General features: G+C 38.6%; 15 protein-coding genes and 1 long non-coding RNA gene across 31 annotated transcripts; 11 read left to right on the top strand and 5 right to left on the bottom strand.

Annotated features, from left to right (window-relative positions):
- Window positions 1-4,969: 4,969 nt before the first annotated feature.
- Window positions 4,970-26,015, top strand: c18h11orf24 (chromosome 18 C11orf24 homolog). 2 transcript variants are annotated; one of them, XM_088611158.1, is made up of 4 exons: window positions 4,970-5,270; window positions 20,238-20,463; window positions 23,030-23,155; window positions 24,147-26,015. In XM_088611158.1, the coding sequence occupies exons 2-4, from the start codon at window positions 20,331-20,333 to the stop codon at window positions 25,154-25,156; spliced, it is 1,269 nt and encodes a 422-aa protein (XP_088467284.1). In that variant the 5' UTR covers window positions 4,970-5,270; window positions 20,238-20,330; the 3' UTR covers window positions 25,157-26,015. The 2 variants fall into 2 exon arrangements, with proteins under 2 accessions (XP_088467284.1, XP_088467286.1); XM_088611160.1 differs by lacking the exon at window positions 4,970-5,270 and having other exon boundaries at window positions 19,930-20,463.
- A 2,531-nt stretch (window positions 26,016-28,546) lies between these two features.
- Window positions 28,547-32,900, bottom strand: LOC148645521 (uncharacterized). Its single transcript, XR_015928224.1, has 2 exons — window positions 32,783-32,900; window positions 28,547-32,601 (listed from the first exon to the last, which is right to left on the bottom strand). It is a non-coding gene; the product is annotated as an uncharacterized LOC148645521 (long non-coding RNA).
- Window positions 32,901-32,940: 40 nt separating this feature from the next.
- Window positions 32,941-106,750, top strand: lrp5 (low density lipoprotein receptor-related protein 5). Its single transcript, XM_088612086.1, has 23 exons — window positions 32,941-33,138; window positions 45,110-45,503; window positions 52,126-52,323; window positions 55,157-55,353; window positions 58,447-58,578; window positions 62,200-62,596; window positions 63,293-63,464; window positions 80,216-80,432; window positions 80,649-80,938; window positions 81,593-81,819; window positions 83,020-83,204; window positions 84,258-84,581; window positions 87,140-87,336; window positions 88,144-88,355; window positions 90,418-90,608; window positions 93,624-93,833; window positions 93,977-94,102; window positions 96,084-96,320; window positions 96,522-96,632; window positions 97,163-97,396; window positions 98,630-98,772; window positions 100,279-100,376; window positions 101,087-106,750. Exons 1-23 carry the CDS (start codon window positions 33,084-33,086, stop codon window positions 101,346-101,348), a joined length of 4,809 nt encoding a protein of 1,602 aa, XP_088468212.1. The 5' UTR covers window positions 32,941-33,083; the 3' UTR covers window positions 101,349-106,750.
- Window positions 106,751-115,253: 8,503 nt separating this feature from the next.
- Window positions 115,254-137,636, top strand: ppp6r3 (protein phosphatase 6, regulatory subunit 3). 5 transcript variants are annotated; one of them, XM_088611998.1, is made up of 26 exons: window positions 115,254-115,455; window positions 119,417-119,571; window positions 119,893-120,128; window positions 120,687-120,873; window positions 121,272-121,409; window positions 122,534-122,599; window positions 122,861-122,973; window positions 123,427-123,540; window positions 123,893-124,022; window positions 124,519-124,671; window positions 124,950-125,108; window positions 125,187-125,251; window positions 126,730-126,845; window positions 127,241-127,326; window positions 127,852-127,938; window positions 128,225-128,271; window positions 129,029-129,083; window positions 129,305-129,435; window positions 130,295-130,416; window positions 130,877-131,054; window positions 131,818-131,915; window positions 132,265-132,442; window positions 133,542-133,559; window positions 134,783-134,905; window positions 135,705-135,791; window positions 136,536-137,636. In XM_088611998.1, exons 3-26 carry the CDS (start codon window positions 119,902-119,904, stop codon window positions 136,585-136,587), a joined length of 2,730 nt encoding a protein of 909 aa, XP_088468124.1. In that variant the 5' UTR covers window positions 115,254-115,455; window positions 119,417-119,571; window positions 119,893-119,901; the 3' UTR covers window positions 136,588-137,636. The 5 variants fall into 5 exon arrangements, with proteins under 5 accessions (XP_088468124.1, XP_088468123.1, XP_088468121.1 ...); XM_088611997.1 differs by having other exon boundaries at window positions 128,192-128,271; XM_088611995.1 differs by having other exon boundaries at window positions 128,174-128,271.
- Window positions 137,637-140,463: 2,827 nt separating this feature from the next.
- On the bottom strand, window positions 140,464-165,699 carry LOC148645518 (sperm-specific sodium:proton exchanger-like). Its single transcript, XM_088611994.1, has 28 exons — window positions 165,512-165,699; window positions 165,043-165,237; window positions 164,346-164,446; window positions 163,938-164,066; window positions 163,421-163,586; window positions 163,061-163,171; window positions 162,803-162,964; window positions 162,399-162,498; window positions 161,994-162,137; window positions 161,726-161,897; window positions 160,878-160,959; window positions 160,275-160,456; window positions 159,560-159,700; window positions 158,441-158,538; window positions 157,478-157,597; window positions 157,125-157,320; window positions 156,490-156,678; window positions 155,425-155,574; window positions 154,746-154,797; window positions 152,348-152,496; window positions 151,841-151,966; window positions 151,062-151,160; window positions 144,028-144,204; window positions 143,406-143,543; window positions 142,933-143,121; window positions 142,027-142,156; window positions 141,137-141,171; window positions 140,464-140,703 (listed from the first exon to the last, which is right to left on the bottom strand). The coding sequence occupies exons 1-28, from the start codon at window positions 165,537-165,539 to the stop codon at window positions 140,611-140,613; spliced, it is 3,654 nt and encodes a 1,217-aa protein (XP_088468120.1). The 5' UTR covers window positions 165,540-165,699; the 3' UTR covers window positions 140,464-140,610.
- Window positions 165,700-166,042: 343 nt separating this feature from the next.
- On the top strand, window positions 166,043-167,908 carry LOC148645517 (uncharacterized). Its single transcript, XM_088612000.1, has 3 exons — window positions 166,043-166,338; window positions 166,472-166,851; window positions 167,401-167,908. Exons 1-3 carry the CDS (start codon window positions 166,204-166,206, stop codon window positions 167,870-167,872), a joined length of 987 nt encoding a protein of 328 aa, XP_088468126.1. The 5' UTR covers window positions 166,043-166,203; the 3' UTR covers window positions 167,873-167,908.
- A 2,670-nt stretch (window positions 167,909-170,578) lies between these two features.
- On the top strand, window positions 170,579-179,564 carry gal (galanin/GMAP prepropeptide). Of its 2 annotated transcripts, XM_088611495.1 has the most exons (7): window positions 170,579-170,773; window positions 171,139-171,219; window positions 173,267-173,321; window positions 174,835-174,906; window positions 177,397-177,483; window positions 178,735-178,806; window positions 179,257-179,564. In XM_088611495.1, the coding sequence occupies exons 2-7, from the start codon at window positions 171,139-171,141 to the stop codon at window positions 179,316-179,318; spliced, it is 429 nt and encodes a 142-aa protein (XP_088467621.1). In that variant the 5' UTR covers window positions 170,579-170,773; the 3' UTR covers window positions 179,319-179,564. The 2 variants fall into 2 exon arrangements, with proteins under 2 accessions (XP_088467621.1, XP_088467622.1); XM_088611496.1 differs by lacking the exon at window positions 174,835-174,906 and having other exon boundaries at window positions 170,587-170,773.
- A 2,060-nt stretch (window positions 179,565-181,624) lies between these two features.
- Window positions 181,625-185,355, bottom strand: LOC148645515 (uncharacterized). Its single transcript, XM_088611328.1, has 6 exons — window positions 185,042-185,355; window positions 184,446-184,497; window positions 184,016-184,203; window positions 183,446-183,601; window positions 183,029-183,139; window positions 181,625-181,785 (listed from the first exon to the last, which is right to left on the bottom strand). The coding sequence occupies exons 1-6, from the start codon at window positions 185,186-185,188 to the stop codon at window positions 181,672-181,674; spliced, it is 768 nt and encodes a 255-aa protein (XP_088467454.1). The 5' UTR covers window positions 185,189-185,355; the 3' UTR covers window positions 181,625-181,671.
- A 2,890-nt stretch (window positions 185,356-188,245) lies between these two features.
- Window positions 188,246-198,289, top strand: tesmin (testis expressed metallothionein like protein). 3 transcript variants are annotated; one of them, XM_088611327.1, is made up of 13 exons: window positions 188,246-188,510; window positions 189,142-189,628; window positions 189,964-190,107; window positions 190,558-190,632; window positions 191,434-191,572; window positions 191,962-192,026; window positions 192,218-192,400; window positions 193,433-193,512; window positions 193,606-193,677; window positions 194,387-194,489; window positions 195,185-195,322; window positions 197,000-197,145; window positions 197,707-198,289. In XM_088611327.1, exons 2-13 carry the CDS (start codon window positions 189,152-189,154, stop codon window positions 197,894-197,896), a joined length of 1,812 nt encoding a protein of 603 aa, XP_088467453.1. In that variant the 5' UTR covers window positions 188,246-188,510; window positions 189,142-189,151; the 3' UTR covers window positions 197,897-198,289. The 3 variants fall into 3 exon arrangements, with proteins under 3 accessions (XP_088467453.1, XP_088467451.1, XP_088467452.1); XM_088611325.1 differs by having other exon boundaries at window positions 191,959-192,026; XM_088611326.1 differs by lacking the exon at window positions 188,246-188,510 and having other exon boundaries at window positions 188,517-189,628; window positions 191,959-192,026.
- A 2,393-nt stretch (window positions 198,290-200,682) lies between these two features.
- On the top strand, window positions 200,683-203,333 carry LOC148645513 (spexin prohormone 2). Its single transcript, XM_088611456.1, has 5 exons — window positions 200,683-200,917; window positions 201,016-201,099; window positions 201,181-201,238; window positions 201,780-201,860; window positions 202,694-203,333. Exons 1-5 carry the CDS (start codon window positions 200,915-200,917, stop codon window positions 202,777-202,779), a joined length of 312 nt encoding a protein of 103 aa, XP_088467582.1. The 5' UTR covers window positions 200,683-200,914; the 3' UTR covers window positions 202,780-203,333.
- A 1,955-nt stretch (window positions 203,334-205,288) lies between these two features.
- cox8b (cytochrome c oxidase subunit 8B) lies at window positions 205,289-207,089 on the top strand. Its single transcript, XM_088611860.1, has 2 exons — window positions 205,289-205,584; window positions 206,851-207,089. Exons 1-2 carry the CDS (start codon window positions 205,474-205,476, stop codon window positions 206,944-206,946), a joined length of 207 nt encoding a protein of 68 aa, XP_088467986.1. The 5' UTR covers window positions 205,289-205,473; the 3' UTR covers window positions 206,947-207,089.
- A 4,154-nt stretch (window positions 207,090-211,243) lies between these two features.
- Window positions 211,244-220,539, bottom strand: psmd13 (proteasome 26S subunit, non-ATPase 13). Its single transcript, XM_088611855.1, has 13 exons — window positions 220,337-220,539; window positions 218,369-218,447; window positions 218,067-218,101; window positions 217,789-217,844; window positions 217,130-217,173; window positions 216,709-216,795; window positions 216,161-216,332; window positions 215,333-215,412; window positions 214,956-215,081; window positions 214,555-214,617; window positions 214,074-214,154; window positions 213,009-213,125; window positions 211,244-211,936 (listed from the first exon to the last, which is right to left on the bottom strand). Exons 1-13 carry the CDS (start codon window positions 220,435-220,437, stop codon window positions 211,841-211,843), a joined length of 1,137 nt encoding a protein of 378 aa, XP_088467981.1. The 5' UTR covers window positions 220,438-220,539; the 3' UTR covers window positions 211,244-211,840.
- A 401-nt stretch (window positions 220,540-220,940) lies between these two features.
- Window positions 220,941-229,022, top strand: LOC148645510 (NAD-dependent protein deacetylase sirtuin-3-like). 4 transcript variants are annotated; one of them, XM_088611856.1, is made up of 8 exons: window positions 220,942-221,228; window positions 221,802-221,913; window positions 222,557-222,730; window positions 223,138-223,370; window positions 223,640-223,740; window positions 224,283-224,444; window positions 225,971-226,183; window positions 228,247-229,022. In XM_088611856.1, exons 1-8 carry the CDS (start codon window positions 221,138-221,140, stop codon window positions 228,274-228,276), a joined length of 1,116 nt encoding a protein of 371 aa, XP_088467982.1. In that variant the 5' UTR covers window positions 220,942-221,137; the 3' UTR covers window positions 228,277-229,022. The 4 variants fall into 4 exon arrangements, with proteins under 4 accessions (XP_088467984.1, XP_088467983.1, XP_088467985.1 ...); XM_088611858.1 differs by lacking the exon at window positions 228,247-229,022 and having other exon boundaries at window positions 220,941-221,228; window positions 224,283-224,483; window positions 225,971-226,110; XM_088611857.1 differs by lacking the exon at window positions 228,247-229,022 and having other exon boundaries at window positions 220,941-221,228; window positions 224,283-224,506; window positions 225,971-226,110.
- An 801-nt stretch (window positions 229,023-229,823) lies between these two features.
- On the bottom strand, window positions 229,824-248,584 carry ric8a (RIC8 guanine nucleotide exchange factor A). 2 transcript variants are annotated; one of them, XM_088611853.1, is made up of 11 exons: window positions 248,333-248,584; window positions 245,457-245,504; window positions 245,038-245,055; window positions 239,501-240,121; window positions 239,107-239,201; window positions 236,774-236,924; window positions 235,562-235,657; window positions 235,211-235,355; window positions 234,407-234,551; window positions 233,484-233,603; window positions 229,824-231,120 (listed from the first exon to the last, which is right to left on the bottom strand). In XM_088611853.1, the coding sequence occupies exons 1-11, from the start codon at window positions 248,420-248,422 to the stop codon at window positions 231,000-231,002; spliced, it is 1,650 nt and encodes a 549-aa protein (XP_088467979.1). In that variant the 5' UTR covers window positions 248,423-248,584; the 3' UTR covers window positions 229,824-230,999. The 2 variants fall into 2 exon arrangements, with proteins under 2 accessions (XP_088467979.1, XP_088467980.1); XM_088611854.1 differs by lacking the exon at window positions 245,038-245,055.
- A 2,590-nt stretch (window positions 248,585-251,174) lies between these two features.
- bet1l (Bet1 golgi vesicular membrane trafficking protein like) lies at window positions 251,175-255,478 on the top strand. Its single transcript, XM_088610964.1, has 4 exons — window positions 251,175-251,273; window positions 251,952-252,043; window positions 252,441-252,497; window positions 253,313-255,478. Exons 1-4 carry the CDS (start codon window positions 251,255-251,257, stop codon window positions 253,478-253,480), a joined length of 336 nt encoding a protein of 111 aa, XP_088467090.1. The 5' UTR covers window positions 251,175-251,254; the 3' UTR covers window positions 253,481-255,478.
- Window positions 255,479-256,836: 1,358 nt separating this feature from the next.
- On the top strand, window positions 256,837-284,713 carry deaf1 (DEAF1 transcription factor). 4 transcript variants are annotated; one of them, XM_088610960.1, is made up of 13 exons: window positions 256,839-257,285; window positions 258,120-258,217; window positions 260,071-260,200; window positions 261,082-261,228; window positions 262,325-262,464; window positions 263,019-263,084; window positions 264,187-264,237; window positions 265,030-265,162; window positions 266,917-267,045; window positions 276,975-277,219; window positions 280,899-280,967; window positions 282,712-282,801; window positions 283,297-284,713. In XM_088610960.1, exons 1-13 carry the CDS (start codon window positions 257,081-257,083, stop codon window positions 283,402-283,404), a joined length of 1,611 nt encoding a protein of 536 aa, XP_088467086.1. In that variant the 5' UTR covers window positions 256,839-257,080; the 3' UTR covers window positions 283,405-284,713. The 4 variants fall into 4 exon arrangements, with proteins under 4 accessions (XP_088467089.1, XP_088467087.1, XP_088467086.1 ...); XM_088610961.1 differs by lacking the exon at window positions 264,187-264,237 and having other exon boundaries at window positions 256,838-257,285; XM_088610962.1 differs by lacking the exon at window positions 280,899-280,967.
- Window positions 284,714-286,856: the final 2,143 nt, after the last annotated feature.

Here is a 286,856-nt window from a genome sequence, read left to right as displayed (position 1 = left end):
TCCACTTTGGAATTTCAATCACATATTGATAACAAACATGCAAGAATAAAATGACTATTAGGGGAACATTCAAAATATCACCTGCTGTACATGCATAAAATGTACACAGCTGGATAACACTCCGGAAAAGAAAGCTGAATTTGTCATGATAATTTAGAAATCATACACAGGCCATTTGGAACGCAGACCAATTATTCGGGGATATATGTAAAAACACAGAAAGGAAGTCCATCGAGGTTGGCGGAGAGGTGGCTCTGTGGCTAAGGATCTGTGCCTGCGACTGGAAAATTGCCGGTTCAAATCCTGTGGCCGGCAGAGGAATCCTACTCCGTTGGGCCCCTGAGCAAGGCCCTTAACCCCAACTGCTCCAGGGGCGCCATACAATGGCAGACCCTGTGCTCTGACCCCAAGCTTCTCTCCCTGTCTGTGTCTCATGGAGAAAAGCTGGGGTATGCAAAAAGATGAATTCCTAATGCAAGAAATTGTATAGGGCTAATAAAGAAATATTATATGTTATGGTGCAGTTCTACAGCACTCGCCTTCTAAAATAAGATAGTTCTTAGTTCTGAACACAACATCATAAACAGGTTCCTATTTAATTTAAAAACTTGACCTGAAATACATTGGTCAAGCACAATTTTTGTAATTTTTGTTTTATTTGTAATCAACAATGGAATTTTTATGAAATGTCAAATCTCACTTCATTTGGTGTCTGGTTTGCAAGTACAGAGTAATGAGAAGGAGAAGACAATTCTGCACACTTTAAGTGTGTATATAGCAGAAGAAAAAAACACAATTAAAAGTAACTCATACATTGAAAGAAACAGTGAAAAGGGAGGTATTTTCTGCAAATTTTTATGTTGAAATTTGTGGAGTAATGGATTTCAGCAGTGAGCTGCAAATACTCTTCTCTTCCACTGTGTGCACCTGAACAGAGTAAGAAGGCCTGAATCAGCAGATCCCAGATGAAGAGCTGGACTATAGTCATGTTACAAGTCCTTAAGAAATCCTGGAGTTATACCTTTCAGCGCCGATACATGAGCAAAAGTAGTCTGATCTTAGTTTCTCAGGATTCCAATGCAAATTACAGACAATGGGAATTATGCCTTTTTTTAGAAAATTCTGGACATACTGCTGAACCCTATTTAATGCAGGTAACCCAGTAAGTAGGTGTCACAGTAGCATAATCTAGACGAAATAAAGGCATGTGAGAGAAGGTAAATTGGATATAGGATAGTAGTTGCTAAGTACCTGGAGGGGATCCGGGTCAGGTTTTTTTTTAACACAGGTCTAGTAGCAGTAGGTTTTAAGTCTATAGGCATAACTACAGGCATAACCCCACATTGACAAGGTCAGTAACAAATGAGCAAAGAGCAGAGAAGTTAGCTTAGTGTCGGGGTGTAGAATGGGGTCAAAGACACAGGTAGCAGGTTTTAGGTAACAAATCAGTCACATGAGTGACATCAACTGCGGTCAAATAAAGACTCTCAGACCTATGAAATCAGGAGAGGAAGAAATTGTCCTGATCACAGGACATGAGTTTAATTTGCTGTGAGAGAATTTAGTGAAGAGTTTAGAATTTTACAATTATCACTAGAGGGAGAAACATCAGAGATGAGCTTATTAAAGTATTTTGTTGTTGGTGCAGAAAAGGTCTGAAGGATTAAGGTGACCCCTTTTAATAAGACTGAAACCAAAGGAGGAGGTGGTCATCTTAATGGAGTCCCTGTAGATGAACAGTCATCCTTGTCTTCCTCAGCACAAACTCTGAAGACACTGTCTTGCTGTCTTTAGAGAGCACAGTATATTTGTGTAGAAGGGGAAGAATGAACAAAAAGAAAAAAGAGTTTCAAGACATGTTTCAGGACTTGCGTCAGTGTTGTGTTACAGATAGAGATTTTAGTGCTCTACTGTTTCCACTTGCTATATAAAATGATAACATCACAGTGACTTGTTGGGGACTGTAAGGCTCACACAGATTACAGAAGTCTAGATAAGTACCTGTGGATGGTGTAATAGTTTATACTTCATACAAACATAAGATATAAGATATAAGAATGAGGCTTACTAAAGTCTTCATGATTTATGTTTGATATAAATATTTTGGATATAGTTACAAGAATAAAACGACCAGATGCCACAGAGCTCAGTCTGCACCTGGAATGAGCACCTGTACTGGATTATAATGCAATTAAAAACAGCCGTGGTATGAAATGCGTGATGGGAGACTTTGTAGAAGTCCTTGAAATATTTTAAGTTTACAAGGGGAAAACTCAAGACATACTTGATAAGGACAAGGAAGAAAGTTAAACACTTTTAGCATGAAGTGGATTCTTGTAACAGTTCACTAAAGTTTGCTGCAAAAAACAGGATGTTCGAAATCTTCAAACAATCAGTTTTGTGTTGTATTAGAATTACATGGCTTGAACTCTGATAGTACAGACAGCTCAGTCTTGTGGAATTCCTTCAGTTTTGTTTTCAATAGTGCCAATAGGATTTTGTGAAAACATTCAATTCCTTCCAATGGTTCAAATTGCTCCAATTAGCAGCTTCTAATACTATTTTCTTTAAGAAATCAGTGAAGAATGCATGATTGCAGTTTTTTTCTGAACTTTATCATACTTGCTTGTTCATTCTGCAGCATCACTTTCAGTATCAGCTCAACAGGCCCATTCTAACGTCTTCCCCTTGCTGTATCAGAATATATAGTGCCCCCTGTAAGTAGTTGGACAGTGAAGTCAAAATTGGTATTTTTGCTTTATACTCAAGCAATTCAGATTTGAGATGAAAAGATGAATGAGGCAAAAGTACCGAAAGTCACCTTTTATATCTGGGGATTTCTGTGCTTTAATATTTAATAATAATAATGTTCCATCCCCCCATCTTAGTTGAGCATATGAATTTGGACAAATTACCTTAATGTACATTGAAGTAGTATAAGACTGAGGGTTTGGTTACAAATCCTTTGTACACAATAACTGCATCAACGGCCCACTGACATCACAAAACCTTTGGCTTGTTCTTTTGAGATGCTTTGCCAAGCCTTTGCTGTAGCCATTTTCAGCTGCTGTTTGGGGCGTTTATGACTTCAGTCTCCTTTTCAGCAAGTGGAATGGATGCTCGATTGGATTTAAATCAGGAGTCTAAGACTATCCTCTTTTTTCCCCTGATGAACTCTTTGGTCGTGCTGGCAGTGTGTTTTGGGTCATCGTCTTGCTGCATGATGGTGCACTGGCCAATGTGTCTGGAAGCATTTTCTTGTACACAGGCAGACAAGATGTTTCTGTACGCCTCTAAAGTCATCCTCCTGCTATAACCATTAATTACATCGTCAATACAGATGAGTGAGGAAGTTCCAGATTATGATACCTTGACCCATGCATTGCGGAGATTGTTAGTGATGGCAACAACTTGTTTTGGAGTTTTTCTTCACAGCTCCAATAATGTTTCTATTATCAACTGCAGGTATTTTTGTAGACTGACCTGATTTTTGCCAATTGCCAAATACACCAGTGGTTTCTTTTTCAAGATTGATGATTTTGCTATGCCCAGTTTGTCTGCAATGGCTCTTCAGAAGGGAATGCCTGAAAGGTGTTAACCGGGAACTTTTCAGTGGAATCACAACTGCTCTGGAAATGTTTTTTTTTAAGACTCAAAACAGAATGATCATGTATTAAAGAGAGAAAATATGGAAACTTTCTGGAATGCTGGCTTTGTATGATGGTGATGAACTTCAGCTTCCCTTCAATACCTTGATGGACAGGAGAGGTGTTTTCACAGCTACAGCATGTCCTTTTATTAATCTGTCAACGCAATTTAGATTCAACCAGCATGTTTTAAATGGAAGAACACACACCGTGGTGGATAACATCACCCATTTACCCCTAGTTTTACATTTCATACAATGATTTAAAGACACATGGTAGATGCTTCAACTGCACATATATCACCACACAAACTTTTCCAGTGTTCAAAAAGTGTTGATGCACTTGGGTAGGAGTGAACCAGTAATATGCAGACAAAGCTTCTTCTAAGTAGTGGAAGATTCCAATCTACTTTTGGGCAAACTGAATGTAATGAACAAACACCCAAGCCCTCCACTTCCCCATATTTTCTTTTTGGGTCCTATGAAGAAGCCCAGTGTTACTTGCAACGGTGCAATTCAATTCAGTATAATCCATCTGAGGTAGTCCACATCTAGACCCTTGTGAATGGAAACTGGTTTCCAGTCAAACATTCTGAAACACGTTTGTCATAAAGATATAACTAATGCATTGACGGCCTACATCGCATTCTGCGCTGGATGCTTTAAAAGAACTATGAAGAAAACTGACATTTAATTTACACAAATAAACAGTAGGGCTTCAAAGAATGTGGACTAAGTGATTTGTTGTAAAGCTTTCATCAGAGTAATCAGCAACAGTGTTTCAAAAAGAATTAAGTTAGCTCTGCAGTTTGCTGCAGAGGTAAGGAATTTAAACAAACGTGGTCCCTGGATTAGCGGCCTAAGTTTGCAATAAAGCACAAAATATCCTCATATCCAATACCTGTGCCAGGGCATGTTTAATAAGGTGTAATCGACGAAGGTTCCGTTTTGATCTCTTTTTACTTTCATCGCAGTAGGTGGTTTTAAGAATTAACGAGGACCTATCGAGTGCTCTAAAAAAATCAAATGTATATTGCTGAGATATTTTGAGCTTTGATTTCAAATCCGATTATGTATCGATCGATAATTCATAAAAGCGTCGATCTCTCTCGTATGAACCTTTGATATTAGGCTTCTTTTGTTGTTGTTAAGAACCGGTCTTTACCATTTTAAACGCACGCAATTAAAATGCACCGCGCATAATTTAATTCTGTCAGCTATTGAAATGTGCACGCTTTCCCCCCAGCCGCTGCCTAGTGCGGAGACACCAGCATCTCTGCACTAATTCCAGCTTCTAGCTCGGGTGCTGACTTACATCAGTTCCGCTCTCTATAAACTTCGCCCTCTGGTTCCTGTTCAAAAATGACAAGCCCAGTGTGGAGGCACGCGGTGACGTGACAAGATCCGTCTATTTTTTTTTCCCCTTTACGAATAGGAAGGAATAAACTTTATCCTGGGCCGCAGAGAAACCCGAGATCCGACATAACCCCACTTTGCGAAGGTACCACTTTGCATTTGGCGTGATTAAAGGCGCTGGATGTAAATACCTTGCGTGGCTGCATGAACGTAGACCACGAAACACCAGAGGAACGGTCACGTTTTCGATTTTTTTTTTCTAACGGTGGTAAGTCATCAAACAGCTTTGTTAATGCAAAGTTTCATGCTTTGGTACCGTTTAAAGGGAAACGCATAAAGGGCTTTAATCATGAACATGCCACACTTAACGTTACACCTCCAGGGGGAAAATGCACGGTGATTTATTGTCGACTATGATTTCAGGGCTCTTGTTTTGACTCTTCACTTTAAATTTGACTTTTGTTTCAGTGTAAGTACATTGAATGATCTTTAGAACGCAGTTCAATAGTAAGGAACACAAAAAGCCTAGGATCATATTGTTTACGAAATATAATGTCATCAGATACATTTCTTCCGGTTTGCTGTTACAAATGTGCAAACACCGTTGTACCAATTAACTTGACGAAGCTCAGGTTTAGTAGCCGGGTCTTGTAAGTAATTGTGCATTGTGGTTTTGCACTTTCACAGATTAGCTGTACAAAAGAAGTTGACGTTGTCTGTTAATTTGGTAATCTGACATTATTTGTCACAAAAAATACCAATTGAATTGGGTTTTTTTTTGCACATTTTGACCTTATTTTATTTTGAAAGAATTTGTATTTGTCGAGTATAATGTCTGGAATTTACGTCATTCAGCTATTGTTTATGATTTGTTTTATGCTGCCTTTTGTTTCTAGAAAGTCTAGAACATGTGTTAATAATAATAGCTTACACTAGTAGCGTCCAGAAAAGCGCTTATATAGCGCTTTTCTGGACGCTCCACTCAAAGCGCTTTACAGGTAATGGGGACTCCCCTCCACCACCACCAATCTGCAGCATTAAGATGCTATTTCTTTGTGTCATATTTGTCAACTGTTTCAGGATCAAGCAATAAAATTCTAAATATTTAGAGTGAATTGTATTGTTTTTCAGGTTAATTTGTTAGCTTCGATTCTGTTATTAAACCTTTAGTGATCATTTTGTTGTTTTCACTTTTGAAAGAATGTGTAATTTTCCCATCTGCCTGCAAGATTACCTAATACAAGTCTTGGGGGGGGGGAAGTCAACCTTTTTTTGTGGGTTTTTTTGCCACCAAAAGGTTTTTCCACAGCTCAATAAAAGCAACTGCTTTCCTCCCAACCACGGTAACTTTGTATATAAATAAAAAGGACAGCTAAAAAAAAAACCCAAACATATAAGGAAACTTTTTAAGCAGGTCTAAGAACAAAGCGATTAACTTACTGTAACTCATTCAACATCAGTACACCTACTGTCAAATAACCGTAGCAAAAATCCAAAGTTTAAGGTTCTGAAGTGATTCCAGTAGAATGTATGCAGTAGTGGCGGATTCTACACGCAGTATCCTTCAGACTTGAGCTAATGGCAAACCAAGGGTGATCTGTTGGGTGGGAAGCTTTGGGGACTAACCTGGCTAAATCAAAGTGCATTCCACACATCACTTCGTTTGTACTGCAGTAGTGATATCGCGTGAGGTATGCATTCAACGTTTCCAACCAGAAGTGTGTACATTTTTCTCCAACTAAAAAAAGACAGCTTTCCTCTCATTAACTCCTTGTGACTGCCTATATCATGTGTTGCTTGGTTATTGCAGGATTTTACTGTACAGCCGAAGTCATGTGAGGGCTTATCTTAACCTAGTGCTCTGTGATGCACTATTGCTGGTCTCTTTAAGACACATTTGTCTTTTTTTTTTTATGGGCATTACTTGCATTCCTCAAGCATAATCATGTTTTGTGTTGTCTGTACCTATTTATTTTTTAATTCAGAACAGAAAAAGAATCTTCATCTATGTACAAGGAAGTCAGACTTCACTGAACAAATTTGGTCTTCACTTTTGAATGTAGAAAATATTTCTGTGTTGGTTAAATACTGTATTCATTTTGATAGGCTCTTTATCTTATTTTCAAGTAATGCAAGTTAATGACATTTAATCAGAAAATCGGATGTGTGGTTTGAGCTTATACCTTAGCCACATCTAATCTCTAAATATACCTCAGGCGCTGACCACATTGATTGAGAGCATCAGAGTAAGACAAAGTTGTTGGTAAAGAAAACTAGGCAAACAATCAACACACTATATAGTTGATCTTTTTAGTGCAACAAAAGATCACAGTTCAATGATCAATTGATCATCTCGTGATCAAGGCTCTCTGTGATTCATGTGGTCTAAATGCAATATTAATAGTGATGTTGGTGTCAGACAATGATTTCTTAGCCTAATGTTTGGTTATTTTGCCTTTGACTAACTGGTAACTATTGCGTCATTGAAGTGCATGTTGAAACAGAATCGGCAACAAGAAGATTCTGGCTATAAACATCAAACGGCACAAAATCTTCTGGAGTTTTAGAAATATTTTAGTTAAAACAGGAAGACGATAGAAAATGACTGGTGATAAGATCCCAACAACACTGCACATCGAAAGCACAGTGGCACTTTTAAACCTATTGGGTGCTTATTTTAGCATCCTAAGATGTCCTGTCAGCAATTAAGATACCTGCCACTTTGCAGCTCCCTGTTGTCTGGCAACACAAGGCTGTTTTTTTTTTTTGTACCTGCTACTGTTTTAAATGGATATTCTGTTTATGCTTTCTTTGAATGTTTTTTTTTTTTAAATGTTGCCAGGTGTATAGTAGTTGTTGGGCACTATCTGTCTGCATCTCTAGTATCGCTGAATGGTCATGGAAGATGGTACTGTAGGTCTAAGTTACAAAATGACTGAGGCAGATGCTAATTCTGACACGGGCAGACTGGCCCAATAAAAACGATTCTCTTTACGATATCGAGAGCAGTGCGATTGCTTAACGAAGTGTTATGTTTATGTTTGGTTTAGGTTACAAATGGGTAAATATGTTAAAAGACCAGAAGAGCCAGTTAATCCGTTTCATTGTTGGTATTTGAAATAAGGCTGCAGTTGAAATCTAACACTAAGGCAAAAAAAACATGGAAAATGTATTGACTTAGGATAATAAGGAGTATGGTAAGCTGCCACATTTTCAGATGTACAGCAGAAGCACAGTCTGCATACACAAGTGTTTGCTTTATAGGCTGTGGCCAGATTTGCACATTCTCCAGGATCTTGACCACTAATCTATCGACCTTGCTGTTGATACATGATTGATCATACTGCAACTTGAGGCCCAGTCCATAGGTCTTACAGTTAGTGGGGGGTGGGGTAGAGAATAAACTTAACTACCCAACATTGGATTAAAAATAGTTTTGATCTTGAATTATGAAACTTAATATTGATGTGATTGAGAGAGAAGATGGTAAGAGGTGGTTTCTGTGAATACTATACTGAAACTAAATTAAAATATGAAATGATCTGCAAGATGTCTGTAGTTGGTACCTGAATGTTGCACAGGTGTACAGTTTGGAAAATGTTTTGATTCTGAAAATGTATGTAGCACTGTAAACAAACTGGATGACGAGGCGGGCGATTGTTATCATTGCTGCCTCACAGTGCTGGGGTCCTGCATACAATTCTGAGCCCTGCTATCTGTGTGGAGTCTGCATGGGTTTCCTTCTACGGTCTTAAGACGCATTGGTAGATTAATTTGACTTCGGGGGGGGGGGAAATGGCCTTGGAGTGAGTGAGTGTGTGCGTGTCTGTGTCTGTGTGTGCCCTGCAATGGACTGGCAGCCCACCTAGGGAGTTTCCTGCCTTGTGTCGGTAGCTCGCTGGGATAGACTCTGGCTCCACCGTGACCCTGTATTGGAATGAGTGGTTAGAAAATTTATGGATGTACATGTACCATCATATCAAGGAGTAATGTGTCAGGGTGGGTACTTATTTCAATGCATATTTGGTTAGAAATGCCTGTCTGGTGCTCCCATACAGTATTTATTGTACCCTGAGTGTTCATGATGTGTGCCCATCTCAGAGCTGTGACAAGGTTGAATTGGATGACTGCACATATCTTTTTGTGAACATCTGTGATGCACAGAAAGACATCTAAGATATTACAAGCTTAAAGCTGTGCACACATTTCTGAACCTATTGTACCTTAATTGTAAAGGGCAGACTATAATAGCAGAATGCAGGTTTGTTGAAGTCTGATTTGGGCCCAATTTGGTTGTGTGCTCTCGCCACTCGGTCGCTTTGCTGGAAACCCAGCAAGCTTAGGCTCTTCAAAGATACTGAGGAAATGCACTGGACTTCATGGACTGACTAATTCATACTGCTTAGTACAGTACTTCCTAGTCACATCTATTTCATGTATTGTTCTGGTTGAGTTAAATAAGTCCAAATCCCCACAATGTTTAATTTATTATCATGTGGTTAATTTTGTGGTCTTTAAATGGATCTTTGAGTCTAATAAGTTATGTACAGTATTGTTGTGTTTCAGAATCATCATAGTACCAATTAAAAATCTGGTACTCCTAAAGTGGCCAGTTGATCTTGCTGGAGAAGTTGCATGATGTGCTTAATGTACTCTTGTATACATGTTTTCTTTACAGAATGTAGTGGAAGCAGCAACATAATTTAAAATCACCGTTATTAAAATGGTGTAAGGGAATTGGAGAAAAGTGAGTCTGAGCTATTCCAAAGTGACGGACTCTAGAGTATTCCCTGGATTGTTAAGAAACATTGACCTTGTCATTGTTACTTAGCAGCATTCTGAATAATAAAGGGATAAATCAAAAGTCTGGAAAAAAGGTGCAAAGTCTCCATGATACAATCATTTTTCTTAGCATTAGTCAACAGAAGCATAGAAAGATGCATGTGCCACTCGCCATTCTGATTTAATTTACACTTCAGTTAATAATCCTGATAACCTTTGCAGGCTGTAGCAGAACTCATTAATCAGCCCTACCATGCCCGTATGTTTCCTGTGGTGCTTGGTGTCTGAGATGAATGTTTAAAATACGCTTACAGCTTCGCCTGGGTGAAAAGGCAGAGCGTTCTCTCCGAAACTGACAAGTCTGCGTCCTAGAAACAATATCAGTAATGCTGCACAAAGTTATGAAACACTGTGCATTTATTTTCTCATGAAAGGCCCTTTATAATGGCATAATTTTGCCTTGTTTAAAGAATTAGGGGTTGAATTTTTTTGTTTCGCAGAAAACAAAAGCTTCTTCACTGCGAACCGTATTGGCACATTTGCATTAATCGTGTTTACGGTTATGGTTGTAGAGAAAAGTGGGTTGCAAGTGAGCAGTTGCAAGGGGGCGTCATCTTCTTGCAACCCCCTCATGTTGGAAAATAATTCTAGCTTGCAGAATTGAGTGGTTGAATGTGCTGATATGAACAACACGCTTGTGAATTTACTGTGTGAAAGGTTTTGAGAAACAAGGAGCAAGGCTATGGTGACTCTTGGCTCATGTAATGTACATCAAGGGAGACGACGCGTTGTGCATTCATTGTCCTCGTTTTTCCGTCTTCCGGTTGGGTCTTATTTCAGATCAAAACACAAGAAATACGTTTTCACACTATTAGGGCCTTCATTTCAATTGTAATGAACAGTCCTTATTTCTATCCCAGGTGCTCTCTGGAAAGGATTTCATGCTGTACTGTGGGGCAAAATGTTTGTTGTCTGAAATGTGGCCCCTTTTAAAGGTTTAAAGGTAAAAGATGCTACGGTGTAGAGCTGTGGCAGGGCACTTCATCACTGTGCACAGCAGGCCAGAAGATGCAGTGCTGAAAAGCATAAAATCTGACACCTGACAAGAAGGCGGGCAGCACGCTGATTGATGCTGGAGAGTTTTGTGTGTCCTGAGCAAGACGCCTCACACAGATTGCAGATGGATGCCAAGTGTGAATGTTTTCTTCCACTGCTCATTTTTCAGTTTTGTCGGCAAATCAACCAGCTTCATTTAATTATGGCTTGCTGTAGGCAGGCCGTCCTGTGACTCACAGTGTGAAATTCACACCAGCGTGTGTTCCGAGAATTGAATTGCTTGAGGATGTTTGCAGTAGAAAGGAAAAAGTAACAGAATTGGGAAGATGAAAATACATAAATCTTGGGAGGGAGGAACAACCCTTATTAAGCTGTGTTAGCGGAGCCTGTGATGAATTAGGTTGATTGAAATTAGAAATCTTATTCAGATGTGTATGTATTCTAAAAGTGAACTTCCTTGCATCCTTTCTCCATTGCACAGAAGTAAATGAGCTCTTGTTTCACAATCTGTGCACTATGGACTGCATTTAATTATAAATGCAAATTTACACGCATTGTTACAAAGGCTGGCTGGTGCCGGAGTAAAACTTAAGCAATACAGCAAGGGATGTTATGTTGGTTTCTGAAGTGCATAACTCTCTTCAGCTTCAATGCCGCACCTCTCTCGCTGTCTGCATGGCATGATGATGTTCTGCCCATGTAGCCCTGACTGAAGTGCTGTGGTCCCTGCTGGCCTTCTTTGTATTGGCTTACAACACGTTTGTTTTTGTGAAAGCTAAGATGAGAGCAGAGCACTGTGTTTAATTTACTACTTCAATCCACTGACTCAATATTTGCAAAGCACTGTGCTTACACACCCTGTGGTTTTGCTAAGGGGCTGTGATCTGTAGTGGTGAAATAGACTTTTTACACTGGAGTCTGGTGTTTGTGTGCAGGGCTCAATTAAAGCTAATTGTGGGTAAGACACTGTCTCGGCCCATTCATAGGAGAGTGCATTGCAATGATTGTTGCACATCAAGTGAAAGATGCTGAGGCTGCAAAAATGACCAACATTACTGTATACGACTGTAACGTGATAAATTGCTTATGAGTTGAATATGAAAAGTCCTCTTCTGCCATTCATCTGGTAACTTATTTGTCCACTAACAATTAAATCATGCAGAAGGAATAGCAGTGCTTTAAGGTTTGTAAACTCTCATGTTTTAGGATTTAGAGACTCTTGCCTGTTTTGCTTCTTTTTTTTCTTTCACATTTCAGTTTTCAGCGGTTTTCTTTGTACACGTTGTCTAGCCATCTTTCCAGACAACAACAGAAGTTATGAACCTGTATTGTCAGAGTTTTCTGCAACTCTGCCAGTAAAAAGACAACCAAACACATACAAGGCTGCTTTTTAAAGTATTTTGTCCTATGTCTAACGTTCGCTTAAAGACTAAACTCTTCCGTTCTGGATCTTGGCTTATCTTGGTGGAGTCAAAGTACAGAGTGCCTTTTTTTCTTTGTAGTGCTTCAGTTTTGGTCGTACCCAGGATGTTGGCACATCATGTATTGCACCATTGCATCCATTTCATCAGGCAAATTAAGGTTTGACCTTCATGCCTATTGATTTATTTGCGGTTTTTAAATTTCAAGAGAAGAAGAGCAAAGAAGTTCTAATTAGCTACAGTGGAGGCGCATAATGTATTGATCCTCTTTCTTTTACAAGGTCAAACTTAATGACCAATGTTTCCATCCTCATTGTTTCTTCAGGGTTGCCTAGTTTATTTTACCCCCAAATATAGGTTTTGGGGGAAACCTAGCACTGTCATACATGCTTTTACTGCTTGTCATCTGTTTACATTATTATTTCTCATCAGATGCCCTTCTCTAGGTCCAAAATACATCCTAAAAACATCAGTACAAAAATCATTCAAATACACAGGAAAAATATGTGAGATTGGCACATTGTAGTAAGTGTCAGTAGAGCAGAATGAAACAATGTCATAGCTTTCACCACACATTTCAGATTGTGAGCCATACTTGACTTTTATTTACTCCTTTCATGCTTTCTGGAAAAAAACATCTCCAGTTATTCCCAAGATGCATGCAATTTCTGATCTAATTACTTTAGATGAGTCCTAGTAAGCTCATGGAATTGAAAGACAAGACTAGATTTCAGGCTCTTCTGTCATTACTCAGTGTTGCAGGAGTGTTGTGAGCGATAGGCAGCAAAACAGACAATTGGACGAAGTATTGATCTGTTTTCTCCCATGGCCTCTTGGTTTTGAGCCGTTTCTCTGCTGTGTGTTGGGTGCTGATCGAGTCTAGGCAGTGCACTGACCATACATTTCCTCCAGAGAAGCTACTCCACTGACATGCTCATATAGTACGTGAATTTATGGATAGATCATTGTATACACTTATCTGACATGCATTGGAAATTGGGCTGATGTGCTTTCTTTAAATTCATTTTTATTCCCTAGAGAACTTTGCCTTTTTTTCCTGTTCAAGAGGCCTTATAGTGTGATGCCATAATGGATAATATGTGTGTGTGTATACATATATATAAATAAAGAGTGTATGATTTTTGTTGGGTATCTTCATGGTGTAGCATTTCCTGACGTATTGTGAAGGCTGGCTGAGAGAATTACAAGTGATCAATGGTGAGACTGTCAGAGCAGAGCACATGCTGTCGGAGGGATTGACGCGGACAGCCGCAATTACATCGCACTCGGCGCGGACATCAGGATCACAGACGGATGAGCACAAACTGAATCCTGTCTCCGAGTGGTGGACGTGAACAGGTGTGGGCGTGTGAGCCATAAGTTACTGCTGTGCGCGGCAAACTGCAGGATATGGTTAGATAAGCTTTTTTTGCTCGGTGTGCCCCAAAACAGGGTGAATGGCCCCTTTTGTCATACTGGATGTACCATTTCTTTTTTTTTTTGTTGTGGTAGAAAAATGTTGAGGTAGCCTAAAACTGTTATTAAGAAGCTCATGTTTCATCCAGGGTGCCTTGCACTACATTAAAAACGCTGAACTGTAAAAAGGACATAGTGCCATACATTACTTAATGTAATTCAGGGAACGTTGTTGCTGCACTGGTGTGTAGCTTTTTTAGATATGCTCAATCTTAGTGAGAAAGATGGATAAAAACTTTATTTTTACATTGTAATGACGAGAATAAATAGTCAGAAATGGAAATAAGGCTTTTTCTCTTGTTGTGGCTTCAGTAAGTTGGGCTACACCAGTGGACACTGACCTGGTTCTTGAACCAAGACGAATGAGGTGGTTTGTTCTGGTTCAAGCCAATGTGTGAAAATGACCAATTCAGGGGTTACATGGCATGTTTTGCCCGTATGCATGAAACGGAACACATTAATCCGGTTTTCTCATCGAGAACATATTAAGGGTGTTTGAGTATTTCCTGTGCTTCAGAAACCAGTACACCTCACCCACGTTCAGATTCAAAATGTGGGTCATGCAAAGTCCTTCTAGCTTCAAATAAGTACTGAAGACATGCACATGGAGAATATGTTGGTAAATGGCCATATTGGAAATTACTCCTTTTTTGTACTTCACCATATAGACAATAATACAGCTCAAAAATGCAAATACAGTTCCTGGTGCAGAGGAGCACAGGCAGTACTGAGCAGACTGTTGTCTCAAGATCTGTCTTCTGTTCTGCAGTTTAATTTGCAAGCGTTTTTCTTCTCTACTCTAAACGTAAGAAATTCAGCTCTGTATTTCTTAGTCCTTGTTTGTTTGTGAACTGCCAGTTCATGGGTTTCAGCAAGTAAAAGAAAGTTGTGTATAATATAACTTGTCCCTATTCTTTTCAAAATATTTTTGAATGATAAGGACTTTGTCAGTACCATTGAATGTTTCACTAGCAGAAACAATTTGTAGCACTAGAAAATATCCTGTGTTTTTTTTTTTGAATTTGTGTAAACATGCATCATCTGAAGTTTTGTTTTCCTCCTCAGACTTTTAGAAAATGTTTGCCGTTGCTCATTTCAGTGTGCTGGGACAGTGGCGGTGATGCAGAGATAGCTGTGTTACTGTGGTCAAAATAAACAGAATTGATCTCAATTTGTATGCAGTAAATTGGGGCCTCCTGGAGATGTCAGTATTTTCATTATCATAGGATGTGATGATTCTAGTGAATCTTTATCTTATGCTGAAACTTGAGTTTAAAAATCTGTGTAGGATGAAGTGCTTGAATAGGTTTTTTTCTTTGACTTATACTGTATATATATGCCTCAATTTCCCTTCGGGATCAAAGTCTTATCTTATGCATGATATTTTTAAAATTCACAAAAATTAATTTATCCTAATTTAGACATTTCAAATACTACTTTTAAAAAAGTAGGCAGCAAAAAAGTACAATTACCCCCCCCTCCCCATCACACATTTAAAATATGTTTTAATGACGGAGTGCCTGTGGACCAGCATACCATGGATGGACAGTGGTAAAGAGCATCTCCCTTTTTACAGATCTCAGAAGTGAGAGCAGCACAGTTAATTTCAGGACTATTCATCGCAAACTGGCTTTCAGAAACCAAGCTGTTTTATTAACACAATTGGGAATAAGCTTTGTAACATTAAATGCCTTTCAGGCAACCAAAGTTTACAAGCGGTTTCCTGTAGAAATGGAAAAATTTCCTCCATTCTTCTATTGTTGCCTTTGGGGGGGGAAAAGGGCCGTGTGGTTTGTGGAATTGTCAGTGTTCAGTCCAGTGCAGCAGTTAGACGTGATCCATGGAAATATGGATTAGCTGTAGGTAGTCCATTGAATTTGACAGAGATCTCGCATGGAGCCTTCTATATTCTCTATTAGAACATGTAAATAACCTAATAAATAATTAGGAACATGTAAAAGGTTTATTCCATGCTGGAAAGAGAAGAAAGGAAATGCAAGGTTTTGGCTGTGGAGCCTTCTTCGGGTGAAACGTTGTTTCCTTTCTTCTCTTTCCAGCATGGAATAAACCTTTTACTTGTTCCTTTGCTGACTCAGCTACCTACTTCAACTAATAAATAATTATATTAATTTAGTACTTGTTTCTTTTTCAATTGTTTGAGTTGACATTTTCTCTGATAAAGCTGAATGACAAGAAGTTGTGAGAGAAAGTCCAAGTGCCACTAGGTAAAGTGTGATGCTACAATAACTTCCTCTGCGCTCTTCCCATGTGTAAAGTGTTTTTCCCAAGGTAATTTTACATAATAGTTGATTAACCATTATCCTTTGTTTCTTAATGAAAATAGTATAGACATTCTGTTCCTTACTACTTCTTTTTTGTCCAACTTCGAATGCAAACAAAAAGGCCTGTTCAGTTTCTTTACCATTGTGTAAATGAGGATGTTGAATCAGAAAGGATTATTGAAACGCTTCTGTATCACGATGTTTCACCCCTGAACATGAATTGTGCAACGATGATAGACCCTTTTAAGTATGATATGAATAGGTTACATTTTTGTGATATGCTTCAAAACGTGTTAGTGCTCACAGCCCTGGTTAACACACCTCATTGCTTTCTTCATAGAAAATTAAATGAATCGTTTGCAAGATGGGTAATAGGCTCTGTGTGTCAGCCCTTCACATCTGTCCTCTCTTTGTGAAATTAAATTTCCAGATGGTACATCATTTGCAGGTTAAGAAATGTATGGAGAGGCCCTAAACCCATCTTGCCACCCCCCAGTCTATGGACTGGCCCCAGTCCCTCCCTGCCAGCACGGCAATTAAACTATACTCTTGGTACGGAGCACTTTTTAGCACACGCGACCCGCAGAGGACAAGGGCTTTAAGGAACTTGTTCCTGGTATAAAAACAATAAGGAGAGTTTCTCGGCCATTAAAGTTGCAGGTTGAATTCTATGGCCCGGACCTGACTAGTTGCAGCCTGGTTCATGTCACTAACAAGGAGTCTGCGTCAGTTTTTGCATCTCCGATTAGGACGGTGGTGCAGCTTGCAGCACAGCAGGTTGTACTCATGCTCCAAAATCCACAAGCTTGACTTGGATGGCTAGTGGCACACAAGGCTTTGGAAAATGGCAACCTCTGGCATTTTCGGTTCCCTGACTGAATGCTGACTTACCTTGCGAGGGCAATGAAATGTCTTAGTCCTCTGCTGAGCTACAGAACTGGCCTTATTTGGCCATCCTTTAACGGGCTGTGGGGTGGGAGATGTTGCATTGAAGAGCTCACTGGGAAGGATCAGTGTGGAGAGAGCTGTGGATCGTAGTGTTGGGTGTCACCTGGGGGATGATTGGAGCCCGTGAACATTACTTGGAGGATCCTTCTCCACAGCAGGGGAGTGTGGAGAGACCGTTAAGCAGACACACTAGGATTATGGGGATGGCGCACGTCTCGGCTTCACAGGGGCTTTGTCATACGATGACTTTAATACAGCCACAAACTGAGTGGAGCTTGGCATGAAACATTTACATATTTAACAGATATCTTTATCTAAAGTGATGTAACATTCAAAGCAGCATTGCTGAACAGGGTAAAACAATGTTTTGGTGTAATACTGCCAAGTGGTAAGTGTTGTGTTGTGTTTTTTTTTTTATTATTATACCCGTCAAGACTAGCAGACATTTCCAATAACTGAAGTTATTGACGGCTGTAATGCCGATTTACTCTACATTATTTCTTAGTGGTTGTACTCTGTGGTTATTTAATCAAGTAACAATTTAAGTTGGTTACCCATGATAAAAATGAATAAAGCATTAAATACATTTACAGTCCATTAAGAAAGAATCTCTGTTGTGGTATGTGATACTCTATTTTTCTGGTTGGGATCCTTATAAATTACACCCATTTGACCAATTATACAGTAAAAAAATGCCTTATAAAGAAAACTTTTGTTGAACTATAATATGACCCTTAAAACTTCAAAAACTTTAATAGGTGCTTTCCTAAGGATACATATTTTAATAAACAAATCATATTGTTTTGATCTAATATTTCTCTTTCTAGTGCAGAAGATAGTTTAAACATTATAATACACAATTGTACACTTAGGTCGGTTAACTATAGGTAATTAAGAGAACTACAAATCATAGAAAACCGTTCCCCATCTTTGCAGTTTGGATAAATTATACTAGATGGCGCACTTGAGTTATGATATGGTGGTGAGATTAGTTCAGTGTACACTGCTACAGACTTCATAGAACTGTAGATACATAAATGAGTGCTTTTTAAACAGAGGAACATTTTTTTTTATAATGGTAGTCAATTAAGGATTTAAATATCCAAAAGCATAGTGACAAATGTTGCCTTTTTAATTATTTAGAAAAATGCAGATGTAGGGAAATGCAAAGTTTTCCATGCAGTCTGTTAACAACTATTCTGTGCTGCTGTGAAAACAGTACTCTAAAAAGACTCTTGTACATTAGAGATTAGTTATCCTGCACACATTTTAACTTCCCTCCAGGGACATTTTAAATCAAAAATATTTTGTGCGAAGAGACCTTTTTAAAGGATTGGAGAAAACCATATAGATGTGTGCGGACACTTGATATAAACCAGCGAGGTAAAAAGTCATGAAAAAGCTATAATGTCAGTTAATGACGATGGCAGATCTAAAGAAGAGGAAAAAGAACTGACAATTTAAGTAGACAAATCAGAAGTCTCAGAGTATATATACTGTATATATGGTTTAGAATCCTCAAAAAAACATTATAAAGGTACATTGTTAGGACAATAGACTACCAAATACATATGTTTACTATAACATGTTATTAGCACTATATAATGATTTAAATTGCATCTATTCGCTTAATGGTGTGCATAAAGAAGTTGTTTTTGTGGGAAACTTAGACGTACACCGTGTAAGAAAGCAATCATTAAGTGGTCTACCATTTAGGTTTCTGCTGCTGACAGACCCAGTTTATTGAAGCACGTAGGAAAGAAAAGGTTTTGATCCAATTTTCAAATCTGAAGTAAACAGGTGAGAGAACTGTTAGGCAGATTTGATCTAAACATCATATGCTTCAAGGTATACTGTGACACTGTTCAGATGCATTACAGTAGTTTACAATTCCTGGAAAGATGTCCTTCAGAGGAGGAAGTGAATGGGATGGGATCAGTGGAGAAAGGATGGCAGTATTTTATTAATGATCTTCAATTATCCCAAGAGGGAGTAATCCGAGAGCTAAAGAACTATATCTCAAATCGTTCAATAGATCCATCAGGAAAAATATAAAATGATTTAAAAAATAACAGTTAAAGATAAAGGATGCAAAGGATTGCAATCATAGCTAAAAAAAGGGATCTTAGAAAGAGAGATGGAAAGCAATTTGCATTGGAGGCAAAAATAATTCAAACAATGAGAACAAAATAGTTGATGCACTAAATGAGTATTTAAATCATATGTCAGCTAGGGAAGAGGTCCACAATCTGTCTCTGAAGGAGGAAGGACAAGTCTTTATTTTAAATAAGTATAACCATAGAAGAGACTGAAGCACTCTGGGGAACTAGAAGCACGGAAGATTAAGAAATCCACAGGCTTGATGGTAACTTGCCAGTTGTACTCAAGGAAATGAGAGATGTTATTCAAAAGCCACTGACTCAAGTCTTCCAACAGTCACTCAAGACAGAGGTACTACCCGTGCATTGGACAACTGCCCGTGATGGCCCCATACACGAGAGTAACAAACTCGCCCAAATAATTATAAACCAATAAGTCTGTCTGTTATGAACATGTAAGCTTATGGAAACAATTGAGAACCAGAAAAAAAGATTGCCTATATGGTAATAATATAAACAGGAAGTGTTTTACATGCTGATACAAACAAAATGGGAAACATCTGTGATAAAAGAGGCTACTTACGAAGAAGACTTAGGTGCTTCTTTTGATGCATCAAACATTCAATCAAACATTGTCTACAGTCTTGTAGACAATTGGGGGAAGCAATAACGAAGGCAGACAATGTTGTTAGATGTTCTAATGGGATGCTTTATTAAAATTGTATAACAAACTGGTAAGGCCTCATCTGCAGTATTGTTTAGAATTTTGGTCTGAATCCTTCCAGAGAAGAGCAACCAGATGTGGCTGAAGAGAACATTCTACACTGACGGAAGGAACTGAACCTTTTTAGTCTTGAAGAGATAAGACCTGACACAAATAGTCAAATTCTTTAAAGGGATTGACAAAGTGGACTTATTCACAACAGACAGTGAATTGTGAACTAGAGGACACACATTGAAACTAAATGGAAGTGCATTTAAAACTGAGAAACTAAGTGTTTAGCCAGATGTTTGTTTGAGTGCAGAACAAGCGACCCAGCTGTGTTATTGAAACTGATATCCTTGCTTCCTTCAAGATGCGGCTTGATGAGATGTTTGGATCATTAAGCTACTAACTACCAAAGTCTGGCCTTTTCTCATTCGTAACCATTCTTGTATTCTTGTCTTGCAGGTGCTGTAATGTAATGTTGCTGTTCCAGATGTGCGCATTCTGATATTTCCACCCATTTGCCCAGTCCACAGACTTTAAAGCCACCAGCTCAAGATGATCTCCAGGACGCTTCTTGTCCTTGCTGTTATTCATGTGCAATTCGTGGTCTGCTTCTCCACTCATGCAGGGACTTCCCAGGTTTTGGATGTCAGTCACCAGGAAAATAAAACTCAGTGCGCTTCTGCATGTAAGTGTTGTCTTCAGTCTGTTGCTTTTCCAAGAACAGAAGGTGGTAGATGTTGATTCGGCCACCAGATTTCAATCTTCCTGAGACTAATTGGACCCAAATAACAGACATTTGCCTGAAAGATCAAAGGAATCCAAAAGACGCTATGGACAATGTTACAATTAAGAACACAAATGTAGGATGTGAAAATCATCTAAAATTATTTTGTCACATTAGAATGTTAGACCTTCATGTGCACATATCAGTTAATTGGAAATAACTTGCTATATGAAATGTCATGTTCTGTATGAAAACTAAGATAGGTTTGTTTACACTTTTAACCGGAACCTCGCCAACTCCTGATATTTCAACTTCCCCTTATAAGCAGAAGTGTAAAAGCAAAAGGGTTGTCAATATCTAAAAAACGCGCTTATTTGAGGGCTGTATAATTTCAAAGGCACCATGTGTTTCAGATTTAACATTAAAGGAATGCTTGGGCCTTAGCTGTGTTTATGAGCTTGGTGCTGCACTGGAGAACTGTTTCTGAAGTCTTTGTCGTAACATGTTCTTTCTAATTAAAATCACACACCGCCCAGCACCACACACGGTGTTGTGGGGGCACACAACCTTGGTGTCTGTGGCAAAGTAAAAACAGAAGTGAGGAGAATGGAGAAACTGCACAGTGGGTGCAGATTGCAAAAGCGTCTTGTGTGTGTATATACAGTAGACTGGAAAGGATTATTTAGCCACCCCCTGTCCCAGCCAAACTATAGGATTTCCAAAGGGCTTACGCTGAAATGTGGGTTATGTGAAGGGCATAAAGACAAAGTCAGCAGTACCATCTGGAAATGTGCAGCATGGTATGAAGGAGCATTCAGCACGCCTTTTCAAAGGACTCGACCACAACAGACACTTGAAGGAGCGAGGGGCTGGAATACTTAGTGCTGAGAAAAGCACTTCACCTCCATTTTGATCCCAAATCCATTTTTATGCAGATGAATAAAGATGTAGAATCAATTCAAGCCACTTGGGGGGGGGAATCAGACTTTATAAAAAAATTCATTCAATTAATTTGTTCCAGAAAAATAAGTGTTTTCTTCTACTTGAATCGTGTTTGAGTGGAAGAAAACTATTTTGAATAATTCCAGAGCCAGGCAGAACATGAGTTAATGAAAGTAGTGTTTACACTGACAAGCAACAAAGCACTTAGAATTAATGTAACCCTGTTTTCTGAGAGAGTGCCATCTATAGTTGTTTAAAAATAACTAGAGATAACATTGGCTTCTGTTGTACAGTGCACAGCTCTGAATTCCCAAGGTTATGCTCTGAATACGTGGCTTGGCTGAATCTCTTGACATATCACACTAAATTAGTTTTATTTCTGCCACTTAACATAGTTTGTTGTCCCATTTAGTCTCAACATGGTTGTTACAGTCCGGTAGCAACATATTGCACGGAAGTCAAATTTTTCTTTGACGTTTTAAAAGATGATTTCTTGTGATGATACATGTAAAGCCACTGAAGTGGATTCTCTCTCTTCGGGGGGGGGGGGGAATCTTATTCCGGAGACGGTCTTACATCCTGAACACTTTTTTTTTTATTCTCTGGTATTAAAGAAAGGCAATCTGCCCAGGAATTTTGGATTTGAAACAAAGAAACTGTGTTGTGTAAATTGTTTGGTTTATATATCTCCAAGAAAGATAATGTTGTCTTTCGCTTTTTGGTTCACCCAAGCCAAATATGGCGTTTTCTTTGCAACGGCATTCTTTTTGTGATATTTGAGATTTTTAAAATGTTTTTCCATGAGCAAACAACTCTGAAGGCCCAGCATAAGTGTGAGCTTCCTTATTCGTGTGTTTTTCTACTGCGCATGCTAATAAATGGATCATTCAGAATAAAAACGGCTAGAGATCAACACCGATATCCAGAGAGAGAGTAGTCAGGTTATTTTTGGTGGACTGTGTTTTGAGTGGAATAAATATTTTCTATTTAGAAAGAAACACAGTGGTACATTGAAGCTACAGTGAATTATAATAAGAATACTTATTTATTGAAAATAATAATTTTTTATTGTTTTCCTAATCCATTCATTTTCCGATCGTTTCATCAAATTGACGATGGGGGGGAAGCCGGACCCTATCTTGGCAAGCAACGGGCACAAGGCAGGACAAACCTAAATGAGACACCTGTTCAGTGCAGGGCGCACGGTCACAAACGCACACACTCACAGCAGAGCCAGTTTTCCCAAAAGCGAATTAACCTGCCAGTATGTGTTTGGAGTGTGGGAGGAAACCAGAAGATGCAAACTCCATTCTGATAGGTACTGAAGTCTGGTGAATCCAGGGCCCCAAGTCTACAAGGCAGCAGTACTAACCACTGTTTCCCTGTGCCACTCATCACTCAGATTCTTTATTATTATTATTATTATTATTATTATTATCATCAGTGTTTTTATCACTGTAATCCATTCATCTATAGAACAAGGCCCTTCAGCCAGGAAAAAGGAATATCAACTTCTGGCCACAGTGTCCTCATCAGGAAAGCATGAATTTAAATTCCTAACGGCGTGTGTGCGTCTGTTTTGCAGGTGAAAACAGCACAGACTGTATGTGGTCTTTCTTTAATGAAACCGGAAAACAGTGCTTTTTCTTAAAGTGCCCTAATGTGTCCATCTGCCAAAATCTCACCTTGGAAGACATTCGACAAAATTCAGGTACGTGCATGAGTGTGGGTCCAAGCAGAACCGATTCCTAGACGTGCACTAGATTTTCCTCTTTAATTAAAGAAGAGCCTGAATAGCTGCTAGCTGTCTGTGACCAGGGTTCCCTTTAGCAAGCCGATTTGGGTGGTTTTTAAATGGCAAATTCTAAAAATGCAATTATAGCAGTAGAAATTGCTTTTCAAAATTGATGGCATTCGCCCAGACCATTTTCAAGGGTTAATATAATTTTGATAACAAGCTTGGATTCTTAGCTGCTTCACAAAGAGCATTCTAGCATTCTAGCATTCTATTGTAGGTAAAATATCAGGAAATAAATCCTCAAAATATATTTTTACTGTTTAAAACTTGTTTACCACAGTGCTACAGTACCTCATTTTGCTTCTCGCGTCTTAATGTCTGAGTATTACACACTTATGAGAAACTGTTGTAGTTCTTATAGTATCCTTTCATTAGTTAACAAAAAGTCCTAGTTCGCCCACATCTGGAACATTGAATTCAGTTCTGGCCATAGCAAAAATGGACATAAACAACTTTGAAAAGATCCAGAGAAATACTGTTACGCTTCTCCCCAGGAAGAAAGTCATGAGTTATGAACAATTGACAGAGCTACATCTTTTTACTCTTTGTAGTTGATGGATGGCCCAGGGGAGAGTTGGAATGACCTTTTTATGAAAATCTTGGAAGCAATGATAAAGGTTGATTCCAAGGGTTATTTCAAATTCATCCACTCCGTTTTCTGTCAGAGAGCCGTTTCTCCTCAGAATGATTTGCCATGTCATGACTTTGTATCGGTAGACTGGGATCCATCAAGAATCGGCTAGAAAGCACATTTGGATCACAGGAAGGGAGGTCTGGCAAGTCAAGGGCATTGCTTTACTGTTCTTAAAAATAAAAACCATACTTTAGCGGTAATAATCGGACTCAGAGGTGCGTACATCTGCAGACAAGCTGAACGCTCAAGAGTTCTTGTTTATCCTTGCAGACACCAGAAGGGAAGGAAGCTCTGCACTCCAGAACTCCTCTCCTGCAGTCCCATCCCCAGCGTCTGAACCAGGCCCTTCTATGTTAGTATCGCCAACAGCATTGGCAAGAGCCACATCCTCACCTGCCACAGCAGCCAGAGCAACGTCACTGGCTGCCACCAGTACCCCCTCCAGCAACAGTAGAGCCACGGTAACGTCATTTCCTGCTCCTGTAGCTACAAACACCTCGCCAGTTCAGGACTTGAATGCCTCTTCACCTACTATAGAAGGAAACCCAGAATCCCATGTGCCCAGCTCTGGCAGCTTAAACACCACCCAAGAACAGAACACATCCTCCTCTGTAAATAATTCTTCACCAGAGACCCCATCGCTGACTAGCCCCTCAAATACTTCAACGCCAAACGCTGGGTCCCCTGAACTTCCACTGCAAAGCATTCCATCGCCTTCTGCCACGGTTCCTCCACATACCACTGCCGCATCCCTGAATACCGTGTCGGCCGAAGTGCCAGTCACCGTATCGACCAACACCACTGCTGCTCAAACTCCGCAAGGGGAAGCCCGGAGTTCCCCAGCTAGTGCCTCGGAGACGACGAAGATGACAGCAGTGACAACTGCTGCAACAACAACAACAACAACAAAAACCAAGGAGGCTCCAGTGGCAGCCACAGTGAAGGCCAGCATCCCTCGGTCAACCACGCACGGTGCAGCCTCAACCTCTCAGCCCAGGCACGTATCGAAAAGCCTTCCAGGCAACATGTCCACCTCGCGGAAAACTACCATGGGAAATGGGGAAATAACTGATAAAGGCCTTTTAGGCATCGCTGCCGGGCCACTTACCAGGCAGCTGGTGGACACTAGCTCCCTGCTTGCTGTATTTCTCTTTGGACTTCTGTTTTTTCTTGTGACTGTAGTCTTGTTCCTCACACAAGCTTATGAGAGCTATAAAAAGAAAGACTACACCCAAGTGGATTATTTAATTAATGGAATGTATTCCGATTCAGGAGTTTGACTTTTTTTTTTTTTCCACAGAAACTATTTTTTTGTCCGATATCCTGAGAAACTAAGATAAGGTTTACGAAGGGTATAGTGTGCCAACTTTAATTAAGAAAACATTGCTTCCAAGACTCGAGGTACTACACGGTTAGCTACCCATCAGAACATTCGTAAGGCTTATCATACTTTAATCTCTTGAATCCTGCAATTATATGTGTAGTTTTTCCTCATACTTAAGCTGACCAAACTCCGTCTTAAAAAATTCTGACCTCTAGTACATTGAGTTAAGTTCACAAAACGGCTCAATGGCTCTACAGAGCATATTTTACATTTTTTGTCTATGCAGATGGTGCTCCCTTTTAGAATTAATACAAATGAGACATACACCTGAACACTGAAGCTTAAGTATTTGTCAAACCCTATCATTTATCTGTGAATAGTTTTTCTGTTAAGGGTCAAGACCTTCTTCTGTAAATAGTTTTTTTTTTTCTTTATGCATCCACTACTGTTTGGTGGATTAATATGGTACTGCATATATTTTCTTTAATATTTATTTTATATCAATATGCTTTCCTGAAGATAAGACATGATCGCATTTACAGTATCTTCCACTGATGTTCCACTTGGTGATGGGATGCCAAATGCCTAAGTAAAGCACATACTTAAAGCCAATGGAATTGCTAAGCCATTTAAAGTGTACTCCATGAACTAACAAACTCAGTTTAGAACAATAGGACTTAACAATGAATATGAACCTCAAAACATGGAATAATGCAGATCAGAATGTCTCTGTGCCAACTTGCGTAAGTATTATTTTTTACTAACGCAGTGTTGAAAAATAAAACGGGTTTTGCAATAATAAAAATTCAAAACAATTTGGTCATAGTTTGTTTATTTTGAAGTTAAGGTTTTCAAACCTGCTGCTTTTTATTTGATAGAAGGAAGAACATACCAAATATGTGAAGAAGCTCTTTTTCGTTACTATCCTGTAATGGTTCACCATTGGGAAGCCTGCATGTTGATGGAGTAACTGGGAGAGCCTTATCAACCATGTCTTGTGCAGCTGTTGTGAATCGCGGTACTACACCTTGGCTCTTTAAAAACGCTAAACTGCAAGTTATTTCAGTTACTTTTACTTTTTTTTTTATACCATCACAATTCGGAAGCAGCAGTTGGTGATTTTGAACAAGGACGAGGATGGGGGCTCAGACGAAAGAACTCTGAACACTCATGCCAGCAGCCATATCACCCTGCAACTCACAACTGGCAACCCACTGAAGCTAAGCAGGTGTGAGCCTGGTCAGTACCTGGATGGGAGACCTCCTGGGAAAAACTAAGGTTGCTGCTGGAAGAGGCGTTAGTGGGGCCAGCAGGGGGCGCTCACCCTGCGGCTCATGTGGGTCCTAATGCCCCATTGACGGGGACACTATACTGTTAACAGGCGCTGTCCTTCGGATGAGACGTAAAACCGAGGTCCTGACTCTCTGTGGTCATTAAAAAATCCCAGGGTGTTTCTCGAAAAGAGTAGGGGTGTAACCCCGGCATCCTGGCCAAATTTCCCCATCGGCTGTTATCAATCATGGCCTCCTAACAATCCCCCTCTGTGAATTGGCTTCATTACTCTGCTCTCCTCCCCACTGATAGCTGATGTGTGGTGAGCGTTCTGGCGCACTATGGCTGCCGTCACATCATCCAGGTGGATGATCCACCACATTGGTGGTGGTGGAGGGGAGTCCCCATTACCTGTAAAGCGCTTTGAGTGGAGTGTCCAGAAAAAGCGCTATATAAGTAATAATAATTTATTATTATTATTATTATTATTATTACTCCATTCTACCCCCTGATGAGCCGCTTTCAAACACTCTGTGCCTAACGGGGGTTGTTAACTGAAGGAAGGAAGCCTCTTGGTGATGAAAGTACATGCAGCTCATAGGCACACTCCGGCTCCCAGAGGTTGCTTTTGCGTAGTAAGCTGAGAATTCCCAGGCTCTCGCATGCATCCAATCGGAGCAGCACTTGGCAACTACAGTGGACTGTAGTCAGCTGTACTGTAGACTAGTCACAAATTCCAGGCTCTGACTAGAGATGTCTGGACTACAGGCCTCGGCTTGCATCTAGAGTGAAACATGCATGCTCATCCTGAAGGAACCAAGGCATGCTAGCACATATGTGTCCTATCTAATTAGACAGCTGTTCAGAAGAATATTCTTAGCAAATAAATCAAATGGTGACCACAGAGTACCTATCTGGACACATAACTGTAATAAAGAGTGTTTTGCTCTCTTCCTCTGCTTGTGTGCTGAACGAACTGTTGTCAGTCTTGCACTATGACTCTTTTGGTCCTTTCCAGGAGCACTTTAGGAAGTTGTGTTTTGCCTCAGAAATGACAGGGACTTGTTTACTTCAATAAATTATTTACAAATTCCAGAATGCAATTCTGTGGAAGACCAACAATTCAGATTATATCAGCCTGGGCTCCTGACATGGTAATGGTATTCAATATTTCAGTAAGCAGTTTATGTAAGTCGTTTAATGGAGGTTGGGAAGGATGCTCAGGTACTGCAGCTGACAGATGCACGTTAGTGATAATTTAGAGATCAAAGATTCTGCCAATAAACCTAGAGGGTTAATTTCAATGAGGAATTGAAGTCATAATCCTTAATATCCCCTGTCCATAAAAAGGATATGGATGTGTGCTCAGTCTTTTTTTTTTAAAAAAAAAAAGCAGTATTGCATTACTGTATCTATTTGCTCCCAAAGCCAATTAATGTGCACTCAGTGTCAGGTTTTAGCACTTAACTACATAAAAGCAGAGCTGTACTGTAAGCACATCAAAGGAACAGGCACTAAGTTTTATCCCATTGTGAATGATATTTCTTGTGTACTTTTCTAAGGCTGCTAAATTAGAAACAGGCCAATTTGGATTAATCAGGTAGGAAATACAGAACATTTCATACAGAAGGGTGTGGGGTAGTGAGTGCATTTGACTATTCTTTTTTTTGTCAGTTGATATAGTCAAGAATCCATTGTTAGAAAAAAGTATTGTTTGCCCAGGGCTGATTTGAAGGAAGCTCTTATCTTCCCATATGGGAAAGAGGATTAATTTAAATGTATTCAACTACATAAGTTAAATAATACATTATAAAGAGACCACCTTTTGTATTGGAAGGTTGGAAACAGTAGAGATCTTACCTAAGCGTAATTTTTAGTTTCCACTGCTTTTAGGCTTGTTTCTCTGAATACTTAAATTTGTGAAAAAAGAAAACCGAGCTCTTGTGCAGTAATTGAAAACTGGGAACATAGCAACAGCTGTAAAATAAAATAATCAGGAACAAGGTGCAGATGCAGCGTTTGTGTTCAAGCAAAGCAAGGGGTCTGGAAATTTAATTGGCAGAGAGGCAAGTAATGAGTCGGTACACTTTCATTCGGGAATTTCAGACACCTTTAAAGGGGGCACATCAGGGAGGCGATTTTTAAGTGAAAACAAAAGCAAACTGGAAAAACATGGCTCAGATTAAAATGACTGTGAAGGGTTCCAGCTCTATCTTCCAGCCAGATCGACACGCCAACCTCTGCACTGCAGTGTCTGCACTTCAGATTGCCTTTTAAAGACTGTTTACATGCATTTTTAAACCCTGATCATTCACACTTTCTTCCTGACTGTCTAACCCATGCCAGATGGTTTGCAAAAACCAAAGAACGTCTTCCAGCGATCTCGTATTAAATCGGGTTTTGGTGAAAGTAAGGAGTTGCTTTATTTCAAAGTTGCACAATCATTTTCCTGCTGCATGTGGGGACTTTTAATGGATTCTCATTAGTGGCATTAATGGCGTCAGGAAAGAGAGACGTATATATCAAATGTTCAGTTTCGCATTGTGCTTCTACTGTGCCAGATTAACTTTTTAACAGTTGTATCTTGTTGTTTCTCCAGCTAACCACTCCACGCACTACTCTTACGAAGCGCATGCGTTGGGATCTGCAAACAACACCGTTGTGTGGCGAAGTTGAGAACAGGTTTTTGGGAGGTGGAAGTCCTAGCCTCCAGGACATGCTCTGGTATTATCTGGTGTTATGAGTGTTTAGTGCTGAATATGGAATGAGGATTTAGTGAGAAGCTGCTGTACACCATGAATGTGTAAGCCTTTGTCTGGAGTGTGCTGCTCCCAGATGTTCCTCATTATGGCATGAAGAGGATTGGTTACAATGAAGCCAGTGTATATTACTGTAAACCCAATATTTATAAGCAGTCGAAAACCACAGGAAGGCAGATCTTTCATAGGCAGAGTATACTAGATCAAAGAAAATGCTAAAGGCTACTCTACGTGCAGGTGACCATGAAGGCAGGTTTTATTACACTGGTTTTTCAATGTGCTGGGAATGTTGGCCCCTTCATTCATATACCTTGATTAAGATGAGCTTTAGATTTTACAGAGTGAGTGACAGCCTACGTTCTCAACCAGAGAAAGACTTCAGTGTCCGCTGGGAGCTTATGTAGAATGGCCAGGACTTGCCACTCCTCAAACCCCACATGAAGAAATGGGAATGTTTTCTAACTGAGTTTCTTTACATGAGATTTTTTTTTAAAATTAAAACGGCAATACTCAACACTGAAAAATACACATTAAAAATGCAAACTTCTGGGTTTTTTTTTTCATTTTCCTTTGGTGTCATAAAGATCAGGTGCAAAATTAAATGATTGATCAGAACTGGCATGGATGGACAATGGACATTGTGTCTAAAACAAACATCATTTCAATGCATCCCCACAAACTAGTGCTCGTCGAACATGCATGCAAATCAGGAGTGTGGCTTGCATTGACCAAAGAGTATATGAGCTCCTACCCTGTGGTCATTGTTCAGAATGAGAAAAAGCAGATTGATTTCCCAGCAAAACCAATTCAAAGATCTTGGAAACAGACTGAAGAGCAGGACTAAATGAGTGACTTTTCTCAGGGCCTCTGTCTGCATAATGTAAAGGTGAACGACTGCAAACACTTATCTATGAACACAACACATAACATTGGGCATAGTGTACCGAAGAATGTGTCCGCTTTCTCAACCTCTGGAAGTCTTTTCTGTCTTACAGTCCACGCATATTTTTAAAGTAAAAAACAGATTAGAGTAAAAACAGCATAAACATACCCTCTTCTGTCATGAATAAGTAACTGTAGCTGGTATCCATCTCCTTACCCAACATCCTTCATGTTGCTGTGGACTGGACTGTAGCTTATCAGCCCGTTTTCTCTCCATGCCTCAGACCACCAGGGTAAACAGTGCTGAGGTCACAGGGATGGGCAAATAGCAGCCCCTTCCATACCATTCCATAGTTGGATGTTGGTATGTCTCATTCATGTTGAGCACTTATAAATTAAGACCTGACAGCGCCAAAAGCTTGAGATGGAGTTAATTAGAAACTCTCATATTTGACTGTTCTGGCACTGCAGACATGGAGAAGCAGCCAAGGGCAAATGTTCCAGCTAAACACACCATTTTGTGATTTAAGAACACTGCACACTTGAAATGCAGCTGATTTACCCCTACATAGTGGTTTGGAGATGGAGCTGTCCTTCAAAGTGAATGTGAAAAATGGGTTTCCTAAATTCCAGTTGCTCAATGCCATTTGTATATGAACCCCATGCCATACCAGACATGTTGGTGCTTTTTGTGCAGCCCAGAGTACCCCAAGTGTATTTATAACACTGCTAATAATGTGCTCTTGTAATGGTGAAAAAATGCTTTTAAAGAAAAGGGAAAACATGGACAACACATTACAGTGCGGCAAACTCTGACTAAAACCATAATACAATACTGCTTTCTTTATGCACTGTTATAAGGCTTCGATACCAGATCTTGTCTTTATTTTAATAAGAAGAGTTTATAATCCTTGGACTGGAAAGACTGCTCGACTAATCCAAGGTTCTGTGTAAAATAACAAGGGGAAACGCTCAAACAGCCCTGCTGTCAATTATTGTAGATTGTAAGACTTAACAAAAAATGAAATGTTTTTCGAATGCGAAGCAATACTTTGTACAGTTTCGTGCTAAGAAAAACAGCAGAATATTCTGTTGAACCCATCGTTTGCTGCTTGCAAAGACACAGGTGTAAAATCAAGAAGCGTCCGAGATCCGTTCATGTCAGCACTGCAAACTAGAATATTTTGAATCACGTTCATGATTTCGTATGAGGGTGAGAAGGAAAATAACGATAAAACCGATAAAAAACGATAACATCGATAAAACCACCATATACACGCATAGGCCTATACATATGAGTGTTTTCCTGTGTATGGGTTTTGTAATATTATGGTGAATTAGAATGTTGCTATTGAAAAGATGCCTTTTGTCCCTATTCAATGTAAAAAAAACAATTTAGAAAATTCATTTAGTTGATATTCTGCTTTAGTCATTTAAAATAACGATTTAAAAGACTGAGAAGCTCAAATATTCTATTCACCAGGCTTTAATTACAATCCGGAATACAATTCTTACAAGTTGACTATTTTTTAGCAGGTCTTCCTTGAAAATATAAAAATAAATGACTCGAATGCATAAAAGCCACAGCTGGCTCTTCCACTGAAGAAATATCGTCATCATGAGACATAAACGAATGGTCTTATTGGAGGTATCGATCTTGTTATAGGACACCCTTGACCTCACGCTGATCATTGGTGTCCTACTAGAGCTCGTTGTGCTTTACTGCATTATGTAGCTTTCACCATTGTAATATTTTTACGTGGGAAGGTACCGTGTAATACAATCACCTTACATTCAGACTTGCATGAGTAAGTACTTGGAGGTTAGAAGTGGCCAGTTACACAATAGCACAATAGCTACACAAAATCAGTCCAGAGCATTAAATCAACAAAGAATTCGTGGACATTGGCGCAGATAAATGTGATTAAAAGAAATTTCAATCGGCATCTATTCTTAGAAACAAGTAATAGGTTTATTCCATGCTGAAAAAAAGAAGAAAGAGAACACAACGTTTCGGCCGTGGAGCCTTCTTCATCTATTCTTAGAACCGAGTTACAGATTGAAAGGGAAAAACAGATTTTAATGTAGAGGTCAAAGCTCTTTTCTAACTTCGAGCGACACCTAGTTTCCGTCTCTTTCCACGGGCTGCCACAGTTCGTGTACAATTTGGGCTTTAATAAAACTGCCGCAATTAATTTTTTAAGTTAAAGGTATCGATGAGGAACCTTTTCACTTTTTGTAATTGTCTGAAGTAAATCTGACTACATTCTACAATCTACAGCATACAACAATTGTTTTTGTTTTTAATTACAGAATTCTTCCAAAACATAAAATTGTTTACATTAATTAAATTAATGTGCCTTTTTAATTGTTTGAAAAACTTCACGCAGAGTGAGCTTTAATGTAGTTCTTTGCTCGTCAGCTCCAGGGGTACATTTTCAAATATATAGCAGAGGCCACAAAGAATTGCAGTGGGCGCTATCGGGTTCTGTGAAGAAAAATGAAAATATATCTTATATTATACAGATTTAGATGATTTTCAATGATACAGCTTCGCACCACTGAGGAATGGAACCAGCTACCAGTGTGAACAACATCCAATGTATAGCGAAGGACATAAAAACGCAGTGCAGAAACTTAAAAGCAGGCTAAATTAGTTAACAGATCACCTGAACTTAAACGGTATCTCAGACTGCTCGAGGTATGTCTTGCTGTTGTGGAGCAGCCCCTCTTGGTCACTGAGAGAGACGAGCTCTTGATGCAGTAGCTGGACTGCAGTCGAGTTTGTCCAGTGACGTCACCCGGTTTCCGCTGTCAGTCGCAGCTCTCCTCTGATCCTTGCAGGCTGGCGCTGAGCTTCTCACAAAGTAACCACCGAAACACTCTCTCGGATACAAACTTTTCTTCTTGCACAAGTTATTTCAAAGTATGGAGCCGGAGTAACGAAACGTAGCGCCGCGAGCACTTGCGATGGGGGCTTTTCTTGCCGGGTTACTGCTGTACAGTCTGTTCTGCGTACTTGATGGTGAGTTTGTGTGACTTTGTTTTTAAGATCCCGAAGCTGATGAAATGAGAACATTGTGCCTGTTAAGAATAAGGAACCAGTATGGCTCCCGGATTCATATAAGGATTGTACATATAGTTTTAACTATATAAGGGAAAACGTGGTAGGTTGCAACGAAATAAAACCTCTTCATATGATGGATACGCTTTCGGGGTGTAATGTAAGTTACCATGTTTTCAGTGTGTGCTGTAAATTAAGAGTAAGCGCTGGAGTCTTTCTCAATTGCGAGACTTTATCTTGGCTCGCCTTCTTCAGAGGTTGAGATTTCCCCTCTTAAGAAGAGCCTGCTGGTCTCAGACACGGTCGTTAAAACACACGGCAGCGACTGCGTTTTTGCACAAAAGTGTAACATAGTGGTAGTGAATAAAAGAAAAACACTTTTTTTTCCTCCCTTCCCCCGAGGCCTCGGTGCGCTACGATTGATTGTCGGTGTCGGGTGTCACACGAAGTTTAGATCCCTTTGACTTCAGAAACATCTGCTGCGAGAGAGAAAAAAAAAATAACCCGCGATCTTTTTCTTCTGCCTTCCTGGTAGTCTGTCCTGGAGTCCGAGGTCTAAATGTATCATCATCATCGAAATTATTTTGATTGTTGTAACAGCGGAGCGCCGTGGGTAACTTGTTGATGCGGGAAACATCTGTTTAAAGAATATCGTCCCGGCAAGCAGAAAAGAGAAGTTTCAACTCTTGGTCTTGCCGTAATTTTTGGAACTAAAGTTCACAGATGCACTACAGAGCAAATAACGAAATGTCCAGGAAACCTTTTTGTTTGTTTGTTTGTTTAGGATTGTGCGCTTATAAACATCGTTTGTGTTTTCTTCGGAGTTTACCTGTGAAATGGAAGTGCTGTTCATTTCGAAAAAAAATAAAAGACGTGCTCTCGTGTTTTTTTTTTATACATAGGACTTCAGCATATAAGCAAAAGAAATAAAGACATACATGTAAACTTGTGAATAAAGTCATGAAAGTAGTTCAGTCCCCCGCTGAAAGGTCTTTTTTAGTTTGAATGTCCGGTCTGCAGGGTGGCCGTGACATTTGAATCACAAAATTCATACTATTGTAGTCATTCTTTTCTGATGGAATTATTTTTAACAAATGTATGTCAAAACAAAAAACAGCATTTCTGCAGAATTCCACAGTGTGACAGAACACACGGGTTTTCCTAAACGACATCCCTGGTGTATTTTCACACCTTAAAGAATCGTTTTTTTTTTATTAATAGCTTAAAGTAAATAAAGAATTCATTTATTGATGCTCTTTTTAAAACACCCTTAAAAACTGACATTCGGACGATTTACTTTCTTTTTTTTTTTGATGAGCACCACGAATATTTTCCATTAATTTGTTTGAAATTAAAGTTAGTCTAACAGGAGTTTCATCCGGTTAAATGATGACAAAGTGGACGTCTTAAGACATGTTTGAGCTGTTGTAAGCTGATAGTCGGAGTAATTTAGGAGGGGGGTTTGAAGTGAGAACTGGGGGCAGAAAGCAAATAAAAGAGATTTGGTGTTATTTGGTGAGTAATAGGGCCTCCAGTTACATTTCTGAACAAAACAAAACGAAATCTTCTTAAACGTAATTGACTATACAAACCAGATCGCTACCATGCAAGACGATCTATTGTTTAACACAGCTCAGATTTCCAAAGGGTTTTTTATTTTTTTCCCGTACTTTTAATATTAAATGAGGGTGTTTTTTTTCCTCGCAGTTGCGTTTCGCACCTTTTTCACTCCAGTGCAAAATTCACGCCTTTCTGACCAGTACTTTGTTTTTGTTCTTTAATATATAAAGCGACTTTCGTAAAAGAGGGTGGAACTTGGGTGTCAAAGCAAAAAAATAAAAAGTTGAAAATCCCCTTGGTGCTATGACAGCTTTGAAGTGATAGATAAATCTACTTCGTATCACTTCTTTGAATTCTGACAAATCACGGCTAATTCAACTCGCCCCAGCCCTGACTGACTTCGCTCTCTTGCTCATGGTGTGGTATCCAGCGGGCTATTGAATTGGATACGAAACTGGTAGTCTTGTCTGCGAAAGGAAAATAAACACGGGCCTTCTTTGTGGCCGCGTCTAGGTACCGTCACAAATTAAAATCTGGGACATGAAACGTATGTAAGATGTTGTACACCACAGTCGATTGTCAAAGCGCAGTTCTTTAATTTTTTTTTACATCACAGTACTTTATATTAGACAAACATATTAAAAGTCGCTGCGACAACGAGTCGATTTTAGTTTATAAACCTGTATTGAGAAAAGATCAATTGTTTTCAATAGGTTTTCACATTCAGAACATTTTATTGACCGATTTGTTGGTAAGTTCGGGAACTGTGTACTCTTATCTCGAATGAGTTACATGATTTCATCATCTTGCTAATAAGGATGGGTGTTTGATAAGGCAGAGATGACAGATAAGTATACTTTAACAAAACAAAGGTATTTCCTCCAATGCCTTTGTGAATAACCTTGCTTGATAAACGAAGCTTGTCCCATCCCTTTCACACAACTCTTTAAAAAGTGAAAGTTAAGTTTCAAATAGTTGTCATTAACGTGCAAAGAATAAGAATGTCCCAGAGTTACCCTTTATCTAATCAACGCATTGGGATAGGGATTAATTGAACGTCAGCTGCCTTTAAGGTCGCAGATACTTAAACTAAACCTTTGCACCTGGTTAGTTACAGCACGTTGGAAACCAAATTTACAAAACACGCTATTGGATAGGGTACATTTAGTCTATATTGTGTGGGATCCATTTGTCTTTTTTACATTGACATTTACAGCGAGCAAGCATTTTTTTCTATTTACTGTATGCATTTCCGTATAACTGAAAATATCCCTACAAAAGGGCGCCTACCAAGTAGGTTAATAATGATCATTTTCTAAAATATCAATGCGAGATGTGGAATATTGCATAGTAATCACATGTAAAGAGACTTAACCTTTTACTAACCTAAGAATAAAAACATTGGTTTTGGATTGCAAGAAATATATTATTATTCTATACTGTATTATTTGTGGACATACATGGGTGTTGTATATGTCATTTGTATTTCAGCACCATGTCAGTTAAAAATTAATGGATATATATTTTAGTTTTTTTTATTTGCTTTGGGAAAAAGAACAGTTTTGCTTTCGGGGAAAGTTTTGTATGATCAGATATATTTAAGGTATGGCAGCAAAGTGCCCTAAAAATGAAAAAAGAAAAAGATTATCTCATAGTTTTTAAGTGTTCTGATTTATTTGGGTTTTTTCTTGCTTCATCAGTACATTCAGGTTTGCAATAAATAGACCACTTTTCAGAATTTAACTTAATAACATTTGAAAAAAGTGCTGTCTTGCTCCCTGCTTGTGTTATAATAAGGCATTTTATTAAAGCCCTTTGCCTTGATGTGTCCTGAAAATTTGTTCAGTTACCAGATTCAAAAAAGGGCATATGAATTGTATAAGTGTAAGAAATTACAGAATAAATAAACAGATTTAAAAATGCCTCAAGCAGGATTACAGGATGGTTCTGTACAAGAAATATTAGTTGGTTTGAATCATTCGGAAAAGGTACTAGAGCAGGCAAATTTCTGTCAGTACATCAGTGATTTATAGTGGTGCTTTACACATTATTTCCCCTTTTTACTACAGAAATCAACATTGAGCACCAAGGCTTTGTTTAAAGCACTCCAAACTGCTCTTAATTAACGCTCAGGTTTGAACATGTTACCAGACACACTCACACAATGCTTTATCAAAGGACCAGCAGCTCTGTGGATATCCCTGCTGTTAATACAGTAGGTGAGCTGCAGTCTAGATCTTAAAGAAAAAGTGGCACCTAATGTTATGCTGTCTAGATTTTCGGCGTGTTTTTGTACTGAGGAAACAGGTGATATGACGTTCCTTGAAATTAACATTCAGGGAAAGACTTTTTAAAAAACTTTTATAAACCTCTGATCCAAACGTTTCTGTCAACACTCTGTGTCAGTGACCTTCTGAGAGAAAGTGTCCATCGAATGACCTGTGTCAGACAATGACTTTATCCATGTGATTTGGCAGCTGCATTAATCATTTAAGGGTTTTTTCTATCCTAAGTGTACAGTGCCATTTGGAATGACCGTGAGTAACAAAGCATTTTTTATCTGAGAAGGAGGACTTGGATACTCCTCTTTAGTCTACTTCACACCGAATACAATTTGACCTAAGCTTCTCAGACAGTGGGAAAAGACCAAAAGGAAGTATTTAACTTATTTATAGTTTTAATAGGCAGTAGCAAGTAGCAAGTTGTTTGTTTCAAACATTCCAGGACATTAGTTTTTTTCTCCCATCTTACTTAAAACACTAATTTGCTGCTTGTCAGTGCAGTAACAAAAAAAAATTGCAGGGATTTGTTTGGTCTTTTGTCAAGCTTCCTGGCATTAACACTAGACTACATGGTCTTTTATTAAATGTGATCAGTCATTTTTTCAGATCTAAATGATAGAAAAAAAGGTGCGTGCTGGAATCGCATGGAAATTTAAATCAGCAAGTCCACACCTTCTTGGCTAAATTCTGATGTCAATGGAAATTGGCCTGAACATTTGTCTGGAGAAGTCATTCCAATTCCCATTATGTAAATGTGGGAATTAAAGTTCTTGATTAGCTTTGGATGCTGACATCTGAATGGGTGAGCAGTAAAAGGCTTTGGGCTGAATACACAAAGCTCATCTCCGCCGCATTAGAGCAAGAGTTTTCTTTCCCCAGAATGCAGACAGTAGCTGTTTTGATTTTATGGTAACTGTTTTTAATTTTTTTCAGACAGTGAATTTTTGTTTTATTTTGTTAACAAAGGTACTTGGGTTGTTTCACCAATGTGGAGAAAAGATTCAAAATGGGAGTTTGTTTCCTGGTTGTTTGTGTGTCTAATTGCCACTTCAGTACAAATCTGGGAACAATCTTGAGTTCAGTAGCTTGCTCAGGGCCTAATTCAGCAGGACCTCACTCCTTTACCTTCCAGCTATCCTGACCACTGCAATCCCACTTGCCAGCACTCCTCAGGGTGGTGCGGCACAACAGGGAAAATAAGCACATCCTTTGGCTTCCGTTCCAGAAGCATTTTAAATGCGTGTTTTGTTCCAGAATAAGGTATCATTATTTAATGTGGAATAAAGTTCTTCATTTACAATTCAGTCATTTGGTGCCGCCACCAGAAAGATTCTACAGTCCCTTCAAAACTCATAAGTTCGCAAAAGTTCACAAAAAAACATAAGTGCTGTCTCTTATGTTGTTCTGTGAACCTTTGCGAACTTATGGTTTTTGAGAACTGGTCATTAGTTCGGCTTATTAACCTTCAGTTAATTATTAAGGCTCTTAAGAAATTAGAAGAGGTTTTTAATTAAAATCAACCTCAATCGAGTTTTGATTTTCAGGTACATAAAAGTAATTAGACTGTTACAGAACACATTTGCTTTTTTGTGAGATTGATTTAAACGGTTTCTTTCCTACCTGCCTGGTCACCTGTTACAACCTCAAGACAGTATTAATAAGCAAGTTGAGGAAAGAATGTATTGATGTTTTCTGCTTGTGATAGCATTGAAAATGTAGTTTAAATGAAGAAAAATAAAATAGAATTGTTTTCAGTCTTGCCTGATTTATGTCTGATTAAGACTTTTTTAATCAGATGCATCTGACACTTGCCCTGGGTCAGAAATACAAAATTGTGCATTTATATTGTTATAAAAATGTAAAAAAAAGTGCAAATTTTTTTGTTCTTGAAAAGTTTGAATTATTTATAACATTCTGAATTTCTTAGTTTGGCTTTAAGGAGTATTTTTAGCTCTTGTAATGTAAATGTAAAAATATAACCAAATACATAAAACTTAAATGTATAACTTTAGTACTGTACAGGTTTTGGCATCAAAAATTATCCTGCCAGAATAATTAATAGTGGCCAAGTGTGGTTTGTTCCACTTATCAAGTATCCTCGAAAGGTTGAGTCCAATCCATATTCCTGATCTAGTTCCTTGCAAAAATATTCTGACCCTTTTTCTGGTGTCCTGCACTGTGAAATTAATCTCAGCATTTACAGTATATAAAACCCGATTGCTCAAACAGACGACTTTAAAGCTACAGTAAATCTCCCAAAATATAAAGAGGCAAAACTGAAATATGATGATTGCATAAGTATTCAGACCTCTGAACACAATATTTGATGGAAAGCACCTTTTTTAGAAATTACAGCAACAAGACATTTTGAGTAATCTCAATTTGAGCACAGAACCACACAGAGACAAGGGTTTTTTCATCTGAAATCATGAGAATCACTATTGTTGCAAACAGACTGAGGCCACTTCACTAATTCTGTAGCTAGGTAAGGTAGGTTTGTGTACCTAAATGCATTCTGGTTTGCCAAAGCAAAGGTTTTTTTTCTGTAATTACCTTTCCATTTTATTTTCATATTGCTGTAATTATCTACTTCTTTCTCTTTGTTTTCAATTTGAATGTGTGAAATTGGTTGTATATATAATACATATTAATTGCTACTTCAAAATGTCGTAATTGCAAGCTTGAAAGCAATAAAACGTTAAAACTATCCACAGGTCTGAATTTTTTTTGCAAGGCCCTGTATGTGACCATATATGTATGCTGTGTTCATCCATTCATCATTGTAAACTAGGCTAAAAGGTTGTAATATAAGGAAAATAGTGTGATATGTACTTTTCTACTTATAAACTCATGTTGCAGAAAATTGCACCAAGGTAATATGCTTATTGAGACAGAAGTCCTATTTTAAAAATGAAACAGATACAGTAGTCTTCTGGACTTTTGCAAGTGTGGTTAAAATTCACCCAGGTGCAATATCTTAATATCCACGGTTGGTCTTATAATTTTCCAGTTATCTTTTTATCTCTGTGCCTCTGTGATGCTCAGACACATATATGTTTCAGAAAATGTAAAAAAAAGGTTTGTTGTAAAACTGGAAATGTTTTATTTTTCCCTTTAAAAGTAGAACTCTGGTTATTTAGGACTTTCACCTCTAAAAGCAAGAGGTTGCTGTCTCTCTGGTTGTCTGTGTACTAAGTTCTACAGGGTGGTTGTTAACGGAAGCTGTTGTTTGACTTGGAAAACAAATGGCAGTTGAGCAGGCTTAAGGAGAACTTTGCACTCAAATGTTATCACAGGGAGCAGTTTTTTTAAGCTTACAAACTAACACCAGTTTCCTATCAAATTGTGTTTGGGACAAGTGGAAGATGTCTGAGAGGCGCAAACTTCAAAAGGCGGTTTCTTTATTGCAGCACAGTTGGTGGAAAACAGTTATTTTATTTCTTCCCAGACAGTGATGGACAACATCTGTAAGAGGTCCCCTCAGGCTGTGCCTTCTCACACCTTGCCTCACAAGTGCATCCAGACATCACGTGCACCAACACAGAGAGAGGCCTAAGCCTTAGGAAGGTGTTGGAGGTTTTAAAAGCAAGGGAAAACAGCGATACTGCTTCAGCTGGATAAAAACATCCTTGTTTGCAAGGCTGCCTTTCAAGTCATTTCCTGTGCCCCCAGACCTTTCAACGCCCCTTCTCCCAGTGCCCTCCCCCATGGTGCGCTGTTGATTGGAGTGACAAGCTCAGACTCATCATCAGCTGTTCCTTTGTGTTCCACAGCACAATGACAGAGCATAGCTGATCCAGGTGTCCCCGGCCTGAGTAGACTGGAAAAGCTGGAATAGGGCAGGGTGTAACGTGAAAGGTCAACAGGTCTTCCTAGGTGACTGCCTATCAGTGTGATAAAACATGGCTGAGGAGGCATTAGACAGTATGTGGCTTTTAAATGCTTCTAAAAACCAATAACAGCCATCTTTTGTTATTAAAAACTAACCTGTCGTAACTTGTGTTTTAAAAATATTTTGCAAGGATTGTTGTTTGTTTTCGGGTATCAGAGTATCTGCTCCCGGTTTTTAGGTTTAAAAACCATGAAGAGTGTTAACTAAATGACATCAGAATACAGCGCTTTGAATTACACTGTCGTTGGAGAATCCTCTTTCTTGAAATGATTTGACTTCCTTCTGTAGCCTACTATTCAGGTGACTTTCTGGACTCTTGTCTCATAATGTTTCTTTCCATTTCCAAGGGGGAAAAATAGGACATGTTTAGGCAAAGTATCAATTCTTTTTCAAGAGATCAAGTGAAGCGTGCTTAAAAGCACAAAGGAACAAAATGGCTGAGACTTAAAGGCTGCAAGTTTCATTATCTCGTATCCTTTCTGAGGAAGCAAGGGGATTCTCCTGTGTCCAGCTATTGCAAAAACCTCAGCATTTGGTATCTGCTCTGAACAACCCACAGGTTCTGCTCTGTGCCATCTCCCATCACTCTTATACATTTCTGTATTAAGAACCTAATTTTTGACAGTTCCTTTCATGCTCCTGAACAAGCAAGTGTCATCGTTCAGCCTAAGCAGGTTATACCTACAGTACTAGAAAAATAAAACCAAAAGCCACTTGGATTCATCTGAGTAGGAAGCAGGCAAAGGAGTTTAAATTTAGTTCTTTTAACCCATGAGCTCCTAACCATTTTTCTGTTTTCTATCTGTCTTTCACGTGTGTGAAAATTATATTAAAAATAGAAGCGTTTCTAAAAATCGTCTCTGGTATTTAAGAAGCTCCTCTTCTGAGTTTCTCAACTGAGAGATGTGTAAATTATCATTAGAACATGCACAAAGGTTTACTAATAAGAAGCTTTGCCAGAGAGGGATAATATACACTTCCATTATGTTTCCACTATGCAGGCCTAGTAAGATATTTAAGAAGCCTTTTTCCTTGCTGGAATAGTTCTGCAAATAAGTCAGAAACAATAACAGATGTGAATAATGATGACATTAATTAGGTAGCATTAGGAAGTGAGAAAAGTCTGTTCCATGAAAGTTAGGATTGGAAACGTCTCGGGTTCTGCAGATAAAAGCTGTGAAAACTGCTGTGACAAGCAGTGGCCTTTCCAGGCCTGATTTGTGCATGCTGACGATCATTCTTATCTTATGAATGTTCCTTTAGTTGTGTTTAAAGTGGTTATACCAGGATACTGGTCTAGGTTTAGGTTTTCAGGTTTTTTAAGGCATAAAAGGTCTATAATTTGGCTTGGGTCCTTCATTTGGGAAAACATCCCTAATTATTTTGAGGCGTTACTCTTCTTGATGTGAAGGCCTAGGCTGATACAAATTGGTTTTCTCATATAATCCCACTGGTTCATAAGAAGGCTCCTTCCTCTCTGTGTTTGTGCCCCCGTGTTGTAGTAACGATCCTGCTGACTACTGGAGTTGTTATTCATGGTGGTGTAAATATACACTGAGCTTGCTCTAACCAGCACCTCCTCGATGCTTTACTGTGAGTTTCTGTTGGTCACCCATAAAGAACACCCATGAAGATGTCTCAGAGAAAGCCACAGCCTTTGGTTTGTCAGTTCAGTTATTATTGTCCTCAGTTACCACAAGCTAAATTGGAAGTGAACAATTTAACAGAGATCCTAGTCTAATCCTAATTATTACCAGGAGCAATGTCTTAAGCACATGCTAGGTCTTCTTGACCTTTTTAAATAGTCTGTATTGTTTTACATTCAATTGCCTTAAACATTTTTACAAAACAGAAATTCTGCAGGTTTTAGTAATTTCTCTGATTTTTAATGATCAAAGTTGGCAATAAGTTTTAGTTGGCCTCAAAGTACAATACATATATCATTTTAGGTATTCTTGTTTGAGAATGAAAAGCTCTTTTAGGAGTGACAAGGCTGAGTTCCTCTAATCCCCTGTTTATGAAGATCTCCTTCTGGTCTGGCTTTTGTCTGGGTTTCATGTTGCTCTGCCTCTGTGAAGAATATCCAAAGACTAACACAACAAGTATTTTGGGTGTGTGTTGCTGAGGTGTCTGTGCTGCAGTCAACCTGTACAAGAAAATCCTTGTTTTGACATCATTTAAAATTGAAGTTTCTATTTCTATTGAAATTGTATTTGTAAAACATTGCATTTTTTAGCTGTGCAAATAAAACTAAAGCATGCCGAAGTAAAAAAATATTTTTAATGCATTCACGTGTCTCAGTGCTTGATTTATTGGATTTAAATGCGTGTCGGTTCTTGTTTGAGATCTAGGAATTCTAATTTTAGATTTTGTTGTATTCCAGGTAAATTTATGTTCTTTGAGTATTATTATTTTTACAGTAAACAGTTCTTTCCTCTTCCCATACTTTCTACGGAATATTGGACCAGTTATTAACTGAAATCTGTAATGTTATTATCGTTATTCAGGGTTTTCAGATAAAGTGCAAAGTGCAAATTGCTGTTATCAAGGTCTGGAACACAGCAAAGCAAGCTATTCACTCCGTCTCTCAGATAGTTCTGTAATAGTCCCGAAGTCTGTGAGGCTGACATGTTGAAGCTGTGGGCAGGTAGTGGAGTCCAGGGTGTAACTGCGGTCTGATTCACATTGATTTGTTGCCATTAGCCTGCCTTTGAAAAGTTAGGACGTAGCTACTGATGCTGCAGTTGATACAATTAGGTTAGTGGTGGTCAAAAAATTCTGAACCATTGTCACCTTCGGAAAAGTAAAACTGTTAACGCTTACTTGTACATATGTTTATACTCCTAGTCCTTTTCCATTTAACTGGTAGGTGAAGTGCACTGCTGTAAGGGTGAGTTGGGATAGACCAGGGCAGCATTTGATCTTTGCAGTTTATTTGTAACTTGGCTCAGTTCAATCACCCCGGAGTTCTTTTATTCTGAACTAGACTGACTACCGGTTGTCTTTCTATGGGGCAAAGAAAAGCTGTAAATTGCGGTTTGTTTGGTTTCTGCTTTGTCAAGAAAGGAAGTCCTCAGGATTAGTATTGTCTGTTGTATGCAGAAATTGCTCAGGGCTTCATCTTGTACATACTCCCTCTATCTGACAGGGCAGGGCCTGTGATAAAAATTGTGTATCTGTCTTAATATTCAAACACCGTCCCCAAAAAAATTCAGATGTGCTTTGGGGGTTACATTTTTTCCTTCATTGACTGCGCCCAGACCGTGTGCAATTTGTGCAGACGTGTCTTCAGTCTGTATGGAAATCATAACTTAAATAGCTATGAAAGACTTCTGAAGGACTTAGTGTTTAAATCTTTTTTTCAGGTAAATGTCAACAATTGTGAATTTCTGTAAAGGTTTCAACAACAAAAAATACAGATAAAAGCACTGCCAATGCTTACGTCACCGTGTGGAGAGCACTTTCCAAAAGCCTTTTGTCTCCCATTGAGATGGGGAATGGGATGAAACGCATAAAGCTGAGAGAAAAGACAACTGCTTGCTGAGAATGTCACGGTACATAGTTTACTGGTATGCTGGTACACCACTATATAGCACCCAAGCACTACGGAAACCACAGCTTCCTCACCACAGTCATGGTGACGACTTTGTGCCTGACTGCAGCTTTCCTATAGATGACATCAGCCCAGTGAGGAATCCTCACTCGCCTGGATAATATTTCATAGACATTATACTCTTGAATATGAATATATTAACGTGAAAGAGCAGAATACCACCAGCTCGGATTTATTCACAAACTCATGGAGAATCTGATTTGACCCTGTTCTGGATAAGTTTGATATTTAGATAAGCGTATAGTCTGCAGTGCACACAGAATGCTGCATTTTTTTTAAACGATTGTCCCATCAGATGCACACCTGAACAGTTTGCTTATGCCGTTTCTATGAAACCCCAATTGAATTTCCTGGGAGTTTGTGAGAACCCAAAGTACTCGAACTCAAAGTAAAGTCTTTCATGTAAGCCTTTTCTTGAACAGGGTTCCACTGCAAAGACCTCAAAGGCAATTTCTGGCAAAACCCTGGGCTGTTAGTGATAAATGAAGTTTGAAGTTAATTAAATGGCTTCTTTAAGTGAAGTTAATGCATCATCAGCCTTCCTCACCCTGTACATCATCTGCTTTTGTCTCGCATTTTCCTCAGGGTCTCCTCTGCTGCTGTTTGCCAATCGAAGGGACGTCAGGCTGGTGGACGCCGGACTGGGCAGGCCGGAGTCTACTGTGGTGGTCAGTGGCCTGGAGGACGCAGCTGCTGTGGACTTCCTGTTCTCTGAGGGCTTGATCTTCTGGACGGATGTCAGCGAAGAGGCCATCAAGCAGACCTACTACAACCAGTCAGGGAATGTGCAGAGCGTCATCGTGTCCGGGCTGGACTCCCCTGATGGCCTGGCTTGCGACTGGCTGGGGAAGAAGCTGTACTGGACCGACTCAGAGACCAACCGCATCGAAGTGGCCAACCTTAATGGTACATCGAGGAAAGTGCTCTTCTGGCAAAACCTGGACCAGCCCAGGGCCATTGCTCTTGATCCGGCTCACGGGTAAATATTTCCTACTGCAAATATCATTACTGTCTTGTGACAGCAGTTCAGGGTCTGCCACACCACAAAGTTGGGGCTGACATGTCTGTGAGGGTACATGCTGTGTGTAGATGCTAGTGTGACAACTTGTGGTGTTTTTTTAAAACCTAATTAGAAAAATGGTAAAACGTTTTATAGGTCTGCACATACTTCTAACAAAATCAAGTTAAATTTAATCAACCATGAAGCTTAGCTCTCCTTGCAGACTCATAATTTTTTTTCCCCACAATGAATTGCAAAAAATAGGCTTCCTTATACTGACACTAATGGTGCTTTTCAAAAAAGCATGTACTTATGTAATGTGAGATTTATGATTTGGTAACCTCTACCTGTAAGTAACAGTATTTTCTTATTGGTTTGCTTGGCATTTTCTTTAAGAAACCAGAAGCGCTTTGTTGTAGAAATCTAACACTTAAATTTCCAAGCACCATTGTCTGCCATTGACCTGTTTTTTTGCTGATCTGATGATAAATTTTAATTTGGGGATTACAGGGACTGATGGATTTTGAATGTAAATAATTTAATGTCTGCTCCCTAGTGAAAATGCATTTCCTCCTGTAGTTATTTCTTGCTTCAGTGTGTGTGTTCAGATTTATGAACAATACTGTGGCAAGAGAGAGAAAGTTACAGCCTGGCCAATAGAGCCACATACATTTGTGCAGCACAGTGCCAAGACAAACATAAAAAATCAGCATACTTCTGACTTTGACACTTTCAGTTCTCAGACATCATGGCGAATCTTCTGTGAAAGCAGATTGTTTTTTTCAAGCCACTTGTCAATGGCTTTAACATGCACGCAAACACAGGCCAAAGGAAAATAAAGCAGTCCTTCATAAATAACTTAATAAAGCTGTCCTTTAGAAAAAGTGGTGAACAGTTCATTCTGACCATGTATTAACTCATTCATGTAGAAATATTGACCTGTAGTTTGCAGTGAAAATTAAAATCATTTTTTTTTATGAGCCAGTAATAGGCCAGGGTAACATTATGTGCCAGAAACAATATTATACAGTAGCACCCTATACAACAGTGAATTAATTATAAAGAGGAATAGAAAAAAAAATTGTTCAGTTTTGTGCAAATATCAGTAGATGTAGGAGTAAAATGGAATTTTATGGGATTATTTTCCTTCCAGGGCAGCATGGTGGTGCAGTGGTTAACATCACTGCCTTGAAACCCTGGGTTCAGTTCCTGAGGTGCTGAGCTCAGGAATAGTGGTGTTTAATGTTCTCCCTGTGTTCACGTAGGTTTCCTCCGGTAAGTTCATTGGCTCCTGGGAAAACTGGCCCTGGTGTGAGTTTGCGCAGATTTGTATCTGTGTGAGCCTTGTGACGGTCTAGCGACCCGTCCAGGGTGTACCCTGCCTTGTGCTCATTGCTTGCTGGGATAGGCTCCTGCTCCCCTGCAAACCTGAATTGAAAGAAGTGGTCTGAAAATGGAGGGATGGACCTTCTTCTTCCAAACTTGGGATTGCAAATATGATAATATGGCCCAGTAGCTGTGCCATGTGGCCACCTCAGGCCGATCAGCATGGAACCAGTTCCGTCCACAGACCCACACTGTGATGTCAGACAGTAAGATGGCGCAAGCTAGCCTGAATGAAAATCATACATGATCTCGTACATGCTCTGCAACAGGTAGTCACCTGACTGGCTTGAGTATTTCACAAATTGTCATGCAAAGCAATCCAGTCTCTGTCCCCACTCCCACAGTTCTCACACGATTCCCTCAGTCACCAGAGACAGATAGCTCCTGCCCACCAGGGCCGCATTCCTGCAGGTTGTTTCCATTAACAACTGATTAGCACTTAAGAAAAAGGTAATCTGCCTTTGAATGCAAATAATTAGTGTAATAAAGCAATTAAAACCGGCAGTAGAGTGAGAATGTGCCTTTGAGGTGTGGGGGGTAGGGGTAGCCTATCCCTGATCTAAATGACTCCACCTCACAATATACAATACTAAATGTTTAGTCTTTTTTCCAGTTTTCTTGGTTCTAACATTTCTAGGATACAGATAAGAAAGCCAGCCAGCTTTTTAAGTGATACTGATTTAAGTTTCTTTAAAATTGCAATGCAACTGGGGTTAATTTTTAGTTATCTTTCCCATTGTCTAACCTGGAGCAGTTTTGCTCGACTTTGTAGTGTGTTTTTTGTTTGCTGCCTTAATGCAATGTCACAGATCCATCTGCAAGTGTCTCAGCAGTCTCCACTGAAAACCTGATTACAGCATTTCAGTAATTCAGTTGGCAGAGTGAGATTCGAATGAAATCGGCTGTATTGAGTTATTATTGGTGGTTTAAATGTAATTTAATAACAACAAAAATGCATGGCATCATGCCACTTATACCCTATAGGTCCTACTACTGTTTTTCCTTTAGAAATCAAAGACATTCACTAGCCTTCCAAATACTTCCTCCACCTGAAAATCCGCAGCATCACATCAGAGACCTCCCAAGCTCGATTTCTCTTTCAAGTTGGTTGTGAGCATTCGCAATAACCTAGGTGTGGTGTGAGCAAACATAGTTAAGAAAACAAAACAACAAGAGCAGACTTGAGTGCTTTGTTTAGTTTGGAGAATGCAAAGCACATTATACATGTAGCAACCACTGCATCCTGTTAGTTTTTTAACTCTTCTTTAGACAATCGGGTGTTAATTTAGAATCTTTTATTTCCAATCTGGTCCTTTATCTTATAGACTGCAGCCAGCAATGCAGCACAATTTTTATAGGCTACTTTGAATACTCAGACCTTTGACTGAATATTTAGTCTTATACTTATAAGTATTATTTATATCCGTCGGTGCAGCTCAGTAGATGGAGTCTCTGGTGGACTACCACGTCTACGATGTAGCATCTCTCTTAAGTTTGTTGAAAACACAAATCTCCTCGCAAGTTGGACTTAGATTCCTAGCTTAAGGCACAATATGAGTATCTCTGCATCTGTGTAAAAGTCTGTGGAGATGTGAGTCGTTGATGTTTTGTTTCCCATTTTTTGAGAGTCTGTTTATTGTGTCAACCCTGCGAAGGACTGGAGTCCCATTCCGGATGTATCCTGCCTCGCACCCGTTGTGTGCTGGGATAGGCTGCAGCTTCCCTGCGAGTCTGAATTGGATGGTGGTGGTGGTTGAGTGCCGTCAAGTCAGTATTGACTCATGGCCACCATATGGACAGTTCCACCGTCATACAGGTCCATACAGTTTTCATGGCACGATCTGGAAGTAGGCCTTTCTTCCACGCCGATAGTGCGAGTGTTATTGTCGTCGTCACAGATCTTTACTTTTAACAGTTGATTTCAGGGCTTATCTAGTGCCTTGCTCTCCTGTGATGGAGCCAGTTTAACTGATAGCCACCTTTTACAGCCTATCGGAGGGCAGACAGCACTTTTCTTTATCCCCATTAAGATACTAGCAAAGACCTGATCAAACAGCCTTTCTTCATGGCATAACCAAGAGGTGCTGTGCTTGTTCATTTGACTGAGCTCAAAATGGAGCATTTTGAAGGTGTTAATTAAGATGAATGTTCTGTTGAATTAGGCACCAAGACCAAAATGTTAAGTCTCATTTCTGAACAGGTTTAAGTGTTCATTCTCAATAAACACCACGGCAGGTTGAATAAGCATGTGTATAAGTAACTGATTGTGTCAGTACATCATACTTTACAGATCAAAAGGCTCTTCCAAAAGTCTGCTTTATTTTAGTCTAAGGAAATTTGTTTTAATTTTAAGCCTTGTTGGACAAAGGAACACATAGTGTTTGACAGGCCTAGATTGTGCAGTTGAGCTACGTCTTGCATTCTAATACAACTCTTAACTGGGGATGTATAGTTAGTATAACACAAAACGTAGTGTTAAAATATTGTAAATAAACAACTTTGAAAGTTAAACATAAGTGATCTTTCAGATAATTCTTTCAAAAACGTTATAGTGGCTTGCAGCAACTACAGGTGAACTGTGAATCAAGGATTGCTGTACTGACCTCCTGGATTTGTAATCTCTTGGAAACAAGTCACTTACATTAGCAACTGTAGCACCTAAAGTTGTTTGTTAATATATACGTGCTGTGTTTGAAAATACCATGTTATAATAATCTGGGTGCTTAATCAAATCTGCAGCCAAGCAAAGGGTGCATATCCATTTGTGAAGCAGTCATAGTTCAGTATTTGAAGGTCTAATCAATCAGTGCATATCCACTTTTAAATTTAATTGAGTGTCTCTATTGAGTGCCAATATAGTCACCGTCAATTATGCTAATTAAGATTAAGGATTAAACCATAGTGTTGTCTTCAGTGTTTTTGTTTGCTTTTTGTTGTCTCTTAATTGGTTTACTATTATGCCAATTAATCAATCAAGATTGAAGAGGCAGTGTAACACTTGCACACACCCATGTCCTACTTCTGCTTTGTTTCTGTGGGGCAGAACTGCAGTGGAGAAATGCTGGTCCATTAGATAATGACTATTAGCAAACTAGTACTCATGACAAACTGAAAAAAGTAAGCATCAATTTGACTGTGAAATATGCAGCTTTATTTCAATGTCATCCTCCGGTGTGGAGCAGTGGTTGCATTTTGGACTTGTAGCTAGAAAGCTTTAGAAAGATACTGCTGCTGTATCCTTGAACAAGATGCTACACTCAAGGAAATGCTCTAGTAAAATGCACAGCTGTATAAATGTGTGCAAATGTATGTCAGTTTGGATAAAAGCATTAGCACAATAAATCAGTAATTGGTTGGTAAAGAATTCTGCACCCTGCAGTAAAATAGGAGCAAAAAGTTTGACTGTTTCAGCTCCTCTCACTGTCACACTCACAAGTGTTTAGCACAATCTCTGCTCTTTGATAATTGTTTATAGCTCTGCAGATGCAAGCAATCATTTATTGGATCAAAGAATCTTAGTAAATGAAATGTGAAGCTGGAGCAAATTATGTGATGATATTTTAGCAAAACAGTCTGTCTGGAAAGTCATTGGACGTAATCCTACAAATGCTAGCGTTAGGAGCTTAAGTCAAAGTGGCACAAATAATATGCATGGAAGACAGGGCAGGCTCACCAGTGGAAAACCTCTTGATTCTCCTCTGGTTTTGAAATTTTCTGTCATAAACACTATTCTAACTGATAAATTTACGGTGAACAAGAATTCTGTAAATGCCTGCACAGTCAATCATTTGTACTGTAGCATAAAGTCCCAGTTTTTCATTTTAGAAATCTTGGTAGTATCTTTTGGAAACAATCACCATATCTCCTTACGAAAAATGACAGTGTGTGGATATACAGTATGTGTTCACGTATGGGCCTGGTATGTCTTAAATCACCTGACTGTAAAACTGTTTAACCCTTCCTTGTTCTTTTCCCTTGCTCTCTGATGTCAAAATGTGATCACAGGTTTTCAAAAAACAAAGAAAACCAATTATTACCTCCAGTGCTATTCTGGTTTTACCTATACTGTACTGTGTTCGTGTTGCCTTGTGTAGAAATTTTCACCTGATTTAATTTCCAATAATTTCTCTGTATTGTAACAATGGCTGCTGCTGTTTCAGAAATATTTGAAGCAAATGGTAATCAGTCAAGTTTATAGATTTCTATCAAATTCAATAGCCATTATTTATCAATGTGGTGTTTTTAGTGTGTAAGTATTAAGTGGGAAAGAGTGTTTGAAGTGAGACAGGCCTGTCTGATAAGCCCTGCTTTTTAACTATTTTGCTTTTGATATTGTACTACATGTTTAGTCTAGCTGACAGGGTGGGTTTTTCATTCCTTGATTTAGTCCATTTTTCAAAACAGCTGTCATTCCATAGTTAGGACTAGCACTGTTTTAGAAGACTTGTAGGGGAGAAGACAATTGTAGTCTATTTCATTTCCATAGAGGCGGCTGAAGTCCTCTGTGTTTTCCTTTCTATTAAAGAGCCCCTTAATTGTTATACTGGTGTTATTGCTTTCTTTTATTTCTTCTTTAAAAAGGCTTTGAATTAAAAAAGAATAACTTTAAAACTCTAAAAAGGCCTTTTTGGAGTTTTCTATCTTATCTATATAGTTCTAACTTCAGTATACCTTGGCAAGCTCTAAATAGTTTTGAATAGTTATCATTTATAGGGTCATTCAGACTACTCAGATTACTGGTAATGTGTAAATCCTTTTTCTGTATAATTCAAATTAATGGAAAAAGAGATTGGGCCCTGAAATAAAAAAAAATCCTCAAATACTAATATAACGTGTTTCTGTTTGACAAATTGAATTTTCTTTGACACGGTTAAACAGGTTATTATGATTTTTGTAGGTCATTTCCAGTACTAACAGAATATTAAAGAAATTTTGATTATTGCTTTGCTTGTCTGTGACTTTCTATGGAGACCATCTTTAGCTGATACAGACAGTGCTTGGTGTGATACCGAATACCAAAGGGGAGCATTGCTCCTAAACATCTTTATTTATGCAGAGAACCACAAGACAATGGTCTGCCTCTCCACAAGTCAGAAGGAAGTTAGATAATTGTGCTCTATTGTGATGGATTCTTCTGGGCACGATTAAATGAATTCTGTGACTTCCCTGCACTGCAGTGGGGGTTAAATCCTGGCATCCTGTCTGCCTCCCTCAGGTACATGTACTGGACAGACTGGGGAGAGGAGCCTCGGATCGAGAGGGCAGGGATGGATGGCAGCAGCAGGGAAGTCATTGTGGACTCCGATATCTACTGGCCCAACGGACTGACCATTGACCTTGAAGAGCAGAAGCTCTACTGGGCCGATGCGAAGCTCAGCTTCATCCACAGAGCCAACCTGAATGGATCCAATCGGTGAGTGTCTCATGTGCATCTGAGGGCTCGAGGCCTCGGTTTCTCACTTTTCTTGTGGTGAGTGTCCTCCCGCTTTTCAGACACAGTAAAATGATTGTGGCAACAAACTTCTCAGGCTTTTGAAACAAGGCTTCAGACCAATCCAGCCGAGGCAGAATGGTACTTCTAGCTCTCCAATCCAAGCTCAAAGACCCAAATTAGAAAACAGGTCTTTGAAGCAGGTGCTAGAAACAAGTTGAGTCCTCCTCTAAGATTCCACCCCCCTGGAGCACTGGTCACGCCAGGGCAGCCCTGCCAGTCTGCCGTTTTTCTGCAAGGAGCTGAGAGAGCTGATTGAGTGGTTTTCAGTGTGCACAGGTCAAGGACGGACTTCAGAAAAAAACAAACCCAGTCACCAATGGCACCCACCCTTCAGATACAGCACTTGCAATGCCAGAGGTATTGGGTAGTGGGAAGGAAACATTGTGCACTGCGGTGGAGAAAAAAAAAGCCTTTTATTCATGGTGAGGTTGAATAATTGTAGACCGTGACTTCTTTCGTTTAAGAAAAACAAGATTTGCAAGATTTGAGTTTGCTAGATATGAGCTTTCCTCATATCGTTCCAATCAAGTGCTTTTGACCATTTTTAGAATTAAAAACTTTGTTCATGGCAAAGATATTTTCAAATAGGGTGGCTATATATTTTTTTTTACATGTCCAATATCGAATGCAACTACTCCAAAACGTGGTAACTGCAAAAATGCATAGTCTCATTGAAAAGATGTGAAGGCCTAATTGTTACCAGAGACAATAGCTTCATTGTTGGCAATGTAAATCTCCGCTGTAACTTACATTGTCTGCTGTGTTAAAAATCATGTTCAGCAACCAAGTATGCAAGACCACAAATGGCCATGAGATCTGGATATAATTAATTTTTTTCAGGCTTCTGCACTACTGGACTAAGTTAAATACCCAAAGACAGGATCATGGTGTACAGCAAACAGATGTGACTTGGTGCTTTGCACAATATCTCGTAAATGTCTTCTCTTTAACTCTGCCACAGTATACTTTCCTTGCTTCCTTTTGTTGTCCCTGACCATGTGCAAGAATGGGAATACTTGCTGTGCTGTCAGAAAACCGAAGATTAAACCTTATACTGAAGAGTTTAAATGTCCTGCACGATTTCATTTATCAAATTAACACTCAACATCTGAAAACAAGTTATCTGTAACAGAAAATATATCGTAGGCATAGAGTTACTTTTACTGTAAAGTATTTGTAAAGCATTTTCTAAGTTGTTAACCACTATGTAGTTCTAGTTCGTAGTTCATAGAACTGAGTCATTGATATAAAAAAGCATTAAATTCATTATTAAAGGTTTTACTTCTCTAGTGTATGATGACAGCCTTGTAGATGTTGGAAGGCATTCCCAAAAGCTATTTATACATTGTTAATGTGAAACCCGTGGAAAAGTAGACTGCTGATTGAAAGGATTTAACTCTTTCCAGATAGGACCTCTTACACTGTCATGTATCTTTTTGATCCGCCCCTGATCCAATTACAAAAACCAGTTTCATGCTTTCAAAGAACTTTTGTCTGTTACCAAAGTAAGATATTTTTAAAGATTGTGCTTTTCTGTATTTGGACCCTGTGTTCTCCTTTTTAGGATTTTGTCAGCCCACAAATGTGTTCAGTAGCTCTGTGACCAGACTCAATCCTGTGAGCTGCTTCCCCAGTTATTAACGACAGCTGTACTGTCAGCAAGAGGAAACTCTTCCCTGCTAATGACTGAAACAGACATGACTCCAAGGTCATTGACAGCCTGATTTGTTTAATTTCCCCCTGGAAAGAAGCTGTACATGTTTGAGAGCAGGGCTTAATCTTATACATGCCACAGATACTTTTAATGATCTAAGCAGAACCTTAGCTACATTTGTCAGTTTCTGTAGCATTTCTCACTCCTGGAGGATGTTTGTATTATGTGGATGTGTAACCAATCATTTGATGGGGCAGAAGTGTTCTGAATTTGTTTTCTGTGTAGTGGTAATGTATGTTGATGTTTTTACTGTTTTCTTAAGGAACAGCTTCCTTACCTGAGTTTCCTGTGTGATAACACCACTTTTGTATTCTTATTGGCACGTGTGCTTTCTCTGTTTCTGATAGTTATGGCTTTAATGTGATATCAAAGCTGTTCCTTTATTTTTTATTACTTAAATATAACCCATTTCCTGTTTGTCTTTAGCTGGGAATTCTCTTTGCTGTGTTTTTGAACCTTGGTTTCCAAAGTGTTGGGAGATGTATTTCAGCCCCAGTATTGAAGAAAAACTGGCAGAATCAAGTGGGATTAGACAATTAGTCCTTAACCGCCTTTAATGTAGATGAACACGTGAAAAAAATGTTGCTAATATTTTTGTTTTCAATTTATTCTGCACTACATTAGGCCAACATCATACTGAAAAAAAAACATTTTTAATGAGTCGTTTTAGTCTTATTTTCTTTTTTTGACAGTTTAGTTTAGCCTTTCTTTCTGTCAGTAGAGAGGTGAGTGATGCTTAGAAATCATGCTTTTTAGGTCATGTGAAAAGAAGATGGATCGTCAAACCCCTTTAGAACCAAGAAAGGCTGCCAAAGACAGCTAGTGGTTTCATGATCCACATTTTCAGCATACGCTTCTTTAAGCATCCCATGGAGTCTGCTTCAACTACATTGCTGGTTCTGAAATCTCTCAATCCACTGTGCAAAAACAAGGTCTCTAGTTTTCCTTCCTGAATGCCCTTATACTTAATTTCCTTACATCCCTGAGTCTTTGTAATGTTCCTGAGCTTAAAGTCTTATTTTATTTTCTCATGAACAGGCAAACGGTTGTTGAAGGCACCCTGACCCACCCCTTTGCTCTCACTCTGTCTGGGGAAACTCTGTACTGGACAGACTGGCAGACACGCTCCATCCATGCCTGTAACAAGAACACAGGAGAGAGGAGAAGGGAAATACTGAATAGCATTTATTCTCCCATGGATATCCAGGTGCTTGGCCAAGAGAGACAGCCAAACAGTAAGTTTACTCTTCTTTGAATAAACCTAGTTTTCAGATGCCTAGTTAAGATACCTATCTGCATCTGTAAATATGTAAATACAGACTTCATATGTATATATCTGTGTCTGATGTGTTTATACAGTATGTGTTTATGCACGCTATAAAATAATCTTTTGGCTATTAAAAATCTAAAGTTTTCCTTGATACTTTAGTAATAATTAAATGACCTTGCTTTTAAGAGAAGTAAATTCTGGATGTTTAAATGGATTTTTGTTATGGAAGAGTGGAACGCATTTTCAAACCCACAATTTAGAAATTCACTGGAAGCTGTAGTGAGGGTGTTTTCACGTGGACCATGCAAGGTTTTTATAGCAGATGCACACTGGGTACACTGTTCGCATCCCCACTCCTGTAAAGCAATATCTGAATAAAAATTGGTGAAAAATTGAATGAAGGCGACAAACCCTCCAGTGAATGCTCTGAACGGAAAATAGTTTGAACCCTTTCCTGTAGCCCTGAGCACAAGGGTAATGATTACGTGCCGTGTTGAGTCAGTGAGTGATACATTCCTATTCTTCTCTGTTTTGCTTGTTTTCTCATTAAGTTTATCTGGGTCTCAGGTGCCATTAATCCCCAGGACACTCTGGGCTGTCAGCAGCTGGGACAAATTGTTTGTGGGGAATGATCATTGGAGGAAGTTCCTTTAAACACTGTTAATACTTAATGCTTTGAGATAGTTTATAAATCAAACCCGAAAGCCTTAATCCAAGTGCCTCTGTTAGTTTTAAGCCCATTTAGATATGTAGGTGAACATTTGGTGTAGTTTTTTTTTCTCAACACAGCAGAATTTCTTATAGATATTATGTTTAAGAAATGACTCCATAGCAAACAGCATTCTTATTTTTAAGTTAAGAAGCTATTTTTTATTTTAATTCAAAAAAACTTAAAGCAAAACAGAAGTAATGGCACAAAGATTTGTTTATTTTGCAATACTGGTTTCTAAAGTCGAAAAAGGGACTTGTGGATGAAAAACTTCAAGTAGTCTTTTCTTTGCTGGAATGAAGAACAACATCATTTATAAAAACATGGATAGATAAAACAAATTTGGGGGGGATACATGTATTGTGAGACATTCTCCATTATGAAAATGCAGTAACAGGGATCTTTCTGTTTCAGTCCTGTAATGCAACTTGCTGATGGCCTACTACCTGGCACAGCTTGTAATTTCTGTTATGTTCTGTTTTGCCTTTTTTTCAATCAAATTTGAAACCCAACAGTCTCAGAGAAATAACTACTGGAAAAGGAAGCAGTTGCACTAATTTTTATAGTCACCTCCTTTTTTTCTATGCACAGGCTGAAGGACAGGTTCCAACAGACGTCATAAATCAGAACAAAAACAATACGACCTTGTTCACTCGGTTTAAACACTGCTGGCAATAGCATCTTGGGAGCTTTCCTTTACAGATAAATAAGATGTACATACAATTAAGAGAAGTTTGTTCTGTGTTCTTTTTCCCACTTTTTTGGAAACCCTGTCAGAAGTCAAATGTAATGACAATCAGTCTGTCTTGGCACAGTGTAAATGTCAGTGTTGCCGTGTGTCGCTATCGCCATGGGAGAGTGGCATGGAGCCTCTTCCACAGGGGGGTCATGATTCCTCTCCACGTGCTTGTTGATATAGGGGCTAGTTAAATGTTTGAGTCAAAGATCAGCTGTCTTCAGGAGACTGTGAGAGTTCCACAGCAGAACAGTATGGGCCTCAGGTGAATAGAAGCTGGCAGTTAAGTTCTAGGCTTTCAAATACACTATGTGTACAACGTAAATACCCACACTGTGAGCCCTGATTTCAAGAGCCAACTCTTTAATTCTGACTAGAAATAATTGGTCTCCAAAGCTCTTTTTTTTCCTGCTCACATTCTTGAATGTATTTTAACTCAATTTCCGATGCTGTATTACATTGAAAAATGATTTTTTTAAAACTTTTTTCATACTTTGTTCACCAGAACCCACCTGCATCCAAAAAGTGTCCTAAATGTTACATCCCTTTACCCCTAGACACCTGGGGTCGTAACACCTACAGAGTAGGTAGATGTGCACCTTTAAAGATGTACTGTAGCAGAGCAAAAGTTTGTTTTGTAGAAAATAATCCCTGAAAGACATTCTTTTACGAGTTTCAAATACTATCTTGTTTTTGTGCTAATGCAATGTAGTAATAAAGGTTTTTCTCATGTTTGATGTGTATTTTTGAATATTTCTGATTTGGGGAAGGAGGAATAAAAGTCACATGTTTTCGACATGCATGTAATGGAACTAGGCAATAAGCATCGTGATTTCTTGTTAGAACTGCCAGGTGATGAGGACATTTTACAATTAATTTTTATTTTTATTGGATGTATTTTCCTTTGAGCAGCCCAGAAAAGTTGTCAAAAAATTGCCAAAAAAAACAATACTGGGAAAGCTAACAGAAGCAAAAGGTATATTTTTAATTTCAAAAGACGCCATAACTTTCTACCCCCATTGGTGAGTCTTATTGAATGTGCTGCTTAAGTTGGCAAAGTTTCTGAACAAGTGGGAATGAAAAATGTGGCACATGAGGAAATGATAATACCTTATTGGCAGTCTCTCAAGTGCCTTCCATGTTCTTGGATCATTTTTTGTGTAGCTAAGCTCCTTTTTCAAGAATTCCTTTAAATCTGTCATGACTGAAGGTAAAAAAAGAACGATGTGCACATCATTCAAAAGAGAAAATAGACTGGTTTTATTTTCAAGCAAAGGACGTAATAAATCACTGTTTTCAAGTTTAATCTTCTCCAGCAACTCCTGTGCTTAGTATTTTCAGTTAAAATTAATTTAAAGACCATATCTTTAAGCCTGGTTAGCTGCAACTTGACTGGACTTAATAAAATTGCCTAAAAGCAGGGCTATTTCATCTCAATAGATACAGCGCAGGGAGTTCATGTATTTACAGACACCTGGATTTTAGTTTTGTTTGAATTTTGCATGATTTTCCCACATATCCTAGGACTTGATAAAATTATTTCTATCTCCATCTATGGGCCTTGGATGGAAAATTAAGAATATAATTAATATTCTCTGTCCTTTCACCTGCAGTTCCTACCCCCTGCGTCCATAACAATGGAGGCTGTACTCACCTGTGTCTCCTGTCGCCAGAGGAGCCTTTCTACAGTTGTGCCTGTCCTACGGGTGTTCAACTCCAAGAAGACGGCAAAACCTGCAAACCAGGTATCAGTCGACCTGTCTGTGTCAGTCTGCGAATCTCTAAAAACGTTTATGGGAAAAGATTTGCACCACTCATGGGTTTGAGCATCTTCAAGAATAAAGCAATGGCACTGTTTGCAATGAAGTGATTCTCAGAGTCACTTCATAAGTACTCAAGGAAGTTTGCAAAAGAGATGACGTTTTTCAGCACACCTAGCTTGTTTGCTACGTAGTAACTAATTCATCAGTGAATCTCATCATTCCTTGAATAAAGCACTGGTATCAAGGCTGGGTAGCTTGTTTCAGACACTTCCAGCTCTGTATGTGAAGTTGTGCCTTTGGTTTCCTGTTTTAATTGCATTTCTTAATTTCTCGCCATACTGCAAACAGGTTTCTTTTTTAAGTATAATTCACTTTTCAAGTGTCATGTCAGTTGCATGTGTTTGTCTGGCTTTTTAAAATTTCTTGAGACTCTAAAGGGGAAAGATGTTATATGAATCTTTCTGCTGGCAAAGTGATTTTGTCTTGATTCGCTTCTCAATTTCTGCTGCTTAAATTACTCAGAGATTTATTTGTTAAGTTGGATCTGGTTTTGCATCACAAAACGTTTGCCAAAGGCACATGAAACTCGGTGTTTTCAGGTAGTTCTCAGAAAATATGATGTTTAACTTCGATTAAAACTAAAAGAAAACAGAAAAGGTATGACAACTGACACAGACTTTCCTTCGCACATCACTTAACTTGACCTTATTTTTATTTTTGTCAGTTGAGTTGTTTCTTCATGTTGGCACATTGGTCTCTCACAAAACTTTTATAAGTAGTCATAACCAAAAAGCCGTGAAAGAAATGGTTTAGTCTCTGACAGAGGGCTGCTCCACAGTTCTTAATGCTATATTTATATAAATACATTTATATAATCATCAAACTTTACAAGCAGCCACATTCCTTGCGTTTGCATTTACCTGGCTACTATGTTACAAATATGCATCCTTGCTCCATGAATGTTGAGTCTATGTATAGCACTACATAGTCAGCATTTCCCATCCTGACTGTGTTATTAATTAAAACATAATGGAATAACATGTGGTATATTGCTTATAATGACAGCAGCACAATGAAATTCACAAGAGTCTATCCTATGATGTCTTTGTTTTTCCTTGTTTGACTGTTTGTGCTGTTCTGACATTGAAAAGCCCTGTAAATGTGCAGCACTATTAAATGAGAGACGGATTAGGTCTGTTTACCATAAAAATAAAAAAATTCTGTCTCCCTTATTTGAAAGGATGATTGTACATATCTCGCATATCTCAGGTTCTGTTTGCTTTTGCTGTGCAGTGAAGGAAACCAGCTGGAAATAAATAGTTGTGCTGCAGTCTGCTGTTAAAGACTAGTTCTGAAATTGAGAAGTACAGGAAATGGAAATTTGGGCATGCTTTTTTAATGTGCTTATTAGAGTATACAAGAGTGTTTTGGGGCTAACTTGAACTTTTTGCACAGATTTGAACCATGAAACTCACTCTATAATCCTTTCAAATAGAAATGTAGTACTGTATTTAGTAGGGATGAGATTATGTCTGTAGTAAGCATAAGTAACTTTATGTTGTAAGATTAGATGTCTTCTTTTTTTTTTTACAAATGAATGGATGTCACATTAAAAGCATCCAGATTAGGCTTCTGCAGTAATTATTATAGATAGATAGTAAGGGCAGATATTTCACCAACTCTAAAGCAAATAATTTATGCGGAAAATAAAGATGTGATAATTAAGTGCTTTTGTCAGTACTGCAATGTACACATAAGGTACAAATGTGTCTTACGGTGGATTGCCAGGAGTCATTGCTGCTTCTTATCAAGATCTCATACTGGTGGTTTAAAACTGTTAAAAGTTAACAAAATTTCTTCTACCTATATTCTGTAAGCACACAATCAGCCCATTGTCTGTCAGTTCATAAATATGCCTCTCTTCTCTCACTGCAAGTGTTGGCGAAATTCATGTCTAAATTTCCTATATGGGTCATTGAGGATTTGAATAAAAATAATACAACAGCTCTGTTTATTATAGAGCAGGGCCAGCCTTGGCCTGTAAATGGGTATAAATCAGCTCGTTTAAAGCTGCAAGAAGAACACAGCCTCACAAATTTTAAGTATTTATGGTGGCTGGAGAATGTGTTCGGAGCCTGTGAGGCAATGGAACTATTAGCAAAATGCTGGTGAATGCAGATTTTCCACGATCCCAGGAGAGCATAAAACCACTTGTGAAAACAATGCCACAGTCTTTGGCTTTTCTTTTTACACACATGGTACTGCGGATGAGATGTTTATTTTGATAGGTGAAGGTCAGGCCTTAGAGGAGTCTGACCCCTCCTCAGGTCTACTAGCGAGTCAGAGGCACACCCGTTATCAAGGAAATCAGACCTAATCATGGCCAGGCACAGTTTATGTATTTTGTCAAAATGACTAAAACATGTTTTGCACAATGAAGCATGCTTGTCCAGCTTCCTACCAGCCATTTTTATCCATTTCTCATTGCGTTTATTGTTTTGGGAAAAAGCATTTTTCTTTTTGATGCAGACCACGTTAATACCTTATAAATGCGGTTCAGAAGCCACATTCTTGAAATACACACGTATCTGCTACACACAGTGATAACATTCCTGGCAAGGAAATCTCTGGGATGTTAGAATCCTTTCTTAATTATTAGACGCATTTAAAGAAAGCTATATCTGCGTAAATGTGTATATAGGTTTTCATTTTACTCGTTGTTTGAAAATGTAAGTCATACTTACAGGCCAACATAACAATTTATATTAAATTAAATTATTAAAGAATTAAAGTAAAATTCAAATATTTTCTCATTACTGTATTTATACCACCAGGAATACATGGCAGGACTGTGACCTGTATTCGTTAATACTCTTCATTACTCTCCAAGTACAACTTGGAGAAATGGAGTTAATTTCTGTAGTGCAGGGGCTTTCTGGGTAGAAAATGGAGACATTCAGATGAGCTTCCATCTAAACTGAATTTAAAACAGTGTCTCATTGTATCGACCTGATTAGCTGACTGGGGAAAGGGACAGGGGCAAGGATTAGAACCTGCAGCATCAATAGTCGCCGCTTGTTTAGGTTGAGTGGGTAAATTGGGGCAGTTTTTGTCATTTTATAGACGTCTTGTCAATTACCCAATGTGGCGTGAGCCGAAGGCAAGATCGCAGCCGAGAGAGGAACTGTTTCTGTGCTGTCACTTCTGATCGGAGTTAATTTCACAAAAAGATTGCAGCTGACATTTTCGGCACTGAAGCGTGAATTGCTAGAATGAGATTGTTTTTTTTTTAAATAAAGGGTCTTCCACTTAATTGCCTCCACAGAGTACATTTTAGACTAAAAAAAATAAACAATAGAAATTTAACTGTCTCCCAGAAATCAATTGAAAACACAGGTTCACAAAAACACTGATTCGGTTTCTTACAGCAAAATGTTTAACTGAAGACCAGTGTGCAAAATTATGTGTCCAGTCTGCAACTCCAGATCTGTGGCTCTTTTCTATTTCGGGGGAAAAAAAAAACTATAAAAATGTTGAATTTTACTGAAGGCGTTTTGCGCTCCTTTTGCAATGCTTCATCTGTATTTCTTATCTTGTTATTAGGAGCCCAAGAAGTGCTGCTTCTTGCTCGGCGGACTGATCTGCGCCGCATTTCTCTGGATTTGCCCGACTTCACCGATATTGTCCTGCAGATTAATGACATCCGGCATGCCATAGCCATTGACTATGACCCAGTGGAAGGTTATGTCTACTGGACCGACGACGAGGTCAAGGCCATCCGGCGTGCCCAGATCGACGGCAGCGGGGCTCAGACTCTCGTGACAACGGAGGTCAACCACCCCGATGGGATCGCGGTGGACTGGGTGGCTCGGAATCTCTACTGGACCGACACCGGCACCGACCGCATCGAAGTCACCCGGCTCAACGGCACGTCCCGCAGGATCCTGGTCTCGGAAAACCTCGATGAGCCTCGGGCCATTGTACTCGACCCCATTCGAGGGTGTGTAGAATGAGCAGTCGCACATTTTCATCCATTCGCGTTGTGCTCACTTGCCTGGTTATTACCCTCTTTCAACACATTGTGTTTAAACGAAGTATTTTTTCGTTGTCATTAGATCAACTTTTCTTATAAGTTTTGAAAGGCCTGAACCAATTAATTTTCTCGCTAAACCAGTCTGTCGCTATATGGTGGAGCTCACTCTGTAATCTTAGGGCAGGCTCAGATCACAAGCATCTGACCTTCAGGTACATAGCATGTGCCATCCACATCACAGGTTCCTCAAAACAAATGCCTGAAGATTATTTTGATACCCTTTGACAGTCAACACAAAGGTAATGTTTGATGTATTGCCTCCATTAGGTGCTTGCCTTTGTTTGCAATCATAAGGAACCAAATGGCATTTTGCTTGTGCAGGTATCATACTTGGAGAAACTGGTGCTCCTGCTGTTTATCAGAAACACCATGTGAAAATGTTACTCTGCACTTTCTGTACAAACCTGTAGAGACTGAAATCACTTTTTGTGAATTTTCAGCATTGAACTAAATTGTGTGTCACAAACAGAGCTTTTAATTCCGATAAAGAATAAATTAATTGTTTTGTAGTTTGGTTTGTATTTTGTACCATAAGCTCAGGAGATGGCTGTAGCCCTGGGCAGAATGCCCGATAATGTGTTTTAATTTTTGTCTGTGTTGCAGCTACATGTATTGGACTGACTGGGGGGAAAAACCGAAGATCGAACGTGCCAACTTGGACGGAAGCGATCGCGTTATCCTTCTGAACACTTCCCTGGGCTGGCCGAACGGGCTGGCGATAGACTACACGGCGGGCAAGCTGTACTGGGGCGATGCCAAAACAGACAGAATCGAGGTATTTAAATAAAAGCGTGGAGTTGCAGGAATTTACTGTCGCGTTGCAGGGATGGTCTCGGCGGCTTGCCTTCTTCGTTCATCGGGACTCTCTGCCAGTTGTTTGGGTGAGCTCACCAAGCGGTTGTTAAAGGAAGCAATGCGCTGCTGTTGCAGGACATGCAGTATGATAATTTTGCCCAACCACCTTCTGTTGGACACTGGCCACACACTACCAGATCACTAAATTCCAGTTCTCCACGTAACGCTGGGGTTGGAACCTCAGAGACTGCCACACCACAAAATTGAACGTTTCCCCTGCTCCAAGCTTGTGCCACGTCCCGCAGGCTCTCTCATTGTACTTATTGTACTTGTTGTCTTGCTACCAGCAGAGGTTTGCTTCTTAATTAGGCGTGCTTTCAGGTAGCGTTGTGTTCTTTATTGGAGACCTACACAAACATGTCTTGCCTTAGCTGAGAGGGTGCCTGAGAATATTCAGAGCTGTGAATAAGTGTTCGCACGAGGCTTGTTCATTTTTTTACCACATTAATGTGGCAAAAATCTTTTATTTATGTGACTGTATAAAATACATCAAGTTGATTTGAGAAAACCATACAGTGCGGGCCTGCTTTCTGAAATAGCAGGGACGAGTGCTTCAATTCACTTCTGTTCTGATTCTACAGACTAGCGGTGTTATACACGAGGTTTAGAAAAATCTTTTGTCTCGTCATGCAGGGTGTTTAATTGGCCATGTTCACACACAATAAACTACTTTACTGGAGAATATTAGCAATTATAAAGAATACTATGAAGTACTTAGCCTAGTGACTCACTCTGGCTGTAAGAACCTTCATTTTTAGACTGTGTACTCTCTAGAACGTTTGTCGTTTTGTATGCACTCTTTGTTTTGTTCTCTTCAAAATTAACATTTTATTTCTTTTTGGAACACTGTTTACTTCCTTAGGATAGGGGTGGACAGCCTTAGCTGTACTAGCTAGGCTTTCAATGACTTCATTGCATATTTCCTTAATTAGTATAAAGTTGCATGTTATTGCCATTTTGCTCAGTGACTATTTAAAAAGTACCTATAAAACCATCGTACTGTGGCTCTCCAGGACTGCCTCTAAAGATCCTGTCACAAGGAATGTAGAGGCTTCTGGTTTCCACTCAAACTCCAGGCCTTCATTTCCTAATTGAACTAGCTATATGCAGTTTAATCTCATCCCACATCAGAAACACATATTGTCACCTGCTCTCTCAAAACAGATCTCTTAGAGGCTATTTCTCTAGTTGACTTGCTTGGCTCTGGTATATTTTACTTAGCAAAATCCTCATAATTACATTACATATCACTGTAATATTAATAATGATATACAGGTGAATATAGAAAAATTACATTATCTTATTTTTGATCTACAACAGTAGATTATACTAGAGCTAATTATTGAAGGCTGTGTATTATTTATAAAGCCATCGGTTAGAAACTGGCAGTAAAAAACACAATTGACCTCAACAGCCAGGTTTTAGGATAAGGGGTTACCGGGTTAACATAACCGGGTAGATCTGGGAGATCTGAAAAAAACAGTCATACTTAGTTTAGATTCCAAATTAATGGTGCTGTCTTATTGTGTATGTGCATATACTTCATGGTTTAAAGGTTGTGTAATGGAAACTACTTGCACAAACAGGTTTGCGCATTTCTGAATGCCTTGACAGTCGTATTTCACTCAGTCATGTGCTCCACAGGGTCTATTGTATAAACAGAAGATAATGATGTTTGCCAGAAACCCATCTTAGTAATTTGTTTAACCCTTATTGCACAGTCCCATAAAGGCAAACAGAACACTGCAGGAAGATCTCTTGTGTTGTACAATATTTTTTTTTTACAACATTTTTGTCTTTTTGAATTGCAGTCCTTTTCAAGGCAAATTCCTGGTAACACAAGTTGTTAATGATAATATGAATTCTCACTGTAGAGTAATGAGGGTAATGGGTAAAACATTTCATTGTGTGCGTGGTTTATTTTTCTTAAAAGACAATAGAAGAAAGGCTTCTTTCTTGTCACTTGTTGCTCTTATATTTGTGAAAACACACCATGTAACACACCATTTTATTTTATTTGTACAATCATTCAGTCACAGCAAGCCTGAGACTGAATCATAAAAGCTTGTTATTGATTTATCCTCAACTGGGAGGGAAAAAAAACAGTTTCTCAATGTTTCCGGCAAGGTTAATAGATTTGTCTGTCAGCAAAAATCTAGAGGAAGGTGGTGTAGCTGCACTATAGCTGAATGTGTAATGGTATGTTGATTAGATGTACATTTTCACAGGGTGTATGGGGTTTCATGCGGGGAGACCAGCAGTTATTCTTTCCTTACCAAGTGCTTCCCATCTGCATGTTCAGCTGTTGCACAAAGGAGCCAGTCACTTCAGAAAGCGTTTACACACTGAAGGAGCCATTTGGCAGGGCCTGTCAAGAGGTGCATGACAGCAGTCTACAGGGCTTACCCCTGGCTCCTGGCACCCCACGGGAGCATTGTTCCCAGCTTCTAAAAACATTAACTGGAGGAGGGGGGGACAGAGCAGAGGAGCTGCCTGAAGCCTGTTTAAAACATATCTCACAGCGAAGGTTTGACTTGCACAAGCACTGCCGAAATGAGGAAGGGGAGGAATGTGTGTGTGTGTGTTGGAGGGGTGGGGGGCAGTGGAAAGTGTTGATTTTCATTAATGGAAGCAGGCATGCAGAGCTCTGTGAATGAGATGAGAGTGAAAGGGATTAGGGTGCCCCCGTGGAGACATTGAACTCAAGAAGAGGCCAGTTGCATCCACGTGCAGTTTGCTCCACTCTTTTCGTTCCCCCTTCTCTTTCGCGATAGTATTCTGGAGGTGTTCTCGGTTGATTCAATTAGAGATGCAGGCAGGAAGAATATGTTGATTTGGGGTTTTTTTCTCGGTCCGAAGCAGTTTTTTTTTTCCAGGGAGAGCACTTCTGAAAGTATGACAGTATGTTATAGTGCCCTACAGAAAAAAAAGTGTCCCAAACCCAAATTTTGCTCACTTTGACAGGCTTGGATATGAGAATTTTTTTACCTTGGTGTTAGAGTGAGCTAAGAGGAATTCTTAAACTGGAGTTTTTTGTTTTTTTTGTATGTAAATAATAATGTGAATAATGAATATAAAATAACAACTTTTTAAATAACTTAGTAAGTACTATATTAATGAAAACTAAACAATTATAAGTATTATAATTTCTGAATATTGCCTTAAAAAACTATCAGGCATTTGTGATTTCAAACATAGCAGTAGTTTTGTCACTTTTGTCCTTTTAATTGATGATGTTAGGTCTTATTATAGTGTTAGGATTATAAAGCTTACCTTGTCTGGAGAAATAACGCAGGTCAGATTATTTTTCAAAGCAAATGTGCCAGTGTTTTTCTCTCCTTTCTTTTCTTGCCTGTGCGTGTGAGAAAGTTTATAACTGTAGAAAGATGGTTTCTATGGGCCTTTTTGAAGAGTGGAGAGACAGCTCCGCAGTTGTAGTCACCAGAAAAAGGGGCCCTTCTTTCACACTGCGATTGACCAATGGGGTCTGGTGGGAAAGGCAGCCCTCTTTTTCTACACTGGAGGTGACCCTTGGTATTGAGCAACAATGAAGACATAATGGGGTCCTGGTTAGTCCTTGCTGGAACCCCACAGCCAGATGCACACTTCAGTGACTGGGGTGGTTTCAGCTCCAGAAACAGCTGACAAGCGTTTTCTGTTTGCTTTCTTTCAGAAGGGTTCTTAAAAGTCACCTAATGGAACTCATCCTTTCTTCTGGAAATCCACTTTAAACTGAAAGAAAGAAAGCGCTTGAAGTGCTAATGGGCAGAAATCCCGACATTTTAAAGCCATTAGTAATTTCTCATTAAAGTTTTTACATAATGAGCTTTTTCTTTTGCATTTTCCCCTTTCTTTTTGTCATGAAACGAACCAAGGCCATTTCTTTTCCTGACGGGGAAAAAAGCACATTTACATGTTTCTGTTTACCATTTCTTTTTTTTTCTTTTTTGGTGCCAGACTTTTTTAGAGATGAAATAAACATCAGGTTTTGAATGAAAGGTTCTGAAAGTGCCTTCTGGCATTTGGAATGTGCCTGTTCACTGCCTGAATGGTTATAAATAGAAGTCTGGAAGCTTTGTAGCCCTCCTCCCAGTCTTTTTGTAAAGCCTTCCCTGTGTAAGTGACAGCAGATTTTCTGAAAAGAACGTTTTTCGTTGTTGCGAACTGAATTACCTCAAGACCCCCCCCCCACCATCCACACACACACTTTCCTCATAGCCTGTGATCTGACATTTCTCTAAATGTGTGCCCTTAGACATTCGGATTTTTCTGCCAGCACTTAGTAGTTTTTTGTGCTTTTGTGGTGAGCTACCAAAAACTGCCTTAAAAAGGGTTTAGTTTGAAATGCTGAATGTGGGGCTGCAGCCTTCATCCCTTTACATTTGCTGGTGAAAGCTTGGTTTTGAACCACTTCCAAGAATTGTCTCCTTTCATCTCTGGTTCCGTACTTCTGAAAGAAGACTAAATTATTGGCACTCAGGTTTTGAGATTTTCTTAAACAGTATGGGAATTGTGAGCCTTTTCCCTTTTCTTTCAGAGTTCAGATTCTCGTTTTCCAAAACTCCTTTGATGTCACCGGCACACCACCTTTCTTTAATGTGGAGATGCCCTAGATGATTCATTTGACTGGTGTGCTGTTTGTAATGTGGAAAATCCTCTTTTGTCACACAGTTATGCAGATCGACAATTCTGTAGTGTTTTGGTCCCTGTGATTCTAAGACGTGTACATTTGCGGATCTTCATAATTGTATATGTGAGTCTACATAACAGAACACAGAGCATAAGACATGTTGTTTCTTTGAAAAATCATTGCAAAAATTGTTCAGGACCATCTGGTATTTAATATGACTAAGTTTTTTTTACTAGTAGTTTCTGTAGATCCAAAAAGCACACAACATATATGTTCAGCCAAAGTGGTCTCATTTTAATGATGAGTTTTCCAGTTACACATTTTCTTCAATGAGAAGTTTTCATTGATAAACATCAGAGAATTGAAAGAAAAAGTTTTAGAAGTGTTTTAGTGTATCTGCTTGAGGACATAATTACCTACACAGTGTGCTGTATGAATTGATATGAATGGAAAGTAGCCATGTGTTAGCAGTAAATCTCAAACGTGTCACATTCCAGGTAGGATTGTTTAAGCTAGAGAAAAGTTACATTTCCAAAATACATTTAATTTGAATTTATAGCGAATATGACTGTTCATACTGACTAGATATTGATGATGATAATCAATAATGCAAATGTCTTGCACTGTTTTAGCACTTTACAGCCCACAGCAGATTAGGTGGAGAAGTGTGAAATTGATTCACCAGCTCAACGAAGAGAGGTTGAAGAAGCCTAGAGCAGAATTTCGAGAAGACACATGGTTTAACGCAGTTACTGTACTGGAAGGTGCCATGTGTTCTTTAATGCTCAAGTACTCAGCACCTCAATTTAACATCTCATCTCAAAGACACCTTCTCCAGCCTGGTAAAAGCATAAAGCACATTTACTGTAGATGAAAATAAAAATAATTATTTCTACTATACAAAGCCACAGAACGTGAACTGTAGTTATTTCGTTTGGTCTTTTTTCTCCTTAACATTTTTATGCGACTTAATTTTAATGATAATAGGTTACTAAAAGTAAACTGCCCAGTTGTCCGACTCTATCAGATGTTGGGTAGAATGAGACATGACCAGGCCAGACAGCAACCAACACCAACATGGTAATTGTAACCACGCAGCAGAGGCTGATAAAATCTCTCAAAACCACAAGAAGTCTGCTGTTCTTTATACATCCCTAGACATGGCAAATATCTTCTGTTTTAATGACTGAATATCCTGTAAACAAATCCTCATGAAATCCTGTCAGAAGCCTGCCTTCGTGCTAGCTTTTGTGACATAGCCGGTGGTAGTTTTCAAACTATTAAGAGATTAATAGATAAATGTTCAAAATAAATAGATGTCTGGAGTGTGGACTTGGCACTAGTAGTATCATGTTCATGTGTAGCTAAAGGCAATGAAAGTCCCTTTATTGTTTTATAAAGATATGTTTCACTGCACATGGTGTGCAGACTTAGGCAATGGAATATATCAAAACACAAATATAGAACAAATTAATCAGCTTTAGCCTTTAATAATCAGATGTTTTTCTCTGATAGGCATGCAAAAACATTTACAATTAATAATCACATATATCTGTACACATCAGCATGCTTATACCTGTTCATTAACTAAAGTCCTACACTAAAGTGCCGAACTGCGTTTTTTTTTTCATTTTGAATTTAATTTTTAATGATTTCTTAAAATGAGTTATTTTTCTGCTTTTTGCCACTCCCAAGTGTTAATCAACTTACCTAGGTGCTAAAAACTGTGAACCCCCATTGGGAAGAACTAGGGCTGTGGACATATTTCTTCAACATGCCCACTCTCTTAGCTGTTTACTGTTTTCCACAAGCAGCTCCAAGTGCATTATAGGACTGCAGCATCCTTTGGAGAAGCATCCTGTGTCCTGCTAGAGTCACTGCAAGCTCTGGGCACCTCACATGTTTCAGTGTTGTAAAGTAGGCTCAGACTGTTCCGGCCACCTTGAGGCCCTACAAATTTAGTCGCCGATTCATTTTGTGTACTCACTCAATAGTAATTTTGTTTTATATCTATTATAACATATTTGATGAAATCCACTAGACATTAGTGTTGCATTTCGTCTGTGCAATTTATACATTGTGGTGTTTCAGTCTTTGTTTAGCTCCATTTGCTTTTGATTCAAAAAGGTTTTAACAAGAACCTGATCGGACGTAAGATTTAACAATAGTCTGTTGTCTAATGAAATGTGGCAACTATTATTAAGTTAAAATTTGTGGTTAAAGTCATGAAAATGAATCAATAATTATTTGAATGCAGTCAATATATGGACTTTTTCATGCTGCACTGAATACTAAATTTGACAGTCTTAAATCTATGGGCTGTGGGTCAGATAAAGGAGGATAAAGGAGACGTCAGATAAAGGCAGCGAGGAAGAGGAGGAAGAGATGAATGTGGAAATGAAGCTCAATGGCGACTCGGACTTGGAGCCAGAGAACGAGAGTGAGGAGGAGTGAAGACCGAGCTACACAAATATAAGGACACAAAGAAAGGAGAATTTATATATTTTTTTCATTTCTTTGGATTTTATTTTAAAAGGTTCAGTTTTATACTGGCCCTGTGGCTAGTGCCAGGAATAAGCAGCTTTCTGATAACGGAGGATGAACGTTTCAAATGTGTACAAGTTGTGTGGCAAGATGGACAGATTTGTAGCAGACAAGTCCTCCTACAGTGGTTGTTAGCATTGTTTCCTCACTGCTCTGAGGTGCTGCAGTGTCTGTGTGCAGTTTGTATGTTCTCCCTTGTTTGTGTGGATTTCCTCCCCCAGTCCGAAAACATACTGGTAGGTTAATTCGCTTCTGGGAACGTTTGCCCCGGTGTGAGTGTGTGTGTCTGTGTGTGTCCCCTGCGATGCACTGGCGTCTTGTCTAGGGTGTATCCACCTTGTGCCTGTTGCTTGCTGGGATAGGCTCTGGCTCCGCTGTGACCCCGAATTGTACGAAATGGCTAGAAAATGGATAGATAATAATAATATTGTTTTTGGACACTCCAGTCAAAGCACTTTACAGGTAATGGGGATTCTCCCCTCCACCACCACCAATGTGCAGCCCCCATGTGGATAAAGTCCTTGTGCATTTACCAGGGCTCAGTACGCTGAACGAGTTATAGAACTGATGTCACTCTGAAATTCACACGGTGCAGAAATCTGCCATGGCAGAGGACTGGGTCTTTGGGCATGGCAGGAATGTTGCTAGTGACCGGGATAGAATCTCAGCAGGGGCAGGGAGAACTGTATTTCAGACACACACATCATTTTGCGATAATGCTTATCATTTTGTAATATTGGATGTACAGCCTTTGACAGGTATTCTTGCCGAAAGAGTTCCATACTGAAGTGACTAGAACAATTTAAGGAAAAAGGAAAACTGGTTCAATATTGGGTCTCCTCCTTGTAAAGAGGCAAGGTTTTAATAAATTCAGATTATGATGGTCGCCAGACAAAGCAAAACTCACTTGCTATGGCTAAGAACAGTATTGTTTGGGTTTGCATAACACTCTCTTTAATTTCCTGAGGGATACACACTTGCTTACAGCTGCTCACGGACAGTGCAAGAATCCACTCCCCAGCTTCTGTTCTGGCTGTGTTTGTGGCTTATTAACATGATTGTGCTGAGGTTTCTCCTTTTTATAGCAATGTTGCGGTGAAGAGTCGCCACCACAGCTGTTGAATTGTCTGTTCACAATGCATTCCATATGTGCCTAAGACCACATTATGTAGGAATTTACAGGCTACATGATGCCATTTAAATAATAGCCTTTGAAACCCTTTTCTCTTCGCCGAATCCAATTATTACAGTCCTGATGGATCAGCAGGCATAAGTTCTTGCGTGTGAACTTTAAATCAACATGCAAATGCAATTTAATTTTGGCAAAGCATTCATTGGATTGGCAGGATGTGTAATATGAGTACATGACTGTTTATAGGTTAGTGTATTAGATTTATTGCAAGTGAAACACTCCAGACTGACTTGAGCACCAGTGCTCACTCACACATCCATACTGAAGGAGGAACAAGATATTGTTTTGAAGGGAGGTTAAATTTTTAATATTGAGACATTTATTTGGAGCTATCTGTTTGACTGTTCTTCTACAAATCACAACCTCAGAAAAGCTTAAGACATTCTTGAGGTTTTGTTAAAGAAGTTTTAATCCATCTGAGATTTAGATGGATATTAAGCTATAGCGTGGTGCTAGTTTTGCTTGTTTCTTTGTAAAAAAGAAAGGTCTGGTTTCTTGGCAGTTTGCTCCTCATGGTGGCGCAGTATTTATCATTGCTGCCTTACAGTGCTGGGGCCCTGGGTTCTGTTCCAGGCCTGGGATGCTATTGGTGCTCTCCCTGTGCTTGGCTGGGTTTTAGCTGGGAGCTCTGGTTTCCTCTCACAGTTATAAAACTTACTGGTAGGTTAATGGGCTTCTGGGACAATTGGCCCTGGTGTGAGTGTGTCTAACTGTGTGCCCTGTGATGGACTTGTATCCCATCCAGGGTCTGTCTTTCCTTGTAGCTGTTGCTTGCCGGGATCGACTCTGGTTCCACTCTCCCACCTGCAACCCTGAAATAGATAAAGTGTTAGAGAATGGATGGATGTTTAATCAGAGACTTTCTTCTACCTGCCTTGTTTTCACTTTAAAAAATACGCGAAATTAGCACTGTGCAGTTTTATGCATCCGGCCCTTAAATTCTTCCAGTTCTGCAATGAGGAAACAGATGGAGCAGCAGAATGAATTTTTTACTCAGTTAGGCTTAAATCATAATCATTTATTTGTGCGTATTCCATTGTACTGTATTCTCCCTCATGTTTCAGAGCTATAAGTTTCATTCCATAAATTTAAATGATGGGGAGAACCAGATTCTGATAAAATAAGGATAGCTTGAGATTGTTTCTCTTTAGGAGGGAACACACAAAAAAGAGAAAAGCATATGTTAAAGAAAAAGAATCAAGTCCAACCAATGTGCAGTTTGTTCTGAAGTAGTTCAAGCCACGGCCAAAGTCTGAGACCCTAGATAAAAAGAAACAATCTTTGTACAATATCCATAGTTTTTGAAGCTTGGGCCAAACCCTCATAAAAACTTGAAAGAGTGCAAGTGGACTGTGGGTCATGCGGCATTTAACAGTCTAAGGCATCTAGATTTTGGATCTGAAGTATTGATTAAATGTGGCCATTATACAACCTTCAATAATACGCCAATACAAATCTGTGTGCTGTTATTGCACTTTTTTTTCCCAGGCAAGAGCTGTGGGTTATAGCTGTGAAAACTAAAACAACTAAAATAGTTGGAGGTTCTCCAGCTCCCAAACATGTAAACAGTATGGAAAGAACCATGAGCTCTAACAATGAACAGACCCCGCTTGTGTGGGCTGTGCTGCTGCCTGGCACTTTTCTTCCTGCAGAGAGATAGCACAGGTGTCTATAGATTACTCTGCCTTGGATTTTGTTTATAATGGCCAGTGTTAATGTCATATAAATCCATCTATCTATTTTCAGTAACCTCTCTATCCTTAGGTGGTCACAGTGAGTCAAGAGTCTACCACAGCAGGGCACAAGGCAGGACTACACTCTGGATGGGTCTCCAGACTGTAGGATACACATATGCATTCACTCATACACATATTTACATAAGGCAGTTTGGAAAGACCAGTTAACCTGGACAGCATATCTTTGGACTGTGCAAGGAAGCAGGAGTACCTACAGAAAGGCGGAGATCATGTAGTCCCCTAGTACCCTAGAGGTATGAGTCAACATGCTGTCCAAGTCCACATGAGGATGCACAATGTACGCATTTACTTTACTATTATTATCATTCCTATAGTATGCTCCATAGTTGCTGTTGCCTTAAAATTTTTTTCAGATCAATTTCAAACATACCCTTTGTGCTCTTATTTCGGGTCCAACAATTTTTAATTAGTAGTTTTTTTTGCAACTAAACTGTGATTAACATTTGATTTAGGGTGTCTATCTTGCGTTAGGATTAATTTTATTTAATTTTTATTTGAGGAAATGGGAGGGATTAAAAATTGTCAGCCTAGTGTCAAGCCAGTACTATAAAAAACAATTTACTGAGTGCAAAGCTGTTGTAAAGACAAATTAAATTGTCGTCTCGTAAATGTGCCAAATTAAATGGAAACTGGAAAAATCAGAACTTGCTGTTAACTGTAATTTAATCCCATCAACACTGGAATTTCTGGCAATGGCTGCAAATTTAAAAAAACCAAAGAGTTGGAGCACAGTACTACAAATCAGAATTTTGAGTTTGGTAGTAAACTTTTTCTAAGCAGAAAACTCCACAGTTGTTTGAGAGAACTTGAAAGCATTCAAAGTACAATATCTTATTTACCCTGTCCTTCTCGTAACTGAGCTATTTCCTGTGAGCTCTCCTATCTTTTAAATTATTTTATATTCCTCACAGGACATTGACCTGGCTTTCTTATAGAGGCAGAACCCATGCTGTTGCCACTGCTTTGCAGATTTAATTTGCTTTGCATCCTAGATATGGAAAGGCGGAGAAGTATTCTTCTAGGGTTTTTTGAGTCTGACTTTGTCTGAATCACTGATGAGATTTTTTTGTTTTGTCTTCCTGATCGGAGAGGTTCTCACACCACTAAAATCTCACCACCGATTTCTTTAAAAACTGCTCAAATAAAGAGCCAAGGAGAAAAAATGTTACTCCCATCCTGTAGCAGTGTGAGCCATGTCTAATTGTTCTTTTAAAAATGAATGGCGTTTTTGTAATGGGGGAAAAAAAGACTCCTGCTGATACAAAAGCCAACAAAAGTGCATTTTTTTATCCCCTACTCAGCATCAAATTCAATGGAATGGATAAAATAATGGAAAATATTTGACTTCCCGTGTCATTGAAGTCTCAATTTCGTATACTGTCACCTAGTACCTTTAAATTGCAAGTTGCTTTTGCAATTATTTGTTGATGGTTTAATTGTAAACGTTTTATGTTTGATTTAACTAAAAGTGGGAAATTAATCGAAACATTCTGGTATTTTTTTCCTAGTTTCTGTCTAGGAAAGTCACAGAATACTTGTTTTTCATGGTATTAAAAGAGTAATAGAGTAAAAATGCATGTTTTTGCACAAGCTAGGAAAATTGAGCATTTTTTCTAGAGCACAGGTAATGTAAACATTCTCAGCAAAATAGACCATGTTTTTCTGGCAAATATTTTATTTAGGTGTCCTGTCTGACTCCATATTTCTACCAGAATGAAATTGTGGGCTTTACAGAACCTTTACAGAAAGTGCTGACTGCTTGAAGAGGTGGATTTAGTGAAGGGAAAGCATGATGGTAAATTCTCTGCTCTGTAGGAAAGTGGCAGAGCATTGAGCAGCTGCACACTTGATTCTTTACACTGCTTGGATAAATAAATTCTGGGTCTGTCAAATCCAAAGAACGTGGTGCCACACAGGGACCTCCAGCTCTACCTGGGTGAGATGAAGACAGTGAATGTAACACGACAATGTAGTTAGATAAAGCATTTTCAAAATCACCCTTTTCTATCCAGGCAAGAAAAAAGTAATAATCACAGTAAAAATTAATATATTTTGGTGGTATGCAAAGACAATAAAATGCCCCAGACAATGCCAATGTGATGAAAACCTCAGTCACAACAGAAACAAGTTCACTTATTCTGGTCAGGATTGAGCTGTAAGAGGAAACAGATGTTCAAAGGCATTTAATCAAATGAGAATTCTAATAATAATAAAATCACATAGCTCTAAAGGAAATAAAAGAACAATGGCCGCACACAATAGCAGCTTTTCCCACTCCAGTTCCGTATTTCTTAGGTGTACACATCATGTCATTGGAGTACCAAATTATTTAAGTACTGTCACTTTCACTTTTAAAAAAAAAATGGTATAGCCATTATGTTTTCAATCCAAAACGCTATCATGCTAAATGTTCCTGTAACAGTGATGAAAGACAGTTTTTATTCCAGAGCTATGGCTTTTGGCCAGATAGAGAAAAGTAGCAGGAATTTGTATTTTGAAAATAAATTAGTGGTTAACTTTCTTCCATGTACTCGTCTCTTACCACACACACACACACTTCATCACTATAACTGAAATTCCAGAAAGACATTAATAGTTTTCAAGGATATTATAGCACTCCAAACTTCCAAACTCGTCCTTCACTAGAAGCAGTCAAATATCAATTTAAAAGAAAACAAAACATTATTTTTCTAACTCTTGAGAAAACTATTACCACAGGCTCCTTCCTCCTGAGAAAATGTGCTTGTTTACTGAATTTGAACACCAACAAAGTGACTTGGAAGGGGTTGTGTTAAATCTGAGAAAAAAATGGTTTTATCACGATGTGACAGTTCCAGTTGAAGGGGTTTTAAAATTGTTCAGATTTGTGGGAGTTTATTATTGCAGATAAACATGGGCCAAATATGTCTCTAGGCCCCAAAACAAGCCCGTGACCTGATAAAGGGCCTCTCAGTCTGTGATCACATCAGATTACCGTTAAACTGTGAGATTTGTGACATTATAATATGCTGCTCGGTTATATTATTTAGGTTTCAGATTGAAAACTAAAAGGGAAAAGGATGGTGTTCATTTACTGTACTGATAATGGAAGCCTTGCAGAAGCCTACATACTGTATTAGGTTCATGGAGCTTTGTGAATCAGGTTCACAGAAGAGCTCATTCTAGTGCTGAGGCTGAATTTCTAGGCTTGGCTGGAAATGGTAAAAGTATTAAATGTGCCCCTTTTTTTACCCCACCCCCTTTTTAAGATTAAAGCCTGACACCGGTCAACCTAGCAAACCTAAGAACAGGTTTGTTCCGCTAATTTCAAAATTGTGACTCTGTGGTCAGGTACTTTCTCTATTTTCACAACTTGTTTAGCTACCTTCATTTTTTAGTTAATCCAATTTTTTGTATTTCTTGTTTGTTTTTTTTAAATGAATAAACAAAATGTTTGAGGACAATGACACACTTATGAATGTGGCGGTCTCTGCCATCTTGGAATTCTCTGTGAGTGAGAAGAGAGTCGTTTTCCCCTTTAATTGGCAGCTCTGCCAGTTTTAGGAAATCGAGAAGCTGCGTTATTGAAATAAATCAAGTCCAGTTGAGCTAACAATCTCAAAGCGGAGCCAAGTGGAACATGACCAACATTGTGTACAAGTTCACCACTCAGGAAAAGTACAGGAAAAGCCTAAGAGGGGAACAGAGATTGAAGAGGAAGTTCTTAGTTGAAGAGCTGCTTAATAAGAAGCAATAGATACAATTCTAATATGCGTTATTCATAAAGGGTCATGTCAATTCTTTTTGCTCAATTTTTGTATGCTTCAGTTAGATGTATTAATTTAACCCATCGGGTATTTCTTGATAAATTAAAATTATACCTAAAAGTTGCTTTATTTTTTGAAAAATATGTAGAATCATTAAAACATAGATGGCCAGGTCTTCATCTGAATTGCTTGCTGTTTGTGAGCAGAACTGCAGACAAGAAATTGGTTTTCTGAAAGATTTCTACAGGAATGCTTGAGTACTTCTGCAGACTATTATAACTTCATCTTCCTCATTCCACAACAGGATGTGGAATTGTGTCGATTATTTTCACTGTTTTAATTGAGATAACCACATTAATGAATGTCAAAAGCTGATTCTTCATGTTTGCATACTGGCCAGAAGTAGAACAGCAGACGTGTTCTTCATAAAGTCCTACTGTGTGCAGGAGACTTTTAATTCCTGAATGTCTGGGGAATCAGATACAGCCTTGCTCTAAACCTACAGTCCTGGTTTATTAGCAGTATTTAGGGTTTTGAGGGTGTCAAGACTGTGTGCTTTTCTTAAGCATGGAAGGTATGATTTATTAAAGGTCCGTGCTGTTGAAAAAAAGGTAAATTTCTGCCGGGGCAGGTTTGTATGACTGGAAAAATTCCAGTTGTTTGCACTGAAGGAAAGCCAGGCCCTGTTGCCTCAAGTGAGGTGCCACTCCAGATGTGGCAGAATGAACTTTTCAACTGGAGTTTTTCATTTCACTCAGTGCCTCTGAGACCTGGTTCTTTACAATATAAAAGCAGCAGAGCCTAAATGTGTTTATTTTAATAAAATGGCTATCTTGATAATGGATTGAACTGCAGTTCAAATTCTTGTTAGAAACTGTTAGAAATTGCAAAACGTGTTTGAAATTGAAAAAAAGCCTTTCTTTTTGTGTCTTGTGTGTTGTGCATCGTACCTGATGCTTTTTTTTTTGCCAGACTATATTTCAAACCATTTCACCATCAAGATACTGTCAAAGAAAGGATATCAAAGCTGAATGAAAAGGAACTCGCCATATAACCTAGGTGAAAAACCGAGCTTCAGTCTCAGAAAAATTCAGCACTCAAAAAGCCTTTCACCTATTGGAAACTCATGTTATTCCCCAGTTTAACAGAATAAAGAACAAATGACAGGACCAAAATATAGTGAAAAAGTTATACCTCTCATAATTTCTTAACACAACATTCAGTTTATACAGACCAATGTACAGTACATGTATATATAATGAAAAAACACTCTAAATTGATACTGGGGGTGGGAGGGCATAATCATATAATATTTTTAATTATCAGTAGACTGTAAGTGTGTGTTCCATAGTGAGAGAAACAAATTTGTGTTAATTTGGAATATAAACTGCCAACTACTAAATTATCATAGAAAAACAAAACATTAAGTGCTCCTCACAATGTGAGCAGTTATTCCTCAGCTTGTCTTTGTAAAACACTTCCTATGGGGGGTAAATTTCTGCATGATATGTAGAATGTTTTTCCAGTGGAGATGTAAATATTTTCTACTTTTTTTGTCAGGTAGCTTTTGGAATCCTTTTTAGACGGGATTCCGTAGCTTGTAAAAAATCAAGCTTTAACAATGAAGCTGGTGGAACACAAAATCATATTGTTGTCTTCAGCTTTCAGGTTTCAGTCAGACTGGGATGCAAGCCACTGTATGGCACATCAGGGGAGGCTTGGAGACACTTGCTAACTATTGTTAGAAATGTAAAACATATCTGTAATCAGATAACACAGAATTCTTTAGTTAAAAAAGTTTTTTAAGAAAGATCTGTAACAATCTGTAAGATCTGTAACAATACAGAAGCTCGTGCTGTGCCATCATTGACTGTTCTTATACTGTGTTTACCTGAAATCCAGTGGTAAGATAAACTCAACGGTGTCCTGCCACATGCTCAAGTACAAATATAATTTGCTCCAGTAGTAAGATAAAGTCATATTCTGTGAATATGTATCCAAAAGAGGAGCATTTGATGGCAGCTCTTCCTTACCATCAACGCATTTACAGAAGCTTGAGTGTCATTCTGGCTTCTGTTTTGAATAGACCTGTGTTCTGTTACTGTCTCTCTCATCATCTGAAGAAGAAACTTTTCTGTATATAGAAAGGAGGCAGAGATATTCGTATTTAAGGTATTACTTTGTAAAACCTGTACAGACCCAGTGACCTGAGCAATGTGCTGTCACGTTCAGCAGTTTGTGAGAAATGTATTTAGCTTATATCTTTTGATATTAAAATAATTAATATGAGCTGATATCATTCCATGGAAAACACTGCAATATATAAAAGTATAAAAATAAGAACTTTTTTTAAAATTAGTTAACTTTATAAAGAAAAGTTGTTTCAGGGTGTCGGGAAACATTTGAGGATTTGCGGAGTTCTATGAAAGAAGTTCAGATGGGTATTTGTAGCTCTTCTTTTCTTGTGGTTCTTACACAAAATTTGCGAAATAAGAAGACCAAAAGCAGTGCTGCTGATTTATTTAAGTCGTACAGTTTTTTATCTCAAGAGCCTGTTGATGTCAGTGGACCACTCTTGCTGGGCTTTTGTGTGTACTTCAAAGACTGTGCTCTTCTTTCATATGCCGGGCTGTAGTTCGTTCTTCCTGCAAAGGAAACAAAAAAAAAATGTCTATAAGACAACCCTGTCAGTTTACGGAAGCTCTTGTCATTTCCTTTCGTCAAACTGTGTTTTCAACATGTCGCTGAGGGCCCAAGGATACGGTAGTCGGGTAATACTGTCTTGTTCCTTCCTTGCCACAGGTCATCAACATTGATGGGACAGAGAGGAAAACCCTGCTGGAAGACAAGCTTCCCCACATTTTTGGCTTCACACTGCTGGGCGATTATATCTACTGGACAGACTGGCAAAGGAGGAGCATCGAGCGAGTGCACAAGACCAAAGCCATCCGGGAGATCATCATCGACCAGCTGCCAGATCTCATGGGCTTGAAGGCAACCAGAGTGACCGAGGCGTTTGGTACGGTCGACTTTAATCTTATCTGCAAATATCAAATATTCCTCACAAAAAGCTTACATCGTCAATTTTAAATTGGGAGGGGAAGGAAGAAGTGATCAGCACTCAGACACCGGCTAGCCAAAAGTCTCCTTTGACCTCTGGATTTCAGTTTTCATTGTTTTCCCGATTAATGAGATTATAATGAAGCACAACACAAGCTCTTCCTTTCTTCCACAGGAACTAATTCATGCACAGAAAACAATGGAGGCTGCAGCCACCTGTGTTTCTATAGGCCTCAGGGCCTGAGGTGTGCCTGTCCCATGGGCTTGGAGCTACTGAATGACATGAAAACTTGCATTGTGCCAGAAGCCTTCCTACTCTTCACCACCCGGGCGGACATACGCAGGATATCTCTGGGTACCACTAATAACGACGTGGCAATTCCTCTGACAGGGGTGAAGGAGGCTTCGGCCTTGGACTTTGACGTCTCTGACAATAGAATCTACTGGACTGATGTCAGTATGAAGGTAATTGGCCTCTGTTATCTTGTAGCTACAGAAAGTAAAATAAAAATAAGGTGGATGCTTACTTTGGGTCCAAATGGTTGAAGTGTATATTGATTTATGCTTTGATTTGAGAAAGGTGGTGATTAAGCAAACTCCAACTAAAAATGAAACTAAACTAAGATGTCCGTGAAGTGTAGAATATTTACAATGTTCCATAGGTATTTAGAGAGGAACAATTTAGCAGAATTATAAAGACTTTCTGAACCCATTTCTATAAAAGCTATTGTTCTGCATCTGAGCCCTGTTAAGTATTTGTCGTATCTGACAGTTTTGGGAAAGACATGCAGTATACTTAGGAAAAACAATGGTTTATTCAGAAAAATAATTCTGTATGAATTTCCAGGTCTCTAATTCTTTTCTGGACACCATCCATTGCAAGCCACATGCAGACACGGACACACACATTCACACCAGGGCCAATTTCCCCAGAAGCCAGTTCACCTGCCAGTATGTCTTTGGACTGTGGAACAAAACCAGAGCACCCGGAGGAAACCCATGCAAACATGGGAAGAACATACTGTACAAACTCTGTACAGCCCCTGCAGTATCTCTCCTGTACCGAATGTTCGGTTTCCAAGCTCGTTCATCACTGAGTCTCTCTGTCTGTCTGCGCAGACCATAAGCCGAGCCTTCATGAACGGCAGCTCCGTGGAGCACATCATCGAGTTTGGGCTGGACTATCCGGAGGGCATGGCAGTAGACTGGATGGGGAAAAACCTGTACTGGGCCGATACCGGGACGAACCGGATTGAAGTGGCGCGCCTGGATGGACAGTACCGCCAGGTCTTGGTGTGTAAAGACCTGGACAACCCCCGCTCCCTAGCGCTCGACCCTGCCAAAGGGTAAGAGGCTTAAACCACTGCCGTCTGAGAAGGAAACCCCTGGGGGTCGCCTTGCTGTTGCTGGCCATTTCTTCAACTCAAATTAGTTCTTGAAAGATTTTGCATAAGCACTTTGATCGTTTTCTGCCAGTGGGTGAAGATTGTGGTGATATGTACTGTATTTCAGTAATAGAGCCACTCTAAGTTTATTATCCAATGTAAAGTCCTCATGTCACAATCGCTTGTTATCCCTGAATGTTGTTTTCCTAATTGGTCAAATGTAACCAAATGCATAACAAAGGGAGAGAGAGTTGAGCAGATCCTTCACTCCACAGGGTGATCTACCTCAAATTATATATATAAAAAACTTTGTCACTGTTGTTAAGTTAACAACAATTAAAGTAATATTTCAACAAAAAAAGCTAAACTCTCATTTTTATAAACTATATAAAGGCCTTTTTTGTCACATTTTTAAAGCTTGCGTCCTGGCAGGTGCTTAAGTACAAATATAATTTGCTCATTAAAAAAAAAACATTTCGTCTTGTATTTGAAAAAAAAAGTTTTCATTTAATTTTGGGCTTCAAGCTTTACTTTTCCTGGTATTTTTGTGTTTGTGCATCTGTTTTTTGTTGACTTTGCAACCTTCTCAATCTCATCTACAGAGACTAAAGGTAGACTATTTTGATGTCATGACTAAATAAAGACATTTTAAAGAACTATGGAACAATGACCTCACTGCTGAATCACTTTAACATTTATGTTCCTTGTATTTTAAATTTCTTGTGTGAACATGTAATTGAATTGTGTGTCATTGTAAGACTGAGATTAAGTAATGTCTTGGACAATCTTTGAAGCGCTTATCGGAAAGTTTGTTATTCAAGGGATATTTAATTGTGTTTGAGACTAGAATTCACATTAATGTGTTGTTCAGACTTAGAGGTTGCAAACTCTTGTGACAACTTAAATGAAAAAAACAACAGTAGCTTTCAGTAAACACTGATTTCTGTAAGTCAGAGCTTTTGGTTTGTCTTGTCCTTTCGATTGGGTTATTATTAGCAGGCGTTTTACTCAGTAAACATAATATATTTTAAGTCTAAGTCTACTTGTTTTCTTGCTTCTCCTTTCAGCATGGAATAAACCTATTACTTGTTCCTTTGCAGCCTACGCATGCTGACGCAGCCACCCACCTGTACTACTTATAATATCTTTTCTCTTTTTAAGCTACATGTACTGGACAGAATGGGGCGGGAAACCACGAATAGTGAGAGCACACATGGATGGAACCAACATTGTTACTCTGGTGGATAAACTAGGCCGAGGCAACGGTCTCACAATCGACTATGTGGATCAGAGGCTCTACTGGACAGACCTGGACACCTGCATGATTGAGTCCTCAAACATGCTTGGTAAGATCTCCTCCTAAATTCCCAACCCATCTCTTGACTTCAGTCACCCCTTCACTGGCAAAACAGTATCAACGGAAATTTCACAGGTTCACCTTGTTTCTGCTTAGGAAAACAGCCGAAAAACACTTGTGAGGCTTCATTTGAATGCTGCTGCTTAAGAGCTTCATAATCCTTTCATAACTGCTACACAAGATACTATAATGACATTCATCATGCTTTGAAGGGACATGCGCAAATGAAATAACGTGTGTGTAAGAGGTCATGACATTTGTTTTAGCATATTTTATAGTTCTTGGTATTAGGAGATGCTAAAATGAAAGACATGACCTCTTATGCACATTATATCATTTGAGAATGTTCCTATAAAGCATTACATATGGGATTATAATGTCTTATAATGCATTATGCATGAGATTATAATGTATTGTGTAGCAGTTATAAAGGGATCATGAAACCATTATGCAGCAACATTCAAATATAACAAAAAAAATCATTGTTTTTTTTCACAGTTTTTATTCATTTAAGCCAGTGCCTATTTCCGCAGTATTAAATAAACCTTTAGTACAAGCCAAGATACAATGCTGGTACCTGTTTATACAGCTGAGAGGACTGGAGCAAGTTATTCAAGCATACCAAAGCAATGTCAGCAGCTGAGACTTGAACCCGCAGTCTTCTCATAATGGGTTATGAGCTCTATACACTATTCTGTGCTGCAAATTTAACATTGTTAGAAAGGGGGGTCTGCTTCAGAAACCACACAGTGTTTCATTTTTTCCCAAGCTGGAATAGGGAAAATTTTAACGAGTAATGTGCTGTAGTGTTAAGGATGAGGCAGAGCAAAAAAAAAACCTTGAAATAAGCCCTTTGCCTCTACAGGGAGAGATGAGGTGGTTCATGCCTCTCAAACTCCTTTCTGCGTCCTTAAAATAAGTCTGCTTAAGTCATAAGAGCGATAAATGTATTTGGCATTTAGATTCTGTGTTTCTAAGGGGCTGATCATAATGTCAGTGACCATGGGAATACTGCAGTGTGCTTTCTCTTGGATTCACACAGGGCAGGAAAGAGAAATCATAGCAGATGATCTTTCCCACCCGTTTGGGCTGACTCAGTACCGTGACTTCATCTACTGGACTGACTGGACCCTGCAGAGCATCCAGAGAGCGGACAAGAGTAACGGGCAGAACCGGACCGAGATCCAGGGCCATCTGGAATACGTTATGGATATTTTAGTGTTCCACTCCTCGCGCCAGGATGGCTGGAATGAATGTGCGCAGAATAACGGGCAGTGTGCCCACCTCTGTTTGGCCGTACCTGAGGGATATAAGTGTAGATGTGCTTCCCATTACACTCTGGATGCCAATGGCAAAAACTGTAGCTGTAAGTTTTTCTTTTTCCCCAGTTTCTCTTATTCTTCTGCCTAGATGTCTGTTTCCACTTTGTGTCTCGCATTTACCTGTTCTACGTTTTGTCTGACTATTACTAAGGGTACATTAGTATGTACCATTGAAATGATATTTGTATATTCACTTTCAGCTCTTCTAGGCATGTCATTTCCACCTCACAGCAGCTTTGCATTAACCAGTTTCTCCTGCATCTTAATTTCCCCTATGGCAGCATCATCATGGCAGCTGAAAGAAACAGGTTTGGGCCCTGAGGTGGCACTCGGAAGGAGTGATCTGCTCACTTCCCTGGTGATTCTTACCACCCTTCTCCCTGCTTACAGTTTAGAGAATTGCTCATCTGGCTGTTAAGTGAAAAATGGGATTTAAGAATGAAATTGCTAGTAGTATCTAAAAAGAAAACGTTTTGCAGCTTCCAAAATTGATGTACCTGGTGCCACTCTGGGGGGGTCACCTTTTCCTCATAAAATGCTCAGGTATCTTCAAGGCACTCTCAGAAAACTATGAAGATACTATTCCAGAGACTTACTTCATCACTCTGCTTTTCCACTTTTTGCCTTTTGTTAAGTCCAGAGTGGAAACTGTACATAAAGTAGTACCACGTTAAATACTAAGTTAAACATAATATTGGAACATTTTTAAATCATCTAAGGAAACAAAACTGGTCTTGTAAGAACATTTAGATCAAACTTTATTAAAACTGAAAATGCAAAATGTTCAACAATAATTTTGCAGTACAGTGTATTTAGATAAACCATTCAATGTGTGTGTAAATTTACAAACAGATTAAAAATACCACATCAAACAGGGCTCTAACCTTTTCAAAATGCTTCTTAATAACCCCAAACTAAAACTGGTTACTAGAGCCAGTCAGATCACTCCTTCCGAGTGCCACCTCAGGGCCCAAACCGGTTTCTTTCAGCTGCCATGATGATGCTGCCATAGGGGAAATTAAGATGCTGGAGAAACTGGTTAATGCAAAGCTGCTGTGAGGTGGAAATGGCATGCCTAGAAGAGCTGAAAGTGAATATACAAATATCATTTCAATGAAGATAGAGGAAGGAGGAGGACTGGTGATTTAAACCCTGACCATGAATGTGTATTGCCGAACACTTTCTAATTTAATGTTTCCCTGAGACTGCTATCCTCATAGTTTTCTGTTGTTGAGAAGTAATGCACAGCATGTTTTGTCTAAAAGTCTGTGAGTCACTGCGTTTCATAACAATCTGCATTCCAGCCATGTCTAGGTGGACTGGCTATATCAAATCCAGGCCTTCTGGCTCCTGGCCACATTGAGCACTAGGCAAATGGAACACAGGGGTGGAGAACTCAGAAACCGCTGATTTTTGGATCTGCGCTTCATATGTATTGAACATAAGCAAAGCATTTAATATTGGGGATTGCTCAAGGACTTTTTTTTGGCTGAGGATTAAGGCCCTTTTCTGCCCTAATGCATACCTGTCTTTACTCTGTAATGCTCTTTGATTGAGTATTATAAGAGGATTACAGTTTGTATCATCAAAAGAAGTTATCTTTCTCTCAAAACAAGTAAAAAAGAAATATACAAGTCTTTGATTAAATCCAAATGAAAATGTTGGATATGAAGGTTTGGCCTTTTATAAAGGCAGATATGGGAGACTTATTGGGTCCAAAGACACCTGCAGTAGTTTATGATGAACATGTATGGAGCATAGAATTTGTATTCAGGATTTAGGTTACATGGTCTTTCATGATACTAAAATCTATATTATAATGAACCCCTAATTACAATGCAAATAGTATGCAATGCAAATAGTAATCAAATATTGAAATAAGTAGTGCAGCACACTTTTCTCTCAAAACCTCCCTGAGATATAATCAGGGCATTTCTACACGAATAAATGCAAAACCGATGACTTTTTATTACTGTTCAGATTACAGGATATCTTGTTCTAATACTTACCAGTTTTCTGAATGTGGCCTTTACTGCCTCATAGGATCCCCAATCCACAGCTGTTTAGTGACTGGATGATTAGTTTCTAAGAGTTCACTGTTAGATAATTTGAGTACATTTAGAAAGGTCTAATTATAAATTAGATGAAGCAATTACAGTATGAACCATCTTTGCTGCAAAGATTACTAATACCTTAAACTAATTCAACAACAGCTATCTAGAGTTTACGGATGAGTGATTAGGTAGCCACTTAAATGTCATCAAAGCATTTACTACACACCTGGGATCACACAGATGTTCTGTGGGACAAATATATCTCTGTCCTGACTGTAACTAAACTGAATTTGAATTTGCATCCCCCGAGTCTTGTTTGCTTGTCCTGAAGATGTTCCCTTGTATTGCCGCAGTCACCTGTCTTCAGGATTTGCAAACCTGAATAAAATCCCCCTCTAATAATTTCTGTTCCTGGCTAAAAAGATTTAAATCCAGTTAATCCATCCCAGTACGCTGTTCTGGGTCTCGGAAACAATAGTACAGCCATTTATATCATTTTGTTTTTGACATGTTGACTTCCTCAATTAATGCTCCCCAACATTTTGCAGCTCCTTCTAGCTTCCTCCTGTTCAGTCAGAAAGCCGCTATCAGTAGGATGGTGCTGGGAGAGCAGAGCCCGGACATCATCCTGCCCATTCACGTGCTGAGGAACGTCCGAGCTATCAGCTACGACCCTGTGGACAAGCTTATTTACTGGGTGGATGGACGACAAAACATCAAGAGAGCAATGGATGATGGCTCACAGGTAGCCACTGAAATATCATCACAGCGTTTATTACATGCTAAAATTGGACTAGGGAATTGCTTCTTGGGCAGCATGCTAGGACAGTGGTTAGCATTGCTGCTTTGCAGCTGTGGGGCCCTGGGTTCAATTCCTGACTGAGGATGCTATCTGTGTAGAGTGTATGTGTTCACCCTGTGTTTGTATGTGTTTCCTCTGCTTGCTCCAGTTTCCTTCCACAGTCCACAGACATGCTGGTCTCTGGGCAAATTGCCTCTGGTGTGAGTGTGTGTGTGTTTGCTCTGCTGTGCCTTGTGTCCATTTGCTTGCTGAAATTCACTGGAATTGGGTGAAATGGTTAGAAAAAAGGGTGGATGTAATTATATCTTTTATATTACTTTAATTGTTGTTAACTTAACAACAGTTGAAAAGTTTTTTTTTTTATATAATTTGAGCTAGATCACCCTGTGGAGTGGATCTGCTCAACTCTCTCTCCCTTTGTTATGTATTTGGTGACATTTGACCAATTAGGAAAACAACATTCAGGGATAACAAGCGATTGTGACATGAGGACTTTACATTGGATAATAAACTAAGAGTGCCTCTATTACTGATATACAGTACATCTCACCACAATCTTCACCCACTGGCAGAAAACGATCAAAGTGCTTATGCAAAATCTTTCAAGAACTAATTTTAGTTGAAGAAATGGCCAGCAACAGCAAGGCGACCCCCAGGGGTTTTCTTCTCAGACGGCAGTTTATAAAAATATAGTTTTCATCAGCGTCCTTCCATTTACACACAGCTCCTCTGTCCTTCTGCTTCTTCTAGGCTTTCGTGGTGGTGTCTTCCTCCGGCCACCTTCAGAACCCCGATAAGCAGCCTCATGACCTCAGCATCGATGTGTTCAGCCGGACGGTGTACTGGACGTGTGAGGCCACCAACACCATCAACGTTCACCGGCTTGATGGCAAATCTATTGGCGTGGTGCTGAGAGGGGAGCAGGACCGGCCTCGCGCTATTGTGGTCAACGCAGAGAGAGGGTAAGGCTGCCATGGGCATTTGTTATACTGTGTTACATCTTCTCAGTGGAGCTGGCAGCTGAGTCTGAAATCAACTTGGAGTTTGGGGCCTGGATATACTTCAGAAGATGATAATACAGTTACTCCTGCATTGAGTGAAGTTGCACGGTTGGATCCAGCATCATCATTTATTTGGTAGTCATCTGTAGCAGACAGCAAAATGTTTGCAAAGTAAGAGGAAGACAAATGTACCTGTGGATAAAGAATGGAACCACCCAGATATAATCCTTCAAGTATAGTAGCTTCACTCAAATTAAATTCACAATGAAGAAGCATTATAAAGAGCATGAAGAGTGACGGTCCTGAGTGGTGGAGGACTCTCAAGAAGAGGAAAAATGGATGATAAACGAGGGAGGGAGATGTTGTGCAGTGTGCTGTTAGAGGAGGACATCTGCGGATTTGATTGTGCGGTGAATATTTATTTGTACGTTTTATTTTTAAAACTGGTTACTTTACTTAATGTGGCACTTTTAAGAAGAGTAATTGGCTTATGATTGGTCATTTGTGATGTGGTACTGTATTTACTTTTTGACACAGGAGATACTGTTTAGTGTGTTTCAGAGGTAAATGAACCACTCCCTGTGTAAGCACTAGAATATTCTGAAATCCGCTTGAGCAGTTTCCATATCCATGTGTTCAACAGATGGACATATGATTTTTTTTCCATGTGGTTGAGTGTGGTCAGGGGTTTGGTTGTCTGCTCTGTAATTGCCTGCCCATTGTTAGTGTCACTGCCATCACGGTTAGCACAAGTTCCCTATTTATAGCATTCCTGGATATGCTTGGGTGTGGTAGCCATTGACCTTTGGCATAATATCGGAGGCAAAGGAGAAATGAACAAGCAAGTGTGTACTATAAAACAAAACAAAGCATTCACAAGGCAGGCAGGAGAACCAGATGCAATTACGACGAAGGTGGTATGTTTTTCAGATACAGTAACGCTCACATGAAAGAACGCAATTGCGAACATGCTGTTTTCTTACTTGCTTCGGAGAGTGTGCCTTTGAAGTAAGACATGTATCTCATTGACAAGTGCTTATTTTTTCATTTACTTAAATCCAGGCAGGGTGTGTGGAATTCCCTTGAGTATGTGCATCACTATATATATATACACTACTAAAGCTTAGTGAATGGAGATTTGTTGATTAAAATGAAGGGTTATAGTGTAGGATAAAGAGAAAATAAATGTCCTCAAAGAGAACTTGAAAAAAGAAGAAGCATAGATGTCAGGGTGAATTTGTTAGCTTATGTTTTTTTTTCTGTAATAAGGATATGTTTTAAAATTGGAAAGACAGTTTTTCTAGCTTTTTTAATAGCCAAAATCCTTTGTCTAATTTGTGGGGACTTTGCGTCAGATATTGAAGGAAAATAAAATACAGCCTTGACTCGTTGATTATGATGTTTATAAAGGGGCAGCGCTAAATTGCAAGCAGATGATTGCAGGTTTTTTCTTATTTTTAAACTCGCAAATACCACAAAACCAGCTGCTCTTTTTGGAGCTCACCAGCTGCGCATCGTAAGATTAATGTGACATCTATCAAAACAAACTGAAAAACACCTCTACTTAATGAGCACGTGCAGTCCTGCAGTTGTTTCTCAAGACCCACAGCTGAATGTTTCAGTAACCCTGCGTTTACCAGCCATGACAATCTGAGCAAGCTGCCTGGCTGCAGGCCCTTTGTCATTTTCATTTGTAGTCAATCCCATCTCTCCATGAGAACGTCAATATCAAAGGTTACATCCTCTTTATTTCCTTTGGGCCATCTTTGGAGTGTGGGAGGAAATCAGAATACCCGCAGGAAACCCAAACGGATACGAGGGAGATCATACAAACTCCACCCAGACAGCGCCCCAGGAAGCCCTGCGAGGCAGCACGGTCAACCACAGCGCCACTGTGCTTCTCTCCAATATCTTGCCTCCTTTATTTTACAGAGCAGAAGGCAATTACACTGAAATCAAGGGCTACGTTTTGGTCCAGTGCAATTTTCTTGGTCTTAACAATTGCCGTACTGCGGACCCCCAGGTACATGTACTTCACCAACATGCAGGAAAGGTCCGCAAAAATCGAGCGTGCTTCCCTGGACGGCACTGAGCGCGAGGGCCTCTTCACCACCGGACTGATCCGACCTGTCGCCCTGGCTGTTGACAACAAGCTGGGGAAGCTCTTCTGGGTGGACGCCGATCTGAAACGCATTGAGAGCAGCGACCTGTCTGGTGAGTGCATGGGCTAACACAGTGGGGCTGTGGCACAGGACCGCTGAGGAGCGTGTGGGTTGTTTTGACAAGAATCCTGAAAAGTAAAAACAATGTTTTTATTAAAAAAACCTTTCCGAGATCTAACTCATGGAGACCTCTCCCCTTTCTGTCCACTTCAGAATGTACAGTATTGGAGGGTATGACAGGATAGAAGTTTGACTTTTCTTTAAAAAATAAAATGTAAGTGGGGTTTTAGACTTGAGTGTAATTCAAATTGTTCCACTTTCACATTGAAGAAGCTTTTATACAGAATACACTGGCCCTGGAGCCAAATGGATGTGAAGAGCAGTAGTCAGATTTGTGGCTGTGAAAGTGTTGTGGTGGGATGGCATAGCTCTGGCTTGGTAATTAGTCTTTTTCTGCCCTACCCTTTTCCTTTTCTCCATCTGATTAGCTCCCTTGAACATTCATGATGAAAGTTGGGCTAAAGTGCCCTGAGATAATGCATCCATAACATGGAAGATATCTGGCCTTTACCAAAGAAATCGCCGTCTTTGATCTAGTCACAGAAACTTGATCTTTTGAAGTTTCTTGAATGTCTTGCGAGGATACTGCATCTCTGCAGGTCCAGGGACCCAGAGCTGCTAGCAGAACTGACATGCCTTACTTTTCCATTAATTCTTTCCAGTAAACTGTTTTCTACTGCTCCCTTTCCTCTATTTGTAAAATACCAAGTAAGCCTTCTGTGCCAAAGACTGTAAGTTATAATACATTGGTTATATCATGTGACTGTACTCTGTATGAGGTGGCATCTAAGAACATTCTTTTGTACAATACAATCGTTTGAGATTCTTGGTATGAAAGGTTCTCTATAAATTAAAGTTTGATGTTGTAGAGGTATGTTTTATATCAGTAGACACCAAAAAACAAATACCTTTACACTTCTTAATAGATTAAATGTTTGCATAACACTGTGATGTTGAACAGACATGCTACTTAACACAGCTGACCACTGTTACAATTGTTTTAAAATATGGATTTTTATATCCACATACATAAAGTCACCTGACAAAATCAAAGAGGACATAATCTCTGTTGAGAGTTAAGATCTGAAGATTGCATCGCACTTTCAGAATTTGCTCCATCAAAGCACACTCCGTCCACTCTGCTGTCAGTGAAGGACCGCCTGCAGTTGTAGTACCTGCAACTTTATGATCCAATTCCAGAAGCATGGCAAAATCCAAGTGTTTCTTACTCTTCCCAGGTTTCAGTGGAAGCGATATGTGATTTGATCTTCTTTATCCCCGAGATGATTCATGACCAAAGCTTTATGAGTTAAAATATGTCAACAATTGTAACTAAGCTTGATGGGGGTTTTTTTTTCCGAAATTGTGCAGCCTAGAGACCAGGAGGCTTTGTAATTTTGGGTACTTCTTACGATTGCACTGATAAGTAATGCATCACAGATACTTTTCTAGGGCACCCAGTGTTGATTGAAGTGATATATGTAGGAGGGTTTGTCTGTGTAGACAAGAGGGAACTACGTCTGCTTAAGAAGACAGTTTTAGGTGGGGATGAAATGATTACAGGGGACTTCAAAAGAGGCTGTCATTTCATCTTTATTGTAATTTGGCAGGTGCCAGACAACTAGGTATACTCCAGATGCAGTACAAAGGTTTGATGTCTTCAGCCTGATGAGCACACCTTAAATACAGTCCACTGATCAATCAGCAGATCATAGTTGACTTTCATTTTTGTTTTACAGTGCCTTTTCCTGCTGTAAATCAGGTGACACGTCATTTGCAAATAATTTAGCGTCATCGGAGATTCCTAAAACAATGGTGATATTGAAGAGATTCGGCTTGCCAGTTGTCCCTGAGACCTACAGTACATAGACATTTCATCTCTAGCATTTCCTGTAAATAAGAAATCTCTCTAAATCTCTGCCGAGGAAAAGGTTCTTTGTGCACCTTGGACTTGACTGCTGGGAGAACCTTGAAAAATGAAGTGACTTCATCAAAGCTAACTGTACAACACATAAACATTTGTGGAGGCATATAACAAGGAAAAAAAAACATTCTCCATACACTACAAATACCAAGGCTTATATCTCAAACTTTGTAGTGCGGATGTTCACAACAACTTTTTAAATTATTTTTATGTTCTGTCAAGCAGAAATTCTACACTGACTTTTCCTTTCCAATGATCCCAAGAACTGTTGCCCAATTTGATTAATAATTGCCACATTGCCAAGCCTAGTACATCCTCTGTGTTTGCATTGCATGTAACAGGCTTTGATGTGGGCAGGGAACATGATCTTTACACTCAGGCTCTGTGGAAGTGTCAGTCTTCTTCTGGGCCATCCCAAAGGGCCTCCTTATCTTCTCTGACAACATAGACCAATTGGCACACAGAGAAATCCCCCAGAAGGTTACAGGTTATAATGATTAATAGAAGTGTAATTATCATATCACAATCAGTGAGTTGCAGAAAGTGTGATAAAGTAACCACTGGTATGACTAGCTTGTTTTATGGCCCCTGGATAAATGAGGACCTTCCCATTTTTACTTCAGTTGCAAAAGGCAGCTTTGAACAACATTTTCTAGCCTTAAGATCAAAGCTGATATTGTGGCAGATCAATTTAAACAGAAACAATGAAAGAGAACCATGTGCTGCACATGCACAAACTGCATCTCAGATTGTGATATAACTGGAAAAAATGTGAAATTATGAAATGTTGAGGCCCAATACAGACTTCTTCAGAAAGTTTTACCAAAAGGCTTCTCCAATTAAGGGGATTTTGCTTGTAATGACATAAGGAAGCATTCCAGTACCATTTCTTTTTTCCTCCAGCGTAGACACTTCCACTGAATAAAAGGGGAAGCATTTTTTATTACAAAATTTGCATGTGCTTCTTCGCTGCAATTTTGTAGTTGTACCTTCCTCTACAAGTGATCTAGAGCTATGCCCGTGTTAAGTATAATGTGCAATTGCAACTTGGTTATATGCATCTCCTGTTGCTCTTTAAAACAGGAGCAAACCGCATCACCCTGCAGGACTCCAACATTCTGCAGCCCATGGGGCTGACTGTGCTTGGAGAGCACCTGTACTGGATTGACCGGCAGCAGCAGATGATTGAGCGAGTGGACAAGCTCACTGGGGAGAAGAGGACACGGATCCAGGGCAGGATCTTCCACCTCACCAGCATCCACGCTGTGGAAGACATGGACGCCACAGAGTTTGGTAGGTTCTCGCTCTTGTCTTTTTTCCGCCTTACAAATTGAGAAACACCTGCAGAGGCTGTTTCATCTAGGTCTCTGTTATGTTTGTGTCTCTCCCCGGGGGAGAATCTGCCGCTAAATGCTAATTGCTGGTGCTTCCTCCAGCATCACACCCCTGTTCCCGTGACAACGGAGGCTGCTCTCACATCTGCATCGCTAAGGGAGATGGGACTCCTCGCTGCTCCTGTCCAGTCCACCTTGTCCTGCTGCAGAACCTGCTCACCTGTGGAGGTACGCAGAGATCCCCCTGCAAAGTTTTAGGGCAACGATTTTGAACTCCTAGTTTTAAAATGCTGTAATGAGCTTACTTCCCCGAGACAATTCTTGGATAAAATTTGCCGCCCCCTCAACCTTCCAATAAGGTCTTGGGTCCAGAAAGTCTGTATTCTCTCAGCTGTCAGCCCTGCAAATTTCAACACACCCAGTCAAGCAGACACGTGAATGCCCTTAAAACGCATCACAAATCATTATGCTTATTTTAATATAATAAGCTCCTACCTACTGTATGTTCTTGTCTTTATCAACATGCTATTCATTATCAGGAATTTTTATTATCTTTCATTTATTTATCATTTAGCTTTGTGGGGGCACATTCAAGGGTTAAATCTGCTTTGGCACTTGTAACCAAGGAACAAGCACTGTTACTGCGGTGGGACTCTTACACAGATAGCTGCAAATGTTTCAGCTCCCTCTTGTGGAAAAGAATGTGTCTTTTGTTTCAGGGGAGTCTGAGAGATTGTGGTTTACTTATTTAAATAAAAAACACAAATGATAACACTTATAAGAAATGTGTACACATGCTTGATTTAGTTCCACAAAACCATATGACATGTTTCAAATGAAATCCTGACTCTTTATTTGGGTGTGAGACTCTGAGGGCCTCACGGCTGGGTTACGTCCATTGTTACCACATGTTAGGGAGATATGTAGATAAGCAATTTGCATATAGATGTTACTTGGGAAACTGCTTGTGTCTACAGACAACAAAGCCGCACAAGTGCACTGGAAGGTAATATACACAGGATTAAATTGTATTACATGTATATACAGGACCAAATACTGCGCTGTGTGCCCTACCAAACTCCAGGGGGAGGCCCTGTAAACAAATCACCAGAAAGTACAGTATAGCTGTGACCCCCACTTTTCAGTTTTTATCAATGAAAAACTCTCCTGATATAAAGCACAATGTTATTTTCTCAAATATAGTACTTTTTGACTGAACTCTAGGGATATTAGACTAAAGGGAGATACAAATGTTTAAATGTTATTTTCCAGAATATTCTGTTTTTTTCTTCTTCTTGTGCACCAAGAAGAAAAATGCCTAAATAGAAATGAAGCTTCAACAGATTGAAAGTATTTCTTCACTACATTGTGGTCACCAACAAAAGTCTTGTGGTGGTATATCAAAGGTCAAAACACACAAAAGTTGCTGACTGGAAGGTATCCTTGAAATCACAGAAAAATATGGCATGTTTTGAAATATTATTACCAAGAAACAGAAACGCTCAGTACAACCATCTTAAACAGAGGCTCTCCTTCTCCTGGACGTTCGCGTCAATGAACATGTGTTGAATGGTCACGTGGACAGGGCACACCTTGTTACAGGAAGCAAGACCAGCCCACTAGTGGGCTGGGAAACTGACCATCCTGCACTGTAATTTGAGGGCAGAGTAAACAGCTGTGAAAAGAAGCTTTCTGTATTGAATGTTGGTAAATGTTATTCTTATTTTTAATGACTCTTATTTGCTTGTGATGATTCTGTTGGACTTCACTAATTACATTTTAGAATGTCATTTTTCAAAGTGGAATGGGTCCCTTTCGATTTGATGGCAGACACCTCGCCTTTACACCTGTTCCTTCACCTTGGGATCCATGCATATTTTATTCACACCTTTCTCCAGTGCGCCTCATACATACTGTCCTTCTTTTGTACCCTTGAAGTATATGAAAATATCCCTCCATCTGTTTTCTATCCCATCATAATTTCCATCCATCAGTTCAGGATCGCGAGGGAGCCTGAGCCAGCCTTGGCAAGCAATGGGCAAAGGCAGGGTACACCCTGGATGGGACGTTTGTCCATCACAGGGAAACATAAATATTCATATTCTTTTGCATATGAAATTGGCATTTGACTCCCCTGTTTGTTTGTTTTTGGTCTTTAATGTACATTGCACACTGATGAACGTATGTTCTGATCCCGTGTGCCTGGCAGAGCCGCCCACCTGTTCGCCGGAGCAGTTCACCTGCGCGACGGGCGAGATCGACTGCATCCCCATGGACTGGCGCTGCGACGGCTTCGCCGAGTGCGACGACAACAGTGACGAGGAGGACTGCCCCGTCTGCTCCGCCTTCCAGTTCCAGTGTGAGAAGGGCCAGTGCATCGACGCCCGGCTGCGCTGCAACGGAGAGGTGGACTGCGCGGACAGCTCCGACGAGCAGGACTGCGACAGTACGCCCTACCGCCCGCCCGCCTGCCCGCTCTTTCTCCTCTCTCTCTCTCTGCCCGCCAGTGCCCGAGACTAGGGCGACTTCCCGTCCAGTTGCGGTCTGCGCGTCCTTTCGTGGAAAGTGTGTATTTTTTTGTTCAAAAAGGACGTGACACACGTATATGAGGTGCCATAAATAAACTCTCGGCTACCTCCCCTTGCAGCTATCTGCCGTCCAAACCAGTTCCGCTGTGGAACCAACCAGTGCATTCTGAAGAAGCAGCAGTGCGATTCCTTTTCGGACTGCAGCGATGACTCAGACGAGCTATTCTGTGGTGAGTTATGGGCCTTTGAGGACTGAGCATCGAGCCGTTGTGGGGATGATATCATGAGTCTGAGATCACTCACTTGTATATTCTCTGTACTTAACACGATCTTGATTTCTTACTGCTCTGCCCTAAGTAAGAAAGAACACAAAAATCTGAGATCAGATTGTTTGAAATGTCGCTTACTGTAGAGGTGACTTCAGGGGTGTTGTGTATTTTTAAAGCACACAACCAACTTACAATGTGGTTAAAATCCTTTTAACCTGAACAGGCGACAACAATGCAGACATTCGATGTTCAGTGGAAGCATGTCATCTTTCAGAGACCTTTTTTAAAATGAAGTCCCCCTTACTCAGCTCTTCATTCGTGCCATCTGGAAAGCAGTGTAAACAGAGGAGAGTCAGTTTTGTAAGATGACGTGGTTCAATGCATTATGCATTTTTAAAACGGCTGAGTTCCCTGCTTTCTCTTGTGCTTACTAACTTTTCAGTCTTCAGTGTATGATTCTGCACTCACTGTATCTCAATCTATTTTGGCAGAGTATAACTCCCCGCCAAGCGATCTTCAGGCCCACAGCAGCACCATCGGACCAGTCATTGGGATCATTCTCTCAGTCTTTGTTATGGGAGGGATGTACTTTGTGTGCCAGCGTGTGGTCTGTCGCCGCTATAAGGGCCCCAATGGAGCTTTTCCAACTGAGTACATCAGCGGGACTCCCCACGTTCCCCTCAATTTCATCGCACCGGGAAGTTCGCAGCATGGCACTTTTACTGGTAAGAACTTCGACTCGCCAGCTACAGGCACAACTTTTCCCTTTGTACGTATTCCCTTCTCTCTACTTTCTTATCCATTTCTTCAAACACTGGAGTCGTTAATTCTGTGAAATACTTGAAGTCAGATAACAAAGGGTCTGGCATTTGTCCTGCACATTTTTTTTTAACTGCTAAGGCATTGAAGGAGATGAATGTTGAAACATCTGTTACCAAGCCTGATAGGAAAACGTCTCAAAGCCTTTTCTTTTGCGCCAGGTTACAATTTACTCCATATGCTTTGCAATACCCAGTGCTAATTCTGGGTTCTGATAAATCAGCGAGGGAAAACGTTGCCTCAGATACTGTCTCATCTAGCTTTCAAAAGGCAACATGTTCTTTCTCAAAAGAAAATGTATGTTGTTTAAGATTTAGTTGGTCTGTAAATTACACTGGGGTCCTTCAATCATGAAGCACAGATTTTAAAGTACGTGATTCCAGGGTGACTCCTAAACTACGTGTCTCCTCATACTTACACCCCACTGTTTTTTTGCACTGAACTCACAGTACTGCCAGTACTTTGATTTTGCACACCTCTGCTGTCTGGAAGCTGCTGAAGGTTACAGCTGTTACCCATGTTCCAAATTGTCTTCAATGTATGTCGTTTATTATGTCATCATTATGCCTTCAGTATATTATCTGTTATGCCAGATGTCATGTGAGGGAAACATGTTCAAGGTTTCTCGTGGACTTGAGGTTTACAGTTTCTACTCATAGGGCAAAGCTTGCAAAACATCATGCCAGTCATGATCCCGGCCATACTGCTCCCTCCTGGCCCCACTGCAGAAGGGGCTGCAGTCATGAGGAGCTGTGTCCATCTGACTGCTGCTTTAAAGGTGCTCTGTTCCAGTTCGAGGCTCATGACTGGCATGGTCACAGGGAGATCAGATGAGATTGTGGGTACGCCCCAAGGGGCTGTCTCAGATTAATGTGGGTGTGCTTGACTGATGAACTGCCAACCCCAAAGGGCAAAGAACTGAAACTGGGTATGTTGTATATTTAAAACAATAGGGAGCCAACCTTAGTGGGTGGCACCAATGAATGGAAGTGGTAACACATTGTACAGTAGATGCTTAAAGCCACCGAGCTGGGACGATCTCAACAGCGAGGCGCTTTGCCTCTCTCCTGTAAACCCTCCACCGTCAGTGTGTGTGTAACGTCTGACATCGGTGTGCCCGTGTGTGACTGCCCACACAGGAATCTCCTGCGGGAAGTCCATGATGAGCTCCATGAGTCTGATGGGCAGCAGTGGCAGTGGGGCTCCGCTCTATGACAGGAACCACGTGACTGGGGCGTCCTCCAGCAGCTCAGCCAGCACGAAGGGGACTTTCTACCCTCAGGTACCTCACGGCTTTCTACAGCGCAACACAGGGGGCGTGAAGAGAAGTGCTGTTCTGGCAATCGGGAGAATCAGGGGCCCGGGTTCATACTTTAAGTGGTGCACTTAAATAATTGTATGTTCCTAAAACATTTTCATTCTTGGGTCAAAGTTAAGACATAAAAGAAAGCATCTTAAAGGCAGTGCATCTTTACTGTTTGGGGTTACGTTTTGACTTTGCAAATGCATGAGAGATGCTTCTTCAAGATTTGAATATGCCGGCTTGTGACTCGTTTCAATTTTATTCTCCCCATCTTATCACAGATGCACTCACAACCTATAATCGCATCATTTTATATAATATTAAAGATGTAGTGCCTTGTTTTTTTTTTCAGAGCAAATTAGGCCAACAGTATAGTGCTCCCAAATAAATGTGTTTACAATCACATCATTCAGTTATTTGTGCGTTAGAAAAAGAAAATGGTGCACTCTAATCCATGCAGGTAAATTATACCAGCACCATTTTGTCACTCCTTTGAGGGATTTCTTTAATGACTCATTATCATTTTCCAGTGTGGTCTTGGAAACATTCAGTAGCTTGCTTCTATGAAGCTGCTCATTTATAATGAAGTAAACCGTACATCTATTTGCATCTGTTGAAGAGTAGGCTGATTTGTTTTGAAGATTTACAGTCCCTTATAAATTTATGAAGCGGGTAAGTTGCCAAATTGGAACTATGAGCGTTTTATATTTCTAAAATTTCTGTTTGGATAAAGCCAAGACTAATGCTGGGGCACGTGGTTATCCAATAAGTCAACACCTCTTTATTTTTTAAATAAATTAAAACTTAGAAACAAAATCTCTGCTGGAAACAGAAAGCTTACTTTTATCTTTTGATCTGAGAAAACTCTCTTTTTGGACTTACATTTAAACATAAGGAAATCAGACTGTGCAGAGGAAACTGCAATTTCTGTGGTATCCTAAAAACATTTCAGATTACAGTTTTGAAACACAGCAACAAATTAAGCAGGCATGTGAGTTCTCCTCTACATTAAAGGAACACTTAGAAGATTTCCCAAAAATACCAGATTAAGAGATTCACTTGCCTTAGTGAGGTAATAAGCTAAAATGGCAACTTTTTAACCATGGGTCCAAGCCAGTTTTCCTATTTATGAGCGAAGTGTTACAGCAAGATATGTGTAAAACTGCAATATTTTGTGTTTTTGTTAAACAAAAACTGCAAAGTTTTCTACACGTCTATATGCATAATATAATCAAAAAGAAGAAAAGCTTCTGATTTTATTTTAAAAAGTGCAACCACTCTGGACCCTGTGTTGACTGTGTAAGCAGAGAGAAGTTGGGAATTGGAACCAGCTCCCATTCTTGACTCAGCGTTTCCTGTTGAGATTTTGGTGATCTTGCAGTGTACAGATGTATACACATCTGCATACCGCAGACCACAAGCTTTTATCCCCTGCCAACCCACAGATATAAACGCCTTTTCTTGTCTGTTGGTTTGATCTCTTAGATTTTGAATCCACCTCCATCACCAGCTACTGACCGCTCTCTGTACAACACAGAAATATTTTACTCCTCCAACAGCCCCTCCACAACAAGGTCTTACAGGTACGTAAGAACCATCAATTTCCATCCTTCTCTTTTCTGACCACTGTTCAGGGCTGTGGAGTAGCCAGGGCCTATCCTGGCAAGCAACGGGCGCAAGGTAGGGTCCGTCCTGGATGGGCTGCCATTCCATCGCAGGCCATCGTCCTTATTAATTGAATTATTATAAGTCGTATGCCATAGTTTTATATAGAGCATCTTAAAGAGATTACGAAAGTGTACTTTATCGGTCTTTCAAATTTGGAAGTGCCAATCTATTTTTTAAAATCCGCCAGCAGCTACCTCTCCTGCCCAGAAGAGTAGGCGACACGCTGCCGTCTTCCTCTACCGTTCCTGTTCTGTTCCTGATCTGTTGGTCACCTGACACACTGCCCCACAGCACCTGACAGGAGAGTTTGTGCTGACTGGAGGGGTCCGCAGCTCTCTCACTGATGTCACTGCAGGCCTGCAGGTTCCTGGCAAGCCACTGTTTGCCAGGAAGCTGAAAGGGCCCAGCCTGCCCTCTTAGCCAGAGGCTGGCTAATATTAATCCTACCTTGGCGATGCTCTCCCAGGCGTGCTTCTCCGTTTGGCAGCTGATTAGTGACGTGACCCAGTAGCCTGCACTCTGGGAAGCGGCTTGAGCCGCTCAGGAGCCCCAGTTTCAGCTCGACTGTGTCCATACTCGTGTCCTCGGGCTTTGATTCCTTCTTGTTGGCTTGACTTGTTCTCAGGCCCTATCTCCTGCGAGGCATAGCCCCACCCACGACTCCCTGCAGCACGGACGTGTGCGACAGTGACTACACCACCAGCCGCTGGAAGACCAACAAATACTACATCGACCTGAACTCGGACTCCGACCCCTACCCTCCCCCCCCCACGCCCCGGAGCCAGTACCTGTCAGCGGAGGAGAGCTGCCCCCCCTCGCCCTCCACTGAGAGGAGCTACTTCCACCTGTGCCCGCCCCCTCCTTCACCCTGCACTGACTCCTCGTGACCCTGGGCACAGCCCCCGCCGCACACCTGTAAATAATTTTAAATATGAACAAATCAGATAATTATATTTTAGTAATTTTCACTAATGGTTGTTTGTTTGGGAACGTTCGGGGTTTAATTTGGAGGGGAGGGGGGGGAGTTGATAAGTGTGTGTACAGTACTTCTAAAGTGAAGTCTGTCAAGCCATGTGAAATCTTTGCACAGCAGAAGTGTATTTATAACTTTTTTTTAAATTGTTTCTGTTTCTTCACAACATCCCCAGCTGTCCCCCAAGGCCGTGGCGCAAGCCACCATTGCACTTGGCTGAGTGTGTTGCCCATGTGAGAGAAAGTCCTTTTTTTTTTTTTTTTTGTACGTTATTTTTCTTAAATAAGGAAAGAAAATGCCAGCATTCTTTCCCATCATTTGGACAACACTAAAGCTTCTACACATCTTTTACGTGTAAATAGAAAACTTTCAATAATGTGTTTTATATTTCAATACAGTGGCCATGACTCTTTACAGGCTGAAATTTGTATCTTATTTTGCACACATACTGTAATCCCACAATAAGATCCGAGTAACTTTTATCCTCCAACAGGCTCAAGTGTTTTACTCTGGCAAAACAGTCTCTGGAATCTACCATCTTCTTTCGCACAGTGACAAAGTACCTCTGAAAGATATTTATAGCATGGCTCCAAGGTTTCTGATTTTGACATTGCAAGTTACAGAAGGTACTACTACTACTAGACAGGGCCAGTAGGTGGATACGTCTGGTTTTATTTTGGACATTAAATGCCCATTTACATGTAAGTAGCTCCTGCACCTGTGTATTAGGTGTAAAGGTATGTTTAGCCATAGAGCATACTGTATACCTCATTTTGAAGTTAGGAAAATTGCAAGGTCTCTTGAATATGTTAGTTTATTCTTTTTTATATGTTTTTTTAAATGGTAGAGGATTTTAGGGAGCATTTTGCAGACATATGTTTTGGGTCTCGGTACCTGAAAAAAATGAGTTTTTACAAGTTTATTAAGGGTCACAAGAGGAAATCAAGAGATAACACACCTAGGACTCAGCATAAGAAGCATGATAAGGTGTCTGTCTGGAACAAGCTGCCCACCAATGTTATTGAAACCCAAACCTTGTGTTGGTTATTAAAATAAACAGCAGGATGAGACCCTTGAAAGAATTGGATACTCCGTAATCAAGTGAATAAAATGGACCCAGTGATTGCAACAATGGTAAAAGTCCTTTTGGAAAACTATTATAATCTCATGTTCTTATATCCTACAGTATCTCTATCTCTCTGTAAACCCTCAAAGACTCATGCATAAGCATCAACAACAGAGAACTTTGTGCAAGAGAACACCGTTCTATACTGTATTTGCTAAGGTTGCAAGTGTGTTAGGAATGATATTTACAAAACTATTCAGAAATGTTTATAAGACCATTCAACTACAGTTATTCATCATTTTATACGTTTGTTAAACACTTATCCTAATAAGAGGGAGTTCTATTTTATTAAGTTCATTTAAGGTACAGGGTGCTAATACTATTGTCTGTGGTTGCATATAGTCAACAACTCACTTCATGGAGCCACTGTATGTGGCTGCGCTGTTCGGCAGTTTGTGGATAATCACTACCTTTAGAAAGGCTAAGAGATACTGTATGTGACTTCTCAAACTCCTGCACTTCAAAGTTAAAAGTAGTTGCTTGGACAGGTGGAAGTTTCACTCCAAAGCAGGAGTTCTGACCAAGGTAAGATCACCGTGTTTCATTCCAAAAGTGCACCGCGTGTTTGCGGGTTATTCTGAACAGTAATATCTTACGGCTAGATGACCTGCCGGTCAGTCACTGCTTTGATGACAGTTATTGGGGGTTTTGGTGTAGCAGGGTTCATAATTGGGCCATCATTTTCCACCCCAATATCGCTAGTAAACGTCAACCATACACTGCATTGTAATTATTTGCTGTAAAAACCTGGATAATTGTGAACCATGAGCCTTGATTATGCATAGACATTTTTTTTAACAGTTGCCACAGTTTTATGTGGTTGTCATTTGAAGTTCAAGGTCACCCCAGGGACTAAGTGCTTGAAAAGGGCTCTCTCTGTCATTGTGCATTCTCGCTGGGGACGTGTGGTGAGCCACTTCACTCTGCACATACCAAAACCATTTCAAACAGAAGTATTGTAAATATGTATTATTACATTTTAATTACAAAGTTATTTTTAATTATTTTGTGTGAATATGATCAAGGCCATTCTCGTGCTTCTCTGTGAACTATTTTGAAGTCCCTAAGCATTTTATTCATTCTGCTCAGTTACCAAAACAGTATGTTTGCTGCTAATGTACATATAAAAAGATCAGTTGAAAAAAAACGACAAAGTCAAAACTCACTTTTATCAGTACAGATTTTATAACAGTAAATATTATACAAATGTTAAGAAAAAATCATAAAGTTTAATAAGTTATTAACCTTCCATAGCACATTGCATTATAAGCATTATTTTATGTGTGTACTACATTTTATATATGTATATTATAAAAAAGTTCTAATTTTAAAGTGATGTTTATGGAATATTCAACACATTACCTTTGCTTTCATGGTCTGGCTTTAAATTTTGAGAAAGCACACAGCATTGCGTTTAAAACTATTTGAATTGATAAAAATAATGTGAGGTATGCTGAACACCACATCTGCTTTTTAATCCTAAGAAATGTGTGTTGTTTGTCTTCCTCCTTGATCATTTGGGAAAAGATGGTTCTGTTGTCACCATTGTAATTTATGCATGTGGGTCCTGTATTTAGAGATCCTTGGTTTTCCGTCCGCAATAAGTTTGGGGCAAAAAAACTAAATATTGTTTAGATTTTCTAAAGAAAAATCACTCAGACCTTGTCCCCCAGTTTTGGATTCTGTTTTCCTCTTATACCTGCAAATTAAACCTAAGCAGGAGCATATCTAGAAGTGTTTCTTTTCTTTAATTGAAATGTACTTTACAGCATTTTAGCTCTTCTTTCATATGACTCGCATAGTGTATTCCTGTTTTAGAATAACTGGTGTCATGAAGTGTGCTGTTCCAGAGAAAACAATCCTCTTAATGTTGCAGTTTTTGAAAGTTCAGTTTGGCTGAACAAATTTTTTGAATGCTGAAAAGGAACATATGGCTTTTTATCTGTCAACCAGTTTCGGCACATAATTGTACAATAGGATTCCTAGTTATGAAGTACAGATAGAATCTGTGTTGATCTATCATTGAAAGGGGAATTCTGGATAGGAATTCTCAGGTAGCAGAGTTTTGTATGCATCTCTTTTGATCGAAATTCCATTACTCAACGATTACCAAGCTGAAAGCTATACAGTGAAGCTTCACACTGTGTTGTCTTGCATGGTTCATTTTGATGGGCTTCAGTTGAGAGGCAATAGAGGTGACAAAAGAAAAAAAAAGTAACTATTATATTGTGTGGAAAGGATCGTTAAACTGTATAGAATTGTCTTGTTGCTATTGTATTGTCAGGTCTTCATATTCTGCAGAAAAATGTTTCCCTTTTGTAGAAGAAAAGAGTTTGCATTGAACCCTGTAGGTATGGGAATGAGAGAGGTCTTTTAATGGTTTAGATTTTTTTTACGTTAGCTTATGTAACTTTGTTCTCAGTAAGGCCATGTGCTTAAAACATGTTTTGGCTCTTCGGTTTGGGAATCATACAAATACACTTTTCTCTAGCCTGACTTTAAACGTGTTGGCTGTATTGGACAGGCTTATCATTTCATTTTTGTTACTGTCAACTTCATGTATTTGTGATGTGATCATAAAAAAAACAAGTTCTTGAATGCTTTACTGGAATCCCAAAAATCTACACATGGATGGTGATTATTAATTGCAGTAGCAATTTTACAATGCGATGGGTTACAATATGTAGCCAGATCAGTTTTTAATGCACAGAGACAGAAAGTGGAAATTAAATTATGGTTTTAATTAAAAGAATAACTGAGGAGAAAGATCTCATGTGAATATAATAATTCTATATAGTTTGTGTGATTACTTTATTCATTTTATCCATTTAAAATGTTTTCTAAGAATTCTAATTAAAACTGTTTAATGTCTGAATCATACCAATGATACTGTACAGAAATGCATGGCATGTTATCAATGTTTTTAATACAGTGTGGTTGAGCCTTGAAATCAATATGTGTTTGGCAAATTCAAGCAAACTCTGACTATTGCCAAATAAAGCACTTATTTTTAAACCTTTCTAAAAGCTACATGCACATGATGGCTGTATGATGATTATGTGTAGAAGCAGGCTATGTAATGTTTACAATACTGCTGGCCATGACACTGCAAAATGATAAAGAATATTTTGACATCCATTACATGGTGTACTCAAACAAATGCTCTTTGCAATACCTCTCACAAAAGCATATTCTAAATATCAGAATAACCTAAATTGCCAACTCAGAAGATGCATTTTTCTTCTTCAGGTATTACTTTTTATTTTGCCTTAAAATACCAGTAAAAATACAAATATTCTATATATCTATCAAGACTGGAATTATTTTGTTAACTGTTGAAATGTGTTTCTGTAAATGCCTGCAAAAGCAGCACAGGCAGCTTAAAACCCTCATTCAAAAATTCCATTTTTTTCTTTGACATTTGTAATACATTTTTTATACATGCAAGGGTGCCAGTTAATTACACACCAAACAGTCAACAGTTTGTAATCAAAGAAGATACAAAACACATACTGTAGCTCTGTCCATCCTGATTCATAGTCAAAAAGGAAAGACAAACCCTCTCTTCATTAAGATAGTGGTATTTGGTGAATTAAAGAATTTAAAAAACACGAAACTGGGGTGTCTCCTCGTGAAAAAAACTATCAATGGTTCTTATTATTCCCAAATTCAATGGAACCTGGGTCTTCTAAAGACCTGTTTCATTATTTCTAAGTTACTGACACTTTGTTATCATCATACATTTTTTTTCCACAGCGTAAGTTTTTTGTATTTGTTTCTATAATTCCTTAATTAAGGAAAAAAAAATTTTTTTTGCTTTTTTCCTTAACCTGTATTTGATTGGGGAAAAAAGCAATACAAGTTTTAAATATAGTTCAATCAGATCTTTAAATTATGTACCATTTTTGTTAGCAGAACATAGCCTGAAACTGCATCCTCCATTTTAACAGTTATGTGTCTTGCTGTGAAGCAGATGGTGAAGCCATCATCAATCACTCTAAAATCTTCACCAGATATACCTCTCATTGAAGCAACATTAGTAGATTTCATGTTATGACCAAGAGTTAGCTTGATTCTTGTATGATTTTTCTTTGCCTTGTATTTCATGTATAAAGCCTTGTAAATTAAAATCTTGCAACTTTTGTTAACTTTTGTATTATAGCAATTTTTATATAATAAAGGTTCTATTTAAGGAATTGCACGCAACATTTATAAAATGAATGCCTTTTAATAAAATAAAAGACTTTCATTCACAAATCCTTAAAATATATTCATTTAGAACTCATTAAATTAAATTAAAATTACAGAATTAAATTAAGAATTGTTGTTTACCACTTGTTTAGGTGCAAAATGAATAGTCTTATTATTATGCTAAGGAAATGCAGAAGTCCATGTGCTAAATAAATATTCTCCACAACACCATTAATTTAACATTTACAAAAAAACGTGAAAAAATGTGAAAGAAAAACGGGTAAGATTCGATTATCACATAGAAGATAGGTTTCTCAAATTCAAGAAGTTAATATGAAAAACATGACCAAGTGGGCAAAATATAATTTCTTTATGATAATTAAAATGCTGTTATCTTTATTCTGAAAAGATATTCCTTTACGGCAATATACACTGACTAATTATTCTGCTGAAATACTCTCTTCATTACTATTATTTCCCCATTTTACCTCTTTCAGAAGATTTTCCTTTATAAACAAAACTAGGTAATAGTGATGATTAAAAAAACAACAGGCAAACATAAGTAACCTTTAAGTAAAATGAGCATGTTCTATTATCTTCTATTTTTAGTCATTTATTCTACGCTTAGGTCACTGAGAAGAGGGAGAGATTTTGCTCTTAAAATGGGTGTTGTCATTGGCTAATTTCTCTAACATTATAAAGTAGAGGCTCAATTTCATTTAATTTTCTTAACATATTTAGGTGCGGAGTACTTTCACTCACTAGTATGCATGTTAACCCCAACAGCTACCCACTATCATGTTTTGTTTTCCTCTCAAAATGGCTCTAAAGATTATGTGGGCCCCAGTTAGCAGTTGTTGATCTGATCTAAGTCATGCAAGCAGACACTCTTTATGATGATGGCAGTAACATCTGGATGGTTTATTGCTGCTTTGTTGCCATTTTCAGCCTTCAATCATAGGCCAAAAATGACCCATCTCAGATTCTTTCAGCCTCTTGTGATTGCAAACGTTGCCATTTTTATTTTTCACTCAGCTGTGAACAATCCATCTTCTAAGGAATCTCAAAGGATCATACATTCTAGAGAAGACTTCAAACATAACCTTCCAGCATACATTTACTAAAAGTCGTCCAATATCACATATCTATGGGCTAGGGGGGTTGCTATACTTAGTGTTCTGGAAAAGATACATATTATATAGTATAGTGTAAAGACATACTGGTACTGTAGGTATATTGGCTCCTGGGAGAATTGGCCCTAGTGCGAATGTGTGTGTGCCCTACGATGTGAATACACTGGCATCCCCTCCTAGGTGTATCTCACCTTGTGTCCATTGCTTGCCAGGATAGGCTCTGGCTCCCCCATGACCAGGTATTGGATAAAGCAGTAAGAAAGTGGCTGGATGGAACATTTATCATTGGCAGGTTTGGTCACCAGGGAGTCCACTTCGAAAGTCGCAGGCTAGTAGTGTGAGTGGCCCCTGCTGGATGCATTACGAGCTTTACAGTATATTTGCAATGCATGCTTTACCTGAGGTTGGAGATAATTGTCCTGTGAATTTGTGTCCTATGCCTCTCCCAGAACCTAGGCAAGCATGTGTCTTTTCACTGCTCTCTGAGCCCTGGATATCTCACATCATCCACGCATCTTGTCTTATCCTAGTCATGGCCTCCTGATAATCCCCATCTCTGAACTGGCTTCATCACTCTGCTCTCCCCCCACTGACAGCTGGTGTGTGGTGAGAGGACTGGTGCATCATCCAGGTGGGGGCTACACATTGGTGGTGGTGGAGGGGATCCCCATGACCTGTAACACACCTTGGGTGGAGTGCCCAGAAAACCGCTATAAAACAATAAGAATATTTATTATTTATTTGTATGTATTTCTGTGACTGTTCTTTGCACCTTCTAATACATTTCTAATCCCTTGTGGCTCGTGATTTTACATTTTAGAATTATTTTGCATTGTTTTAAAGGTTCTGATATGGGCAGACAGCATACACGATCCTCTACTGCCCCCTCATGGACAATTTTCAGAAAATTCTATTAAATTGTTTTTTTTTTATTCCTTGGCTGAAATCTCTATATTCTCCTCATTATTAAGTTTTTAGAAGTACTATGCAGATTTCTATTACTTTGTCATGTTAAACCTTGATATTACACTGTCTACTTCTGTTCTTTTGAATAATGCCACATTCTATATCCCCATAAATAGAGCTTTTTACTACATAAGTACAATATATTCTGACCACAGCTTGATTTTACAGTGAACCTATTGGAAAATACTGTACTATGTTGCCACAATTGTGTGTAATTGATAGGAATAAAAAAATGTATGGCACTAAACATGTATATGAATGCTAACTTATTGTTATCCAGACATGCACACTTTATTGGCCATTGCCAAGCGTGGGGATATTGAGTTCTTTGAGCAGTGTTATGCTCTATTAAAAAATTCCACAATTTTTAATTTGGTTAATAGTTTTATCCAAAGCAGCTTACCCATTCATGCAGCAGGGCCTTTCGCTGGTGCAACCTGAGTGAAGTACTGCTCTCAAATATGAAATATGACTTCATGGTGTTTTAGTTACAAGTATAGAGTCCTAGTCACTACTCCACACCTTAACTCTACTGCAAAGGACATCATGTCTAACAAAATCACTAAATTAAAATAAATCCACATCCGCTGATTAACCTCTGAGGATAAATACACGTGGCATTAAACCTCTTTGTTAGTGCCAGCAATGTGCTTTCTTGAGTCCTAAATTATGCTACAAAGTGCAGTGCTAGTATGCACTAGACAGGTATGTGGTTGTACATAGACACCTAACCTGTTGCGTCATACGCACTGCAGCAGCTCAGAGCTGGAAATAAACAGGACAGGCTGAAACAGGCCCAGGAGCGTGGTGTGCTGAGAAACAGACACCGAGCTGCAGAAAAGAGACCCCCAGGGCTGCACTGAAGGACCCGAGCTGAAAGAGAGGCTACTGCACGCGCTGGAGCTGTGCAGACAGAGTGGAATTTCCACTGCTCGTGCGCTGTCACGCTGGCACACGTTAACACACCCCAGCACGTGCCCAGGAGACAGTGCATTTGCTTCCAGTAAAGGTTTACTTCATGGGTTGAGTGCCAGCTCATCTGTGAGGATCTCTGTTGAGCTGGAAAAAAAAATACAATTGAAGTATAATTATATATAAATAAAGATGATGGCTGTGTTCTTACCACCACTTTCCCTGTTTTGAATTCTACACTTCAGCATATCTCTTGGCCTTTTTGACTGCCTCCTAACATTGCCTCATCTTGGAAGAGGATAATGGCAGATCACCATAATCTCCATAAAAGCTAGAGAATATTTAGCTATAAAGAAATGTTTAAACTTCGAAGCTGGCCTGTATGGTTAGGGACACAATATGACTTTAGAATTTATGTATGACCATACATAAAAACATTTTACTCAGAAAGAGACCTTGATTTTCTTCAGTTTTCTAGCCTGTTGTTCTTAACTCTTATTTATAAGGATTGAAACTCTTTCTGCTATAACATTTTAACTCTAAAATGTTTCTTGCGGAGTGTTGCACAAATTACTTTTCACTTAAGTATCAGACTAGTGAAGAGAGGTTATTTTCCTATGGAATGTATCATATATATCAATTGGATACAAAGCTGGATTGTTTACTAGGAGAAATTGCGAATTTATGGATTATTATAAAGCTCTTTAGCAAGCCAAAGTAAAACTAAAGTGCATTCGATTATTGCATAAAGGAGACCTCTGACTGCGGACACAGAATAATACCACCAAATTCTTTAGGAGTGAAGACTTTTCAAGCATAGCAACGTGGAAACAGTGTTTTGTGTATCGGGAAACCCCTTGTGGTTCAAACAAAAGTATCATTCAACACTTTGTTTTGTATTTTTCTGTAATCCTGGCCTGCTTCCACCAGTGCACAGATGACACTATAACCCACATTACCGCTGCGGCCCTCAGTACATTTTTAATTGATACTGTATAAATTCTAGTTAGAGATTTCATTACCAATTGCACTCCTCAAATTGCTATCCTATATACGTTTTAATTACACTTGCATCAGCCCCAGGACTAAAGCCTACTGTATGTTACAGGAACAGCAGACCATTGTCAGCTCACTTGCTTTTTTCACCTTGTGGAAATTGCGCATTTGTTTTTATCATATGGTACAGAGATGGAAATCAGAAATCAGATCCGTGTTATCCACAGCATAATCTATTAACAATATGGTGTTGTGGCTTTATGGACAACCATCTCTGGATTCAACTCAAAGACAAAAAATAAATCTACCGTAAAAAAGAATATACTGTATTTAATAGTTGTACGTTGATAGTGTGTGAAATGGTTAGGGTGATAACTAAATGAATAGACTGTTCCTGCAGGTGTGCAATAATCAAGAATACTTATTTAAATTTAATGATGCATTGTACTTGTAGCTGAATCCCATAGGGAAATGTTAGGGTCTCTCTCCTCTACAGGCCTGACTTATTGTGAAAATGACAGGCTTGATTTTAACCAGCTGTTACAAAGGTAAGTAGGAAAGGTTTGCATTTCATCTGGATAAGAATTCACTACTCAGAATTCCCAGAGGACCCAGAAGATTTCATACATAGTGCTTGCCATAAAACCACATTGCAATATATATATATATTTAGACCAGATGCTTACTTTTAAAAGGAGACTTATTTTCAAACATATATTTTTGCTTAGTCTAATGTATTATTTTAATTAAAATGTGCATATTGGAACAGATTACTAAAAAAAATATCATAACACTTAGAACAGAGAGTGTTTTGTTACATTGTGACCTGAAAATGATAGAAATGCAATGAAGCCATGCTGTAGTTTTCATCTGCGATGTCCTCTGACATGCTGTTTTTTTGGAATCTATAGAAGAAATGATTTGAGCAGCTGAAGCTGTATTTAAGGCAGTTTAATATCTTCCTTGTCTGAGGGGGATACACACATACACACAAATGCCTTAGAGGACTGCAAATACAGCACAAGACAGCTGGGTTGGATTTAATCAGTGTTTACAACACTACAATGCATGTATACAAGGCTTCTAACGATTAACACAGCTGCGATTGGCACACAAATCTTAGCGACGGTTTTGTAATCCGCCAGTTTCTGATCCGCACATAATCTAAGGGTCAGATGCCAGTTCTTGTTTTTTACGCTGCTCTGAACATACTGTAGTATTCCTGCCCTGCATTATGGTGTGCACAGTATACAGTGTGCTACAGCAACACTGAGGTACACCACACTGCAGCTGACCCCATTTCAACAACTGAGGGATGTAAGAAGACAGGGATATCCAGGCACACCTGGGAAACAACTGGCAGAGCGCACACACATAAGACACAAGTAAGGTGTGATTATTCTCTCCTTTCTTCAGTGTTATATGGTTTATTCTTCAGTGCTCTTGCTCATACTGTTGTGTATGTAGCTTTGTCCAGCATTGCAGTGTAATCAAGTAAACAAGCTGTTAAGGAGCCCTGCCCATTTTCTTTACCCAGAGAACCGTACCATTGCAACAGGACACCAAAAAAATCACAGGCGCAGAATGTAAATCTAAGCGACGCACATCTGTGCACCTGTAGTTAGTGCCAACACACACAAAGCAAGTGCAACAGTGCTGAGAGATCAGCAAACGGAATTGCTTTTCAGCTCCAGGGAGATTCTGGAATGCCCTTGTGCAATAGGACTGTGGAACATCGGTGTCTAATGGCTTCATCTCTCGGTCTGTGACCACTACACTTCCCCCTTTCTTTAGGTCCAGCGCCCTTTTCCGACTTCACTTTTCATGAAGGCAGCAGTCACATGTGTCCAGGTGACGTGGCAGCTGTCAGCTCTGTCTGATCAGTCCTGTTTATCACAGCCCGTGTGCTGCAAGCCCTCCCTCGCATGTGTGAGGCTTTATTTGTCCGCGGAAACTGCTCACATTATCAGGCCACACTGCTGTCAGCCAGAGCTGCCCCCTCCTGAGGCCAAGGGGTGGAGACTCGCTCCAGTCCTCATATCTGGGGACAGGATACTGCACGCAGCAGGTGTACGAGCCTTGGCTGCTCACACACACAGAGCCACCCGCGACACTTGCAACAGAGATGAAGGCACTGTTCACCAGAGAGAGAACTGAAGATTTCACTTACTCCTTTCTTGCCTGCAGACTACATGTGCCAAGGCATTGTTTTTTTCCCATATAGGATTAAGTCTACTTAGTGACAGAGCAAGAAGGATTGAAGACATGAAGGGATGTCTATGAGAAACGATATCTCTATATGTTCTTAACATGTATTAAAGAGTTATGATAATATTACAAGAAATATATTTGAACATAGAAACACCTTTGTCACCTGTGGCAATGCTTTGTAGTTAACGTTTAATTTTCCCTAATGCCCTAATGCATGTTGATCATATATTTGACATATACTACTGTGTGCCAGGGCTCCTGAACCCTGATTCTGGAGGACCAGTGTGTCTACAGGCTTTCAGTCCAACAGGGCTCTTAAACACCAAACCTGAGTCAACTCAATATTGGCTTTAATGGGCCAGTTTAAAAGCTTCTGTTATCTCTTCGGGCACAGCTGCTTTCAAGAGACTTGAAACACCTCCTGACACACCAGCCTTCTGGGACAAGAGCTGGTAAATCCTGCTTGAGTATCACAGTAATGCTTCTTCTGAGTCCCCATAACAGGGACCTCCAGGCCCGGTCCTGAAACAACCAGCTTCATCGCCTGTTTTAAAGGAACACCTGTAAGCTATTGATAAATTCAGCAACTGACATGTTCTATTAAATAAATTGTAATCCTTTGGCGCTGAACATTTGTAACAAATTACTTTGATTGCAAAATGTACAACCACTGATTGCAGTTCAATATGTCCCAGTCTTCAGGACCCGATAGTCATCAAGTATGGCAATAAAGCCAGAGCCATTGAGGTTCAGTCTGAAAATATAAAAATGTTCAGTCATGAGACTGTGTAACTGCATCTTTATTGAAGTTGCCTCATCAGAGGTATAATAAAGTAGAGCTCAACAACATACATACCCTGATAATTGCCTAGGAAAGGTTCTCTTTCTCCTTTATGGTGGTCATTGTGTTTCGGTGCAATTTGAAGGGAAAAACTTTGCCCTTAGGAGTTAACTGCATAAAATGTTTATTCAGCACCTAACAACTATGGAGCTGGTGGCCTTTAAAATGTTTTACCACAACAGTGGTTCGAGCAATTGCCTTTCTGTTTTCTGTTAGCGTTTTTGGTTTCCTAGATTCTAAAGATTAAACCTGAAAGATACAGCTTAGAAGACAGCAGGACAAAAGTGTTTGTACAGTATATACAGTATACAGTACACAGAAAAGTCAGTTCCTCAAGGGAGTCTGAATCTTAATAGTATTGTAGTGTTTTTGTCTTTTGCATATGTACATGCAAAATTGTCTTAAACCTTTACTTGACAGATTTATCTGGTATTCTTCTTTAAAGACATTAGACTGGGTTAAATCATAATTTAAGTATTTTTTTTTCCATCAGAACTTCGCAGGCTTCATGAGATTTACACGTCTTTTTTTATTATTTCCCAGTTGCGCTCATTATGGTACATTATGTTAATAGTTTTACTTAATCTTGTGTGTGGCTAGTTACTCACTATACCAAATAGCCCCCCTAAAGACCCAGCGAGTGCCGACCCATCTAGCTGACTTGACTTCAAACCAGTTTCGCTCGCACTCAGAGACAGAGGCCCGTATCCGTCAAAAAAAAAACCCGCTTTTCCGTTCACACCATTGGCGAGCGGGCCCGCCGGTACTCGTCATCCCGAGGTGGTGATTGGACGCAGCACATGTCAATCATAGCGACGTCACATTGTTGCTAAGGCGTTGAAAACAACTGAGGAAAAACGTTCGCGGCGAATCCGAAAGCGAGTTGGATGGGGCGTTGAAGGTAGGGCGACTGATGCAATATTTTATTACAGTAAGACATTTTCGCCCCGATATGCGGGCTCGTTAGTTTCTCGGTGAGTGAGCGCCGCCGTGCAGTTCACGGCCGCTCAAAGTTGCGAAGTGTTTTAAACCCTCAAAAGTGGAGCGATTCACTTTTCTTCCTTTTGAGTCGTGCGGGATACTGGTTTGACTGACGACGGCCTCGGCCAATCAGCTTACAACGCCCAGAGGCGAGTGTGAAACTGGATCCATCTTGGCTCCAACACCACGCTTCCGTGTCGTAATGAACTCCAAAAAGAAAGGCACCAAAATGGCAAACGTCGACCGCAGTTTCTATCGCAGTGCCGGCCGTCTGCAAAACGTAACCAATCACGCCTGAGAGGAGTGTACGTAATGCGTCACGCTGCTAATTTGATTGACAGTCGGCTCGACAAATCGCTCTTCTGTATGGAGGGAGGGTGAGCTTGACTGACGTCGTTTTAGCCCAATCACAGACGCGCTAGCAGCTTGAGTGGCAGGTGTGGCAGTTATGTGTGGGGGGAGGGGTCGCTGAAGTTGATAGATCCGCCATCTTGGAAGGTCCTGGTAGATGGTCTTATCTATTTTTCCCGCCTGCTGTAAACATTTTATTTTTTAAAAAAATACGATTCCCCGTTTCCTTCGCGGTTTATGTCCGAAACGCTCGTAGCAAAAACGTTTTCAAAAGCTACATGCCTGGCGGTCGCCATTTCCCCTCTGTTTGTCGGTACGTAGTCCATGCAGTTCTTGCTATTGGTCAGAGAGGAATAGTTCGCAACTCCGCTGTTTTGCAGAGTCAGAGTGGTTGGGGTTTGTTTTCTTCTTTTATTAAGTTTCAGAACGGGTGCGACTGTGGCCGTGTGGCTCTTTCGTCTGGTTTGTGTGCATGCTTTGTGCCGGCTCTGTTCCGGTTCTTTCGTGTTAAAAGCGTGCCGAAAAAGCCGGTTGACAAGTTCGTGTTTTGTCACCCCCCCGTCGGCTCGGCGTAATCGCGAAGTGTGTTTCCAGGCTGTGTTATCGTCTGTTTGTGCTTTCCGCGTTTATCCCTCTTCAGCTCGGCTGGTGCGGGTATCTGCCCCTGGCTTGGGAAGTTCAGTTTCTTGATTCGGCGATTTTCCGGTTTGCCTCCCGTCGCGACGCGAACTTGGGTAAAACATCGCTTCGGTTTGCTCGCTTTTTATTTCCACCAGTCCGGTCCTCTCGAAGTGTCATTTTAGTTGTGCAGGGGTTTAAATCTTTTTAGCGATGTTACTTCTAAGTTCACGAGTCGTGAACCCACACTGCTGAATGTAATAACGCTTAGGGACTTGAATATTTCAAGGCTTGGGCCTGACAGATGAGGAACCCACCTTCCAACATCAACATTTTGCAGCAGTGTTTTGGTCGTATAACTTCCTTTATCATGTAACAAAGTTGACCGGACTTCCACATTAGCTGCATTATGTGCCTTTTTGTTTTCGCCACAATGGTCAGTTTTGTAATTAGCGAAACGATTTCTGGCTTAAAATTACTGGCTATGTGTATATACGTTTATATACAATATAGTTACTTGCGCCGATTTGGCATATTATTTTGAGAAAATGAAGTCGTACCCACAGGACAGGATTAGATATGTAGCATAAACTTTTTTATAATTGCTGAGATACTGCTTCGTCTGCATAAAGATGTTTGGCGTTTTAAATGTTGTCCAAACATGACGACTATATTGCAGAAGTATTGTATGCAAGTCTTTTTATGGTTTAGTAGAGTAGTAGTGGTCCCTTATTAAGGCAAATCACATTCAAGCTTTAGGTCAGTGATTCTCAGTCCTGGTCATGGAGTACCCCTGTGTGTGCTGGGCATTTAATCACCACTGTGCTAATAGCTGCCAGTCATTTCTGCTTTTTGTTAGGCTTTTTATTGCACTCAGGCCTTGGTTTTAAAAATATCTTTTTACAGTGTCTCTCGGTGCTGGTCCTGGATAACCTGTGTGTGGATTCCTCGGAGTTTGGTCCAGGGAAGTGTTGATCACGGACTAATTATTTTAAAATCCTGACTCACTGGGAGTTGTCAGTGTCGGTCCCACGTGTCTGTCGATCAGTTGATCACCTATAGATGTTTAGTCAGAGATAAGGGAGCGATTTCTGAATTGAAAGGTTGAGAAGAGATTGCATGAAGAGATGTGTGATGATGGCATTTCTGAAATCAAGGACTGAATGCAGAAAAAGTCTAAATCAGTAAGCAGATCGGTTACAGGTAATTAGCACTGGAGATAAAGGGCCCAAGAGTAACAAAACACAGCGGGTACAATAGTATTCCAGCACTGGTATTGAGTACCAGTGCTTTAGATGTCTTGGATTCCCACTCACGTTTGCATTTTACAGTTAGTGTTTTTAATAGAATCTATAAAAGGGCCTGCAAAATGTACAGTGGAAAACATAATATGCGTAGAGTCGTCATTCTGCATTAAGGCTTGCCCCTAATTCTTAAGTCGTTTAGCTTCTGCATCACCAGTCACTATGCCTAATTTTCATGTCTCTTAGACTGGATAGTGGTGATCTCACACCATGTGACAGCCAAGTATGGAAGATGAGCAAAACTCTTCATTCTTTTGGTTTGATGAAATATAAATGTTATACCTTTTTTTAGATTGAACTGTCATTTGTTTGTCTTGGAGTTTCTAACGATTGGACACCCGTTAATAAGCCGCGTCATGATCTGTTCATCTTTACTTTTAATTTAATCTGTCATGAGTTCAAGTGCTTGCTTTCTTCTGCTGATACCACTGCAAAAAAAGTGAAATTAAAATCCCAGAATTCAAGTTGGTAGTTGGTACAGATTTACTATAGTATTTGCATTCTGAAATAATTTAATGACTTTTAAGTCATAAAAAATAGAAGTAAATTACGTGAAGCATTATTGTACACTAATAGAGTGGTGAATGTGAAGCAAATGTTTGGATAATGATGTTTGTTGAACCAAAAAGGGAAGTTTATTTCTTAGTTTATTTTTTAGTGGAATATTTATTTTTATCAAAGTTATAAGTTGCAGCTTAGTCCAGTAGGGCATTAATATCCACATTAGGAGGTGCAGTTGCTCGTCTTACGATTGTGAGGTTTTGGACCAAGTCCAGCACCTATGCATAGCCCAGCCCCTTGAAGAATCTATTAAAAGCTTTCCTTCCTCTCCACCATTCATGAGAAAGAAAACTAGGCCAGGAGAAATCCAGATTTCTCTCCTGTAACCTTTCACCTTCATGAATGTATTTGCTTTATCCTTTTGGTTGCCTTCCCAAAGACAGAGCTGAAAAGCTAAGCTGCATCACTTAACTATCGTAAAAAAATTTGATACCCAGTCCTGCTTGGCAGTCCTATTCAGTTTTTGTTTTGATAAACATTGTATCTTTTGGGGATTCTGAGAAAAAATATTATGGTAAAACTGGCTGAGATATGGTTAATTTATCAGTCATTTAATATTGTTTTCTTAGCTGATTACGTGTTGTGAGATGATTAAAATACTTGCCTTTTTTTTTGAGAAGATACTGTTAATCAATTTGCCAAAGGTTTTTAGAATGAGTTGTAGTAATTTACTCTGGTTTATCAGGGTACTGCAGGTTGGTACATGTGTCATAAATGTTAGTCTTTTGTAGTAAATTTGTACATAACATTCATTTGTCAGAGTACCTTTACTTCTGGAGGGGCAGAGTTTGGTTATTCATGCTTTGCTTTGAGTCCCACTAGGATCTTGGAAGGATGGCTTCAGTTTCTTTTTTGGTGTCAAAGCATTCTATAGCTATGATGTCACAACAAGGAAGTGCAAACCCAAAGAATGACTAACACTAAATCATGGGTTTAAGTCCACTGTGCATATTTTGCTCAGCTCTTTCAGGTTTGTCTCTTGCTGATACTTGAGTGGTTTCAGTTATTAAATTAGTTATAATTATGTTTGCTGGGTGCAATACACGCCTCTTGATAACTGTTTTGACCTTCTTAAATCATTAGTTAACTACTATAGTGAAGGATATGTCTGTAGTTCAGTGGCAGGTACAAAAAAGTTTTTACTGTCACACGTTCATTGAAGGAGAATAACAAAAGTTAATTCTAAGTGACTCACTAACATTAGCTTACTGTTAAGAGGTTTGATTTATAGTGTCTGATCCAATTGTCAAGGATTTACAAAAAATATTGCAGTGTTTAAAAGTTCTGGATTACGTTTTAAATAGGTATTTTTATTTCCTGAATTGCATTTTGTATGAAGTTTCCAATATGGACCATAATATGAGCAGTTGTTTTGCTTTTTGATGAATATCTAGGTGAAGTGTTTTTTTTTTAAGTGGACTGGGAATCTGAAGATCGTATGAGGTTCTCTACAGAATCCCTATAAACAAAAGGGAAATATTTAGTCTTTGATGTATTACGGTGTAGACGTGGCACAAAGGATGTGATCTAACAGTTCTTGCACTGTTTAGGTGCTGTAGTACTGCCTTTTTAAAATAATTAGCAGCATTATTTAATTATGCTTCTCTAATTTTGTTAAAAGGTGTCTGCAATCAGAATAGGTTGAAAGGTCTACATTTTTAGGCCTTATGGTTTTAATATCTGTCAGTGGGATAATTTTCTTTAAAGTGTAATGTTAAATTGTCATGTCTAAGAAAAGTGCCAGTATCTGAATAATTTTGAAATGAGTTCTTTTGTGCCTCTGTCTTACAGGTGCATGCTGATTTCTCTGCTGCTTCTGTCTGGTATATCAAAGGGTTTCTCCTGTTTCTGCTGCTTGGAAAGCCTGTAATGGGCAAGATCTCAAAAAGAACACAAACATTTTATTTTTGATTAATATTTTTCTTTGAGGTTACTGATTCAACCAGGTAAGTATTTCTAATTTGTGTTTACTGAATGCTTTTGTTAAGGAATGTTAATATTGAAGGTATAATTGGATTCACAGTTTTTCCGGTGTTGCGTGATAATGGTGGATTGGGAATAGATTTCAGTAAAAATGCAGGGGGAAATACAATTGCGGATGTCACTGGGGGTGCTCGTCTTAGTGCTCCAGTGAATAAATAATTAAAATCAAGTCAGCTTTCAAAGCTGAACTAGGCCCTAACTATGCTGGTTGTTGTATATTAATGTGAAGGGGGGCCTAGTTTGCGTGTTAGTTCTGATCAAATGTTATTTTGTTTTTCTTCCAGTAGCACATCATGTTTTGGAAGTTCGATCTGCACACGACATCCCATATAGACACGCTGCTGGAGAAGGAGGATGTCACTCTCACGGAGGTTATGGATGAGGAGGATGTCTTGCAGGAGTGTAAAGCTCAAAACCGCAAGCTGGTGGAATTTCTGGTGAAGCCACAGTGCATGGAGGATCTCGTAACCTTTATAACACAGGAGCCCTCTGAAGACATGGATGAAAAGATCAGATACAAGTATGTACATTCTAGTGGTTCCTTTTGAAATCCGAAAAGCAAAGAAAAATAACCTATTTCTGGCGATACGACATGCCTGTGGTTAGAGTATTGAGGGGATAGAATTGGTCCACTTTGTACTACATCCTCCTGGATTCAGGGTGTCAGTTTCTGCTGAGCACATTCCTTTGGTGGGGGTGGAAAGCTGAATGTGCAGTGTAATTTGAGTTTCACCTCCTTTTGTCCGCAATGTTGCAGCCCTTCCCAGTTATTTCTAATTTTATTAGGAATGAGATGTTAAAAAAATTAAATTGTGGGTTTAATGGAGTTTGTTTATTCCTCTGAGATTAGGTTGCTGGGTGGCGGACCAAGCTTATCACTGATATTCCATTGTACAGTTTTAGCAGACATGGTTTGACAGTGGTTGGAAAGAAAATCTCCTGTCTACGTTTTTCATTACAAGCTTAAAATGTGTATTCCGTAGTAAAATTCTAGCTGCTTGAGTTTATTTATAGTAGTTGTTTGCTGAGAATTTTAAGGGCTTGTATTTATCTATTGACTGTCTCTTGGAAATTTCAGGTATCCAAACATATCCTGTGAACTCCTAACTTCAGATGTGGCACAAGTCAATGACAGACTAGGGGAAGATGAAAGTTTACTAATGAAACTGTATGGGTTTCTACAAAATGAGTCTCCTCTTAACCCTTTATTGGCTAGCTTTTTTAGTAAGGTGTTGAGCATTCTTATCAGCAGAAAACCAGAACAGGTAAGCATCCAGTTTGGAAATCTTAACAGTTTTATAATTTGTGGTGGTGTGAATTTGTATCCCAGATCTTGTCATTAGTGATTAATGCGTGCAGCTCTTTAGTATTTGTATTTAATTATATTTGAAGATTACAGAGATCTTTAATTTGGCTTCTGTTTTCTATCGGATTTGACTTAAACAACATTCGTGTAACCTAGTCTGTGACATTTTATTAAGGATCGTTTTAGCAAAGCACTTGTTAAAGGGAACATTGTGCTTTTTTGTTAACAGGCAGTTAGTTTATTTTTTTATTCATACAAATTAAGAGTATTAAGCATCTGAAAGGATTGTTGGAAGTTTTTTGTCATTCTTGGATTATTTTTGTCATGCGTTTTAAAAGTTTTTATTTTCCATCTTAGATTGTGGAATTCCTTCGGAAAAAAGAAGACTTTGTGGATTTAATGATTAAGCATATAGGGACCTCTGCTATTATGGACTTGCTTCTCAGGATGCTGACATGCATTGAACCACAGCAACTTAGACAAGATGTTTTAAATGTGAGTGGAAATTTAAATTTATAAACTTTTGCGATTAATGAATTTCTTTAGATGACTAATGTTACAGGTGAACCTTTTCAGATCAGTTGGTTAGTTAGTGTTACAATGAATTTTTCAGAATTCATTGAAAAGCCAATGAGAATTCTAATGGCTTGAGCCATACTCACCAGTGCTCTTATTAATGTTAGACATCTGATCATACTGCACAAGGTCATAATCGGACTTCATTTCTCTAAAACTAAATTGGAAACGATATGTCCGTCAGCCTCTTCTTTACATGACAGGTGCAGGTATTCTGGTGACACTCTTGCACATCTTTTCTGGCTTTGTCTGGAATGATGTAAATTTTGGATAGAAATATTTCAGTGGTACTTGAAATTGCTTGGGAAAAATATACCCCCAGATCCTGAAATAGTTGCGTTTGTTCAGGAGCAACTCTCAAACTAACAATGAAAGAACAATCAGCACTGATGTTTGGAATGATTGTGGCCAAAACAAATGTTGTTAAAGAATGGAAATCTTTCATTGTGCCCTGTTTCAAGGGCTGACTCAATTAGATGATCTCCTCAATTACAATGGTGAGGATTTTATTTTGTAGGACAGGGACTTCACAGTGCCTTTCTTGAATGTTTTGAAAAAGACTGAGCACTGTACATATCCCTGTCTGTTTTACACATACGAGAGTGATTGGATTACCTCTATCATATATTTGACTGTTCTTAAGAAAAGTGTAAAAAAGGTATAAGCAATTATTTGCTGTTTGTGTTTTGTATGGATGTTTTTGTTTTTGTGTTTTTATGTATTTATTTTTATGTTTCTTAAAATTAAGTATTTTAAAATACAAAAGATGCATTACCTTTCTAAAAAGCTTTTTAAATATGGGTGTTTTATAAAGCTATTAACCATTCAAGCCAAATTGAGAGGTGTACATCCTTGGGTTTATGGTGGAGTATAATATACATGAACCCATTACAAATGTTTTCCAAATTTAGCAGTAATAATGGTGAAAGAAGATGGGCCTGTTTGATGTCAGAGCTTAATATAAAATCAAACATTCTTCATGGATGAATCTCCATTTTTATTTGATATTTTGTATTAATTTGTTCTTATTTGCTTGGTTTTAGTGGTTGAACGAAGAGAAGGTTATCCAGCGACTTGTAGATATGGTACAGCCAAATCAGGATGAAGATGTAAGACTGATTTGTTGTTGTTTTTTTAACTCTGCTATTTTTTTGTTTTGGATTATATTGCTTTTTATAGAGTTTTTTCACCACTGGTATATCTGATTCCTATTATCCTTTTATCAGCACTGCTAACTTCAAATGAAAACTTCCTTTTAGTAACAAATATATATTTTGCATTATGATTTGCGCAAGTGATTTCCCCCAACTTTTTAAGTAAAATTATTTTTCATGTGCCCTATTTAAATCTTGTTTATTTTTGTTTTTCAGAGGCATTCAAATGCATCCCAGTCACTATGTGAAATAATTCGCCTAAGCAGAGACCAGATGTTCCAAGTACAGGGCTGCACAGAACCTGATCCCTTACTGGCCACACTGGAAAAGTATGCTTAACTTCACCTTAAGAGGCAGCAATATAAAACAAGCCAGGAGAATGAAGTACTAGAAAAACATTGCATAGTGACTGATATTGCCGTTTTTGTGGTAATTTGTTAAAACTGGGAGGAGCTGCTCTGAAATTTGGGTGATTCAGTTATGGACAACACCTGTGGGCATTTAAGGATTTCAAAGGGAATAGGCCATGTATGGTGTCAGTCAGTATAAGAAAACCAAATATCTGCTAAAATCTTTGAATATTAATGTTGTAAAAATCTTCACTTTCCAAATTCTGTATAAATGCTAATGAAAACTAGTTCATAGTTGTATCTTTTATGATTTTATGGAAGTATTTTTATATTTAGTTTTATAAAATTATATGGGTATACTTTGTATTGGATTGGATTATATATTTTGAAGCATTCCCTCTTTGTGCAAAGGATGTTAATCTCTCATTACAGACAGGAAACAGTTGAGCAGTTACTGTCCAACATTTTCGACAAAGAAAAAAATGAATCTGCAATTGTCAGTGTTATCCAGATACTTCTGACACTTTTTGAGACCCGCAGGCCTGCGTAAGTGTGAACCATTGTTTTGAATTTAACAGTTGCAGTGATTTACTTCTATGCCATTCATATTTAATTGATTGTTTTGTGTTCTGTGAACCTATTTTCTGAAATGTCAGAATATATTTTATTTTGAGGCTTAAGGCTCCATTGCCTGGCAAACATTGTTCCAAGGCAATGCCAAATGTTTGCCTTGTCCTGCAGTATGCATGAATGATTCTCCGGTACAGTTCACACTTAAGTTGAATCTGGGCAGTGGAAGAAAAATTAAAACTAAAAATCTAATAAAAAAAATACTTTAAGCATTAAGACTATCTTTGTATTAATCGTCTGGTGAAATTAACTTATTTTTGTCTTGTAGCTTTGAAGGCCATTTAGAGATTTGCCCTCCTGGTTTGAATCACCCTTCATTTTCAGTCAATCAGAGTGTTTTAGAAGCCATCAGGCCGCAGCTGAAACACTTCCACCAACTGCTGCTTGAGCCCCCAAAGGTAGTAACACTGTGTGTTAAGTTTTTAGTAAAATGAGGACCATATTCTGAAAGTCTTTTTTCTATTTCTAAAATCGTATTGGTATTTCTTCCACCTATACAATTTAAATATGGATTTACTATGTCTGTAACTGTATTACGTATCATGTATAATAACCGTTGTGCTGGTATTTATAAGATGAAGACAGTATTTGCTCCTGTTGTAAGAGTTTCCTTTTTTAAGTCTGATTGATTCCGTCATTTATAGGCCGTCTTATCATAGCATGTATGAAACAAGCTAGTTTCCAGTGCCATCTGTGATTGTATTCTTTGTTTACTTAAAGATTCTGCGTCCAAGCATGACATTTCCACTTGGATCTATTAATAAAACTATTTGCAGAAAGCTAGAACGTCTTTTGTGTAAAGTTTTACAAACGCCTATCTTGTTTGCAGGGAGACTGGGAAAACATGCTTTCAGAAAGCTCTTCATATTGTTGCCTGTTTTATTTTTCTTGCAGAAAAATGTCATGAAAACTACATGGGGTGTGTTAGATCCACCTGTTGGCAACACTCGATTGAATGTGGTCAGATTAGTGGCTAGCCTTCTCCAGACAAACACACATATCATAAACTTGGAGCTGATTGATCTTAACACTGTTGGAGTCATACTTGTAAGTCAGAGGTTTCTTTGTGCAGTTTGGTTTCTTAAAATGTTTCACTCTTTTGTATTTCATATTGTGCTTCCTTTTCAATTCCACATGGGTCTGAAGGTCAGTTTCTGCTTGAATGTGGTACCGTTTTAGATAAAAATCGCTGAAAGTTAGTTTGTACTTAGTTTTGCCTGGGAAGAAGTTGCCACAGTTCCCTAAGTGTTATAAAATAAAAATAAGGGGACTAATGAATATTAGTTTTTACTTTATCAGCTTTTTTTCTCTCATTTTACCTTTAGGATATGTATTTTAAATACATATGGAATAATTTCCTTCACCTCCAAGTAGAAATCTGCACTGCAATGATACTAGCAATCCCGCCAGCCCAAAATGAAAATGCAGAAATCAACAGAGATGCTGGTGAAGAACAAGTCAGGGATAATGTCCTTGTAAAACATGTGAGTAAAGATTTTTTTTTAAGCTGAAATTATACTTCAAAGAAAGCACTGTAGTAAACTTTTGTTTCATTGTTTTAGTTGTTTCAGAAATGCCAGTTACTACAGAGAATACTTGATGCGTGGGAATCGAACGAGAAGGAACAGTAAGTAGTGGAATTAATTTAGTTTTAACGTATAAAGGGGTGGTCATTGAGACTATAACTGCTGGAGGTAAATGTAGGACCGATGAAGGACTATGATACCCTGGCTTAAGGGTGTTGGTTTGGCCTGAACTGTCATACTCCAAGTTCCAGTTGGACCAAGCAGAAGTATCCTTATACAGGAAACTGAGAACCATGAAATGAGAACTGAATACTTCATGGTAGGACCACGATTAATCTGTAAATCCCTTATTACATTTGTCATATTGCTAGCCATTTTCCAAGTGCCATAGGTAGCAGTTGTATTTTCCTGAGTTATAATGTTTGTCTTTGTTCTGGAGTGGTTAAACTTGGATATAACATCTGGCTTTATTCATCCACTAGCATGGTCTTCACTGCCAACCGACTACCAAGTCGTACTACCAGCAGTATTATAAAACTTGTTTCACAGCCAAAGCTACCACTTAGGAATAAATAAAACTGATTTGTTTTTTTACTGATTAACACAAAATTTCACCAGATTGAACACTAGAAGAACGCTAAAACCTATTTGGATTGCCTTGATTTAATCTTTGTTGTGGGTTTAAAAGCAGCTGTTGGTGCCCCGCCTCCTCAGGATTTCTATATATGTGTATTATTAGGTCGGTACATCTGGCTTCAATAACTCCATGGAAACCAGTCTTACTTGAATTACAATGTAATGCCGATACTTTGTGGTTTTAAAAATGCTAATTACAGAAGTATCTTAGTCTTTAACAAGTGTGCCCATGGTCTCAGTTCACAGTGGGGGAAGGGTTAGTGTGCAAGCACTGCTAAGTCACCATAAACAAACATACTGTACCAGTAGATAAATCTGCTGCACTTCTAGTCTTCATGAGCACCTGCTGTCTGAAATAATGTAAAACTTAGCCTTGAATGCGAGTCGTTTCCGTTTATGTGGCATGTTTCTCAATATTAAATAGCGATATTAATGTGGAAACCCAGATGTTTATAATTAATGTCTCATTGATTTGAAACTTGGAGAAAGCAGTCCTTGATGACAAGAGCTCTAAACACTAAAAACAAAAACAGACGTTAATTACATGGAGTGGTTGCTGATGAATGGGCAGGGGTGAGGTATGCAGAACTGGGAAGTGACTGGTTAGTAAAAGTGAAAGCACCAAATGATTTGAAAGTGATCTATATCCTTAAATTCCCATTTTGTGACCAAGTGAAACCCCAAGTATTTTCTTTCCCACTCTAGTGTTTCATACTGTTCTGATTGGAACTTTACTGTTTTCAGCATTGAGGCAATTTGAGGGCTTGATAGCTTTCCATGCCTTTTGATTTGAAACCTGTTTTAATTATCACTTTTCTCACAATGTTTTTTTTAAGCTGCAATAAATAGGTTTTAAGGCTTGAAAAACATAAGTTGGATCTAATGTTTCACCAAGGTTGATTACAAGAGATGAAACTAATCATGATGTAATTCCTTCTTTTAGATCAGAAGGAGGAAGGCGGAGAGGATACATGGGCCACTTGACTAGGATAGCCAATTCTATTGTGCATAATAGCGAGAAGGGGCCTAACAGTGCACTAATACAGCAACTTATTTCAGGTAAATTGTTTCTGTATTTGAGGCAAACATGAAATATACAGTCAATATTGAATTATTGGATTTGCTTTGAATCTTAGTTTTTTTTTCCAGTGTGTGGCATTTACCTCAGTAACACATTGTGGTTTGGACGTACCTTAAGAGTTTATTGTAGACAGTGGTAGGCAGCTGAGCTTTAACACTAGAATCTACAGCAGGTCTGTGTACCATATATTGACTAACCCCTTACATTTTATTTTAAGAAACCTAGCTGCACTTCATGCTTGTTAGTTTACTCATTCACTTCAAAGTTTGGAATAGTGTGCATACCTAGAGTGCAGCCTTTAGGATTTTTGTTGTGGTTCATGTTTAACGTTATGAGTGTTATAATACACTGAACTTTCTTGTCTTTAATCTAGACCTACCAGATGATGTCAGGGAACGCTGGGAAGCATTTACATCTGGTCCATTAGCAGAAACAAATAAGAAAAATACTGTAGATCTAGTAAGTTGACATTGAAAATGGATCCTGCTTTCCTTCTCTTGAAGCTGTATAAATTCAGTAAAGTTGTATGGTTCGCTTTTTGTCTGCGCCAGTTGGCTGAAATAAATTATGCTTGGTGAAAGTATTTTTCAGGTTAAGTTGTGCTTTCCTTACGGTTTAAAAATATGCTTACTTAAGATTATTGTGACCTTTACAACCTAAGTGTTAGGTATTGTCGAATGAATTGCTTACATAAATTTCTAAACTAGAGCCAACAATTCAGTTTTTGTACACTTCATGAAATTGTTCAATAGTTTTATACAGCAGTTAAACTTGGAAACACTTTTTCTAAGCAAATAAAATCTAAGTACAAATTATGAGCTGTATACCCATTGGTTTGTAGGGAACTGTTCATGAATTAATTTGAAGTAATTCATTTTTTAATGTTTTGTTTCTTGAAAAATAGCTTAGTTGGGTAATTTTTAGCTATGGGTTTCTACTTTTAAGCAATCTTCTGATGTTTTATATTTCTTTTTGTGTTACCAGGTAAATACACATCATATTCATTCATCCAGTGATGATGAGGTTGACTTTAAGGAAAGTGGGTTTCATCAGGATTCATCTTTACAACAAGTAAGTCTGTAACGGGGAAAGGTCATTTTTCATATTTTTCATCATTAAAGTTGTTACAAATTGTTGCTGGTCTGTTTCAAACATTCATAATTGTATGTATAGTGCAATTGTCTTGTAAATGAGTCCTTTTCATTTGCTGATTTGGTACTTTGTTCAATATTAACTGTTTCATTGAGATATTAAAGGTTTTGTAGTGTCAAGACTATATCATTATCGTTGGTCCTGGGTTTGCCAGGCCTTTTCTGATTATCAGATGCAACAAATGACGTCCAATTTTATTGAGCAGTTTGGCTTCAATGACGAGGAGTTTGCAGATCAGGATGATGTCGTGGAGTGAGTACTCATAATGCATGTTTGCATAAAATTGAGTTTCTTTCATAGTCACTTATTAAACCAAAGCAAATATGGAGGAAGAGTTTAAAGTTATCAGTTTTATATATATTTAGTTTTCATGGTTGGGTATTTTCAATGGGGAATATTTGCTTACTGAACACAAAATGGTCTATAAATGTATTGAATACATTGATTTATTTACAAATGTTTGTTTAATTTGATAGATCATTGATGTAAATGTTCGGTTTATTGGACCATTTAGTTTTTTATCCTATTCAAGATTAACTATCCAGGACTGTTTCCTTTTTTCCGTATGCTATGTATCTCCTACCTGTACGTAAATATTTCAGTCGTGCCCTGCTAGCTTTGTTGGCACATGTTTGAGGACTAGATGCACAAGCTTTGTCTGCGTATCATTGATATGCATTATACTTTTGTAAAATCATAGGATTCCAATGTGTGAAAGCGGGAGGTAATTGCATCTGATGCCCTAATCTTTTGAACCTTATGGTATTTTTCTGCACTGCTGGGTGGATGTTCTTTTAAATCAAAATGTCACTGGTTGGTTTGGTCTTGGTGGGAGTATTTTTTTCATTTTCTAAAATGAGGGTGGCTGGTTGACATCACTGTCCTATTCTCTGAACTCTCAAGCTATATTCTTATTAATTTAATGAGATTGAGAGTATGTCACATGAGTTAGTATAGTGAATCTTTCAAATTTATGCCTACTTAAATGTTGCCTTCTTTATTATTGCAGTATTCCCTTTGATAGAATATCAGACATCAATTTTTCTTTGAATACAAATGAAAGTGTGAGTATTTCTTTTAGTTTTTGTGACTAGAAATGTAATGCATGCTGATGTTTATTCAAAACTATTATAAGTAATAGTAATTAATATTATTAATAGTTAATTTCCCTAGATCACTTGTGCCATTAGATAATATTTTTCAGATTTTATGTTTAAATGGATTTAAAAGGATTTGATTTATTTTACTAGATTTCTGTGTGATATATTGTCAATTTTTTTGACAGGCAAACATAGCTCTTTTTGAGGCATGTTGTAAGGAAAAAATCCAGCAGTTTGAGGATGCTGGATCTGATGAAGAGGATATTTGGGATGAAAAGGATGTAACTTTTGCACCAGAATCTCAGAGGCGTCCCAGGTAATGAATTCTGTTTAAGAATATAGAATAGGATAACGTGAGATTCAAACAGGCCAAATGACTTCCTCTTGTTAGTAGCCAATTGATTTAAGGACCTCTTCAGCCTTTTCTTGACAGAAGCAAGGATATAGGCTTCAACTACAAGGGCAGTTTATTCCATACTCGCTCTCCCCTTTCTGTAAAGAAATGTCCCTTGCTCTCAGTTTTAAATGGAGTTCCTCTTGCACTCATCAGATACACTAGTGCACTCATTTTAGTTTGTGTTTCACTGTTCATTCTGCAGAACTCCACTGGGTTGACTTTTTTTATGCCTTTGGAGGATATTTAATGCTTCAATTTTGTCCCTTATAGTCTGTGTTCTAGTGAAAGACTAAGAAGGTTCTGTTCTTCTAGCTTGTCCGTGTAGGATATTCCCCCCCTAGCCCAGGAGTTTCTGTGGTTGCTCTTCTCTTGACCTGTTGCGAGAGACCAAAATAGTACTTTATTCTCAATATGGACATAGTAATGCATTGTACAAGAATTTGATCAACTTCAGATCATGCTGTTTGCTTTCTCAACCCTTTTTTGTTTTGAAATCGGAACAGTAAAATAAAAAATGGGAGGTCACACAAACACTTGGAAAAATGGGTTAATTAAGCTCTAAAGATGAGGGAGCATCTGACCACTATCACATCATGGTGTTATGCACTAGAAAAATGTAGATTAACTACTATGCTAATTACAATTGCAGTACATTAATGCAACTGGGAAGGGTATGTCTCAACCTTGTCTAATCAGTATTTTTCATTGGAAGAGGACACAAGACCTTATCTAGGTTCAAACTGTGTTGACGTATGATATTTTGTCTTGCTTTTTTTAGGAGTTCTGGCAGCACTGATAGTGAAGAAAGTACAGATTCAGAAGAAGAAGATGTAAAAAGAGATCCATTTGAACCTCCAAACACAAATTCAGATGATAGAATGGAAGTTGATGCAAATGAAGGTAATTTAATATGATTAACAGTAAAAAAAAATGGCCTTGCCTATTAAAGTATCTTTCCTGGTAAACTTTAGTACATTTTTCTATTTAAATGTTTCTAAATGACCAAAACATAACTATGGCCATGTTCCTATAGTATTGGGTCTCCCAGCTCATTGGTTCAATGGAATTGACTGTCTTCATCAGTACTGATAGCTCCTGTCATTAATACCACTGTAACACAGTGCCTGTCAAATGAGCAGGCCTAGTTATGGTTAGTCCTGAGGCAAAATCAGTACTTGGCCATTTTAGGAATGCTATTGTTTTCTATATCGGTCCTTAATTGGTCATTATTGTGTCTGTCGTGTCTCTGGATTCTTTTTCCGATTTTATAAAACCATAGGGGAGCCAGTAAGTTTTTTTATATATGTTAATTTGTAGTGGAGTATTTTTAGAAGAGGTGGATGTTGCTGCTGTTTTTCAGCCCCTGGGTGGACAGCTAATTTTGATGATATACCTATGGACACAGGAAGTACTGCAGTAGTGGCTCAGTCTGCAGCTCCAGTGACAGTGGGCTCTTCTGAGGGCTGGAATTCAAGTGAGCCCATATCAGGAAAAGAAGGCGGTTGGGCAGATTTCACTGACTTTTCACCAGAAATAAGGTGTGAAATGTTTTTTAGCACTTGATGTGGTCGATGCCTTTTTCCCTTTTTTGAAAACTTTACATTTAAGTCAGAATAAAATTTTCAGAAACCTGTATGTGACTTTAGGAAGTTTTTTTTTGTAGTGTCGTTATTGACCAATAAGAGTTGGAATATTAAAAATACATTGAAGGGTGTGTTAAGTGCTTAATCTCCTAAACTCCGGTTTGCTTTATTTGGGTGTTACTTTTATTCAAACCCGTTACTGAAATAAACTAAAAAGTAGTCAAATGTTTGAGTAAAAGTACGTTTCATGACACATACTGTCAGTGCAGCTGTAGTGTTTCCCCCTCGGGAATTATTTAATATATAATGTTACATAAACAGAATATAACCCTCCATTTAAAGCTGCGGGATGGATAATTACTCCAATAGGTGTTGATGCAGTAAGATTCCTCCAGCTCATTATAGATGTATCTAGCCTGTTGGATGCATTCTTCACATATTTTACATCTAAAACTTAACTTCTCCACGTCTTTACAGTATGCAGTACGTTCTGATGCGTTTTTTCTGTTGAGTAAAATATCTTGTCAAACACTCTCCAGATACCCTTTCACAAAGCTTGTATTCTAAAAGCAATTTCCCCCCAAAATATTGCATATTCTTCTACTTGCATTTTGGGGTTTTTAATCAATTGACCTGGAGGTGAAATGTGGGTGAATTTTAAGGTGTTTTCTTCTGCAGGGCACAGTGTAAGCCTGATTATATTTTGGTTTTATTCAAGCCCCAAAGATCCTTTAAGAAGCAGCTCCCCAGTGGCCATGGAGACTAGTTCGGAGACTGCTGACCCCCTGGGTGTGAATTTGCCGGCACAACCAGAAGGTTAGTGTTTCCCCTCCCCCAGCTAGCTTTTTATTATGGTCACTTCCAAACTTTTCTGGCCAGATGTGCAGATGTGAATGCTAACTTTTGTATTGCTTGTCATGCTGAAACTATTTTCACCTACTTTTATATAATAGCATATTATTTTTGCTATAATGGTGTATTATTTTTGCAGTTTTTCAGTAAATTCTTCTTGTTGATTTTATCAAGAGTTTTATCAAGAAATGGATGTTTTTTTGCAAATAAGGGTTTCTTAAGATGCTTTTTTTAAACTGCCACTACATTTTCAAAACTTGTTCACAATCCAGTTTATTTTCTCATTGTCCTGTTACATTGCTTTGTTTTCTAGAAATGGAGAGGTGGCCAGTAGACAGTACTCACCCACAGGCAGCACCCAGTGCGAAGATGGACGCAGGTTCTGATGGAGAGGAGGAGGACCGAATAACGGAGACTGTCACCAATGGCTCGATGAAGGAGACAGTCAGCCTTACTGTAGATGCCAAAACTGAAACTGCTGTTTTTAAAAGGTAACGTTGTGATTACTGTAACCCAAGAAAAAACATTTACGTTGTTTATACTGACTACACAATGCCAAGGTTGCATTGTGTTCTTCAAAGTTTTATGTTTCTATATTATTCAAATTAAGACGACCTTTGCAGGAGACCTTGGGTTTGGCTTTTAATGTTTATTTTTTTCCACTCCCGTACCACTTTTTATGAGCGTGATTTGTTCCCAGAAGCCCTGTTTTATAGCAAAAATTTGTAAAAGGAAAAATGTATAACTTCCCTCCATGAAGAAATAATGGAAATGATTTTTTTCAGTCCCCAAAAATGTCACCCCAACTTTTTTTCCATAAAAAAAAACCATTCATACTGTGGTTTGTTTTTAATTTAAAAAAACTGCTTACCTAGTTATAAGTAAAGTACTCTACAGTTACCACTTCATTTGCTTGTTACACACTGTAGTTTTCATTTTTTAACACCTTAAAGGTCCATGATGAAGTCTAAACCAAAAAATGATTCTTATAGAAAGTAAGAGAGTGTATCATAACAAACATACAAAGGAAAACGCAGTGAACTTTATCACGCATCTCTCCACTTCACTGCATAGGCTCTGTGCTGGCTCGCACACATACTGGTTAGCAGATGGTGATGCAGGCACTCAACATGAAACGAGTCGTATGACGCCTTCCTCTTCACTCTACATTTGGCGGAGGTTTCAAAATTTTCCTTCATATTGCTTCTTTGGAGCATTAAAGTTGGCTTTTGTTATTCGCAATGTGGGGGATAAAATCACGTGATTTGTAGTATCATCACAAGGAGAATATTCGTAGAAAAGTACGGGGGTGTTGTGTAATACATTATTGTAAAATCAAGAAGTCGCATCTCAATTTTCTTGCTTTCTTCAGTGTCTTATTTACTATTCTACCTTAATACCTTTGCAGCAAATCTCAAAGTAATATAAACTGGTGAACACTTTTTCATATGACCACAGACCAAAAAATGAACCCTTCAGAATACTTTAGCAATGGCTGAGAATCTGTTTTTGTTTGTATGGAAACGTTCTTTACCTGCAACGCTTACAACATGAGCTTCCTCTTTCTCTTCGGCGTGCGTGTGGCTTCAGAGTGTTGAAATCCTTTCGGTATGTACAGCAAATAAGGGACACGCTGTGTATGTTTTCATGTCAGCCACTTCAAGTCTGTCATCTCCATTTGCATGTTTTTCAAATTCAAATGTGAACTGTGGGTATTGTCGTTTTTTCAATATTGCTATGTTTCTTCTATTTTCTTATAGTGTAGGACAGATAATTGTTAATAAGGCCCAGCTGACTTCTGTGGGACCCATTCCCTCTCTTTCCCCTTCTGTATGTTTCCCCTTCCCCTTCTATCCCAGTGGCAGATAAAGAACATTGCAAAGCTTTGTCAGTGTTAAAGCATTTGTTTTATTCTGCTCGGTTTGGAAAACGTCAGATTTTGTTCCATCAAACTGAAGTTACAGTGCATATAATTGTTGCTAGGTTGCAGTTAGGGAGAAGAATAATGGTAGCTCAGTGCCCTACACATTAATAGTAGGCTTTATTTATATTTAATAAACCCCTTTGTCCACTCCTGGGGTACTGTGGCAACCATTCCCCTTATAAAATGAAAGAAGTGTTCATATTACCCGTCTTTCTAGATGTCTTTGAGTTTTAAAATCTAAAAATTAAGTATTTTGTTTTGGTTTTATCATTGTTTTTCATTATTCTTTTGTAAGACTTTCTCATTTTAAGTGAAGCGTTTTCTTAAATGTAAAGCTAGCATACTTTTAAGATCTTTTGAGTGTTGTGATACTAGGTAGGTAATGTACATCAACTATTTTGATGTCATTCTGAAAGAGGTGTTTTTTAAAGGTATGGAAAACATTTTTTCAAACCAAAGTAATTTATCAGGTTTTCCTTCCTACATACTATAGAGTTTTGCAGTTAAAAGCAAGATTCCTTACTAGCCTTTATGCCTTAATATTGTCAGATATTTTAATGACTCGTGTAAAATCTTTTTGTTCCCTTAATTACTGTTATGTAGTAAATTATATGCTTAAACATTTCTACTAATCTTACTTGAATGTTTGAGGTGAGAATCCGGAATGGTAACTCATTACTTAAACATTGCCAAGCATCCCATTTCTGAAAATGTTTCATGGAACTCTCAGGACCTCTATACTCATTTGTGTTAATGCAGTTGGCACATTTATTTATACCGTTCTGTTGCATTAATTTGACCTTTATTTCCATGTTGCATGCATCTGATACATGTCCATTTTTTAAGTTAGAAACTTGCACTGTTGATGTGTAGTTCGTCATCAAATAGGCATCTCTTTTTTTTGTAGTGAGGAAGAAAAATTGTCTACCTCTGAAGATGCGTCTGTGAAATATGCAGTTCCAGACACTGCAGAGACTGATAAGAGTGTTCCTACATCACCACAGCTTGCCAGTAACTGTCAGAAGCAGAGGTAATACAATCTCTGAAATAATTATTAGTATAACTTTACTCCCTCTAGTATTTACAAGCTGCAGAGCATTTTGATTGAGTAACGCTGGCAGTATAAATCGTGGAGTTTCAGAAGTCAAATTAGTGTATTTTTTAGATTTGTATTACAAATTTGTAGTTTCCTTTCCTAATTGTATTTCAAGCTATTAATATTTGAAAGTGATACAACACCTTCTAACATTTAGAAGGCATAATTTTGCATTTTTCCTATCTTTATTTTCCAAGAATTCTGATGCTTTAAAATCTGTTGTTACTATTTTAATTCACACTTCATTATAGATGGTTTTCATATTAAGTGTGCAGAAATTAATGAGCCAATCCCAATAAACTTAAGTAAAATCCATTTTTTGAGTGACTCCACCAGTACAGGCCCTTGCCTGATCCCAGTTTAAGCTCTGTGATTGTTGTGAGAGCCTGTGTCATGTCAGTACCCAGCTGTGACTTGGTTTCCACAAGCGGTAGCATTCGGACAGTTTTATGGGCAGTGTGGTCTTCCTTGACCTGGACTCTTGGTGACAGTGACCCCTACAGCCTTCTGTGTGCTTGTGGCAATGTCTGTGAGGCAGTAAGCGTGCTGTACAGAGCTCATTACTGTGACCTCTTGAAAGGGAAGGACTTGAAGTCTGCCTCCATTTCCTTATTCTCCAGTTGTTCTCTTCAGGGTTTCTCATTAATATTGCACTGATGTTAGTAATGTCCTTTACTCCCAAGCTGTTAGAAAGTTGGTTTCTGTGAGATGTATTAAGTCTTTTTCTCAACAGCTTAAAGCACTTGGAGAAATCAAAATCTCCATCAAATGAAACTTTAAATGGTCCCCATGATGAAGTAACTGCTATGGAGGAAGCCAAGTAAGTTACATTATGAGACAATGGGAGTGGATGGTGTTCTTCTGTTGAGCTTTTTAGTTCTATGTATAGAATGCCATTTTTACTACCATGTATGTTTTAAGTGCTGTTAGGCTTAACATAGACAATAGTTTTAAATCATAATCTTTAGGTTAAGTCTTTTGAATTAAGAAATTCCTTTTGTTGATTAGTGGTAGCTGAGATTTTTTTCAGTGAAAATTGTAGTTTGTATTTTGAGTTGGTAAATGTACATAAACTAAACAACTGGTCTAAGTATATTCTATGGTAATACTTTTGGCTAGCCACTTGGTTTTATAGTTTCTCAGACTACTAATTAAATTTTTTAGAGCAATGCTTAAAAAATTAGTTGACCTTTGTTACAAAGTCCTAAAAATTAAACACTGCTTTTGATCTAACATGTATGGACTTAGGCATCAGTTTCTCTGCCGTAACGGAGAGTTAGATGCTGCAGTGTAGTTGAGACTTTCTAGAAATTCATTTACACAATACTCTCCACTTTAAAAAATTTGAAACCATTAATGTAATTATAGCATATCACAAGTATTAATTTAAATATAATGTTTTCTGTTCAATGTGGGTACACTGTACCTTAGGAATACTCTGTAAAACTTTTGACTATTTGACTTTCTGATGACATTTTATGATTTGGTTCTTCTTAGAAATGAGGTGGTCTTAATATTTAAGATACAAATTGTACATCACAAAGTGCAAAATTCTGTTTTTCAGAACAGATCAACGTGTCCCTTCACCAGAGGCTGCAGTTAATGGCCCAGCTTGATGTGATGCCAGTTTCCTGCTTCTGTCTGAGAAGCTTTTATCCAGGGGGTTCCAGTAGGGTTCACTGGAGGCACACCACCAGAGCCAGTCAAAGCCAGCCACTGCTGCACTAACTTCACCAGTTCAGGACCAGCAATATTCATACAAGACTTTACAGACAGTTGTACAGAAAGTTCGAACTGTATGAAGACTCTAATGGATACAGAGAACTTTTTTGCATTTGTTTATATACTGTTGTTCTTATGATCTGTCTGATATCTTGCCACTCAAGTTAATAGTCATGTTGCTATAGTTAAAATGATTGTATGAATAAAGTATTTTATAAAAAATGTATACAGAAACCGAAAATATCTAAGTGAACATCCCAATTGGAATACTTGGTGTGACCAAATAATTAAGCAGTTTTTGATAGGGTATCCTCTTGCACAAAATCAGATATTTAATTTCCTTCCAAGTTAAAACAATGGCTACCACGAATATGTTAATCTGCAACCTATTTTGGTCTGTTTCCTTATTAAGCTGATTATTAGAGAAAAGTATAATTTTAAATATTCAACTAAGGGTTTTTTGCTACCGGTATTATTTGTAAATGTTTCTTGTATCCTTTAAACATAAGCAAGATTTGAAAACCTTTGGTATAGTTTTTAACTTTTATTTATTGAGAAGTAGTTGATAATGTGTAATGTTACTAAAAGAGCCATACGCTTGTTCTCTTGTTTCACAAGATTAAACTGTACATCCCCCCTGCAGGTGAAAACCCCAGAAAATGGTTTCAGATGCACGTACTGTAGCTATTGAGTGGTGTCAGCTCTTGCTGAAGGCTTGTAACTGCAAGTCCTCTGAACGATTGTGTATTCATTCACTGAAGTCAATCTTTATACCTTTTAAATGACCTGGAAGAAGTTCTATTTTACCATAGGAATACATATTATGAATAATAGTTGATATATCCCTGATATTTGCGTTGACGTTCTATCTTGCATATTATGAAATGAGAAAGCAGTCAGTGCCAGAAATTCAGAATTCAGGTGGATTAAAAATTTCCCTTTCTTTTACATCAGCAGTGTGTTTTAATTTTTATTCTAAGAGCTCAGCCTCTGGCAGGCAATCTCATGTACCTTGTTTAATTTCTTTATGGACTGATAATGATTTGATGAACCAATACAGCTATAATACCTGAACACTGCTGAAAGAAAATCTGCTTGGTGTCTGTTTAATTTTATTTCACCTATTTTAAGTAGTCTTTGTGAACGCTGGATGTAATGTCTTCTGCACTGAAATTAATATAAGATCTTGACAAGTCTAAGTTGGGTTGTGGCATTCAGGTGACACCAGAAAACCCAAGTTAATTTATATTGAGCTTCTGTGTATTTGGCAATGCAGTGACTCATTCTCAGAAGTAGATGAACTTTCACTTCACTGCTGTCATGGCTTTGACTGCTGTAGAGTTGCCTGGATATGCTATATGCTGCATCCTTTTCCTCTTACCCGTCATGACAACTGGTGGCATGGCAACAGAAGGCAGCTGCATGACTGGATACACAGGTATTTCAATATTTAGTCCATGCACAAATTTATTCTTAAAAGCTGTTTAGGTTTATAAGGGAACTCTTTTTTTTTGTTGTTGTTTACAACCAAGTAGTGTACATAGGAGTTATAGGTTTCTGTCTGATCACAAACTAAAATGTAGATTTGTACCACTCATTTTAAATATCTGGGGTAACTTCTACTATTCCTTCATTATTTTGTGATGGAGGGCCAAAGAATTAAGTAACTGAACTTTTAAAATTGATCACATTTTCCTTAGTGTTTATTTTAACCATTTACAATCTGCCTTTGTGCTCAAGATAATTTTTAAAACTTATGAAATGGCAAGATCAGTATATAGTTGTTAATATGACAGTTAGCTAGCCATACCCTGCTAGCTTAGAAGAAAAGCTAAGTCTGAGAGTTTTTTAATTTCAGTTTTGTTAGCGTCAACATGAGTGTCTTAACTATGGCTTTATAAAAAGAAGCCTAAATTAAGCAGTGTGAAAATATAGCATTTTATGCTCTGCCCTAACATTCTGATGAAGCAACAAATGAAAGACACATTGGTTTATTTTCAGAAAATAACATTGCCTATTGGCATATGATTTATACATAAATGTGATTAAGCAAGCAATCAACAGATCAGTAGACAACTGGTGATACTTTTTAGTTCTTTAAATTGCTATTTTATTTTAGCCCTGAAGAGGGAGCTCTTGTCCATATGGGAGCTAAGAGTACCCAGGCTTGTGAATTGAGGTAGTCTTTTTTGTAAACATACTATGTGGTACTCGCCTACAGAGTACTTAGGTTTGATTCCTTTCTCATGTCTAGGTGGAGTTTATATGCTCCCATTATAAGCTCCTGTAGGTATGTAGGTTGTTTGGCTATTCTTAATTTCCCCTGAAGATTTGATCTCATGTATGATTCATTTGCTGGCTAAACTTTGCATAGTATACCATCTCCAGGACACTTAATTTCAATAACTGTATTTGAATAAATTGACAGCATACTGCAAGCCCTAATCTTACTGATAGAAGATTAGATAAAATCCATTTCAGTGCTTTAAAAAAAAATCACTGTAGTAATGAATCACAAAGCCTATAACCTGCTGAACTGTAGGATATGAATGGATAATATGCAGATGAGCTTTCTTTTGTTTAAATTGAGCTTCTACCTATTCAGATAAACACAATATAGATTTCACACTTGCATGGAGCCACACTGTTTTTCTTGTTGCTAAAACCTGATGATGATTTTTTTTCTTTTTAAAGGAAAGTAGTTAATGGGGTTTTTCAGAACCCTAGTTCTGCGGAATCCCTGGATTCTAGTTTTGTTTTCCTTTGGAGCTTCTGGTTGCCTACCTCACATTTCAGATTAATACATGAAAAACAAATGTGTATTATTAGCCGATATTATTTGAAGATAATAGCATATGCTAATTACAGGAACGTTCCAGTAGATGGTGCTAGAGTCTACATGGTGCAGTTGATTTTATTTTGCAAAACAGTATTTCATAAAGGAAAAACTACACACTGCAACGACATTGATCAACAACTTTTCTTTCCCTGAGTAATTAAACAGCCAACACCTTCCCACAAGGCTTTCTAATTGGAGGCCAGGTCTATCAAGAGGGAAATCAAAAATGTTCCCGGTTATAACTGCATATCAAATTAATAATTATAGATTGCTTACACGTATATAGCTCTTTTCTGGACACTCCACTCAAAGCACTTTACAGGTAATGGGGATCCCTACACCACCACCAATGTGCAGCCCCACCTGGATGATGCAACGGCAGCCATAGTGCGCCAGAACGCTCCCCACACATCAGCCTTCAGTGGGGAGGAGAGCAGAGTAATGTAGCCAATTCATAGATGGGGATTATTAGGAGGCCATGATTGGTAAGGGCCAACGGGAAATTTGGCCAGGACGCCGGGGTTACATCCCTACTCTTTTCGAGAAACGCCCTCAGATTTTTTATGACCATAGAGAGTCAGGACCTCGGTTTTACATCTCATCCAAAGGATGGTGCCTGTTTACAGTATAGTGTCCCCGTCACTATACTGGCATTAGGACCCACACAGACTGTGGGGTGAGCGCCCCCTGCTGGCCCCACTAACACCTCTTCCAGCAGCAAACCTTAGTTTTTCCCAGGAGGTCTCCCATCCAGGTACTGACCAGGCTCACACGTGCTGAGCTTCAGTGGGTTGTCAGTTGTAAGTTGCAGAATGATATGGCTGCTGGCATAAAAATTAGTTATTCCTGCACACTTTCCATCCTTTCTTGTAAATCTGAATAGTTGTGCCTTTTACCATGAACAAGAACAAACAGTAAAATACAATAAATATTCTTTATATCTTGACTTTAATGTGAAATAGAAACTTAAAACCTTAATGAACATGGGAACTAGAATTAAGAACATCAGGATTATCTGTTTTTTTTTTCCATCTTGTCTCGTACACCTGCTTCAGAGCTTTTGACCTAGATATCTCCATCATTTTCCTCCTCCTCTGGCCTGTGTTGGACTGCCTGGAGTCATTGTGGCATGAGTCAAGCTGTTTTCAGGAATAGTTTCTTCTGAAATAACCTGATGGGCATTAAGAGCTGTTTTTAAATATTCCCTGTTGTTTAACGGACCCAGTATGCATCAGACTTGTTGCGTAAGGTTAGTGGCTTTAGTGCTAAATTTCTATTTAATATAATATGAATAGACTTAATATGAAAAAAAAGCTTGTATTTGTTACTAATTCAGCAAGATCTGTAAGGCATTTTGTCTTTGCAAAGTAAAACCACCAATTTCAACTGTGATATGTTACCAAATTGATTCTGCTGGGTTCCAATAATGATAACTGTTAAATTCTATTGTTTTTTTAACTTGAACTTTTACCTTGACAGACAATTAGTCTTTACTCATTATTCACTTCAGTTTGCTTTATAGTAAAATACCATATTCTGTTTTTGGTTTTGCAGCTAGCCACTAAGTTAAAATATTTGATTACTTTAAAATTGAGAACACTTACTGCATTTAGTAATCCTGCCTTATCCATTCTGGATGCTGAAATAGATGTTTAAATGAAAGATACTCAAAATCCCAGTTTATCCAGAATGACAGCTCAGAGTGTAGCTGTCAAAGATCACCAAATTCTTTATAAACAAAACTTGCTAGGAAATGAAGGATAAAATGGTCAACCATATTTTGATCTGTGGACATTCTTAAGAGCATTCAAAAACAATAACCATTAAATGATATTATAGATTTCAAGTTACATATAAAGATAGTTTATACTTTATACTATAGCATAGATTTTATAATCAACTATCGTTTGATTATAAGCAGTTTTATCCAACCTAAAAAAAACCCAACAGGCACACTCTATATATATAGGAATAGACATCTGTACTCGACAATAGATGTCTTAATGCTTCTGTGGTATACTAAAAAGAGTTCTGGCTGAATCTAAAGCAGTCTTGAGAGTTGTGGGGTTGCTTCTCCTCCCCCCAACACCTGAAGAATGCTTCACTGCCAAAATGGTTTTCCCTTTTGCTTTTCAGTATGAAATCAAATTCTACTTGTTCTTCTGCAGCTGTAGTGATCTCAGGTGTGCCTCTTACATTAAAGCAAATCACTGTCATTCTAAGAAAATGACATTTTTGGAGACCCTTATTAGGAGTAGTCTAAAACGAGCTTGCCTGGCACTGGGTAGACCGGTATTAGTGATAACTAGGATCTGTGAAACCAAATGTTAAACATTCTGATTCATGCTAGGTCAACAGAAACTGATCAATTTTACGACAGTTTTCAATACTCTTATTAAAATCAATGCTCCATGTTCCAGATCGTAACCCAAGTAAATATATTAGTAGTGTTTACTGTTCTGTCTATAACCTGTACAGTATTAGAGACTGTTACCCCTCCGCTGTACTGCATGCCTCAAGCATGGAGCAGCGTCCAGCCGCTGAAGGTCTGATCTCGTCTCTTTCACATCGGCATTTGCACTTGGTATAACCAATAGTTTGGTTAAATTAGCTGTTCCTATGACCTTAATTAAAATGAAGAAATGGGTTAAAAATAAAAGTTATTATTTAGCACGCAGTTGTGCATCCATGTTAGAAATGACTAAAAACAGAATAATTAAGAAGCATACATAATGTTTTGACTAGTTAGAACAGACAGAACACATGTTCTGAGAAAACTTTATGAAACTGGTTTTAAGACATATGACTGGTGAATTTTTAAAGCTAATTATTCTTGTATAAATCATACTGTGCTGACTTACAAATGGCGATAGATGGTGCTCACATCAAAAACTTCACTGTATATTCTGATCTATACAAGCAATGTTTTAAAACCTATCATTACAGTACCATGATAGATTCTCACATCTGCATTGTAATGATATCTGAAACCTAAAGCCAGTAAAAGGTATTTCAAAAATACTAAGGTATGTTTTTTGTGGGCTTATCGCCAAATAGGAGTTATTTTTGCACAAGAGGATACTGTTAAGAACTGTAATATAACTGAAAAGAACATTGTGTGATGACTGCAATGCTACCAAGACCTAGATACTCTTATTTCCATAGCCTAATCCAGTAAATGTAAGTGTCTACTTCAATCTAACATTTTTTTAAAAAAATGTATACTTAGGGGATCAGACTTAACCATGAACAATTTTCCTCAAGGATGTATTATTGATTCTGGAATCACACAGTATGGTAAAATGAATTGAATATATAAAACCTTATTTACAGAAGTCAACCAGTGCTCCTACATCTTTTTTTTCTGCGAGAGAGCCCATGCACTGAAAGAAAATATTACCTGCTGTGTTGTTCTTGAGATGATAGCAGGAGCACTGTATGACTGTTGCGTGTGGCAGTCATCACAGCTTCCATACACTACAATGACATCCTCCATGCTCCCTTCATATACATCAAGCCTGCTGTTCATTTCAACATCTATTATATATGCACGGGCCAGATGAGTGCAGATCATATGGTATGTCCATCCCTGAAATGTTTTTATATTTAAGCAATATATTGATTATAAAAAATTATAATGCTTTGCATGTATGTTTTTATAAAAATACTATATATATATATCTTTTGAGTATTGATTAAATGTTTTTGCTGTCATATTGAGTTGTTGATCATTCATGACTGACTCAGGGGTGGGGCAGAGATGCAGTTCAGCCCCCTTTGCTCATTGTGTAACCTTTGTTACATAATGTAATAGTAATAGCCTAGTCTTTGTTATTAATGAGAAAGAAAGGAATGTTCGTGTCTTGTAATTACCTGATAGATGATATTTTCCATTAAAGCACTAATGCTGATTTTCACTGCCACTGCATGCCAGATTTTATACTCCAGAGAAGGAAACTCGGAAAACAAATCAAAGGCTTCATACAAGGCGTCGATGGAGATGAAGCACGTCTGAAGGGAAGGAAATGAGAGGGTGTAAGAACTCATAGCTAATAAAAAATGGCTTAACTGAACCAGTGCTGATCAAGCCTATTGACAAATGAATTGGTGTGGTTACAAAGACCAATTTTAAGACCTGAGTTCATGGTTCTGTAGGCCAAAGATAAGTATCAAAGGGTATTACTAGTGTAATTTTCACCCTTTGTTGTTAAAAGAATATGGTTTTTCAGAATTATTTTTCATATTAAATCTGTGAGTTATGATTCACTAGAATTTCTACCAGCAGGTCTAATTTACACCTCTGGAAAATATTAAAGTATATTGTAGTGTAACAGTCTGCCACCAACTGTCATCTGTTATGTTCTCATTAAAATAAACCGTGCAGCTCTTGCAGGCTTTTCATGTGTGTAGTTCCTGTGGCTCGCTCAGATGATCGCATTAAGCCCTGAGCACAGTAAAGATACAGAAAATCGTACTGAATTGTATAGGCACGTACCTGTGTTGCTGTTTCACAGGTTACTGTCATTTCCATTACATGCTGTGTTAAGCAGTTGAGTTCTCCCAGAATGGCACCACAGCTTCTATAATCTGTGGTTCTTGTCTTATCCTTTTCAGAGAGGTCTTGAGACTGAATTTTCTGCTTGCTCCCAAGGTCTGGAGAAGTTCCATGAATCTACAAAGCAAAATAATCCACAAGAGAATGCCCAGTATTATTTTATTAATAGGAAACATTGATTTGGTACAGAAAATGGTGTCTTTTATCCTGCTGAATCCTGTTAATATAAAGTCTGGTGAAAGTAAAGAAATAAAACTTTATAGTTTGAATTTTAGAGTATTGAGAGCAGAACTTTAGTGTAAACTTTATGAATTGTATTCTCATGGTATCAGGTTAAAAGAGGCACAGGCTGTCCCTTCTTTGAGCATAATTTGCTCTTCTGACATTAAAATCTGGACATTGAACTGGTGCTGTTTCATCAGTCTTTAGTCTTCATTAAAATGTCTGTTCTAGCCAAGAAGTGCAGAAGAAAATTGGGCATTTTCCAAAACTGACAAGGTGCAGGATATCATAACTAAATTACTAAAAACTATACACAACTAAATTGGATATCATACAATTCAGTGATAAAAACAGTTTTTAAGTGAGTTGTAAAGCTATCATATCAGGAAACAAATCCACCGAGTTTCAACACAATTATTGTATTAGCTTGCATTTTATGAGGGAATAATCATATTCAATACATGCTAACAAAGAGTTTTTACAATCAATGCTGAGTTACTTTGAACAAATAAGGATTATGTGGGGAGATGATATTTAAAAAGAAAGCAGTGTGATTTTGAACAGACATGAAACCCAATAATTATCTGAATTTATAATGATGTTAGTTGCAGATGACTAATCACTGCAAATGGTGACTGTTGTCAATTAGCCTTATTATTTTAACTTAGCTGAATACCAAATGGTATTATCTTTATTAATATAACCAGGTTCTTTGCAGAATATGTATGCATCATTTTTAGTTATCTGCACATAAATAAAAGCAATAAATAGCGTAAAGCATTTAAAAAGCATTTTGTGTTCTTATATAGATGAGTCTTACTTGTGTTTGTGTGGAGTTGCCATATATTTCCATTCTAGGATGCCATTTTCCTCCTGCCAACTCATAAACCCACTTCCTCTTATTAAATTAACTTTTTATTTTTTATAATAAACCAGTGTCCTAGAACATATTACTTTTTCCTTCACTCCATGACCAAGGAGCTATGTAATTTGCAACAGCTATACACCGTTCAGCAATTCTTGACTAATTCAATCAACATTAATAGGCAAACACTTCAATTATTCAGCTGGTAGTAAATTGTTGAATCAACCCTATATAATCCAATGTCTACCCTCCCATATGCCTTATTTATTTCCTCTTGAACAATAAAATATTTCAGCACATGGAGCTGATCCTCCATATACTGCCTTCTTCACAGCATTTATTGACAACTTCAATGCCTGTGCAGTGTTTAGTGAGAGTACAGTTATAACACATTGAAATAGTTGTTATATTATATTATGTATAACACTTTCTATTTGCCTTAACATGGACTCTTTCATGACTCAAACTAAAATAAAATAATTTTACCTATAGGTATCAGTTACTGAGGTAATGTTATACTTTCAGCTATAATCTGTAAAATAATGTCCTAAGGGTCTTCCCCTGTATAAAATATAAAATGGCAACAATATAATTATCTATGAACAACTAGTTTTACTAAAGAAATCTAAATTAAACAGTACAAGGTATTTTTGTAAATGTATTCAATTAAGGATTTATCTAGGTAAATATATGGTTTGGTTTAGTGATTTTACTGGCATCCCTTGATCTGATCAAAATAACCACTTAAGCTTTCAACATGGATCAGATCTCAGCTTCATGATGTCTGCGTTTTTGATAATACAGTTTTAAACAGGTTAAAACTGCTTCTGAAAAACATTTCCTGCAAATGCCTTGTCTTCCCTTTTGTAAAGGAAATGTAGTACATTTTCTGAAACTACACAGATTGTTTTTTTTTTTAAATAATGATTATGTAAAAAACCCAGATATTTAGAGTCATAGTTATGACATCATTGAAGTCAGAATACATAGAGGAATAATATAACTCTGACCTTGTCATACTAAAATAGATTCACAAAGAAAAGAACAACTTAATTTTTGATACAACACATTAACATGCAGTCTCTCTGTAATTTCTGTACATGACTCAGTGGTCTGTGTGTCAAATGCTCCTGTGATTAATCTCACTTAAAACGACTTTTAAAAATATTGCAAGCTCATTTTTAGCATGGGATATGAGTAATTATAAAGGCACACACAGTGTTTCAGCATCCCATAGCCCAGCACAGTAGCCAAGGAGGATACCCCACCAAGGACACACAAATTGGAAGTGGATCACTTTAGAGATACTGACACCAAGGAACGCTGCCAACAAGTCTTTTGGAAGGTGTGAGGAAAACTAAGCAAATCCCTGTGAGAGAGAGAGCCTTCGGATTCCACAATTATTTAAAATTGGGTTGGAAATTGCACATAAGTAGGAGAATTTTGTCAAACGTGGTTCCCCTGCCCAAACTGTCCTTCGTACCTAACTCAAGTTACAATACATCACTTAACAAGTGATCTGTTTTCAATAATAAGGCCTTCTTGACTTAATACCTCATTATTTGATCAACTGTGTCAACTTTGGTAAACAGAACACAGCAACTTGAATGGAACCTAGCTAAAAATATGTTTGCACCCAGGTTAGGAAACACTTTTTACAAAGTCAATTATTAGTGTATGGAATAGATTACAGAGGTGCATTTTAGAGGAACAGATGCTAGGATGTTTAGGTACTGATATACAGTATGTTTTTACAATCACTCAGTAAACAGGAAAACGACCAGCATTTCAAAGATAACAATTCAGTCAGGAGCTCTTTGCTACATTCCTAGTTTTGGAATGCAGGCGTTTCTATTTTGTTACAATTTTTCTGAAGGGAAAAACCATCCAACCAGAGCTATAGAAAAATCATTTTAAAAGTGCAAATTTGCAAACTCAATATGATTACTTTTAAATCAAATGGGGAAATACATTTCTTCCTTAGTTTAGTACTGTCTTTCAATCTTTTCACTTTGTCAATGCAAACAGATCTTTCTAGCTTTATATTAGCAAATTAATTTTCCTATAAAAGGAACCACCAATGTGCTTTTATTCAATTCTTTAAAAAGACTGCCAAATTCAATCTTCAACTCGCTCAATGCTTGAATTGCAAGAGGCTTCTTGTTGTATTGCACTGTGGGGGGTGTTCCTTATTTATTGTAAAGAGGTACAGGTACAGTTGTTTTATTTTGCATTTTTGTTTTCTTTTTATACTTTTATTCTATGATTTAAACAAACAAACAAACATCAGATGCCCAATTCAGAAGAACATGAAGTCCAGTGGTATTCATGTGGAGAGTTTTATATCTATTTAAATCATATCAGTGATATAAACCTTTGGCTTCTTCATATTTCTTGGTACTTTACACTAGCAAAAATATTTTAATAATTAGAGCATATATTATTTGGCTTTATATACAGATATGTTACCTGGGGAAAACCAACTGGGAGAAATGCTGAATTAACACATAGAAAATCTACCCGATAGTAAAAAAACCTCAGGATATAATGTTAATACTCCAGATGCATATTATGCTTTGAAAAATTAGAGTATGTTGTGCTTTTACAGTCAAAGCCAAAACCGCACAGGCACCAAACCAAAAGTGAAGAAAATGTCCTAAATTGTTAATGCTGATATTAAAGTGGCAGATCAAAAAGGTAGTAAAAGTGTCACTACAAAGAGGAGGTTATTATCCCTTACATTTCAAAATAACCCATAATTACAGTGTCACGTTGTAATGTACTAAAATTGCTAATACTGTGTTCCAGCATAAATAGCCCTTTTAAAGTTCCATTATAAGGTGCACCGAAGTGGCTAATCAAAAGTAATTTGTACATAATAATAACGGTGACTAAATATTGTATTATCTCGAGGGAGTCTTGGAGTGCAGACAGGAGATATAATTAACTCTGAATCAAGAGTTTAATAGCTACAGGTGTGTACTTGAGTAAAGTTTAAAGAAGAAGCCTTATTTCAATGGTGATGAAGGAAAGTTCTGCTTTAAAAAAATCCTGCATCTAACATAAATTGCTCAATGGACCTTCAGTGCTTTTGTCTATATAAATAACAATAACATCCTTCCTTAATGTAAAATAAAGTTATTGTGCAAAGGAATGCACAATGCATGGATATCATAGTGCCATACACTACAACATAGTTCTATAAAAATGAAAGATTATGGGAAGTTTATTAAAAGTTTGTTAATTACAAAATTAACCACCTGATTTTCTGGCAAGGTAGCAGGACAAAACCCTTTATGCCTAACCTTTCAAAAATACATTTATAACACGTTTTCTGATTGAGTGTCCTCATTCATTGTGAATTAAAGTTTAGAATCAGAAACATAAACCTGATTGTGTGAAAAATATTGAAACATTTTGGAGGTATAGGAGACATTACAGAAAAGCAAGCTGATTGTAATCTATTGTAAAAACTTTTCTTTTCAGTTAAGTTTCACAAAACAATCATCATGGTGTAATGGTTGGGGTCTAAAACCATATCTGGAACCTGTAATTCAGATCCTGGATGTGGTACTGCTGTTGTCACTTGAGCAAGAAACTTCACTCAGCTACTGCATATAAATGCGTACAAATGGGTGTTACTTAGGATAAAAGAAATACAGCATTAAATATAGGCACTGAGAGGGCAACACTACAGAATCATTGGATGCCACCAAGAACTAAATCTGAACTAATAACTTTGATTATAAGCAGAGATACATAATGCACATGAACAGCTTTGCAGAACCAAGCCATTTACACTTGGAATAGTGATGGTATGAGAACCAATGGAAGACATTGTGTGCTAAAGGACACAATTAAAACGTATTTGCATGTTAATTAAAAAGGTGAATGCTCAAGTAAGGGAGACATAATTAGTAGAGTACCAGAGGGCACTGTATTAGGACCGCTACTCTTAATTTGTATAAATGATTTACATATAGTATAAAAAGAGCAGTTGTCAAACTACACAGTACTGGAGCACAGTAATATTAACAGACACTATAGAAGGATATTCCAAAATATTCAGACAAAAAACTGGACCTATCAAACACATTGCAGATGATATCTAATGCAGACAAGTGCAGAAGATAGTGTTGCTAATAAACCTAATAAGACCTTAGTGTTTATATTGACTTGCTTTTTTCCATCTTCTAGACCATTTTGGAAAACAATAAAAAGAAAAAGAAAATGCTAGAATATATGGTTAAAATTAATTATGTACAGCACATTACACTAGTACAATTTGCTTAGATTGTTGGGTACACATCTTATCACCACATTTCAAAAGTAATATTGCTGCTAAAAAATGTCCTACTAATGTTAAGTCCTAAATTGAGAAGACTAGAGAGGACCTGTTTCATGATTTTAAAACCCTCCTAGGCATTGACAAATTAAACCCAATGGCATTCTTCAGAATCAACAGTGAATCATGTATTTAAGAAAAGAAATGGAAAACTAGTTTCTGTCCCCTATTTTTCATGAAGGAAGTGCCTTTAAAACAGAGAACAGGAGACATTTTTTACACAAAGAACTGGGAAACTACTCATATATAATAAAAGTCAAGTCGACTACTCAGTCAAAGCTGATACCCTAGCTTCCTTCAAATCACAGATAGATAGGATCTTTAAATCTATTAACTACTAACAATAAAATATGCTAGATGAGTCAAAAGGCTTCCACTCATTTGTAATCTTTCATATGTTCTAAGGTCCTGTCATGAAAGTCTAACCTGAATAACATTATGTAAGGCTTAACTTTTTAAGGGGCTCTGATTTATTAAATGTGAAGTGATGACTAAAGGACTCTGTGTCAAACCATGACCTTTTTACCTGATAAATACTTTATTTAAAGACCAACCACAGACAGCAAAATAAATAAATAAATGTAATATAATTGTCTGTTCAAAGCAATGTTTTTAAGCACTACCCTGACAAAAAACAGATCACTTACTGAAGGTATTCTTACTTCATTAGCTAAGCAGGCATAACTAGATTTACATGTTATTAAATTAGACATACAATGTCAGTACAGGGCAAGTTAGTTTAGAGACCTAAGTTAAGAATTAGTTTATTTAGGCATAATTATATTTTAAAAAATATATATAGTGTTTATCATCTAAAAATATCCAATAGTTATCAGATTTGTCAAAATCTAAAACTACTATGCTAGCAAATTTATAGATAGGTTTGACATATCTTTCAGTAATGGGGATTTCTTATGAAGTACAGTAGTATCCGAGTTAAAAAATGTCAGGTGCTGACACAAGTTTCACAACAAATACTGAATGGCTTAATAACGTGTGTAATTTTCTTTCTTTATTGCGGGTGTTATGAGGACAGCTAAATATTTCTGATAAACAATTATTGTATGTTCATTTTTGTGTACTCTACCTTTTAATATATCCATATTGAATACATAGCTAGAATTCCCATAAACATTTCACATGTGTCCTTTAGGAAAATGTTTTAAAATTAATTACTTCTGTAAAAACAAAAACACAAAGTGCAAATTCCCCAGCATTGTTTGATGTTTCTGTAAATAGTCAAATTTACAGTAAGTAGGAACTCTTCTATTTCAGTGTACAGTTTTAGATTACTCTACAGCACTTGTGAAAGTACAGTAGTTAAAAATGCTACAAGATATTGTAACAGTCATAATACTTATTTACAAACTTGATACCAAGAAGCTTCCTTTTCTTATTTTTTTCCACTGTGCAAGAATATACTACTGATATTCTGATTCATACATACTGAGAGTAATTAAAAATGTAACAAAATGACAGTGGAAACAACAGCATTTGTTGCATTTTTAATGCCACTCAGGTACTGAAAGGAGAAGAATTTACCTTAACCATCCCGGAAACAATCAAGTGTATTCCTTGAGGTACCTCTCCCTCATGAATTATAACATCACCATAGTCAAAATAAAGAAGTTTTGCTTTGCTCTGAAATGATAAAAATAAATTATTTACCAAGAGGTTTAGTATACTAAACAACATTAAGAAATGTAAAATTATAATACTTAAAACATATCTTACCTATCAAATCCTTTTCTGAAAAAATGCACTGCATTTTCACTAAGAATACAGGTCCTTGGTAGTAACTAAATACCAGTTGTAGTTGTTTAAACTATTATAATGCAGAGCTCTGGTCTAAAACTGGGCTCACTTCCTGCAGTGATTAGGTTCTTCTTTGGTTTTGTTCCATTCAAACTCTCAGTTACATAGCTAGTATAATTATTTAATTATCTGCATAACTAAAGTACTTCTTAGCAGGCACCTAATTAAATAGGTAATTTAACTTTTAATGTACTGAAGGTTATGAATAATCAACTTCAAATTTTGTCCAAAAACTATAAAAAAAACAACCTTAATAACAACTATACACATTAAAAAATTAATTACAACTTTTATATATTAGGTTGGAAAAAACAGAAAACACCAGGTCCTCCACAAATTGAGTCTAATACTGTACTTCTGATTTAAAAACACAAATATTGGAAACATACTTATTTGCCTGCAACTCTGCAAATCTGACTAAATAACCACTGGGGTTTTCTACATACATTTGCCAATGCTGTCAATAAACACACCAGATAACAACATGAAATAAGAATTCCCAATACCTTGATAAACTGTATCTGGCTCTTCTCTTGGTCTAACCATGACACATTCAATAGAAGCTCTTCTGCTGTTGGTGGTGGTATAGATGGTGGAAATTTAATAAGTTTTTTCATTTTTAATTCAATCATCTGCTCGAAGGAAAAAAAACATGTTTTAATGAATATTTAAACTGAGCCTTTAAATATATTTGTTAAATACATTCTAAAAATAATTTTGTTGAAACACTTTGTAACACTGATTAACAACATTAACACCAACTTATTTGACACAGGATGACGGTATTATTTCGGTGAACTTGAGTGAAAATTTATGGTACTGTAAGAAGTCAAAATCTCTGTAAAATATGCAATGTTGCAAAAGACTATTATAATTTTACATTAGATCATCTCTGATTTTTGTTTTTGCAATTTCGACATTTCGATGAGTTCTATGTTGAAAATGATATGTACTGTATCTGCTTCTGCATAGTATGTGGCCCTTAAAAGCAGTGCAAGAGTGCAAGAATGTACCTTTTCAAGCTTTGATGCTTCAAGATCATCTAGAAGGCCACCAGACATTAGAGCACGAATTGTATCTCTCTCGCTGTTTAGAACAGTTCTGATTGCTTGTCTGGTTTTCACAGAGATAGCAATCTCTGGATGGTCTCGCTGCAGCAAGCCTGAAAAACAGCAGCTCAACATTCTAGCTTATATATAACATACAGGCTTAGTTTTTAGCCATCTTATCGTTTAACTTAGACAAGCTTTAAGTCATATTTCATTGCAGAGCAAGGCATATTATTACTTTGTGTAGTTCTGTTAAAATTCTATTTGCAAGAGAGCAGAACTTCATTCAGAAGGCAGCAGGAATTATTCTGAATGAGTAGACTTTTCTTGGAATGTGTTCACATTTAAGAAAAACACTGCAATGAGGCATTCATAAATTGTCCATCTTTTATAGAATTCTTCACAAATACTTACACTTTCTATCTTTTATTACATGTAGTTCTCCACATTTTTGATGTTTTATCACATTTCAGCTCACAAGTCACCTTCACCCCTTTATTCTGATACCTTTTGTAGGATCCTGCCAGCCATTTTAGTCACTACAATATGGAAATCTGTCTGCCAGAAAATTGTTATGATTGGTATGATTGTATGCTTTGCCAGTGTAGTTACACAAGGCTGGTGCTCCTACTCTTTCTGACAGTGCCAAATAATGTATGAATACACAGCAAAACCAAGCTATTTGCTTTCCTGTCACATAACACTTCAAATGTATCTTAAAAGGGAATACAAATATATTTGTAAAAGCATACCAAATGTATTTACCATTCTCAATAACAGCTTTTATTTTAAACTACAGTACTTTTAAAACACAAATATGCATTTACAAACAAACTCACTCTTGTTGTAAATTTGAACAATTGAAAATAATAAAAAAATCTTATACATGAGATTAAGCAATTCAGCACATCTTTGATAGTTAGCACCTAATTGATCCAAGGATCTCTTCCAGACATCTCTTGAAAGAAATAAGATATGTTCCAGAATCCCACAAACCTTTGTATAAAAAGTGCTTTAGTTTCTCTTTTCTAAATTCACATCTCCTATTGTTTAACCTGTACCCTCTGGGTCATATTCACTGCTGATTCACTTGAAAGGGTTGTTGTTTTACATATTAAATCCAAATCCCAGAACTCATTTCTCTCCCAGCCATGCAAGCCCCGATTGTTTAGTGGGTTTAAATTCCTATCAATGATGGCTGCAAAGTTATTATTGTCTACAACCTATTTAGTTCATTTATGGGGGGATTATTTGTATTCCAAAGTCCTACATAGAAGCCCTTTTATAGATGGCCTATCTCCAGATATTGACAAGATTGTGTCCTTTATACAGTATTTGTTATAAAAAAGAAACAACAGTTGATAGCTTGCAAAATGTCCATATAGAAAGGGCAAGCTGTAATCTTATCTCAGGTCTTTGAGGGTGTATTTTGTAGGTCAGCAAAGAGCTGCCTTTTAAATGTTAATCAGCAGTGTAATATACTTTCAGAAAAAAAGACATCAATTTTATATGGTTCACACAAAGAATAGTGGCACCTACTGGGAGTTAGAGAAATTGGGTACATTCAGTATGATTACCGTACTGTATCCAACTGTTCTGCTCTTGTATTCAGACGGGAAGAAATTTTATCCCACATGTCGAAATGTAAGCTCACTCCTTAGCCATTTTTCTGACTTTTAACAGTTCACAATGGCCTAATACTTCCATTCCCAGTCTTTTCAGACTTATCTTACCTTACTTTCAGACCTAATTGTTAATATTTTGTAATCAGTGCCCTATTTTCTTTGATGGATGCACACATGATGATTACTTTAAAAGCAGTAAAATGCTGGCTCTTTTTCTTAAATGCTTGGTACAAGATTGAAAAAGCAAGAGAAACCCATTAAATAATAAGGACACCCAAGAGGTTATCATTATGCCTAAGATGACATGACATGGCACAACTGAAGAACTACTGATACTCAGTTCAGAAGAAGTACAGTAGATTCTCTTCTTCAGTAATATACTTCGACACTGTTCCTCTTCACTACACAAGCTCCTTTCAGTATGCTAAAGATGTTACCCCAAGTAAAAAAACATACCTTACAGGAATAAACAACTTTACATGACAGATAATTAATGTATCACATTTAAGGTTTGTAAATGTTTAGCTAGCATCACTGATTTGGTTCACGAGATGAAATGAAAAATTGGTAGAAAGAGGGCAGTCATTTTCCATCAAGCACAGCTAAACTGCAGTTTCTGGATTAAAAGACAAAAGCTAAAACAAAACATTTCAAATTGTACAAAATAAACAAGGAGAACAAACACCAGAAATGAAAACATATGGGTATATTTTCTTCCTTAATTGTTATCTTCTTACCAAGCTCCCTGACGGCTTCTTGTCTGTTCTTCTCAAGTATAGTTTTTAATTTCTGAAAGAGACAATGTATCCAATAAAACACTGAAGCAGTTAACACCTTAAAAACCATTGACTAACACTGCTGTACTTAATTGTTATGCTGCCTTCTATCATTAGCTTTGGTAAAGGTTATGGTAAAAACTGAGTGTGGTATAATGTGAAATATATATACAGCATATATTAGTATACATCATACCTAATGATGAGTAATGCTAAAATGGTTATTCAATAGCAAAACATTTAACAAGATTAATTTTAGTCGTTTTTTTCTGACTGATCCAGATTTAAATTCTAATTTGTTTATCCAGTACAGGTTTATGGGGGGAGCCAGAGCCTATCCCGGCAAGCAACAGGCACTGCGCAAGATACACTCTGGACAGGACGCCAATCCATCGCAGGGCACACACACGCACCAAGGCCAGTCTTCTGAGAAGCCAATTAACCAGTACGTCTTGTGATTGTGGGAAGCAACCACTGAACCCAGAAGAAATCAGTGCAAATACAGGGAGAACTCCACACAAACAGCTCTCCAGCAATTGAACCCAGGGCTAAGAGGCAGCAATGCTAATCACTGCACCAACCTTCAAATGTAATGTTTACAAAATAATAAGTGCTTCGGTATTTTCTAAAAATTTCCCACCTGTGAAATTATTTTTTCCTCAGAAATATGATCGATAATCTTGCTTATGTCCTCCTCTCCTACCACATATCCTTTTCCAATGTCATAACCAAAACTAAGCTGTTTGTGTATTTGTCTGTTGCACACTTCAATAAGTCTTGGTATCATTATCTGGAAGAGCAGGAAAAAATCATTAGCATTTTAAATGTTTCTTTGATAATATGCCCTTCGTTATCGTGCAGGTAAATATATACATCATCTGCTTTTTATTCACCATACATCAATTCATATGCCAATAAGCAAAAACTTTAAACAAATATCTAAAAGAGGAATCAATATTTAAGCATATTCAATGGGTGGTGCAGTGGCTCTGTGGCTAAGGATCTGAACCTGTGGCTGGAAGGCTGCCGGTTTGTACCCCGTGGCTGGCAGAGGATCCTACTCTGTTGGGCCCCTGAGCAAGGCCCTTAACTTCAACTGCTCCAGGGGTGCTCCATAAATGGGTGACCCTGTGCTCTGACCCCAAGCTTCTCTCCCTGTCTGTGTGTCTCATGGAGAGAACGTCGGGGTATGTGCAAAAGACAAATTCCTATATGGCCCATAAAGTGATCTTATCTTAATAATCAACTGCACAACTAATTAAATTATGAGGAGAATTTAAAGTGTTTACTAGGAAGAAACAATACTTTACAATATATCGATATATACTGTAGTATCTTTTTAAGTAAGAGTAAAGCAGATGTTCTTTTATATCAGGTAAGACCTCCAGGACAGGAATAAAACACAGACCCTGGAACTCCTTGGAAAACTGTTACAATATCAAATTGTCTTATCCAACTGCTGGGACAGATTCACAGGGCCTAACTATTGCAATGGCTTTTGGATATTATAGCTCTATATAATATAGTTTTTGATTAAAAGCTGATTTGTGTATTTTAGTTACTTGTATACTGTGACATTTTTAAGATTTGATCTCAGAATGGCACAAGCTATTTGTGCCTTTCAAATTCAATAACATTCTGAACGCAGACTACCAGTCCTTACCATGACCTTACGGTAGTACAACTCCTGCAACCTGTAACGTACCTTTACCAAGCGGAGAGCTCTGGTGAGGCGAAACATCCTAGACACCCGAACAATTTTGATCATGTGTATGTTTAGATCTACAAATCCAAAAACTTGATCAATAATGATGTCAACTGCTGCCATCAAAATGATAAACAAGTCAAACTGGTTCCAGTGGTTGAACAGGTATGCCCGTCTCATGGCAAATGCCTTGATAAAAGCAAAAAAAGCAGTCAGTTATTTAAGTGGTGAGAGATAGCACAAAACGAATGTGATTATTGGTTAATATACAGTACCACATTTAAAAAAACTCAAGTCTAGCTTTGCATGTGTATGTGTAAACATATAAATATCCTATAAAGTATGTACATTGATGACTTACATATGAGGACTATGGAAGACTTTAAAAAAACAAACTTCAAACATATTCTCATTAAACTATATTTCTATAACCATTTTTTCTAATTTTGCACTTCTTACTTTTAAAAAGCTCTTCCAGTGCATTTGTCAAATCCTAAGTAGTTCATATAACAGAATAAATTGATCTGCCAAAGATATTTAGGTTCTCAAATGTGAAATTAAATTATACAGTAAACAATCCTTTTAATTGTGAGTTTTTTTATTATTCGTCTATTGGGGAAAAAAGTCGTCAGTACCTTAAATACCGCCTCTATTAGATAGCAAGTGAAGAAAATGTAGTTGGTAATCCTGAGCTCTTTATCATATGCTACCATCGCTGCTGGGATATATTCCAGTATAATGGGGAAAAGATTCAGCAGTATCAGGATGTAGATAAAATAATCAAAGGAGTTACTGAACACAATTTGGTAGCACTTCTTTAAGACAGAATATCTGAAATGACACAAATATTATTTTTTAATGCTCTGAGTCAAATTAACGTTTTTCAGAAAACAGTTTTATTCTGTTGTAGATGTAGCATAAGTTTAACAGATATTTTAGAATAATATATGTACAGAATTATACAAACTTTATATAAAAATAAATGTACTTTGAAGGCTTCAGTTTGTCGACCTTGACATTGTACATCCAATCCTCCAACCGCCTTCTAAGGCAGACAAAAAACCCCTTCAATTCCCAAAACTTCTTCACATCTTGCATTGTCATGAACCTGAAGAGAATAAATACAAATAAAGAAACAGTTCCTTTCATAACTGCTTCAACATGACCTGAAAATAAATGTTTGAACAAAATAATTAAATTATTTAAATTTGATTATTTGATGGTTGAATTAGATAATTGAAATTGATTATGTCTATACTGATAAAAGTGGATTACTCCACCTAGATGAAAAAGTTAATTTCTTTTCAAGTGTGAAGATGTCTCAACTCATATCTTTTTTCTTTTAATAGCTGATAACATTTTTTTTATTTATTAATACATTTTGCTAATTTATTTTTACTAGATACTACTTTCAGTATCCCATCCAACTATAGATTTAGTATTTTCATATATAAAGTATATGTACGGTAGATACAGGAAATCTAACTGTATATAAACATGCAAATTTGCTGTGAAAAAGATAATGACAACTTTAGATTTTAAATTATTTTATGAATTCAAGAGTTATTCAAGCTCAACTGAAAATAATTAACTCATGGAGCTATATTCAGGTTGTTATGTTCACAGCAAGAGATCATTGCAACTTTTCCAAAAGCTTGCAAATGTCTGTGGACTCAGGAATCCTCATTCTTCTGTAACTTACTATTTCCTGATTCCACAGATATTTGTAGTCTGTTGTAAAACTCAAAAATGTTGCAAAACCATCAGCAAATTTAGTACTTCTCAAGTTGCAACACAGAATAGATGTCCTGTTAACCTTTAAACCAAAGTTTACTGATTATAACAGTCTATGTAAAAAACTGAACACTGTTCAATAAACTCAAATCAAAAAGCTAAACAAGAAAAATACAGATTTTACTAGTCCTACAGATATGAAGAGAGCAGCACTCACTTTCCTCTGTGATCAGTGATGCTCTCTGTGGTGCTAATTAGTGTACGGGCAGCTTCCCTGTTCAACATCCCAGAGCTGTACTGCCTCCAATAACTAGTCTGAAAAACAAGTTTTTTTTTCAGGTTTAATACTGCATGTTATATATTACAGAGGGCTTGTTTTTTTATGAAACACAATGTCCTTAGAATTTCTACCATTTATTATTGTTTAATTACGTACCAAGTGTACCACTTTTTATTATGAATGATTAGATTTCTATACTTATCTATTATTATTAGAAGGTAATCATATTACCACTTTAACTGCGTAACTGTATATCTACACAATAATTACAGGAAACAAAATGTTTCTCTCAATACAGTGGTAATATATATTGTATTTCTGTACTACAAGGTTAACACATAATTTTATGTAGTAATATATAATTAGTTTGTTCAAATTAGGGGGAAGTTCTAGCAAATAAGCTATTAACCTTCAAGTAGAATTGTAGACCACTGAGATCCCTTGATCAGTATGGCAGGAGCTGCTTACCACAACCTTTTGCATACCCCATCTCCCCACTTCCTATTTTATGTTTCTATTGGCAAGGCTTCAGTGATGGTAGAGATGCGTTAAGAAGTTGTTCTTCACTCACTATTTCCACAATTAAGCAGCTGAAAGACTAGTTGAAATGACTTCTCTGCTTGTGTATTCAATGATTGAAGCATAGCTTGTTGGTGTGAAAAGCTCACAGAGTTTTGTGATAAGTGTTGACTTAAATGCCCAAATGTCAACTATTCATTGGTTCATCTTGGTCTTGGATTTGTTCTCAAGTGAACAAAGGGGACAAAAGAAGATACTCAATACTCATGGAGTGAAGCTGGATAGTCTGGAACATAAGACAACAAATCTGGAGGATCACACCAGATCCTCCTAAAAATACTAAAATATTATCTGGACATTCCTTCATTGTAACTGTGTAGGTAAGTAAGTACTGTGTAGGTAAGTAAGATCAGACCATTTTTTTTCTCTGTGTGGCACATTCCATTAATAACTCTGAATTTTAGGGTATTGTGATTTAATGCACTGGGTAGTGCTAAGTGTTTCTGTGTCAATTTGGCTTCAACAGAACGTACTCACCTTCTGAGCCTTGAGAATCCGCATACGAGCCTCCTCCATCATGTCTTCCATCTCACGAGAAGAGGGATCGCAGGGGATGTTCTTCTCACAGTCTGGACACTTGCTTGTTCTGGCTGTTGGGGAGAACTCTTCAATGCTGACCTTGTTAAACAAACCATCCAGAATGGACATTCAATCAATGTTATGTCGGTAACAATATCATAGAACGGCAACTATACACATTAAACATTAATATATACCTTATGCTCTATATACTGTCATTCAACAGTTTGGAAGCACCATGTACAAAGGGGAAGGGGAGAGAAAAGAATAGTTCATTTTTCTTCCAGTGATAAACCAGGAGGAACCAGAGACCTAATTGATCGTGAGAGTCGTGTGCGGAACGCTGATTGGTAATTAACGAGGTCCGGCTTTGCCCGTAACAGGAATTGCCAAATGTGTCTTTTTATCTTATCTCACAGCAATGACTGACTCAGACTTCAGCAACCTAGAACCCTTTATCTTACTTGACAGGCTAAAGGCTCTGTAGAAACGTACAGAAGATGCAGTGCTGATTGGAGCACTGAATCCCTCACTGATGTCACTGTGAGCCCATTGGCACTTCAGCTCGCTCTTCTGCTGGCGGCTAATATCTTCTTCAAATGGAATTTCAGAAGTGTATGAGGGGAAGAGGTATTTATAGAAAACAAAATTGTGTAGACTATTATATACTTACTTTTTCATCTGTTGTTTTGTATGGGTCATCAATCTGGACTGCGTCTTCTGCCATTTTCCAATTTGCATCAGCAAGGAACTTGTCCATTTTTAGCATTGCAAAGGTGCAATTTGCACTTTCCTGCACACGCTGCACTGCACTGTACATTGCCATACGTTTTGGTGCAGAGACATCACACAGACCTATGAAATACTGAAATTAAAGCCCCCAGAATACTGATAAGCACTGAAAATTAAATACTGTACCCACTTTTCATTTGGGAATCAGATATTTTTTCTGGGAAATGGTACACATACAAGTTTCACAATTTTATACTCTAATAGTTCAGAGCTAATGTGAATATATATACACCTGTCTCACTGGCCAAAGCTGGATATGCCACAATGATGAACAACAGTAAGTGTGAAACAGCGGTCCAAGACTCCTGACTTTGACTTTATATGAAGCAGAATTTTAAGTCTATTAAGATGATTATGGCTTCTAGCATTGAGAAATCATAGTGATTGTTTTCAGAAGATTCCACAAGCTTGAAAGATGTTAACTGAAAGATACTGTGAATGAACGTTCACTGCAATACAATAAAATCCAGATCAAAGTCCTTACCCAAGAGTCTAAGTAACCATGTCATTGTGGTAGCATTGATTAAAAGAGTAAGAACAACCATTCCAGATGTGAGAAGCAGAATCTAAAATGAGAAAAAATGAAAAGCAGTCTTTCAACTCTATGCGGCACTTTTGGGATCCACTGGACCACAGCTATTTCATGGTTTGATATTAAACCAATATATAAATCATTTTTAAGCTGTTGGATGTTTCTTTCGAATCTAAACGTATTATACTTCAGGGGGATAACTAACCATCAGTGAGGTTTTAGTTGTAATGTTGCAATGCACGACCACCCAATTCTTCAGATGACCAAAGGCTGCCATTGCACATTTCAGGTGATGCAGGATTTCTTTGTAAGTGTATGAAAAATAAAGCTCAAGGCATAGGACGTGCTCTGCAGTCTCCAGACATCTTATGCCCACATTGATGGCACCGAGGTTCATTGAAAACTTGCTGATGAAGGACTTGTGTCTTCTGAATATTAAGTATAGTATATATATAAGTTCTCATATGCCTCAGTAATTGTTGAAAATTGACTGGGAATTCATTTCTGTCAAGGCTCACATTGCAGCTGTACTTTAGTTCAACTCATTTCAGAATGGCTTTAGTTTCGGACCGGAGTCATTGGAGGTTAAATAATTTACTGTATACTTGGTAAGTCAGCTACAATGCAGCAGGAAGATGTCTGTTCTCAAATGGATCATGGCACTCACTGTGGGAGCCTCACAATGACTTAATACTGGACCATTATCACACAAAATAGAAATTTTCTCATTGCCTAATGCAGACTCAGACCTCAAGCTGCTGATAAAATTGTTTAAAATAGACTACTGATGGAGACCTTACCTTGTTTTGAACAGTGAATTTATCAAACCCATCTGACTGAAATGCCATGAGAGCCAAGTTCAGGCTGAAGGCTCCTTTGGTTCCACTCCATATACTAACTGCTGCCCATCGCCAGTTATACCCATAGCCCATGCGAGACAGTATGGGAGACAATGCTATTATCATAACAAACCTGCAATCATGAAATTCCATCATGGTCAATATATCTTTTTAAGTTATAGGAATTTCAATTAGAAGTTTGTAAAGAAAAGCACAAGGAATTACTTACCTTATGATATAGAGTGCAAAGTACAGCACAAAAATGTAAAACAAATCATTAATTGATAGGTGCTGAAATGACTTTTCAGCTATCACTACCCCAACAATGATGAATATGAGAGTGTTGGCCAGGTATGTCAGCATCTCCCAGAAGCTGTTGAAATAAAACTTACATTAACAAATGTTCTGACTAAAACCAGTCACATCCTGATGTGTGTTCCATCTTATATGATTTTGGTTATGAAGATTGTTTTTGAATATATGAATAGACTACAGAACTATAATTCAAATACCCATCAGAGTAATCTGAAAGCATTTAAATAGGAATGCAATCAGTTTAAAACACACTTTTAAAAGATGTCATACATAAAATGTTTTTTAAAACAATACTGCTATTGCTATTACCAATACTGACCGTAAGAGAAATACTTCAATTTCTGGACTGAAGTTTACAGTTTCCAAAAGTAGTCCCATTATGAGAACTGCAATAACTCCTGACATTCCAAGCCATTCAGCTAAACAGAATAAAAAGCATTATTCCAAATATGCTGGGTGACTATTAGGTTGGGAATACAACATAAATGGAAAACTATAAGCATAAAAACAATCCTTAACATTCTGCATATTAAATACAGCTTTATAATTTTCTGCACGCCAGTGCCTTATAAGATGATGATTTCATTACATCAAAGTAATATTTCTAAATCCTTTAAGCATCAAAGCCAAGACGATTGTTTGAAGTCAAGACAGTCTAAAAGATGCATTTGTTGGTTTTCTTTTAAATACAGGATATAAATATACTGTAGAAACAATTCTTACCTACATAAAATGTGATGTATGTCATTGCCAGACTGATCGTTATTTCAATCAATCCATCATTGAAGATATATGAGAGCCATAACATTATGATCTTTGAGACAATGAATCCCAACAGGGGACTTCCGAAAATCTTCAAAACCAGTTTTACAGCAAGGTGGGATTCTAGAGGGAGAAATATTTTTAAAAAATTAAAATTGAATAGCTGATCTGTACGCAGTAACTGTTTTAATGCTTGGAAATCAAAGAATTATATCCTACCATATGCTAAATCGAGAGCAAGATCTCTGAACACTTCAAATATAATGATGGAAGTCCCATCGTTAAATAGTGACTCGCCTTCAATTAGAAGAATAAGAGGTTTTGCGGTACCTAAAAAGAGATAGAAAACCCAACAGAACCTGTTACTGCGTTTCTTTATACAATGTACACTCAAGTCACTGCAGAAATCCCTCTGCTTATCTGCTCTTCTTAAAACTTAAAGGATATTTTTGAAAGGAAGGAAAAGCAAATATGATCTCTTTCCTACTAATGCTTTTTCTTAAAAGGTGCTTTCTTTGTGATGCAGATCTGCAGATTGTTTTTTGTTTTGACAGTTTTGTACATTAAGAAATCACTTACCAATGCTTCTTAACAAAGAAAGAGATATAATAGGGTCTGTGTTCCCAACAATGGCTCCAAACATCATTCCAATGTACCAGTTCCAGTTGTAGGTGTAGATTTTGACAGCAAGCAATGCAGTCAGAGAGCAAGAAATTAAAAAACCTGGGACAGACAGCAGTAGTACCTGCCATATACATAGTAGGAACATCAAATGATTATAAATGAATTTTAAACAAACTCTAAATTCTTCAAAAATGTCAAGAAAAAAAACTTTCTTGCTTGCTGTAAAGAAATTGAAATAATGCTTTCTAGTTTTTACCTTATCAAGATGTTTATGCCTGCAGCATCAAAAATGTAAAATCTCAGATATGCTGAGAAAGACACAACATTAAGATAATCTAATAATGTTTGAAAAGTGCAAAACACATCAAATTCAATAAAACGTTTCGGGTAGGTATTAAGTTTTAATTTCATTTTCATTTCACTTGTTAAAAGGTACTGTCCAATTTCACTTAGAGGATACAAAGCTTCTTACCTGTAACACGGATTTCCAAAACATGTGAGATTCAATTTCAAAGGCTGTGCTAAATATTAACACTGGCATAAAGGTGTGGATTAATAGCACTGGGCTGATGTCAGCTATTTCATGTGTATATTTTTTAACCTGGTAACAAAAAAATATATAAATATACAAATATAACTCACAACACCAATATACAATAATTATATTCCTTTTACATTTTTAAAATATTTAGTTAGCTTTAGGTTAACATTTATGAAAAGTGGTTTGGGGAGTTTGTAGGCCAACCTAACAGGTTGAGAAGAGGTGAGTTACAGTATGTTAATGAGGACTAGTATTAACTAGTTCCAAACGAACTTCATCTTAGTAGTATTCTATTCGAAGGTAGATATTTTTAATTTAGCAAAGCGCTAACATACAAACCTCTTTATAATGAAGGCTCAGCACTCCCAGAATGATACCACACATGGCTAAAACCACAGTATAGGGCAGCTTCACCTTCTGCACAAGGGTCCTGATAATTGCTAGGAATGAGTGGAAAAAGCCCTTCTTACAGTTAAGCAGTGTGTAACCTGTATTTCATCAATACCATGTGGTACTATTATATGTAATATGGAATAGTCCAGCATTTCAATGATTGGCAAGATTCATTGCAATCAATAACATCTGTACTCTTTTAACCATCCATTTTCTAACACTAGCTGCCTGTTCGGCAGACAACAGACTCAAGGCAGGATACACCCTGGTGGGACACCAGTCCATCGCAGGGCAGACTCAGACACTAACAAACTCATGCCAGGGCCAGTTTACCCAGATGCCAATTAACCTACTGCTCTGTCTTTGGACTGTGGGGGCAAACAGGAGCACCTGGAGGAAAGCCATGCAAACGCAGGGAGAACATACACTCCACCAAGATTAGCACCCCAGGTCTCAAACTGATTCCAGAGGCCCAGTGCTGCAAGACAGCAATACTAGCCAATGTCGCCACCTTACAGCCCCTATAATGTTTATGCAAATCTTAATTTGATTATGTAAGGAATAGTTTTCAGAAGTATCAGATGCTGACAGCCCGCTTCCTGTTTAAATGATTATGTGTTCAATGATTCAAAAAGAAAAATACCTCCGCAGATACAGGATCCAAATATAACGAGCAGGATGAAGGGCTGGTCGTGGGAGCCGAACATATCCCAGTGGAAATGGTCAGACATGGCTGAACTCGGCGACGCTAAAGTCGTGTTATTGCTGCCCCCACCAGGAGGCGGCAGGCCTCTTCCGCCCTGACTCGCGTTCGTATACCCCATTCCGCCGCTCCAACCTTGAATACAAATACGGTTTAAAAACCTGACCAGATTTTAGAATTTGCTAATGAAAAAGTAGAACAGGCAAAAGCTCCTCTGGGTGAAAAAAAAAAATGAACAACATCAAATAAAAGTGACCCGCGGGAGACCACCGACGGGACCCGGGCCGACCCGGGCAGTCGCGCGTTAACTCGGCGTCGTCGGCTGACGGGCTACCGTGCACTACCGTCTCTCCTCCATCGTGAGCACACGTTTGGGGAAAACAAAACGCCTCCCGGGGATGGCGGGCACCTGTCAGAGATGCGCACCAGGTGCTCATTCAAGCGCTTTCGGGAAACGTCAGCCGAACCCCGGGTTCAAACGGGCTCAACCGCCCCCCGCGCGGGCGGGGCGTAAAACGTGACGCAGAGGCTGCTCGCCAAACAGCTGATGTTTTTTCCTCTCAGGACATTTACAGTACGCGTTTTCCTCACTTTAAATCAGTATGGTCATTGTGGACGCTCGGTGTGTGTGTGCCCTCTTGTGATCCCGATGTACCTGTAGGCTACATCGATAGGGTTTTGCTTGAAGCTACAGTACATGATTCCCCCCCGTTTCGTTGAACGTGTAATGCAATAGTCTGCTTAATTTACGCACCCAAATCCGCCGAGTTGTGAAAAGGTGCTGCTCTACTGATTTAATTACGTCATGTGTCTGACAGCGACACTCGACATTTTTGTTATCTTGTAATACACATCAAACGCTTGGTTGTTTTGTGATGGAGACGGTACTGCTCTACTCTTACCACGTTTTGTGGATGACGTTTGTGCGTAAAATGCATGTTTTGGGGGGGGGGGGTATTATTGCACAAGCAAGTGCATCATCCGCGTACGGCCAGTGCGACGCATATGTCCAGCATTTGTCACTTCTGTTCCTGCAAGACAACCTTTCAACTTTGACCTTGCAGCCAGATTGTCAAGGTTTTTAACATCTTTCCAAATGCCATGCGTTCTTACAGGGAGATGGCACCAAGCGGTGAGACTAGAGTAGCACAGCAGTCTGGGGAAGTCTCGGAGAGTCGAAGTAGTTGCGTCGATCGCACAAGGCAAAAACGGTTTGGGGTTGCAAAAAAATTAAGGGTAAGCTGCACCTTGCCAGATTTTATAACTGATGAGACGGCGCACCAAACCTTTTGCACCCAGGTACTAGCGAAACACATGTTAAAATTACTAGAAGCTTCGTTTACTCATAAAAGTGTCTGTGTGTTTTCAGGAGCTCAGCAAAGTGCTGTCCACTGTCAGCGTGGATATAGGGGGAGTTAACGAAATGATCGATGATGACGTTGACCATTTGTCCAATTACTTGGCGCACTTAAGAGGACGGCGAGTCAGGATCGCTGGGGACCACCGAATTCGGGCTTTGGCCGCGCCTCTGTCGGGACACGAACCCTGCGCGCACAAGAATGAAGCACATTTAGGGCGCGACTTTGGGGAAGATGCCCTATGGGTTGCACATGGTGGTGAACACACAGTTATTGTATTCAAGGACAAGACTTGTACAACCAGTAAATATGGTAGTCCCCTAGACTCAAGTGTAACTGACGATTATAGAGGGTGCACAAACCAGAGAACAAAAGTAAAGGATTGCCACAGGTAATTACTTTATCATCATTGTAGTCAGCACTGTTGAGTCAGTGCTGTTTTTTTGGGTTGCTGTAACAACATATTTCGATAGTATCCAGATAATTATCTTTATATTTTTAATGATAATACAGTATAAGTAGTCTACCAGAATATCTGAAAAAAATTCAGGTGGGTAGCTGCGTCAGCACGCGAAGGCTGCAAAGGAACAAGTAATAGGTTTATTCCATGCTGAAAAAAAGAAGAAAGAAAACAACATTTCGCCCGTGGAGCCTTCTTCAGAGGCTCTGGATTATCTGAAAAAAATGTCACTGTCGTTTTCCTTATTCTGTACACCTTCAGGACTGTTTTTTTTTTGGTAACTTTAATTCTGAAAGAAGAAGTCAGTTTGATCTAAGTAATTTCACTTCCCTTACACTTACCTTAAAGATATGAAATGTCATTTAGTAACCATGGTCTGTGTGTGTTGTACCTGGAACTATGGGATAAAGTGTATAAAATATCATGTTAATGGACCTTTCATTGATTTGGCTGATGCTAATGTGCTGCAGTTCTTTCTAGGAGTGCACCGCCCAGTGACTTGCTTGACAGGTCTCACGAATGTGTTCGCATTAGCCTCAACATCCACATGAAAGCAGGCAGCCAAGGCGCAGCACTGAAAGGGCCCTGTGATGGAGTCGACAGTCTGCCACGCAGCTGGGCAGAGGATGTTCAGAATGCTGCAGTGGTGAGCAGGGACGGCTCTGCTCAGGCGCGTGCAGCAGGGATGCAGGGGGCAGAGAAAGTGAGCCCAAACCCAGTGGATTGTGAGAAAGATCAGGAAGAGGACACTGCGCAAGAGAGCACAGCTTTATCACAAAGATCACACAGTGCGCAGAGCTCTCAGAAGAACATACGACGATTTCCTCACATAATATGCTTCACCACTCTATCTTGTATTTTATTGGTGCTTTCTTTCTACTGTATTTGTTACCGGAGTTACATTTGCTTCGCGACACAGTATTTCACCCCTAAGGGAATGAAACCAACATAAGTGTATGTAGAATAAAAATCAGAGCGTTGAAGTGGGCTTTTGTGATACTTGTGAGTCCTTTATCTGAAAAATGGGTTGGTGAGAGCTTTAATAGGCATTCAACTCTGCTTTTAGCCTACTCTAAAACAATGTTCATTGAACACTTTCCCAGGTATGAAGGCCAGCATGAAATGAAATATCTCAGATCTTATAATATGTGTTTTAGCTTAATAATGTGAGGGAAATGAACACCACCACAAACTTTTTTGCTACAAATGTCAATCTTGAACATACTGTACTAATCACCTGGAGTGTAAAACATCTTTGTGCTGCCTTGTAGAGGAATTGAGTGTCTAAACCAGTGCCTGGGGTATCCTGTCTCGCTCTCTGTCACCCATTTAATTCATTCATTTAACTGCTTTATCCAATTCAGGGTCGCGGGGGAGATGAAACCTATCCCAGCAATCAATTGACACAAGGCAGGATACACCCTGGATGGCACGCCAGTCCAGATATAGACACGCTAACACCAGGGTCAATTTTCCAAGAAGCTAATTTACCAGTATGTTTTTAGACAGTGGGAGGAAACCCACACAAACATGGGGAGAGCATACAAACTCCACACACATAGAACACAAGGGTTTGAACCCAGAGCTGCAGGGCAGCAATACGAACCCCTTCAGCATCGTGCTACGCCTCTCTGATTTGTCAGACAAAGAAAAAAATCTTGAGGCTAAAGATTGGGAGGCAGTAGATGGTACATTAGCTGGAACCCAGCTTTGTTCCAAAAGGAAGTAACTGGTATCAGTTCACAGGGGTTGGCGAGGAAAGTATTGTATCATTAAACCAAAAAGAACAGTCTAGGCACCTAAGTATTACCTTGATATAAACAGTGCAAATTATTACTTCTGAAGACTGCACAGCTGCAGTCGCAACAAGGGTGAAAGAGCCTTTGCATTTTCTCAATAAACATAATGAGGTGACTGACAATAATAATAACGTATTTAATACACTTAGTCTTTTTATGCATGAGTCCACAAAATAATGTTTGTTGTCTGAACAGTGGACATATTTACATTGGACAATGGAAGTGTGTGCAGATGGCTCATAGTGCCATCTATTTCAGTATGGGCAGCACTGGTAGCCCAGGTGCAGCAATTTCATCCAGTCTCCCAAAGCCAGGCAGGTTAGGTTAGATTAGATTAGTTACCCTGTAATGTTCCTTTCCTTGGGCTGCTTTTTCACCCCAGTTTAACCGGTACTGGCTGAACTACAGAGAAAGGAACCAGCTGAACACAATGAGTGGATCCTCTCAATCCTCTGTGTCTTTTCTGGTGTTCTGAATAGAACCAGTTAGCCTAGTGTTAGTTATCCCTAATTAATGTGACTCATAATTAAGTCTAATGCTGTCATTTACAGCCCATGATATAATTACCGAGCATTGTATAAGTTACAATCGACAACAACCAATCGTCCTTCAGGGAAATAACCCATAGGTAACTTGTAGACATTTATCTTTTTCTATATACATTTCTCCTTAGGTCCCTGTAGCGTTAAATACAGAACTGGGACACAGCTATAGAAACATTTTAAAGATGTTTTTGTATGAGATATGTCGTTTCATTTTATTAAAAATTCATCAAGTCGTACAGTGTCGTCTGGGCAGTTCATACTCGGACTTTAGGGATAGGCCCACTGGACATCAGCTTTGCCCAAAGCAAACGTTAAAAATACCTAATTTCTGTTCAACAAAATGTCAGTTCCCCAGCTACCAGATAGACTTAATAATCTTCGAGGTAATCATTTTCTCAATTTATTGCATTTGTAAATGGCAGGTTTGAGTCAAACCTGGCAGGTTTGAGCCTTCTTCAGGACACACCTGAAGAAGGCTCCACGGCCGAAACGTTGTGTTCTCTTTCTTCTTTTTTTCAGCATGGAATAAACCTATTACTTGTTCCCTTGAGTCTCATCATATACTTAATTCGTATTACGTATTATATTCTCTTTTAAAAGTTTAATAATGTATTTAATCGGAGCAGGATAATTTAATAATCAAAGGATTAATTAAGTTGTTAGCATTATAGACAGTAAATTGTTCTGCTGTACAGATCAACTTCTAAGATCTTGTGAGCGTCTGTAACTGTGCTCAGCACCATTGAGAAGGGCTTTTCACAAGCATTTTATTGCTGCTTGTTATTCCAGAATACACTATTCTCTAAAAACCGGTTCATGTCTCCATGTCACGATGTTTCATCACGTGGGATTTGATGCACAAACTTTTTAATGAAGCCAGTGACGATCAGAAGACCCCTACGCATCCTGCCATAAGTCCAAATATAGCCAGAGTAATTAAGGTGAATGTAGACCTTGCTGTTTTCCCGTACTCTTTTGTGTTGCCGTTGAACACGGGGAAAGTTACGTGTTATGTGTCATGCATCCCGCGAGTTACTTTTCCTTCTCTATTGTAATACGTGACGTAATCAGGTACCGTAGCTCGCGTAAGCGTTACCCCCAAGGTAAGCTCTATACAGCCAAATGCTAACCCAATGCAATTATCCGGCTGTTATCCATCTTCGGCTCTTAAATCACTTCCATGAGAACATAATTGCATTGCAGCAATTTTTTCTTATCCACATGTACTGATGGGAGGGGAACGGGAGGAAATTAGGGGTGACGTCTAACCCGAGAAGCTGGGGGGGACATCAGTTTATTTTTCTTGGCGGGGGTAGGGGAGAGGTAAATAAAAGCCACCGATAGACCTTACCCATTCCATCCGAAATTCCCGGCACCGAGAGCAGAATGGAAGAAAATATATTGTAATACTCGCATTTCTCTCTCTATTAACTGTCTGCTGAAATTCCACAAACCAACTCTTCACCTGATTTCTGGAAAGAGGCACTTACAAGTAGCAAACTTTTCAAGGTAAGATTTTAAATCTTGCACTGGTTCAGGGAATTAATAAATTCGCAGCCAAGCAAGCATCGAGCGAGATTTTGGAGAAACATCTGCCTTTGCCAAATAACATCGTAATGTACTTCGCTACAATAATATTACTGAGAACAAATATTTATTTTGTTTTTGTACTTAATTAACGATGAAGTGGGCAAAGTCCTGAAAGTGACATTTATATTACAACGAATAATCCTAGCTGCCGCACTGCTGGCTGAAGATACTGTGTAAAATAATTAAATACTGTTTAAAACTACACCAGGCCAGAGAGAAAGTTTTTAGCTTAAAAGCGTATTGATGTGTGAGTCTTAAACTCTTCCACCCCTGTTTCTCTACAGATGCAGAAGTGTTTTGGTGTTCTTTGCGTATCACTTGTACTGTGTGCCACCCTGTCAGAGACGTTTGGATTGGTTCTTTCGGTATTTCTTCCAGATTTTCTTTTGTTATAATTATTTATGCAGTATGCTGTCTAAAATGTGCTCCCGATTTATCGTTTTACCGAGGAGCTTATCCTGTGCAAGTAGAAGGTTTTCTTTTCATTAACTTGACTGATACTGGTTTGTCATCCTGCGTGCTTCCTTGCATCCTGGTTGTCTATGTGACTTGCCGAGGGATATAAACTAAGAGAAATATTCATTTTGTCTATATTATCTAAAATTACACTGTCTTGCAAAAATGTAACTTAAATTCATTAAACCCTTAAAACCACACCTCACAACTTCATTGTTCTAGACCTCGATGAAGCAGTCAAACATTATTTTTATTTTGGCACTATATTTCAATACAGTATTTTAGTTATACTGTAGTAGTATGTGAATAGGGAGCTTTTAAAAAATCCTCTTAAAACGCAATAATTGCCCATGATTGCAACTAATCTGTAGGAAATTTAGACACCTGAGAAATATTATCCTGTTATTGTAATTGTTCTGAAGCGTATGCAGCTCATAATAGCAAGTCCATTAGACTTTTATTAGAACAATTATATCTTACATAGAAGAAATATTTGAATGCTAATTAACTGCAATGTTACCTGCGTCTTGAAACTTCCTGCAGCAATTATGTAGTTGCTTTGCAATGGACAAAATACAACTGTACGAGATAATAAGATGCTTATTGCCTTTAATTTTAATAGAGAGTGTTAGGACTCGTATATTAAATTTGTTACATGCAGCAGTATATGGCCCAATCTTGATTTTCCACTATATTATTACTCCCTAGAGTGACACAACAGAAACTGTTATGAAATAGTCACGTTAATATGTCAGCAATCTTTTGCTTGAAATGTGCTGGATTATATTTAAATATCAGTGGCTCCGTCAATGCACTCAGAAGTAGGCAAATATCTGGATAACTTAATTATGAGTTCCTGAAGATATGTCATTTCAGTAATAATTTGTCACATAATTAAAGTAATTTTTAAAATGAATGCATTACCTCCAGCAGGTAAAATCATCTTTCTGAGGAGCTAACACTGAGGGATCTGCAATGAACAAGATCAATTAATTTTTTGTATAGCATTTATAGACACTTGGCAAGTAATTATACAGCCAAGTTTAGAAATCAAATTGAATTATATATACTGTAAGTGGGGAACTTTTCCCTGTGCAATACTACGATCTGCTTTTGCATCACAAGGATGAGATCAGCAGTCCAGGTCTTCGAGACTGATGCTCAAATCTGACACAGAATAAGAATGATGAATCAGGATGGTCAGGTTTAATGAAAAGCTTTTGTGTTCAGTTCTCTTATGTCATGTGAATAGCCAGGCTAAAGCCTGGTAACTTTTTGTTGAAGAGGTGGACAGAAACTGTAGGTTACCTTCTTCCACAAAGCATTACACTTCAGCGGATAATAACCATTAATACAACCAGACGCCTGTTGATTTACTCAACCACATTTACATTTCTTACACAGACCACTTGCTGCTGCAAATCCTCATATCAAAGAGCATTTGATCACATTCATTTCCTTGGTGTACAGATTTACTTGACACCAAGGTCATTTCCAGCCAGTCCTTCTCTGGCTGCTCCACAGTTGAGTGGAATTAATTCTTATTCAAAAGGAAAACATTTTGACACAAACAATGTTATCGGATTTATGTACCAATCTGTCCATTTCTCTTTTAGAAGAACGTGTTTAGTATATTGTTAGATAAGCAGATAAGTAATGTTTAATGTTTAATACAGTCAGTAGAATCATGTGCATGTATGGCAGTATTGTGGTATGGTGTATAGCACTGCTGCATCATGATCCTGGATTTCATTTCTGTGCTTAAATAATATCCAGGCATTCTGTGCTAAAGAGGCGCATTTACACGACATCTGTTAAATTGTCTGCAGACTCTGTAATGTTTTATTACTCTTTTATTGCACTTATGTTTCTGTTCATGATGCTACGCAGCAACTGGCTCTTGCTGCATTATCTCCATTTGTGACAAAAATGACTTTTTGTTTCTCCCTCTTGAAGGCGAAGGAAAAGAGAGGCTGGACTCTGAACAGCGCCGGGTATTTACTGGGGCCTCGTGAGTAAAAGCTATTTTTGTGATCACACTTTGGGTTAGAGGTTGTAAAATTACACTTTATAAATGGATAGTAAGTCAGCTGTTGGTATTATAGATGAAAGAAACTACTTTCTGCAAATAACCATGGGATTAGGTTTTGTGCTGTTAGTCAGGCTTGAATCAGAGTTTAGTTACTGTTATGCAAGTAAGCTACAAAAAAGGTTGGTTATTATTACATTTATATCTCTCTTTTGATACATTATTAATATATTCCATGTCTAAAACATTTATAAATTGCATTTGCAGCCCCTAATCTAATGTGTTTCCATTTTCACAAATCAAACCAACTTCAGATAGAAATTAATTCAAACAGGGATTAGTTGAGTAATAAAAACACTCACTTTGTTTTTATCTTCAATTCAGTTATTAGCGAGCAAGCAAGTTAATAATGAGTGTGTTTATTAAACTTAGTGTCCAACTCCTCTACCTTATGATTTTAAACTTACAGCTCTCCTATTTCATTATGTTCAAAATGTGACCTAATCATATAATTTGGAAATCATGTAATTTGCTAGTTATAAATATTGTTTAATTTTACCTATATTTTCCAATGAAGCATGTAATGTCCAGTCAAGGTCATCCACAGAGCCAAATAATAATAGTATCCAGTATCCATCAGCCACATTAAAAATCTCACAGTTAAATAAGAATTTAATTCGGCATCATAAAAGTGATGCAGCTAAATTAATTTTGAAAACTTAAATTCAGAAGAAATTTCAGGATTGATGAAGATAATGTTATATCTTATATCTGTATACTGGTTTACTCCCCATCTCTAACCTTTTGTTAAACATGGATAACCAGCCACTGTTTGAAAATCACTTCAGTGAAAACTCCATTATTTGTCACAGACACAAATATTTCAATATAGCATCCTTCCCCCTAGGAGCTGCTACGTAATGAAAAACCTGGAGCCACCTGCGAGCATGGTTTTATTTGTCCTTTTAATAGCTATGATTTTTTTCTTTACCATTTCAGCGGCAAGTATCTTATCCTGAATATAATCCTTCAGATTTCTTTCATTCTTTTCTTTTTTCGATATTCTGGAAATTACACATGAATCAATGACCTATTCTTCCATGCCGCTGTTGAAAAGCTGTCCCTGCCAAAAAAATAGATAACCTCAAGCATGATTACTAAGCCAGACCTGGCCTCCCACATACAGTATAAACGTTGGTCTTCCGCATTTTGAAAAGAAGAATGCAACTAAAATGCCCGCGATTCTCTTTTCCCCATTTAAAGGGTAAACCTATTTTAACAACTTTAACAGTTCCATGACATGAAAGTGTCATCCACATTCCGCTCTGCTTTGAAATGCAACACACATCTGTACTTGTGCATTCCCAGCCTCTGCACAGAGTGAATGTCAGTGTGCTGTAGTTGCATCGAAACCCTTCCTAGGAACCTACATGATGGAAGGTCAGGTTCCAGTTTGTGTAAGACTGGGTAAAATGCCATCATCCCTTTGTTTCAGGTCGTATTGAACACCTTATACAGATAAAGGATTCTCCCAGTGCAAGGGGGAGAGAAGAGCCGCTTGGTGAATGTAAGATAGTTTCTGCAGGTTACTAAAGTCGATTGAGGCATCACGTTTTGAAATGTCGTCTGTCGTGTTTTTTAATGTTACCTGTTAATATTCACAAGGAATAAACACTAAAAAAAGTATTAGGGTGGCATGGTGGCACAGTGGTTAGCCTTGTCGCCTCACAGCGCTGGGGCCCTGGGTTCAGTTCTGGACCTGGGGTGCTGTGGGTGTGTGGAGTTTGTGTGTCCCCCCTGTGGGGTTCTCCCCATGTGGGTGTCCGCCGGCTGCTCCCGTTTCCCCCCCACAGTCCAAAAACATACTGGTGGGTTAATTGGTTTCTGGGAAAATTGTCCCTCATCCTGTGTGTGTGTCAGTGTGTCTGGCCTGCAGTGGGGTGGTGTCCCGTCTATAGTGTACCCTGCCTTGTGCCTGTTGCTTGCTGGGATAGGCTCTGGCTCCTGTGTGACGCTGATTTGGATGAAGCGGTTAGAAAATGGATGGGTGAAACAGGTATAACACATTCATGTATAAAGACTAAATAGAAATTGAATTATCTGATATTATACTAAACAAGGCCTTTTTCATAGAAATTCGTCAGTCTTTTCTTGGTGTTTATGCATGTGAATAAGACCTCTAATTTTTCAAAGACATCAGGAAATTATTTCAAAATGCTTCATTACAATTTATTTTTATTGGTCATGTTATTTTTTTAAACATGTAAAATATTAGCTCTGGTTTACTTTTATGTTAACCTAAAAGCTAATAGAGTAATGAACATGCCAACAGTCTTTAAGCAGTAGTGCCTATATGTACTTTAATTCCTTGGTTATAGTTTTTTTCTGTGTTGCCTATTATGTGTTCTGTGTTCTCCTCTGTTGTTATTTTTGTCTATATTTGAAACAACAAATGACCGATTTCAGCACAAAGTGACCTCTGGAAAGACCTCTCACGCCCTAAGGACTAGAAGTATACAGGGTATCCATTTTGAGAGTTCCGTGTTTTACAAAGTAGTTAAGTGGCAGTTGTAAGTGCATTGAATGTCAGCCGGTGAAATACTAGTTGATTTCTCCCCAATCCTTGCTCAAATTGGGCTTTTAACAGAAATTCGGGAGGAGGTCAGATTCTAATGTCTCCTGCGTCTGCTGTCCTCTGTGTATTTATCTCACCTCTCTGGATCCTCTCCCTGCAAATCCCTCTCCCATCCCTCCCTTCACCCCATCTTCACCCTTGAGCAGCGTCCAGGCTCATTCTTTATGAAAGTGGGGGTGAGGGCTCGGTCAGCCTCATCCTCAGTGAGGCTGTCATTCCTTCAGCTAGGCATGGTGAACTGACTGAGCGCCTGCATCAGTCTGTGAGAGATCTTTCCAGTAGCCTTTGCAGGCCATCCTGAGCTGAAAGAAGTCAGTATGTACTGTTGTTGTTAACTCTGTCCTTCTTCATTCTTTAGAAAGACTGACTGTTTCTGGTTTGGCCGGCAAACTAAATAAAACATTGAACTGGATGTAGTGATCACAATGAAAAGCATGATATGCTGGCATTGGATTCAGATAACTGACTGTAACCGGTGGGGAGTTATAAACTGAAGGATAGAATTTAGCTTATGCAAGAACTGATTTATAAAATAACAAACTTTGGCATGCATGCTTGGCCTTTCTGTACATTTTATTCTGCTGTCTAATAAGGCTCACTCAAGGGTCAACGCTGTGTTTCATTTTTACAACTTAAAACAGACCTACCAAGAAAATCTCCTTGACTAACACTAGGTGGCCATGCAGTCAAAAACATGACTAATTGCATAATAACATGCTTATACTGTAAGTAAACCCTGGTGAGAAGCTTCATTCTTCTTTCAGTTCCCCCTTTCCAAGCCTACGACAATACAAAAGATTTCTTGCATTTTTCATGTCTGTGCTTGTGTTTCCATTTATCACTAGTAAACTAAAATACAAAATGATTGTGTAAGGAGCTAGAGCACCAAGAGATCAGAATTTGCTTCTTCATGTATATTACACTACTTAACCTTTTGAGAGCCTTCTCTTTTTTAAAGTGACTGTAATTTTCCATCCTGGTCGTGGATGGCTGGTGTTTCTGTAGGCTTTCAATGTCTCTTTAAAGCAGTAGCGACTAAAGAGTGGAGAAAAATAGTTAAGTTGGTCTAATTACGCCATTAATGAGATGATTAAAGTTATTAAGAGCTGAGCTGGAACATAAACCAGCAGAAGCACACTAGCCCTCCAGGACTGTGATAGGACTGGTTTATAACAACTGTATATACTTGTGAGCATTGCACATAAAATAACACTGACTTACATCCATATGATAAGGAGTGCTAACTTCAAGAACCTTAATTTGGATTGTCTAAACACTTGGAATGAACTAGTCCATTAAACATATTCCTTAAACTAGCACTGGCATGTGCATATAAGGAGGTTTGTTTGGAGCTCTATGGTTTTAAACTCCAAAGTATACACAGTACGTAAATCTTGTGTGTCTTTTCTTCTGTTTTCATAGATGCAGTGGACAATCACCGTTCTCTCAGCGATAAGCATGGCCTTGCCGGCAAACGTGAGCTGCAGCTGGAGGATGACATCAAATCAGGTAAGAGGCAGTTCAGATACGAGAAAATGTCCGAGAATTAATAAAGAAATATGTTCGGTAACTATTTGTTCTTGGCCACAGTTTTAACGTGCATGAACTACAAACATATTGTTATAGCTATAGGTGGCTATGGAAGTGTCTCTGAGAATCTCCATACAATGGGTAACATCTGGTGTCAACATTTCCAACTTCAAGGCAAGGGGATGTTTGATTGTGTTTTAAGGGGTCCAGATTCTGTGATCAAAGAAATCGTAAGATTTACCTTAGTTAAGTTCTGGGTAAATCAACAGTTCAGGGAGACACCATATAGGAGGTTGGTGAAGCAGTGAAAGGCATCAAAAGGAAGAAGAGAGAGGTGGGGGGAGTGTTCTGTGTTCCAGATCAGACCCTTAAAAACCAGATTGGAGCTAAGTGTTCAGAACTTAAGAGAGCTTGCTGAACTCCGATTTCCTGTATGAGGAATCCGTAGGTTAAAAACAGCCTCTCCTGGTTTGTGGGTGAATTTTAGAATAGAGAAATAGGTTCCCATTCATTTGGTGGCATCTGGGGATTACAGAGTGAGGGTTTAACTGCAGGTTGTATTCCATACATATAGATGAGAAGGCAGCTTATCTCTTATTTTGGCTTTTGTAGGTGTTACATAAGAGTTTGAATAATTGGTAACAGTCTGGGTAGTTAAGACATTAGGCCTCTGGATACCTTATTTTAAAGTTTGTACATAGTGTGACATAGTGTTGTATGTTTATGTTCTGTGTTGGTTAGAGTGTTTACTGTCATTGCTAATATATATATAACTAGGTGTGCCTGAATTATTACTCTTTTTACCTAAGCTGTGCCAAAGAATAAAGAATTCTGACCCTAACTATACCAACCACATGGGTATCATCCTGACCAAATAATTTACAAGTGGGGGGTTATGATTATTTAATTTACTTATTGATTAATCCGATCAGTCACTTCGTGATATTTCTTTGGTTTCGTAGCCCCTTATGTGTAACAACATGTTGGTACATTAGGCTGTTTTTTCCAATGCACAATCCAATGTAGTTTTACTAAAAAGCCTGTAATTCCTCTGTTGTGGAACAGGCATATTCGGAATGTGGAGGACTCCATTCAGTTGAAGCATCACCAGTTAGTGTATACCGTTGCAGTTAGCGGGAGCAAAAAACCGATATACTGACAGGGCATTTTCAGTTTTCTGCTCAGCAGTTTTTTTTTCAATTCACACAACAAGTTTATCCAATTTTGCAGGTTCACTAAGAATAAGCGATGAGAATGTAATACGTACTGTGATTGACTTCCTGACTTACCTGAGGCTGAAAGGTAAGCCCATTATTATCACTTGTAATTAGAACTTCACTGTTCTAGACTAGCTGCAACCAGAAGTGAATTATAGTGTTAAGGTCAGCCACATGACCTGTGCAGAGCATATTGAGTGAGTGTGCAAATTTCCCAAAAGCAATGACTTGCATAATTTGGGGCAAAACCGATGAACAATAATAATTAAGCAGCATTAGGACAATTATTATTACATAATTTTATCCAAAGCAGCTTACATTTGTACTCTTTTATAGAGCTGGGTATATAAATGAATAAAACATTCACAACACATTTTACTGGAAAAATGAAATCATAACAACCTGTTTGTTTGTATGAATGTTTCCACATTGTGACAGTTTATAATAGTAAAGGTTATAGCTGTGGGTGAAACACTTGACAAGTTTTGCCATGTTTTTGGTGTCTTGTTGGCATTTCTCGTCCTCATTCTTTCAGAAATGGGAGCTCTTGACAACTTGCACCCTTCGCTCACGTCAGAAGAGGTCGCTCAGCCATAGCCTGCATGTTGCCCTGTGTAAAGCTGCTGTTCTGGGAGTCCAGACCCTTTGAAATGCTTTTGAGTGAACTCAGATACTCTTGGTGGTCCAGCTGATTTTTGTTTACACTACTCTTATAATGCCATCTGGTGGTGACTCTTTCATGGTATCTGCTTACTGCTTTGTGTAAGAATATAAATTAACAAGACAAAGATTTTTTTGTTATAAAACAATGTCTTGTTGAATAAACTAGGTAACTGCATTGGTCCTATTTGTCGACAGTATTTCTTTCTATTTAACATGAACTAAAATGTCTTTTGAACCCTCAAAAGTGTCAGCTGTCACTTTTCTCTCATTTTAAATGTGGGAAATGTCAGATGATTAAAAACTGCTGGTTGACCCTGAGGCTGTAACTGGGCTTCCACACATCACATGCTTACGCTCAAGGACGATTACAAAATAACACATTTCTTTTTCTGCTTCCTCGAACTTATTTTCAGACGGGGAAGCACAGAATCCTGAATTAGCAGTTTTTAAGGTTACAAAAGAGGGAGAGTGACTCAGCCTCTGCTCCTTTGGTTGTTAGTAACCTGAGGACCTTGTATCCATCTTATTTCGTGAAATATCCTAGGCAGCCTGCTTGAAGGTGTGGATTGTTACAAACTCCCACAATCCTTTGTGTAAGCCCCTCCCCTTCCTTTAGACCTGATTCCCCTTGTCTGTGTTTCATTGTTGATCCTGAGGAAGTTCCTTGGTTTAATTTTGCCTTTCAGGATTTTGAATACTTTTATTACGTCTTCTCATAATCTTTCCTGTTTCATGGCTGAAGAGTTCCTTAACTTAGATGAATTAGCAGGTCTCAACATAAAACAATGTAGTGCCCAGTATGTATTTCTGCTGAGATACGACTTACGTTCTCTTCATTTTCATACTTTTCGACTAAGAAAAACAAACTACAGAATTGATCCGAATTGATGGACCTGTCACAGAGGTTAAAATGAGCATTTTGGGATAATATCTACAACTTGGGCTAGTACCAGTATCTAAACTTTTATAATTAACAAAGTCAGCACATGAAGTCCTGTGAAGCAAAATCTGAAAAGAATACTGCAGGGTGTAATCTCTCCTCCGTCCTAATGCCCAGATGTTATGCTGTACAGTGAATTACTAAGCATTTGACACTTCAGATCACCACATATCTCAGGAATGCCTTGATGCAATGAGGTGAGTGACATGTCTCAGGTATGGGACAGCTTGATTTGAAGTAGTGAAATGTGCTGTTGAGGAGGACTTATACTGAACATAGAAGTTAATTGGTGTACATCTTATGTGACATCCTTCACTTTTCTCATCTAACATGCACGGACGGCTCTTGTAGAATACAAAAACATGGATTCTTTCCAAACACCCCTTTGCACTTTTATCTGGTTGTATTTTAACATGAATGGACTAACTCGCTTAGAGCAAAAAGAACAAAGTACATTTTCATGTCAAACATTGGCCAGTAGGTTATTTACATTGATATAATAATTAAATGATATACTGTGAGTGCCTGTAACTCTTAATTTGCACAAATGTTTTGAGGGTAGATCATGTGCATTTATGTCAAAGAACACTACAGACCCACAATATGTAATTTAAGTCCATATTTATATATCTACCAAGTTTCTAATAAATACCAGACTATTGCAGGGAAAACACAGACACATGCACTCACACCAGGGCCAATTTTCCCAGATGCCAATAAACCTACAGTACCAATATGTTTGACCTGTAGGAGGAAACCAGAACACCTGGCAAAAGCCCAGCAGAACACAGGGAGAACATATAAACTCCACACAGACAGCACCCCAGGTCCTGAATTGAATCCAGATCCCAGTGCTGTGAGGCAGCAATGCTGACCCCTGTGTCACTGTGCTGTCCCGTAATCTAAATCATTTTTCCCAACAAAATTCGAGGTTAAAACATTTCTAAAACCAAATATTCCTGACATAATAATCCCATTTCCCTTATGAAAATGAAGAAATGTATTTGGATATTTTGCTGGTGTGCTGCTATCGGCTGACAAAGGTTAATATTGCATTTCAGCATACTTGCACACAATAGTGCACAACCCAGCAATGGAACAGACAATTAAAAAACAGTTCATCCTTTTCATTTGGATTTTTCTTGCGTTTTTACATTTCTACTCTTTCTGAGAAGGCTGCATGAATAAGTATGAAATTTCTACACAATAATTGTGGAACCTCAAAACTACAGACTTGCTGAATTTCAGATCATGAACCAGCTCATCCAAGGTATTAAAAGAACAGACTTCAGAAGCACAGTTTTCCAATACAACCTTTAATCTTGGCAAGATTCAGTTATGATATTTTTACCAAGGAAGGGGCTTTCCATCATAGCTCAAAAATCCACCATTTTCCTTCTCGGATAAGCTGGCAATCACTTTGAGAACTGAAGAAATGCTGTCTTCTTTACTCAAAGGAGCCTGTAAAAACATGCACAAAACATACTATTTAGTAACCCAGAGTATCATTAATTAACCATAACTTTTACTTTGATTCACTGACACAGCTACAGTATATGTGTACAACGAATTGATTATGATGATTTCTAGATTCTACATTTAAGAATGGATTGTTGTTTTACTTGATTATAAAACAACATACAACAGATGTCATAACTACCAATAAAAGTTCGTCATGAAAAAGTATGGATTGTGAAAGACAAAAGCCAGCATTTTCCCTTTCTGACTTTATATAACATAAGAGGGAAGGTCAAAAGGTACTATTATTTTGAGAATTGTCCACGAGGCGTGCAGTACAAAGGGAGAAGACATAAGTTCAAACACATCCATACTCTTCTGCCCCAACTTCACAAAGCTATGCAAGCCTTCATCTTTAAGTGATAGTGGATGAACTTTGAGCCTTTCACAGGGTACAGCCCGGACCTCGTTACTATCACTGACGTTCGCAGCTTGCTTCCTCAGCCTGAGCAGATGAAAGAAAGTCTTAAAATGTCTTCACCAATATCTAAAAGGTCCAAATCATTTCCAAGTGTACTGTTCATGGACGGGGGGTGCGGGGTTCGTATGTTCTCCCTGGGTTTCTAGGGGTCTCCTCCAGCTGCTCTGGTTTCCCCTGCCAGTCCAAAGCCATACTGGTAGGCTAACTGGCGTCTGGGGAGATCAGCCCGGGAGCGAGAGTGTGTGTGTGTGTGTGCCTGCCCTGCGATGGGCTGGCCTCCTGTGCAGGGTGCGCTCTGCTGTGTGCCCTTTCGCTTGCTCCTGCTCCTCCACAACCCTGAACTGGAGGAAACGGTTAGAAAACGGGAGGGTGGATGTTCATGGACATGAACGGCTTTTTTGTCACCCACTTTGACGTGGACCAAGGAAACTGGCACGGTAGCCAGTAACTCTCCTGCAAATGCAGCTGAGGCCGCAATCATGCAAGGAGCAGTGTGACTCATGGTGAGGGCAACAGTCCACTGAGTCCCCCTGCAGTCCAGGCTTTCAAAAAAAATTAAACGTGTCTTCCCCACGTGCAACACAGACCTTCTTTATTTGATTCACTTTCATCATTTATGAAGTAACTGAGATCTGACTGTTGCCTCCAATATTCATTGGCTGTGTTTTCATAGGTCTCTCTTAGGTAATGCATTACAGTTATTTCAGACAAAAACAAAGATTCCAGTTTTAAGATATACAAGTCCAGTCATGCAACAACACTTGCCTCTGCCCCCCCCATATCAGTGCGGACCCAGCCCGGGTGGATGGCTGTGCACAGGATACCGTCTGCTTCTAAATCGACAGCCAGACAGCGAGTCACCATGTTCAGAGCCGCCTGAAGGACAAAAGAAAACTTGCTGAGAAAGTGATGGAAACGGCAAGTAAGTGTGGCTGTGCAAAAGAAGGAGAGGCAATTTCACTGGGGTTTTGAAACATAAAACTCACACTTTCAGGTTTCTTCAGTTCCTACAGTAAATAACCTGGGAAGCAGAAAAAGCCCAAGAATATATACTGAGAAAATACTTGAGCTATATGTGAGTTTCTCACAAATTAATTTAGAGGTGGAGTATCAAAGTACAATATTCACAGTAACATAAAACATACTATTCTAAGACCATCTAGAAGCACAGACTCCTTCTACCTTTGATGTTCTGTAAGGGCAACACTTCAACCCTGCCACAGGCTGGCAGTGCAGTTCAATTGATCCCAGCATGGAGGAGATGTTGATGATGGCTGCTCTGTGGATGCCCATTCCTGTGCTCTTTGCTGCAGCTTTTCTCAACAGGGGCAAAAATGCCTACAGGAGAAAAGAACAAGAAAACTTAAAAAAATAAAAGGGCATTTCTGACCGCCCGTTTTTCTAATTCATATGTTAAAACCACAACCAAGTGGGTCTGTCTCTCTTTTTGATGTGCAGATTCCAGTCCTACACTTACAACTCTGTCAAAACGAGAGTTAAACTGGCTAACTCTAACATATTACAGTGTGACAGTTTACTGCAAAACTGTTTAGCTAATTCACTAGAGATTGAAAGTTAACACACAATTATTCAAGCATCCCTGAAAAATATGACCTCCAATAATTTTTTTAAATGGTTGGATATAAATAAGACCTTTATCCTTTAGTCAAACTCTACTTCAATGTATGAGTGCTTTGTAAGACCTAAACAAGCATGCAGCACTTTGAAGCACATTTCTTCACACGCATTTACCTTGGTGATCATGAGAGGAGACACGGTATTAGTTTCGAAGTTTTTCATCATGCCTTCAGCCGTCACCGTCTCAATGTCTCCAGAGATCATAATCCCAGCATTGTTAATCAAGCAGTTCAGCCCTTCGTCTCCAACCAGAGACCCCACCTCTTGCAAGGCTTTCTCTATGCTCCCCTGGCTGACAACATCTGCCACAGAGAAGGAAAACAAATTTGCAAATTCCTGCCGAGTATTGTAGAACTGGTGGAACTGGTTGCATTCATGAACACCACATTTCCTATTCCTCCTGAGAAAGTTGCTATTATCAACCATGTAGTCATACCCTAAGGGATTGTAGACACGTGGAACTATGTGACTGCACTATTGACTGCACCATTCTAGCTACCAGAGAAGCAGTTCTTGTGATTCTCTCAGGAAATTGTTTACTTACCAAGAGGCACCACATATAGACCTTTGTATTTTCCAGACAGTTCCTTTAACTCCTGTTTCAGACAAGACATAGAATTAGTCAGTTTCACCAGCTGAAAAATTAACTTTAAAAATGTAACTCTACAACGTTAAGTAACTCGACCTGCACTGCAAGTTCTGCTAATTAATTTCAGTATTCAGTACACTTGCAGCACAAGTGTTACTCATTTTAAGCTTTTGCCCAGTTATTAATGTTTTATTCGGTTGTGCAGTAGGAGTTCTATTGTTCTTATTTTATGCAGTTTAATGTACGTTTAAGTTACAGTACGGTATATCGACTTCTCTGCTTCAGTTTGTAGACGGGTTTACTTTAATAAATACACATTTCCTTGTGTTCCGATCGGTCATACTGGGTCAGGTGAGAAGGAAAGAGAGAGAGAGAAGGAATGAAGTGAGGTCGAAATGTGACAGTGAAAAATAACATGCGTGGAAAGAATATCCGTCTCCATGCAGGTCCCACCCTCACATGCGGAGTGCTCAACCGCCAACACACAGCCTCTACAGGTCTACTACAATAACCCACACTTACGAAATACATTACGTTTACGTCTGCTGTACCTTGGCTGCTGCCGGCTCCCGGGCAGTTGCGATTATTTTCAGCGGTCTGTGGTTCCCTGTTACCAGCTGTTTCACCATCTGCAAGCCGAGGCCGCGACCGGCTCCGGTAATCAGCACCGTGCGGCAGCTCTGAAACTCTGCGCCCATGACTGGACCGTCCGCGGACAACCACTGCTTTCTTCACTACTTCAAAAGCAGTCCTGCAGCTCTGTACTTCAGTATTTTGCACCCCCCCCCCCCCCCCCCGATGGTACGTCAGACTGAAGGTGGAGTCGCTGTAATTTTAATTTCGTAACACAGCGTCTTCGTTTGCTATGCGCTTAGGCGCTTGTGCCAGTGCGAGTAACACATGCAGACCAGCTTATTCAAATCCAGGGAACTGAAATTTCACCCAGCCCCCGTCCATTCAGGACGGAACACACCGATGGACTTAATAAATGAACAGTATGATCATATATTAGTGACCTGCGAAGCTCAAAATTTAAAACTAGAACCGTTTGGTTTTCAAGAATCACAGAAGTTTTTACCACTAGAGAGAAATTAATGTTGCATGAAAGTCTCGAACTGGTAGAAGAGAAACGTCAGTAACGTTTGAGCACTTCTTTTCTTATGAGCGCCTAAAATGAAAAACAGATGGAAATATACATTTCTAATCACAGATTTCCATAGTGAAAAAACTTGGAAGATGTGTTTTTATAAATAGAAATAACTGGTGCTTCAACATATACAGTACATCTCTTACAGTTTCTTAATTAGATCTTTAGATGAAAAGATTTTCTAGCTTTTCAGTGAGTCCACTTAAATCAGACTTCTTGAACTCAGATTCTGAGGCAGACAAAAACTAATAATTTGGTGTGACTGGAACCACAGGGGCACTGTGCAGCCATATGACCTTGGAGTGTTATCTAAAGATGACTAGGCGTCTACATGGGGTGGGTTTTGCCTGAACATCCACAGAAACAAGCAGTTGCTTGTGTGTCTCATACCCGTGTTGAAGTACACACTCCCACAGCTTTGGCCCCATAGTTGGGGTAGACAGCCCGCAGAAACAAGGTCTTTTAAACAGAAGCATGAAACAGAATTCACAGAAGTGCAAATACCGTTTTCCCCTGTCCAGCACAAAGTACGGCACCGGGACTGGCGGTGATTCTAATGGGGCTGTAATGTCGTGTAATGGCACAGAATGGCTGCAATTCTTCAAAACTCCCAGCAGGTGGCAGCACCTGAGGTCCGAGTGAGTGATTTCAGCTTGGCTAAGAACTGAATCTATCAATCTTATTGACTGGTTGTATTTTAACATGAACTGAATAACTCACTTAGAGCAAATAGAACAAAAGTACATTTTCATGTCAAACAGTGCCCAGTAGGCATTTACATTGATATAATAATTAAATGATATATTGTGCCTCTAACTCTTCATTTCCACAAATGTTTTGAGGTTAGATCAAATGCATTTATGTTAAATAACACTTCAAAACCATTTTCTTCCACACAGTATGTAATTTAATTCCATCTATGCATCTATTTTCTAACCACTTAATCCAGTTCAGAGTTGCAGGGGAGCCAGGGCCTATCCCAGCAAGCAAGAGGCACAAAGTGGGGTATATGTTGGAATGGACACCAAGTCAATCCAGAGCAGACTTCAGAACAGTTTCCCAATACAATCTTTAATGCTGGCAAGCAACGACTGCGACATTTTACCAAGGCAAGGGTTTTCCATCATAATTCAGAAGATCACCATTTTCCTTCTCAGATAAGTTAGCAATCACTTTGAAGAGTGAAGAAATGCTCTCTTCTTTAGTCAAAGGAGCCTGTAAAAACATGCACAGAAACATACTATTTAGTAACCCAGAGTATCTCAAAATAACCACACCTGTTGATTTTATTCACTAACACAAAAACAAAAGCTCTTTGTGAACTATAATTTCGTTATGATGATATTTACAGTCGGATTAAAAAATATTTTTTGTTTTACTTTATTTCTAAATACTGAAAATTCAATTTCCAGCCTACATGAGCAAAATATTTCTTTCAGCAACCAGACTCACTCCTGCTATGAAAGAACTCTCAAACTCTGATGTAGGAATTTGATCCAGATTTTAAAAACCCAACAATTTATACACAATGTTAAACCAGGGGATAAGACTGAGATCAACAATGATAGAAGGTCCTGAGAAAATTAAGACAACAAACATTCAGGATAGAAAGTAGAAGACATTTCTTTAAACTATAGTCATAAAGAGTCCACAATAAACGTCTTAGCTATATTGTTGAATTTAATTCTGGTGGATCCTTTAATAAACTGTTTGAAATTTAGGCTACAGGCAAAACAAGATGGGTTGAAGAGCCTCCTCTCATTTGTTAACAATGTTCCACGATGAAGTGTTTTTGAAGGAATCTAATGAAAAGAAAAACATCTATATTTACACATTAAAGACACTTCACTTACAATTATTTATGAAAAAGTATGGATCATATAACTATAAACCATTTATCCTTTCCGTCTTCATACAGGATAAGAGAAAACGGGGGAATACATGTTTCAACACTGCTTTGGCTTCTAGCAAAACTGGCCCTGGTGTGAACATTGGATTGGCATCCCATCCAGGGTGTAGCCTGCCTTATGCCCTTTGCTTACCACAATAAGCTCTGGCAGTTAGAAAATGGATGGATTTAGGTTCCGACCCGGTTCTAGTTTTTATCTTGTCTGTTTTTGGATGGACCTCCCAGTTTTGGATTCCCCCTTTGGATTTCTACTGGATTGTTTGCCCCGGACTCACCCCCCTGAACACCAGCGCACCAAGGGCACGCCCCCCCTGTTTTGATCCCCGTTTCCTGCATGAGATTTATAAGTTAATTAACGATAACCTGGGGTTTCACGCAGACACAGACACGAACCCTTACATTCGCCATTACAAAGCCCCATGGACAACCCTGTACTGTTGTCCTGAAAAAGGTGGGCAGATCTTATGATGCATAGTAGCGGCAGCTCTTTACAAACTACGTTAATTGCCGAGTGTTTCACCACGAAACAAAGACAGGAATTCAGAAACAAAAAAGTTCTAAAAGCCCTCATTTAAAAAAAAAAAGAAACGTCTTAAATGCTGTTAAGGCACTGCACTTGCTACACCAATGAATAATAAAAATAATAACACAGATGACACTACCCGTTTGTAACTCCATCGACTATTGAACATTCCCACACCTGCAGAAGGCTCCACGGCCGAAACGTTGTGTTTTCTTTCTTCTCTTCTCAGCACGGAATACACCTATTACCTGTTCCTTATTACACGTTATTACGTCCGACACTCCAAAGGGTTGGTAAGAGACTGAATAAACGCGCTTATGGTCCCTTCTCTTGTTATTATCTTTATTATTTCACAAGCGCACGTGTGAACTGCGACAGGAAGTTGGAATCGCGAGATCGCCGTTTGGCGTTTAAAGGGTTTGACTGTGAACAGAAATACCGGTAAGACGTCAAAGTAGAAATGTACAGGTTTGATGGTGTTTGATTGAACTAAAAAAAAAAAATCACAAAAGAGTCCCAACTCACTTTTATTCGATAGATAAATCATGATAAGTTCTCGATTTTTTTATCACGAAAAAATAAATCATATCTACGGAAAACGTCGAGGAAGAACCAGCTTCTTATTTCATGTTTAGGTTGTTGTATTTCTCAATCGGCAGCGTAGGATTGTGATCGTTATATGTGCAAAGTGATCCCTTTTTCATGACCGACGTAATGATCGCGAAGTTGAAGTCACTTTTGATTCATTTTATCTACGCTTTAGTGGTGGTGCCACAACATACAGTAGAGGTGAGGTGAGCGTAGATCGTACATTGCTTCTAGGTTTCCAGTTGGAGATTTATTAAATGTTAAGTTGCTAATTATTAGTACATGAAACAGTTTAACACAATTCGCTGAGGTAATGTACCGCATTTCCACTACAGTTATATTTACTGTTCATTTTTGTTTTTATTTAAAACCATAGTATACCTGTTGTTGAACTTATTATATTGTAGATTACAGTGCAACCACCGAGCTGTATCGCTGTACGGTTAATACCTGCAGGACTAAACTAATCTAGGTATCTCTTCAGACAGCCAAACATGGAAGAACAGACTAACTTTGTGCAACTTGTGAGTCAGAATAAATTGACTGCCAACCCAAACGTGGACTGTTCTCAAACAAACCAATGTCAGAAAAATCAGGAAATCGTTTTCAAAGAAGGGACGTACTCCATTGCAAAGCAGGCGTCCTCAGATATCTATGTTGACTGCACATCGTCCAAGCAGTCTGCATCACTGTCATCTTGTGGAGAGGGTGCCAGCGTTTGTGCCAGGCTGGGCAGTGGCCGTGAGACGGAGGCAGTGGGTGTCAGTTATGGGTTTCACAGTGCACGTCAACCTGACTGCCAGCCTGCATCCTCGCTGCTACGTCTTCCTCCTTACTCTGACCTCCTGCACTCTCAGACCACGTCTTCGCAGTGCCATCCCACAGTGGTGTCTCGACTGGGCACCGGCACTAACCCCTGCTCCAGGGGAACATGGTCTGCAGATGAGGCCAGTCAGTTTGGAGCGATGTCTGTAAGTATTACTGAAAGGAACCCAACACTGGACCTTGAGTGTCCCCCAGCTTGCAGCTTTCCTGGGTCCGTTTTTAAATGTATTTAAAACTAGGCCATCAGGAATGGACGTTGGATGAGCAAATGTATTTGAAAGTTTTGAAAATTCAGTTTAAAAATGTTGTCCCAGTAATACAATGCCTCTAATAGATGTTCTTAAAGAGAATTTGCTGAAAATTATTGTACTTGTGGAAATTTAAGAGCAGTGCCAGAAGCAAAGGGTAAACGATATGTTCAGGTGTGCTTTGCCGAATGTGTCTTGCGTTTTCACTGTTCCACTGTGTTGTTTAAATCAAGGCAGAAGTGATGGAGGCTGTTGCCAGTATTACATCTGACAGCACGGAGGAGGCTTCTTATGATGTGCAGCTATATGAGAAGTTTTTTCCTCAACAAGAAATTACAGCAGTACAAAGATCCCTAGGTATTGTGGACAATCAACCGGTAGGTCCTATGCTTTAAACAGACTTTAAAGAAATGAAAACAAACAAATATCTCAATATAATGAGTTTATGTGGTGGGATCCTCTTCTAATATATTGCGTTCTGCAGGATAATTTTAAATGGTTTATACAGTAAATGCGGTCAGATAAATTGTAACCATAATGAAACAATCCATTCAGCTCTTGAGAACATGTTACAACATTGTTCTTTACACTTACAGAGTAACCTACTGTATGTTGAGTGGATTGGAGAAAATATTGCAATACGGGGACTAATAAAAACATTCCCTTAACTTTGTAACATAAAGGGTTGTTGCATTTTCATTATTGTTAATATTGTTGTTTAAAACTGCTATACGCATACTGTATTGTAAACATACTGCTTGCTTAACATTACACTGTAATGTAAACAAGTTCTCAGAGAGATTATTTCTGTCATCTGCATTGTGAAGATGCTCACCCAGCCAGTGCCATCTATTCTCAAACCATTTGACCACCCAAGAGAGCAGGGGCACAGTCTGTGCCAGGTGAGTTTCTGACACCTTTAAAGTCAACATGCTTCTCTTACAGAAGTTTATGAAGAGCTGCTTTAGCCAGATCTGGCATAATCTGATTTCTCAGCTGTGCTTTTTTACAATGAATATCACTGAAGTGCTCATATATTCAACTTTAGTCTGTGTTGTTTTAAAAGCCATTAAGAATGTCAAAAAAAATAATAACTGAAAGTGTTGCTTATTGTAAAAATCCTGGAGTGGAGTTGAGTTGTATACAAAATATGGGATTCATTTAGACCCAATAAGGTTCACATCCTTAATTGTTAAATAAGAAAAAATAAAATAAGCACAATATTTAGATATTGCTTAATAATATAGCGTGGCTTTGAATATAAACAGTACTAAGGTAACATACAGGAAGGTCATTTCATTAACTGGTTTTGATCATTAGCAGCAATAGTTGCACTTCAGTGGTAATGTCTTCCGTGAATGAGTGTCTAAATTGATTGTGGGTGTGGCTTTTATTTTTTGGATCAGAAAGGTCTTTGAAATTGTAGGAGACAGTGTAGTGGTTAATGATGTAGAAGTTAATTCTTAAGACCTACAGCTGTGACTTTGCTAGATTTTTAGGCTGGTCACAAAAGATCTCAAGCATTAGATAAACAAGGCTTTACAAAGTATATGAATGGAACAGAATAAATATAAAATCAGCACTTTCATGACATTTATTTATTTCTTAAGAATAGAGTAACTTATAATACAGGATGTCATAACCATTGTATCGCTAAGTTATTTCTTAAAATGGTAGTGCTGTAGTTTTTGTGTAACCCAAAGGGAGGACCGCAGCTGGTGGTTGTAAACAGCTGTAACCAGGGGCAGATGAACTCCTTCCATGGTGTGGAGCACTCTCACACCATACCCTACCCAGAACCTCAGGCGCACACTCCCTTCCTGACCGACACAGCTGGGAAAGGTCATCACCTCTCAAAACCCTTTTGTTTTTCCCCAAACTGATACCACTTTCAAAATCCTAATAGGCAAATTATGAATTACGAATGAAACATGATTATATTTATTACCTTCATCTACTTTATCTTTAGCTATATTTTATATGTATTCTGTGTACCTGCATGTGCAGAAATATATGCAGCTTATATTGATACAAATATATAATGTATAAAAAGTACAAATTATTTAAATGCATCATACAAATATTTTACGATTGTGTTAGGAGCTCACCTTTAGTTTTCTAATGTACAGCCCCTAAAGATTCAGGCAACAGCAAGTGCCCACTTCTTCTCTGTGATAGAAAATCAAATCATCCTTTAGCTTTACTTTTGTTCTTTTTTGCTCATCCAGCAGTTTCAGCACCTTTGGGAAGGGTGGCTACCAATGCTGTACAGACGCCATGCCTGAACATACCACAGGTAGGCCCAAAAGCCAACACGCACATTTATCTGAAGACCTGTGTGAAACTGTGTATATAAAACAAATGTATGGACTTGAAGATTTTGTAATGAATTATTGAAGTAATTGACCTCCATAGCAATAGGAGGATCTGGCTTCAAATTACAGGAGAGCTCTGTTGGCAGCAGGCTTGTTTCTCTTTATGTTTCAGAAGCATTCCAGCGATGTTCCTCTTGTGAGGGTGGGTCCTCCCTTCACTCAGCCACTCTTGTTTGGTGCTGGGCATCCTGTCCCCAGACCACCGCAAGAATTCCTGCATCCCAGCTGCATGGTGCCTCCACCTGTAAACAGTGGCTTTGGATACAATTTTCTGCCAACCTCCTACTTCCCACAGGTACTGCAAATAAGGTCCACGCAACGGCTCTTGCTTGGATGCAGTGTCAAGTACTGTAAATAAACAGATGCATCTTGTACAGTATACAGTATGTGGTATTAAATTTGTTCTGTCATTTTTAGCAGCTTGATTTTCACTGTATCCTAATCATTTTCAGATGTATTTTATATGGTCTGTTCCCCTACAGAAAAAGGTTCAAACTTTGCATCAAATGATTCAGAGTATTTTAACTTTAGATAAAACTGTGATACAGTATATGGACATAGTTTGAATGTCACCCTCTATAAATAAATTCATATATTTGTATTTCAAAGGAATTATACCTGAATTGAAAACACAGCTACTGTAGAATTACATCACTGTCTTTACAGCACATCAGTTATGGAGAATCTTTTAAAAGATCATCTGTAAATCATTTCATATATATGTACTGTAGAGCTTGAGTTGACATTAAAAAAATATGCCAACACTAGAATAGTTTCTAGACAGCATTGACTTCTCACTCTTCACATGCAGTATGGCTCCTACTACTGACACGACTGAGTAGTGAAGTACAGGATTTTGATGAAGACAGTCCTTGAAAACACAATCTATGATGGCAGTACACAAAGCCAGAAAAAGTGCAGTGTGTCAGAGAGATCTTTTGGACAGATCTTTGAACAGACTTTAATTAGCAGAGCAGAGACCATTCAAACATTATGTTTATGTTTATGAGTTATGCTGTTAGGCTTAACTAACTTTGTATTGTTTGGATTATTTTACTTTATTGTTATTTTTTTTATACTTGTTGTACATTCTAAAATAAGTTTCAGATCAGGTTGCCAGTGGTTCAGCAAAAGTCTGAGCTAATCCATGGAAATTGATTCTATGATTTCATTACCATGCCACACCTTTGACTGAGGTGCATTTTCAGAAGGGTCTTTCATCTCCCAGCCATCAGATGAATTTTGTACAGAATTGTGAATTAGTTGGACACATTTCCCAAGCACTTGTTTGGTAGAGACATTATTAATTGTTACTTTTCATCAAAAGGCCTGTCCTTTTTTCTCGAACACTGTTGGCTTCCTGGCGGACACTTGCACACAAGGCCAGTCTGAAAGATCTCTTATTGGGTAAGAATTAGGCTGAATTATTCCAATATTACCAATAACAACAACAATGATAGAATTTTAAATAATATTAATGCTTTTTTTCTGTTTAATCAGGTTTGCAGGGGCTTCCTGGGATTCTAAATCCAAGAAACCCTGTAACTGTACTAAGTCCCAGTGTCTTAAAATGTAAGCAGCTATTTAAGATTTATAATAAATTATTAAGTCAAAACATATTAAAGAATAATTGCCAGAAAGGACATATTGTACATTTTCATCCACATATGGACATTGTAGAATCATAACCCTACCACCGATGGCCAAACGTCTCTTTGGGTCTGAAAAAAAATAAGGTCATATTTAATATACCAAAATTAATCATAAATAATAAATCTCCAGCTTTCCAGATTGCTGTGCTGGACCGAAAAGGGACTTTGTCTCATTTCAAACCCATAGTAATAAATAGAAGGAAGTAAAAATGTCAGAGAACCCAGTAGAGTGCAAGTATACTAAGATGAAGACAACATACAGTGCATTACACACCCCCTCTAGTCGCACAAGCATCCTAGTAATTGGAGGATGTTACCCTACTATCTCACTAAGATGCTTTCTTCTACAATGCTTGCAACTTCTAATGAAGGAGAAGAATGATGTTAGTAAATCTAGATATTACAGTTAATAATACATATTGGTACTGTCTTCCACAGCTTCTTTGTATATGATACTTCTAAACCCTTGAATGCTACTGTATATGTACTGTATTATCTACAATAGAAAACATCCTATTTCCTTGTTTGTTGCAAGAATACATAGATACATTTTATATAAATGACAGAATTACATTAAAGAATATTCATCATCATTAGTAACTAAATGTTTTGGTGTCGATTTATTACAGGTACTGTGACTGCTTTGCTAATGGAGAAATTTGTAGTAACTGCAACTGCATTAACTGCTACAACAATGTAGAACATGAGTCAGAAAGATACAAGGCCATTAAGGTATTTTGTGTGCAGCAAGGAAATGCAGTTTTAACAGCACTGTGCATCTAATTAAAGAAAATAAGGACAAACTAGGAATAAAGAAATGGCATATAACAGGCAGAATATTTCATTTTTATACCTAAATTGCTGATGTTTCAGTCTTGCCCTGTGATGATGTGGTGTCCCATCCAGGGTGTACCCTGCCTTACACCCATTTCTTGCTCGGTTAGTTCCACCTGCCCTGTAACCCTGAATTGGAAGAAGCAATTAGAAAATGGATGGATGGATGTTTGAATCTGAATAGAATTTCTTTGTGCTATGCTGTTCTCCGATTCTACCATGGCATAAAGTCATACTGTAAATATTTAATACAGAGATCTCCAACCCTTGTCCTGGGAGTTCCAATCCAACAGGTCTCAATTAAATCACAATTTTCCAAAGATATGGAATAATTCCATATCTTTATTCCAATATACAGACAAATTATATTGTGATCAATTGTGATTAAACAGCTAATTTGTTAAATTAAGTAATTTAGAGGTCATTTTGGACTAATATCCTCTTCAGTTTTCAGTAACCAGAGATTCCTTACTTGAACAGACCACTTGGTTCATTCATCAAGCTAACAAGTGTTGCCTATCTTTAAAAACGGGTTGTCTATAAATTGTATTGGGGCTCTGCATGATCTACTTGCTCATTATTGTTTTCTCAAGACTTGTCTGGACAGAAATCCTGAAGCGTTTAGGCCAAAGATTGGAAATGGAAAACATGGGGAGATCAAAGGCCGACACAACAAAGGCTGTAACTGCAAGCGCTCTGGGTGCCTTAAGAACTACTGTGAGTGCTATGAGGTGAGAGAGAGATGAAGAATTCATCTGAGGGTTATTTCTTAATTCGTCTGAAAATTACACATGCTTACTAGATCAGAAAAAGGCCATCTTATGTTAAGTTCTGCTCCAGAGGTATACAGCCAAATTTGGCTGTACACTTTGAAGCATCAGCCAGCATCCATATCACCCTGCAACTCACAGCTGGTGACCCACTGAAGCTAAGCAGGTTGAGCCTGGATGGAAGACCTCCTGGGAAGCTATGGTTGCTGCTAGAAGTGGTGTTAGTGGGTCCAGCGGGGGGCGCTCACCCTGCGGTCTGTGTGTGTCCTAATGCCCTGGTATACTGGCGGGGACACTATACTGTAGTGGGCAGTGTCTTTCAGATGAGGCGTTAAACCGAGGTCCTGACTCTCAGTGGTCATTAAAGATCCCCTGGCATTTCTTGAGAAGAGTAGGGAGTTATCCCGGTGTCCAGGCCTAATTTCCCCCCTCAGCCCTTACTGTGGCCTCCAAATTGTCCCCAAGTATGACTGGCTTGCACTGGCCCTGCGATGGACTGGCATGGAGTCCATGGTGTACTCTGCCTTGCCCTTGTTGCTTGCCGGGTAGGCTCTGGCTTCCTGCAACACTGTATGGTATACAGTAAAGTGGTTTGGTAAATGACATGACATGACTTTGAAGCATGTTAGATTAAACTGAAAAAACTTTTTTATTCAACTGCTGCCTTTAAACTGGGCTGTCCTGCAGTGCCTGTTTTTTTAAATCTCAACAACTGAAAATCATTTGAATTCCAATTCACTGATAAATAACCAAGCCAGTTCTTTGCCATGGATATCAGGAAATCTGTTGGAAGGAACTGTAGATTTTGTTGGTCCAGCTTAAACTAGAGTCACTTCTCTAGTGTGAAAGTTTCTTTGCACCGTCACAACAAATTTCCCAGACTAATAATTTCATTCACAGAGAATCTGAGGGAGAAGCTGTTAGGCCTGGTTCAAGGCAAAGCCAGTGGTACATTTATAACCCCTTTTTTGTACATCGTTATTCTGGGTCCTCTTGTGTAGGTTTTTCTTTTGCACGCTGTTTTGTCAAAGTGCTCTGGTTTTCTCTTCTGGGAGAGGGGTGGCAATGGAGTAGTTTTTGTTTTTTTCGGAGGGATTTCTCACTCTTGAGATTTCCTCTACAGAAGATACATATAATGTCACATGTCTTTTGTAGCCTCGTGACAGAAAAACACGGTGCACCTGAATTCAGGAACTGCACATCTCTGATGGAACAGTTAGCATCTTTCAACACTGTTGACACTGTTAACACTGTTAATGCAGTAAACCTAACAAACCGCGGCCAACTGAAGCTCATCCAGCACCTGTGCTTGGGGATTTACAGTTCCAATCGGCTAAGAATTGCCTGGGCTCAAACCAGCTCATATTCCATATATTGAACTAGAAGATGTAACCTGTGATCTGTGCCAGCATCTTCTTGAATTTTCTTGTATTTTTACAGCATGTACTGAATTGACAAAGTTCCTGAACAGAGGTAAACCAACATGCATTAATACATCAGCTATTTTCTTGGTACTGTATATGCACACATGCTGTGCCTGCTAACTAGCCTTTCTCTTTATGTGTAAAAAAATATCATTGTCTAATTACTTTTTTGAAAATGACTTCACTGTACATGTCTTTGTTGCAAATCCTTTAGGCCAAGATCATGTGCTCAACTACCTGTAAGTGTGTTGGATGCAAAAACTATAAAGATTGTCCTGAACAAAAGATGATGGGGTCAACAGGCTTTGGGGAGAAGATAAATACAAGACCCTACAAAATATCGACAGACATAATAAAGAGGTAGTGTCACCATTCAATAGAATCTTTAAAGGAATTTAAGTCTATAATTTAGTTGTATACATTTATATGGTAATACACTTACTAATCAGAATATTAAAAAGACATACAACATTAAATGTTGGGTCTCCATGAAAAGGAAACACAGTCTGAACATACTGTGTCATGTACAGCACAAGGTTGATCACCTTCATTTGACATTGTGATATGAGGGTAATGGGTTGATTCCAGTAATTTCCAGTGCGGCTGAGATATGGAGAACTCATATAGGGAAGGTGCTGAAAGTCTTTCTTGTTCTCCTCAAGACAGACACATGGTTAACTGAGGGTTCTAAATAACTGCTTTCCAATTCTCTGCTTTTTCAAAAATGATGTTACTGTACATGTCTTTGTTGTAAATCATTTAAGATCAAGATACATTCAAGATAATGAATGTACTGTAACAATAAGATTGAATAAATCATCAAAAGAAATGCTTTTTTTGTAAAACCAGGAATTGCTTTTTTTGGAAAGTGTAAAAATAATACCAAATGTCTTTTTTGGTTACTGCTTATATCTTTGTTAGGTGTCCACTTTCATGTGTCACACTTGATGTTGTCCAAGCAACTTGCCGATGTCTCCTTGTTCGAGCTGAGGAAGCAGAAAAGGCCGATTATTCTTTGTATCAAGCTGAGAAAATGATTTTAGAAGAGTTTGGTCAGTGTTTAACGCAAATCATTCAGTCAATGCTAAAATCTGGTAACTTCAATCCCTAGGGCTACCATAAAATATCCTTACAACCAAGAACTTTGTTCTTTGTTGTTTGCTCTTAGTTCATCTGATGCAGGAGTATGTATTTTAGATTTATATTATACAACTATTGATGTATTTTATTTTATTGAAAGAACATTCCTTGTTCTTTATTTTAAATATTTTGTTCACAATTGAATGTTTTGCACAAATCTTTTTACCACTTTTAGCACGTCTTTATTAAAAACAAATCAGCACACTTTATCTTACATTACCTTAGGCATATTTTATAATTTACTTTATAGTTCAGTGACCATCTTAGCATAAGATAATGTTGTGATTGTTAAAAACACTGTGGTGTTTTGTAATATGTAATATGTGTGAAACTGCTGTCTAATAAAACATGTGGCGATGGAAAAGTATGACTGTACTGTCAGCAAACACATCCAGAGGAAAACTGTACACAGAACCTTTCTCATCATTAGGTATGACAAATAGTTGTAAATATTTGTAAATGTTGTGCTAATTGTTATTGCCTTGGCAATTCTGTAATTCATTGCTCATGTCAAAAAAAGCCCTTTGAATATGAATTTGATCAATGGTTGGTGCAGTAGGAAACTGCATTCTCATTCTAATGCAACTGCAAAGCACTGATAATGCTCATGCATATCTGTTATAAACCAATAAGGTGCTTGATATTCACATAAAAGGTAAGGAAATTGCTTTGTTTTTCTCCCACGTGAGCACATTAGGTTATGTTTAAGGATTCTGAAAGACTTGAGGTTAAGATTAACTCTACCATGTCCGTTTCAAACGGGGCTATTCATTTCACGAGCCTCTTATACTGTAGGTGGCTCGCTTCTCAAGATCAAGGTAAGAATTCAACTTGTCCAAATAGTTCCAGCTACAGTAGGGTGGAAGGAAACCGAAACTTTCTGAAGCCCCAGGACCAGAGTTGTGCACCTCTGATACAAAGCGCGAAACTGCTTTTAAACAAAAAGGTAGAACTGTTAGGTAATCTATTTTCTAGCGCTATTTATTCCAGACGAACCGTTTTTTTTAACTATAAATAAAAGTGATTTGTTATGACCACGCCAGGCTCTGTTTTAAAAGGTTCCTGCATCCCACCGCCTCGACAGCGTCGGCTTGATGGTCAGTTTCAGTGCGAATACGACGCTGCGCCTTTTAAAGTTTCCGTGCTTAAATCGAGATAACTACTTGGGTCATTTTGAAAACTTGAAAACCAAACATCTTTAGCCCCCCTTTACGGATAGCGAAAAACCAGTTACGGGTACGGATACTGAGAGAATCCTTATGTCTGTACGATTGATCTCCTTCCATTCCGCTTGTATGCCGAGTTGTATGCAGTCTTGTACTGTATGTGGGGTCTAACTAGTGCCGTCTCTTTGGCCTCAATTCCTAGTGAATAAATGAGTCTTGACTGTCCTTTCTTATGTTATGTTGTTATAACCTTAAAAAGACACGAATGCACATATACCCTGTAAAGTGCCAAGTTTTGTTTTCCACTTGTCAAGTCTGAAATAAGTTTAGTTTAGTTTATCTGTACGTTAAATGGCAATTTTATCTTGTACAACTATTTAATCGTTCATTGAACCTCGATTCTACAATTGTAAGTATAATTTAATGAAAATTAACCATAACACAGACTGGAAGAGAAGAAAAGGGCTTGAATTTTTTGATAGGGCGTAGTCATAGAAATATTCTGTCCGGCTTTATAGCTACACGACTGCAGTGGAGTGGATGGAAAATGCTGAAATATTTCTTCTTCTATTGCTTTTATGTTGTGTATAACCGTGGACTTCCATAATTATTTTCAAACTTTTTAGTTTGGAGGTGAATCAGACTATTGAAGCATTAATGTCAAAAGTCAGTACCGAAATAATATTTGTCCAATTCATTATACAACTCATTTGGGATGCGTGTTAGTAATGTAGCATTATCTGCTTGTAATTAGATTCACCTTCATTTCAGTAGTAATGTATAAAGGACCAGGAGAAAAGCAGATAACGCGAATATGAGTAGTCTTTTCTTTGCATACTGAAGCAGTTATTACTATAATTGCTGCTTACTGCACCAACACACATTCTAAATTAATATAATTACTGAGCCTCTTAAAGCTTTTAGTTCCATCCCGGTAGAAAATCACATGTAAAGAAAGTAGCATTGTGTTTCACTGTCTTCAACAATAAACTGTGTGTTAGGCAATTATTTTATTGACAATCTAAAGGATTAATGGAAGTATAGTAATCCAGATGTAAAATATTATCATAATTGAGTCATACTGTGACCATGTCGATTATGAGACTCTCAACGGACCTAGAGATAACTGCCTTCTACACCGAATTAAGATTATTAATATTAAAATTAAATGTAAAAAACTTTTCAGGTTCAGCGATGATCCTTTTTTTACTTCTGCTGTGTGGCAAACATTTCGTTCACACACTAGGCAGTTTTCGTTCAGCGCAAGTATCTGAAATCCATATAGTTGAAGCCTAAATCCAACTCGAGGGTTTCCCCCGCGGAAACACTACTGTAAATCTTTATTTGTGGCTTTATGCACTTCATCCAGTCCTATAGAAGATAAGCCTTCGAAGTCATTACTCTAACCACGCATCACTAACTGGAAATTATCTCATCAGAATAACTAACTGCTTTTGAGATGTGACGGTTTTCATTGCGTAATTCACATTTCAGCCAATGTTGTGGAAAACCTTGATTAAACAATTAAATAAACGAAAACGAGGAGCAGAAGACTAAGTCCAAAGCACATCACTGGACTGTTTATCTTAATTACAGATGTTGTGTTGTCCGCGCTTGACGTAAGCTTTTATTGTCAAGTTGATATAAATGCCTTGTGCTCCACGGTAGATCGACCTGCTAGATGCGTCTCTCAGGGAGGGAGAATCGAACCTGAGATCCCGGCGTTTCATTTTCGTGGAGGAAAAAAAAAAGCTGTTGAGCACCACAGTCCAGGCGCAGTAGGGACTTGTACATCTGCAGGCAGGTCTCGCTGTTCCGCTGCAATGGTAAGAAAAGTTATTTTTTCCACTGTATAAACCAGAAAAATGTTCATTAAGAACTGGTTATTTGGAACAAACGCGCCAAACTATTCTTTCCGTCTTAGAAACCCAGGGCAACATTTCTGTGGACTTGTACTTTTGCGATTATCTTTATTGTGATGGAATCTCCTTCAGCTTCAAAGACACCGGTATGCATATGACTTCTTCTTCTTTTCCTTTCCTGCTTCACGACTGTAACTTAACAATTAAACTGTTTATGATCTCAACAGAATAAGATGAATTCTAGAAACTGGGGCCCACAGTCCATGATGTACCTTAAAGGAAAATGTAAGTTGTTTTTTATTTTATTGTCAAAACCGGGAAAAAAAATCACGCATCTGGCTTGCTAAGGATATGTTTGTTTTATCAAAGTATTTTTAGCTGAGAAGAGTAACATAGAACAATGTAGGCACTGCAAATGTACAATAGTTTTCATATAATATTCTTTTCTTTCTCAATAATGCAAAAGTAAAATATGTACTGAATATATGCTCATCGGCGTCTAACATCCAGAAGAATTTCTGTCTCCTCAGATTTATAACCAGCTCTTTTTTTGGGAGAAGTATGGAATTGATCCAGTCAAGGTTTCTGACTTATTTATCCTTTTTCCGTAGCTTTAAACTGTTGATAATTTCAAGAGACAAAAATCTGCTTGATTCTGGTCCCTACGGACTGAAGATGGAAACCACAGTTCATGCAGATGCAACACATTGCGTACTGTATGATAGAGGGTTTTCTTAAGGTGTACTCCTCGTACGGTGCAGTCAAATTAGCAGCTACTGTACTTTATAATAGCACACTCTTCACGCAATAACTGAATGTCTTACAGATGGGAGAAGATACGTTTCCGACTATGATGAAGATCAATTTGAGAAATTTGGGTTGAATAACTGGAACGCGCTTCTAAAAGGTATGTTTTGACACGTTTGTTTCGGCAGAGTTTGGGTAACTGCCGAACTGGCTTTTGTAACTGACGTACAGTATACTGTAAATTTCAATTAAAATATATGCCTTTGATTTAGTTTTCAAAAGCTTTTTTTCATACTCCTGGAACAGGTATCCTTTCTAATTGAGAGGAACTGATAAATTCTGTCTCCAGCTACTAGCATTCATTCCTATGTCCTGCAGTCATTATTAGTGTACTGTATATGAAACAGTTTATAAAAGCCAACTACAATAAAAATAATTTCAGAATTATCATTCGGAAATTATCATTCAAGTAGCTTATTAAAAGATTTTGCTTAAAATAAAAAAATATTTTCCATGAAATGACAAGGCTTTTGTTTTATATGAACAGATTAGGTATCGTTAACTTGTACAACCAAGATAATAAATGAGTGGTTTGTATTTTTTGCCATTTCTTTGTTGCTTGTATGATTTTTTTCTTGTTTGAATTTAAATTGCCTCTTTTATAATGCTTCTGAAAATGCTTGAATGGGTAGAGGCAATGCAGGGAAGAGTTTTGGTGCTCTTAGTGTTAGTGTGTGCTCAATGACATTTCTGTTCATACAGATGCAATCAGAAATGGCAAAACCTTGCAGACACAAAACAAAAAATTCAGCGTATGAAACTAGAAAAACTGTATTGTTTGCACAAATGCCATGCCTTTATAAAAGCACTGTTTGAAAAAGATGACAAAGTAGCTTTCTTCAGCAGTACAAATTAAGGTGTCAGAACAAGATGACCTGCTGCTACACCTGCTGAGCCCAATGAAATGACCTGTGCCCTTGGCTTTTACTGCAGGATACCAAAAATTAAGGCCAGTGGAGTATAAAAACATCAGAAGAATGCTGACAGCTGAAAAAGTAGAGATTCGGTACCTCGAGTAGCATAACAACAATAATGACTGATCTTCTGTCTTGTTGCTCGAAGTCAAGGACATCACCAGTGTACCTGCTGCTGCTCAGGATCCTCACTCTGTGGATAAGCCTTGTCTCTCAGTCAGTCTTGATCAGTTATGTGTTCATGTAAATCCATTTGTGGAATACAAACGGAACATATGTACAGTGTAATTTGCAACACTTTCAATTTGCTTTTTGTGTAATACATCATTTCTTCTATTGACACTGAATGTTGCACTTAAACTTTGTGTTCTTGTCTGTTTAAGAGAACATTAACTGTAATGCTATTAAATAACATCCAAAACTGTGTCAAAAGCAAGAATATATAATGATTTATATACCCTGTTATGAAACAACATTTAAGCACATTTGGCTTGTTGGCACATTTAGCTTATTGAATACCTCATTCCTAGGCATGATGTCTCTCAGGTCCTATTCAGATATATTCCTGCTTTGTAAGTTATGCTATTGTCCTATGGAGACTGTCCTGGCAAGAAAATACTTGATCAATATAAACTAATAAAGAATCCAATGTGATTAAATATGTGTGTTTATAGCTTTTCTGCTGTGAACAAATATGATGCGGAACAAAAACAACTGTGCCAAACAAAGAAAGAGGACCTGGTTGCACAAGATACTATCCATCCATTTTCTAACTCTTCTGTCTATTCAGAGTTGTGTGAGGAGCCAGAGCTGATCTCAGCAAGCAACAGGCACAAGGCAGGGAACACCCTGGAAGGACACCTGTCCATTGCAGGGCAGAAACACACTCGCACCAGGGCCAATTTTCCCAGACGCTACTGAACTAGCATGTTTTTAAACTGTGGGAGGAAACTGGAGCACCCAGAGGAAACCCACATGAACATACAAACCACACAGATTGCACCCCAAGTCTGGAAGTAAACCTTGTAACAGTATCTTATGTGGTCACAATGTATCTTTCACTTTGAGTATAATGGCCATTTACCTCCCACCTTTCTGTGCAAGAGCAGTATTTTGATTTCATTTATGTCTAAACCTTCCTTAATTGTGGGGTTAGAGTGGAAATTAGAAAGCAAGAGTTAAGCCTCCACTATGCTCATCTACGCACTGTAAAAATATGGCTAATCATCTCTTCATTCCCAGCATTCATCATTTTGCATTCCCCCCTCTGCCTTATCAACACCCTGCAGCAGTGGCTCCTCGGATCATTACGCTAAATCAGGCTGGGGGGGGAGTTGAAGACGTCATCCTTAATTATGGTCTGGTTGTTGATTCCTGTGCGGAGGCAGCTAAAGCTCTATCTGCACTTTAACACCATCTGATCTCCAACCTCTTCAGCACACTTTCTTTAGAAATTTGGATTAAATTAAATGTATTTATTCAAGGAGATAAAACTTTGACTACATTGTCTTACATTCAGTGGTGACCTGAAAAAGAAGCTTAATGAAATTAGGGTGCATTCAAAATGAAGGTGCACAGTACTCTTAATGTAGGAATTTGGAGATCAGTTGGAAAATATTGTGCTAAACACATGTACTGTATGACACACCTAGATTCCACCTGTATGCAGAATAACATAAGCAAAAGAGGCCAATTCTTTCAATGGGGCAAAGGCATGCAGTAATGTAAATGTTCATGGGCTTCAAAATGTCCAATTAAACACAGAATACATTCAAAGCGCTTTCAGAGCAGGGCTATGTGCTATTAGCCAGCTGCAGTGTCCTAGCGTAGAGGAAGCTACTGCACATTACAACCATCATGACTTGACTTCCCCATTACAATCATTAACCACTGATAAAGAGCAAGAATGGCTGTTAAGACAAACATTAAAGTTCAACACCAGAAAAACACTGTAGAAACACTTTGATTCACTGTATTGTATACAGTAAGATTCAGCTCTATCAGAATACTAGCCACAAGCAAAGGTTTTGTTCAAGGCCATAAAACAAGTGATCTTGTAGGACCCTGCAATGGGCACTGGTAGTTATTTCCCCCCAGATGATACAAAGCAAGTACAACAAGTACAAAATGATTAAAACTAGAACAATTCTTGTCTTTCCATTTTGCAAATATATATTGCATATGAGACTCTTCTTCAATGTAATACATTCAGGAATTACACCATTGCAATGAAACCAATTTTAATGTGAACATATCTTTCTAATAGTCTATATAACTTAAATCAATGACAGCTGTAAAAGTGTTTAGAAGAGGTGTAATTGTAGAGTACAAAAGTGCAAGGGATAAAGCAAGGAGATTATGGGTTTAAAAAATTGGAATATCTGAAACAATACTTCTTAACCATTTTAAACCTTGTGTACAACACATCACTTCGAGTTTCTAACAAGATTGCATACTAACACTTGTGTCTTTAAAGAATTAAGCCAATGCGATCTGAGTGTTTACTGTAGCAGCAGTTGTAGAAGTGAAACTGTTTCTTGGTTAACAATTTATCACTGCCTAGGCTGAAGGTGTAACTCAGTTGAAGCCAACCAATTGAAAAGCAGCAAGTCCATATTCGCCTTCGTGGGTCTGAATATGCGCCGCTGATATTACATTTGGCAGAGGAGAAAAACAATTCGAGCAGCTGTTGAAGGTCAATCAAAAACTTTCCGGGCAGCAAATAAGCAACGTTTGCACTCCGGCCTGCAAAGTAAAAGCTGTTAAGGAAGTTTAATCTGAAGCCCGAAGGATCCAGTCATGTTGGGGTTAAATCATACCTTCAGACTCCTCGGAAGGACCCTGCGCCAGCAGATCACCCCTAAAGCCAGCATTACTTCAAAGCCTCCGAAGGAGGTTATAACTCCGGGGGTAAGTATCCTGCAGCACATTTTCAAATGGAGAGCAACAACACTTGGCTTCAAAAAGTGAAAATGCGGGTTTCTTAAATAACGTCACTGAATATTTGACTGGACAGGTTGTTAGGAGACCGTACAGGTGCAAAATCACCTACGGTTCGTCATATGAACGAAATTAGTGTAGGAAGGTATTTTACCTAGACAATAACTCCGTTATACTTTAATTACATTTTAAACTATACATAAAGAATGCTATATACAGTAAGTGTAGCCCTACATAAATTCGCGTAATTTGTCTTTCCATTAGAGAATAAAGCTTCATCCTTTAATTGGTAATTCTAGGTAATACCAAGTAATAAAGTTGTTTTAACTTTATTGGCCTGTTGTATGGGATCTCTTAATATTTCTCACACTGTTAAGAAGGAAAGTTACTGCACACTTCGTTTCATGCTCTCTTTTGCTGCCTTTCTGCAAAGTAATTTTATTTCAGAAATGAGCAAGAGCCGTTGAACTCGGCCGCTGGACGCCATTGTTCACGAAACTCCGTTCACGTACAGTAGACCATAAGTAAAAGGCCATCTGACAGTCACCGCAAACAAAGTTCTCTTTCACTTGATTGCGCTTCAGCACACTGGATCCCTCCCTGCGTGCTTCCAAAAACATCCGCAAGTTTGTAATTGAATGGTTGCCTGTTTTTTGCATTTGCTTTCGGTGCTTCCTGATGCCAAGCAACCTAACTCACGGAGAGCGTATTCTTGCAGTATTTGCTAGACGTCTGCCAATTAATGATGATTCAAAACATTACCATAATCATCTTCAAATATAATTATATGGGATATTTCAAATTTTAATATATATATACTTATGCTTTCTGTATATTGTCTTAAGCATTAAAAGTTATTGAGTTATTAAGTTTTACACTGGGTAATATGAATATAGGATGATAAAGTATAATTAGTATCATTCCATCTTTTTTAACCCTTGGTGGCCATTCTAACAATATCTTAATTTAGAGAATCTTCATTTTGATGATACCTTACACATTATATTTAATCTCTTCTGTGTTAGATTTGCTGTAATAATTTCATGCTCACTTTCATATATTTTGAAAAACTGCTGTGCGTATTCCAGGATATCTGTATTTGATTTGAGGATTTCTAACCAATCATCTGATTAAAAACATTGCTACTATTATTCGTTTCGTCCCTATGGTACTATTGCTGTAGTATGCTGTTGGTGGACCCAAAGCATGAAGATTTCACTTATTCATCAATTGCAGGAACAAGCTGTTGCGCTGGTTGCTATGTTCATCGCCATCTTGGTGCCCTCTGGTTGGATTCTGTCTCACCTGGACGACTATAAGCGCCGGAAGTGATCCACGAGGAGACTGATGTCCATGTGATGACCAGCAGGCTTGACTGAGATTCATGCATTCCCCTGTCCGACGCTGAGGTGCCGAAGCACTAAAATGCTGAATTTACCGAGCAGCCTTTAAAATTAAAATCTCTTTAAATGATACTTGTGCCTGTCCTTATTCTAGATTATACAGTATTTCCTGAGCTCTTATAATTCTGAAGCATTGTGTTAAACGATAAAAGCTAATGGACTATGGATATTGACATTATTGTGGCTACGGTGAGTCTGGCCGATAAGTAATCTTTGTTAAAACCCATTTTGCAACAGAGATGTTACAGTTTAATGATCTAAGAAATTTTCTCATTAGCTTTCAGATTTTGGAGAAATATGTAGCAACACATAAAAAAGTTGTAGGAATAGATTTCTTTTGAATACATTTCTGGTGCTGTAAGGATTATCAATATAACAGTTTCTTCATGTAATGCTTTAAAATGCTAGTCATAAAAAGAAGATTTAATGGATCGGACTGTTGTAAATGTTCAGTTTGCTTTAAAATTTTGATTTTGAAGGTTTTTTTCCCCAATTTGATAGTTTTTTAAAACCAATGGCCCTTTTGTAGGTCTAATTTATGAGGATAATTCACACTATGGATTCTTATTTTCCCAGAGTAAAACGATTTACATTCATTTATTTACACCAGCCTTTTTGGAAAGAGTAACAACATCTGTAATTGGCTTGCTTTCATGTTAAGAACACAAAATGGCCTGTGATGAGTTAGAAAGACCCCTGTATTACTGAATGAAGTATACAGCTGCATTGCTTGTTGCTGGTTTTATTCAGATTTATTCTTCAATTAAAAGCAGCTAAGATGTCTGCATTCTCACATTTCCATGAAGATGGTGCAGCTGTACTATATTGTACATTACAAATGTACACATTATTGCATTTGGTCTAACTTGTCCTCAAGCCTGATTTAAATCCGTGACCTAACAAGATGTTTATTTACCCAATGTCCAACCACATAAGGTTCAGTATTCTATCAACAAAATCTGGCATTTTCTTTGGAGTGAAATAACAAAAAGGGCCATTTCCAAAGTGTTTGTTTAGATTCGTGTGATATCGATAGGACTGAGGATTAAGTAACTCAACACATTTTTTCTCACTGGGGTGTTCACAGCCAGCAATTTCTAACAAAGACAGATCATACAGCCGAACACAATTCAATTTGTGAACGACAGGTGCATGTTGTCCCTTGAGTGAACTGTCATTTACACCAGCCTGCCACTAGGGGCCACTAGAGCTCTCAAAGACTTCCTGATAAGTCACTTGGGTGTATCAGCTGTATTATTATAACACACATTTTCCTGTGGGTTTTCATTGTGAATATAATGGCTGGTGTAGGGTGACTAGCAAGATGTGTTTGTGATGTTGTTCTGAGAACTTGTGAGATGTCTGAGGAAGATTTTCTGTGGTTATTTAGCAAATTGCAAACACGAGCCTGGAGCCAAGACAGGGATTTTTCACAAAGGCCACAAACTGGGAGACCATGAGTCATGACACCTCACAACGATTGAAGGAGTGGTCCAGATCTGATGGGCAGGACATGATGGGTTAGTGCTACAGAGCAGCACACATAGTGATTGATGGCAATCTGGCCATCAACATTAAACATTAATCAAGTCCTGGCATCCCACCTTCACCCCTTCCTTGGAAATCATTCTGACATTCCTACATTCTAGCAGGACAGCTGACATCATCACTCTCCTTACACACCAGAGAGATGAGACTGCACACCTACCCACAATACCTGCGTTGACAGACACTGTGAGTTTCAGTGTAGAGAACCCATCCACCCAGCCAAGGCTGGGGTCTGTTACAAGATGTTAATCAGGTTAAGGAGCTTATGTTGAAAACGTATGTACTGTAAGTTTTCAATACGACATCAGTGTTACAAAAAAGAGTACAATTTTCCTGAGAAAAACCTCTGTGGAATTTGTTTCATGTACACTGTTAGTATACACTCAGTATTGTTTGCTTAAGGCAGCTGGTTATTCAGGGACTAAAACTATGGCACCACGTAAAGGAACAGCAGCTTCTCACAGACAGCTGAGCACCAGCAGGTCATGCACAAAACTAGTCTCTTCATTTTTCCCAGGGCCCTTGCAGTTTTTTTTTTCAGCTTCTTAATATGGATTTGTATTACTTTTATTAGCTCTCCCCACACTTCATGCCCTGGGGAGACTTGAAAGTCACGCCCATAGAAAAAGCCTACTAACTCTTAATGTGGACATCTGGCCTGGTGGGACTGCAGAATAATGTCAAAAGACATAAGCCCGCAGAGTTAAGGACACAGTTTCTCTCCAAATGAGCCAGATGTTGATTGTGCACCACTAATAAATGTCACTTTCAAGGTGCATACTCTACAAAGCTTTTTTTCTGTGAATGGAAAATAAAAGCTTTGGAGTTGCATTACAAAGGTTTTCATTGTTGTAAAAAATGTGAGCTATTTTTCTATCAAAGGAAGCATTCTTATAATGCAGTACATGAGCATGACTTACTTTACACAAAAACTAAATTTAATCCACAGGGGTTATATTAAAGCTTAAGGTATAAAACCCATGAAGCAATATAGATCTGAAAGCCAAGTGTTTCAAGTATTTAATGATAGCTTTAATCTTTATTATGTGTTTAAAGTTAACTAGGTAAACAAGAATTCAGGTTGATTAGAAGCCATTAAGGGCTGCAACATCTAGTAAACTCATCTTGATTGTGCTTGATCTCTCTTTCTCTTTTGTGAGCAGGGTGATATGTAGAGTTCTTTGGTATTAAACAGCACAGGTAATCCAATGAGGGTATATTTACAGCTGTCTGGACATTTCACATTACAAAGTGTTCAATGAAATGAATACACAAAAAAATAGGTTAAATATGTTCACACAGAAAAGACTAATCCATTACCCAATTACAATTTATATGTTCTTTAATACTAAAGCTTATTTTTTTTACAGAAAATAAATAAAGGGGTTTACTACTGCTCTCTAGATTTTAATATAATCCCACTGCACTCACAAAACCTGAAGTCCAGTAGGTTTTACAGACATATTTGAAGGTGTCTGCTAATTCAATTTTATAAAATATTCAGGCCAAGAATATTTTTCCATATAAGTGTATATGCCCTTCAAAAAAAAGAAATCAGTCATCATACATTCTTGAGGAGTGGAGTAAACGTTCATGTTATTTGAAAAGTTATTTGGCTATTAGATGTTTTATTGATTTATCGATATAAAATTCTCATAGCTTTGAGCTAAAAAATGTAGCATCTTCAGGCCAACCATAGTAGTAGTAGTAATAATAATAATAATAATAATAATAATAATAATAATTGCTCTTATCGCCCTGGGATTTTTAATGACCACAGAGAGCCAGGACCTTGGTTTTACGTCTCATCCGAAGGACGGCGCCTGTTTACAGTATAGTGTCCCGGTCACTACACTGGGGCATTAGGACCCACATGAGCCGCAGGGTGAGCGCCCCCTGCTGGCCCCACTAACGCCTCTTCCAGCAGCAACTTTAGTTTTTCCCAGGAGGTCTCTCATCCAGGTACTGACCAGGCTCACACCTGCTTACTCATTCACAGATCTGTACACCTTTCATACAGTATAACACAGACTACTACGACTTTGGAAAACATGCATACATTTTATTTGATTTTGAAAATGTGTTCTAAAACTGACAGACTGTTTTCCAGTGAATAAAAAGCCCGGAGCAGAGAGAGATCGGGCGTGTCCCTCTCTGGGCATGGGCAGGACAATGCAGCCCAGCCTGGCAGGAAAAAAAACACTAATGACTTTGCTCAGAAGACCAGCATCTGACTGTAAAGTTTGTGTCTTATGTTTTAAAACCTTTAAAAAAAGATTAAAATTTCTCCTGCGGCACAGAAGAAAGATCTATTTTAAAAATGTATCTTTCGATCAAAGGTCATTCATTTTTAGTGTGTGAAAAAAGTTTAAAAATGGAGTGCACAAACTCTCATTTTTTTCTCCTGCCATGTCATCACTGTGCTGGTAGCTTTCTTCTGTGGCCCCTACTGCGTGGAACAGGAGCTGGGATGACAGACTACCATGCAGAGCCTGAATAACCCATGAGAGAACAAGGTGCTCTTCAACACATGAATGGAAGATGACCATGAAAACCCAGCAAATGATGATGAACCAATCTGCTCAGCACAACTGCCGCAGAACATCTTCCATGACGATTCAGATGTGCCACTCATTTTTTTTTAAAAGTCAAAAAAATTATGAAGATAAAATTAATGGCATGGTTGAATGGGCTTATTTTATTGGGTCTAAACACCAGTAATTCTGAGTATTATCAATTCAGTTACTGTATTAGTTTTTGTCTGTGATACTTTGATCATGTACAGTATAAAAAGCAATAATATTACATGATGTGAATTGACAGTTTATGCAGCTTTTGTTTCTTTCCACAAACCCAAATATGAAACAGGGAAGTGATGATTTACATTGTGCAGTTTGCTGGTTTAGGATATGGCTGTCCTTGGTAAAGTACATGACTACATAAATCTATTGTGGAAATCAATTCTCCTTGAGAATGCAAAACAAAAAAAAATGAGTATGGTCCAGAAGATGGTTTTGTAAGGAACACATTAAAAATTAAAAATAACAAAGCCATATTATGGCACCCAAAGTATTATATAAAACAAACCTTGAAGAGGTCCTCTTATTTTATCTGGTACTGAGTGCTGCTGTTCTTTATCACTTAAAGTCACTATTCCAAAACATAAAAACTGTATGAGAGAATTCCCACATCGTTTTTTTTTTAAAAAACACCCCAAGATGCCATGATGCAGGTTATTGACAACACACAATATCTTCCCAGGATGCTTAGCTGCCTTATGTCAAGATGTCATGGGCCTGGCTCTCCACCAGCATGGCCATGTCCTTCACATCTCCACACCACAGGTCCAGCCGATCTTTCATCCCTTTAATCTGAAACACCACAACAGCTCATGAGTCCTCAGTCCCTGGACAGTGGGGACAACTTTACCCTTCTGCATTACTAATTATTTTATTATTAATAATGGTAGCTGTAAAAGATTCATGAAGGTTTGCTGTAACAAGTTGACTACTGCTGTGAATATATTCATCATAATATATTTTTGCAGGTCAAAGCTTTTGCATACTGATCTAGCAGTGCCAATACAATCAAAGTACTGCTCACAAAACTGATCTTATTCACAATTCTACATTTTTCAATGAAAGCAGGTAATAACTAAAAAGTTTAAAACTACACATACCGTAATCTTATCGTGTGAGAAGTGGAAGTGATCTCATTGATAGACTGATCTCAGCAGGAACATTTTTAATACCAAGCCTGTTGTTCTTGCGTGTTTGAAACATTGATTTAATAAATAATAACAGCTCAATCATTGTTATAGAACTCACTCCTTGATAAAGGTTTTTATCGTCTTTGATTTCTCGCTGCAGCAAGAACGTTGTTTATGACCATTCCTGGTGGTTATCATTCTTTGCTGCTACCTAATTTGTCTCGTGCTTTAATCCAGAGCTTCTTACATTTGCACCCATATATACTGCTGGGGATTGCTTACTGGAAGAATCTGGGTGAAGTACCTTGCTCAACGGTACCTGCCTGTTTCCTGGACTCCTCATGAGGGAAGCACCTGTTGTCACCTGTTCTTCCGCCTTCTGGTGTCTTTTTAAAATCACTCTGTTCAGACCTACAACCTACGTACTCCTTGTGGAGTTGTTTTGCTGCTGAGATTCCCATTCAATGCGCATTGCGTATATTAGTTCTGTATTTCAGCACACTGTCCTGCAAACCTGCATATTGCACTGTGCAAATAAGGTAACCTAGGGAGGACCTGATCTTTGTTCTATTTATTATAGTATTGCATTTTCTTACTGTAACCTTTGTTAGTTGACGGACAAGAATAACAGGGTGCACACACTAAACTCCACAAACTGCTGAGAGAAAATTACAAAGAGTTCAAGCTCACACCCTCAGAGCCACTGGAGAAGTGAGGCTTTTGCCCTTTCTAACCTGTTGCAGGTCCAGGACTCTTGGTTGCACCCAGGTCATGTGAACTCTCCGATCCACCTCATCAATGTTGCCTTTTATCAGCCCTACGGACAGTGCTTTCATCACAAGGAGCTCCACCTGAGGAAGGAAAAAATACCCAGAGCTGTTAATTTAACAAGTTTAATAACTAAAAACTTGACAAGATGATTTGCATTTTTCTAGGAGCTCAGAATCTATTAATTGCAATTACAATTAAAATCCAATCAAACAGATGTTTTTATTATATCCCACACATGTAAAGCTATCAAAAAGAATGGAAGTATTAAAACCACCCAGCTAATTTGGCAGTTTGACCAATTAAGCTGCTGAATTCTTACTTGGAGCAGAAACAGAGTTCCAAGAAAAAGGAAAACCTATTTTTGAAGAATGACATCTTACATCCTAGATTTCCTGAGACAGACAGGTTCTGTAACTTCTTGTCCACAACATGAACTTAATTTAGCAATTATGATTTAAGTTATTTAACAGAAATCACTGTGCTCTGAAGAACTGGAGTGGTCCATCTCTGCCTTCTAACTAAATAGTTAAAACTTTATAATGAAAAATAGTCACACAACTCCAGCTGTAACTGGATCACTGCAGATCAGCAACGTTGAGCTGGAGAAAAAGGTGGACGAATGTGTTTAAAGTCCCACTGCCAAAGAGTTCTCCAGCATTTAAGATCTACTTCTTTGAAAAGGACAGCAAAGCTGCTTCATGTAGAACCAGACTGTGAGGATTAGTCCATATCCAAAACATCTGTAGGATTTTTAATCAGGTCTACCATTGCCTATAAGTACTACTTACAACTATTAAACAGAACAAACTGTCAACTTTCTTCTCCTGCAGAGTTCAAGAAAAAGCACACCTTGACAGTGACTGAACAATTCATGTTAGCTCTCATACTGCATATACCCTTACAGAGTATAAACTGCAATGACTCTAAAAGACTGCTGAAAAAAAAAGTTTTTTTTAGGTCTTTTCTTTTTGTTTCCTGAATTTTCATGACGTTCAAAAATAGTCCAGGGTGTAAAATAGGCAACCTGCCTCATCAAGAGGAATTTGGGCACTCTTGGCAATTTCTTCAAATGTCAGCTGTCTGTGATTGGCTGGACGGGTAAAAGTCATCTAGAAGAAAAACAAACAACAATCATCATTACAACCACTGCTATACTTCACCACGTGGACAGACCAACTTTAAAATCTTAACTTAGGTCTTAAAAACGTCACTCTTCTCATTTGATATATAGAAAAACAGTCTTTGAATGCTTTTTTTAGTATTAGTATTTTGTTTCCACTGCATTTCTTCAGACTGCTTCTCCACACAACTGATTTCAGGGACCCATGTCATGACAATATCAATTTCTCTTTAGAAATACATGCCAATTGCTTCCAGAAAGCAAAACTAAACTTTTAGTACTCAAATGTAGGCAAAGCGTTCTAAGCCTTAACGAGGTGATCAGAGAAAAGCCGACACAGCTGTCACACACTCTTTCAAAGGTACACAACCAGCCCCATCACAACTTACCTCCATTACACACAGCAGCTGGATCTTCTTCATCAGCCTGGACTCCTGGGCGGCAAGATCAGGCTGTGAACAAGCCACAGTTACATTTCCAACGTGTCAGGGAAGTAGCTATTGTACAGCCCACACAGTCCCACAGTTTCTTAATAGGAGAAAGAACTCTCTCATCTCGGTTTCTTACTCTACCAGTTAGAATACAAAATCTTCCTCAATTTCCCCAGTGGCACTGGTTGGGTCCCAGAAAAGCTTTATGACAAATCAGACAAAGGCTTTCAGATGATCAGTCTGGTGGTTTCATTCCATTAGCGTCATACCCAAGGGAAACGTTATTCTGGGTGGTTGTAACACATATTTAAGTTGTTTGCTGAAAGCATGCCTGGGGGTTATAGTACAAAGACCCTCACCTGCTGTCCCCACGCTGATTTGAAACCCTGAAACTTCTCAACATTCCCACTGTTGAAAGCGTACAGCGTGTCTATCAACCACTGCTTGTCTGTGCTCCTCAGGGACTCCAGTACTGGATGCATCAGCTGGACAAGACAACACGGTTACCAGCAATTTCAGAGTTTCTCCAGCAAAATAATTTCAGTGAAGATATAAATGTTCTTAAAAAGGCCTGATTTTTAAGATTAGTCAACTAATTCACTCCAACAACTAATTTAAATAACAGTTTCTGAAGGCTATTTATTAACTGGCCTTGCGAGCTGCCTGTCTTTCCCAAGCCTAAGTTATATGACCATTAGCTACAAATTCTATGCGTTTCAGGCAGGTTCTAACTTACAAGCTCTCCAAAATTGTACACCCCTTCTCCCAAGAGCCCAGCCAGCCCCAGGGTGAAGGCTCTCTCCTGCTGCTCGGCCTCTGGAAGACCAAAGCAAACACGCAGTTATTTTACTGGAACAGTAAGCAAGATGCTGAGGGATGACATTCTAATTGGAAACAACACAGGAACATGGACAATATGCTATATTAGAAGTTTCATAGTTTGTACTCAAGACCACAATACATTACACAGCAGAATCATGAAGATAAAGACTTGGACACAAATCTACCTCCAATAAGAGTATACAGTATGTTATGACACCCTCTTTTCCTGTCAACTTCACATTTTCTGAAGGATCCACAATTTAATATTTGAACATTTTAAGATGATCTATAAAACATCCTATTTTAATCGGAGAATATAACCAATATTAAGACCTTTTGTGATGACAGGTCTTTTGTTATGTCCCAAATTAACCATTCATCCAATTTCTAATTGCTTTAACTCAGGGTCCTGGAGACTATTGTGGAAAGCATGTAATTAATGCTCCAAATTACTGTTAAATGTTCTGGTCTACTGTAGTGTTTATTTTTATAAGTGAAGCTTGTTCAAATTATTACTTCACTGCTTTAACAAAAGAGGGTCTAGATTCTTCAGCACTCCATCTCTCAAACAAATGTATTATCTTACAGTTCCCTCATTATATTACCTGCAGGTACTTCTGATGACACACACAATATTACATAGCATGACTGCACCTATATGACAGACTTGCTACTGCCATAAGCTCAGTTTTACATTTTCTGTCAAGAGATGCTAAAAAATGTGCATGGTGCTGTACGTTACCTGGCAAGTCCTTGGCATCTACACAGCCCAGGTAGCGCAGAGCATCTTTGTAGTAGGATGCATGATTCCCTATGATGCGGTAGTATTTACTGGAGAGATCATAAAACCGCCCATGGACTGATGTCACCCCAGGCAAGTTATTCAGCATTTCTTCAACCTCTTCGATTAACTTCTGCACACAAAGCATATATGGATGGTTACACACACAAACACACTGACAGAGTTCAATAACTTAGAACATCACTTGTCAGAATGAATGAGTAATCAATTCATTTAAAGGTATAACCAACAGGACTCATAAATAGTATTTAATTCACTAAACTAAAGAATAATCTCATACAATGTGCCAGTAATTGTACTCCTACAATTATGATTATTTGCAAAAAATTGACATAGTCAAATAAGAACTGAAATATCATAAATAGAGAGAGAAAAACACTGAAATGCTCAGGGAAAGGATATTGTACCTCAGGTTATTTTTCAGTAATGGGAGTGTTGTGTTTTTTTTAATGCATTCAGAATTACTAACTGTATGTAAACATTTTTACCTTTGTCGCTGGAAGGTCATTTATTTCCAGCTTCAGACTTCCGATGGCTGTCTTACAGAGAATTACAGCTTCGTCACTGCTTTTGACCTGAAACAAATATAATGGAGCAAACATTACGAGGTTCTGTTTATGAGGTCCTGGTGTCTATGAATTTATGTTGAAAATCCTACTATGTAAAAGCCCCTGTCTTAGCCCAATTTTGTTGGTATCCATACATAAACCTAGCCTCAGAACTCTGGAAGAACAGGCCACTTTAGTACTTAGCCTATCACAGTGTAGCACTTAGAAAACAGCATTGCTATTGGCCTCTGAATAAGGAGGACATCAAAGAAATGGCACACAGATCTTTAGTCATGCTTTTATTTGGAATGTAACAGATGCAAATTTGTAAATCACAGCTGGTTCAGAGCTTTGATCTTACCTTCTCCTTTGTCTTCTCTAGGAAACTAATGGCAACATTGGGATCTTAATTGGAAAAAGAAAAAAGAGTTTAGTGGCAGAATCCTTTCATTTAATTTGCAGCTAAGACACCGGAACATCTTCTAGCTTTCAAGAGCACAACTGGGATTCAAAAACAAAAAAGCCCCCCATAATATGAACAGAAATTATGCTGTCTTTTCAGTAGTTCAAGGAGAAGAGGTGCTCGTACAGGATGAGTCTTAGATTCCAGATGTCGCTGGCTCAAAGCAGCTAGGGCGTAAGCTAACTCTAAATCAGGATTCCCCACATACTGATCCACAACTGACCAAGCGCTACTAGGGGTTCTTCAGCTTGCCATGCAACACTGAGTCCTGGGACTGGCTGGGCTCTATGAGCTCGTATGACAGCTGGAGATATACTACCTCTTCTGTATGGCAATGTGCAGCTTGCAGATTGTCAAATGATGAATAACTGCAACAGGTAAACAATTTCTCATCCTTACCATGCAGCGTAGTACATGGGGTTCACAGGTACCAGTTGGAAATAAATAAAATTGGTCAGGTATAAAAAGGAAAATAGGGAAGTATAAACAGAACATTAAAATACTTATTAAGTCCTGGAATGTTAGTGGAATCCTAATGATCTTGCTTATGTTCTTACCCGTCATTTGTCTTGCCACATGGAGAATAATTTCTACAAGGGATAATGGATTGATTCTGAAAGGAAAATAAACAACATTAACAGTCCCAATAGAAAACAAATCCATTGTATTTCTGTACAGTGTACCATCCGATATTTGTTCCTTTCTAAAGGTTTTGCTTTTTGAGATGCTTGCTTTCTACACACTTTATATCAAAGGGGATAAAACTCTGTATTGAAGAGTGCAGAGACAGCCTGACATTTGGTAACTGCTTCGGAATAGATGAAGCAAGACTTACCTGTGTTCAAAGTCACTGATGAAATTCTCGTACAGCTGTAAGGGAAAGAAGACAGGGGTGGATTAGAACCACACTAAGGACTGTCACAGTCAACAGCACAGAGGCAGAAAATCCAACTTGTGGCTTTGTGAATGAAAGAAAAACTGAGTTATACATCACCTTTCATTAAACTGTTTCAATCCTGTTATTCTTAATAAGAAATGAAAAGTTAAATCACTGAAATACGGAGAGCTATCAATGTCCTTTAAGAACCGACTTGTTTTTAGAAATAAAGATTGCTGGTCCTTGACGTAGCATCTCACCTTGAGTAAGCCATCTCCAGCAGCAAAGCAAGGGTTCTGCACAAACACGGTCAGTTTGAGTGTCAGCTGGTGCCACAGCCTAGACATTTCCAAAGAAACAGAACTGATTAGAACCTCACGTACAGTAATCACCTGCAACACAAACACACCTCTATTAAGGAACAGTGATCAATTAAATCCACATGTCCAGCTTGAAGACATGGGAAGGAAAGCAGATTTCTAAAGCAGCTGAAATAAACCTTTGAAGTCTAAAGTTTGCCATCTCCAGCTTCACCGGATCAGGGTGAAAGTGCAAGTAATGTTTGACTGCCTGCTCCCCTAAAAGCACAGAGGTAACCTGGTTTTCTTATCATCTGTGCTCAGTTTGTTATCAGAACTAATTGTTCAACCAATTGTCTTTACAGTGCCCAGTATCAGTGAAAGTTGTTTCAGTTTCCAGATTTGATGCTGTGCCCTGCTTTGGCAACTAAGTTTGAAGCCGTACCCAAACCTGGCCCTGTCTTAACCCCTTACTGGATACACCATGATCAAACCTTTCCATTTCATTTGTTGTAGCCCGCCTCTACAAGACAGTTCTCTGTCTTATGCCATCCTGGAAACCTTTCTAGCAGCTCTTATTTTTTATTTTTAGAAAACGTTAGCATTAAGCAGAACAACAAAGGAAAGAATAAAATAAATAAGATTAATAAAATGTCAATAAGGGTAGCACAACAAAGCCATCCGCCGCACCACAACACAATATTCTAAGCAGTGGAACTGCAAACAAAGAGCACATTTTGGATATACAGAAAGAATACTGTTTGCTTTTTTATGCCTTCTCTGCATCATCTTGGAAAGGACAGACAACTGCTATACTATCTCTTCCAAACACAGCTTTTTCTAGGTCAAAATCTCCCATGCGATATGCCGAGTGTGTTTTTGCCTGCACAAATCTCATTGCCGTTGCGCCTCTAAATGTTAAACTTCACCTTCAAGCTGTCACCAGAACACATCACCTTTGTCTATGTAGCATTAGTCTCTCCCTGCAGTTTTGGTGTCATGTCACTTCCTATATTTTTTTGTATCTACAGATATAGTTTGCAGGCTACGCCTGAATCTATATTGTTAATTTATTAATACAGATCTCACTTTGGTGGTATCAAGTATCCTTTTTGCTTGTTTAAAGATTTCTTGCACGTTATCCAACGTACATTTAAAAGAGCTACAGTAGGTCTCTATCTTTTAACCCACCATTGTTTTGCAGCAGAAGACTCACAGTCGACAAAACAAAACAGTTGTTTTGTTCACCATTTTCTAATCAGATGTTGCTGTGAAATATCCTGTCTAGGGGGTCTTTAAAAACCGTCCCACATTTCCTTAAATACAAGTTGGAAAATACCACCAGACACCAATTATTTATGAGACGAGCAGAATGAAAATGAATGGACCTTAACAATTTGTCATCTTCTATTTATTAACGGATTCTGAGATCGTAGGGGATATCTTCAGTGTTTAGAGTCGCTTTATTGTTGTAGTAATTAAGAGTTTGGCTCTGCTGCAATATCCTTTATTCTCTTTGCTAATGTTTTTAAAACGTGCGAGCACTATTTCAACAGTTTACTTACTAACAAAACTGTGTAGTTTAATTAACAATTTTAATAAAACACTGTACCTACATTTTAAACAGTCGCTAAGTGAAAAGTGTAGCTATAGAAGATTCATTATCATCGTACTAAAGTCTCAAGGTACAGTCCAAGGAAAACCCTTGTGTATCGCTACACTTTCACCGCGATTCAGATTCATTACTGTGGACTAATAAGAGGTAACACATTATTCAGAATGGATTTTTATTTCAGTTTAAAAACCCATTTTCACACTGCACTCTCAAGCGAAGGGCCTGTCCTGATGAGCTCTTTCGACCGGTTTCTGCTACATGACTCAGCGCATGTCTAACGAAAGACTGGATCAATGCATTTGAATTTTTCTTACTTCTTGTTGTGCAGCTCTTCCAGCGTGTGCCACTCTGTGGCCAGTTCAGGAGTGGAGCTCCTGCTCTGCTGCTGTTTGAGGTACCCGATGACATCCTTCATTGCTACAGTCGAATCGTAACAATGTTACAAACTGTGAAAACGTCCAACAAGAAGAGTCCTGACCCCTCCAAACATACACACTGCTTCTGCAAAGCAAGCCGGGAAGTGACCTGACCGCCATTGTTACCGTAGTCCTTCTAATGGACGGGCACCTGTCCACCTCACTGACTTCAGTCAGTTTATTTAGTGAAGTTAGCAACAAACTACCTAAAACAAACACTGAAACACAAATTCGAAATTGTAATCCTGACTTTCTCATGGATGTTTTCTCTATTGTCTGATTTATGGTACGGTATGACGATTCTTTCTTCTTTTCTATCTATATGGCCGTTGTAAATAATATTCCTGTTCTACAAAGGGAGAAAATAACATAAATATATGCACAAAACATATTTTTGTAATAAAAAAACACGTATCTCTTTTACGTACCTAGTAAAGAATCAATATCAAAAGACTCAAATGTAATGCATAAATCTTAGGTCTATCTAATTCTGAGGTCTATCAGTTTTACGGTAAAGGTTATGATTTCGTCAAGAGGTCATGCAAGCAGTTTTTATTTGCGAAAAGACTTGTATTAGGACGTTTTAATTTACACACTATTTAAAAGAGTATCCGGTTAGCACTTAAACAACGAATCTATCAATGTAAAAGCTCTTAATTTATGCCATTAATTTCTGAGGGTCTGCTAATTTGACTAGAAATGACGTCCACACTGAAGGAGCTATTTAGATTCTTAGTCCGTAACAAAATAGCCCATAGTTTAAGAATATTTGGAATAACTTCGTCTGAAGGTAAAAGTTATTTTATTTCTTAACACTGTTGCATTGTCGGGCGTAAACGTCTTGTGTCGTTGTGTTTGTAATGGTTTTAATTTTCCTGTCGTATTGTTTCGTTGGAAAACACAGTTTGCAGGTACGTACAGTAGCTGAACACATATTAAATGTCCCGAATGTCAATCTAAACTATATTCATGCCACGTCCAAAAAAAAATAAAATGAAATGCGCAATTTCTCAACGGTACGGCTGCCTTCCACACATACGTCAAATAACAGATCACCCCAAAAGTAATGACACAATAAGGAAATAACAAAAATAACTGCTTTGGTTTTAGCTAGAACAAGACGCGCTCTCTGCCCGCTCGATTCGTGCTACAGTATGTATTCATAAAGTCCGCATATACAGGGACATCTAATACAAATTTATTTGGCCGAACTTTGGGTTATCAAATTAAACTAATTGGATTTCTTGCTTAATGAATGCCTTCAGTGCCTGTCTGCCTCTATGGGTGAGTGTGCCTCAGTAGGAAATTCAACCAAATACTTAAACGTTTAAACGCTATGCCGCCTCCTCGCTTTCTGTTTCAGTGCCTCATGGTCCAAAGTCTAAGAGACTGGCTGATGTCACACCAACTAAGACGGGCAGTTTCTGGCACCGAGACTGTGTCGGCTCTCAGCTCCAGGCAGCATGGTGTAGTCGGTGAGTACGGCGGTATTGGTCACCCCTGGTGCTCTCCGCTCTGCTAACCTAACTGTCCCATAGAAGCAGTATGAATACCACCAGCAGCTCAACTCTAATACCAAAACATTTTATAATACGAAAGCAAAAATATGCAAAAAGTACTGTATGTAGAATGGGATTAGCTAAGGATAAAGGCATTTTTGCAGTACACCTGGGAAAGTGGTGTGTGTGATTATAAGTATTGAGAATTGAGAAATATTTGCATTGCAGGTTATTATAAAATTCAGGCTAGGGATGTTTTGCAAAGGAACAGGTGAAGGTTTATTCCATGCTGAAACAAAAAAGACACACCGTGTTCCAGGTGCTTGTTGTGTCTCTTTTCAGCATGGAGTAAACTTCTACCTGTTCCTTTGCAGCCTGCGCATGCTGACGCAGCGGCCTACTGGGAATGTTTTACTGCTGAAATCCAATCTAAGGCGACTCAAGAAATAAGAACCAAACCAAAAGGCTCAATTGTGTGTATCTGTCTTGATCCGTTTCTCGTGCTTTGTCTTTGGATATTGGACTTTGTCCGCCTACGGTACAAAACATTTCTTTCTTAACGTTCCGCGAGTACCTGGAGTCCTCTGCCTCGGTCCGAGCCCCCTGTCTTGGTTCTCAGGAGATGTTATTCCACCCACTGCCTCACAAGAGGCCTGTCTGGAGGAAGGGGAGGCAGCCAGGAGCAGCAGACACTGCAGGACGTTGCGAGGTTCATCCGAGACCAGGAGTACAAGAGGATCGTGGTCATGGCTGGGGCTGGCATAAGCACGCCGAGCGGAATCCCAGATTTCAGGTAGTCTAACTGGAATCTGCACACTGTAGCCAACCCGCATCTGACTGGGTATCTATTGGTCTGATGCCACAGGAGTGGCTTGGTCAAGGTTAAAGAAGGGTCAGACTGTTGCAATATTGTACATGTATAATTATGTAGTGACTGTTGAGGTTCTTGACCCACAGACACCAAGAAACGCAAACTGAATAAAAAAGATGCTTTCTTTTATTTATGTATCATGAAAAGATCCATTAAGCTGCAGTTTTTTAACAATGAATAAATGTCTAATTGGATTGTGATTTATGTCACTGTTAATGTTGAGATGAAGTGTAGAATTGAGCACTTCTTGAGCAGTAGGCAGCTTTGGTATTTATACTGCTCTGTGTGCATATCTTGTGTTATTCAGTGTGTTATTACTTTCTTCACAGATCACCTGGAAGTGGCCTGTATGATAACCTTCAGCAGTATGATCTGCCTTACGCTGAAGCCATATTTGAGATCAACTATTTTCGCCACAACCCAAAGCCATTCTTTGCCCTGGCCAAAGAGCTCTATCCAGGCAATTATCTTCCCAATCTGACTCACTTCTTCATCAGGCTCCTGCATGACAAGGGGCTCCTTCACAGAATGTACACCCAGAACATAGATGGATTAGAGAGAAGTGAGTATTTGCTGATCTCTTGGTTTTCAGCCTGATGAGGACTGATCACTACAAATGGAGTTTTTCAGACAGCTGTGACAAAGAGGGCAGAGGCTAGTGTCAACCAGTAGTGTTTAAAGAAAGAGAAATAATATGGAAATGCTACAATGCAACACTTTTGTGGGCATCTTATAATCTGTCCTGTAAAACAAGAATGCCCATTTCAGTTTTTCCATCGTCGGTCTGTTGACAGATTGTGATGGGGTCTTGCTCTTGTTCTTTTTCTCCAGTGGCAGGTATTCCTTCCAGCAAACTAGTGGAAGCACACGGGACCTTTGCAACTGCCACCTGCACTGTGTGCCGGACGTCGTACCCGGGGGAGGCTCTCAGAGTGGGTGATGTGCCGCGGTGCAGTCCCTCTGGCATGTGGCTGGCCTGGCAGTGGCAGATTAGATTGAAGGGCTAGTCTTGTCCAGGTCAAAAAGGACTGAAGAGAGGCTCTGTCACAGAGTCGGGGTAACAGTACGCTCAAGGCTGAAAGCATGGGTGACTTAAACCCTGTTTATTGGCAAGATGCATATGACAAAAGTTGAGTTGTGATCCTTCCAGCACAGGCATCTTGCTGGTATAGAAGGGTTGGGGGAAGATAGAGGTGAGGTGATGATGCATAGTACCGTGTTTGCTGCTCGTGGCTTTACAAGTGATTACACATGGTTCCGCGAATCTCTGAACAGTTCAGCCATTTAGCTTTTGTTCACACTATACTGTAAATACAATCTCTCCCAAAAGAAATGTTGTTGCTAGCAGTAGTAACCTACACGCCACAAACCTGTCATTGTGGTGTGTGCTTTGCTTCTGAAATCAATCATTTTGACATCCTCTTTAGTTTTGTTATTTGTCTTTCTGCTTTTTTTCTTGTCTTCTCTCTGTCAGGCGGAAATATTGGAGAGTAAAATCCCCAAATGCCCCAGCTGTAAAGGAGTTCTGAAGCCTGACATTGTGTTTTTCGGGGAGGAGCTCCCACAGCAGTTCTTTCTGTACCTTACTGACTTCCCTATGGCCGATCTGCTCATCGTCATGGGAACCTCACTGGAGGTGAGGGGCAGACACAGTCGAGGCTCGGGCCTAGATTAGGTACGGGACTATTTCATATCTAGGTGAGCAAAAGCAATTTAACCATGTAATTTATAAACCGCATCTATTCAAACGCCGTTTATGTATTGGAGGAATATGTTTTTCAGGGGATAATGTAAAATCCACTCCTTTGTATAAAAAGTAAACTACCTGTTAAGATTGGAAGAGTATTTTCTAAGGTAAAAATCTTTTAATATTTCTAAATAAAATTAATGTTTATAATTACATCTCTTATATTGGGCTTCAAGTATTTCTGCCATGCACTCTGCTGATAGACTAACTGGGCAATGTTCTGGTTCAATATCAGAAGTGTATCCGTGTTGAGAAAATTAAGATGAATATTTAGAAACCGTCTGAAAAGGCAGAGACTGACATCTTTTCTGTTTTATAGTAAAAGTCAATGGATTCAATCTGCATGAAATTAACAAGACACCCTTGTCAGAAAGAGATAACACAACTGAGAGGAAGTTTAGAATAATTACAGGCTGAATGACTAGAGATTGACCTTTTCTGAATGCTGTTCTCACACTTCCAGTAGTGTGTGGAGAGACCAGATACACTGTATGGGTTGCTGAGAACTGGCTGGTAAAACAGTTTCTGTTCCATCAAACAGCAACACTTGTGCAGAATTATTGATGTGATACTGAGCTATCTCTCCATGTTGGAGACTTGACCAGTCAGATAAAAACTTAAAATCCCATCCTTTATTTAAGCCATTATAAGGGTTTCCTCTTTCATCTTAAATTAGTGCCAGCATTCAATTTAATTTAGTCATTAATGTGACTTGCCAAGGATACTAAAATGAATACTGTATACTGTTAAGAAAAATGAAGGACGGGGGGAAATATTAGCATATTTAATTTAATAGCATATTAATAGCAGACATTTAATTTCTATTAATATATAAATAAATATTATTTGTTATTAATATTAATATTTTTATATTCATATTAAATTTTGCTAAAAATATGAAGGAAATTGGTATAATAAGCTTTGTAATGATCAGAAATGCTGGAATATTTGTGGGTGGTTAGCATAGCTGCCTCGCAGTGCTGGGGCCCTGGGTTCAGTTTCAGACCTGAGGTGCTCTCTGTATGGAGTTTGTATGTTTTCACTCTGTTATTGTGGGATTCCTCTGGGTGCCCAGATTTCGTTCTACAGTCCAACGATATGCTGGTCGGTTAATTGGCTTCTGTAAAAATTGGCGCTGGTGTGAGTGCGCGCGTGCCTGTGTTTGTGTCTGTTGTGCCCTGCGATGGAACATTTTCCTGTCTAGGGCGTATCCTGCTGTGCTCCTGTTGCTTCCCGGAATAGGCTCGGGCTGCCTGAATTGGATAAAGCAATTAGAAAATGGATGGAACATTGGCGATCGTGTTACTGGACAATTCGTTTGAAAAAAATCCAGTTTTTCCTGTTCCCAGCGACTGTATACTGACGTCAGCCTTCCTTCGGTGCCCCTTAGTGTGAATTCTTCCTTGCCTGTGCAGGTGGAGCCCTTTGCCAGTTTGGCGGGTGCAGTGCGGAGCTCTGTGCCTCGAGTTCTCATCAACAGAGACTTGGTGGGGCCCTTCGCCTACCCTTCCCCCAGGCCGAACGATGTGGTGGAGCAGGGAGACGTGATTACAGGGGTGCAGAAGTTCGTGGACACCCTGGGCTGGGGAGAAGAACTGAATGAGCTCATTGCCGTGGAAACCGCAAAGGTATGGCTTTAGTGTAATGAGCTCCTGAATGTGAGGGCCACATTTCACAGTTTAAAGGGAAAATGAAACACTGTATTATCATTGGTAAAATCAATTGTGAAGTGTTGCATTTACAGATCAACTTGGTTAAAACATTTACGATTCTTGTCTTTGTTTTGATATTCTCTCCTTTTTAGTCATCCTGTTGTAGAATTGGATGTGATCTTAAGATCATTGTCCTACTGGAATAGCAATTTGCTGCCAAAGTTCAGCTTCTTAACAGAGGGCTTAGTTCTTAGCAAAATTGTTTGCTGAACTGTAGACTCCATTATTCCTTCAGTTCATCTCAGTCAGTCATTAGAGGAAGAAAGTGGTATAGCAGGTTAACCTCACAAGGAGAGAATGATATTCCTGGTGTATGTTTCTCTTATTTGTGGCACATTTCTAATACAAGGGATCTCTAGTGACTCAGTAAGATTTTTACCCAGAACTACTACGTTAGTCTGAGACTGGGCCATGTCAATTTCCAAATTTGACTAGCATGTCCGTTTTGTACTTTACATTTTTTCACATTAATTTAAGCAGTCATGCCTGTATTCACAGTGCATTTCACCTGTTCTGTTTTCTCATATTTTTTGTTTTGAATAGCAGTGACGGCAAACAACCAAACTAAAGGCTAGGGACTAATTTCAAGGCAGCTGGGTGTATATATGTTTAAGTATGAGTTCCAAGCCTTTAAATATACTTCATTTAATATGTAGTGCATTTAATTTCACAATTTATCTTTACATCCAAGAACAGTACATACTGTACATTTAAATATGATATATTGTATCTTATGACAACTCATTAAATACGTTGTGGTAACCTGTCCTTTTCTGTAGTGCATTGCCACCTCTTATGACTCTGTGGCCGAATATATAGGTCCTTAAATAGTTTATAATTTTTTAGTAATTAATTCCTGTGGGTGAAGCCTTGGGTGAGTTTAGTTTAGCAGCAGGATTAGGAGGAGACATGGAAAGTGTTCAGTATCATACTGGGCTCAGAAAAGGTCTTCATGAATAAATTCTGTTGAAATGCAATGAATATATTGCAAGGATTAATTAATACATAACTGGGTATTACATTAACAGAATTATGCATGAGTGAAGACGTTTTGGAAATACAGAACACACTAGAAATCTCTTGATGACTAAAGAAGTCCATGTTAATCTAGTGGCAGTGCATGTTGTATGTCAGCCTCTACAGGAGAAACAATTATTTGTTATTTCTGTTGTGTTCAGTGGAGTTTAAACATCTTCAGCAGTATGGGTTATGAGGCTTATGAGAAATGAATGATGCAAAGATGCAAGATCCACCAGTAGAAAACCATGGCCTTTAAGACTACCAAACTACAGTTTTAGTAGTTTCCTTTGATTAGAGATACCTGGGATGATGTGTGCTTATCGTGATCTTACTGTATGGTTTAGGACAGCTCACATTGCTGAAGTATAGCAACTAGACAAGCTGGAGACTTATTCATACAGCAAAGCAACCACTGGAGAAATCTGAGCACAGTACTTTTCTCAAGGGTACAACAGCAACATCCCAGCCAGGTTTTGAACTCGTGACCCTCAGGTTTGGCGTCCTGAGCCCTTCAGCGCTGCCTTGACTGGGGGGGGGAGAAAGCTCTCTTTGACCAGCTGCAAGGGTCAAGGGTGTTGTACTGTATCTCAGACATCTCAGAAATCCTGGGGGGCAATTTTGATTGAAATATCAGCCTATTGTATCTTGCTGTCTGAGGAATGCCGTTCACAGATGACTTATGACATCCAAAAGTTGGAGTGGTGATATCGGGACCATAGAGTTTAAGTGTGCAACACAGGAGAAATTTTATTGATTGAGGATGGGAGCTCCCAATCTACCTTTTAACTCCAGAATTAATTTGGGAAAGCAGAGACATGATTTTAATGGGGTCTGTAAGCTCCAGAGATCACTGTTCTGTTTTCTTGTTGCTTAACCTCAGCACAAAGCTCATTACCAGGAGGTAATTACCAGGAGGAGGTTCAGTGGCACCAGCTGAGCCTGCTGTGTGTGTTTTACAGCTGCAGATGGGTAAGAAGAAGGAGAAATGAAGAAGCTCAAGTTCTTCCCCATGAATGCGCCAGCTGTGGAAGAAAGGAGTTGAAACCGGACTCGGCGTGTTTGTACTTGACATGATTTTTACCCCCTCAATCTGTATGATCATTGAGAAATCATTTCTATAAATGGAGAGAACAAAGTGATTCCTTTGGTGCTGGAGCAAGTCCTTCGGGCTGAAACCATTAGTATCAGGTACTTCGGCACAGGGGGAATTTTGCACATAATTATGCTGTATTTGCACAATCATAATCTGGTATAGCTACAGTAAATATAGTTGCGGACATTTTCATTTGTATTACAGACCTATTCTGAAGTTACAAATGGGGACATGTTGATTTCATAGAGCTCCTGTATGTTTTATTTTATATATCAAAATAATAGTTTTAATGTCCAATATGTAGTTCTAATCAGATTTGATCCTGGACAAACCTCATTTTAGATGTGTAACGTCTCACAAGATGGTGTTATCACCTTGTTTCAAGTACTACAATGTTTTTAACATACAATATAGTATGTTAATAGTCGTCATTGGTTCATTATAATGTCCTTCCTATTTCTTTTGTTATAGGTAGCATAATTAGATTAAATGGAAAGGCCTGTGGCTGAATTGTTTTCAATTTGATGCTGGTTGAAAAACCTTAGAAACTAGAAAAAAATAGGAACTGAGCAAAACTGAGCTAATAATTTGTCTTTCAGTGAGCTTTGCCAAAAAAATGAAGTACTAATGCCTTTTACTTAATACTTTTGTATTTTCATTTTTGACCTCATGAAACTACCCCAAAAGAATTGGGAAGTATGGCCAAGCTATAACACAGTCATACGTCTAGAATATCCTTCTTCATTAATAATAATTCCAGAATGTTGCCATATGTTATAATGACTTCCAAAACTACACAGTTTTGTTGAACTAACCCCATTCTGTATATTTTGAGCTGTCCCAGCACCTGGATGAAGACAGTAGCAACTGCTGATTTTTATAGAACTGTTTTCAGGAGCCATTTTGTTTTCTTAAGGCCCATGAAACCTGCTCCCACTGTTTTGGTATGCACCCAAAAACATTCAAAAGGAAAATTAACAGAAAATCTATTTTCTATACAAACTGGTACTCAGTTTTATTCTGATACAAGCCATACAGTACATATTATATAACATGTATAAATGTAAGCATAAGTACAGTAGAGTGTTTAAATGAACCCACTGCTCACTTGTTCTGGGCTCTGAAGTACTTATTGGTGATCTGTACAGATTGGATTTATAACCCCTGCATGGGAAGCAACTCATACTAGTGATTAGCTGACTGATATCCTGGATGTTGCCATGGTACCAGGACAGTGAATTCATGTTGAATGAGTGTCGCAGAATTGCTGGCAGACCTGTCAAGATGTCTTTATTCAAGTTTACTGTGGTTAATTTACTGTAGAACTTCTGCACTTTTACTATGGTTTTACAATAGTCTTGATTTGGATTTAATATACTTTCACTGTGCCATACTCGACCTTGCTGAATGGATTATTATGACCAGAAAGGACAACTCTAAGAAGAGGGTTTCAAAAACATTTATTTCAATATTTCACATTGGACTTTGTTTCAAATTAATAAATTAATGAAGATGTCTATTTTTGCTCTAAATGAAGCCACCAATTCCCATAGTAATTCGGGTACATCAGGAGAAGAGTCATGGCTCGTCACAATGTAGACAGGATTCGGCACCTCCGGTTGTACCAACTGCGTGCAGGTATCTTGGAGATGACAATATTGCAGCTTCAGCGTGCCTGCAAGACCCACTGAAGAGAGAGAGTGTCACGGATTGTGCCAAGTCCTTATAGTGAACAGAAAAGGGCAAGAAAACATCAACACCATTTAAGCATCGGAACTGCAAAAGATTACAAAACTTTGGTGAAAAGGTTTTAGTGCTACAGGTGAACAGAGCCTGCTGAGGAAGGTTCCTTTGTTTCAGAGATGGGGAAAAAAGCATACTTTGTTGTTGTTTTTTTGCTCTTTACTTTAAACATCTTAAACATAAATGTTAGATACAGTACAACATAATAGAGTGAAGCCAGAGCACAAAGTAGAATTGTGAAAAGAGATTCTAAAACTACAGTTTTGTTTCTTTTTTCTTCAAAATTGGCGAGAGGGAGTGATCGCTACAAAATAGTTAACGGACATGCAGAAAAAACATTTTTGATTTTACATTACTCTTTCAGCCATATCAGGAACAGCCTAATCTTAAGGAAAGAATTAAGCACCTAAAACACAACTTACTAGGCACAACTGAGAAAGGTTTGAGAAACATTTGCTAGTTCATGGTCTTTACAAAGCTGTATTTTGCAACAAGTCAATGACTAGCCAAAGATTCAAAAGTTTGACATAACCAAAACAGGAGTTTTTAGAGTTATAAAGCGTAGAGGAAAGAGCACAGTTCTTGTTACAGAAATGCAAAGTACCACTTGAGCATTTCAGCACTTCTCAGTATTTTTTTCTGGAAACTCCATGCCATTCCTTACACTTTTAAGGAAACATTCGATGTGAGCTGTATTTAATGAACACCTTGTGTTTATCCTCTTGCCGGAATGGGTTCTGCAATGTACAGCAGACATGACACCAGAAAACAAAGGTAAAATCAATGAACTGGAATCAGGAAGTCTTTTTCCCTTCAGGCTCGTGTTACACAGCACCAGTATCGTATGGAGCAAACTCTGATCAAGTGTGGTTCCAGTTAGTTGTCATCGCTGTCCGAGTCAGACGACAGCCTCTGCTCAGCCACTCTGTGCATGTCTTCTTCTAACGTCACCAGCTTGCCATCCGGTCCCACTCTCATAGGCTGTATCACCTGCTCCCTGAAAGGAGAGATAGCAGCTTTTAACCCAAAGCAAATCAACATGAAATCTGTAGGTTTTAGATTTAATTGACAAGCCCACGATGGCACAGAGGTTAGCGCTGGGGCCCTGGGTTCTGTTCCTGGGGTGCTATGTGTGTGTGGAGTTTGTATGTTCACAGGTGTTCACATAAGTTTCCTCCAAGTTCTGCGGTGTCCTCCCACAGTCCAAAGACATACCGGCAGGTTAACTGGCTTTTGGGAAAACTGGCCTTAATGTGAGTGTGCATCTGCCTGCCTTGTGATGGACCGGGACGATAACCTTGCACCCACTGCTGGCCCGGATAGACTCTGGCTCCCTTGTGACCCCGTATTGGATAAAGCAGTTAGAAAATGGATGGATGACTACACCAATTATTTATGTTGCCCATATAAAGGAGGATTTACCTATTTAAAAAAAAAAACCCGGTTTCTAACCTGCTCGGTATGTTCATCTACAGTATCGGCTTCAGGGGGCTTTTTTTCTCAGCTGAACGCAGGTTGCTATTGAACTGCATAGTGGCCATTAATGATATATCAGCCCCGAGCAGCGGGTGAGCTGTACCCTGCAGAGTGCTTAAAGGACAGCAGCAGTGCCTCCCACCCTGCCTTCTTAACATGCTGTCAGTCATGCTGGAGTGACAGCTGCCCCTCACTCCAGTCGTCCCTCACGCTGTGAGCCTTTTGCATAAGAGGATCACTTGAAAACATCGGTGCCAAATGTCGGGTTGACACAACCCTGTCTGCCTAGGACAGTGCAGCTGGCAGGATTTACAGCTGTGAGAACTATCGGGATTTCGGCATGAATGGCTCCTAAAATGGGACCTGATCTTCATCTAAGTCAAAATAATAAATCATATTTGACAACGTTAGGAAACATCTCGGTGAATGGAAAACAATATGTGCTCTGCTGCCTGGATTTGAGTCTAAACTGGGATATTCAGCGTCGTTTTCCCATGAGCTGCTACCCCATATACAGGAAGTTAGCGTGTTAGTTGCACAAGCCGTCAGTGCAGAAAGCTTAGGAAGCAGTCGGAGTGGCATTATCCAGATCTGATGATAAGCAGATGCACTGAATGAATAAAAATAGAGTTGGTATATTGATTGTCTAGAGCTTCTTAATGGGTACAGTGTAACAACATCACTGCCTGCAGAGAGGGTCCTATACATCTACAGTCTTATTGCATGCAGGCACTTGTTTATTAGCAAAGGCATGGTGTGCGTATGACATTTAAATCTAAGAGGAGACGACATATCAGTGTGTATGACAGCCTGGGATGTGACAGACTCCACATTACATGAGCTGTCAGGCTAATCAAAGACTTGTACTCCAGAGGTGACACATTATAATTTATTTGCATTATGAATGACATACTTCCATGGTATCCTAGAGGATGCTGAAAGTTTTGAAATATGCAGAAATCCACAGGGAGGGGTATTTATTGGTAACTATGTCTGACTGGCAATGTTACCCAGTGCATATCAGATTAAGAGGCTAACACCTGAGATCAGGATAATACCCTGCAGCCCATCCTGTCTCACACAGAGCTTCATTAACAACTTCAAACACTGTTTGTTTTCCATCAGAAGTCAACAACGTGCTCCTGGATGTTTATTTTCACGTGACAATGTGAAAGTGAAAGAGAGCATGTTGAAGAGCAGGGTGTTCAGACAAAGGCCAGGGTTAGTATGAACAAAAACAATAGTGAGCATGTTTGAGCTTGGAGAGAAATTAGACCGCAAAAACTGTCAGCAGCACCAGTGGCATGTTGTACGCTTCGTGTTCGACAGCATGGCAGTGTAATCTTCTGTTGTTTCCACCCATTGCAGTGTTGCAACAATGAATGAACATCAATTGCTGATTACAGGTATGGAACTTAAAAGCTGTACAGTTCATGTATAACTTACTGTAGGTACCTGCAATGCATATTTTCTCTTGCTTTCTGTATTTTCCTTCAGCAAAAAAGATGACAATTTATGTCAGATGCAATGTGCTGTAGTTGATATTCATACCGTGCCTTACGTTTTCTCAACGTGGATTTGAAAATACGCCAACATTGGAGACCTTGACAAATGTGGTATGAAACCCCCTGACATTTCTAAAATTATGCTCATCTGTTTTCAGTTTCTCTATGTAAATCCTCTCAATGTAATTGAGAGTCATCACATACAAGGGCACGAGGAAGGCACCATGGGCCACAGAATTCAAAAAGATTGAAAGATTCTTCTGCTTGACAGCTGTGAAATTGAAAAGCATAAATTCTATACTGTCCACAACGTTTGCTAATTTTGAAAATGATTCAAAAGACATCTGTTCTACTGTCTGTCAGTAGTGCAATTTCCTACCTCGAGAGTTTGTCGAACATATTGACTAACTTCATTGCTTCATATTCTTTTTGTTCATCTGTCATTCCCTCCATGGGGTTGGGTAGTTTCTCCTCTACACGGCCTGTCACTGGATTAATGCTGAAAAGGAACAACAAAAAATAATAATTTACCTAAAGGCGATTTATAGACTTTGAAGTTAATACATAATGCGCCATGAAATATTCTAGTGATGTGCTTACTAAGTTCTGAGTTAAAGGCGAAGAAGACAAACTGTGCTGGAAAAAGCTAGCACAACGCTTGCTCGATCTGATTAAAAGAATGCCATTTGCTATTACAACACATCATCCTGAATTCAGTCAATGGTGAGGGTCCAATCTCACAGAAATGAACTGCTTCTTTTTCGAAAGCAGCTTTTTTCAGCACTGGACTAAGGTTCCGTTTTAAACCTGACTGTACATCATCAATCACACAATCAGATACGGAATTTATACTGAAAGCAGCTTTCTCGGTCACCATCACAATGCACATGTTTGATGTGAAACCACAAATGATGATCATATATTAATGGTGAAAATTGTTCAACAGTAATACTTCACTGCATTAGATGCAATACAGACCATACAAAGTATGTATTTTTTGTGGTCTGTATTTCAAGCTATCATCTGCCAGGTTGTGGGTTCGAGTCCCTCATGCAGACACTGCTGTCTTGAGCGAGGTGCTGTACCCCAGTTGCTCCAAGTCTGTGGGGAGCATCATTGCGGTGGTCATCCCTGTGATGGACTACTGGTCCATCCAGGCTCGGGGGGCAGAATATGTGCTCTCTATTCCTCTTAACGCAGTAGAAACCAGGATATGTTCACGCCAGAACAGCTGCTGTGGCTCTGGTCTGGATTTTCGCTCGACCTTTTTCCCACTCGTAATGGGTAAAGGGTGCCGCTTACTTGGGTTTTGCTTCCTTGTACTCCTCCGTGTCCGTGTCTTCGTCCTCCGAGTACCTGCCTTGGCTCCTTCCGCCCCCCATCAGGCCCCGGGCGGCCAGCAGGCCGGCGGCGTTGCCATAGCCGGTGTACTTGACGAACCTGGAGACTGAGCGCAGGACACAGGGAGGCCCTGAGGAGCAGCCGGGCCAGTTCTCCACAAACAGCCAACCACAGTTTGACCGTGCAAGAGCGGATACTCACTGGGACCACACTGTTTTAAAGTCAATATCAAGTGTCCCAGCGCAAACAAGCACTTACTGAGTGTGCTCTCCAAGCCTGTGGTCGTTAAACCCAACCAGACAGTGTTTCTGAACAAATCGGACCTGTGACTGTTCACAAACACACACTTGAAGCAGAACAGTAGGATGGCTTATAATGCACATACATCACAATGAGCCTAGATCAAATTTCCTTCTCAATGATTAAAAATGCATATGGATGTTAACCAAGAGCTGTATTCACTCAGTTCACTGATAGAGTACAATTTAAGAAGGGATTATACAAAAAGACAAAAGGGTTCCCATTTAAAAAAACGATGAAAAAGGTTAAACTACTGTACGTAACAAGGTAAATACTAATGATCTAAACCAAACCAAGAAAGTGTTCAGGAAACATTAAATATATATTTTTAAATGCACACCTGGCATCAAGGCTGACTCCAGCCCGGTCATAAGGTCATTCTTGCAGAGCACTGTACAATAACTGAATTTCTTTCAGTTTCCAAATACATAACAGTCTGTGCTCCAGCTGTGGAGCTCCACTCACCACTCTCCTTGCAGAGCACGAAGAGTAACTCCGCAGCGCAGTGCTTGACGTCAGTGTCTATGTGTGTCATCAGACGCACCAGCTTGTTCCGCAGGGCGCTGCCCACCTCTGGGCGGTTCTTCACATCGCGCAGTGGAGGGAGAACCTACCAGGACGCACAGCCAAAAAACAGAAGGCCAAACACGATGGCTTTGAGCTGAAGGAGGCAGTGTGAGAGACCTACAGCTATGACAGTTAACCACACTGAACAGGGAGTCATTTGTGGCTGCTGCCCCCAGAAACACTGTAAGGTAACAGTGCCTCCACTGGTTAACAAAGTACAAGGCGTCGTAGCAGAAAAGCAGGCCTCACCTTCATCCTCAGGAATTTCCTGGTCTCTCTGTGAACGCGAGCACTCTCTGTTAGGAGATTCAGGGAGGGGGTGAGGGTCTCTTTTAGCTTGTGCCCCTGGCATTTAACAAAAAGAAAAGCATTCGATTTAGAAAAAGTAACAGAGAAAAGGAGAAACAGTTATGCACAGTTGTGTACCTGGCAGTGGTCTGAGCCAGTGTTGTCCATAAGAAGATAGGTGACACCACTACAGACAGAGTTGGTGCTGAGTACAGAATTCTTGAAGCCAAATGTTTCACAAGTTTGTTAGTTTAAAAACTCTATACCATGTCATCTTTAAGATATATATATAGTATATTAAAAATGTTTACAAGTTTTAAAGCAGATTTTAAAATGAGAATCTCCAGTCAGTTTGAGTAAGGCCCCATGACAAGGGCTTCATATTCTAATTCAAATGGACCATATATACCGAGATGCATTAAAAACGAAAATCTGTGTTCCGTAAAAAAAAGTATTAGAACCAGAAACGTGTACAATAGACAATTATTCACTAACCCAGCTAATACTGAAATTGCTTTTAATGAGAATTCCAGCTCCTGTTTGTTTTCCTGAATACCCAGGGCCCATCTGCAATGCGTCTCTGTTGTAATACCTGCCTTAAAAACACTCACAAGCAATCAAGCAAATAATCAGCGCAGCTCCTTGCAGACGCTCTCGTGCGAAAAACACAATACTCTCCAAGGCAAAAAAATCTCACTGGTGCCTTTTCCTAAATTCAAAGGGATTCAGTAAGCTGGAAGGCAACCTAGGCTTTCAAGCACAGCCTCCTTAGGTTTGAACACCATCATATGTCATATTTACCTCCTTCAGCTTTCCTCATAAGCTTAAAAGACTGAAAAAACTACAGAGACAAACTGTGAATTTAAATTTAAATTGTATTTAGACCCTTTTATGAAACTCCAAGTTTGAGAAGCAACATTTATATTTCATTTTAAAAAAAAGATAAGCATGATGAGGCCATTCGGCTTACTGTATGTTGTTCGAGTTTCACTGAGAGATGCAAGGAGACGGTAAGATAATAACAGTATCCCACGTAAGAATATGCATTGCAGAGAACAGCAAAAACCATGAACAGCTAATTATACATCCATCCATTTTCTAATCTCTTCTTGCAATTCAGGGTTGTGGGTCCCTGTAGGGGAATAATCTCTAACCCCAGAACGGAGGACTCACCCGATCCAGCCTCTTCTCCATGAAGTCCAGCAGCATGTTGACGGCGTCCATATTAACCCCCATGTACTCAATGGAGCCCTGCTGGACCTTGGGCATAAGCAGCACGTCCAGGCACATCAGGGGCAGGTTCCCCAGCAGATTCACTGTGTGACTGAGACACAGACCCTGCACTCAGATGCTGGAAGTGAAATCCTAGACCGTGAAATTCGGCCTTCATAAACAAGCATCGTGTTCGATCATAGCTGAGCCAAGGTGGGTTTCTGTACATCTGAACTGGATTTCTTTAAGCCTAGATGTGCTTCAGATTGTTGTCTAATCAGAAATGTAGTCTAGAGTCGTTTTCTAGCCCTTAAGAGGCAGGACTCTCTTGTCTGTCTCTTTTGATGTGGGATAAATTAGAGCAAATTAAAGCAAAATTCACTGGACATCTGGAAAAAAGTCAATGGCATTCTTCGCACCAAGTCAAAATTTTGCAAACTTTCACTAATGTGGAATATTGTTCTATTAATTACTAATTCACAGCCTTTTACTTCTCTGCCAAAATCCTCAAAAATGTTTTATGCTGTAAGTGATATTTTTGATGATAGGGCACTGCGCCTATTTTGCCTTTTCGTCTTTCTGTTTTAATTTTGTTGTGACCCCCCTCCTTATCTTCGTTTTGATCTATGCTTGTGGTACTATATGGTAACATTATCTAATGATTTAATAAGAACTTTACCATCTGCCTCTTGTTTAGTTACACGGCCTGGATGAGCAATTGGACTGGAAGTCAGGAAAAGAGAGATGTACAGTGTAGGGGCACAATTCTACAATTTCATTAGACTTAACTCTCACTCTCTGACAAACACACACTATTATATGACCCGCAACGTCTCGTGTAGAATTACATGATGAAATTATCCTTAGTATGGCATCATATGCATCAATAAAAACATTCATTGATTTTAATTCCCTGAATAAAGTCACTTGGCACAGGGTATCCTCACGAGGTAAATGTGCTTCTTTAATAAAGCTCCCGCTGTGTGTTGAGAATTAAATGATGCCACAAAATAAGCTGAATTCCCAAAGAAACTGACAAGAAACTCTGCTGAGCTACAATATGTAAGGGTCACAACGTTCTTCAGGAGAAAGGGTGCTGCTTTGCCACATAACCCTGCTCACTCATCCATTTTCGAACTGCTTTACGGGTCAGTCCAGGGTCGCAGGGCAGCCGGAGCCTATCCCAGCAAGCAACGGGCGCAAGGCAGGGTGCACCCTGGGTGGGACACCAGACACTAGACTGTCATGATACCCCAATACAATCTTTCCTTATCTAAGAGACAAGGAAATGTTAATTTTCTGCTAATTACTTTTATAACCGTCACAAAAATTCAATTCCCTACACTAACATCTTATTCTAATATGCAACTTGGTCAGCTATTAAATTACATAAAATGAAAACACAGAAATGTACTAAGACTAGTTATGGGCGTAGTTTAAGTACTCCAGTGCAGAAAAATGCACTAGATTTTTTAGGACAAAAAGATGTTTCCTGCACAGAACCAGTCAAATTCTTTTCAAACTGTATTTCAAATTGTATTTGTAAATGGAGAAGATTATTATTTACCATTTGTTTCCCTTTTTTCTTTTTCTACACAGGCCTTCCATGCAGCAGATTTACAGATTTTTTAAATCAGTGAATTAAAAATCAAACCAACAAAGAAATAATTTACTTAAGTGAAGAATGATTTGCAAGCACAAGATAGTTATTAGTCGAATGTGCCGTACCTGCCTTTCTGTGAAAGTCACTCATTTCAGAACAGCAGGTCTTTAAGCCAACAGATGGCTGCTAGGGTTTAGTCTCTTTAGCAGACAAGCGCCTTACTAGCCTCTGGTAAAGAAGCTGGGGCTGTGCTGTTAGCTGCAACTCCCCTGGTGCTGCTGCTGATGGTGTTTATGGAAAAGTGCTTCCAGGCAGCCTAGCCATTTCAAAGCAAACAGAAACTCTCTCTTAACTGTCAGGACCGCCCATCGTCCTATCTGTCATTTCATTCATTCATGGTTTTTCTTCCCCAAACTGGTTAAACTTCCCAGAATGCAAGAAATTAAAACAGCCAGTAGAACAGGTAAATTAGAACATTCTCAAAGGGAATGCCATGGTTATTTTAGAATGCTGTTAGTTCTGTTCATGGCTGTTCTGTTTAATCTTTGCTGATTGAAACACATTTAAAACAGTTTAAAACAGCCTTCTGTTAACTGAATCATCCAATGCAAGTATTCATCATATAGCCTATTTTGAATTGAAAAAAGCAGCAACAGGTTTGCTTGTAGCTTTGTGAAAGGGAGTCTGTTACCTGTGGAATTCCTCTGTCCTGTCCTCACCATCTGCTTTGCTCATCAAGCAGTGCCTCAGGATAGCTCCCAGACGTCTGTACAGCGCCGCTTCTTCCTGCAGATCGAGAGATCACGCCCAGGGTGTGAAAGTGAACAAAAGTGTCACGAAACAGCTTTAGAAATTTGTCTTAAGGATTATGTGCGGTCTTTTACGTGTTCGCTTAACTTTCTACATGATTTCCCCGATAATTCTTTCCTACTTCCTGATCAGATCTTTCTTTCTTCAAATCAAGGGCGTCTGTCTTCCAACCGATGAGATGGAGAAAGTGTTTCTGAGGAAGTGAAAGCGCTCGGGCGATCGTCTCGGTACTTGTGTGAAATGGGCAATACGCAACCCCCTCTGTCCGGCCTCACCTCATCCACATCGCGGCGGTTGGCGTCAAAAGTGATGTTGAAGAAGATCTTCAGGATCTCCATGGCGCGCTCCGTCTCCTGGCGCGGGAGGGGGACACCGGGATCGCTCCCATCGGCCCGCGCCACCTCAAAGGTGTCCAACCAGCGCAGGCCCAGGGTGCTCTCCAGCGCGTCGGCAAGCAAGCTGACGCCTCTCAGCTCGTGGGCCAGCTGCCCGCGCACGTCCACCCGCAGCGCCGTGAGCAGGAAGGTGAGCCGCAGGTCGAAGAAGCGCACCTCGTGGGTCCACTGCCGGTCGTGGCAGAGCTTGAGGCGCTCGGTCAGGCCCACGATAAGGCGCAGCTCCGCGCCCACTTCCTGCGCGGTGGGGCTGTTGAACACGATGTTGCACAAACATTTCAGGGCCTCCACAATCACGTCCAGGTCCGGGATCTCGGGGGTCACGCCCTCGCTGTGCTCTATACCTGCGTGCCGGCTCAGCGTCTGGACGGCCTTCCGCGCGGTGAAGGGCCCCAGGCAGTTCTTGTCGCGCGACAGAATCCGAATGGTCTCCAGGCACGCCAGCTGGCAGGAGGGCTGCAGGTCCCGTTCCAGGAACCCCAACACCAGCTCCCCCAGCCTCTGGAGGACCCCCCCAAAAAATCCCAACAAAATCCACGTTAAACCAATAAGCGCGATGAGCTGCACAAAGAGGTCACAGGAACGGGATTTGGACCAGCTTTGTAATCCTCAAAGCATTTTCGGAAAAGTAATAAGATTAGTTGTAAAGCGAGAAAAAACACTGAACACTAACAAAAGACATCATTATGATTCATCATTCTGCAGTAAAAAAAAAAAACATCTTATTCAGCAAGGTTTAGCCAACAGATGCTTAGCCAGAGTAAAATATACTGTCAAATAAGCACAATTCTAAAACACATTGGTCCACATTCTTGTAAAAGACATGGAATTCCTGGGAGAGGCACTGAGATGTCTATTATTGACACGGTAGTGTGGAGATACTAGCACTGTCCAGTGCAGATGGCAACAGCGAGGGGCTCCAGCGTGGCCCGGCGAGGAAAGGTCACGGCTTATAGCTCAGGGTGGAGGGGCAGGACCTGAGCCTTGTCTTTTGTCGACTGCGACTGGGATTCCGCGGGGGACACAAAGGACTTGACTGTCACTGGGTTTGGCTGTGATGAAAATAAATAATAATAATAATAATAAAGGTTTCATTCAAGAGGGGGCTATTCAGTCTTCCATGTCACTACCCTGTTAGTTTCTTAGTGATCCTAAGATTTTGTCCAGCCAGCTCAAACTGGATTTACCAATTCTAATTGTTTTTCAGGGCCTGAAATAATGCTGATTAAAGGATCTATTGAATGTTAACTCACTAATATGTATATTTGTATCAGTCCAAAATGTATTGAGACAGTAATGCCTAAACTCTCATTTTCACTACGAACTCTATTATTTATGGACTTTCTAAGTATTTTGTTTTAGAAAATCAGTTCAGTTCTTTCAGTTCTACCATCCTCGTCGAATTAAATTGATAGTGATGAACCTCTTTATTTTGAAGGAACTAAACTATGGGGACAAATCTCTCTTAACGGTCAGAGACGTTTGCTGTTGGACAATCCCATCAACATAATGCAATTCAACCGGTGTTTTGGAGAAAGTGAAAGACATGAAAAACCTGACCATATTACGGAACCACAGCACATCACCTGCATGGCAAACATTCTGCATAGCAATAACAACAATTTGGAAACTACTGAAGAAGAAAGAAACCACAGGTATAATTATTCAGACAAGAGTGGGCTGACCAGCTGATGACCCAGAAATAAACAGAGCTGCTAAGGAACCCCCTAAAACAACCATCAGTGAAATCACAAACAAGCTCCAGGGTGCAGGGATGAAAATATGAAGATCGTCAGTCTGCAGAACACAGAGACAGCTAAATGATAAATATTACACCACAAGACGAAAACAACGTAAGCAGCAAAAGTATAAAAATCAAAGCAAAATCTGCCTGCAAGTTCAAAGATGAGCCAGGAGGGACCACATTTTGTTCCTGTGCACCATCTGTTCATACTGGAAAACCAGCACCAACATCAGTGACTTACTGTTTCAAGCAAAGATGAGCACTACTCACTGCCTTCTGCTTCCTTTGTATTTTTGGGGTGCACAAGGAGGTGTTTCTCTCAGTTTTCTATTTATTTTCTGACTTGTAAAAAACACATTTTTACTTATTACAATTAAATCATAGCAATAAATACTCTTTATCTCTTTAAATAATTATTTTATGGCAGTTTAGGTCAAAGAAACACACTGGATTCTGACAGAACAATGGCTACAGCAATGAACAGTTCGCAGTGGAGGGAAGAAGTTACACCATCAGGAGCTTTCACATTTGAGTGCAGATGCATTGAGCTGCTAGCCTCAGGGAGAGCTGTGATTATAATCAGTTCTTCTGCTCTTCATGATTAAAAAGGAATTAAAAATCACTGTGTGGCTGGAACAAAAAACACACCAGTGACAATCTTGGTGACAAGATTATAGTATAGCTGGTGACCAGCTACAGTAATCTTAAACTTTTTACTAAAACCCTAAAACCCGAAATGTTAAAGTTTCAATGAATAGTACATATTTATATAAACATAAATGACAATTAATTAAAAATCTAAAGATGCTAACTTCAAATTGCCTCTCAGTTATAAAGTTTGGCATCCAGGGAAGACTTTAAAATGAAGGTTATACAAACATTATTACAGATCCAGATCAAGCATTCATTAAATGTATAATTTCTTAAACACTCTATTTGTATAACATTAGAATCCTACCGCTGCCACTGAGTGCAGTATATCTTTAAGGGCCTAAGATAGACAGCCAAAACCTGTGCCCTTCTAGGTCAAACCACCTTAACAGATCCATTATACTGTACATAGTAAACCCTCTTACATCTTCAGTGTAAAAGCTAATCAGCAACAGGGAAAGCAATCTGGATATCAGTGGCACAGTGCCAGAGGCCCAGAGAGCACCACTTAGCATACCAGTATTATGACTACTGGGGCAGAGGCACTGACAAGTAAAACTAAACCTGCGTTGTCTGCTACTGTACATTTTCCATTGGAGTGAAGTACTGAAGGCTTGACTGCTTTCCAGTTTTGAACCAGACTTCCACAAGAAAAGCTATGGAAAAGTTGAAAGTTTCTCTTACATGCACCCTTTTCAGCGATGGGCAACCAAGAGTCAAAACAGTAGAACATTTGGGAGCTACTGACCTTGCAAGTATGTTTCAGACAAAGATTTAATGCTAACGACTAATGCTTGTTGCCAAATGGCTCTTTTCATTAACATGACCACAGATGGAGGCTCTGTGGTCTGATGGTAACTTTGTGAGCAAGACGTACTGTTGAGACTGCAGTAATGCAGAGGCAAGGAGACCCAGACTCCAAACTCTGCTTCATACCCTGGATTCTTTCAAGAAACAGAAAGATGAGCTTCTCGGATCAAAAAAAACTAAATTATTATCATATTTTGACAACTTCTAATGTAATGATGATCATGTTTGCTTTGTACTGTTTACGCCACTGGAAAAAGAAGTTTCTTTTTCTTCTTCTGTTCCTATTTCAAAACAAATTATTCAGTTAATGCTATTAAAATGCGGCTTTTTATCTAGGTCACATCAAAGTCCCTTACTAAATGTTGCAACTAATAGGTAACCATTTAAGAAACATTTGCAAGAACTTTCAAACAGTGCAGGGACATCACATAGAGCATTAGGGGTTTTAACACAGCAGGCGTCCAAAAAACAAAATAATTTAAGCGGAATGATCCCCTATCTTCACAGAAGAATTGGCTGTAGAATGCATTGGGTACATTTAGGACCAACAAATCCTGACTTAATAAGGAGTATCAGCTAATTGGAAATGCTTAATGTCTTTCACTCTGCTACCAATGATACAGTCAGGTGGGAAGAACATTAATTAGCTGCAGTGTGGCCTCATCGTAAGCTATCTGCCCGAGTGTCCTAATAAGTCAGGCAACGAACCACACCACTTTCCCATCCTCCAGCCTGCTGTAACAGCTGACCCCTGCTGGCCACATAGGGAATAAGAATGAGGACAAAAACTACAAACCCACATTTGAAATATTTTGGCCTCAGTAGAAGCGTGTGGCAAAGCACAAGTTGCTAATGCAAGTTTTGGTTAAAGACCAGAAGTATTCAGCTAAATGAATTCCTTACAATGCTGCTAATATTGCAGATCAACTTAGATCAATATACAGTAGTAATAACATGGAAAAATGGTGTATAATTGCAGGACTGGAACACCTCAAGTGTTGAGTGTGATGCTTTTTAAAATGCTCTATACACTACATTGCCTCTTTGTGCATCAGCTAAACAACCTTACAGTTTCACATCACACAATCTCAAGTTGCTCCAAGAGTTACATCACACAGTGGACAAGAGAACAGATCCTGCAGTTCAATTCGATTAGAAGAAAACAAACCCTCCAGCTGAAGAGACGCTTGTCTGGAGACCTCTGTTGACAAGGTGCAGTACAAACCACAGGGTATCTACAGTATATCATGTACAGTATAAACACCAAGGATCCAGTCTGAGAGAAATATTTATTATACTAAAGACCAGATCAAATCAAAACTTCAAACCAGTCACAAACTACAAAAGAGTACTTCCTGGCAGATTTTTGTTTGTCATTCTTATGCTTTTACTTAAAGTTACTTAGAGTTAGAAATCTGCAATTTAGTAAAAGTGTCCAGTTTACCCTATTTCATAGCCTGGTTTGTAAGACTGACACTGTTAAACAAAACCAATTAAACCAACATTTATAAAACAAATGTTGAAATAAAACCAGTACGAATGTCGAAAGACATAAATAGCATCCAAAACAATTATTTAAATGGAATAATCCCCTGGAATCATGGGACGTCAGAGGAGCTGTTGTTAATGCGTTCCTTAGCATGTGTCAATGTAGTTCCACCAGTTCTACAAACCTGTGGTGCTTTGAAAAAAGGAAATGTTACAGGCAAATTTCTCGCATATTAAAAAAAACTTTCAGTGCCAGATGGGGAAAATATTTACAGACATTCAATTAGCTTGTTCGATCCGTGTTTGAGTACACATAACAGAGCAAACCTGCTTGAAAACTTTGAAAGCTAAGCTACAGAGACAGTAAACTGACTATTTCGAAATCCTGAAGTGGAGTGTGGACACCCAGGCCTTATTTTATTATTACCCAATACAAACTAAACTTGCCACCTCACAATGATAGGTGACCATGTATGTTTTTCTTCCCGTTCGGAAGTTGGTGCTTTCGCTTGTTTCTTTACTCGTATGACCACAACCATATCATTCACTATGCCTTTAAATGTGAAGAGTGGCCTGATGCAGCTTATTTGTCCATATCCATTATAAGTTCATATTGATCCATATTCGATAACTACTTTATACAATTCTCCAACAATATTAAATAAAATAAGCCCTGGGTTCTATAAAAGTTTATCTAAAACTGCTATTTATTCTACAGTTATACCTCTTCCAGGTTCTCTTCCTAACAAACAAGCATGCAAGAAAAGGAAGAAAAATTGAAGGTTAGTAAATATGTCTTCTGATATACAGAACAACAATTTGATAGATATTTTCTAAATGAACTCCTTTAATCATCAGGGGCTTTGCTCTAAATTGAAGACAAAAGCTTTCTGGAAGTCTTGTGTTTTGATTTTTATTATTTAATTCATCTGGTAAACAATTAAAATGATTGGTTTTGTTGTTGATCAGCAGCATTTCTCTATAGCAATGTGGTTAGTTGACAAAAAGACAAAGAAGCAGAAGTCAGAGACACTGCCTTCATACTTTTCAAGAGTCTGAAAAGTGATGACAGAGCATGCTAATCTATTACTTCTCTGAGCCTGTTAAATAATTGCACTGAATAACAAGAGATAGTAACCATACCTGTCTTTCTTCGCACTCATCTGCTTCAAATGTGAAACACTGGCTTTTCTAAAACAGAGACACAAAAAATATATATAATCAATTCTTGGCAACTCATTTTATATCCAGGTAATGTCATCATTTATGAGAGACACCAAGAAGAAAAAAATAACCACTTTTGTTGGCACATACATAAAGGTGCCATGAATAAAGATAGATATTGATTAACAACTTCGTGTACAAACACCACTAATGGGAGAAATATGTCCTGCTGGGAAAAAAAACAGCTTGTTTGTTTTTTGCCTTCATGCATTATTAAGAGCAATCACTCATAACTGACAAAAAGGTTTTTTTGTTAATTATGCAGAATGTTTTACAAATTAATGCTTTGTCTCAGGAAAGAAAAATAATCATTATTTTTGCAACTCTTACTTTGTTATAATGATTAGTTAGGGATCATGACTACATTTGGGATCATGTTTAAATGGGGGTATCACTTTCTACGTATGGCCTGTTACAATCCACAACTTTCTATCTTTGCATTGTTCTTCTTCAAATTGTCTAAAACCAAAAACTTTTTTTTCAGTTTTGTATCGTGGAGACTCGCTTAAAAATGTTATTCTTTCTTTTGGTCTGGGGGTATCTCAGTTTTACCTCCTGGAAGGCCTTATTCTAACCTTTCAAGGAAGATAACCTACATGACACCCATCGTGTAGAACAGGAAAGTTGAGTGGAAGCCGGAAGTATTCTGGGGATGAGTTTTTGTCTTCCGTTCATGTAAACTTAACAACTTTTCACATAATGTCAACAAAAGTAAACGCTTGCTCTTTTACTGTATGTAGTCCCACACTATGTACAGCTAATTAGGGTATATCAACATGCAACAGGAAATGACATTTCTAACCCAATTAGGATATGGCTTTAGGATACTGCTGGTGTCAGTCTGAAAGAACAGCTTGTTCTGTCTGTTGCTGTTTGAGATGTGCTAGGGGCAAAAAGCTACAGTACAGCAGCATCACATTCTGCTGAGCGTTCCTTCCAGAAGAAGAGCAACAGAGATACTGTTCAGGGGTATGTAGTCAACGTGACTTCTGTGAGGCACCAGGTGACTTACTGGTCTATAACAGGACAGTTCAGATGAGCTGAGCTGCACATGGCTCAATGATCTAATCCAATTTTCACAACACGCAACGCAGAACAGACCAGAGACTTCCTGGGCAGGATGAAAGGAGTTCCTTGACATTCACGTCAAAGAAAGGCAGCGTATTGAGGAATTACCTCAATGTTCTGTTGCAGAAGTATCTTTAAGTGTGATTTAAATGAAAAGTACATGAAAAGAAAGAACCATTAGTGATATCAGGGGTTTAAAGGAATATCACATATGCTAATATAGATATAAGCATGCACTATTTTTGCATGTACAAAAATACAGATTACAAGGTGGGGAAAAAAACAAAATCAGATTTTATCATATTGATAGTTGACCTGTTTTCACGCTGTGTTTGATCATTTTCAAAGTTGAATGGTCGAACCTTTTTCAGTAGATACTGTACATTCATAAACAAATGCAGACATTGGGCATTTTAAATGCTTTGACAAGAGATGGAAAAAGACAAGGACAAAGCCCAACCCCAATCTTAACTATGGATTTCAAGCTCCTTGCTGATTAAAAGTATCTGATGGTATTGATCTACTCTAAGGCTGTTAATATTCTTTAAAACGTTTATCAGATTTAGGCACTAAAAGTATAAGAGGCTCTTACACCCTCATTATAACAGTGATAACTAGTTGCATTAAATGATCTTTAAGTCATACCATGTAAAATGTAGAGAAACAAAAAATACACACAAAGTATCTTCATTTCCACACCAGATTTCACAACTTCAGAGACCGTTATATACAGTACTTGCATCAAAGCAACTGTATGGAGTACCTACTCTGATAAGTAAAAACAGTTCACAAAAAACATTAAGTAAAAATAATAGTAAAAAGTTGCCTGCTGATGTATTATTCAGCTTGCTAGAAGGAACTTGGAGTGAAGCTTGGGTTCCAGAGCTACATATTAAAATAATAATGACTTCAATTAAGATATTTACTACTACACTTGAAATAACAGCTGCACAGAATAAATCAATAGTTTGCTACACTATCAGAATGGCAACTATGGTGAAGGTGCTTTACACACCTACTATTAACACAGAGCTGTATCTTGCACTCTCAGCCCAAGACCATTGCCCCAGTCTTCCTGTATCTCCAAACCAACAAAGATCTAGATAATTTTAAGTATTACGTATACGTTTTGTTCTTCAAGGCTGTGATGGTGATTATTGATATAAAAAAATAATGTTACATTTCTGCCTGCATTGCACTACCCAAAAGCATTGGTATCAATGACAAAATAGCCTGGGCAAACAGTATTCCAGCGAGTGGATGTACCATTATGTAAAATTATCATCGTTAAATAATTCTGTGAAATAAATGTAAAAGTTACTACCAAGAATATACGCCCGCGTCTTAGGGCGACACTGTTGCTATGGCTAATTATTTTCATTTAAAATTTAAAAATGCAAACTGTATCATTGTGAATGGCAGTTTGATTCAATAAAATTAAATGCATTCAAGCTGACAACCAGGGCTCCCTAATCCAGATCACATCGAAGCTATTAAATATGTTACACTTAGGATGTTCACATCATGTCAGGATGGTAATGACAGAAAACATGCATTTCTGTAAAAATAGAAGGTAGTCGGCTAAACACACTAACAAATCACGGATACTGTATACCCTGCATTTCGAAGCCCACACATGGAAACACGGTTAACGGATACGAATCTTATATATAAAAATACAAGATGTTAACCAAATACGTATAAAAATGAAAAATACTAAATTATACCTCCTTATTGTAAGCCTGCAGTGCCTTCAATGCGGCATCTTGGTCTCCTGTTTGCATCGTTTCTATGATGGCATTGAATTCCATTTTCATTGCTGTATTACAGACGCAGTTATTGTTGTTCAAGTCAAACTGACAACCACATACACGCCTTGCTTTGGGTAATATTCCGATGTGTCTCACTGCGTTACCTTACTCTACCAGCTCTTATCCCTGAAACTCGAAAGTCCTGGAACAAGATTAACGCAGGATTGTAAGCGTGCGTAAGGATTTCTGGGAAATGTAGTTTTACGTTTTTGTTTCTACACGATCAGGTGCAAGTCTCTAGGTGTAATACTGCTACAATATGCTGGGGATGTATTGATACAACGCGAGGTGTTGAGATAGACATATTCACATTGTTTTAAAAAAAGGGTACATTTAGGGTTTGCAAAACCGCACTCTTTTTTGCTCTTTTTCTTGTGTATCTCTTCCCTTTCTCCCTGGTGTTATTCTTACAATTAACTGGTGAACATACCGTCCACAAATCGTCTTATATAAAAGAAAAGTGCTTGGAAAAGTGACCCTGCGATTCACTAGCCTTATTAACAAACATTTGATGAGCTTTTACATTTGAATTCAACAACACGACTCATTTAATTATCCCCCTTGGAATAAGGAATAACACTTCTATTGCAACAAAACAAAGAGTGAAACTAATCACGATACTAAGCTAAAACTATACTAAAGACAAAGTTGCCAGTCACTTAACCTTCTTACGACTTGTACAAAAATATTTCAATATCAATTCTCAGGTGGGAAAAATTCCTAAAGATTTTCTATGTGTATGATAGTTAAGTGTTGAATCAAAGGACTTGTAGAGACTTTTTAAAATACTTTATTTTAAAAAAAAACTGATTTTCCAATCAGTACGTGGTACTAAACATATGATACTTAACAGGTCATATTTTACTCCTCTCCTTAACAAAATTAACAATTGGACTAACCCAGAGGTCTGTATATTTTCTCAGTTGTTATGTGTCCTTCTTTCCTTCTTTTTGGTCAATACAGTGTAGAAAATGGAAAGTATAAGCGGAAAGTGTGATCCTTTACTGGTAGCATTAAACTTGTGGGTTTATACAATGTGTAGGATTCTGCTTATTTAAATTTAATTTATGTTCTCTGGTTCGTGTTTCAATGTTGAATCTGATGAAGTCAATTGGATTGCCTTTAAGGATTTTGCATTCCCCTTGTAGTATTCCCTGCTCAAGACTAAAAATATTTTGCCTATCAGTATATGACACTCACAGATGTATGGGAATGTATCTGGACACCATTCTCTGGAATGATTCAAGAGCAGTAATGATGTTCTTATAACGTGCTGATAAAAAAAAATGTTCACAATATTCTACAAAAACACTGTTTTGCCCAAACATCACTTTATTTACATTCTAGACATTTAATCATAATTTCTAACTCACTCTCTGCCTTCCCCACATATAAATGATGTACACACCTACAGTAAGTATGTATCATAAATGATCTGTATTTAATTCACAGGTCCAAAACTGAGCACAGCGCTCCAGCAGTCCAAGACAACGATGCTAACCAGGGTGTCACCATGCAGTTAGTTAAGCCTGTCTTGCTTGACTTGTTAGAACAGTTTGAACAAATAACAGCAGCTATGGATGTGACATATGGATGTGACCATTTTCAGAAAGGTTTTTAATAATGGTCCTCATAAAAGATTGAGTCTCAGATTCTAGCCTTGAAATGAAAATTGGTCATAAGGATAAAAAAGAGATATAAATAAGGGATGTATACTCAAGGGATGATACTAAGGGATGACATAATTAATCTGGCACTACAGGGTTAATAGTTACATCTTTCCTTTCCTTAAAACCAATTAGTAGGATGCCATTAGGCCCTGGCTGGCCTATCTGTTAATTTTAGGGGCTTCTAATCCCTGCGACTCCACCACCTCTGCTATGCTAATTGTATTTAATACAGATCTTGGCCTTTGCTCAGCCTGAGGAATGTTGTTGATTTCTATCCTGATGACCACCCCTCTAAAATAAGAAATATATCACTCCTTTCTGTTTCATTTCCTAAAAGCTTCTGATATTTAAATCTGTATCTGTTCTTATGCTGTTGTAACACTGAAAAAAAACTTTTATTATATTTGGTTATTATATCTTTTTAAAATAACTCCCTACTCTTATCGAGAAATGCCCAGGGATCTTTAATGAGCGCTGAGAGTCAGGACCTTGGTTTAAGGTCTCATCCGAAAGACAGCACCCACTACAGTATTAGGACCCACACAGACCGCAGGGTGGGCGCCCCCCACTGGTCCCACTAACACCACTTCCAGCAGCAGCCATAGCTTCCCAGGAGGTCTCCCATCCCAGTACTGACCAGGATTAACCCTGCTGAGCTTTAGTGGGCTGCCAGCTGTGAGCTGTGAGCTGCATGATGATGTGTCTTCTGGCGTTTGTTCTGACTATTAATAGTTACAAATATATCAAAATAATTGTAAATTAGGCAGTTCTGCTTAATTTCAAAATGAATTTAAATTATAATTGATTTTATCATTTTACTCTGTTTTATTGTCACAGTAATTTGCAAAAAGATATTTCTTTCTTCCTGATTGGCGAAAATAACAAATATGATGTATTTTTTTTTTTATTTAGAAACGAAACAATCGGATTAGTTGCGTATATTTTAGGATTATTTTATAGTGCACTTATTTTTTTTATTGAAAGACAAGGCCAATGTATGTTCCAATCTATTTATTCCAAAGGGCAACTCCAATAAAATCAGCATTATATATGGACGAGACATTAATAACATTTTTACTTTCAAACATTACCCTATTAATGTAACAGGATGTGACGTCTCCGTTACTTTACCTTTAACCCTCTTCCCAGAAGAAGGAAGTCAACAAAGATGGCTGACTGGAATAGAGGTAGGAAGTGGACACGTAGTCAATTCTAAATAATATTTTATTGGTTTAATAGTGTTTTTGTGTGGTTGTATAGTCTGAAAGTTTCTCTTGACAAGTGTGTTAAACGTATATAAAGTTGTGGATACTAGGTGTTGTAAATTGGACTAGAACAAGTGAAATAAATATAATTATGATGCTTCATCAAGCTAATAATTGATCGATGTAACGAGTATAACGATTGTTACAAACGAGATATCGCTGAATCTAAGTAGAGTCATAAAAATAAAGACAGCATTTAAGCTGATGATGTGCATGCTGTAAGCGTCCTAAACATTATTCAGACGGTTGTTTACTTCGTTTAATCTACTTAAAACGACTCAAGGGACGCTGATCGCACAGAGTAGTTTGTATCAAACAGGTTTCTGATCGTTAAATTGTGGCATCAACCGGGGGTAATTAAGGGTGGGCAGAGCTCTGCTTTCTTTAAGGCTTCGTCTGGCACCCACACTTGGTCATAATTAATTCAAATGGTTTTCCTTTTCCGCGTTATATAATTTGTTTCTAGTGTGTCTGATCGTCTTCAAACATGCTTATATTATCACTGTGAACTGTGTTCGTGCTGCCTTGAGACAGGCTTTGAAACGGGTGCTCACTTACTTTGTGATGCTCTTCTCTCTTGCTGTTTTTCCTCGTGGTAAGGACATGGCTCTGGTGCTGTGGATGAGATGCTGGATGTTGAGAATAAGCTCTTGGCAGACAATCTGGCCACTAAAGTCTCCAGACTAAAATCAGTATGTATTTAAAACTCTTACTACACCTTGTGGCATATGTGTGTTTTTAAAATGATTTTAAAGCGTTTTTTTTATTTTCCAAAACATTTATCAGTAACTTGGTAATAGATTTATGATCTCATTTGTTTTAATTTGCAAAAGTAGATTGTAAATGGCCCATTACAGATAGACCGATACAGAGACCAGCCTACTATTCTCTAATAGTATTGAATTCCAATACACTGCTCATGTGTTTGTACAAACCTGGGCTTCACTTTGTTTCACAACATTTTTACTATCAGAACTAAGAATGCAGTTTACCAGTCGTATCATACAGAAACAAAAGATTTACTACAGGACTCTGAGATACTGCTGTTGCACACTCCTTAATAAGTGTTTCTATGCTTTTATTTAACAGCTGGCCTTTGAAATAGATAAAGAAGCTGAGGACCAAAATTCCTATCTTGATGGCATGGTAAGAGCAATTTGCAGGGCCTAAGAGAGTTAAGATATGAATTTGAAACATTATTATGCTAATGTGACTGGGAATGCAATTTGTTCATTATAAAGTTTGTGATAGTACTGTTGTTCATCTACAACTTCAGGATTCTGTGGCAGCACCTTATTTGGTTGTTCTGGTGACTGGACAGGACTGAAAAAGTAGCTGCGATAGCCTAAAGGGAAACAAAGGAACAGGATTGACTTTAAGGTCAAGAATGACTTGCAGCTGAATGTTGCAAAACTCTTAATATACTCCACCAGAAAAAAAAACTGATGACTTTGATGATAAGTAACATTTTTGGGGGGATTTTTACATTACATACATTTTTGGGGGATTGTTAAACATTATGGAAACAGCTATGTGGGCTCACAACTCTATTGATAGTTCTGTTATAATAATAGGAATAATAGGAGCTGGAGTCATGAAAGTTAAGAGTTTTAAAGCCATGCTCTGGTTTGCAACTATTGCAGGTGTCTTAGTAACAGTTATTTTGGTTTGTCTGTCTGAAATATTCCACTTGTGTCGTGTCAATTCTTATGCCTACAAACTCCATGTTCTCTCCCACTTGTGGGTATACAGGGGTGAGTTATATATTGAGGTGTATTTTGTTACACAGAATCATCTTCTTTGCAGACAAGCAATAAAATATTAATTCCACTTGTTCCTAACTACCTAGAACTTTAGAGTTTTGTGAATCACATGACCCTTAACATGTATTCCTACAAAAGCTAAAACCTGTTTTTAATTGGACTTGTGCTGTATTTACACGTTCTTTTTGTTTTCTCAAGGACTCAAACTTTTTGAGCACCACAGGGCTCTTGACAGGAAGTGTGAAGAGGTTTTCTACAATGGTTCGCTCTGGAAGGGACAACCGGAAGATTTTGTGCTATGTCTCCATTGGACTGGTCTTAGTTTTTTTTATACTTTACTACCTAGTCTCTAGGACACAGACGTAAAGTGGACAAAGGGAAAAAGTTTTGTTCCTTAATTGACAAGGGGTTTGCAATGAGTTTCTCAATTATATGAGAAATTGAAAATAGTTCCTAATGATACAGGCCTCATTAAGCTCTGATCGTTGTGGTGAAGCACCCCCAAAAGACTGAAAAACCGCCGTTTTTTCCCAGTAAAACTGAAATTCACAGAACGCAATATAATCTGTACATCGAAACACAAAGGTTTCTGGTTTTAACCCTGATTATAGCAACATTTCTCTGTGCATTCTTAAATGTGAAATTTCATCCTGTGAAAGAGAATGAGAAGGTTTGCTGGTATCCTGATTGCAGAATGCTTCTTGGTGGTTTGGTTTGTGGGGAGTGGGTGTTCCTCATGTGCGTTTCTGCTTCTCTGGAATATTCTCGTACCTAGGAGTAATTTTAAGATTATAAGAAATGAAAACGAAGGTTAGAGAGCACCAGAAAACATACTCCTATGACCTACGAAGTTATCCTAGATGATAAACGGATCAGGAATGGGAAGAACTACTAGTTGTTTTTAGAGTGGTGAAAGAGGGAGGCAGATCGGTTTGTCTTTAAAATATTTAAGACAGGGGGAGTACACAATTTAAAGCTGCTGTAATGTGGCAGGTGAATGAAGGTGTGCTGTAGAAAAAAACAGAAGTCTTTAATTTTTCAGTATTTTGCAGCTACACCTAGGACCTTGTAATATTTCAACATTGGCACAAGGTTATTATTATACTACAGAATACACTTACATGGAAATATTTATTCTTCTAAGTTAAATTTTGAATTCTAAACTGTGATAATGATATTTTTATTTTGGGTAATCAGGAAGTTCTTTTTTCTTTTGTTAGAATAAAGGTGATTATCAGTTTTGGCTGTTGAAAAATTAAACAAGTCCTTATTTAACTGCAGTTGGTTTAGATCTGAACAGCTGCTTTGAACACGCAGATAGTAAGGCAGCTTTGTTGTTTCTTTTCAGAATGTGACTGGGGAAGTTCAGGATACAGATAATCTATTTACCATTATCAAAGGGATTCATTCTAATTAGTAACAGATCAGTAATTAATTTCCAGATAAAAGGTTTTAAAAGGTCAAACTGCAGCTATATTAAAGGTTTAAACAAATAAATATTGTACTTCTGTATACATCTTTGATGCTGCTAGCTGTGCCATCTACAATCCATGGGGGCTTTTATTCAAAAATAAACTAATACAGACCCAGAACAGTAGTCTCAATCATATGACTTCTAACAAATAATCATAACATAAAATAAAAAATGGAACAAGCTTCATAATCAGCTTTGTTATTTGCTCTTGACGGAACATATATCAAGTTTCTACATTGATACCAACTGTTTTGTCAGTTGTTTTTCAGGTACATCTTACATGATACTTTTTATAATATTTTTAAACCTCAAAGAGAAGTGAAGAAAAGTCTAAAAGAAAAGCTTCAAAGCAATGTTGATTTTTGAATGGTGAAACTAGCGTTCATGTTTGTTGTCTGCTGTGTCATTTGTTTTCCTTTAGCATGACAGATTGCTTAAGAAAAATATTGCCATTAGCAGGCAAATGAAGCATATGGTACTGACTATGCATTTCATTGACTGTACTTTCCTTGTGTTATTTCATTGAAATATTGAAAATGCAGACTAACAATTTGTCAGAATGTCAGTCTTGAAAGAATTTTCAGAGCATAATCATGTTAATGATTATATTCCTTTTAATGTATAGAATGTTTGTAATAAACTTCTTAAAAAATAAAATGAGTATTCAGTGAGGGTAAAATGTCAAGCCCTTAATATGTTCTGTGCTTGCTTAATTCTTTATCAAATGTTTGTAATACTGTATGTGAGGTGGAAACAAAAATGTGTAATATTCTGGGTTTTTATGGTGGTGAACATTGCTTGCAATACAAATCGTAATGTATTGTGTTTTTATTAAACACTCCTTCTAAAGGAAAGTGTAATTTAAATAAAAGTAGTTTTTTAAAATACAAGTATTTTGTGGTAGCAGAATCACAGAAAACTGAAGACTGTTGCTAAAGGTTCTGAAGCACAATTGTCTAGACTGAACATGTCGAATAAATTCAGTTTCAGGTCAAGAACATTAAGGATTGAATAGTTTATGCCACAGGTGAGGTTTTCTTTAGTCAGGCATTCCTGGTTTCTTTCTGTTTTTATTGTTACAGTTATACCATTGTTAGTGCTTTTTGTGTATGCAGCTTAAAATAGAAAATTAACATTACTAGCAGTTGTCTTGCACATGATGTCCACTGCACCAGATATGGCTAGCTATATTAATAAATGGGTAGTACTTAGCTTCTTTTTAAATTATTAGAATGTGGAAGGTTCTTTACATTTATCTGTGATATTTTACCATTTCTGCATTCACAGAGTTGAAAATCTTCCATGGTATGGACATTAATTCTGTAGGGAATCAGAGATTTGAGCTAAAGGAGATAATTAAAATTAAGCTAATCATGAATAGAATGCATAGGGTAGAGTTTAATTGTAATTTATAAGTTGGGGTATGCCAAAGAGATTTACATTGGAGGTACAAATATTTGTCAGATTTTTTTAAAGACATGAACACAACTGAAGGTACAAATACGTGCAGTAATTCAAGTCACAACCAGGAGGAGGCCATTTAAGCTAGGTTCATCTGGCTTGTTTGGTAGTTTGTAGCTAATTGATCAAAAGTGCTCATCCAGCTGTTTCTTGAGAGAAGGTTATCACCTTCAAAAGCGTGGCTGGACAGCTTGTTCCACACGTCTGCAACCGAGACTCTCCAAGTAGCATACCTGTTAAACAACCTGCAGTAAGATTTCAAACTTGTAGCCTCTTCTCATCAGATCTTAGAAGCTACTGGCAGCCGCACTGGGGTACAAAACCTAACAGGAAATCCAGGCTACTGCTGAAAATGATGTTGGTGGACTCTTCCATCTGGACCGAATTTCCAGGACGATGTTCCAGTGCAGCGATTGGGGACTCGGGGCTGTGGGAGGTGTTTACCCTTGTACACTCTTGAACAACCTGGAAATCCTAGTTCCCCCTGAATTCAAGCAGTAGGGTTGCTGGTGCTGAATGACTGTCGCCTACACACAGAGCAGAAGGGTGCTGCACCGAAAGTAGTGCGTCCCCTTCTGTGTGCAAGCACGTTGGACTTCTTTAGCATGAGCAAATCTACATAAAGGAGTTATGATTATTAATTGGTGTAACGCTTCTAATTTTCCTTGGCTTCGGCGCGTTAACGTATCGATGAATAAAACAACACTTCACTGCTGTGTTTCGTATTGGCTGCGCTCGGAAGCCTCTCTTTCGTGCAAACTCGTTTTCTTTCGGTAATTTCCGCTAGGCCTCCTTCCTGTGTTTTGATCCCGCAAAAAGAAAAAAAAAGAAGCCATTTCCTATCGGCTTTGTTTATTCTCGACATACTTTAAAAAAAAAAAACATCCCGTACTATTGCGAACCAACACGTTGTCGATTTGGGTTTTATCAAGAAAAAGGGATATCATCCGTTACGCTGTTTGGGAGAGTGGACACTTTACCTCCCGGATTCGCTCGGACATATTCGGCCTAACTCGGTCGTGGCCGGAGAAATGGATGAATCTGAATTGGCTACGAAGGGGCTCGGGTTAGAGGAGGCGCCCGAAAGCGCTGCTGCTGTGCCCGGCGAGGGGGAGGACTCGGATACTGAATCGGAGGCCGAAGTTACAGCGATGACAGTAATGGGTGAACCGGGGCACATCGAGATCGGAGCCGAGTCCTTGCCGAACCCAGACGAGGCCGAAACGGCGTTTGCAGGAAAGTTTTTTTTTAAATCAGACCTCGTCCTGCAGTGCGCTGCCGCGGAGGTCTCGAGTGATTCAAAGCCTCAGATTTCCGATACGGTTTAGAAAATACTTGGGATTTACTGTTGTCCACACAACGTACGTGATTCAAAATTAAATGCACACCATTTGGCTGTTGGTTTGGGAGTGCGGGGTTTGTATTGTTTGCAAAAGTGCATACAGCATAAAACGCCCAAGATGTACAGTTAAATACGCTTAAACCTTGACATGAACCTACCGATTGATCAACATCTTTACGGAAAAAAAATAGTAAACGTATATGAAGAAGTTTCGGAGTGCAGGATATAAAATCAGCTCTACTTGCACGACTACATTTAATATAAACACATGTCATGAGCCATTTTTTGTATTTATTTTTCACAGCACATCTACAACAACGCCTTTAATCAATGGCTTTCCTGTAACCTACCAACTTCATCTGACTAAACCAGCCCTTTCGTCATATACAGATAAAAGATGAAAGAAAACATCAGCGTTTGTTGAAACCAAGGATTAAGGGATTTTTCATTTTTGTGACTGGACCTTTGGACAAAAGTCCTTCCTCTGTGTCGAAAGAAGAGTTGCCGTCTAAAACGTCCTGTAACAATTCCTTATCGTTTTAAAACGTCTTCTCTTTGTCACACTTTTTTGCACACTTCAATTCAGCCGCCTCTGAGACGTAGATGATTCTCTCTTACTGATGTATATATTCACCATTAGATGTGCCTATATATTCTTCTTTCAAAGCGCGAATTGTCTTCCAGAAAATGAAGATTTGTATTAATTACGTTTTTGTTTCGTTTCACAGACGTGACCACTGTGACTGTAGCAGATGTGGCAGGTCCAGGAGATAACGTGTTCACGACTTCAGTTGCAAGCGCAGCCTCCATTTCTGAGCATGTTCTGGTAGGTAGTAGTCCCCTTGGTGCTGCAGCTGTACGCTGCCCTAGCAAAAACAACTAGCATACTGCCTCCAGCTTTCTCCACAGAATAAAAAGTCGGCAAAGAAGAAAAGCAAAGGCTTAAGGGGATGAGTTATGGGGATGGATTTAAGGAATGTGATAATTTGCAGTAAGTTTTCTTGTAAATTTTAATTTTAAAGCAAATGCATAAGACTAACCCTTGAGTTCCTTTCGTGTTGAACTCTGCAAGCTGCCTTGAGCACATCACTGAAAACTTAACAGAAGGCAGTTCCAGACTCATGGGTTAATGCCTGTAGTCCAGGCATCGCTGGTCTGAGCTGACCAAGACCAGGAGTTCCTCTGTGGTGGTGCAGTTTCTCTGGGACAGGCTTGAGATAGCCAGCGGTAAAGCCACGTCGATCAATAATCGGTAATTCCAAACTGGAGGGCTAAGAAAAGGAAAAGAAAAAGGCGATTCCCTCTTTGAAAAGACGTGAAGAAGATTGTTTTAAAACTATTACACAAAATTGCACAAGGTAAGTTACCAATCTGTACTGTGGAAGTGGAGGTTACAATACTATATTTGCAGTTCTGATTGAATCACTGGAAAAAGGAGAACTCTATTGAGCTGAGTGGCTTGTTTTTGTAATAAAGAGTTGTGAATATTTCCATATTTGCAGTGTAGACCTCACAGCTCACAGCCTAGGTTTACCTGGGCATGTACAGTGGTTAATGTAATGTACAGTACACACACACTGTAAATACGACGTTACAGTATGACCGTGTAAAAAGATTCAAATGCCATAGTTCTTGATCTGCGCAGTTAGAAATTGGAGGTGTTAAAAAGTACTTTGTGGTCTGCACAAGCAGGATGACTGTATTGTTAACAGAAGTACAGGAGTTTCTTGTCAGAGGATACCTAGAGAGGCGAATGGAAGCAGAGGCCACAGTTTGCGAAAGAGCGCCTGTTTGTCCCTGAACAGAATACAGCACTGTCAAAAGAAGAGTGCGATGAGTGCTCTGTGGTGCCACCTGAGGAGATTCTGGTTCACAGGACCACATTTAATTCCTCATATGGAATTTGCGTTTGGACACCCTTGGTAAATGGGTGTACTGTAAGGTGGTTCCTGACCCAGAACTGTGCGGACTACGATGGACTCTCCCTCTCGTTTCACTTAGTGTTGTGTGAGTGGTGTGAGCTGGGGTACGTCCTTCAGTAAACCCGCTGTACTCTTTCGGCATCACTGTAGGCACAGACTGACTGAATCTAGTTTCAGACCGAGATTACTGCTGCAGACCTACAGTGACCCAAACCATCGGGACTGCAGATCAACCTACCCCAGCTCTTTGACTGCTCTTCCAGGGGCTGCAAAGAATTAAGACCATTTGTATTTCATTAGTTTCATGGTTCGAGATGTCTATTCTTTGCAATGCTTAACAAATGTTTACACCTTTTTTGTTTTACAATTCTCTTGTTTAATCATTCAGCTGAATTTTCATCTGAACACTGGCAGTCTGCTGTAGGAGAAATCGTCAGACTGCGATGCAGCTCCTCACTTACTGTATCATCCTGGTCTGCCCTGTGACCAGTTTCTGGTTATATCCTTTGTGGTTAATGTACTGTTCTGGTCCATGGGAAATGTCCCTCGTGGACCATTTTCTATCTGTACTACAGTCTATTTCACTGCACAGGGGTTTCACAATACAATTAGTTCAATAGAGCTCAATTTCAATTTCACAAACCCTAACCACCCCTCTTAAGGATTCAGAGGTGACCTCAGTGTGCATTATCACAATCCAGGGTTTCTTAATTTCAATTTCAGCTTGAGGTCTCATTGTTTTGCTTTGGTATTTTAGACTGGAAGGACTACCTTGCAGATAGGAGACCCTCTAAACACCCAGAAGGCCACTCTGATTGTGGTTCACACCGATGGTAGCATTGTAGATACTTCAGGGCTGAAAGGACCTGCTACACCGATTTCCCCAGGTATGAAGTGTTTTTAAGAACTATAAACCTGATTTTGTTTTGTATTGTTTTAGTATCCGCCTACTCAGTTTGAACAGCCAATCATTTCTTTACAGCAGACACCTCTGTATTGCATGGGGGTTGACAGACCCACTCCTGTCTGTCAGGGCCATTCGTGTTTTGACACAGAGCAGGCTTTAGAGTGCCTTACAGGAGAGATACTATATCTCCTGTTAGAGGAGGTGCACATCTCTCATTGTTGCCACTGCAAGCTTGCATGCAGCCAGCTAATGACCCAGAAAGAGCTGCGGTATCTCTGGAATCTGAGAGGCTCCTGGCAGTCTGTCCACCCTATCCCACTGGCGCTTGGCCACTTGTGCGTCACAGTTAAAGGACATGATATAACCCAGTTTTGAACCAATCAATACCTGGGCCACAGATAAAGCAGTTTTTTCTCTTTACATTTGACATTTACTCCCTAAACATGAACAAATATTTGATGATTATCTGAAATCTTGGTGGCATGGTGGCGCAGAGGTCCGCATTGGTGCTGTGTCTTGCAGTGGCTGGGGCCCTGGATTTAATTCAGGACCTGGGGTGCTTCAGCGTGGAGCTTGCTCGTTGTCCCTGTGTTTGCATGGGTTTCCTCTGGGTGCTCCAGTTTCCTCCCACAGTCCAGAGACATACAGTACTGGTGGGTTAATTGGCTTCTGGTGTGAGCGCGTGCATGTTTGTCTGTTTGTTTGCCTGGCGATGCACTGGTGTCCCGGTCTTGGGTACGCTGTTACTTGAAGGATACGATGCGATCCAAAATCTCACCAGAGTGACAATCGTGTTCTCTTGTTGTGAAAGATGTTCTAAACCCTGTGTGAAGTTTTTCAACTTTTTGTTTTCTTCTGAAGGTCCGCAGACCCCATCAACTCCAATAACACCAGGTCCTGAGAAAGATGGGACAAAGTATAACTGGGACCCCTCTGTGTATGAGAATGAGCTGCCTGTAAGATGCAGAAACACCAGTGGACTGCTGTATAAGAACAGGCTGGGCTCTGGTAAGTTACTTGAGTTCTAGGACCAGAACTAAAGAGAAGTGGTCTTTGGACACTTGCTTTCTTTTCCTGTTAGTTAAATTAAAGCATGCATACTGTCCTTCAATGCTTATGTCTGTGATGACACTTTCCCTTTTAGAAAAGTAAATTTGTTTCTGCTGTACATTCAGGTTTTCAACACTTGTAGCTTTCAGTTGCCTCATTGCAAGAAACCTGTGTCATTTATGTACATTTGCAACTAACAAAATAAATTCATATTTATTTAAGATTGAAATGGCCTCAAAATATGAATAACATCTCTTATGTTCTTGAATTATTTGTAAAGTGTTTTTCTTGCTAAATTTGATTTTTCAGAACTCTACAGCTTTAATTAAAAATCCCCAAGTCTGCTAATTGAAATGATTTGAAGTTTTTTTAGTGGTAACAGGAACCTGCAAGTTCTGACAGAAATGTTCATTTGTAATGTGAAGATATGGTGCAAGAATAAAAATAAAACAATTACGCTTTCAAGTCCTCTGTCTTAGGCTTCCAAAGTACATATTTATCATCAGTGCTATACAATAGCCTGAATGCATTGCATATAGTGTTAGTTTTTGTTCAATAATTATTTATTGATAGTTTTAGCTACTGGTATGAAATTGCATTAATCTTTATAGGCCAAGTGCAATATTTGTGCAGGAAAAAAGAGTTCTCACTGACATCTGGTGGACGCAAGAGAAACCGAGGACTTTGGAGGACTTTTTTTAGCAAGTTACAGAGCATAGGTAAATTAGGACAGAGCTCACAAGGCTGAATTGAGGCATTTTGTTCTTTTTTTTCCCCTCACTTTCACAAATGTCAGTATTTAGAAATGTAATCATGTACCATTTGACAGACATGGCCCAACAGAGAGAAAGAAGTCTTATTGCAGTGAACCGTACAGTGCATCCGTGCGGAATCTGTTTTTAGTTGTTTGAAAACAAAGGAGTACATTTTCTAAAGTGTCTGTGTTTTTGGAAAATGTTTGCTAATGGGTAATGTTTGTAATTTCCTGAATTTCCTGAATGAATGTGAATTCCGGTGACAAGGCAGTGCTTCCTGCTTCCTTTCCTCATCACAGGGGGGAAAGGGCGCTGCATCAAGCACAACAATAACTGGTACACCCCCACTGAGTTTGAGGGCATGTCTGGCAGAGCCAGCAGTAAAGACTGGAAGAGGAGCATTCGTTACGCAGGCAGACCTTTGCAGTGTCTGATCCAGGTGAGAGGAGCGAGTCTGACAAAGGTAAAACTGATATGTTACATAGCAGCCCCAGACTGAGGCTTTGAGATTCTTGTGGGCTTTTGCAAGACCAAGAGAATCTAACAGGATGTTTGGGGAAGATGCACTGACTAGCATCTTCTTGTTTGTTACTTTTCTTAGTCTTCATTATAACCTTACAAAAAGGTTTTATTTGCCTAATATTTTTTTATATGTATAAACACAGATTATAAGCAGTAATAAAGTTCTGCATAGATACACAAAATGAATATTTTTGTGTAGACAACCATTCTTAAAATCCGTAGCAACTGTAACTAAATCAATTAGCATCTGTACCGTTAATATGAAGAAATCTCTTCTGTGCACTGGATAATATAAGCAGAAACAATCATTTTAAATCAACCTTAAAAATCATCATGTTATTATTGTGAGATGTGTTAAGGAACAAATGAAGGATTTATAAGATCAGAATTAGTTCTTCAGTGGGAAGAGTTTCTTTTGTCACTGGTCATAAAGCAAGCTGGGAATAAAGTTGGCCGATTCTGTTTTGCTAGGATGGGATCCTGAATCCTCATGCTGCCTCATGTACCTGTGCTGCCTGCTGCGATGATCTGTCCTTGGTGAGCAATCTTAGTCCACTCTCGCTTTAAAATCCTGCAGTAACGCTGGAGTTGGGATTTCTCAAATTTCAACTACCTTCCAAGAAAGCACTCTTTTTTTTGTGTCTCTTTTTGAGCATAACTTGTATTTTTCATGTAAAGCCATTTTAAATAGGTGCACCATCCAACTTGAGAAGTAACGATGCTCAGTATTATTGTCACCACAGTCCTTCCTCAGCTCCTGTTGTGACTTTGGGTATTTGTTGATTTTTTCCCTTTTCATTTTCGGCTGTTTTAGGCTTATTCCTGTATGCTTCCCCTCATGAAAAAGACTCGACGAGATTACGATCTGGAAAATATGGCAGCAGACATCAGCTGTGACCAAAGCATTCTGTATATATATATAAAAAATGAAATCACTGCTCTGTTGTGGGGGCTTTTCTCGCTGCTATTACTTGCAGTGATTCTAACCCCACACCTGTGAGCTCTTGAAATATACTGTGATAAATAAAATGATCCATCTGTTCTAAGACACTGTTTATACACACTTAACATGCTAGCTAAACTTCCATTTCTTTTTGCCACATGGACCTGGATTTTCAGAGCTGTTCTATGGCTCTTTTTGTTTGCTTGTGAGTTTCTAAAGTGAAGTTTTTTGCCTAGACCATAGTAGTTCAAGTATGAATACATAACTGTTTGAAGTTAACCTGTTACTCTGTGGCACATTCATATTTATGAAAATGAAAATGTATGACTTATTTTTTTTTCAATCCACTAGATGGTGCTATATTCCATTCATCCTGTTGCCTACACATGCCTCTGTGTCCACCTTGAGCACAGTGGTTATCATGGATGTGTTGCTTGATATTTTGTGGTGGTTTCAAAGACAGTGCAGTGTAAATGCTGAGAGTAAAACTATCTCAAAGCTCTCATTCATGTGCTAACAGTGTGTAAATCAGAAATCTCATTCAAAACATGTAGCTTTTCATTGTGGTAGTAATGAGTACGTATTAACATACCCACTGTCAAATCAGTTTCGAATTTGACGTTAGCTCTGAATGTGAAGGTATCAAATATCGAGCTCAGTCTCTCCCCTTATGCGCCTTGTCTAATATTTTTTCAGTGCACCAAGAATGGGGATGGGCCATCTTTGAGAGGGGAGAACATAAATATGGTAATTGGATTTCGTGATTATCTACCCACCCTAAAAATGACACAGAGATCAAAGGAAAAGTAGCAGACCCCAAAGGAAAAGTAGCAGACCCACATGAACATTTATACAGTATATTGAGAGAAAAATAGAAGTTTACAATTTTGTAAGCCACAGGGGCTGAACCCACTAGTAGAAGTTCGTGCAGTTTTATTTTGAGCTGCATGTTTTTTTACTACTTTTTTATTATTCGGGAGTTATTTTCCAACTGACTTTTTTATAGAGCATGTGTAAATTAACACAGGGCTCACAGGGCTGAATCGAAGCATTTGTTTTGTTTTCTCACTTTCATGAATGCCAGCATTTAGAAATTTGATAACCTACTGTGTGACAGACATGGCCCAAAGAGAGAGAAAAATAATTCTTATTGCAGTGAAGGCGAAAATTGTTTCAGAACAAAGCAGTACATTTGGTACGTACATATATTTCAGTGTCAAAATAGAAACGGGAACAATCGAAAAGATACTTCTTTTTTGTAATAAGAATTGGAAAATGTTCGCTAGTAGAGGTAATTATTGTCAATGTAGCTTTCTGGCGTGAAGTATCCTTTGAGCCACAGTAACAATGCGGTACATTGAGAAAACTAATTCTGCTCTGGAGAACATGTCATGTGTGAAACACAAAGGTCACAAGTTTTGTATTTTGCTCTTAGTTCCACTGTAAGTCTCTGCTCAGTGTAACCGACCTGCTTGTGGTGGTGGGGTTATTAATAAGGCAGAATAAGTAGAATGTCTATATGTTCTTTTTTGTGACTAGACTGGTCCTGTAAGGCTGTTTGTCCCATACAAAAGACGGAAGAAAGACAATGAGCAGCCATCTATACCGGAGAAGAAGGAGTCCCAGTCCCCCAAGAACATCACCCTCCTCCCCACAGCAGCTGGGACGACCTGTGAGTGAATTCATGATTTGCTGCTTATTGTCAAGCAGTAACTACTGCTGGCATTCAAATATTCTGCAATTGAAGTGTGAATACAGTTTTGTTACATCGTATGAAGTTGAAATTCAATATTTTATTTAATAAGAATTAAGACTGTTAGCTATGCACTAGGAGGAATAACTCTAGTTATCCTTGGGGTAACCAGCCATAAACCAGCTGCAGGAAGAACACATACTGTCTAATATATTCGATCTTTTGTGTTTTTCTGCTTTTCACTGGTTTAATATTCTGTCATCCTGTATAATTGTGCTCGTCTGGACATATTAAAAAATGAATCAGTTTAATAATCATCACTTTATATTCTAATGTAACCCATCATACCAGAGAGATTACAAAGGTGTGTGTCACTTTCAGTATGATGAAACATAATTATGCATGTCAGCAGTAGTTACTAGGATTCAAACCATTTAAGAAATAAAAAAAAGATGTAGTTACAATTTATTAAATTAGCAGATAATATCCCCACTCCCTGGATAGAGGGTTAATTTAATTAACATATGTCAGGGTCCGCTTCAATAAAAAAATAACTTTGTTTTCTCAAGGATATTTCTGTGAAACATAAATGTTGGAAAGGAGATAGGCATTTACTGGGTGAGTTCTACTATGTTGATAATTCACTAGTTAACAGTGAAAATCTGCAAGGAATATTTCTAACTGTAAAGATTGGCTTTTTTGTGGTTTTTTTGGGGGTTGTATTGAGAAACATTTTGACCCAGGAGCTTCTGAAAGCCTGGGGTAGAGGTGTCTTGACTGTGGTTATTATCTTGGAGAAAGAAGAACTTTGTCATCTATTGCTAATGTGTTTCCGATTGCCATTAAATATGGCTTTCACATCAGCTACATTTCTATTAAAAGCGAATCAATATTCTGAGAAGAAGCTCATGTTTCTTCCGAGCCATCCCATTGAATGTGCTAAAGATTTGAAATCGTCTTTTATTTCTTTCCTGTTCTGCCTTTTTTATCCGCTTGATATTACTTCTTGGTTTTTAATATGCGGTCTGGCATTGCGTAGAGTCACTGAACTGAGCTTCCAGTTCAATTTCCTCGATTCTCTACTTCAAACTATCTCTAACAGGGAGTTCTTTCAATTGTGGCTTGTCCGAACAGAGTGAGCAATTCAAATGGAAGGTCTTTTGGCTCCTTGAGAAGTTTGGATTGTGTCTGGCACAGGTCCTATGCTGGGGGCTAAGATTAAAACCCATTAGCTACAAGAGAAATGGAGCAATACTTTTTTATGAGTTGTATTCTGGTTTCCTGAACCAGTTTCCAGTTCAGAACAAGTTCAGGTTAACAGAGTAAGTAAGTGCCAGTCTCCCTTGATGAGTTAATTATTAAACCTTATCTTTTTTTCTTGAACCTGACAGCTAATTTCATTTTGAAATGTGCACGCTGCACCTGGCATCAAAACACAAAATTTAGTTCATTTGGACCGGCTGCACATTGTTTAAAGCTTTTGTCTCATTTTTCTGCATCACAAGTTTTAATTTCAAATTAGGGGCTGGAGATAACACAGCTATATCATGAACAGCAGTTTTTTTCTTCATTAAATTTAAAATGACTTTTTATCGCACGTGTTCCTTGTGTGATTGCCAAACCAAAGACCACTCTCTGAAAAATGTGTGTTGATACAGAAGGTACTTTACGATATAGTATGCAGGATGTGCAGACTAAAGTTGCAGCGATAGTCTTTTTTTGTTTTCTCTTAGTTACAGTTTCACCCTCTGGGCAGATCACGACCTCAGGCACGTTGACCTTTGACAGAGCGTCCACAGGTGACACCACAACCATCATTTCCGAGAGCCCAGCACAAGCAGATGTGTTCACTGGGACAACAGGTGAGGCTGTGGTTTCTCAAGCTGTCAGTCCTTGGACAGCTGTTTGTTGTCTATGATAGAGATTTATATGTTAGATGGAGACGAATGCACAGCTCGATAGTTTTGGTCATGCCACAAGGGAGTCAGTTGCGTTTGTAAGTGTATGTGCCCATCACCTTGTGAATCTACATCGACACAAGATCTCTTCAGCTCATGCCTGAAAAACTTTTCCAAGAGCAACGGAGGAAATATATCATGCATTCTGCTTAAAGCATTTTTTACTGCTAACCCAAGGACACGTGACAGAAAGGATCATTTTTGCCTGTTCACATTTTTAATAGGGATTCCAATGAGCAGACCACCAAAACATCAAGAAATCTGGAAAAACAATTGTACAGCAGTGAAGTGATTTAATTGCGTTGTTTTGTGTCTTAAGCTCATTAATAATGTTTTTAAAGACAGACATATAAAATATAAGAGACATAAACCTTAGCAATTTAACAATCCAAGTCAGAAATGTTGTATCAGTCTTTAGGTATGTATTATAACCTCCCATAAATCAGTTATAAACACACAATTAGTGATGTGAGAAACAATTACAGAACATAAAACCCTTAACACTTGGGTTACGGTTAGTGGTGGTGTTTAGCTTATGGTAAGGATTGGGGGTTTCTACTACTGTAATATTCAATTAATTTACAGTGAAGGTTGGTTATAATATTTTTTACTCTGTTAATACTTTGTATATATTGTATAAATCTAAATGTTGTATTTAATTTATAAAAGGGCTGTAAATACCATTTCCAGACCGAATCTAAACGGATATCTTATCTTTTGTTTATCTGTTATGCTTACCTTTTCTGGAAAGGTCAGTAAAAAGACTGACAGACCCTCAGTCCCATAGCTCTTCAACACTGCCATCGTTCAAGTGACGTTGAAGTAGCAGAACCTCCAGCAGCGTCTTCTGATGCGCTGAGCTGGGAACGCGTCATAATAGGAGCGCTAGTATGACAAAGTTCTTTTACAACTTCCTGTCAACAGCTAGGTAGTTTTTTTGTCCCAAAATTTGACTACATCTAACCAGTCCTCCTCGTGTCTGTGACCTCAAGGTCGTAGTCCCGTAGTCCCCATCTGAGGTCCGAGACAGCCAAACCAAACATCCTGGCTCTCGAGACAGTTTTTCTGCTGTCATGTCTGCTCGATGAGTGAGCTACATGTACAGGCGGCCTGGTAATTTCACTTCAGGAATTAATCTATTACTGGGCGAGAATGTGGAGGAGAGATGTGGTTGTGTACTTTATCGCAATCCTGTATAATCTCGTTACATTTCCCCCTGAAGTAATAAAAGAGCCTGTTAAGCAATTTAACAACATTAAGTCATTTCTAATGTGGCTATTATCATAATTTTCCTGAATTTTAATTGCACTGGTCTGACTTAATGGATTGCATTTAGAATTCAATTCAATTCAGTTCGTTTTTATATAGCACCTTTCACAAGTTGCCCCAAGGCACTTAACAATGCAATTGACGAAAGATTTTGTCAATAGAACTGCAGAACTGAAGTACTGGACTACCAAAAAGCTGTAAATAGTGTTAGATGTTTGTTCTGGTTCTTCAAATGTTCTGATCGGCTCTAAAATTATGATAACTGTGAACTGTTACTCTGTTCCGTAATGGTGATAGTTATTTTAGTATTTTATGCATATGAGTAATTTATCAGTTTTGTATCCAAAGATAAAATAACTTAAAAACAGGTCTGTAACAATTTTTTTTTGTGTGTAATGACTTTTACCACCTCATTAAGAGATTCAGATACTGTAATACTATATTTAAAAATGCAGTGGTAACTGCATTATTTGGAAAACATAGTTAACTTTTTGAACAGTTCCAAAGGCCTTGTATGTAACAACTGACTATAGCCATCAGCCTTGTTTAACATACATAAAGACAATATTTTCCTTCCTTAGTTTCTTCAGACTGTGATTCTGTTATACTATATGACTTTTGTGACACTAGCATTTTTCACAAGATGAAAAGACTGAATATCGGAGTTCTAATAAATTAGCAGGTGTTAAAACTTTGTTCACGGGAGTGAGAATCCTTTGATTGCAAGCCTTTGTTAACATCTGACAGAAAAAAACTATTTACCATTTTTACTCTGTCCTACTGTATGTAGCAAGAAGCAGTGCTTCTAATTGAAGAATGAAAGATTTGATACTGCTCTCCATTTCTCAGGAGACTGTAATTCAGTGCTCTAGCTAATAATTTTCAGTGAAGTCCAGTTGTATTATCTTGAAGAAGTCCCAATTAAGTAATCTTAATTTAAGTAATCTGTCCCCCAAAATAAATGTTAAGCTAGTTGTCTGGACAGGTTTTAAGTAATGTGTATTGCACTGTCTACTATGAAGAAAATTCTTCACTCAGGTTAGGTGTGTCTTTTATTCATGCACATGGAGAGGATACAATCATACAGATCTGAGAGCAGCCTCTCAATGATGATGGCAAAGGTAAGGGGTTTTATACAGCAAAATCAGGGTCACTTAGCTCATTCCAAATTTCCATAATAGGAGTTGTTTTTCTCTCTACAAACACTTCTTTGTAATTGACCACTTTATGCTTAAGAAGCAATTTTACCTTTTCTATAGACAAAAGGAAGTATCTAAATAGAAGGCGTAAAATTGAGCTAGACATTCTGTGGATATACCATTAGCATCAAAAGGTCAGGTAATGTGCTTGCAATTATTCTTTCATACTGTTGCTAGGTAAAAAAGGCATGTTAGCAAGGACAAATAGTTACTATCTTATACACTTATAATAAAGGTAAATGCTAAAATTCTTCCTCACTACATAAACAGCAGTATACTGGAAGTGTAAAAGGCTGTTGGATGTACTCCATTATTTTGCCTCCCAGCTTCAGGTTTGTTTTGAGGGGTCTGAGGAATTAGGGGTGTGCTGTAGCCCTCAGGAACGGTGGCACTTTGGGTCTAAAATGGATTTTCCACTCACACGTGAGATCTTTGTAGAATTGGCATTTATCTCACAGACTCCTCAAAGTCCTAGCAGTTTGACAAAGGCAATCTGTTTGTGGCAGTACAGTGCAGTTTGCTTGCCTGATCTAATGGCCTCCTGTGAGGCTTCACATATTTCTCTGTCAGAGGTTTAAATGGCATGGGTTTGTAACTGTTCTAGGGGCTTCATACAGTATCTTGAAATAAAAAATGAAGAATACTTATTGTTTTGTCTATAAACCTTTCTCCCACAACAAACGGCAAACAGGTAGTAGGTTAGGGTTAAGCAAGGTCACATGCTGCTAGGTTTCTAAACTACCTGATTTCCCCCATCACTTAAACTCTCTGGAGTTCTGGACTAGAATCTCTTTTCAATGGCTGGTCCTTCTTATGCATTAGATATTAGATAGAATAATGACGTTGTTTAGTTATGTACTTCAACTAAGGAACTAAGTTCACCATTCTTAAGCTATTATTATACAGAGGTACACATGTGTAGCAAATGAGTACTGGAACCAGTAGCATTTGTTGTGTTTTTAATGCCTGTCAGAGTGCTTTTCACCAAAATGAAATCCAGAACAGTAATGCAGCCCAAGACCAGTCACTTTGTTGCTGTTTTTATTGATGTGTTACAGTGGGGTACCTGAGCAATCATGCTCTAAGCTTCATATCTTTAACTTTTAATTTCTTGTGTGCTCACAAGAAGTTGCTTTACACCGTTTTTTCCATAATCATTTTTTTTCTTTAGTGGAAGAAAAGTGTGATGGGGTGGTCATGTATTTGCAGATTTTTTGTGACTCTTCTGTATAACTCCCCCTTCACACACACGCCCAGTTTGGAACGTGCTGTTGTAAATCGCCTGGGCTCACTCTTCAATCCTGGGCTCAATGACTCTTGCACCAGCATGGGAGGGACGAGGACTGTGCATGTGTTGCTCTGAAATGTGCACTGGTGCGCTGTCTGCTATTTGTCACACTGTCAGCCCCACAGAGTCTACAGGAGAGTTGGATTCAGCTGGAAAGAGTGAGGCAGCTCTTATGGGCAACATTACTAGCTCAGAGGCATCTGGTAGATCCCAGGGTTCTGATACTCTGGCCACTCCAAGCCTACCAAACCTCAGTGGTGCTTAGCCCACCTATTGGGAAATCCCAGCCACAGCTGGCTAATGACTGTCCACATCTGAACTTGTAATATCTGTGTGGTGGGGCTCAATCTGTGATCTGAGCTACTCGGGGCCCTTGATGACAGAATTTGTGTCTGTTTTTAATGAGATATCTAGGGAAGTGCATTGAAGAATAGGTTTTGGACATGCTATTAGTTTCATCATCATCTTTAAAGGATAAACTCAGCATGCTATGTAGATAAATTGTTTTTAATATCTCTGTTTGGCAGCGTGGGTCTACAATGAGGCTGATTTAGTTTTTTTTCCAATTATTTGCTTTAAATTTACTCTGTACCATTTATGATTTTTTTTTTCCTCCGGTGTGGAAAAATGGTCAGTTAGAGGTTTGTAAGGATTTTGAACAATGTTGTGCTATCACTGCTACAAATGTGCTATACATCCTGTTACAGAAGTGAGACTAAGCCATGAAGCTGGAGATGTGTACAATAAAAGTGAAAATAAGACCAAATATGAATGTTAAGAAGGACATGGCTGACTAAACAGGGGTATAAGTGGCATTGAATAGATGCGACGATGGTAAAGATTAATGACCAAGCCCTGTTGAGGATATCTGACTTAGACAGGAAGGGACGACAGCAAATCAGGCTGCAGGAGTAAGCGGTAGTTCATTGGGGTCAAATGACCCTATAAATACATCAGGAAGTGGGGGTGCTGTAATTTATCAACAGACAGGAAAAACATAGCAAATAGTTGAAAGCAGGAATGCACATTTTTGATTGTTAAAAACAATTATTTATTACAGTTTTGTACTGTAACTAGGCAGCTTTCTGTAAAACTAGGACAGAATTAACAGTGCTGAGCTTAATGGCACCCCTGACCAGCACTTTTCAGCATTAAGAAATCTGTTTTCAAAGAACCCAGAGTTACAAAAATTCAGCCTGTCTGATATAGACTGGACTCAAATATTAGCACATGATCAACTGAAAATTACTTGGGAATACTTGTTCAGAATGCAAGACAAGCACGTTCCCAAAAGTCATACCGGACACATGATTAAAAAAATCCCCACAGAAAATGAATGTTTCTGTTGGAGAGCAGCTGATCAAAAGAGGTATGTCAGATTTATAGTTAAGAAAGTTGTTCATCGGGAAACCTGCCAATCATATCTCCTTTGAAAAAAGAAATATCAACTTCCAAGGATGAGCTTCAATTAGAAAAACAGATTCCAGGGACTAAAGGCATTAAGAATTCTAAAGTATAGAAGGTGCATAATGACAAAGAGTGTAGTAGCTTTAAATAATTCACTGAAGTATTCACACGTTAAGAATCCAGTGCTCTGCATGATATCTTGGTAAGATTAGACAGTGCTGAAATATAGGCAATCTTGAATTAAGTGATGACACTTGACATTTACCAATATATATTACCAATATATGATGGTGTGTATGCTAAATAAGGTTTTAAATAGCATGGAAAGACTCAAGCACAAGGCTTTTGTTCATTTAAGGTTGTCCTTTAGATCTCCTTTAGTTAGGGCTTTCCAAGATCATCTTGTGTACAGCCTTCAGCTCAAGATGTGGTCTCTGTCATTGCCACAGCAAATGTTAATCTTCCCCCCTGCGGTGTTAGAATATTGCACTTGAGTTCTGATCACAAGCTTTTCATCTGACAATCCGCAAGGTGCATGCTATCACTTTTTCTACCACTTCTAAACTCGTTACTTCGTTTACAACTCCGCTGTGAAAAACGAGTCTGAACTTTCCCTGTGGTAACAGCAGGGCCCAGCCACGTGTTTCTCTGTAATTTGCAAGTTTTTGAACCTGGTTTAAATGTTCGCACAAGTACAACAGGAGACAGACACTTTATTTTAGGGTGTGTGAGAAGGCTAGTTGATTTGCTGTACATACGACACCAGTATAGTAATGATTTCTAATTATTTAAAGGTCTAAGAAAAGGATTTCTGAACCATCTGAAGCAAAAATGTTAGTTCATTCCAGAGAAGTATTCATTCTTTTCTGTTTTAATGTAATTGCACTTGAGGCATAAATTATTTTATTTGTTCATTAGTTTATGTGGTGTGTAATGAATATTTAAGGTATTTTAGAAATATTAATGTCAAGCATTACATATATGCTGATTACTGGTAATTCACCTCAGGATTATTTCAATGCTGGAATTGTAGAATATCAGGAGAAAATCATACTTAAGGAACATGATTTCAATTTCAGTTTTATGCTGCAGTAAATAGCATTCCCCTCACCACCTTTTGTTTCCATTGAGCCGAAGAACATTAAGAATAGGCATCAGTATTAGTATGTTTGTGTCTTATTTTCTATTTGTCTTTCAAGTATTAAATATTAATGGCAGTCTGTCCCAGCCTCATCAGTTGATAATCATCTGTATTTCTTATTTATTTCTTAAGCAGGAACTGGCTCAGAAATGTCAGTGTCTGCTTTAGAAATCCATCACTGGCAGTGCCCTAACAGCTATTAATGTACTTCAGGCAGCGTGTACCCCAAGGGTGCATTGTGTTTGGTTTCAGAGTGTCTAATGAATCATTGTTGCCTGATTCCACATAACAAAGTAATTTGTCCACCCTTTGGTTCTGTCTTGCTGCTTGATGAGGTGATGAATCTTTCCCATGACCTGTTATTTTGGAGCTGAGGAAATACAGGTCGTTTTGGCATTTTACACTTACACTGCAGCACAAATTCAGTTTCTAGCTCTGTCTTAGATTACCTGATATTCAGAGTACAACAGCACTCAAAGCCTTTTGACCATAAGGGCAAAGTAATATCTCACTGGATTTGTACATATGGCTATTCCTGTGGAAAAATGCAAGGTAAATGTTATTTAGTCATTATTATTATTATTGCTGCTAATATCATTATTAAAATACTATTATTATTATTTAGCTTTTTAAATACAAAATTATTATTATAATATATAATAACTTATTATAAGAACTGCCAATCTTTATGCAAGCTGATGTAATCAGAATTACACAGAGCCTGGTATTTTAATAGTAGTTTCTAGTTTTATTGTAAGGCTTTTTAATGAAGTGTAATCTGCATCCATTAAAGTTGAAAAAAACAGGAGTTTCTCCTGTATCCTTCTCACTTCACAGTAAGGAGATCTTAAAATAGACATCTTTTCTAAACTTCTTTAGTTAACCTGTGTTTAATAATTAGTATGGTCTTTTTGTCTTTAGGTTGTAATTACTTGAAGGAATCTGAGACTTTAAAACTATAGCATGAGGCATAGGAAAGGCACATTTGATTTGCTACTCTTAAAAACCTAACTTCTGCCTGTTATCATATTTTCTCTAGTTTGTTACCGAGTATCCCTTTGAACTCTGAGAGGAACATCTGCTTGCTTTGATGGTCATTTATTATTTCAGAAAAGGGAATTAACCGGTCTCAAAATAGCTGTTTCAATCACAGGAAGATGACAGGCCCCCGGGTGTCTAACCTGGGTATTGCTGTAAAATGATTCATAGATCAAGATGAGGTTGAGAAGACTTCATGGGTTGTGTCATCTGAATCTGTCTCGTTTCTAAATCACATCTGATTATGATGGTAACTTCTCTGACATCTCTGCTCGGACTGGGAATTTCCTTCTTTCAAGTAAGATTCTTCTCTTTTTTTTAATTAACTTAATTCCCTAAATGAATTAACTTCAAGCCTCAAATCTCCAAAGAATGAAAATGTAGCTCCTACTGTTTTGACTGTGCTCAATGTTTAATTTTATACACTCTTCGTGGAAGAGCTCTGTTTTTTTGGAAACCTGAAATAGGGAAGCTTGATCCAGATTGTGCCACTCATTAACAGCAACTGACATGACTGGTCTAATGTTACACTGAGTCGGTAATGTTAACGTCTCTTAAAGTCTGGTCCTTTGTCTTGCAAGACTAACCCCTTCATCACTGAAGAGCTACATCTAGAGCTACAATGTGTGCACAAGTGGCAGTTTTTTATCCAGAGCCCCACTAGGGTTTTCTATTATTATAACAATGCTGAGTGTTACTAACACTGCTTATTTCTGGTGAGAAGAAGCCAAGCCTGGAACCAAGAATGCCAAGCCAAGAATGAAGTACTAGTTTGACATAAAATGGTTGCAGATCACCACTGAATTGTTTTTGCAGAGTGAAAGCAGTGTGGAAAGAGAAGAATAATGCAAATATATTTGGAACAATTAATCAGTAATGGTGTGTATGCTAAAGTTAACATTTGCATTGATGCTTTTGCTGAAAATGGGGCTTTCAGTTATTTTTTGTTTTGATTTTACTTTCATCTTTTAGCAAGGCTACATTTTGCTTTGAATATAATACTGCTATTGTTATTTTGCTACTGATCTTATCATCCTGTAGTTCTGAAATAAACTTCATCTGCAAAATCATTATGGACTCTGTTCAACTGCAGATAAAAACACTTTTCACAAAAGCAAGGTGCCATTTTACTTCATCACTGAATTTTTTCCCCTCTTGTCATTTTAGCAAATAAAAGGTTTAAAAATAGAAGAAAAACTACAATTTTTTAAATTCACTTGGATGTAAAAAACTTCAGCTTTTCCAGTAGCTGGTCATATATTTTTGACTGTTTTCGTAAGGAGATGTAGAAACTACTGATGAAAATGGTAGCTGAAAAACCCTCTGAAGTCTAATACAAATTAAAAAAAGTTTTTTACTGTGCAACACTGCAATATAAAACCTGGTTTCTCAGTAGTCGTGGAACTGATATTTGACTTTTAGAATTGAACAAAAGCTAAAGGTGGTAATTTATAGAATAAATATTGAGTGAAAATGTGACAGAAGACGTCAATTCCATTGTGGTCTTTCTGTAATGAAACTTTACTGTATGTAGTTCGTTTCTACTCCCTACTTTCATTTTACTTGTTAAAGAAGTTAGTGAATCTATCCCAGATACATTTAATATTTCTTTAAAAAATAGAAGACAGCTTCAAGTACCTAAAATGCAAAAAGGCATTGATGAACCCAAAGTACAGAATCGGCAGGGAGGCACACACCAGGGGGTGCCAATAGAATCTAAGACATGTAATGTAAGACATACATTTAAAACTGACAACAGCAGCACTTGGTAGGGGTTTGGGGAGTCTGGAACTAGCTACCACTAGCTACCATGCCATTGAAACTGATGGCTTCTTCCATGAATTGGCTGGATGTGAACCTTGGATCAGTTACTTGCTAGCAACTTAAATGACCTGAAAAGGACCATATGACCTTCTTTTTTTATAGCCTTTCTTCTGTTTTGTATGGTTTTGTCTTACAGAGATTTCTAGCGGTAACAGTGTCAAAGACAAAATATGGTTTAAGCTCAGTCCTTTCAGATCTTGAATTGAATTACACTTTATTTTATATTTATTACCTTAACTATCAAGCACCTCTTTGCAGTATCTGTGATCTTTGAGGCATTTAGTTAGACTGTGATGTTCTTTGATAAATCTCTCATACTGGGTGTGGGGGGGAATTCCTAGAACTTAATTCCAGTTCTTTCTTCTTTTTTATTTTCATTTAAAAGCTCTTTTATCTATAAAGTTTCCATCTTGATGGAACACAGACCCTGCAGTCAAATGTTCTACTTGGTTAATATAAAACAAAGCAGTGACGGTTTAAGGCCGGTGTCTGAAGTCTTTTTTGGTCATGGTCCGCTGGAATATCTTTTGAAGCGCAGGTCTCATCATAACTGCACCGTCTGTCCTGCCGGTGCCGATGTTCCGGGTTGAAGATGGGTTTGAGTAACAGGTGTTCTGGTGCAATTTCAAAATCGACGTGGTCGGTTTTTTTTTCCCCCCTCATCCAGTCCTGACATCCCTTCCTGCTCTGGCCGTGAATCAGTCCATCCCGGCCAAAGCCGTGTCGCCCAGCTTGGTCAACGGCCTGGATGTGAGTGAGCAGAGGAACTGGCTGTACCTGGAGGAGATGGCCAACTCGCTGATCAGCACGGCGCAGCAGCTGAAGGTCCTCATTGAGCAGGCCAAGCAGGCCAGCCTGGCCAGCCGAGAGGTGGCCCTCACGCAAGCCAAGGGGCCGCAGGAGAGGAAAGACGTGAGTAAGACCCCCTGGACTCCGGTCTCCAGCGCAGGCTTTTTGTCCTCATGTTAAGCTGGTATCTGGTACCTGCGCGTCATCTGTGCGTCTTGATGGTGACGTACTGTTCAACAAGTGGTCAAAAGTCTTCCATAGACATCTTTTTTATTCTTCACCTTTATGGGGCAAAGGCGCATGGTTCACAGTGCCCAGACCTTATCAAAATGAGTGCACGTGTATATCGTTAAGGTGTAATTTACCTGGAAAGTCAAATCTTCAGTAAAGATCAACATTGTTTTAAGTCACTAACATTAAAATTTCATCCCAAAATAATACAAAAATGGGAGCTAAAAGGAGACTAATTGAAAGGTTTAATCATCATTCTAAACTAAAAATGATTTTTTTTATCACGTGTACAGTAGAGTATATCCATCCATTTTCTTACCGCTTTATCCAATACAGGGGAGCCAGAGCCTATTCCTACATTCAAAGGACACAAGGCAAGATACACCCTGGACAGGACGCCAGTCCACCACAGGGCACACACTCACAGAAGGGCCAGTTTTCCCAGAAGCCATTAACATACCAGTATGTCTTTGGACTGTGGGAGGAAATTGGAGCACCTAGAGGAAACCCACGCAAACATGGGGGAGAACATACAAACTCTACACAGAAACCACCCCAGGAATTGAATCCAGGGCCCCAGTATTACGAGGCAGCAATGCTAACCACTGCATTACCATTCCACCCTCATATATATATGTGCGTGTGTGCTTAAAACATTCAAGTGTTCCCATTGGGTACATTTGGGTCCATCCCATTGAAATTCCAAGGCGTACCATGTCACGCCTGTGCAAATATTGTAGAATACACAGCTGGAACATAAGAAAAAAACAACGTTACTACTGAGAAGAGGTCATTCATTCTGGCTCATTTGATTTATTGTAGCTGTAGTCATATCCTAAAGGATCCTCTGCCCCAAATTCTCCTCAGTGTGATTCCTGCTCGTGCCCTCAGGTCCTGCCTTGCTTGGGAAGGCCCGCTGTTGCATGTTCACTGAATAAAATACAGTAAATGGGTGCTGCAGGTTTGCTGGTAGTAACCTCCAAATAGCAATACATCTCCTGGGATCCTGTGGGATTTACAGAACCTCCGAGAGTCACTTGAAATATGGCCATGTATAAAGGTGGCAAAAGTCTGCTGAAAGTGTAAGATTTTCATTAACATTTCACCTTAAACCATCTTCCCTCTGTTTTGCGAGGTTTATTTGTAACTATTTTCCTTTCTCTTAAAAGCTTCTTCTGTGACACTAGTAGACTTGCTGTTAAGGTCTGTCTGTCACAGTAACACTCGTTGAAAATCTTTGTACAGTACAGTAATGTACAGTATGGCCTGGAAATGCGTGAGGTGTGAAGAACCATTGTGAATAGCCATATTCTTTCATAACTACGTCCGTCTTATATTGTCACATAATGTACTACAGCATATCTTATGTGTGGTTACAAGTTATAAATAACACTCCCTTATATGATACTAAAGTACTAATGCATTGGCTTTAAGTTAATTAAAATAATGTTGTTAAAATACAACCAACAACAGTAAACATATACTGTAGCAGTCAGCTAAAACCATATGAATCCTTCCTAAGAGGATGCCTGCATAGCTACTGCTCTGTCCTGTGGTTAGCACAGCCCACTGTAATGCAAAAGGCAATACAACTGTCAGCGAGCCTGTAAAGTCGTCTCCAGTCTGTCACTCCTCACGCCGCCTGTACAGAACCAGGAGAGTTCATTCCAGTATAAAAACAAGACCCCACTGAGATGTGTGTATGTGGACAGGAAGCAGGGAGAGGCTTGCTAGCTGGATTCCTCTCACGATCCTAGTCTGTTGTGTGGCTAATTTGAAAATTGTACTTGACAGTCTTCGGCTTGGTTTCATCCCGCTCTGCTTTTCTTGCATTCAAGACCCTGTCAGCCAGACCGAATCACGACTAAGCGAATTTGCAGATGTTGAGATCCTAATGCAGTAATCTACAGTTCCTTCTTTTTTTTTGACTGAAATGATTGTCACTGGTTTTGATAAAACACATTTTAGAGTTTTTAGAGTGAATTTCACAGTGGTCTGCTGTGGTCCATTGAGTCTTCAAACCAAAGGAAGATTCATTGACCTAAAATGAGTGAAATTCGTTTGTGGATTGAGCTCCAGTTATAAACAGAAAGTGAAAGCACTAACAGAAAAAAACAAGGATAAATATTGTACATTTCTTAGTAAATATCTAACGTGCAGTTTCTCCATTTTCAATATTCCAAAAAATAGGAGAGAAATGACTGAATATTTACTAGAAGTCACACTGGCAAAAAGTTTTTTAGTGTATTTGTTCATTTTAGTGTTGACATACTGTAGCTCTGTTATAGGTTTCAAAGAAAAAACTACAAAAAAGCTCCACAGTTGATCTTACAGTATGTGTATAGTGGTATTTTTATAGTGGAGTTTTGCTACGTTTACAGGAATTTTTCATAACATTGTCAGCTAACCTAGTATTTAAGCTGCATGCTAGAAAAGTGTCTGGCTTCAGATCAAGATTTAGAAAAAAAACTGAGAAGTAAAGTTTACTTTTTTATTTTTGCTTGTATAATCTTGGAAAATCAAGTATAAAAAATCTTGCACATTAAATTGGTGCCTCATCTCCAAAAACGACTTATGAGGCTGATAAATGGATAGTTAAATGCTAGACTCGTATTTCCTGACATGACTATATAAATATTATAGTTAGAAGTAAGGCCTAATAAAACAGCCAGGGCTTGACTCCATAAAAGCTTAGAAACTCTAAATGAGAATGCCAGATCATATTTATCAGGATTAGGATATAAATCAGTTTAAATAACAGATCTTCTCCAGCACAGATGAACTGATTATGGAGTACAGAAAATCAAAGAAGTTTTTACCAGAAACCTTGTTTGTGATTTATTTATCACAGATATTTTCACATTTTCTTTTAATGCACATTGTTTTGTAACAGCTTGTCAACATCTATTTGTACATTTACCATAACTAAACATGCTAGCCTTTTCTTCATTTGCTGTCCTCTGTATTTGCTGAGTTTATGCCACTAGCTAAACAGACCTTTTGTTTTGCAGAGAAGTTAAGTGTACATCATGAATATAAATGTATTAGTTCAGAGACTACTGTTAAGTCCATCATTTGTGCTCACAGGGATCTCTCTTCTGAACCAGATGGGTGAGTGAAGTTGTAGGAGGTCAGGTTTTGTACCCTGATTAAAATAGGTCTGTAGTGTATGAAGAGGGTTCAGTGGGGCTGTTATATTTGCCAAGAGTTTGTAGTCTTGTCTTATTGAGCAGGAGGATTACACAACTTAGCTTAGCACCGGGGTCCTGTGAAGGCGTTAAAGCCTTTTAATGCAGTGGGCCTAAAGAGAAAAATAAAGGCATTACTGCTTTTTACTACATAATGATGCCGGGCATTTCAATCACGATTGGGAGCTAGCTGTCTGCCTCAAATTGGATTTTTTTATATTCTTCCAGAGAACAGATAAACCCTCTTCACTTTCTTCAGAAATAGCTACTACTCTCTAATTGGCTTCTCTAGTTGGTTGTGTCCCTCTTCAGATGCTGAAAATAGCTGGATTTATCCCCTTACCCACTCTTTCACCTTGATTTTTTTCCCTTTCTCATTGCAGGCCTTCCAGAATCAAATATCATTTCAGCCTACAGAGGACACAGATGTAAAAACTGAGATCATCATTAAGGCAAGCAGACAACAGGCTAATAATAACCTACTGGCTTTTTATCTCCCATGTGGTGTTTTTTGTAAATCTACCTTTAAATAAGTTACAATGTGGGCTAAAAAATAAAATTCACTATTATTTGTCATTGGTGCATAACGTTTTCACTGTTTTAGCACCTTATTTGAACGTCTTCTTATGTGCAGGAAAAACAGCAGAAAAAATATTTGCCTGGCCTGAACAACTACCAAACCTTTGTGTTTGAATGCTTCTGAATGGTATTTATAACACAGGGACGCAACTAGGTAATCTGATGTATTTGAATAATGAAATTGTTGTGGCAAATAACTAATAACCAGGTGTGCAGAAGAGTACAAAAGCTACAGATTTATTTCCTCAAGAATCCCTCATTCCATTTGAATCCAGCATGGGAAGATTGTTCCCTAGTATAGGTTACTAAAATTGCTGTAGTGCACAGTGGCTGGGTTTTGGCCTTGTGACTGGGTAAACTTTGAGGAAGCTTTATAATCCTGCTCCACAGCTGACCATTACAACGGTATCTGAGCTGATAACTGCATTATCTAATTGTCTCTTAATAGATTATAAAATTCATAATAAGTACCGATCAGACTGAGCAATTGATGGATAATTGTGCTGTAATTAGGGCAATCATTCAAGAAGAATGGTATGTGAAAACAGATACTTGATCAATAAGCTTATGTGCTAATAAATTTAGTTTTCTAGTATACTGTAAAACTGACTTGTGTCAATGTATTTTAGCTCAAATTAAATGTGTAAATTAGTCCAATTGTGGGGCAATTTTTAGAAACCAGTTCAAACGTGATGGGACATTGCTACACTACAGTGACTTCACAGCTTTAGAGATAGTCTTTTCTCTGTCTGCTGTGGGACAGCCTTCAGTATGCTGCATCTTTTTTTAAAAACACCAAACCAACCGTTTCAGATACATACACATTTTAAACTGGAGAATAAGAAGTCTATGCTAACCCCATAAGTGTGACACTTAGTTTATCTTGTTGTTTCCTTTTAGGTAAAACCAGTTCATGGTGGAAGATGGTACTTGAATTAATGTCCTTTTTTATAGCTCTACTGACATCAGTATTGCTCGTAATGAGCTGCATGTGAGTCGTGCAGGACCTTACTTCTTAGCTCACTTTTTGTACTAGGCCGTGCCTGAGAGGATAGAGCATTACCAGCCACCTTTGGCCAATTGGCGCTTGTTGGATGTCAACAGATTTCCCTGCTCTAGTCACCTTTGGTTTGAGGGGTTGTTCTGTATATAAAGTTTCCAGGCTAGGTAATGCCTTTCACGTGCGTGCAGTGTGCCCTAATCAAATCCAAGAAAGAAAATATCCGGGTGTATCCCGCCTCAATGCCCGTTGCTCTGGCTCCCTGGAAAAAGAGGTTAGAAAGTGGATGGATGGATGGGAAGAAAATGATCAGTATCTGCGGTTCATGAAGTCCTGATCATGTACTGTATGTTTCTCCCACACTACGTTTGTTTTCTTTTCCACAAATGCTGTCCATTTGTAAAGTTATAATATTCTACATTATTTAGGGTTCTGGAAAAACATGTCACACTGAGGAAATAGGGAAAAAAATAGAAAGCTAAAATGTAACGTGTTAAGCCAACACGTGTGTGTATGGGGGCTGAGGCGATTCTGAAGTCTGAGCCTTAGTGGGTGAGCTGATGTTCGATTGAAATGTAGGGTATTTAAATTCTCTTTTGTTCTGCTTGTTTCTACAGCAAATGTGTGTGAACTGTGGGCGAGAGGCCATGAATGAATGCACTGGCTGCCACAAGGTCAATTACTGTTCCATTTTCTGCCAAAGAAAGGTAAAGGAAGCTTTTTACTGTGTCTCATTTCCCTCCGTTCCAAGAACCTCTTCACTCCCGTCTAAAAGCTGACAGCAACTCTGTAGAAGAAACTAACTACATAAACGTGCATCTTTGCTCTTTTCTGAAGAAACTTCTTTCCATTATCAAATTGAAGAAAATAAGGGGTGCATGATACTCCTAGAAATTGCAAGTATGTAATTGCACAAAACTTTGTAATATTGTAGACATTTGTTTGGATTTACAATTGAAATCTAGCCTGTGGCTTTGCATTTAGAAGTTTCCACAATTTAGCTATTTCAATTTTAAAAAGCATTTAGTGGGATAGAGGATCAGAATAATATTTGAGCATTTCTTTACAAAAATAAGACTCCACAGCTTTGTGCTTTCAGTCCCTGCGGAGCAAGTATGAAGTCTGCTCAGGCGGTGGAGCTCTCTTGCTGTCTGATGATGCCGGATTGTTGACCTTGAGCCTTTCCTTCTTGCTTTCTCCAGGACTGGAAGGAGCATCAGCACATCTGTGGCCAGCATACCACCACAGTATCTGTTCAGGACGAGGATGTTCAGATTACAGACCTGGACATTGAGAAAGTAAAGGTCTAGCAGCTGGTCAATCTACAAGCCTTTGAAGAAGAGAAGTGTTGGTTTTGTGCTCTAGAAAAATGAGCATTATCTGTCATCTTGAGAACAATGAACATTTAGTCTGAAGTGTTAGCAGTGAGTCATTCATTGCCTGTTTTTTTTTTACTTCCCCTTACCTCATGGGTTACCCTATTAGGACTGATCTCATGATGCATTTTTTACTGCTTTCATTTAAACTTATGTTTTTTTTTATTTAAAAGTAAAGTTACTAAGCACAGGAGTATTTTTCACTTGAAACGACCAAGTCTTGAAATATCAGTTTGTCACTCTTGAAAGATCCTGTCAGAAGTACATTTTTTTTTGTTTTTTTCCCCAATTCCACTTATTATATATACACCTGATCAGGAATTGCCAGTTGTGAGGCAGTTTGACTCACGGCTGCAAAACGTGTCGTGCACAAGGAGAAGGAGGACTTGAGTACTGACTCCTCTGATGCATCCTGCAAGCTCTCCAGTGCCTTGAAGTCGAGAGGGCATGGACTGAAGAAGTGTCTGTCACTGGAGCAGTGCAAGCATGCAGGGCTAACGGGGATCTGTCAGGACATTCTGTTGTGTTGCAAATCAAGGGACCTCTGACTGACTCAAACCCAGCCAGCTTTGGTGGTGCTGCTCCCGATGTCTGCCATACTGATTACCCAGATTCAAACCTGCAACTTCTGATCTGTCTGGCTCAACCTGTGATCCAATCATCTTTACTGGCAGAACCACTCAGGATCCCCTCTGTGTTTGAACTATGAACACATGAAGAACCCTTATTCCTGCTTACAGGACCCTGTTCCCTAATGACCTGTGAGGACCTTCACGTTGCCCAGACATGACTTACTGTAAACGTGCTTTGCCTGAAATGTGAAGTTCTTAAGTATTCAGTCATGTGAAATGTTCAGGTGCTGTTTTGTGTTAGGTGCTGAAAGATGTGTGAGAGAGTCACCTCATGAAACATCTAGAATCATCAGTTATTTTAGTATGCTGTGTGCTTTGTATAAAATATTATTTTTAAATTATTTTTATATCAATATTCCATCTATAGCTGTAGTAGGAAAAAAGATTGAATACACAAATTTTGACACATAGCAAGTACAATGTGTGTGCCTTTAATATGCACAAATGCACAAGTTCCTGACTATTCACTTACATAGCTTTTTTTTCCCTAAACCACATGTTTTCCAGTTAAAAAAAAATACTCATTGTTTCAACAGAACTTACTATTACAGAAACAGGGAAAACCTGAACTGGAAAAAGCTTTGAAATAAAAATGGTCTGTTTCATCATTATTTGACAGTGATGCTTTGTAACATTTTTAGTTTGGATTGTACAATTATAAATGAAACATACAGTTATACTATGAAATCACCAGTTGCTAATCAGCCTTGGCTCAGCAGCCTGAGCCTGCTCAAACAGTGGCAGAATGAGAAGTTGTATGCACTGTCCTCCAGCAATGTGCTCTATTAGTCATTTGACAAGATACTGTATCAGCTCCACAGTGCTTTACAGGAGAGTTGGCACTGATTGGTGAAGTGACAAGTCTCTGATGTCATAGCAAGCTCTCATGCACTGTGCAAGTCACAGCATCTGTATCCTGAGTGACAAGTCAAGGATATCCTCCTCAGTGTTTCCTAACCCCATTTTTCACCAGGGACCAGATCATGTGAGCACTGCTTAAGATACAAAGAACTCCATACCAAAAATACAGTTGAATCGGTATGTTACTTAGAGTAACGGCTAGGACCAGTCAGCATTGCTCCCGGGATGGGGGTGCAGTCTGTCTCACGAAAGGTAAATGTTCCTGAAGAACAGCTGTTTTTCTCCCTGGGTTACAGCCTGGTCAGTTGTGAACCTTGGAGTGATCTCTGTCTACATAAGCTCAAGAGTGACTGAGACTCCTTCTGCAGTAACGGTAACTGCAAAATGATGTATTTGTTCATGAGTTTCATGGCTTATTGTTATATTAATTTTAACATCTCCCCTTTATTACTTTGAGAACAGCACTCAATGCTTTACATTTTACCATCACATGGGCCTCATCTCTTATTTCAGTTCTTCTGAATTATTTTAATTTAGAAAAAACAGCATCTATTCACATAGACTGCAGGTGAAATAAAGCATAATAAGTAAAACGTTTCCTCAGAAAAAATCCAAACTTTCTTTTCATGTTTAAGGCTTTGTACATTCTGAAGTATTTCTTTAATCTCCTGCTCTGTAGCAGTGTCTCCAGGGTACACAATGAAATTGGACAAGTAAATTAATCGATGCTAGTTTAAGAACGCAGACCTATATTCATAAAATCAGCTGTCTCCTATGTCGGGCAAGTAATGGTTTTTCAAAGTGACAGTACTCCGTTCAGAAAAGCCATTTACTGTCAAAGAACCTAACTACGCATGATAATACACTGGCAAACTTCACCTGATTCATAAAACTGCCCAGTGCCTCAAGTTTGAATTTAGGACTGCAAGCATTGTAGGTACCATGGGCCTTGGATCAGGCATAAAGTACGAATATAGTACAGAAAATGTCTTTCATTGATTTTCTCTCTGAAATGTATGCATTTGTAAACACTATTTTAATTACCATACCTTGCTGATTCATCTTCAAAGGATGGATTTACTGGGTGACTTCTACTTAGCCTAGTACTTGATCTGCATAGCAGAATATTGTTTCTAGAGGGCAACATTCAGAGTTAGGGTATCAAAAAAAAGGTGCCATGAATTATGGGAGATTAAATCACTGTTACCATTTCATGTTAGAAATAGAACCACCCCAAAAAACTTAATTCTATTTCTCTATGTTTAGTCAAGAAAAACATCGAACAAAATATGAGTTAAAGAAGATGATGGGGATGTGGAAAGTTTGGATGGAAGGAGAACGTAGGAGCTGCAAAAAATAAAACTTTCTGGAAGAACACTTGAAGAACATGGTCAGGGAGTTTTTTTATACTTCGTGTTCTAGAACAAAAGCCCGAAATAAACTCAGCCAAAAATGTTTTATATTGGTTTCTCCAGGGCAGTAATTCAACTTCAATGCAAATATATGTTGTTCTCGCATCAATGAACTGAGCATTATGTCTCAGGGAATTATTTTAGAAAGGAAAGATGAAAGGTCTCTTATGAGAATTTTTGGAGAAAAGACATTCATGAAATAGTTTGTAAGAAAGGGTGACTAAGGAGAGAGAACGGCCTACTGAAAGCAAAGGAGATTAAAGAGAATGGTGTTTAGCTGTGCCAGTCATCAGGGCTTGAGCTATATCAATGTTTTAGTTAAACAAAATCCTTTTTTATAAGTGCACAAATCAATTAATGGGATTAGCGTTTCTGTAAATTTCCCTTAACTGAATTGCGTGTGGATAATCACCGATTTCCACACAGATGCTCTCAGGACTGTTGATTAATCCTGATCTGCTGATATCACTGGTGACCTCAC

Source organism: Lepisosteus platostomus, chromosome 18 (genome assembly GCF_059453375.1).
Source record: "Lepisosteus platostomus isolate fLepPlt1 chromosome 18, fLepPlt1.hap1, whole genome shotgun sequence".
Taxonomy (NCBI): Eukaryota; Metazoa; Chordata; class Actinopteri; order Semionotiformes; family Lepisosteidae; genus Lepisosteus; species Lepisosteus platostomus.
The sequence above is the reverse complement of the archived record's forward strand: the minus strand, read 5'-3'. Positions and strand labels throughout refer to the sequence as shown.

Bases quoted from the DNA above. Each gene is read 5' to 3' on its own strand.
- LOC148645515 (XM_088611328.1), bottom strand. From the start codon at position 185,188: ATGGGCGCAGAGTTTCAGAGCTGCCGCACGGTGCTGATTACCGGAGCC. The intron at 183,140-183,445 runs GTAGAAGGAGTC...TTTGTCCTTCAG, and splicing joins GCCCTTACAGAACATCAAAG to GCGGCTCTGAACATGGTGAC. The intron at 181,786-183,028 runs GCAAGTGTTGTT...ATGTTTTTACAG, and splicing joins CTGATATGGGGGGGGCAGAG to GCTCCTTTGAGTAAAGAAGA.
- cox8b (XM_088611860.1), top strand. From the start codon at position 205,474: ATGTTGGGGTTAAATCATACCTTCAGACTCCTCGGAAGGACCCTGCGC. The intron at 205,585-206,850 runs GTAAGTATCCTG...CATCAATTGCAG, and splicing joins AGGAGGTTATAACTCCGGGG to GAACAAGCTGTTGCGCTGGT.
- ppp6r3 (XM_088611995.1), top strand. From the start codon at position 119,902: ATGTTTTGGAAGTTCGATCTGCACACGACATCCCATATAGACACGCTG. The intron at 126,846-127,240 runs GTAAATTGTTTC...TCTTTAATCTAG, and splicing joins AATACAGCAACTTATTTCAG to ACCTACCAGATGATGTCAGG. The intron at 129,436-130,294 runs GTAATGAATTCT...TGCTTTTTTTAG, and splicing joins GAATCTCAGAGGCGTCCCAG to GAGTTCTGGCAGCACTGATA.
- psmd13 (XM_088611855.1), bottom strand. From the start codon at position 220,437: ATGAAGGATGTCATCGGGTACCTCAAACAGCAGCAGAGCAGGAGCTCC. The intron at 215,082-215,332 runs GTAAGTTAGAAC...TGTCTTGTCCAG, and splicing joins TGTACAATTTTGGAGAGCTT to CTGATGCATCCAGTACTGGA. The intron at 211,937-213,008 runs GTTAGAAAGGGC...GTGGTGTTTCAG, and splicing joins GAGTCCTGGACCTGCAACAG to ATTAAAGGGATGAAAGATCG.
- bet1l (XM_088610964.1), top strand. The intron at 252,044-252,440 runs GTATGTATTTAA...TTTATTTAACAG, and splicing joins AAGTCTCCAGACTAAAATCA to CTGGCCTTTGAAATAGATAA. The intron at 252,498-253,312 runs GTAAGAGCAATT...TGTTTTCTCAAG, and splicing joins ATTCCTATCTTGATGGCATG to GACTCAAACTTTTTGAGCAC.
- LOC148645517 (XM_088612000.1), top strand. From the start codon at position 166,204: ATGCGTTCTTACAGGGAGATGGCACCAAGCGGTGAGACTAGAGTAGCA. The intron at 166,339-166,471 runs GTAAGCTGCACC...GTGTGTTTTCAG, and splicing joins GGGTTGCAAAAAAATTAAGG to GAGCTCAGCAAAGTGCTGTC. The intron at 166,852-167,400 runs GTAATTACTTTA...AGTTCTTTCTAG, and splicing joins AAAGTAAAGGATTGCCACAG to GAGTGCACCGCCCAGTGACT.
- LOC148645518 (XM_088611994.1), bottom strand. From the start codon at position 165,539: ATGAGCACCTGGTGCGCATCTCTGACAG. The intron at 159,701-160,274 runs GTAAGTATATAA...TTGTTTAACAAG, and splicing joins ACAAAACAACAGATGAAAAA to GTCAGCATTGAAGAGTTCTC. The intron at 157,321-157,477 runs GTACATTTATTT...GTGTCATTTCAG, and splicing joins GACAAACTGAAGCCTTCAAA to ATATTCTGTCTTAAAGAAGT.
- deaf1 (XM_088610960.1), top strand. From the start codon at position 257,081: ATGGATGAATCTGAATTGGCTACGAAGGGGCTCGGGTTAGAGGAGGCG. The intron at 267,046-276,974 runs GTGAGGCTGTGG...CCCCTCATCCAG, and splicing joins TGTGTTCACTGGGACAACAG to TCCTGACATCCCTTCCTGCT. The intron at 282,802-283,296 runs GTAAAGGAAGCT...TGCTTTCTCCAG, and splicing joins CCATTTTCTGCCAAAGAAAG to GACTGGAAGGAGCATCAGCA.
- LOC148645510 (XM_088611856.1), top strand. From the start codon at position 221,138: ATGACGTCCACACTGAAGGAGCTATTTAGATTCTTAGTCCGTAACAAA. The intron at 221,914-222,556 runs GTGAGTACGGCG...CTTGGTTCTCAG, and splicing joins CAGGCAGCATGGTGTAGTCG to GAGATGTTATTCCACCCACT. The intron at 226,184-228,246 runs GTATGGCTTTAG...TGTGTTTTACAG, and splicing joins TTGCCGTGGAAACCGCAAAG to CTGCAGATGGGTAAGAAGAA.
- LOC148645513 (XM_088611456.1), top strand. The intron at 201,239-201,779 runs GTAAGTTGTTTT...AATGTCTTACAG, and splicing joins GATGTACCTTAAAGGAAAAT to ATGGGAGAAGATACGTTTCC. The intron at 201,861-202,693 runs GTATGTTTTGAC...CTTTTACTGCAG, and splicing joins CTGGAACGCGCTTCTAAAAG to GATACCAAAAATTAAGGCCA.
- ric8a (XM_088611853.1), bottom strand. From the start codon at position 248,422: ATGAAAATGGAATTCAATGCCATCATAGAAACGATGCAAACAGGAGAC. The intron at 239,202-239,500 runs GTGAGGCCGGAC...CTCGATCTGCAG, and splicing joins ACCGCCGCGATGTGGATGAG to GAAGAAGCGGCGCTGTACAG. The intron at 233,604-234,406 runs GTAAGCGGCACC...GTTCCTTTTCAG, and splicing joins TACAAGGAAGCAAAACCCAA to CATTAATCCAGTGACAGGCC.
- lrp5 (XM_088612086.1), top strand. From the start codon at position 33,084: ATGGGGGCTTTTCTTGCCGGGTTACTGCTGTACAGTCTGTTCTGCGTA. The intron at 90,609-93,623 runs GTGAGTGCATGG...TCTTTAAAACAG, and splicing joins TGAGAGCAGCGACCTGTCTG to GAGCAAACCGCATCACCCTG. The intron at 93,834-93,976 runs GTAGGTTCTCGC...TGCTTCCTCCAG, and splicing joins CATGGACGCCACAGAGTTTG to CATCACACCCCTGTTCCCGT.
- gal (XM_088611495.1), top strand. From the start codon at position 171,139: ATGCAGAAGTGTTTTGGTGTTCTTTGCGTATCACTTGTACTGTGTGCC. The intron at 174,907-177,396 runs GTAAGATAGTTT...CTGTTTTCATAG, and splicing joins AGAAGAGCCGCTTGGTGAAT to ATGCAGTGGACAATCACCGT. The intron at 178,807-179,256 runs GTAAGCCCATTA...TCATTCTTTCAG, and splicing joins GACTTACCTGAGGCTGAAAG to AAATGGGAGCTCTTGACAAC.
- tesmin (XM_088611325.1), top strand. From the start codon at position 189,152: ATGGAAGAACAGACTAACTTTGTGCAACTTGTGAGTCAGAATAAATTG. The intron at 190,108-190,557 runs GTAGGTCCTATG...TGCATTGTGAAG, and splicing joins GTATTGTGGACAATCAACCG to ATGCTCACCCAGCCAGTGCC. The intron at 192,027-192,217 runs GTAGGCCCAAAA...TTTATGTTTCAG, and splicing joins CATGCCTGAACATACCACAG to AAGCATTCCAGCGATGTTCC.
- c18h11orf24 (XM_088611158.1), top strand. From the start codon at position 20,331: ATGATCTCCAGGACGCTTCTTGTCCTTGCTGTTATTCATGTGCAATTC. The intron at 20,464-23,029 runs GTAAGTGTTGTC...TCTGTTTTGCAG, and splicing joins AACTCAGTGCGCTTCTGCAT to GTGAAAACAGCACAGACTGT. The intron at 23,156-24,146 runs GTACGTGCATGA...TTATCCTTGCAG, and splicing joins AGACATTCGACAAAATTCAG to ACACCAGAAGGGAAGGAAGC.